General features: G+C 35.8%; 4 protein-coding genes across 5 annotated transcripts in view; 1 reads left to right on the top strand and 3 right to left on the bottom strand.

Annotated features, from left to right (window-relative positions):
* LOC136033220 (gephyrin-like) overlaps positions 1-56173 on the bottom strand; it is an 87666-nt gene extending 31493 nt beyond the window's left edge. Inside the window, exons 1-6 of one of the 2 annotated variants that reach the window (XM_065713930.1) lie at positions 56083-56173; positions 47421-47548; positions 30886-31073; positions 26883-27114; positions 9557-9687; positions 3569-3722 (exon numbers count right to left, since the gene is read on the bottom strand). In XM_065713930.1, the coding sequence (XP_065570002.1) occupies positions 3569-3722; positions 9557-9687; positions 26883-27114; positions 30886-31073; positions 47421-47548; positions 56083-56104 (855 nt within the window). In that variant the 5' untranslated portion in view covers positions 56105-56173. Of the gene's footprint in view, positions 1-3568; positions 3723-9556; positions 9688-26882; positions 27115-30794; positions 30813-30885; positions 31074-47420; positions 47549-56082 lie in introns of those variants that run through there. The other variant, XM_065713931.1, reaches the window with a different exon arrangement.
* Positions 56174-56474: 301 nt separating this feature from the next.
* LOC136032624 (uncharacterized) lies at positions 56475-59324 on the top strand. Its single transcript, XM_065712896.1, has 2 exons — positions 56475-56559; positions 58840-59324. Exons 1-2 carry the CDS (start codon positions 56475-56477, stop codon positions 59322-59324), a joined length of 570 nt encoding a protein of 189 aa, XP_065568968.1.
* Positions 59325-62646: 3322 nt separating this feature from the next.
* On the bottom strand, positions 62647-186227 carry LOC136033219 (Golgi apparatus protein 1-like). The gene is made up of 17 exons (XM_065713929.1): positions 185982-186227; positions 179099-179137; positions 169475-169774; positions 166092-166278; positions 164900-165142; positions 150996-151177; positions 146291-146463; positions 141911-142172; positions 134809-135096; positions 124520-124725; positions 116908-117115; positions 108976-109161; positions 102250-102450; positions 97529-97651; positions 72468-72708; positions 67285-67391; positions 62647-62908 (listed from the first exon to the last, which is right to left on the bottom strand). Exons 1-17 carry the CDS (start codon positions 186186-186188, stop codon positions 62744-62746), a joined length of 3318 nt encoding a protein of 1105 aa, XP_065570001.1. The 5' UTR covers positions 186189-186227; the 3' UTR covers positions 62647-62743.
* Positions 186228-190235: 4008 nt separating this feature from the next.
* On the bottom strand, positions 190236-192325 carry LOC136032623 (uncharacterized). The gene is made up of 2 exons (XM_065712895.1): positions 192089-192325; positions 190236-190484 (listed from the first exon to the last, which is right to left on the bottom strand). The coding sequence occupies exons 1-2, from the start codon at positions 192323-192325 to the stop codon at positions 190236-190238; spliced, it is 486 nt and encodes a 161-aa protein (XP_065568967.1).
* Between the last annotated feature and the right edge of the window lie 16105 nt (positions 192326-208430).

Here is a 208430-nt window from a genome sequence, read left to right as displayed (position 1 = left end):
GCTGATGGTTATCTCACAAGTACGAAAATGTTAAATATGACCAGCAATTGCTGAGGCAGGAATTTTCAATTATTTACCGTTAAAAGCGTAGAATGCATATTTAAAAAGGTCACCAGTTACCAAGACATTTGATTTTTTTTTTTTTTTTTTAAATTTATTTTATTTTCTTCTTTAGATTATATTTATATTTTATAATTTATATTTATAATTGTATTTGTGTTATAGTTTATGTTTTATATTTTCACGAATTATTATGACAACAGGCGAAACTGATCTGTTTACCTAAAAGTGCAGAATGCGCGCATAAGACCTTTAGTTCAGTCCTTAAAGTAATGATGGCTGTAACCTCTTCCAGCGGCGTCAATTGGGCGAAGAAACAGGGGGCATGGAAAATTTTTTGGGCCCTCCATCTCTAGGCTTTGAAAATACCTTTTTGGAGGGCATTTTCATTGAAAATACCTTTCAGTATTTCCAATGAAAAATTGAAAAAAATACAATCACTCCCCCCCCCCTAGATTCTGAAAAATATGCTTTGCCCTCCCCCCTATATATCGTCAATTGAAACCACTGTTGTTTTTTTTTTCAGAGTCCGGGACTTGTTACAGATTTGATGACAGTTCTAGGCGCCAGTACCTCCCACTTGTCAGGCAATAAACATCTTCTGTCCATAACAAAGCTCTATAAGCCTATTAACCTCTATTAACCTCATATAACCTCTATATAGCCTCTATCAAACTCTATTAACCATATAAGATTTGCAGGCAAGTGTAGTCACTGCTTTAACTTTACATACCCCACAGACAATTGTAGGGGCTCAAAAAGTACTTTATTTTACAGCATTCTCCTTGCTAGTATTGGGTTTAAGAGGATTTCTGAATAAAGACCATTTATTGGGCTGTTTTAAGATTTCTTTTTTTTGTAAGTTGAGAACTTAAGTCGACACAATCATTATATCATGTCAGAAGTTTCTCGAAATTTTCTCGTTTTTTACCAGAAATTCGCAGGAATTACTAAGTTCTCCGGTAAACTCTCTGTGTAAAATTCCTAAAGATTCCCAGAGCGTTAATCTGTTAGATCATGAAGCTCCAGTATATTTTCAAGATTTAGACTAGCAGCACAATACAAAATTTACCGGAACTTTTTTCCCAGCAAGCATTCTGCAGGAGGGATAGGGGGAGGGGGGGTGGTAGGTCCATCTTAAAACTTTTGCAGCAGTAAAAGATTTTTTTTTCAACCCACTAAAATCGATTCATGCTATACTACGAGGATATGACAACTGCCCAAATGCGGTTTTGTGAGTCGAAACCTTATCAGTTGATTACTCGATATTTTGATTGTCCAAGAGCGTGTGATTCTATCTTACAAATGGAGCTTATGATGCCGTGGCAATCATGACAGATTTAATTAGCAAAAGCTGGGGGAATCAAGAGCCAAAACTGGGCTCCACTCCAAATTCTTAGTGCCCTCTCTCCTACCTCTTTAAGACTGTAGGCCCATTATTTCAGATGGAGGAGGCTAAGTTTCAAAATAAAATCAAATGTAAGTCAAACTATATTAACACTTTTCTTATAAACATTAAGATTGGTTAATATACTTCCAATGACGAAGTTTATATTTTTTGTCTATCTTTCGTTTTTTTTCTGGGGGGGGGGTCATGTTCCATAACTCCTATTGCATTTATTTAAATGAATAAATTACAAAAGTATTCAACCAATAGTAATTATTGGTTAATCAGTATTAAGAAGTATTCAACCTTATAGCATTCTTGAAAAAAAAATCCACAAGCTGCATAGCGTTAGGTATTAAGACATACGGTATAATTTACCGGATGGTAAAATTAATCGGTTACCCAATACACCAATTACAATCGGTGTTAATCGGAAATTGCCATAAATGACGGTTGCGGCGGAAAACCAGCTACTACCTTTAAAGGAATGGTTTTATACGAGATCCATGACTGTTGTTATTAACACATTAAATCACCGGCTTCTGAGAAGCTACTTCTACTTATGCCTTAGTGAAAATCGCACAATCCGATTCAGCATATCAGAGAACCTTACTGTAGAGGTTTCAAGCTCCTATCTGCAAAAATATAGAATGTTGTATTTTTTGCCAGAAGAAAGATCACCGATGAGTTTTTTTTTTTTTTTTTTTTTTTTTTTTTTTTTTTTTTTTTTTTTTCAGGGGTGATCGTATTAACCCAGTGGTGCTAAGAATACCGCGAGGGGGCTCATTCGAACTGAGATTAAAAGTTCTAGTGCCCTTTCAAAGTGACCAAAAATTTCAGGGGTGATTGTATCGACCCAGTGGTGCTAGAATATCGTGAGGGGGCTCATTCGAACGGAGATTAAAAGTTCTAGTGCCCTTTCAAAGTGACCAAAATATTGGAGGGCAGCTAGTCCCCCTCCCACGCTCATTTTTTCTTAAAGTCACCCGATCAAAATTTTCAGATAGCCATTTTGTTCAGCACAGTCAAAGAATCTAATAATTATGTCTTTGAGGATGACTTAATCCCCCACAGTCCCCGGGGGAAGGGCTGCAAGTTATGAGCTTTACCCATTGTTTACATATAGTATTGGTTAATAGGAAGTATACGGAGGTTTTCAGGGGAATTTTTCTGATGGGGGGGGGGGGTCGAGGGTTACGTGGGAAAATAATTCCATGGAGAAATTTTACATGGGGGGAAGCGACATATCTATGAAGGTGGCATTGGATTTTCCGGGATTATTCAAAAACGATCAGATATTAAATAAAAAAAGGTTTTTACAACTGAAAGTGAGGACCAATATTAAAACATAAAACGAACGGAAATTATTACGTATTTGAGGGGGGTTGAACCCCCTAGTCAACACCTTGTGCTTTACGATAAAGTTTTTTTTGTACTTTCAAAAGAGCTATTTATTCTAACTAAACGGCTTTTGTGAATCAGGGGTCATTCTTAAAGAATTGGAACAAAAATTCGAACTTTAGCATAAAGAGCGACTTGTTGACTAGGGGGCAAAACCCACTCCTATACGTAATAATTTCTGTTCCTTTAAGTTTTAATGTTGCTCCTTACTTTCACTCGAAAAAGCTATTTTTTATTTAATTTTTCAAGCTAAGAATAGCCGTATGTATTTGTTACAAGGGCATTTTCTACCAGCTTCTGATCTAGACATTTTTTTTCTGGATCAGCGCTCAATATGAGCATGTTTTTACTGTAGCTTATTTAAGTTCAGGAGTTTGACTCAATAAAACTGAATACTTTCACTTCTAGAATTGCGAAAATACTTACAGAGTGTCAAGTTCATCAAATTTTACTTAATATACTGCTTGATAGCTTGGAACAACAAAATTTTTATCTTTTAGCGTCCACAGTTGGAAATTTAAAATATTTGCCAAAAAAGCGCCACCTCTTTTGCGAAAATACCAGTTTACTGCTTGCACGTGTACACACTTAAAATGCCAAGAGAAAACAGTGCTTCTTTCCAGTCTTATCGAGTAAAATTTTTCGTTTGCAAATTAAAAAAGGAAAAAATGATCCTGGTCTGCTAGTTCCTATTTCTTCTATTGCAATCAGACGACTCACCTTCGATCCACAGATGGAGGCTTCAGATATAACAAGACGCTTCCCTATACCATCCGAAGCTATTACAGCGTAGCCATCTTTCACTGACGCAGGAAATGGGGGCAAAGGATCGCTGGCATAAACATCTTCCGCAAGAACTTGTCCCAAAGCGAATCTTAAAATAATATTAAATACTTATTACTACCATTCAAAAAACGGACAATAAAAGCGATAAATTATGTAGTTGTTTTACTTGTTGTGACGAAAATTCTATTTTTCAGGCCATGATTATTACAGATATTACAGATAATTGATTTTAAAGTCGGTGATTTTAAAATCTGATGATTCCGCTTTATTTTGAGGCTGATATAAATGAACTACTTTTACAAAAAGCGTACAATAGGAATTAACAAGCCCATTTTTGCATACTAACTCAGCCCTAATAGCCTCATTCTCAATAAAATAGCTAGAAAATGAACAAATCTACCAACTCCTCAAGTGTCTTAATAGTTGTTCAACAATTTTTTTTTGTGTGATCAAAAGACAGTACATAAGTCAAAAAGTAGCCTTACTTCTTACTTGCAAGCCACTCAAATCTGCTTCAAAGTTGGCAAGTTCTGGAAAATCAGTGATGATTGAAGTGCAAATTTTACTAGCTTGGATCGATCTTTACCTTTCATCAATCCTCAAAATGGAATATTATAATCTTCTCCCTCCCTCTAAGGGTAAGCTGTGCATGTCTTCACTATTTTGTTGGGGAAATAATAACTTTTTAAAATCTTATTATAATATAACTTGGTGAGATTGTATTTAAATGCCAACATGTTGTGTATGCTTTCTTCTTTTTTATCCGAACAATTACTTTTAATAAATAAATCAGTCTTTCTATTAACAGATTTAGCAAGATGCTAGCTAGTCTAGATGGATCTTTTAGATGGCAGACTCATCTTTGTTCAAGACCCTTGGCGAATTTTGCACAAATCATTATTACTAACACAAGTTTTTTCTAAGTCATCTAGACTAGTCTAGTCTAGATGAGCATGCTAGCTGGCAGACTCATCTTTGATCAAGAGCCTTGGCAGAGTTGGCACAAATCATTATTACTGACTCAAGTTTTTTCTAAGTCATCTAGACTAGGCCAGTCTAGATAAGTCTGCTAGCTGGCAGACTCATCTTTGGTCAAGAGCCTTGGCAGAGTTGGCACAAATCATTATTATTGACTCAAGTTTTTTCTAAGTCATCTAGACTAGTCTAGTCTAGATAAGCATGCTAGCTGGCAGAATCATCTTTAATCAACAGCCTTGGCAGAGTTGGCACAAATCATTATTACTGACTCAAGTTTTTTCTAAGTCATCTAGACTAGTCTAGTCTAGATAAGCATGCTAGCTGGCAGAATCATCTTTAATCAACAGCCTTGGCAGAGTTGGCACAAATCATTATTACTGACTCAAGTTTTTTCTAAGTCATCTAGACTAGTCTAGTCTAGATAAGCATGCTAGCTGGCAGAATCATCTTTAATCAACAGCCTTGGCAGAGTTGGCACAAATCATTATTATTGACTCAAGTTTTTTCTAAGTCATCTAGACTAGTCTAGTCTAGATAAGCATGCTAGCTGGCAGAATCATCTTTAATCAACAGCCTTGGCAGAGTTGGCACAAATCATTATTACTGACTCAAGTTTTTTCTAAGTCATCTAGACTAGTCTAGTCTAGATAAGCATGCTAGCTGGCAGAATCATCTTTAATCAACAGCCTTGGCAGAGTTGGCACAAATCATTATTATTGACTCAAGTTTTTTCTAAGTCATCTAGACTAGTCTAGTCTAGATAAGCATGCTAGCTGGCAGAATCATCTTTAATCAACAGCCTTGGCAGAGTTGGCACAAATCATTATTACTGACTCAAGTTTTTTCTAAGTCATCTAGACTAGTCTAGTCTAGATAAGCATGCTAGCTGGCAGAATCATCTTTAATCAACAGCCTTGGCAGAGTTGGCACAAATCATTATTACTGACTCAAGTTTTTTCTAAGTCATCTAGACTAGTCTAGTCTAGATAAGCATGCTAGCTGGCAGAATCATCTTTAATCAACAGCCTTGGCAGAGTTGGCACAAATCATTATTATTGACTCAAGTTTTTTCTAAGTCATCTAGACTAATCTAATCTAGATAAGTCTGCTAGCTGGCAGACTCATCTTTGGTCAAGAGCCTTGGCAGAGTTGGCACAAATCATTATTATTGACTCAAGTTTTTTCTAAGTTATCTAGACTAATCTAGTCTAGATAAGTCTGCTAGCTGGCAGACTCATCTTTGGTCAACAGCCTTGGCAGAGTTGGCACAAATCATTATTATTGACTCAAGTTTTTTCTAAGTCATCTAGACTAATCTAATCTAGATAAGTCTGCTAGCTGGCAGACTCATCTTTGGTCAACAGCCTTGGCAGAGTTGGCACAAATCATTATTATTGACTCAAGTTTTTTCTAAGTCATCTAGACTAATCTAATCTAGATAAGTCTGCTAGCTGGCAGACTCATCTTTGGTCAACAGCCTTGGCAGAGTTGGCACAAATCATTATTATTGACTCAAGTTTTTTCTAAGTTATCTAGACTAATCTATTCTAGATAAGTCTGCTAGCTGGCAGACTCATATTTGGTCAACAGCCTTGGCAGAGTTGGCACAAATCATTATTATTGACTCAAGTTTTTTTTAAGTCATCTAAACTAGTCCAGTCTAGATGAGCCTCCTAGCTGGCAAACTCATCTTTAATCAACAGCCTTGGCAGAGTTGGCACAAATCATTATTATTGACTCAAGTTTTTTCTAAGTCATCTAGACTAATCTAATCTAGATAAGTCTGCTAGCTGGCAGACTCATCTTTGGTCAACAGCCTTGGCAGAGTTGGCACAAATCATTATTATTGACTCAAGTTTTTTCTAAGTTATCTAGACTAATCTATTCTAGATAAGTCTGCTAGCTGGCAGACTCATATTTGGTCAACAGCCTTGGCAGAGTTGGCACAAATCATTATTATTGACTCAAGTTTTTTTTAAGTCATCTAAACTAGTCCAGTCTAGATGAGCCTCCTAGCTGGCAAACTCATCTTTAATCAACAGCCTTGGCAGAGTTGGCACAAATCATTATTATTGACTCAAGTTTTTTCTAAGTCATCTAGACTAGTCCAGTCTAGATAAGTCTGCTAGCTGGAAGACTCATCTTTGGTCAACAGCCTTGGCAGAGTTGGCACAAATCATTATTATTGACTCAAGTTTTTTCTAAGTCATCTAGACTAATCTAGTCTAGATAAGTCTGCTAGCTGGCAGACTCATCTTTGGTCAAGAGCCTTGGCAGAGTTGGCACATATCATTATTATTGACTCAAGTTTTTTCTAAGTTATCTAGACTAATCTAGTCTAGATAAGTCTGCTAGCTGGCAGACTCATCTTTGGTCAAGAGCCTTGGCAGAGTTGGCACAAATCATTATTATTGACTCAAGTTTTTTCTAAGTCATCTAGAATAGGCCAGTCTAGATAAGTCTGCTAGCTGGCAGACTCATCTTTGGTCAAGAGCCTTGGCAGAGTTGGAACAAATCATTATTATTGACTCAAGTTTTTTCTAAGTCATCTAGACTAGTCAAGACTAGATGAGCCTGCTAGCTGGCAGAGTCATCTTTGGTCAAGGGTCTTGGCAGAATTGGCACAAATCATTATTATTGACTCAAGTTTTTTCTAAGTCATCTAGACTAGTCTAGTCTAGATAAGCATGCTAGCTGGCAGAATCATCTTTAATCAACAGCCTTGGCAGAGTTGGCACAAATCATGATTATTGACTCAAGTTTTTTTTAAGTCATCTAAACTAGTCCAGTCTAGATGAGCCTCCTAGCTGGCAAACTCATCTTTGGTCAACAGCCTTGGCAGAGTTGGCACAAATCATTATTATTGACTCAAGTTTTTTCTAAGTCATCTAGACTAGTCCAGTCTAGATAAGTCTGCTAGCTGGAAGACTCATCTTTGGTCAACAGCCTTGGCAGAGTTGGCACAAATCATTATTATTGACTCAAGTTTTTTCTAAGTCATCTAGACTAATCTAGTCTAGATAAGTCTGCTAGCTGGCACACTCATCTTTAGTCAAGAGCCTTGGCAGAGTTGGCACAAATCATTATTATTGACTCAAGTTTTTTCTAAGTTATCTAGACTAATCTAGTCTAGATAAGTCTGCTAGCTGGCAGACTCATCTTTGGTCAAGAGCCTTGGCAGAGTTGGCACAAATCATTATTATTGACTCAAGTTTTTTCTAAGTTATCTAGACTAGTCCAGTCTAGATAAGTCTGCTAGCTGGCAGACTCATCTTTGGTCAAGAGCCTTGGCAGAGTTGGAACAAATCATTATTATTGACTCAAGTTTTTTCTAAGTCATCTAGACTAGTCCAGACTAGATGAGCCTGCTAGCTGGCAGAGTCATCTTTGGTCAAGGGTCTTGGCAGAGTTGGCACAAATCATTATTATTGACTCAAGTTTTTTCTAAGTCATCTAGACTAATCTAGTCTAGATAAGTCTGCTAGCTGGCAGACTCATCTTTGGTCAAGAGCCTTGGCAGAGTTGGCACATATCATTATTATTGACTCAAGTTTTTTCTAAGTTATCTAGACTAATCTAGTCTAGATAAGTCTGCTAGCTGGAAGACTCATCTTTGGTCAAGAGCCTTGGCAGAGTTGGAAAAAATCATTATTATTGACTCAAGTTTTTTCTAAGTCATCTAGAATAGGCCAGTCTAGATAAGCCTGCTAGCTGGCAGACTCATCTTTGGTCAAGATCCTTGGCAGAGTTGGGACAAATCATTATTATTGACTCAAGTTTTTTCTAAATCATCTAGACTAATCTAGTCTAGATAAGTCTGCTAGCTGGCAGACTCATCTTTGGTCAAGGCCCTTGGCACACTTTACACAAATCAGTATTAATGGCTCAAGTTTCCTGAGTAGTGATTGGAATAGAATTTTCTTCCCCAGTATGGTTGAGCAGCGGACATCACTGCCGGACCAAAAGCTTACGACGAAAATTGAAGCATGCAATTGACATTACTCACTTATCATTCTTTTTTTTTGAATGGCAATATTTGAGGTACAACCTAATATCTGTTTGCATGCCACTAGTCTTGGCAATAAGATAATTACCATCTGTATAAACTCATAGTGCAATTTCCTTATATTTATCCATGGCAAAGGTGGTGGTCAACCTCTAAAGGGTCCAAATCCAGTGCTTTACAGTACCTCCAGCTCTATTATGCGATCCATATCATGATCAAGCTCAGAATGTAGACAGGTTGTTCCTTTGTGGCTGATAAGAGCCAATTACATAATTCCAGAGCAATGGCACCAACTCACAGAAATGAGGGAGGAGACAGCGATTTTTTTCCATTTTTTTTAAATGAAGATGCAAAAAGGCATTTTCAAAATCCAGGGCCTGCATTTTTTTTTTCAGTGAAAATTCCAAAAAAGGATTTCTCCAAGTTTTTGGAGACAATTCCCACCTCTCCCCGATTACATTCTTTTTATAGAGAGATATTAATTCAAATACAGCATTTTCTAGGAAATAGAGTATTATTACAAGTATTATTTATAATCTTTGTCAAACTTCATTCCTGCACCAACTCACGAAAAATGAGGGGTTAGGGGGGTAACGATTTCTTTGATTTTTTTTTAGTGCTGATACAATGAAGGCTTGTTACCAAATCCAAAGGAGGGGGGGCAATTTTTTTACTTTTTATTTTTAAATCGAACTAACAAAAAAAATATTTCTCGAATGCTGGGAGGCTATTGTTCCCGTGCCCCTCTCCGTGTTGACACCCTTGTTCCAGAGAAAAATAAGTTCAAATATCGTACATCTTAGGAAGCATAAAATAATGATTCTGTAGTCATGGTTTTCATTCTCAAGATTAACATATTATCAACAATTATAATTCTTTTATATACATTCATTCTTATTCTCTTATTAGAAAACAAATAAATAAATAAAGGTTCTTACTGAAGGGGTTTTACTACATCACCCAAGCTTAGACAATGCTCAAGAACCTTTCCCTGTGCCTCTTCAACCGCGATCATAGGATAAGGAGATTCCCTATGACGCCTTGCAACCAATTCCGGATCAAGCTCCACCTAAAAGGCAAAAAAAGATATAATAAAACTTATTTATAACCTACTATAAAGACAAAATTGGAGTAACACGAATAAAACAAAAACATAGAAAACAAAGAAACATTTCGTAAATGTTACCTTCGTAACATTTCGCAAATGTATATATATATATATATATATATATATATATATATATATATATATATATATATATATATATATATATATATATATATATATAATATATATATATATATATATATATATATATATATATATATATATATATATATATATATATATATATATATATATATATATATATATAAATATATATATATAAATATATATATATATATATATATATATATATATACATATATATACATATATATATATATATATATATATATATATATATATATATATATATATATATATATATATATATATATATACATATATATATCTATATATATAAAAATAAGTTGTCTGTGGATCTGTGGATCGTGGATCAGGTGACGTCATGTTTGTCCGCATATGACGTCTGAATTATTTCACACTAATACAAAAGAAGAAAAAAACTAAAAAAGGTAAAAACTACAAAAAAAACTAAAAAAAGGTAAAAATCTAATAACTAAAAAAAAACTGAAAAAAATAAAAAAAGGCAAAAACTACAAAAAAATAAAAACTAATAAAAAAACTAAAAAAGCTAATAAACTAAAAAAACTAAAAAAAAACTAAAAAAAGGTAAAAAACTAAAAAAAAACTAAAAACTAAAAAAGAAAAAAACTAAAAAAAAGGAAAAAACTGAAAAATAAAAGAGAAAAAGAAAACTAAAAAAATATGAATAAATATATATAAAAATAAGTTGTTTGTGGGTTATGTCTGTCTGTCTGTCTGTCGAGTGACGTCGTGTTTGTCCGCATATGACGTCTGAATTATTTCACACTAATACAAAAGAAGAAAAAAACTAAAAAAGGTAAAAACTACAAAAAAAACTAAAAAGAAAAAAAACTAAAAAAGCTAAAAAACTAAAAAAAAACTAAAAAAAGGTAAAAAACTAAAAACTAAAAAAAACTGAAAAAACTAAAAAAAGGCAAAAACTAAAAAAAAAAACTAAAAACTAATAAAAAAAACTAAAAAAGCTAAAAAACTAAAAAAAATAAAAAAAAACTAAAAAAAGGTAAAAAACAAAAAAAACTAAAAACTAAAAAAGAAAAAACTAAAAAAAAGGAAAAAACTGAAAAATAAGAGAAAAAGAAAACTAAAAAAATATTAATAAAAAGAAAAAACTAAAAAAAAGGAAAAAACTGAAAAATAAGAGAAAAAGAAAACTAAAAAAATATTAATAAATATAAAAAATATAAATATAAATATAATATAAATTAGCAATCAACAAAGCACCGAGACACAAATGACGACCGGGACACAGGGAGTATAAATGACGACCAGGACATAAGTAAAAAAAAAACTAAAAAAACTAAAAAAATGGTAAAAAACTACAAAAAAACTAAAAACTAATAAAAAAACTAAAAAATCTAAAAATCTAAATAAACTAAAAAAGAAAAAAAAGAAAAAAGGAAAAAAATAAAGGAGAAAAACAAAACTAAAAAACGAATGTATATACAGACCGGACACCGGGATACAAATGACGACCGGGACACAGGGAATATAAATGACGACCGAGACACAGGGACACAACTACAATGGGGACGCCGGGGGGCACAGGGGGATATAAATGACGACCGGGACACCGGGACACAAGGAATATAAATGACGCCCGGACACAGGGAATATAAATGACGACCGGGACACAGGGACATAACTACAAAGGGGACGCCGGGGTGCACAGGGGGATATATAAATGACGATGGCGACTCAGGGAATGGTCGATTAGCAATCACCATCAACAAAGCTCAAGGGCAATCATTAGAATCATGAGGTATAGATCTGAATACGGATTGTTTTCCCATGGACCATTATATGTTGCATGTTCAAGAGTCGGTAAACCTGAAAATCTATTTATATGCACAGACAATGGGACAGCAAAGAATGTTGTATATTCGCAAGTTTTACGTAGTTAAAAACATATATATATATATATATATATATATATATATATATATATATATCTATATTCACAGGTGGGACATAGGGACACAACTACAATGGCGCGTAACTAATATGGCGCGTAACGACTTACGCGCGCGGGAGGGCTTGGGGGGGGCGCGAAGCGCCCCCACCAACTAGGTGTTGGGGTGGCGCGAAGCGCCACCCCAACAGCTAGTATATATATATATATATATATATATATATATATATATATATATATATATATATATATATATATATATATATAATATATATATACATATATATATATATATATATATATATATATATATATATATATAAATATATATATATATATATATATATATATATATATATATATATATATATATATATATATTATATATATATATATATATATAAAATAAGAATACATTAATAGATAATGAATATTATATTTTCTTATGACAAAATAGCTATAGCAACTCATTTGACTAACTCATGAATAAACAACAAGCTCTGCAAAAAACATAGTTTGATCTCTATTTCTTTTGCTATACCTTAAGAAAGGTTACAATGGTTAGGTAAGGTTTAAGCACGAAGGATGGTAGATTACCAAAGATTTTTCTTTTTACCATCAATCTATGGCCAAGAAAAAATCCTGTCGTCCACGAATACGGTGGAAAGAAGAAAAAATACAAAAGAATTACATAAAATATTAATAATATTTGATTATTAAAGTTATGATAGTGAACACATTTAATTTTTTTTTTCAGTAAAGTGCAAATTATGTTCTGGCCTTGGGAAGGCATAGGAGGAGTGCTACTCATGTTAATTTCTGCTCGTTTTGAGTTTGACTTGGTTATTTATTGTAATTATGTTCGTCATGGGTTTCATTTATAAATCAATGCTGATTTGTGGTAGTTTTAGGCTTGGTAAATTATTTCATTTTTGTTCAATTTTGGTTTATTGGAATTCTTTACTTTTCTTTGAAAAACTTCTTTTGTGGAAAAAGTTTTTTTTAATTAATTTCTGTTTGTTTTACATTGATATAGACTTTTCAGGGGAAAAGAAAATAATAGTTTAAATCTTTTTGGTTTTTTGTTAAGAATTTATAGTTTGGCCTGCTATTTGTTTGCCATAGAAAACGTTTTAACAATTTTTAACAACATACACTCTTTTAAAAATCTGGACATAAATAGTGTTTAATTAAGTTTTATACCTCTTGACCTCTAATTGAGTGAAAAATAAAACTTGACACCATTCACAAAAAAAATCTATCTATGCTCTTTATCAGGACGGATACACTTACACTGTTTTGATTTAGCTAAATTTTAAGAGCAGAAGTTGTAATAGACGTAGCCCAAAAATTTGAACATAATATCCTCAGTTGTTCTTGGGATACTGCTGAGATTTCTTATTGACAATCACACACAAAGTGCTTTTTTATTGAATCTTAAGATAACATTTACTTTTAAACATAATGGTCAAACTGCAAAATTGTTGGGGGGTTGACGAACGCAATAGCCGTAGAGATACAGTTACAAGACCGTTCAGCTATGCTGAACAAAATGACTATCTTAAATTTTGATTGGAAGTGTTTGGAAAATTACGAGCTAAAGAGGAGGGCTGATTGCTCTCCAATCACTTTTGACTCTTAAAAAGGGTACTAGAACTTTGAATTTCCAATCAAATTAGCTCCTTTAAATTATCAATGATAGAGCAGAGCTGCCTATGATATTGCTTATATGCCCTTTTAATACTTGCATGCGTATAGTTTTTTCGTTTGATTGAAACTCCCCATAAACGTTTCAACGCAATACCCTTGGTGCCATTAGTTGAAGTATCTCTAGAAGTAGTATCAAAAGTATTCACATATTGTTTTCGAGCAAGTTCAAAATCTTTCACAACTAACCCTTAAAGGTCTAACATATTAATATAGGCCACTAAAGTGATATTGCTTTGTTATCGTATTGACGATCTAGATGATAATAGTTCGTTTTGATTAGTTCAGCATCCACCTCAATATTCCTTGAAAGCTTCACCTTAATACCCTTAGCTTCTTTAGTAGCAATAGTTGTAATAGCAGTAGTATAAGCAGCAGTGCGCACATAGCACCTTTTTTCAACATCCCCTTCAACTCACGATAAAATTCCTAACTTAATACCATCAACCGGTCCTGAAGCATTGCTGGTTCGTTCTCTTGACAACCTATGTGGGAATAGTGTGTTTCGATTTTTTTCAATACAGTCACTATATCGCAAAAAAAATTGCCTTAATACCCTTAGGTTTATTAGTAGTAGTAGTACTAACACCAGTAGTTATAGTAGTAGAAGTAGGAGCAGAGTTAATAGTAGTAGTCTCAACTTTAATAATAACAGTAATAGTAGCAGTAATAATAATAGCAGCAGTAGTACCCGTTGTAGGAGAAAAGAAGTAATAGTGTGATACGAATATTGTCTTTTGGTTAGTTCAACAGGCATTGTGAGTTTTAATTTCACACAAAAAACTCTTCCTACAGCATTGCTGATATTCAGTTTTGACAACCTGCATACGGATGGCAGGTTGTCATCCGTAAAACAGAAATTTCAGATATATTCTCTAAAAATTTCATATTCATACCCTTAGGTATAGCTGTAATAGTAGTCACAGAATGATATTCTTGATCTGCTCTTAACCTTGCAAGCAGCTACAAGTAGCTGATAGAAGTAGTAGTTGGGGCAATAGTAACTGTAGTTGTAGAACTAGTATTGCCTTTTGGTCAATTGATCTTTCCCTTTAAGTATTCTCTGAAGTTCCAACTTAAGACACAGATCAATTCTTAAGATACGCTTTTTATGACAGTCTAAATGTACATAGTGTCTTTTATCAGTTCGAATTTGCCATCAATATTCTCCCAAATTTTACCTTCATAGACTTAACCTTAACAGTAATATTATTACAGTAGCTTTGGTGGTAGTAAAAGTAATTGCAGTGTTAGTGTTGGTTTAGTAGTGGTAGTAGCAGTAGTAGCAGCAATATTAATAGCGGTAGTAGCATATGCATATTGCGTTTTGGTCAGTTGAACATCCCTTTCATGATGCCCCGGAAGTTTGACCTTGACACATTAATCCGTTCCAGAGATACTGTTGATCTTCGCATTTGACACCCTTTTGGAACTCTTTTCCCCTTAATACTCTAAGCCTTAAAAGCTGTTGCAATTGAAGTAGAAGTTGAAGTAATTTAGTAGCAGTATTAGAGTAAGGAAAAGTAGCAGTGGGTATTAGTGTTAGTAGTAATATACGTATATTAACTTTTGTCAAGTTATCTTCCCCTTTAAGTATTCTCCGAAAGTTTCAACTTAATACCCAAATCAATTCTAAAGATACGCCCTTTTAACAATCTGCATGCGCATAGTCCGTCTTGATTTAATATTCTGTCAAATTTCCCTCAATATTCTATCAAATTTTCACCTCCCTACGTGTAGACTTAATTGTACAAGTATCACAGTACTAGCAGTGGTAGTAGTAGGAACAGTAGTAGCAATAATAGTGTATAATTATTAGTAGTAACAGCAATAGTAGCCGTACTAATAGCAGCAGCAACAGGTATATTTTACCTTTGGGTCAACTGAACATCCCACTCATGATGTCCTTGAACGTTCCTCTTGATAAGCCGTTCCAAACATATTACTGATACTCCCATATCAGCAATATTTTTCCTATCATCGTTACCTCAGATATTTTTTCAATATACTCAGCCTGGGTAGTACTCGCTACAGAAGTAGTAGTTTTAGTGATGGTAGTGGTAGCAGCAATAGTACTTGCGGTACCAGTAGAAGTAGCACTAGTTGTAGTATGAGTAGTGTGCAAATATTGCCTTTTTGGTCAATTGATCATCTCCCTTATCATTTCCTGATAATTCCAAATTACTATACTCAGTCATTCGTGAGATGCACCCTTTTGACAACCCATATACAGACAACATGTTATGATTTATTTCAACACTCCCTTCAATATTCCGTGAAAGACTAATTTTAATCCCCTTCATATTTTAGGAGAGCAGAAGTCAAACACGCACACCTTTTCTCAATAACATATACTATATGGAAAATAATCAAATTAAATAACTTACAGCCCTTGCCCTGAGGCCTGGGGGGGCGGACAAAACCCAAACAAATAATTACTAAACCTTTAAACAATGCTGAAAAAAAATTGATGTCTCAAAACTTGGTTTGGATGTTTGTTTTGGAAAATGATGGGCGTGAGGGAAGAGGGGCTGATTTCTCTCAAATAACTTTGACTCTTAAAAAGGATACTATAACTTCCTAGTTAAAATCAAATGAGACCCATCTGAATTTAATACGACCACTCTTTCAATAAAAACCTTATATGCCCCCAGGGCATAACTTAAAGCTCTTGTCCCAGGGCTCTGGGGGGTTGTACAGACTGGATGCATTGTTATATGGTGTTTGGACTATTTTAAACAAAATTGCCACCGCACAATTTCAGTCAGATACATTTGATGAAAAGAGGGGAAGTTGGGGGGGGGGGCTAGTTGACCTCCATCACTATTATAAACTTAAATGGACTCTTAAATGGAACTGGAACTTCCAATTTCATCTCCCAATTCCAACCAAATAAACCACCTCTAAAGTTAATACAACGATCCCTACCATAAGAACCTTAAATGCCAAAGGGGCATAACTTACAACCCTCGCCATCAGGTTCTGGTGGTTTGTACCAACCTCCAAAGCCTTGCTATATGATCCTTGGACTATTTTGAATAAAATACTTTCTGAAAATTGCGATTGGATGCATCTCGGGAAAACACGACATAATTGTGTAGGGGGGATAGCTGCATTCTGATCACTTTGACTCTTAGAAAGAGGACTAGGACTTCTGATTACCAATTCAACGAGTCCCCTTCAAAGAATATACGACCGCCCTTTCTATAAGAAGCTTCTATGTCCCAGGGCATAACTTACAGCCCTTGCCTTGAGAGGTATAGGGTGTGGGGTGTCTACCTCACAGACACAATTTCCAGGCCCTTCAACAACGATGAACAAAATTTTTATCCCCAAATTTTTGATTGGAGGTGTTATGGGAAATGATGAACGTGTAAGGGGCTGCTTAAGCCACGTTAACTCTTAAAAAGGGCACTATAAGTTCCAATTTAAAACTAAATGAGCTGCATCTGAAATTTATACGACCATCCACTCCATAAAACCTTTATGCCCCCAGGGCAGGACTTACAACCATATACCAAGGGCACTGGGGGTTGTGTTAACCCTAGAGGCATTTTTTTATGTTCTTTGGACTATTTTGAGCAAAATCTCTATGTCACAATTTTAATCTGATTCGTTTGATGAAGGGAGTGGTCCATGAGGGGGGGGCCTAGCTACCCTCTACCCCTTTTTGTCTCTTAAAAGGGAACTAGAATATCTAATTTGCAACCAACTGAGCCCCCTCTAAAGTTTATACAACCATCCCTTGCATATAAACGTTAAACGCCACGGGGGCATAATTTACAATCCTTGCCCCCACGCTCTGGGGGTTTGTTTGAACCCCAAACCCCATTTATACGATATTTAGACTATTTTGAATAAAATGACAATCTCGAAATTTCTAGTAAATGCATATCGGGGCAATACAACACGCGTATGCGTGTGTGGGAGGGGAGGGTAGCTACCCACCGATCACTTTGACTCTTAGAAAGGGCACTAGAGCTTCTTATTACCAATACAATGAGCCCCCTCCGAAGTATATATGACGACGGTTTCTAAAAAATTCTTATATACCCCCAGGGTGTAACTTACAACCCTTGCCCTGAGGGCTGTGGCTGGTTTTGCATCTGCAAAGCTATAGTTTCCAAACCTTTCAACTAGGTTGAACAAAATGGCTACCGCAAAATTTTGATTAGAAGTGTTTGAGGAAATGAGGGGCGTGAGGAGGACGGCATTTGCCCTTCGATGTCTTTCGACTAATACAAAGGGCACTAGTCCCCTCAATTTCCAATAGAATGTGTCCGTTTTGAAGTTTCTACGGCGATGCTTTCTATAAAAGCTCTATATACCCGAAGGGCCTAAATTGCAACCCTTGCCCTAAGAGCTGTGTTCATCCTCAAAGACTCATCCTCAAATGATGAATTTGTCATCCTCAAAGACACAATTTCCAAACCTTTCAACTGCGTTGAAAAAAAAAGACTATCAGAATTTTGATCGAAAGTATTTGGGGAAATGATGGGCGTCGGAGGGGGGCATTCGCCCTCCTGTCACTCTCGACTATTAAAAAGGGTACTAGCCTTCTCAATTTCCAACTGAACGATCCCTTTTTGAAGTTTCCACGGATATAAAAACCTTATATGCCTTATATGCCCCCAGGGCATAACTTACAACTTTTGCCCTGAGGGCTGTGGGGATAAATAATTTCCGGACCTTTCAGCTACGGTGAACAAAATGGCTAAATCAAAATTTCGATTGGATATGTTTGGGGAAATGCTTGGCATGGGAGGGGGGTTCGTTGCCCTCCAATCACTTTTGACTATCATAAGGGACACTAGCCCTTCCAATTTCCAATCGAGTGAACCATTTATGAAGTTTCTATGACAACTCCTTAAATACGAAGTGTCCTGGTCTAAAACAAAACAAAAAAAATGAATGAATAAGTAACATGTTGTAATAACATCGTTCTTTACTTACGCGGCGCTATTGCGCTGCCTAAGAAACTATCTGAAAAAAAAAAACGTTTCCGAGGAATGATTGAAAGCCCTATATTTTCAATTATTGTAAAATTATAAAGATGCCTAAAAAGATGTAGGCTTTGGTGTTGAGCACGGTGATATCATCAAGAAATTGATGACGCGGCATATTATTACATATAACATATTATATAATTAAATAAAAAAAACTAATTTTTTTAGCTGAAAGTAAGGAGCGACATTAAAACTTAAAACGAACAGAAATTACTCCGTATATGAAATGAGTTGTCCCCTCCGCAATCCCTCGCTCTTTACGCTAAAGCTTTTAATTGTTTTAAAAAGTAGAATTGTGGCAAAGAGTCAAACTTTAGCGTAAAGAGCGAGGGATTGCGGAGGGGACAACTCATTTCATATACGGAGTAATTTCTGTTCGTTTTAAGTTTAAATGTCGCTCCTTACTTTCAGCTAAAAAAAATAGTTTTTTTTTATTTAATTTCTGAACGTTTTTGAATTAATGCATGTTTGGTTTTGGCTCTCCGCACATAAATTATTAAAATGAAATTTGTATATTAATTCTTTTTTTGGCTAAATGGCTTTCTCTTAGTTTTGATCAGACGATTTTGAGAAATAAGGGGTGGAGAAGGAGGCCTAGTTGCCCTCCAATTTTTCGGTTACTTAAAAAGGCAACTAGGACTTTTAATTTTTAACGAACGTTTTTATTAGTAAAAAATATACGTAACTTAAGAATTAACTTACGTAACAAACTTTCATAACCTTATATTTTTATTATGTATACGAGGGGGTTTGTACCCTCGTTAATACCTCGCTCTTTACACAAAATCGTAAGTTTTGTCCCAATTCTTTAAGAATGACCCCTGAATCAGAAAGGCCGTAGAATAAATAGTTGAAATTACTAAAAATACTTTAGCATAAAGAGCAAGGTATTTATCTCCTCCTAAATACCTCGCTCTTTATGCTAAAGTATTTTTAGAACCCCTCATATGCGTAATAATCTCTGTTCGTTTTAAGTTTCAATGCTACTTCTTCCTTTCATTTGAAAAAACGTTTTCCTGTTTATTTTTCATTGTTTTCTTATAGTAATGCTAGAGAATCCTGCGCCCTTGTCATTGAATTTTTCTTCCCCCATGACAGATTCCTCGAAGGAAAGATCCTCCAGCATAGCCCCCTCTCCTCAGCCCCACCCCCAAACAAAATAAAATCCCCCTGAAAACGTTTGTACACTTCCCAATAACCATTACTATATGTAAACACTGGTCAAAGTTTGTAACTTGCAACCCCCAAAGACATAGTTATTATGGTTTTCGACTATGCTGAACAAAATGGCTATCTCAAAATTCTGATCCGTTGACTTAGGGGAAAAAATGAGCGTGGGAGGGGGTCTAGATGCCCTCCAATTTCTTGGTCACTTAAAAAGGGCACTAGAACTTTTCATTTCCGTTAGAATGAGCCCTCTTGCGACATTCTAGGACCACTTGGTCGATACGATGACCCCTGGGGAAAAGAAAAAAAACAAACAAACAAACAAATAAACACGCACCCGTGATTTGTCTTCTGGCAAAAAATACAAAATTCCACATTTTTGTAGATAGGAGCTTGAAACTTCTACAGTAGGGTTCTCTGATACGCTGAATCTGATGGTGTCATTTTCGTTAAGATCCTACGATTTTTAGGGGGTGTTTTCCCCTATTTTCCTAAATAAGGCAAATTTTCTCAGGCTCGTAACTTTTGATGGGTAAGACTAAACTTGATGAAACTTATATATTTAAAATTAGCATTAAAATACGATTCTTTTGATGTAGCTATTGATATCAAAATTCATTTTTTTAGAGTTTTGGTTACTATTGAGCCGGGTCGCTCCTTACTACAGTTCGTTACCACGAACTGTTTGATACGTATTATATAACATATTATATAATAATATGAAATATTACATAATTTAATATAAAATATTATATTACATTAATAAATAATAAATATTATATTATCTTATGCAAAGATAGTTTTAGCTAATCAATTGATTGACCCTGTATTAAACAACAAGCACTGCGAAAAATATAGTTTGATCCCTAAGTCTTGTGTTGTCAGAGGCGACGCTATAGCGTTGACTATAGTAAAGGCCATACGGCTCCAACGTTTTAGATTCTTTTTTTTACAGAGGCACTTTTTTTCCATGGGGTCGTCATATAAACTTTGGAAGGGGCTCATTCGATTCGAAATCAGAAGTTCTAGTGCCCTTTTTAAGAGTCAAAGTAATTGGAGGGCAACTAGCCCCCCAACGCCCTTTTTTCTCAAATACATCTGATAAAATTTTGAGACAGCCATTTTGTTAAAATAGCTCAAAGATCATATAACAAAAACTATGGTGTCGATACAACCCCCCCCCCCGGCCCGGGGCAGGCGTCGTAAGCTATGCTCTGGGGGCATATATGGTTTTTATGGAAGGGATGCTCGTATAAAGCTCAGAGAGGGCTTATTTGATTGGATATTAAAAATTATAATTCACTTTTCAAGAATCAAAAGAGACCGTAGGGAAGCTAGCCCCCCCCCCTCTACAACCTTTTTTCCTCAGACCGATCGGATAAGAGCTATGAGATAGCCATTTTGTTACAAATATTTGAAAGATCATATAACAAAAACTTCGGTGTCGACACAACCCCCCAGGACCCGGGGGCAGTCGTTGTAAATTATTCCCTGGAGGCATATATGGTTTGTATGGAGGGGATGCTCGTATAAACTTCAGAGAGGGCTCATTTGATTGGCAATTGAAAGTTATAGTTCACTTTTTAAGATTCAAAAGAGATAGGAGGGGAATTAGCCCCCCCCTTACACAACCTTTTTTCTTCAAACCCATGAGATAGCCAATTTTTTTTAATAGTTCGAAGATCATTTAAGGGGAACTCTTGGGTCGACACCCCCCCAGGGCTCGGGGACAGATAGTTCAAAGGTCAGATACGAAAAACTCCGGCGTCAATACAGCCCCCAGGGCCAAAGGATAGGCGTTACGTTATGCCCTGGGGGCATATATGGTTCTTATGGAAGGGATGCTCATGCAAGCTTCATAGAGCGTTCATTTTTGTAGGAAATTAAAAGTTCTAACTTACTTTTTAAGAGTCAGAAGAGATCGGAGAGCAACTAGCCCCCCCCCCCCACCGCACTTTTTCCCCAAACCCATCAAATACAAATTTTGAGACAACCATTTTTTAAAATAGTTCACAAATTAGAGAACAAAAAATACGGTGTCAACACAACTCCCCACAGCCCAGGGGGTGGGCGTTGTAGGCTATGTCGTGGGGGCGTATATGGTTCTTATGAAAGGTGTGCTCGTATAAACTTCAGAGAGGGCTCATTTGATTGGAAATTAAAATTTCTAGTTCACTTTTTAAGAGTCAAGCGAGATCGGACGGCAACAAGACCCCCCTCCATGCCTTATTTTTCTCAAACCCATCCGATATTTTTTTGAAATAGTTCAAAGATCATATGACAAAAACTCCAGGCTCCTCCTCCATAGCACCCGGGACAAGAATTGTAACTTATGTAAGTTGTAAGTTCTTAAAAATCGAAAGTGATCAAAAAGTAACAAGACCCCCCCCCCCTCTTGTGCGTTTTTTCTCCAAATGCATCTTATAAATATTTTGAAATAGCTATTTTGTTCAAAATAGTCAAAAATTCATATTACTAACTTAGGGGTTGATAAATCTTCCCTGGCCCCCGGGGCAAGGATTGTAACTTACGTAAGTTGCCCTTTATTAGAATATAAGGTGGAAAGTTCTTAAGCCGAACTGGCCAGCGAAGACAAAAAACAACAAAGAGAGGCAGGACTCAATGAAAAGACATCAAACGAGACTGCGGCCAGTAGAGAGAAAAGATGAAAGACTAAAACAACGCGGATATTTCGCCTGTATGCAAACTAGGCGTCCTCAGCACAAGATAAACAAAGATAAAAAACTTGCTTTGATGTTTTCATTGAAGTAACTCTAATAGCTTCTTTTCCTACGTGGATCAGTTGCGACAATTGTATTTATTAATATTGGTGGTGGTTTTATTTGTTTTTAGTTTATTGTTTTTTTCTTTTTATCTTTATTTATCTTGTGCTGAGGACGCCTAGTTTGCATACAGGCGAAATATCCGCGTTGTTATAATTTTTCATCTTTTCTCTCTACTGGCTGCAGTCTCGTTTGATGTCTTTTCATTGACTTTTACCTCTCTTTGTTGTTTTTTAGAACATAAGGTTTCGTGGAAGGGGTGGTCGTATTAACTTTGGAGGGCGCTCATTCGATCGGAAATTGAAACTTCTAGCTCTTTTTAAAAGTCATAAATGGTCAATGGCCAACTACCACACGCCCCAATTTCCCAAAAGGCATCCGGTCAGAATTTGGACATAGCCATTTTGTTCAAAATAGTTCAAAGGTCAAATAACTACGCTTCCGGGGTTGATCCCCCAGCCTGGGGAAATGCCTCTGAGTTACGTAACTCAATTATTGTTACTTTGATGCTTTGTGTACTTTAACACTTGGATTTAGTGATTTAAGTGGTAACTTCGATTTACAGTGCAAGGGTTGTAAGTTGTACAAGTTGCTTATTGTTACTTTGATACCTTGTTAACTTTGATCCTTTCTTTACTTTGATACTTTGGTACTTTGATATTGTTACTTTGTTACTAGTTTTGATACTTTGATGAAAGTTTGATGTTGAAAAAAAAAATTTTGAAATAAGGAGTTTTTTAAAAACTTGAAACTTTTTGCAATCAAAAAATGAACAAAAATTAATTAAAAAACTTTCCGAATTTAAACCATTTCCAAAAGAATTGGGGTTATGTACTTCTAATGAATGGGGTCTTCACTAAAAAAAAGAGTATGACTACTGTCCGTTTCCAAAACGGTAAAAGTATCATTCTCTTACTTAACAAGAGGTAAGAGCTCATATGGCACTTGTGACGAGGCCAGAAGAGCCAAGAGCTCATATGGTATGAGCTCTAGCAAAATTCTGAGAATAAATAGATTGATTAAAAGGAAAATCGGAGGCTTAATGCCGGTCGGGATCTAAAATAAGAGCTCTGAGTAACGAGGTCCTTCTAAATATCAACAGTCATTAAGATCCGATAACCCGCTTATAAGTTATAAATAACTCATTTTTTCTACTTTTTCCTCTCCCTTCAGCCCCCCAGATGGTCTAATTGGGGAAAACGACTTTATCAAGTCAATTTGTGCAGCTCCCGGACACGCCTACCAATTTTCATCGTCCTAGCACGTCCAGAAGCACCAAACTCGCCAAAGCACTGAACCCCACCCCCTAACTCCCCCAAAGAGAGTGGATCTAGTAAGATTACGTTAATCACGTATCTAAGACATTTGCTTATTCTACCCACCAAGTTTCATTCCGATTTCTCTACTCTAAGCGTTTTCTAAGATTTCCGGTTTCCCCCTCCAACTCTCCCCAATGTCAGCAGATCTGATTGGGATTTGAAATAAAGGCTCTGAGATATGAGTTCCTTCTAAATATCAAATTTCATTAAGATCCGGTCACCCGTTCTCAAGTTAGAAATTCCTCAATTTTTTTATTTTTCCAAATCAACACCGGTGAACAGCTCCTCCAAAGTGAACAGACCCGTTCCAATTATGTCAATCACGTATCTATAACTTGTGCTTATGCTTGCCATCCCAAGTTTCATCCCGATCTCTCAACTCTAAGCGTTTTCCAAGATTTTTTTTCCTCCTCCAACCCTTTATGTCCCCGGATCCGATTCGAATTGAAAACGGAGCATCAGAGACGCAAGATCCTTCTATATATCAAGTTTCATTAAGGTCCGACCACCCATTCGTAAGATAAAGATACCTCAATTTTCACGTTTTCCAAGAATTCCGGTTTCCCCCTCCAACTCCCCCCAATGTCACCAAATCTTGTAAGGATTTAAAATAAGAGCTTTAAAGCACAAGATCCTTCTAGATATCAAATTTCATTAAGATTTGATCACCCGTTCGTAAGTGACAAATACCTCATTTTCTCTAATTTTTCCAAATTACTCCCTCCCCCAACTCCACCAAAGAGGGCAGATCCAGTCCGGTTATGTCAATCACGTATCTAGGACTTCTGCTTACCCACCAAGTTTCATCCTGATCCCTCCACTCTAAGCGTTTTCCAAAATTTTAGGTCCCCCCCCCAACTCCCTCATATGTCACCGGATCCAGAGCGGATCCGTTCCGATATGTCAGTCACGTATCTTGAACTTGTTTTTATTCTTCCCATCAAGTTTCATCCTGATCTCTCCGCTTTAAGTATTTTCCAAGATTTTCGGCTCCCCCCATACTCCCCCTCCCCTTAATGACTCTGGATCCGGTTGGGATTTAAAGCAAGAGATCTGATTTACGAGGTCCTTCTAAATATGAAACTTCATTAAGATCCGATCACTCGTTCGTAAGTTAAAAATACCTCATTTTTTCTAATTTTTCAGAATTAAAACCTCCCCCCCCCCCAACTCCCCCAAACAGAGCAGATCCGTTCCGGTTATGTCAATCACGTATCTAGGATTCATCCCGATCCCTCCACTCTAAGCATTTTCCAAGATTTTAGGTTCGCCCCTCAAACTCCCCCAAATGTCACCGGATCTGGTCGGGATTTAAAATAAGAGCTCTGAGACACGATATCCTTCCAAACATCAAATTTCACTAAGATCCCATCACCCGTTCGTAAGTTAAAAATACTTCATTTTTTCTATTTTTTTCCAAATTAACCGCCCCCTCCCCCCAGATGGTCAAATCGGGAAAATGAGTATTTCTAATTCAATCTGATCCGGTCCCAGATACGCCTGCCAAATTTCATCGTCCTAGCTTACCTGGAAGTGCCTAAAGTAGCAAAACCGGGACAGACCGACAGAAAGACCGACAGAATTTGCGATCGCTATATGTCCCTTGGTTAATACCAAGTGCCATAAAACCAATTCTCTTACATAGAATCATCATTCTGTTACTTAAGCGGCTAAAAAGTTCTATAACATTAGTTTACATTTTTTATATTAATGACAAGCAGAACAGTTCAAACACAAGTGAGAATTAGATTAAGGATTGGTTGTTAGACTGCGGTCTTTTTCAGGGAGTAGGGATTATGTGCTTTACTGAATCGTGTCTTCACTACAAGTAAGAGTATGGTTACTGCCCGTTTCTCAAACGCTAAAAGTATAAGGCCTTCTGCGCATTTGGCACTTTACTAAAAGGAATTATTTTACAAATATTTTCTTTCGTTCTTATAACAACATTGAAAATAAAATGAAAACTATTGTGAAACCAGACCAGGATTCCCCAACAAACCCATAAGGCCCTGCGGTTTTCACTATTCCCGAAGTTTTGGGGACTTCCCCGAAAATCTTACAAAAACGGAGCGGCAAAAACGCTTCAGCCTAGAGGCGTCAAAGCTTTAAATCCAGCCTGGGTGAAACAAAATCTTGAACTGGAGAGCTTTCAGCATTTAATATCATTGTATATCCCATATTCAGTTTGATTTATTAGTAATTGCCAAAACTGTTCATTTATTTTGGAATAAAAAAAAAATATTTTGAAATAGGAAATTCTGAAAAACTTGGGAACTTTGGCAATCAAAAACGAACAGAAATTAATTTAAAAAAAAAACTCCGAAAAATAAGTTTTCTAAAGATTAGTAAAGGCCATATGAAACTTAAGATCAGAAGAAATACAAACCTACAATAACTCAAACTCAAAATAACCAGAAATTACTATTAAAGAATGACGCAGTAGGTTTTAAACTTTTACAGTAAAAGAAGGAGGCAAAACCCAAACTCTTCTTTGTAGAGATTTTTGTCAGCTTTAGTCGTTTTGAGATTATTTATTCATTTATGTTAATACCTTTTGTATGTCTTTTTCTCTCATTGTTTATTTAATTTCTGTTCGTTTTGTGTTTCATTTATTCTTTAATAGTAATTTCTGGTTGTTTTGAGTTTGAGTTATTGTATATTTATGTTTCTTCTGATCGTATGTTTCATATGGCCTTTACTTTTCTTTAGAAAACTTTTTTTCGGATTTTTTTTTTTAATTAATACTTAAGAAAGGCTAAGATGGCTAGGTAAAGTTTAAGCACGAAGGATGGTCGATTACCAAATATTTTTCTTTTTACCATTAATCTATGGCCAAGAAAAAGTCCTGTCGTCCACGAATAGGGCGGAAAAAAGTCATCAGAAAGGGTTTGAAGGAAACTGGAGCATCGTGGGATAGAGTAAAGAGTGACGCAATGAAAAGATTAGACCGGAGTAGGAGCGTGAACAGCTGCGGTAGGAACAGAAGTAGGATAGCAGTAGTTAATATAGTAGTAGTATATCATCAAAAAAAAATGTATGGTATACTCAACAACTTAACCAACAATTTCCTTAATTATAATAGCCCCCCTCCCTCTGTTGCTGTAGGAATGGATCCTGGATGCGCAACATAAAAACTTACCTTGTGTTTACAGCAAGAATACCTCATCTCACCAGTGGCAGAAGCAGCTTCAGTTGGAGAAGGGAGGGACTGCATCGCATCATGAGTGACTTTGACTGGTTCCAGATCGTTTTTCAAAAGCTGAAGGGCATGCTTCAACGAGGGCTTTATAAAATTTAAACATTCGACGACTGCTTTCGGGCTTCCAGGAGTGTTTATAATAAGGGTGCTGCCACGAATACCACAAACCGGTCTTGAAAATATAATCATAGTCAAAAAAGTAAAAATAAAATACCGAAAATATGTAGTTTTAGCTACTAAAGATTCTACCTCAAGTATACTTATAGTAATTACAAAATTAAAAGATTATTAAACTGATAAGCCTGCTGGTTCCCCACATATCCTGCCGTGTTTTGTAAACAGTTTGCAGACTTCTTGGGAGAAAAAAAATATCACTGCTACTATTGAGGATTAGGTTTTCTTATAATAATCTACGGATCCAACAACAAAAATTCTATTTTAGTTCTACCCAAGCAGAAGTTTAGCTATCATCTGAAGACTATATATTTGCAGAATTTTTTTTCCAACAGAGTTTTGATGCCATAAATGAATAATTGAAGCGGTCTCTAGAAGATAACAATTTCTGCAAAAAAAAAATTCTTACATACTTTATTTTCAATACAATTGCCCTATTTTTCAATGCTGTGCTCCTTCACATATGAAATTCTTTGAGGGTGCTAGGTATTTTTTTATATTTATATATTATACATATATCTACATATATATATATATATATATATATATATATATATATATATATATATATATATATATATATATATATATATATATATATATATTTATATATAACATATATATATATATATGTTATATATATAAATATACTAGCTGTTGGGGTGGCGCTTCGCGCCACCCCAACACCTAGTTGGTGGGGGCGCTTCGCGCCCCCCCCCCCAAGCCCCCCCGCGCGCGTAAGTCGTTACGCGCCATATTAGTTACGCGCCATTGTAGTTGTGTCCCTATGTCCCACCTGTGAATATAGATATATATATATATATATATATATATATATATATGTTTTTAACTACGTAAAACTTGCGAATATACAACATTCTTTGCTGTCCCATTGTCTGTGCATATAAATAGATTTTCAGGTTTACCGACTCTTGAACATGCAACATATAATGGTCCATGGGAAAACAATCCGTATTCAGATCTATACCTCATGATTCTAATGATTGCCCTTGAGCTTTGTTGATGGTGATTGCTAATCGACCATTCCCTGAGTCGCCATCGTCATTTATATATCCCCCTGTGCACCCCGGCGTCCCCTTTGTAGTTATGTCCCTGTGTCCCGGTCGTCATTTATATTCCCTGTGTCCGGGCGTCATTTATATTCCTTGTGTCCCGGTGTCCCGGTCGTCATTTATATCCCCCTGTGCCCCCCGGCGTCCCCATTGTAGTTGTGTCCCTGTGTCCCGGTCGTCATTTATATTCCCTGTGTCCCGGTCGTCATTTGTATCCCGGTGTCCCGGTCTGTATATACATTCGTTTTTTAGTTTTGTTTTTCTCCTTTATTTTTTTCCTTTTTTCTTTTTTTTCTTTTTTAGTTTATTTAGATTTTTAGATTTTTTAGTTTTTTTATTAGTTTTTAGTTTTTTTGTAGTTTTTACCATTTTTTTAGTTTTTTTAGTTTTTTTTTTTACTTATGTCCTGGTCGTCATTTATACTCCCTGTGTCCCGGTCGTCATTTGTGTCTCGGTGCTTTGTTGATTGCTAATTTATATTATATTTATATTTATATTTTTTATATTTATTAATATTTTTTTAGTTTTCTTTTTCTCTTATTTTTCAGTTTTTTCCTTTTTTTTAGTTTTTTCTTTTTATTAATATTTTTTTAGTTTTCTTTTTCTCTTATTTTTCAGTTTTTTCCTTTTTTTAGTTTTTTCTTTTTTAGTTTTTAGTTTTTTTTTGTTTTTTACCTTTTTTTAGTTTTTTTAGTTTTTTTAGTTTTTTAGCTTTTTTACTTTTTTTATTAGTTTTTAGTTTTTCTTTTTAGTTTTTGCCTTTTTTTAGTTTTTTCAGTTTTTTTTAGTTTTTAGTTTTTTACCTTTTTTTAGTTTTTTTTAGTTTTTTAGCTTTTTTAGTTTTTTTTTCTTTTTAGTTTTTTTTGTAGTTTTTACCTTTTTTAGTTTTTTTTCTTCTTTTGTATTAGTGTGAAATAATTCAGACGTCATATGCGGACAAACACGACGTCACTCGACAGACAGACAGACAGACATAACCCACAAACAACTTATTTTTATATATATTTATTCATATTTTTTTAGTTTTCTTTTTCTCTTTTATTTTTCAGTTTTTTCCTTTTTTTTAGTTTTTTTCTTTTTTAGTTTTTAGTTTTTTTTAGTTTTGTACCTTTTTTTAGTTTTTTTTAGTTTTTTTAGTTTTTTAGCTTTTTTAGTTTTTTTATTAGTTTTTATTTTTTTTGTAGTTTTTGCCTTTTTTTATTTTTTTCAGTTTTTTTTTAGTTATTAGATTTTTACCTTTTTTTAGTTTTTTTTAGTTTTTTAGCTTTTTTAGTTTTTTTTTCTTTTTAGTTTTTTTTTGTAGTTTTTACTTTTTTTAGTTTTTTTCTTCTTTTGTATTAGTGTGAAATAATTCAGACGTCATATGCGGACAAACATGACGTCACCTGATCCACGATCCACAGATCCACAGACAACTTATTTTTATATATATAGATATATGTTATATATATATATATATATATATATATATATATATATATATATATATATATATATATATATATATATATATACCTTAATACCCTCAGCCTTTTCGGAAGCATCCAGAATCAACCATTCCACCTTTCCCAGCGATGAATCCTTCATGTAAATAAGGGATATATGGCATAATTCAATAGCCTTGCCAGGTGGTTGTTGAAGGAATGACATTCACAGAGGCGTAGCCACAATTAAACTTTTTGATAATTTTGAACAAAACAGCTTTCTCAAAATGCTGATCAGTATTGTTGGGATGGGGCATTTAAAAAGGCAAGGGGACAGGTTAGTAAGTAAGTTTGACAAATCCTTAAGGTTCCAACTGGCAGTGCTGGTCTCCATTTCGTGGCCCTTCAGCCAGGAATTGCGATGAGGAGCCGGCCATCTTGTGCTTTTGGACACCCTTCCTGCTTACCTTCCCAAAGATTTGTCCATGTTCAGAGCCAAGTCAACACTGGCTGAGCTTTAAGTCATGCCACTGACTCTCGTTCCAAAGACATCACCAACCAAATCAAGAATCGAACCTGTGCCACTCGAACAAAGGACTCCCAGCCTTGCGCGACAACCACTTAGCCAGCTAGGATAAATTCCCCTCCGATTGCTGTTCGTCATACCCTTAAAGTTTCTACTTAATACTCCCAGTCATTCCTTAGATATTGTTGATACACCCTGGTCATATACCCCCCCCCCCTCACGTACAGAAAACTTCTATTTTCAAGAACTAGAACAAAACGGAAGAAGAAAAAGTCCTGTTTATTACGTATATGAGGGAAGTTGTCCGTCCTCGATCACTCTCTTCAAAATAAAGTTTTTAGTACTTATAAAAACGCATCTTATTCCCATTAAATAGTCCTTTTGTTTCAGGAGTCGTTCTTTAAGAACTGGGACAAAAATTCGAGCTTTAGTGTAAAGTGCGAGAGTTCAAGAAAGAGCAGTCCCCTTGATAAACAGCAATTTAATAACCAAGATACATATATAGCTTCGATTGACCTCAGCCCTCTCCCAAGTCAAATATTTAAGGTCCGGTTGAGACCCTTCCCCGAAAGTTTGACTCATTTCAATTTTTGTACTAAACACATGGAAAAGTTTTTCGTGATTTTTTTTTTTTAATTCATCATAAAAACAATACCTTGAGAGCATAGCCGTTGGTGTTTTTTTTACTAAACACATGAAGTTTTTCGTGATTTTTTTTTTTTTTTAATTCATCATAAAAACAATACCTTGAGAGCATAGCCGTTGGTGTTACTTCAAGACTTCCTTTAAGCATTGCCAAAACCAAACCGGGTGCTTCCTTTTCTATTATCATCTTCGTAGCTTCTGGCGTAACATCCCTTGGAGAAAAACCAGTTCCCCCAGACGTAACAATTAGGTCCATTTTATCAGTGTCGCATAACCTTTTCAGTGTTTCCTAGAAGAAAAATAAATATATATATATATATATATATATGGTTGCACCATGTGATTTGTCGACTCTGAAGTCGACAAATCGACTTGAATACTGTTTGGTATCTGTAATACAGAAATATCAGATTTTTTTCAATTTGGTGGAGGAAAGAAACATAAGTTTTTGAACACTTCTATCTCAAAACGCAAAGTGTGCCTAGTTCTTTATTAAATAATATTATAAAAAGCAAATATGATTAGATAAAAATCAAATCATCCCTTAATTTTAACTGGCACTCTGTCTATAGAGATGTTTTGCTTATGTAAGTAATAAATTATTGCCAGTCCTCTGTGAATATGCAGCACATTATCACTGCTTAAGTGCTAATGTGCAATGTGCTAATGTTACATTATACTACTGTGAGATGTGACTTCAATGCATTATGATATAAGTGCTTCTTTTTGTGAGGAAAAGTTCTTCGCGATCGCCAAGTTTGTGCCCCTTGCCACAACAGATGATGATATGCTCTCTGTTAACTCCAAATTAGTCAGTGCCAAGCGATATGGTCAATCTGAGACAATCAAACTTACCTTTAGTGACGCTGACTCCCCAAATGCAGCAGTCAAATATGGGTTATTCATTGATTATACTCACATCAAAGTCCTCCCATTCAGACAAATTCCCAAGCGATGCTTCAAGTGTCAGTCATTTGATCCTCTTGCTAAAGATTGTACCAATAGCATGCGATGCTCCAGATGTGCTGGACCCCACGAGAACAGTAGAGAAAGCTCTTGCGACTCTCAAACAGTGAAATGCGTTTTGTGCCCTGATACTAATAATAGCCATCCTAGCTTTAGTCTACAGTGCCCAGCAGTCCGACGAGCAATGCAGAAAGTTTCTCCTCAAACAAGAAAATGAATGAACTGTCTATATTTTGCCGCAATGTTTACGGCCATAATGCTGCCAAATCGGACTACATCAAGAACTTGTGCCTCACATATAATATTGTTTGCGTCCAAGAACACTTGTTAACTACCGATAACCTTGGGCTCTTTCAGTCGGTTACTAATAAATCCGTGCACATTCATGAGGTTAAGCGCTCTAGCGTCAGGGGCCGACCTAGTGGTGGACTTGCAATATTTGTTGACGAGAGCATAGACTGTCGTAAACATGAGTCGTGCGATTTCTATATAGCAGTCGAGTTCCCAGGCCCAAGTGCTTTCACGCTAATCAATGTATACCAACCAACTAACATGAACACGGATCATATTGAAAAACGGTATGCCGAGGCTTGCGGTCAAATTGGAAGGCTACTCCGTAGGCTGGGAAGCTCGCGTTTTTTAGTCTGCGGTGACTTCCAGTGTGACCCCTTCTCGAAAGAAAAGTTACAGGACGTTCTTATGGCATGTTCTCCGAGTGACTGTTCTCCATATATTAAAGATCAAAACTTTACGTTCATTCATAATCCAGGAAGCACAAGTAATATTGATCACCTCTTTTCTAACTTTTCTATTCCCTCGCCTGTAATGTGTATTCAGAACATACCGCAAGTGATCATCTTGGTCTTAAGTTTAATGTTCCTTTTAGTCACGATGTGAAATCAAAAAGGCCAGATTATACAGAAAGACGCGAGTGGAAAAAGATTAACCTCAGTCTGTACCAGTCGATGTGTGACGAAATTTTGGACAAAATAAAAGTCCCGTTCCAGCTGCTTGTCCATGGGGCGATCACAAGATTGCACTCAATACATACTGCGCTGAAATTACTCACGCGCTAAAACTTGCTGAGTCTGCAGCCGTACCTAGTGCAATTATTAGGAAAGGTACAAGGAAAAGAGGATGGAGTGACCATCCTTACGTGAAGCATGCCAAATGGAGGTCTAAGATGTGGTATTCTGTGTGGCGCGACTCCGGCAAGCCGAGGACTGGCACTGTCTTCAATCTCTTTCGTAAAACAAAAAGAGAATACAAAGCATGTGTGGATGAGCTGAAAGTGAAGGAAGCAGAAACTGCTTCGGAAGAGGCTATCCGTGACCCACAAAAAATGTGGAAAAAATTCAAAAGTAGTAAAGTGCAGTCCAAGCCATGTGCCATGATACCTGGGGAACAGTGGTTAAGACATTATTCGAAGGTCTTCGGGTCTAAAGATACTCCCTTGGAAAAGGAATATGATGAATCGCTTAAATCGCGTCTTGATCTACTGCTGAAAAAGAGAAATTATTTTTTTATATCCGTGAATGATGTTTTGAGGGCTGTTCGCCAGTTAAAGGTTAACAGGGCTCCAGGTCTTGACGGTGTCAGTAGTAATCGTCTGCGCAATGGTTCACCGCTTTTGATCCAGCATATGCAACTACTTTTTCAGATGTGTATAGATAGTGCCACCGTCCCCAAATCGTTTTGTACCGGAGTCGTTACAAACATCCTGAAGAAAGGAAAAAACGCAAATGAGTGTGGAGGCTACAGGCCGATTACTGTCTCAAGTACATTGAGCAAGGTGCTGGAAAAATTGGTCCTTCGCGAAGTTATATCGAAGTGTGTGATAGACTACAGGCAGTTTGGGTTTCGAAAGCATCTCAGCTGTGCTTTCGTTATCCGTACATATCAGCTGTGCTTGTGCTTTCGTTATCCGTACATATATGTAGTGTTGACATTTCCGCTGCATTTGATTCAGTAATCCAGTCTGCTGTGTTCCACACCTTGCTAGATGCCGGTGTGAACGCCCATATAGTAGCTATGTTATCATTTTGGTACTCTAATAGCTATATAAGAGTGAAACTTGGGCTTGAAAAACTCAGTGAGCCAGTTAAACTAAAGAGAGGACTTCGACAAGGTTCCGTCTTAAGTCCAATATTATTTAACACGTTGACTTCTAAGGTTACAAAACAAATTTCTGACGGGCTAAGATTTGATACTTGTGATTTGAGTTTAATAAGCTATGCTGATGATTTACTTATGTTGAGTTTCTCATTGAGAGTACTGCAGGATAATTTAGATGAGCTTGTATCTGGTTATAGCGCTATTGGTCTACAAGTTAATGGCCAGAAAACTGAATTTCTGGTTTTCAGCTCTGCAAAACAAGAGGCACCAGCACCAACTGTATCCGTAGATGGTGCTATTATTGCACCGTCTTCTTCACTCAAATATTTAGGTCTTCGGTACGGCCGAGATAAGAAAACTACAAGAACTCTTTGCCTTGATACCCTTGTGTCTAGCCTGCGAGTGAGCTATGCTAAACTAGCCCCGCTGAAGTATTCTTACAATCGGCAAATTTTAGCGAGGACGTACAGAGCAGTGGCATTACCACATGTCCTTTAGCTTTCCCCGCTTTGGGAATGGTTCACAGAAACAGAGAGACTAAAAGTTAGGTCCGCGTTTTGTAGATATTTGAAGTTTTTGATACGCATACCGCTATTCGAGAGAAACTCATTTCTTTTGAATAAGTATCAAATTCCAGATCCCCGTGAAGCTGTGGCAGAACAGGAAAATAATGCTAGAAAAGGTGCTCTTAAGCACCTTTATGATTTCCTGCCGTTGCGCGTCATATATGAGCTATGAATGTATATAGTGAATGCAATCTAATCGTTTAATCTTGAAGTATTGTTTTTCGCCTTTTTCTTTTTATTTTTTTTTCTTTATACTCCACCACGTTGTTGTTCTGATGGTGGGCTAAAATAAACTATCTATCTATCTATCTATCTATCTATTATTTTTTTTTCCAGACCACTTTGTATAAATGGAGTGGTTGTAAAAAACGTCAGAGGGAAATATTCGATTAGAAATTGAAAGTTTTGGTGCCGTCTTTAAGATTCAAAGTGTTTGGAGGGCACCAGCCCCCTCCGATGTCCTTTTCGGTCGCCCTCCTCCCCAAAGATATCCTACAACAATTTTGAGACAACCATTTTGCTCAAAATAGCTTAAAGACCTAACACCTAAGCCTATAGTATGACATAACCCCCCACAGCCCCTGGGAGAGGGCCGTAGATTATATAAGTTGCCAATTGTTTACATGTAGCTTTTGATTATTAATAAAATGGTGCATGTTTGCTTCTGGGTCTCCAAAGAGGCCAAGGACATTAAGGTGAAACTTTCTAGGAATCTTAAGTTGATCTAAATCACTAGACTCTACTTATTCCCTGTGAAATCAGCTACTAGCCCTCATTTCCTATCTTTACTGCAGCAACGTTACTCTCATACACAGTAGTAATCACTTTTGTGTATTATCTGGTGTGCCATACAAAGATAGGACCTTTGCTAAAAAATATTCTATCATCTGAATTAGACGCATGCCCTTAATCTATAAAACTGAAGACTTAATGGGTTTGATAACTAGGATACTTAGAGGGAAAATTTGTTCATTGTATCCTGTCTCCTTCCTAAAACCACAGTATCAAACAGCTCGTGGTAACGAACTGTAGTAAGGAGCGACCCGGCTCAATAGTAACCAAAACTCTAAAAACATAATTTTTATAACAATAGTTGCATCAAAAGAATTGCATTTTCATGCTAATTTTAAATATATAAGTTTCATTAAGTTTAGACTTACCCATCAAAAGTTACGAGCCTGAGAAAATTTGCCTTATTTTAGAAAACAGGGGGAAACACCCCTTAAAAGTCATAGAATCTTAACGAAAATGACACCATCAAATTCAGCGTATCAGAGAACCCTACAATAGAAGTTTCAAGCTCCTATCTACAAAAAGGTGGAATTTGCATTTTTTGCCACAAGGCAGATCACGGATGCGTGTTTATTTATTTTTTTTTTTTTTTTTGTGTGTGTGTGTTTTTTTCCCCAGGGATGATCTTATCGACCCAGTGGTCCTAAAATGTCGTGTGAGGGCTCATTCTAACGGAAATTAAAATTTCTAGTGCCCTTTTTAAGCGACCCAAAAAATTGGAGGGCACTTAGGCCCCCTCCCACGCTCATTTTTTCCAAAAGTCACCGGATCAAAATTCTGAGATAGCCATTTTATTCACCATAGTCGAAAAACCTAATAACTTTGTCTTTGGGGACGACTTACTCCTCCACAGTCCCCGTGGGAGGGGCTGCAAGTTACAAACTTTGACCAGTGTTTACACATAGTAATGGTTATTGGGAAGTGTACAGACGCTTTCAGGGGGATTTTTCTGGTTGGGGGATGGGTTGAGGGAAGGGGGTTACACAGGGGAAATTTTCCATGGAGGAATTTGTCATGGGGGAAGAGAATTTCCATAAAAGGGGCGCATTAATTTTTTTAGCATTTTTTTAAGAGCAATGAAATAATAAATTTGAAAAATTTTTCCAACTGAAGGAGCAGCATTAAAATCTGAAACGAACAGAAATTATTACGCACATAATGGGGTTCACCTCCTCCTAATACTTCACTCTTTACGCTAAAGTAATCTTATTGATTTCAACTATTTATTCTACGGCCTTTGTGATTCAGGGTCATTCTTAACGAATTGAGACAAAATTTAAGCTTCAGTGTAAAGAGCGAGGTATTGACGAGGGGGCGAACCCCCTCATATACGTAAGAAAAACATACGAATTTAGAAGTTCGTTACGTAAGTTAGTCCGTAAGTTACGTGTATTTTTACTAATAAAAACGTTCGTAAAATTAAAAGTTCTATTTGCCTTTTTAAGTAACCAAAAAATTGGAGGGTAACTAGGCTTACTCCCCCGCTCCTTTTTTTCTCAAAATCGTCCGATTAAAACTATGACAAAGCCTTTTAGCCAAAAAAATAAATTAATCTCCAAATTTCCTTTTAATTATTCATGTGCAGAGAGCCAAAGTCGAAACATGCATTAATTCAAAAACGTTCAGAAATTAAACTAAAAAAAGTTTTTTTCTGAAAGTAAGGAGCGACATTAAAACTTAGAACGAACAGAAATTACTCCGTACATGAAAGGGGCTGTTACCTCCTTAACGCCCCGCTCTTTGCGCTAAAGTTTTTTTTACTGTTTTAAAAAGTAGAGCTGAAAGAAAGAGTCGAACTTTAGCGTAAATAACGAGGGGTTGAAGAGGTAACAGCCCCTTTCATATACGGAGTAATTTCTGTTCGTTTTAAGTTTTAATGTCGCTCCTTACTTTCAGTTAAAAAAACTTGTTTTTTTTATTTAATTCTTCTATTGAAGTTTTATCTGCAACGTTTTTAGTTCTGAAAAGTGTCATCATATTAAGTAATTTGCTTCCTACAAAAACCAAGCTAATGACTCAATAATTACCACACTCACTCTTATCACCTTTCTTATAAAGGGGTTTAATTAGAGTTTCCTAAAATTGCTAGGTACTTCCTATTTTTCAAAATATTCTATTCATAATTATTAGTAATTATTTCTAACTTCACTGCCATCATATCGAAAAACTCATCTACCATACTATAGGCATATGGGGCCTTATTATTTTTTAATACTTTAGTACTATCACTAATTCTTCTTCACAAAATAGATATTTCTTTACATTCAATTCAAGTCAAATCATTTTATTTACACTCAATTACCAAAAAACATATACAACTCTCCCATGAAGGTCACAACCGTGTCCTGTGCGGGAGCGCATGACATTTATTAAACAAATTATCAACAATAATACACATCTCCACCCTCCCCCCCATCACCCTAACCCACCCCTATCAACTAATAATAATAACCTGTAAATATTTATTAAAATACTGGGAGAGATATTCCAACTTTACCTAATTTTCAAAAAAAACTAATTTTTCAATCTATGTTTAAACAAAAACTGGCTCTCCGACTCACTGATTCTCTTCGGAAGACTATCCCACACCTTCACGCCCGACTTTCGCACACAAAACTCACCTCTAGACGACTCTCCAATATCACTGACTAGTAGACTCGCATTTCTCTTCTCATACTCATGGTAATGGGCATGATCAAAATAAAAATTTCTAAAATATGAAGGGCACAGCTGATATAAACTCTTATAAACAAATACACCAATCTGGTGTTCACATATCTTTTTTACCGGTTTTTTGCAGCTTCCTTATTCATCATGAACCCTAATCTATGTCTATGCACCACATCCATCTTGCCTGAGTAAATAATTCTATATCACGTAGTTTCATGTTTCCTACCCCTGGGATATGAATTCGCAAAACTCCTAGGAATTTCAGTTCGAAGCTTCTGAATTCGTCAGTCAAATTTTTGATACCACAGCTTTTTTTAACGTTGTAACATTCTCTGTTGCACTTTTCTTATCTTTTGAATCATTGAAATTATTATGGCTTCAGGAAAAGGAAGGGTCTCAGAAGCTGTACAAGACGGGGACTAACACGTCTTCTCAAATCTACACAAAGTGCTTAAGTCGGCTTAGAACTGGACAGCAAGAAGTCCCTGGTACCTACAGCATGAATAAAGGAGAGAAACACCCCCTAAAAGTCAAGGAATCTGGATGAAAATCCCAATATCAGATTCAGGGTATCAGAGAGACCTACTGGAAAGGTTTCAAGCTCATGTGTATAAAAATCTGGAATTTAGTTTTTTTTTCTTTCTTTATTCACTTTTTTTCCAGGTGTGATCATATCGAAATAGATCTGATCCTAGAGGATCGAAAGAGGGTGCATTCGAACGAAAACTAAAAGTTCTAGTGTCCTCTTTAAGTGACCAACGAGATTGGAGGGCAAGTAGCACCACCTTACATGCCCCCTTTTTCCCGGAGTTTTTCCAATCAAAATTTTGAGATAGTCATTTTGTTCGGTATTGTTGAAAAATCCAATAACTTTGCTTTCAGAGTAAGATAAACCGTCCCCCCATCCCGCGGGAAGAAGTATATAAGCTATAAAAGTTGCCCTCTGTTTACATTTTTTTATATAGGCTATTTAAACGTGTATTTTGTTCATTAGCTTTGTTTGTAGGCTGTATTTTCTGTTGCTATGCCCTGAAGGCTTTTTGCAATACATCCTTATCTTATCATTATAGTACTTGTTATTGGGAAGTATACGGGCCTTTTTTATTGGGGGGGGGGCTGTGCTTGGGGTAGGTTTCCATACGGGGAAATTTCTGAGGGTAAACTTTTCATGGGAAATGTTTTTACTCGGTAGATTTGACAGAATTCCTATACGAAATTCTTTTTATTTGTCTTAATTTTTCTTTGCCAACTCAATTTGACATGTGGGGATGTTCTGGGGAATTATCCGGAGGCTATTTTCAGCGTGTTTGGATTTCCTGGAATAATTTCCATGGAAGGGGGATTTCCGGAATATCGGGAAAACGATTAGAAACTACGGTCTTTTTCAAATAAAAGTATGCTAAGGAGAACTCTTCCGGCTGAATCGCCCTCAAGAAATTTTAAGACAGGGGGGATTTTCAACGAGGATAGAATTGTCCAGAGGGAACTTCACAGGGTAATTGTCCGGATGGAATTTCACAAGGAGGTTGGAATATTTTAGGAGTGAGGAACTTTCCACAGAGGAGTTTCGCGTAAGGGGAAGAAATTCTTCTCGGAGGGTGAGCTAAATTTATTTGAAAAACGACCAGAAAGTAAACAAAAAGCAAAACAAGTTTTTCAACTGAAAGACAGGAGCAACATTAAAACTCAAAACGAAAAAAATATTCTGTATGCAAGGGGGGTTGCCACCTCCTCAATACCTCGCTCTTTTCACTAAAGAGCAATGAAATTACTTCAATGAAAAGACTTCAATGAAATTACTAAAAATACTTTAGCGTAAAGAGCGAGGTATTAGGAGAAGGTGAACCCCTCATATGCGTAATAATTTCCGTTCGTTTTAAGTTTTAATGCTGCTCCTTACTTTCAGTTGAAAAAACTTCTTCATATTTATTTTTTCATTGTCTTTTTTTTAATAGTGCTAGAAAATCCTGCGCTCCCTTCATGGAAATTTTCTTCTCCCATGACAAATTCCTCCATGAAAAAGTTCCCCCAACATATCTCCCTCTTCTCAACACCCCTACTCCAACCAAAAAATCCCTCTGAAAACGTCTGTACATTTCCCAATAACCATTACTATATACAAGCACTGATCAAAGTTTGTAACTTGTAGCCCCTCCCACAGGGACGGTGGGGGAGTAAGTCGTCCCCAAAGACATAGTTATAAGGTTTTTAGACTAAGCTGAATAAAATAGTTTTCTCAGAATTTTGAACCCGTGACTTCGGAAAAACAATTGGCGTGGGAGGGGCCAAGGTGCCCTCCATTTTTTTGGTCACTTAAAAAGGGCACTAGAACTTTTCATTTCCGTTAGAATGAGCCCCCTCGCAACATTCTAGGACCACTGGGTCGATACGAGCATCCCTGGGAAAAAAAAGAAAGAAAAACAAATAAACACGCATCCGTGATCCGCCTTCTGGCAAAAAATTTAAAATTCCACATTTTTGTAGAATTAAAATAATAATAAATATAATAATAATAAATAACAGTAGGGTTCTCTGATACGCTGAATGTAATGGTGTGGTTTTCGGTAAGATTCTACGACTTTTAGTGGGTGTTTTCCCCTATATTCTAAAATAAGGCAAATTTTCTTAGGCTCATAACTTTTGATGGGTAAGACTAAACTAGATGAAACTTATATATTTAAAATCAGCATTAAAGTGCGATTTTTTTTATGTAGCTATTGGTATCAAAATTCAATTTTTTAGAGTTTTGGTTACTATTGAACCGGGTCTCTCCTTACTACAGTTCGTTACTATGAACTGTTTGATACACTTTGTGTTCTTGCTGCCACCGTAAGACATGTGTCATCCACGATTAGATTTAAAGAACTAACAATTGAACTAATAGTTAGAAAATCAAATAAGAATTCCTAGTGCTGGGTGTTATTGAGAAAGTCTGTAAGTGTTGAAAGTTACTGATTAATATTGGTATTTTTTATTTAATTTGGAACACCAAAAACGGATATATTTGAGATCTTAATACTTTATAACTATAAAAGATTAAAGTTTTTTTCAAAGTGAACAACTAGATTAATGGAGCAAGTCCTGGTAAAAACAAGAGCTAAGAGCTCATATGGCACTTGTGACAAGGCCGGAAGAGCCAAGAGCTTATATGGTATGAGCTCTAGCAAAATTCTAAGGACCAATAGATTGATTTAAAAGGAAAATCAGAGGCTTAATGCCGACAGGGATTTAAAATAAGAGCTCTGAGTCACGAGGTCCTTCTATATATCAAAATTCATTAAGATCTGATAACCCACTCGTAAGTTATAAATACCTAATTTTTTCTAATTTTTCCTCTCCCTTCAGTCCCCCAGATGGTCTGATCGGGGAGAACGACTTTATCAAGTCAATTTGTGCAGCTCCCTGACACGCCTGCCAATTTTCATCGTCCTAGCACATCCAGAAGCCCCAAACCCGCCAAAGCACTGAACCCCACCCCCCAGCTCCCTCAAAGAGAGCGGATTCAGTAGGGTTACGTCAATCATGTATCTACGACATTTGCTTATTCTACCCACCAAGTTTCATCCCGATTTCTCCACTCTAAGTGTTTCCAATATTTCCGGTTTCCCCCTCTAACTCCCCAAATATCAACAGATCTGGTCGGGATTTGAAACAGGAGCTCTGAAACATGAGTTCCTTCTAAATATCAAATTTCATTAAGATCCGGTCACCCGTTCTTAAGTTAAAAATACCTCAATTTTTCTAATTTTTCCAAATCAACACACCCAAGCTCCTCTAAAGAGAACAGATCCATTCCAATTATGTCAATCACATATCTATAACTTGTGCTTATTCTTCCCATCAAGTTTCATCCCAATCTCTCCACTCTAAGCATTTTCCAAGATTTTTGCTTCCCTCCTCCAACTCCCTATGTCCCCGGATCCGATTAGAATTGAAAACGGAGCATCTGAGACATGAGATCCTTCTATAAATCAAGTTTCATTAAGATCCGATCACCCACTCGTAAAATAAAGATACCTCAATTTTCACGTTTTCCAAGATTTCCGGTTTCCCCCTCCAACTCCCCCAATGTACAAATAAAGCTCTAAAGCACAAGATCCTTCTAAGTATCAAAATTTATTAAGATCTTATCACCCGTTCGTAAGTTACAAATAAATCATTTTTTTTAATTTTTCCGAACTACACCTCCCCCCCAGCTCCACCAAAGAGACCAGATCCAGTCCAAATCGTGATCAAAACTAAGAGAAAGCCATTTAGCCAAAAAAGGGATTAGTATGCAAATTTCATTTTAATAATTTATGTGTGGAGAGCCAAAATCAAACATGCATTAATTCAAAAACGTTCAGAAATTACATAAAAAAACTAGGTTTTAACTGAAAGTAAGGAGCGACATTAAAACTTAAAACGAACAGAAATTACTCCGTATATGAAATGGGTTGTCCCCTCCGCAATTCCTCGCTCTTTACGCTAAAGTTTGACTCTTTGCCAAAATTCTGCTTTTTAAAACAATTAAAAGCTTTTTATGTAATTTTACAAAAAAAACTGCATCTTCTTATGCAAGATGGTGAATGACGTCATACATAATAGTGTACAACCATAAATAATATCATATTAAAAATTTACCCTTGATAAATATAAACAGTGCAATGTCACCTGTAATGACATCATGTACTAATATAAAATTATTTCAAAGTAGAACTTCCGTAAAAGCGTTGACAGGGTGCTTCGTTTTTTACTAGTCTTGCTGAAAACAGAAACGAATGGTTATTCCTGGACATGACTCATTTTTGTCATGCTTACCCTGATAGGTCCAACCCTCTAAAGAATGAACCACGGCCCATAGTAACCAAAATCTGTACACAGTGTGAAAAAATTGCAATTGGTAGTCAATTCTGGAATTGTAACCATTATTTCGATTATTCTTACAGTAAAATTATATTTTGAGAGCAAAATTATGGAAATCTGAAAGACAGCCTGGAAAACGTTGTAAATGGCGTCGAGAAACCTGCCGTTTCTGCTGGAAATGAACAAAACTAATGTTAATAGGATGCACGTCATCATTATGATAATCATGATGCAGTTAAATTCTTTTGATTTAGTTCAATAGTTCTCGCTGTAATAGTAAAAGTTGCAGCAACATTTGAAGTCACAGTCCCAATAACAGAAGTAGTAGTAGTTATAATATAGGCAGCCACGGTTGCCAGTAGTAGCACTTGCAGTCACGAGTTGTTGCATTCCTATGCTTAAGTTGTACTCGCAAGCGTAGCTACAAGTAGTCATTGTCGTAAGTAGCCACAGTAGCAGTCAAGTTGTATTCGAGTTTGCAGTTGCAAATAGTTGCAGTCGCATTTATAAGTTACTAGCTGTTGGGGTGGCGCTTCGCGCCACCCCAAGCCCCCCCGCACGCGTAAGTCGTTACGCGCCATTGTAGTTGTGTCCCTGTGTCCCACCTGTGAATATAGATAGATTTATATATGTGCTTCAAACTACGTAAAAATTGCGAATATACAACATTTTTGGCTTTCCCACTACTGGGAGCTTTCCGTTTCCAATTGCCAGCAATTGATCTGAAAATGTTTGACCAGAGTCATCGTTTTGCAATCGGACACGCATATTTGTAGTTAATTTTAATATTTTTACGTGTGCCCATAAATTAAAATTTTTCAGGCAAGCATTCATTTCGTCTGCAGGAGTTAAACTACGTAAAAATTGCGAATATACAACATTCTTGGCTTTCCCATTGTCTGTGCATATACAAAGCCGTATGCACTAATAATGACGTCATATGCAAACGCTCTTTTTACAAACAAACAAACATGCATACACACAACTCGTTTTTATATAGATAGATAGATAGATACAATACAAATTAACTGCGTAAAACTTGCGAATATACAACATTCTTCGCTGTCCAATTGTCGCTGCATATAAATAGATTGTCAGGTTTACCGACCCTCGAATATGCAACGTACAATTGTCCATGGGAAAAACAATCAGTATTAAGATCTATACCACATTTTTCTAATGATTGACCTTGAGCTTTGTTAATGGTGATTGCAAATACTAATCGAATTGGGAATTGCAATCTTTTAAATTGAAAAGGCAGATCCGTTGGAATCATGGGAATGCGAGGAATAAGAACAGCCTCACCCTCAAAAGGCCCTGTCAAGATTGTGGCCTCTATTAGGTTTTCCATTGTTTTTTAGTTACGGCAAGTCGCGTGCCATTGCAAAGCTTTGGTGGGTTGATATTTCTTAAAAGTATTATTGGTACGCCTATTTTTAGTTGTAGCACGTGTGGTGGAAACCCTGAAAGATCTATGGAATTAAAAAATTCAGATGGATAATTAACCGCTTCATTTGGTTCCAAAACTGTGTCGACTGACTTGCAAAGGACTGCCTGGTCTCGAATCTTGGTCAAAACAATATTGTTGATTTCGTGGACGTCTATATTTTTGGGTGCGAGAATTGCTCTTTCACTTAGCCATTTATTATTTTTATAATTTTTTAGAATATTCGGAAATACTTTTTCAATCAATTCATTTTTGGACGTCATTAAATTACAGAAATCAGCAGGTAGTTGTATACGTTCTGAAATTGAGTCTATCGTATCATAAATGTCTTTTTGTTCCGACGTTAACTTGGAAATGTTATTTTGTACATACGACAATAGATCACTCGTACTGTAACTTTGTTCACGATCCAATTCTACACATGTCGAAACAGCAGCGATACGGTTAGGTGAAGGCATTCCCAAATCCTGAAGAGGTTTGTTTGCCATACGTACGCACAAATCTTCTATAATAACTAAAGTGTAGTTATAAATTTATGATGTAAAATCAAAAGTCATATCTGACGTCTCTAACTGTTTTCGATGGAGTATATCTTCGGACATTTTTGACTTATATTTTTCCCATAACTCTGTAGGAGCTGATGGAGAGCAAGTGCACGAATTTGACTTGGGGTTGACGTTTCGCACGCGTCATTGATGCAGTTATCCCAGTGTTGGTCATTCTCCAATAAATTCAGAGCTTGGCATGCACTACGGTAAGTGTCATGTATAGTACCGTTTACAGTTCTCAAATACTCAAAGGATGTCGGACCGGGTACATTCACCAAAAGCAGGTGTAGAAAGAAGCATTCATGTTGATTGGGGTGAACGGTGTAGAGTCTTCCTATCGTGGTATCTTTGAAGATGGTAGGTTGGCCGTAAACCCACTGGTTATCTACTTCGATGGTGGTACCGTTGCGATTGTAGGTTCTTCAGTCATTTTACAATTAGAAATTTCTCTTTCAACGGTCTTCTTACAATTAAAAATTTGTCTTTGAACGATATTCTTAAATACCTGTGTCCTGGTCGTCATTTATATTCCCTGTGTCCCGGTCGTCATTTGTGTCCCGGTATCCCAGTCTGTAATTTCTCTTTGAGTGTCCCGGTCGTTATTTATATTCCCTCTGTCCCGGTCGTCATTTGTGTCCCGGTCTGTAATTTCTCTTTGAGTGTTTTTTCTTTTTAGTATTTTTTGGTTTTTTACATTTTTTCTTTTTTCAGTTTTCTTTTTCTTCTTTGTTTTTCAGCTTCACTATGAAATACATATCACCGAACCTTTGTTTTTTTTAACTAAAATCTGGTAGGCATTGATGACCTTATCCAAGTCAAAATCCCAAACCCAATCATCATCGCTATCATTTTCAGTTTTGATATGTTTTGACTCTCGCTGTCCAGGTGGATCTTCATCTAACTGCGCGGTTTTGCGTTCTTTAGCCTCAAGCCTGTTTCCTTGCTGTTCTTTTGATTCCTCGGCACGCTTTCTTTCCTGACTTTCTCTATCAGCAGCAAGTTTTTTGGCATAGACTCTTTGAGCATCTTCATCGGCTTTTGCCATTGTAAGTTCATCAGTCATTTTAAACTTAAACATTAATAGATTTCTACGTGAACATATATGTCTTAAATATCTTTAATGACGTCACCGTCATAGCAAAAATGACGACAACTAACTTCATGACGTCAGTCGACACAGAAACATGACGTCACCTGATCCACAGACAGACAACTTATTTTTATATATACAGATAACAGTAGTAAGTAGTCACAGTTACAATAATTTGCAGCCTTAAGCTGTTGTAGTCACATGTAGCCATAATTACTCATGTCTCAGTTACAAGCAGCCATGTTCGCAAGTAGATACAGTTTTGGTCGTAACTACTTGTAGTCGGTATCGCACGCTGTCAGACTTGAAAGTCCTTGGAAGTTGTCACAGTCGCAAGTAATTGTAGTTATAGGCACAGTAGTAGTAATAATAGTATTACAGTAGTAGTTATGTTTCAAGCTAATACACACTCCTCTAAGTGACAAGTCCCAGTAATTAAGAGTTTTTGACTAATTTAAACAATTTGACTGTTTCATGATTGAGATCAGTGTAGAGGCATCTTCAACACTTGTTGACCAAGCACAACTGTGGTCTCTTAATTTATATTAGTGAGCCCTTTTAAACAAAGAGCGAATGGTTTCTTTTTAAGCTTTTCATTATGCTAATATTATACATAAAGATTAGTCAAAAATTCATAAAAAATTATACTTAAATAAACAAGAACGTGAACTTCCTTGCGCCGATCCGGATTGAACTTGAATACCTCTGGTAAGTAGCTTCAGTTACTGCCATTACACCAACAAAAGAGTATTTAATAATGATATTATTTTTAAAGTTTATGTTAATTGAAAGAATCGGTATTATTTAATCTTTATTAACCACTTTATGAAACGTAATTAAGAAACGTAATTAATCTATTTATGTTACCCTATTGATTCAAAGCTTCACTTATGTGCATGGATAGTGGAAATTGCAACAAGGTTGTCAAATTAGTTTTGATGAAACTCCTTTTTAAAGAGTTTGTTGTTTAACGAGTTGCTACTGGATTGTCATTTTACCTGAATAGTTATTGGAGAACAAAAACAAGAAACATTTACAGATATCGAACATAAAGAAACGTAACAGAAATGTAACTTCACAGAAAAGAAACTTAAAATGAATAGATTTAGCAACTAAATACTCCTCCCCATCTTCCCACCCCTGACACCTCTTAAGGCTTTTGCTTGATTTGCGCTTCAATGTTTAGATACCTAGCCTGACTGTCCGTGGCAAATTAAACATACTAAGACAAAAACAAGACTAGTAGACCACCCCCGCTTTAGGCCCCGTGTCTTCCCTAGACGTTAAGGTACAACGACTGACCGGTAATGTTAATTAGAGCTCCATCAAAACTATTTTGACAATACTGTCGTACTGTTTAAGGACGTGATTAAGTGAACTGATTGAACTCGTAAATCCCATGTTAAAATTTAAAATTTATATTTAAAAAGTACTCAAAAAGTACTTGGCGGAAGATAACGCTTTTAACATCATGACGCAGCTTCACATTATGTTTCAACATTATGTTTTGCAGCAAAAGTGAACATAATACATATATCTATGGTATTTGACAGCCTGCGATATATTAGGCTTGGTATTAATACTAAAATATACATACCATAATTATGTTCTTTTCATCAGGCACAATGATGCGACATTTGCTTAGAAGATCATTCTCTTGAAAAAACTTATCAATAACTGAACCAGCTTTATCTTCCATAGATTTGTTGAAACACCTATCACTGACTGAAAATAAATATCATACTTTAACTAAGACACACATTAAACTAGCAGCAACAAAATACATGCAAGGGGTGGGTAAGGAGGCCTAGTTGCCCTCCAGTTTTTGGTAACTTAAAAAGGCAACTAGAACTTTTTTTTATGAACGTCTTTATTAGAAATAAATTATATGTAACTTACGAATTACCTTACGTAACGAACTTCTATATTTGTAAATTTTTATTACGTATATGAGGGGCTTCACCTCCTCGTCAATACCTTGCTCTTTACACTACAGCTAGAATTTTGTCCCAATTCTTTAAGAATGACCCCTGAATCACAAAGGCCATAGAATAACTAGTTGAAATTACTATAAAAACACTTTAGCGTAAAGAGCGAGGTATTGAAGAGGAGACGAACCCCTTAGAGCCCTAAACGTAATAATTTCTGTTTGCTTTAAGTTTTAATGCTGCTCCTTACTTCTAGTGGAAAAAAAACTTTCTTTATATTTTTCTCATTGTTTTGTTTAAATAATCCTAGAAAATCTTGTGCCCCCCTAATGAAAATTCTCTTCCCTCATGATAAGTTCCTAAAGATCCTCCCACGTTACCCCTCCCCCTGAAAATGCCCCCCCCCCAAAAAGCGAAAATGTCCACCTAAAAACGTGTGTCACTTCCCAATAATAATTAATACATGTAAACAATGGTCAAAGTTTGTAGCCTGTAGCCCCTCCCCAGGGAACTTTGGTGGATTAAGTCATCCCCAAAGACATGGTAATTAGGTTTTTCAACTATGCTGAATAAAATGGCTACCTCAAAATTTTGATCTGGTGACTGCTTAGGGGGGCCTAGGTGTCCTCCAAATTTTTGAGGGGTGGTATCCCCCTATTTTAAAATTAAGGCAAAAGTTCGTATCTTTAGATGGGTAAGACTAAACTTGATGAAACTTATATATTTAAAATCAGCATAAAAATACGATTCTTTTGATACAACTATTGGTATCAAAACTCTGTTTTTAGTTTCAGCTACTATTGAGCCAGGTCATTCCTTACTACGAACTGTTTGAAAGATCACCATATAGTACTGTCTACAGTTAATCTAAAGCTAAGTCGGGAAGGGTAACTACTTTCCAAGAAACTGTTGACATTTCAATACTCCTGGATGAAAATTTGAGGGAAACTTTTCAGGAATAGCTCAACGCTTGACTGAAGAGTCAAGTATTTTACAGTGTAGAAGTTGGATAGAATAATTTTAGGAAAATAATATATGAAGTAGCTGATGATGTCTTAGGGAGAAAAGTTATTTAAGTTTAGAAGAGAAGAGGAGAAGATTTTACAAGAAATATTTGAGTGACAGATCATACAAAAACAAGAGCAATGTAAGGAAAGTTAAAACAACATTAAAATTTGACTTAAGGAGGTGTATAGAGGAGATTATGAACGAAAATGCTGAGGATCAGGAAGAAGGAACAAGATGGCATAACAGTAAAATGCTGTGCAAGCATGAATGAAAATGGAGAAGGAACAGTCAATCTGGACTTGCCCCAACTAAAGACAGGAACAGGGCCACAATTAATAATAAACAAAGAGTTACAGAGAGGTGAAGGTCTTATGGATGAAATGCATTGTTGGAACAGATTTTTCTAGTCAGCCAAGGACCTTGCAGGTGGACCTTGTCCTATGTGTAGGTGTGGCTGTACAAACTTTACACCAGTATCAACCATCTTAAATTATGCTTTCAATTATGGCCTAAGTAATACTTTCATTTATTATAGGTTCTAAATTACAGGAACAGTATCATTAGGTAAAAATGCCTGTTAAGGTGACTGTCAAGTCTGTAGATCTGTAGCAAAACATCAACTTTGGTTTTCTGTGCTAGAGAATTGATAAAAAAAAAAGGCTTCACACAAAAAGTATCACCAAATGTCACTGTATGAGTAAAATTGTGAGACACATATCATAAGGTATTGAGCCTATTACCAAAAGGCCTATATTTTACCAGAACTATCTTACTAGTGTATTCTCTACAACTTGCAAGCTGGTAGGTACCAATAATAAGGTAGTTTTTATTTCTTCTGTAGTTTATTTTTTTAAGACTTTAACTGATCTTTTTTTTTTTAATGACAGTAATTCCCAGAGAGGCTGTTTGTTTAGTACCTTAATAAATCATCCTTTTAGCTTCTATACATGATTCATGCTTTTTTATTCTAAAAGCTTTCAATATTTTTGTATTTTTACCACAATGGACTTTTTTCTAGTGTCTTAGTAGAATGATTTAGTCAAGGTCAATCTTCCACTCTACTTTCATCATAGTTAGCTAGAAAAAAAGGAATTCTAATTTTTTTTTTTTTTACTAAAGTAGCCATGCTAAGTCTGTTTCATCTTCTGCAAATAAATCCCTCTGTATCATAAAAAGAACCATCGAGCCAACACCCGAGAGTTTTTATGAAGTTATATAAGGCCCTTGTATGACCATGTCTGGAGGTCGGAATGTCATTGGCAGCCCCTTTTTTCAAAAAAAGATAAGAAGTTGCTTGAGGATGTCCTGCGTCATGCCTCTAAGATGGTTAGCAGTATAAATAAACTTTCATACAAAGAAAGACTACATCGTTTGAAGCTGCCAGCACTGACATACCAAAAAAAGGGGTGATATGATTTTAACCAAAAATCCTTTCTAAAAATACCCTTCCCGGTCTCTTTGCACAGCCCTTGCATTCTGGTACTAGAGGACATTCAATGAAGCTCCCCATGCAGCATTCCACGAGTTGACATAGAAGTCATTTCTTCAGCCAAAAGGTCATCAATATGCAGAACCAGCTCTCTGAAGAAACAGTTTCTGCTTCTTCATGTGACATGTTCAAGTCCCACCTTGATAAGGAATGGCTCTGCCAGGAGTTTCTCTACAATTGGGAAGCTGCAGAGTCCTCCATAAGAGTCTAGATCAACAACCACAACCTACACCAAACGAATTTTTTTCATCACTGGAGCATCACAAGGATGGAAAATCCTTATATCACTCCAAGCTGCAATTTGAGGTAATTTAAGGTAAAAATTAGAAAAAACACTGAATTTTCATGTGAATTTACACTGGATTTTGCCATTTTTGCAAAATACTGCCATCTTAAATGCAAATTCTTTGTAAAAATTTTATTGCATAGAATATGATTGCACACAAATCAAAGTTGAATAGATGCACACTTTTGTACTTTCATTGCAGATAGACTGTAAAATAAAGAATAACTGTTTTGCTTAAAAGTAAACAATAAGGGAGCAAAAAATTACATGATTTGCATAACAATGTTGTCAGATTCGAGGTGAGGATAGATCTAATGCAAAATTCAGCATAGATGTAATAAAATCCTGTAAAAATAATTCTTACAATTCTTAAAAGGTAGAATGCACGGCAAGAAAACATGAAGAGAAATTTAAGCACAGAAAGTGCCAAATTAGCTTGCTTTGTGATGTTAGTAAAGTGGATCTCCCCCTTCAGATTGCTCAAAATAGTGATACCAAGGACTTTGCACTGCTGGACAGACATCTCCAGAGGGATTGGTTGCTTGAATAAAGGAGTACTGTTCAAGAAAGTGATAGTCATGATATGTGATTTTTTGGCATTCACAGTCATGTCAGCCTGTAGAGCGTCACTTGAAATATCTTCCATGATTTCCATGGCTGAGCTCTTTAAATTTTTCCAGCATTTTCCCAGTAAGAACATGTCGTCAACAAATTTCCAGCAGTCAGGGTATTCAGTAAAAAGTCGATTTATCATAATCAGGAACAGGAGCAGGCCAAGGAGGGTACCCTGGGGCACATCAGTGTAAACTGGAAGGAGATCTGAATAGATATTTTTATACTTTACATATTGAGTTCTACTGGGAAGGAAAGACACCATTATTCTAACAAGGTTTGGGTTTACATGAAACTCTTTTAGGAGTTTCTCAACTAAAACATTGTGGTTAATCAGATCAAAAGCTTTTTGGAGGTCTATTAGAAGTAGATTTAGCCAAACATCAGGGTTTTCCAAATTGCTTTGGGTCAATAAGTTCTTCAATTTTTGATTTGAGCCAATCAGTCAGAAAGCTTTCATATAATTTCAAAAAAACTGAGGTGAGCATAATTGGTTGAACCCCATTGAAACCCTCCTCAGCGCCCTTCTTCTGAATCCTGCGTCATAAATCCCAGCTTCCAGGCGTCAGGGTAGCATCCACTTTCAGTGATTGAGCAGAAAATATCTGCCAGTGGTAAGGACAGCTTGTCAGCAATGGCTTTGACAAGCATGATTTGAATATTTGATAGGCATGTACTTGTCCTTTTTAGGTTATTTACCTTTTTCTTGATATCCTTTGGTGATACATGGGGAAGTTTTTCACCCTGACTATGGGGAATAGACTCAAGAGTCTCTGCAGAAAATGGAGGTAATGCCCAGACAATCTTGGCCAGGTATTTGTTGAGATCATTAGCATTTTTAATACTAGGCTCATCAAGCTGGAAATCAATATTACTAATTTGCTTGCCAGAAAGTTATTTAACTAGATCATATCACTTCTTGGGGTTATAATTAAAAATATCCTTCATAGTATTTTTATAGTATATGGCAGCTGCTTTTCAAATTTGTTTTTTATCATTTTACACATATGGTTGGCTTCATCTTTTTTACCATTACAAAGTAAATGAATTTTTTCTTTGATCTTAGCTTTTAGACGTTCATTAATATAGAGTTTATCATTTGAACACTTTTTAGTTTTCTTTTCAGGAAAAAAATTTCCATAATTATCAGATAGCTTCCTTTGAAAGATTTGAACTTTGAAATGAAATGAAGCCATAGTAATTTATTCATCAAAGAATTGGCTTGGGTCTGTTGTTAATATGCATTTTACTGCTACAGGAAAATAGTATTGGCTTTCAAAGAGGTTTTTTTGTCTTTTTACATCAGCACTAACCAGATTTACACAAAAGAACTGGTCTGACAAAAGCAATATCAACACACCCACCTATCATTACTCTTGAATCACATTGGCATCATTGGTCCAGTGCCCCCCCCCCCCAAGAACTTTTTCTAGATCTGTCCTTGTTTCAGGCTCTGATTAATTTCTTTAATGGTAAATATTGCACAGTTCATACAATTGACCTACTAACAAAGTAAACATGCTGCTTGATGCCATTTTTATGCTCTTTCTGAATATAATAGTTTTTTTCTTGCAAATTCAGTTTTAAGTTTTCTTGAACCCTTGAAAATGATAATTTCTTTCTAAGATTTTTTGGTATAAGAAGGGTTAAAACATTTGCTTCAAACTTACTATTTCATCATAATATCCATTTTATTTAAGTTACATAGTCCACAAGTATTGATTTACCACAAGCAAGTTATATATAAAAGATTCAAATTTAATTTCTGCTTTTTCCCATCTGCCATTTTTTTTATCGGCTTTGCTATTTTTCAACATACAAGTCAAACAGCAGTTTTTAAGCACCAAACAGAATAAGAAGAAAACATGTTGAAATTGTTTTGCATTTTTTTTATTCAACTTAATCTTGACAAATCAATATTTCTGAATTATACAACTTTCACAAAATGGACTGGGTAATGAAATAGTAAGTATGAGACAATATTTTTAAACCATTTGCTAAAACAAAAGTTTCAGTGCCAGCTAAGGGTATTAAAGTGGAGCTTTTAAGGAATATATAAACAGATGTTGAACTAAATCAAACAAACTATGAGCATGTTGACTTCCAAAATGGTAGCAAAGCAATATCTGAGGAGCAACTTATATTATGAATTTAGATCTTTAAAGGTAGGGTGAGTGGGACTTTGAACTAGCCAGAAGGCACTATATGCATATTTTTAATACTACCACTATAGTTACTATGACTAATGATGCTGAGGGTGCTAAGATGAAACTTATAGGGAATGTTTAGGAGTTTCAACTGAACAAAAAAAATTGTATGTTTGGTGGTTTTCAAAGGAGCATATAAGCAATGTCATAGGCTACACTACTCTATAATAGCTAGAAATATCTTTGAAACATTAAAAGGAACTAATTTGATTCATAATTAACAGTTCTGGCACTCTTTTTGAAAATAAAAAGAGATTGAAGGGCAAGCAGACCTTCTCTCAAACCCACATATTTTCTGAAAGGTTCAAAATTTTTAGACAGCTGTTTTGCTTAGTATAGTAAAATGATCCAGCAACTATGTCTTTTGAGATATTTGGCATGTCAACCCTCTAAAATTATGCAATTGGTCCATTATGCTTAAAAGCAAAATGTTGCTTTAAAATAAATCAAAAGGCATTGTGTTTATGGTTGCCAATTAAGAAATTTCAGCAATATATCAAGAATGACTAGGAGGTATTAAGTTGAATCTTTTGGGGATACTGCTATAACTACTTCTGCTCTTTGTAATGTTACAACTGTAATGATAAAAAATGATGTAAGTATAGCCAGTTTGTCAAAGAGCATATGTAGAATCTGGTAAATTTTTGTAGTTCATATTATTGACTTACCAATAAAATGAACATACCACTCAATGCCTTTTTTATGTTCTTTATTAATATAATAATTGCTTCTATTGCAAATTCAATTTTAAGAAGTTTCTCAGCTCTTGAAAATGACTAAAATATGGGATATAAAAAGGCTTAAAACACTGGTCTCAAACTTAATGTTTCATTATAAATCTATGTTTTTTTAATGTCATATGCTGTGATCCAAAAGCACTGATTTTCTATGATTAAGTTTATGCCATTAAGTTTAGGATATATAAATTTGACTTAACGTTTATGCCATTTCCTTCTTCCTTGATGCCAAATTTTCAATTATAGTATGCATTTTTGGTTATTATATTTGTAAAGAACAAAAAAAGGCATTATATGTGGTCTGTTTACTTTATTTGTAAGTCAATAATATGAACTGCAAAAAATTTACCTTGAATCTTTTGGGAATAATATTAAGTTTTATTTTTCAGGTTGCCTTTGGGAGCTATAAAATTAAATTGAAAAATAGTGTTTGTGTCAGGATTAAAACTTATTAAAAAAGTTTCTCCAGCATACCTTCAATCACAGCTTGGAGTGAAATAAGGACTTTTGATCCTGCTGAATCACTCCTTGTGATGACAGTTGCATACATGGCTGATTAGATTCTGGTGCATCTCAGTCAAATCTCCATGGTTTATCACTCTGCTCAGCATCCAGACAGTGTTTGCATACATCTGTTGATTCAGTAGAACAATGTTCTCCTTGAGGTTGTTCTAGAGGTTCACAATCTGGTTCAAGAAGAAGCTGCATCTTGCTCTAGTCCTTGCATGAAGTTTGGGGATTTGTTTTGGGTATCCTTGTGTTATGTGAGAGGTGTCAATCTCCAGGAGCTCATTTTCTTGATTGGTAGAGAGGAGTTTGTGTGCCTGGATCATATCCCCACATTTCCGCCTGTAGACTAAAGAGGGGGGGGGGTTGGGTTCCCTCAGCCATTCACTGTAGGGCTTGTTTTCCATACTGGCAATCAGCTTAGTGGCCCTTTGTTGGATTTGCTCAAGCACTACCTTGTCCTTTTTGAATCAAGGGGTGGCCAGGATGGTCCCCACCTCCAAACATGGTCTTACCAGTCCTTTGTAGAGGTTGGTGATTACATGTCTACTTCTGCGGTAATGCTGTGTTTAATGATGCCTAGGGCTCTGCTAGCATTGGCTGAGATCTTCTGTGAGTAGGAGCTGAATTTCAACTGGGAGTCTACAATAACTCCAAGGTCTCACTCCTCCTGAACATGCTCCAGTATATGGTGACTCCCAGGTTTTTGGGTCATTAGGTATTGCTGCTGGGGGTTATTGTGTCCAAAATGTATGACCTTGCATTTTTCAGCCTTGGATTCTGGCAACCATCTTTTGACCCAGGAGCACATGTGGTTGAGATCAGTCTGAAGGGATTGGTGGGCAGAAGGGGTATTGGCAGGACCTATGAGTTTTGAATCATCTGCATAGAGAGTGGTTTTGTTACTGGTGATAAGGGCTAGCTCATTTATGTATAGCCTATATTGAACAGGGCAGGGCCCAGGACACTGCCCTGGGGGACCCCGCTGGTGACTTTGACTTCATCAGAGTGCATGACTGTTTGGTCCAGTGGTCACTTTCACTTGCTGCATTATACAAATTATACAAATAGAAACTCATGCAGTGGATTCTTATAGAACAAATAGAAAAGATATAAAATTCTATTTTTTCTCTAAAATACTATGTCAATAAAAAACAAACAGAAATTGATTTCTAAGAGCTTTTTCTGCAAAAAAAGAAAGACCTCCATTAAGCCAAGAATGTGCAAAATAAAGTCAAATAATCCTCTAAGTGTGAAACTACAACAAATTACTATCAATGAATAAATGAAACTCAAATGAATAGAAGTTACAATAAATGACTGACTCATACTCTAAACTAGCAAAACATAGGCAAGCATGAGTAGGGATGATAACCACCATCAGTTTTCAAAACTAGAACGTAATTTGTCTAATTATTTCAAAGTAATTAGAGGATTTTCAAAGTCATGCATAAGGATGCTGCCTATTAAAGTATCATAGTTTACCTATGACAATAGCACCAGCCATTTTATCAATAGTAAATGACTTGTTACATATGTTAGGTTTTTAAATGTTTGCTTTTAGCGCAGCAGCGCTGCTTACGAGATTTGGAATAAATATTTTAGCTTTGAGCCAAAATGCCATTGTGTTTCAAGCTAGAATGCAAAATTTTACTAGTTCTGAGTTTTCCTGAGAAATAGTATTGTTATTTTTATAGAAAAAATCATTATATTTTGTGTTGGTTAACCTTTTTAGTTTGGTTGGCAGTACTGGGATGAACTTGATGAAAAGGCGTAGTGCATTTTTTTAGTGTGAACAATTTGCGAAAATGCTTTAATACTATTATTTTTTAAATGCCACTTTCACAAAATTATAAAGAACAGGTTTTTGTTTCTTAATGCCCCTTCTCCTTGATATTAAAGCACAGCTTTTGACTTTCGTTTATATCATACTGATGGCACTCGAAGGTGGAAGACTCAAGAGTATTCAGAAAAGCCGATGCAGGGTCCAGATATGGGTCGGACAACTTTCTCCTGAAGACAAAAGTTAATATAAGGCTATGTAGTGGCTATGCTACAGGTCTGTCAGGACTGACAAATAGAATTACCGGATGAATATTGCTACCGGTACGGAAAACACGTAAGGATACATGGAAGCTGTACAAGTTACATGGGGAGTGTAGCGGCAAAAATAAGCAAATTATATTTCCCTCTCTGGAGGCAACTGACTGAAGGCTTTTTGTGAGAAGTGAAGACTGTATCAAAAGATGGCAAACTCATTTCCAAAAGTTCTTGAAGACCAACCATCCAAACCTTTGGAATGAATAACTTGGACCCAGTGGGAACCCACCAGGTGACGAGGCCTATAAGGGAGTTTGCACTGACTCGCCCAGCAGGGAAAAGATTACACAAACAATAAAACGACTGACAAACCACAAAGCCCGAGAATAGACAAAATTTAGGCTGAGCTCCTAAAATCACACCCTGACTTGATGGTTGATGACCTGCTTAACTTAGTTGCAGATGTCTGGGAGAAAGAGGACATTCCTAACGATTGGAAATGTCCATTATTATCCCAATCAAACAGATGGTGGTAAATAACTGTAGTAAGGAGCGACCCGGCTCAATAGCAACCGAAACTATAAAAAACAGAATTTTGATGCCAATAGTTACATCAAAAGAATCGCATTTTAATTCTGATTTCAAGTTTTAGTCTTAACCACCAAACGTTCCGAGCCTGAGAGAATTTGCTTTATTTTAGAAAACATGGGGAAACACCCCATAAAAGTCTTATAATCCTAACGAAAATCATATCATTAGATTCAGCGTATCAGAGAACTCTACTGTAGTAGTTTCAAGATCATATCTACAAAAATGTGAAGGCTTCGTATTAATTGTGGAATTTTGTATTTTTTGCCAGAAGACAGATCATAGATGCGTGTTTATTTGTTTTTTGTTTTTCCCCAGTCGGCGATCGTATCGACCCAGTGGTCCTAGAAAGTCGCAAGATGGCTCATTCTAACAGAAATTAAAAGTTCTAGTACCTTTTTTAAGTGACCAAAAATTGGAGGGCACTTAGGCACCCTCCCACGCTCATTTTTCCCGAAGTCACCGAATCAAAATTTTGAGATAGCCATTTTGTTCAACATAGTCGAAAACCTAGGGAAAACTTAATCTCACAAAGTCTCTGGGGGAGGGGCTGCAAGTTACAAACTTTGACCATTGTTTACATATTGGGAAGTGTACATACTTTTTCAGGGGGAATTTCTTGTGTTGGGAGAGGGAGGTCGGTGTGGAGAGGGTTAAGTGGGAGTAACTTTCCATGGAGGAATTTAGCATGAGTGAAGAGAATTTTCATGAAGGAGCCGCAGGATTTTCTAGCATTATTTAAAAAAAAAACACTGAGAAAAAAAGTTTTTCAGCTAGAAGTAAGGAGCAGCATTCAAACCTAAAACAAACAGAAATTATTACGTATAAAAGGGGGATTGTTTCCTCCACAATACCTGACTCTTTACGGTAAAGCATTTTTAGTAATTTCAACAATTTATTCTACGGCATTTGTGATTCAGGGGTCATTCTTAGCCATTAGCAAAAAAAAAATAATAAATATGCAAGTTTCGTTTTAATTATTCATGCGCGGTAAGCCAAAATCGAAAACATTTATTAATTCAAAAACGTTCAGAAATTAAATTAAAAAAATGTTTTTCCAACTGAAAGTTAGGAGCGACATTAAAAATTAAAACGAACAGATATTATTTCCTATGTGAAAGGGGCTGTCCCCTCTTTAACGCCCAGCTCTTACGCTATAGTTTGACTCTTTCTCACAACTCTACTTTTTTAAAAAGTAAAAACTTTAGCATAAAGAGCGGGGCGCTGAGGAGGGGTCAGCCCTTTTCATATATGGAATAATTTCTGTTCGTTTTTGAAGTTTTAATGTCGATCCTTACTTTCATTTGATTTTTTTTTATTTATTCATAAAGGGTGACTGTCCAAAATGTAACAACTATCGAGAAAATACCTTTCGTTCCCAATGCTTAAAAACAATTCGCAATTGTTGTGTCGAATAGATTAAGAGATGTGAGAAGTTCAGGAAAAAGATGTAAACAAGCAGGTTTTAGGCCGGACATGGGCTGCTGTGACTCAGAGTCTCTGGCTTGTTGTCGAACCAGTTTTCTTGCGCAGCCAGTTTAAATCGTTTTGGTCTCTGGCTGGTTCTCGAACACCGCTTCAAATATCAGCAAGAAATAATTCAGATATGAATAGATTTTATCACGGCCTTTGACTCGGTACACCGCGACGCTATTTTGGAAGCTTTGCTGGAAGATAGCGTACCTGACAAAATAATCAGGCTACTGAAAGCGTACTGTACCGGAACAAAGGCCACAGTCACAACGGATGAACCTTCGGACCTGTTTCTGATCGAAGAAGGTGTCCGCCAAGATTGTGTCCTTTCGCCAGTCTTGTTGCATTATATTATCGACTGGATTCTAAAAGTTAACGATGAGTATCAGGGTGTGGCAGTAAGTTCTTCTTTGTCAGTAAACGACGTAGATTGTGCTGACAATGTTGGCATTCTGGCCCCAGCTGTCGCTGAGGCAGAGTCAATGCTCAATGACGCCTCCAAGAGGGCTCTATCAACCGGCCTCCATATCCACCTTGAAAAAACTAAGACTATACGTACCAGTTTGGACCACACACCGATCACCTTGAATGGAACCCAAGTCGAGGAAGTCCAGCAGTTCAAATAATTAGTATCTAAGATGACCCCAACAAGAGAATCCACAGACGAAATCCGAAGCCATACCTCATCTGCATAGAGTACTAAACCCATTTAATTAAAAGTGTCTGTACTACATATTAGGACTAATGAATAAATTAGGAGAAGGTGTGGTGATCACCCACTTGTAGTGGGTGACCACCCAAGACCTTATCGCTAACAGAAGAGCTGATTAGGAGTCGACATTTGTTGTTTTATTGACACTAAATAGACCCTAACGACCCTAATACACCCTAATGAGTAGCGTAATGCTGATGAAAAAGATATTTTGCATGAGTTTAGTAGGGCTTAGAAACAACGACTGGCACCGACACTGCCAGGGGTGTCAATTGGAAGTAGTAGGGGGGGAAGAGATGCACCTATTCTAGATATTCTAGTTTTATAACAAAACTACAAGACAATGAATATCATATTCACCAGTTTATATTACATTATATTATTAAAATAGCTATGATTTGCTATTCACACTTCAAAACAGTGTATAACTCCTATTCCCAAGCCTAAAATAAAGACAGAACGTGAGGTAGGATTGAAACTCATTTAAATGTTATGAATTCTTAAAACAGTAAATCTATATTTGACAGCGTATCACGACTATTCCACAAATTTTTTCACAAAAAATCTTCTGCTTAATGTGCAGGATTACGTTATTTAAAGTAAAAATATGCTTAGACTAGATTAAATTAGGTGTAAGTTACACCAACCAACTGTTAATTTCATTTGTTAGCTAAAAATTGTCGTCCTAGCTGAGTGTTTGGCAAGCTAGAATTGAAATTCTTTATCTATGAGGACAGGGTTTGAGTCCTGGTGTCGTTACCTTTTTGGTTTAGAACGGCAATCAGTCGTGTGACTCTTTAAGCTGAGCCAGAGCTGACCCAACTCTAAATGAATGATTGGAGAGATCTGCAGAATGCAAACAAGAAGGGTATGCGAAAGCGCAGGATGGCTGGCCCCCAACTTCCTGGCTGAAGGGCAATGAAAACGGAGATCAGCACCGCCGGTAGAGACTATAAAGTACAATACCGTATTCTTCAAACTTTACCTTAATTTTCAAAAAGACCTGAATTGAACGGGAGCTGGAAGAATAAAAACAGTTTGGATAAAGTTGCTCGTAAAACCGTTGGCTAACGTTTTTATTAGAACGGCTAAAAAATAGCTATAATGTCTTAAACTGTTGAAATTACATACTGCGTTTTTATTGTAACTTAGTCGGTCATAATAAAAAACTGAAATAAATCTAAAGCATAAAACCTTTCTAGAAAAATGAAAAAATTGAGCCATTTTGTTAAAATTCAGGGGTGGGGGAGAAATGTAACTCCATAAATTTTGAAAAAATACCTCCTTTGGAGGGGGATTCTCATTGAAACTGCTTTTTTTTATTTAAATAAATCTCCATCATTTGGTCTAAAGGAAGCTGACCTGATTATTATTTTTCGTTGAGATCAGTAAGCGCGCTGAGCTTGGTTATGCTTGAAGGATGCGCAGCAGCGTTGCCGACGTTTTCGGTAGAATTTAGAGGTCTTAATATATTGTGCTACATTTGGAAATTTCAGATTTCTATTCATATTTTAGTTTATCGAAAATGTTCTTTCTGTTGCGGCGAATTTTTAAGCTGCTGTTCATATGGTACAATTTGATCTCTTGCGGTACAATTTTAGTCGGAAAACTGTCACAGTTTATTTCAAAGCGTTGGCACTGATGTGCATTTGAATTCACTTAAGTAGTGGGGGTAGAATTTAAAAAAGTCTTGATTTTACTGTAGCACCATATGGCGGAGCTGAGAGGGACATTTCTGTCCGTATTGCAAATGCTCGGGGAGTACTTAGCAGCTTGAAAAAGGCTAAGGAGTAGAAATGAGAAAAAGAGAAAATAGCCACAATAGTCGTTGTGGCTTTTCACAATAATTATCCCTCATCATCAAAAGTCGTTTACCTAGAGCTACTCAGTCACACTTTTAGTCGTCCCGTTATGCCAAGACATCCTAGTCTTTGAATCAGTAGCCTCCTGGAAATGAAAATCCTAGATACACAAAAATCCATATAGCAGAATAGGGAAAAGGAAATAATAAAAGTCCGGAAAATGACAACATGGGAAAATTCTTTGTAACTCTTTGACAATACAGTGTTGTCAAACAGAACTAGAAAAGCGTCAAAACAAGCTTATTTTTAAGACCTTACCTTAGACCTTAGTTCCTCTAGAGCCATCGGTGGCACATAGGGCGTCGACAAAGCCTCTCCATTCGTCTCGCATTGGTACTGCAGCGATGACGTCTTCCCCATTCAGGTATTAGTGAGGTGCCGGCCGTCCTCAGATCTTGGTCATATGTTCGTCTCAATGTATTTTTGGGGCGGCCTCTCTTTCTTCAACCGTCTGGCTTCCATTCACAGGTTATTCGAGGAAGGCGGCTCTCTTCCATACGAAGAACCTGTCCCAGGTATGTCCACCGCCTTCTTTTCAGCAAATCAATGACTGGAGGTTGACCAATTTTTCTGCGTATTTCTGCATTTGTAATTTTTTGTTGCCAGCTTGTATTCAACATTCTTCTGAGGCTCATATTTTCAAATGCAAGGATCATTTTTTCAAGCTGGGTGTTTATTTTCCAACACTCACTTGCATAAAGGAGAATTGAGAGTACATTGCTTTTGAAGAGTCGAAGCTTCAGTCGCATTGAATATTTATTACTCTTCCTAATAGGCTTCAATCTATTGAAGGCACCTGTAGCTTGTCCAATTCTACGTTTAATCTCGTAGAAATGGAAAACCATTCCAAAATTCCATTTTTGGAATTTTCCATTCCTTTTTGTAGAATAAAAAAACCATTTATTTTTAAATGGTTTTTTATTGGATATAAAATAATTAGGGCTAGCTTAGTATTTAGAACGTCAACGTTTAAAAATGCATACAAATGCATACATATTTTACCATTTTCGCAAATATTGTCCTTTTCCATGCGAGTCATGAGCGATATATCCTTAAGCGAGTCATGAGCTTTACAACGGAAAGTGTCACTTCAATGTCAAGCAAGCAAACATTAAATGGAAAAACATTAGTATTATTATTTAAGGTTTATAATTAATTGCCTGATTTTGTTGGGTGAGACTACATGACATCAGTCGTTTTTTTTCTTTTTAAGAGATGTTTATTCTATGTTCTTTGCTCTGTGATCCCAGAGATCAAACAGCATGGTTTGGATTCCCAATTCTTAAGCCCGGAGCATCAATACCCATAAATGAGTCACTGGACCTTAATCTTACGAAGGAAAACTAAGATAAAGTCAACAGCCAAGACAGTAGATATTTAAAAAAATGCAATTTTATTAGCATTACACAATGTAACATAAAAACAGATGATATCCTTAATAAAGGCGTAAAATATGAAACTGTAAAAACACCTAGCGACTCTTTAGCTCTTTATACCGTTTAGTGGCCCGGCCAAAAAATAAACCGAAGACAAAAACTATTGAGAAAACAACTAAAATCATAGCAAGAAAATACAATTTGGAAGGAGAATTTGCAACTTGTTCATAAACTTGCTCCAGAGTTTCAGGATACGCAATCTGAAAAAATCAGAAGCAATTACATTTCAATGTACATAATGAGTAAACAAAAAAGTGTAAGCTCGTGTAAACAAATAAAGTGTAAGCTCGAGCCAATTAAAATACATCAATGCGGCCGAATATACAGTTGCTTCATATCGTTGCCTCTATGACTTACAACTCAGGACTGTGAACAAGGATTGTCCAGTGCATCCTATAACCAGGGAGAGCTGCTGCTCAGCCTGATTCTGTGCCAGTATAAATCGTTATGTTATGCTGAAATCAAGTGCCATCCAAATTAATACAGTAAGGGATTCTTTCAACAAGAAATATTTGAATAGAAGAAAGGCATATCAGTGATAATGATACCCTGTTACCCTGAACTGTAGCATGTTGTAGCAATTTTATAAAATCTTGTTACCCTAAACGGGTACTATGGGTACCCAGTTACCCTGAACCCCTTAACCCATCCCCAGTTCAGAGGATGGGTTAAGGGGTTTGGACCGCCCCCGATATGTCTATCCGAATCATGGAAACGTAATAAAGATGCATAAAAATACATTTTTGATGTTTTTTTGTACACCCCCCCCTCAACCGAAAAAATCCTGGATTAACCAAACCCTTGGAAAACTAAAGGTTCTACGATTATCTTAGTTCTATGACTATCTACCTTAGTTTTTCTGCCATAGGAATGACACATGGATGGGTAACATCCTAATAACCGGGTTAATGCCAGATTTGCCTCTCACTCAATCGGACTTATCTGTCTTGACTTTTTCTTCAATTAGCCATGGCTTGATGCCCACAGCCGTTCGATTTTAATTCAAAACCCACGGACACTTGGCTACAACCCAAATAAGAATAATCTAATATTCATCAAAGCAAATCACTAATTACAATTTACTTGAAATATGGATGAAGATGACATTCTTATAAAATGACAAACAGTTCTTTCGATTATTCAACCTTTTATTGGGATACTTGCGTTGAACCTAGCGCGAGATCAGCTTCACGCTACCTCCTCTATCCTCCTCTTTTTTGTAGTCTTTCGGTATTTCAAATTAAAAGCACTTGATCAAATTGCTTCATATACAGTAATCAGTTGTTTCATCTTTGATTATTTTTCATCATTATGGAATCTTTTTTTTTCAATGAAGATAATATTTTTGGAAAAAAAAAACACAATAAAAGTGCGAGAATATCAGTAATCTGAGCTTGTAATGCTACTTTAAAGAGTACACTTATTTGCACCAGAGTTACTAAAACACCAAAAAATGAAACTCAAGCTAAAAAAAAAGAAAAAGGTGTCACCACTGACTGAATGGAAACCTTTCACCCTCATACTCAACAGATGACCACAACTGAGATTCAACTGAGAGCCCAGCCCTGGACGAACATGACGAACAGAGAAAGCAGATCTTGAATATACTTTAATAGACCTTCCATACCCACCCACCTTCGTCGTCTCATACCCATGGGTACCAACAGTTTCCACTTATATTGTAAAAACAACCTAACACAATATTATGCAGATGATAAAACAACCATATTGATCAATCGGAGTTAGATTATGTTCAGAGAACAGCTTCAGTTCTGAAGAGACGGAGAGATATGCTCATTATTTACAGAAATTCCTAGGGGTAGTGAACAACACTAGCGACCCTGGCGTATTTAGCTGTCTAATTACTTTCCATAAACAATCACGACCTATTAAGGAACTATTAAGGATATATTAAGGACCTTTTCTTGTCTACTTTTGAAAAGAATTGCTCCTCGTTCCTTCTCATACAGAGCTGGACAAATCGGAACTAACAATAAAGTAGTTTACTTTAAAGAAGTCACCGAGCACAGTCGGAGCTACATTTTGGGTGTTCGAAAATGCACATAAATTCATCAAAAATAACTAAACTAACTAAAATAAATAACTAAAATAAAATAACCCCAAACAATAACCTAAATTAACTAATAATAAAATAACGATAAAATAATACTAATAATAAAATAACTTAAAATAATAACCTAAAATAACTAATAATAAAATAAAATAATAATAAAAATAAAATAAGCTTTACTTGTCGCCATGAACTTTCACAGAGATTTTTCGACTGTTGCATGGTTGTTTGATGCTTCATGAAGCAACGTAAATCACGTTGCTTTTAGGAACATTTTCCTTCGAGACTGTATTTCATTATGAAATGATACATTAGAGTCATAACCAACTTTTGTTCTTATAACACACATGTCATCTCTGGAACACGTATTGCGTTATTTTTTTAGAGTAAACACAGGTCAAAAAATATGCATCAACTGGTCAGAGGTACAGCATAGATCATGTACCTTTCGCCACTTTATGTTGTAATTTTGACTACTTTCATAAATAAGTACAAAAACAAACAGGAACACAAATACTACTTGTTCTCCAGCAAGTATCAACTATTCTAGATTAAATATTGACAAATCAATTTCAAATCAGGTCAGTATCACCTAGTTTCTTGTGATATTTAATTTTGTAAATTACTTTCATTAAGTCTCTTACTTCTGCAAAAAAATTTTACACTCCTTTTGCCAGCGAACTTTACAACACCAAAAGTGCTTTTAAAAATTCTATTTCTTTCAATTTTTTTTTTATCTTCCAAATTTGTGTCATATTCTTCATTATCATCCATCAGCAAATCAGTATTTGCGTCAGAATCACATGTTGAATCAACCTGAAGTAACTGTTTTTTTTTTATCTTGGCCTACCCGACTCACTTTTCTTTTTCATCTTCTGCTTATCAATTTCTTCCGCTTAGCTTATAAATCAACTTCCCGCTTGGTAGCAGGTTACTAAACAAAATTCCTATTATCGGGTACATTCGCTAAAAAAGTTATAGACCCCCCAGATACACTAATTTAAACTTTTTTTCTTAGCTCAATGTGTCCGGAATTAAACGGGCTTTCTTTTTTAATATAAAAAAGAAAAAAGTTTCTAGTTTTTAGCTTTTCTGTTAGAAATTTGTTGACAAAAATCTATTTTTGTTAAACTGCAGTAAAAAGTTGCACTACTTTTTTTTTTTTAAACAAAAATCATATTCATGTAGCCCCAAGTCTCTTCTTTCTATTGACGAAAGAGTACGCTGAATTTGACCAATCTTATCTATAAAAAAAAAAAAAAAAAAAAAAAAAAAATAGAATCGTCGATCCCCATTATAGGCCAAATTTGGTGTTTTTGGCCTATATCTCAGAAACACCCAAACGACGAACATGCGCCCTACGATATTCGCTTTCAGCATGGTCGACTACCACGGGTTCCGCCCTTAACCTTTTTGTACCTTCCGGCATGGGTACCAATCGAAATAAGCAAGATACAGAATCTGGCGCTCTGACTAAATATTGTCAACAGATATGAAAAAGGCATTACCAAGGTCATTAATCTATAAATTACTTTTGGGCTATTAAATAATTTTTTTTATTCACCCGGCTTTCTTTTACAGTCAATCGGATGTTAATAAAAATAAGCTTTGAAATTAACATGGGGACATTACATAAAAATTTTTCATTTTTACATATTAGATAAGATAGTATCTATTTTTTTTTTATTACAGGCTTCAAGGCACCATCATAAGTGATGATATGCAGCTAACTCATGTAATCACCTCGATTTTTACTTTTTGAGGTTTTTATTAAATCTTCTCTTGAACACCACAAGAGAAGGATTTTCTGGGATTACCACTACTGGGAGGCCATTCCAGCTGGCGACGGATCGTCGGGTGAAACTCGTCCTAACATATTCCTGGAGGAGTGCACCCTGTACAAGGTGGTCCTATAGAGCTGTATTTTGGCGAGTTGATCGCAAAGCCTTTATTCCGTCTGGAACGAGTTCCAATAACCCCCTAGAAGGAGTATAATGCATATATTTGTACAGCGTCAACTTGTGATGCGATGTTAAAAATATCCTAGAGAGACTGCAGGAATTTGGCATCAGAGCTGCTAGAAATTGCTGCGGTTTTGGACGGTTTTGAACACGTTAAAGGCGAGCGACGTGGGTAACTGATGTACCAGCAAAGAGAGGACGTGCATATTCTTTGAGTGGTTAGACACATGAAAAATACATGAAATATAAAGATTATATTTCGTGTATATTTCATTCAGACATAATGCACGCGTTTTCAAATATATGTCACTTACATATATACATCATTCTGAAACCCCCGCAAGGTTCTATAGGACTAGAATGCAGGAAATTTGTAAGTTCGGCAACTGAATTACCGTAGAAAAAAATGTTATTCCCGTGTGATCATCGGTAACAACGTAGAGTTTAAGAGTTATACTCTCAAGATTTTTAGATTTTTTTTACATCAAATGTTGACAATCACTTTTTGATAAGAAAAGTGATAGTATTTAAACAAAACACTTACTTTTTGTGAAGAGTCAAAAAGCTTAACACGAAGTTCAAGCAGTTCTTTGCAGGGTGGGTCAAGTGAAGAAGGGTTGGAGGTCACATGAACCATCAAACAGTTAACGACTAAAAGAAACAAAGCAATTTAGAAACAGTAGGTTCTTCTTCTGTCAAATTTTACATGAAAAATAAATACTTATAAAATAAGTAAGAATAAAACCTGACACTCCTTGAAGTTTACTGACGAAGATTCGAACCCAGTACTTTTGTAACCTAATGTAGACTCAAGCCCTAAGTCGGAACTTTTCTCTTAAAACGGTGGATAGGGATGGGGGGCAGTTAACCTTTAAAAATTGAATATACACAGAGCATATTCAGAGCACTAGATCATTAAAAAATCGAATATAAATAAATACATATTAAAAAAAAAATCATTTTCAGAAAGGACAAAGAAGCAGGAAATAATTTTTGTCTCTAGATTCTATGAAAGTAAGTAGAAATGAGGAGCGAGAAAAAAATTGTTCCTCAGTTTTTTTTCTTTTTGGACTCCTGGCAAGGTAATTTAAATAATATATTGATTACCTAATATAGAATTAGAAAACAAAGTATATAATTAAATAATATAATAGTAATAACATACTAATATGCAATAAAAATATAAAACTAACTCAATAAAAAACATAATAATAATAAAATAATAATAATAATATAATAATATAACTAAATTAACTAAATATTAAATTTAAAGTCATAAAATACAGAAGCATAGAAGAGTCAGTTTTTCTAGGCAATTACTACAGCATGTTCATACATGATCAGCTATGTGCAAATTATTAGGCATTCATTCATTAGAGAACTTATGGATAACTATGAAAAAATTAGAGTTCACGAAGCTGTCAGAAATCATTATAACTAAAAATGATTGTAATTCAGCTCACCCCCAACCAAATTTATATTTATTTTACTTACTCTCATGAATAATATCAAGTATTTAATTTACAACTACCCAAATGTATAATATGCTTATATATCGATCAACAGAAGTGGAGTTGGTTGCCAGCCAGAAATCAATGAAAGAGAATTCACCAATTAGATTGAGCAAGTATTCTTTGCCTTGCAATAGATTTTGCCTCTGCTATTTCGGTTTTTATTAGATATTAAATAAAAAAAAAATATTTTTTTTCCTTCTATATGGGAGTCCCTTCTTTATGAGAAAAAAACAAGTTTTTTTTTAACTGAAAGTAAGTAAGTTTGACTCTTTCTCTCAACTCTACTTTTTAAAACAGTAAAAACCTTTAGCGTAAAGAGCGGAGCGTTGATGAGGAAGCAGCCCCTTTCATATAAAAAGGAATTTCTGTTCGTTTTAAGTTTTAATGTCGCTCCTTACTTTCAGTTAAAAAAACTTTTTTATTTATTTAATTTCTGAACGTTTTTGAATCAATGCATGTTTTGATGTTGGCTCTCCGCAGAGGAATAATTAAAACGAAATTTGTATATTTTTTTTGACTAAGTGGCTTTCTCATAGTTTTGATCGAATAATTTTGCGAAAAACGGGAGTGGGGGAGGAAGATTAGTTGCCCTTCGAATTTTGGTTACTTAAAAAGGCAACTAGAACTTTTAATTTTTTACGAATATTTTTATTAGTAAAAGATATATGTAACTTATAAATTAGCTTACGTAACGAACTTTTGTATTCTCATGTTCTTATTACATTTATGAGGGGATTTACCCCCTCGTCAGTGCCTCGCTCTTTACACTAAAGCTTAAATTTTGTTCCAATTCATTAAGAATGACCCCTGAGTCACAAAAGCCGTAGAATAAATAATTCAAATTACTTAAAATACTTTAGCGTAAAGAGCGAAGTATTAGGAGGAGGTGAGCCCCTCATATGCGTAAAATTTCTGTTAGTTTTAAGTTTTAATGCTGCTCCTTACTTCCAGTTGAAAAAAACTTTTTCATATTTAATTTTTCATTGTTTTTTTTTTTAATAATGCTAGAAAATCCTGCGCTGCCTTCATGGAAATTTTCTTCCCCCATGACAAATTCCTCGATGGAAAGTTCCCCCAACATATCCCCCTCTTCTCAACCCCTCCCCCAACAAAAAAATCCCCCTGAAAACGTCTGTACACTTCCCAATAACCATTACTATATGTCAAATTACTATACTGGTCAAAGTTTGTAACTTGTAGCCCCTCCCACGGGGACTGTGGGGGAGTAGGTCGTCCCCAAAGACATAGTAATAATGTTTTTCGACTACGCTGAATAAAATGACTATCTCAGAATTTTGATTCGTAGACTTTGGGAAAAAATGAGCGTGGGAAGGGGTCTAGGTGCCCTCCAATTTTTGTGGTCACTTAAAAAGGGCACTAGAACTTTTCATTTCCGTTAGAATGAGCCCTCTCGCAACATTCTAGGACCACAGGGTCGATACGATCACCCCTGGAAAAAAAAAACAAACAAATAAACACGCATCCGTTATCTGCCTTCTGGCAAAAAATACAAAATTCCACATTTTTGTAGATTGGAGCTTGAAAATTCAACAGTAAGGTTCTCTGATACGCTGAATCTGATGGTGTGATTTTCGTTAAGATTCTATGACTTTTATGGGGTGTTTTCCCCTATTTTCTAAAATAAGGCAAATTTTCTCAGGCTCGTAACTTTTGATGGGTAAGACTGAGCTTCATGAAACTTATATATTTAAAATCAGCATTAAAATGCGATTCTTTTGATGTAGCTATTAATATCAAAATTCCATTTTTTAGAGTTTTGGTTACTATTGAGCCGGGTCGCTCCTTACTACAGTTCGTTACCACGAGCTGTTTGATGCGCAAAGGTTGTCTTACAGCCAAACTAGCCAACACCAAAAGGTGTTACAGCCAAAACCAAAAGGTTGTCTTACAGCCAAACTGTCTAAAGACTGGGCGAAAATATTGATGGAGTCTTTTAATATTAAATTGTTATAAACTAGGCTTAAGAAAATATCTCCTGTGTCTCTATTTATAGCCAAATTTCTTTATATATATATATATATATATATATATATATATATATATATATATATATATATATATATATATATATATATATATATATATCTTTTGCGGTACGCCCCTGCCCCATAGCAAATTACGCCTCTCGTCTCAAATATGTCTCAACTTCTTTTTTTTTTATTCTTGTGCGCTTTTATCCACAAGGTGACGTGAGCGCCATTGCGTCCTCGAGCACGAACAGCAAATTGAATCGAGTTTCTGAATCTGAGCATAAACAGTAAGAAAAAAAGAAAAGAAACCTTTATCCAGAAAAACATGTTGGTACAAATATGATTCAGAAACTCGAAATTCAGAAGACTCGAAAACCAATAATAAACATGATTTATGAAAGCGACTCAAAAAAAAGAAGCAGATTTGCCAATCGGTAACATGTGCCACGAATTCTTTTCATAAAATGTCTAACCTGATTTAATCTTACAGCTGAAAAAATTACGAACAGAAATATAGCAGTGTATTAAAGGTATACAATAGCATCCAGAAACATTAACAAAAGCAACCCCAGTGAACCCACTTAAAACAACGGTAAGCCAATAAAACATAAGAAATAAGAAATAATAGACTACCTTTCTTTCGCTCTTTGTCGGAATTCCTTTCCCTAGTTTTAAAGATTCAATTTTCAGCAATATTACCCCCTAAAATCAATAAGTATTTCTTGGCAATAGGCCAAAGCAAAAGTTTCAAAGAGAATGGCATTGAGGGAGCGTGTATGCCAGTGTGTTGACCTAAGGTGACAACTCAGCGAAGAGTTTGTACTGGTAGTAACTGAATTGGTCAACGGTAGAAAGGTCTCATCAGTACCTGGGCAGAAAAAAAAAAACAGCTCTTATCAAGGAGAAACCTATTATAGTCTATTTGGGGCGTAGGTTCATGTACATTCGCAGTCTTGTCTTTCTCATAACATCATCATCCCTATATTTCGCAAATAGGGAAATAAAAAAACGAGGAACAAAAAACACATATTTCGGAATTTGTCCATTATTTAGCCAATCACAATTCGAATCAACTCAAGTTGATTCGAGTTACAGATGTATGGGTTGACACAACGGAGACGCTTGGGAGATGGGTAAGATATATAATTTGAGGCTTTATTTTTGTACATTTGGGGTTATGGGTTAAGTATAGCGGGTCTGCATGCAAAATGTAACCTAACCAAAACCATCTAAACATTTAATTAAAATATAGCTACAATGTTGTTTCCCACTGAGCCGAAGCTAATTATTTCCAAGTACAGACGCCAATAAACCGGTTATTGCATGACATTGCAGATCTAAATTCTTGGTGTTTACTGAATAATGGACAAGTACCCATATTTCTATAGTGGTGTTTCCAGGCACCGGGTTTGAAACACGTTTTGAGCGGGTTCGACAAAACCGTTTTCACGGCTATCGTATGCCCCAGTGCCCAGTATGCCTCACGGTACCCCAGTAAAAGTATAAAGCGTTTTCATCTTACGGGTTCCAAGCGTATTGGACACTGGTTTCTCAAAACAGAAACGCGCCAGAATAGCAGGGTTGAACACGGGTTCTGAGAAGGCATTTACCCATGTTTAACAAGCACAGCTTAGATAGAAATACAGTTTTGAAAACTCGATTTATTTTTGGGACACAGTGCGCTGTAGCGATACTAGCGGCTGGGGACAGGAAACTGTTTCAGATATTGGTATCTAAGCTGTGTATACAACAAAACAAAATTGCGTTCCCGCCTATGGGGTTGTAGTACGATCTACGCGTCGGAGCGCGGGCTTGGAGGAGGCGCCAAGTTAAGAGCTCTGTACCAAAAGCTTCTCTTGGGCGAGATAGGAGTTTTCATAACTGAATTGGTATCTAAGCTGTGTTAACAAGCCACTCAAAACTCTTGTGCAACAACCAGTGCCGAACTCCGTGCTGGATGTGAGTGGTCTGAAAACGAGGCTTTTGCCAGGCATAACGCTGTTAGGTTTTACGAACAAGTATTTAAAGAACATCCAGGACAACCTCCCCCGCCCAAATCAATTCTGACATTAAACAGCTGGGCCAAAAAAGATTAAGATATGCATACAAGAATGAATTTATCATTTACAGTATAAGGCTTCTAGGCGAAAACGATCAGTCCTAAGGAACAAAAGACAAATAAGGAAAAAAAAACCTTGAAGAGAAAAAGTAGATAAACATACGTCTTCCTTCTCCAGGCATGATGCTGTTACACTTTGTGAGCAAGTCCTTGGAACACGCTTTATGCAGAATAGGATCAGCCTGGATGTCGACTTTAGATGCTTCGACGAGTCTTGCCACAAGGACATTACAACTGCCTCGAAGTTGTTTGGCAAGAAATGCTTTCTTAAGACATTCTTCCACACTTCCATCCTCTTTATTTCTTCCTTCATCTTCTATTTCTTTCGAACAAAATTGGGACATCTAGAGGAAATATAAATTTGTAATTAGCAGAGGGAGGTAACAAAAACAAAGATAGCATTTGAATGAACAACAATTTGCCTTATAGGTTTCCCAATATCATAGACTATGTAAATCACGTGAGCCTGTACGTTCGCCCTTGTAGCCTACGCTAAAATACTCCGAACAGTAAAATGTGAAATGAAGTACTGTAGACAATTTCTCGTCTTTTGACGAAAGAAGAAAAAAGGTCTGTTGATTGCCAAAACAAGATGGGGAAGGTGAATTATTGATATTTGTTTTCAAAAAGATGGTGGTTTGGTTTGGGTTCACGAAATCTAAGGAGCACTAGCCTGAATTAACTAACTGAATGAAAGCTGACAGTAGGTCAACTTTCTATTAAATAACATTGAATGACTAGGTACATACGTATTATACCGACCACACTGTTGTTCTTAATCTGTTTAAAGCCGGTTTCTCTGTGTTGTCTCGGAGATAATTAGATTAGCCTGAGTGAGATAAACTACTATGAAGGTATATTTTAATCAAATATTTAATATATGGAGTTGGTTAGGTTGGGTATTTAATATAATACGTTCTGGGCGGCCTGCTTATCACAATTATCCGTCCGTATTTTTCATATTTTTTTTTACTAAAGTATTATATTTTATTGACTAATCTAACTCCACTTCTTGAATGTGGTCGGTATGATATGTAAGCACCAAGTATTAAATTTGAAACCTCCGCCAAGACATGATTTTATTTCCTATTCTCAGTTGACATAAATAATGCACAAATCAAAGGCTAAAGAGCAAAATGTCTGCTTGATGTTGATTATCTGTCGACTTTTAAATGCTAAATTAAACGCAACTCATATCTTTGACATACCGGATACACAGAAAACTAGATTCACATTTTAAATTGGTGCGCAAGGAAGGGAGATTCACTTATATACAGTTGCTAATAAAGCGACAGTTTAAAATGCTTAGATCTTACAGTTTTATTGTATGTTCCTCGGTCTGTATATCTTGACTTCACGACCCCAAACTTCGAAAAAAAGGAACAAAACTAGGCATATTTTTTAAGATCTAGATAGCATTTAGTTTTTATAAAGAATAATAGATTGATCAGTTTTAGTCAGTTATTCCAGTTAAAGCGAATAAGCTAAGTGAGAAAAAAAAAAAAAAAACTCAAACTAAGTATGAAGGCAAACGTTTCGGCAAATCCTAATTGAAATTAAGTTCAAAAAATAATCTGGGTAAAAATAAGTCCCAAAACGAGATCACAAGGATTCCTTCTCCACGTAAAATATATGAGAAGACCTCTGCTTCAAATTTTCTTTTTTTTTAATACCAAGGACAAAAAAAAAAACTCTAGACCGAGGGTTGGGTTTATTCATACCTGACAACAACATTGTCTTTTGGCTATTAAAAAATTATGAGTTTTTTGCGCAGTATCACATTTTGTTAGTGTTACCACGTTGAACCGAGAAAAACAAATAAGCAAAACAATTAGTTAGATTTGACAGCGGTTTGGTCCGTAAAAATTCAAATATTAACAGTCTGTTGAATCCCAAAGACAACTACATCTTCTATGAAAATCTACACTTTTTTTGTTTGGTTGATTTTTGTTTGTTTCGGGGAGGGGGTATAAAAGGATCTTTTTGGGTGAGGTTAACCAAAAAACTGATCAGAAATTGCTTTATATTCATTTTTGTTACGCTTTTACGAGTTGGACAAAAATTTTTAGGGGAAGAGTTCAAACCCTCTAACACCCCTTCCCCCCCAAAAAAATTCCGACTTGTAGAAACTTAAGAAAATGTATATATACAGATTATTTATGCGTTCATTTTTTTGTAAAGCAGCCAAAAATATACCCCCTCCTGAACGAAGATTCTGGCTACGGCCTTGAATGTAATACAAAATGTTCACGACTAGAAGCAGAGCGTGTAGTATGATAAGCATAAAAAACCTTGAGCCCAACGCAAAATTTGAGGCGTAAGGGCCCTAACCCCTCCTAAAAAGCTTTCGAAATTTTAGCTCAATCCACCAGACGTGAGACAAAACAGGGTAGATACCATTCCCTAAAAAATTGTCACCGTTTTAATGAAACCTACCATCAGAATTTTTTTCGGAACGGGAAATACCTGCTTGGCTTCTGGTATCCGTTGTACAAAGCCACGCAAATGTTTTCAGAGCCGAAGATTAGCGATTGGCGAGGAGTTACGAATCAATAATATATGTAAATTTTTAAAATGACTAGTCAAACACAACTAAAAACTGTTATGAAAACGAGCACTGAAAACAATGAACAAGAACAGAAAGAAAAGAAACCCTAAGAAAAACAATAACACAACAACTAGAGAAAAAATATAACCAGAGAATAACAGCAGTCGTTAAATTTAAAACTCTGACAGTATCCTAAAGTAAAATATTGTATATCCTGCTTAAAAATACGCGAAGAGCAAAATAATAGGGACTGTGATGAAAACTGCCTAGTATGTAATAGAATTATCTAGTCCAAATTAAAAACTATATATTTCTGTCGGTTTATCCAGGATTTTGGTTCGTAGGTATTTTTCGGGAAATGAGGCTTACAAAAAAACATAAAAAAACGCTTCAAAAGTTTGTTTATATGCAATTTTTTAGGTTGATTTTTTTTTGGGGGGGGGGTCAAACACTAAAATATCCCCCCCTGGATACGGGCTTGATTTCTGTACGTATATCCGAAATATATACAACCATAAAACTAAACACAGTAACGATATAATATTTACAATTCAAGTGTAAGTAAAATATGGAATTATCGAGTAAAATAAAATGTTATTCCCCATATGTTAAATACAACCCTATTTGCTTGCAGATGGTAAAACGACTCACATTCGTATATCATTGACTCCTCAAGTATGACTTTCTTAGGTTATGTAGGATATGTAGGGTAGTAGAAGTTTACAAGTAGGTGTGAGGTTAAAGACATCTCTCCGAACCCTTCATTAGGCTGTCTATCTATTTCTGAAAGTTTCATTCACCTTACACAACATTCCTTCCATTTCTTGAAAAGCTTGTGTCCTGGAGGGGATAAGGGGCAGATAAGGCTGCTTAAAAACGCCTCCCTGGCTTTATATTCAGTCACCTCTCAGAGTATTTCTTCCATTTCTTGAAAGGCTGGAATCCTGGAGGGGATAAGGGCCGGAAGTTGGTGCTTGAAAACACCTCCCAATCATTAGATCCATTTCTGTAAGTTTAGTTTACTTTTCAGAACATTTCTTCTACTTCTTGAAACGCTTGTGTACTGGAGAGGATAAGGTGCGGGAATGCTACTTATAGACACTTTAGATTCATTTCTGAAAGTTTCATTTACCTCACAGAACATTTCTTCCACTTCTTCAGAGGTTTGTGTCCTTGAAAGGATATTATGTAGAAGTGGGTGCTTGAAAACACCTTCCTGCTTCGTAGATGCTGCAGAAAAACAACATACCAAAAACTTGTACAGGAAATATAACCTTAATAACAATCTCAAAGATCCATTGAGTCCTACAACACAAGCAAAACGTCAAAAATCGGGATATTTATTCCAACAGACGGCTAATTTACAATAAAAACTTGCGACGGATCTTCTTTTTGATTCCTTCCACACTTTGCTTTAAGGGGTTGATTTAACTGGCATCCGGACGGCTCATTTCTGTGATTTAAATATCCTAAGTCCAACATTTTTTGGTTGGAACAAAATTAATAATTTGGATTATCAAACAGTTACCAATGGATACCAATAGTTACATCAAAAGAATCGCATTTTAATGCTGATTTTAAATATATAAGTTTCATCAAGATTATTTATACCCATCAAAAGTTACGAGCCTGAAAAAATTTGCCTCCTTTTAGAGAATAGGGGGAAACGTCCCCTAAAAGTCATACAATCTTAATGAAAATCACACCATCAGATTCAGCGTATCAGAGAACCATGATGTAGAAGTTTCAAGCTCCTATCTACAAAAACGTGGAATTTCGCATTTTTTGCCAGAAGACAGATCACGGATGCGTGTTTATTTGTTTTTTTTTGTTTTGTTTTTTCAGGGGTGATCGTATCGACTGAGTGGTCCTAGAATGTCGCGGAGGGCTCATTCTAACGGAAATTAAAAGTTATAGCGCCTTTTTAAGTGACCAAAAAATTGGAGGGCACCTAGGCCCCCTCCCACGCTCATTTTCCCCAAAAGTCACCGGATCAAAATTCTGAGATAGCCGTTTTATTCAACATAGTCGAAACACCTAATAACTATGTCTTTTGGGACGACTTACTCCCCCGGAGTCCCCGTGAAAGGGGCTGCAAGTTACAAACTTTGACCTGTGTTTACATATAGTAATGGTTACTGGGAAGTGTAACAGACGTTTGCAGGGGGATTTTTTTTTGTTTAGGGGGAGAGTTGGGGGGGGGGTTACGTTGGAGGATATTTCCATGGAGAAACTTCTCATGGGAAAGAGAAATTCAATGAAGGGGGCGCAGGATTTTCTAGCATTATTTGAAAAAACAATGAAAAAATAAATATGAAAAGTTTTTTCTACTGAAAGTAAGGAGCAGCATCAAAACGTAAAACGAACAAAAATTATTACGCATATGAAGGGTTTACCTCCACGTTACACTAAAGTTTACGCTAAAGTATTTTTAGTAATTTCAACTATTTATTCTAAGGCCTTTGTGATTCAGAGGTCATTATTAAGGAATTGGGATAAAATTTAAGCTTTAGTGTAAAGAGTGAGGTGTCAACGAGGGTTGAACCCCCTCATATACGCAATAAAAACAAACAAATATAGAAGTTCGTTACGTAAGTTAATTCGTAAGTTACGTATATTTTTTACCAATGAAAACGTTTGTAAAAAATTAAAAGTTCTAGTTACTTTTTTAAGTAATCAAAAAATTGGAGGGCAACTAGGCATCCTCCCTCGCTCCTTTTTTCTCCAAATATTCCGATTAATCGCAATTAATTAATATGCAAATTTCGTTATTATTTATGTGCGGAGAGCCAAGATCAAAACATGCATTAATTCAAAAATGTCCAGAAATTAAATAAAAAAAACAAGTTTTTTTAAATGAAAGTAAGGAGCAACATTAAAACTTAAAACGAACAGAAATTACTACGTATATGAAAGGGACTTTTCCTCCTCAACGTCCCGCTCTTTATGCTAAAGTTTCTTACTGTTTTAAAAATAGAGTTAAGAGAAAGAGTCAAACTTTAGCGTAAAGAACGAGGCGTTGGGGAGGAAAAGCCCCTTTCATATACGGAGTAATTTTTGTTCGTTTTAAGTTTTAATGTTACTCCTTACTTTCATTTAAAAAAACTTCTTTTTTTTTTATTTAATTTTCCTAAAAGATCACGGTCAACTAGTTTAGAAATCAAAAGGATATTCTCGAAGAGGAGGGAAATTTTAATTCCCCTCAAAGCAAGTCGATTTTACTAATTTGTTACACGCACTTTAGTAGGCCTGCAGAGGAAGATCCTGCTTCCTGGATCTGGCTCAAAAGATTCAGTTTTAAGGAAAATTTGGGCCAGAAAAGGACATTTTCAGATCTCCCGACTTTCACTAAAAGTTGAGCGTATATTCCTAAACTTTCCCAATTCAACAAGAATTTTCACGGGGGGGGGGGAGAACATACACAAGGGATAATTGGCCTCACCTAGCTATACAAATGCGTAAGAGTTCAAATCTTGCCAGGAACAATAAAATTTTTTTTTTAGTACGGAAGAGGACCTTATCAAGGACACCTCCGAGATATTTTAAAGAGGGAAGGGGCGATTTTATGTTAATAATTAAGGTATACCTTTAATTAAAATATACCTGCATAGTTACCGTTTATCTCGCTCAGGCTAAGCTGATTATCTCCGAGTGGACACAAAAACCGGTTTCATAACAGATCAAGAACAAAGCGTGGTCGCTAAAATGTGCAAATACCCAATTTTCTAGTGATTAAGCGCAATGCTAATAATCAAAGCAATTTATGTGTGTCTATAGCTTGTAGTATCTGATGATATACTAACATTGATTGGATTTTAAATAGATCCTAGGACAAGGGGGAAATACACAGGGACCTAGGTTTCGAAGTGAAGTTTGCATTGTTATTCCCTTTTCCACGAGGGGGAGTATTTCTCGGCCCCTCCTTGGGAACACATATGGCTCTTGATGGCTTAAAAAAATTTGTTATTAAGTCCAAATACCAACATTGCCACACATTTAAACATCTAACATCTATCTACCGTTGTAACTGTTTTTTCTTGTTTTTGTTTTTTTTCAGAGATTAAAACCGTGTGTAAGGATTTAGAAAATCAAAATGGTGAGTGCGGTATTTAAACGACATGATACATTTACCAAAGACAAAAGAATCAAAATGATAAATGTGTAAACTTGTGGTTGATAGTGAACACCATCTTCAAAAATATCAAACCTTCACACCACCCCCCCCTTAAAGAGTTCAGGTATCCACCGTTTTATCGTAAAAATAACTGTTCATGTCGATCTGACCTATCAATATGCCACAACCACTAATCAACACTCAAAAATAGATTACAATATCAAACAAACCGAAAGAATTAACGGGTCTTATTATAACAAGCAACAATTGCATCACTTGATTCTTGTAAGAAAAATTCTATGAATTACACAATGACTTATAGCCAGCATTGTAGCCGGATCTTGTTTATGTTTTGATCATTTTGGTTCAAGAGAACGCTCGATACATAGAAGTATTCGTCGAATCCAAGCCCCAAAGCGTAATAAATAACAACACAGACACACGGAACAATATAGAAGGGTGAACTAACCCCTTTTAAACCAGTTTGGATTTGGATGTCAGACAGTTCAGTTTACTGTTTGTGTATGAAAATTGTAGCTATGAGATGGCAGTGTGGTTAGCTGGTTGCGTGGAATAAACGCAGCCTCACCCATCCTGCCTCTTATGGGTACAGAAAAACATCTTGGGAATAATTATGGATTTTCTTAATTTTACGTTTAATATAGCTGCTTTGTGAATTGGCAGTGTGAATAGCTGGTTGCGTTTTTTTCTCAACTCGCAGCCATTACTCACACTCCCTCCTTGGGAAGCAGGAAATACTACAATGTGGAAGAAGAAATAAGGTAAAATTGCATATATTGATACAGGCACGTAACACAATTTATTCTGGGGGCACCTCGAGAGGGGAAACGCAACTAATGCTGAGGTGAAAAAGCGATATGTAAGAACAATACTACAGGGGAATGACAAGGGCCAGAGGTCCCTCCAGATACCTTAGTGTAACGATTTATATTTGTATAACTTGATGCTTACCCGGAGCAAGCTTGTTCCATTAGGCTATAGGCCTTAATATGCCTTAGGCCTTAATATGCCTATAGGCCTTAACCTTGTTCCTTTAGGCCTAGCTCTTAAAGCTAATTGACATCAGATCTTGAAATATTATTGGACAGATTAGGCGTATTAAGACCATGTTCAGGGTGAGGGGTTACCAGGTTTGACCAAAATTGTGTCCAAGTCATAAAAAAGTAACAAATTTTTGACGCATTTTTTTTTAATTGGTAAAATTCTAGTTTATTGACTTTTGGCTATCTCGGGAAGGGGTTAGGTTAGGAAAATGAAACTTTCAGGGATGGGTCTAAAGGCTAAAGTTCATCCCTGGAAGGTATTTTGAAGTATCTACCTCTACTCCCTCTTCCTAGAGGGTCGTCACCTTTGATGACCTTTAAAAATATGTGTTATAAAAGTGAAACCTTGCAAAATAGATCTTCTGCTTGAATGGAGTACAACAAAATTGTTTTTAGCTTCACAACTTTGCTCAATCCCAATTTATAAGGTTTTAAAGATATGCAAATACATTTCCTAAATTTTGAACAAAACAGCGGTAAAATTCTAGTTAATTGACTTCTTGCTATCTCGAAAAGGGTTTAGGCTAGGAAAATGATACTTTCAGGGATGGGTCTACAAGCCAAAGTATGTCCCGGGAAGGTATTTAAAAGTACCCATCTCCACTCCTTCTCCCTCTAGAGGGCCCTGAAATTTGCCTACATGACAGGTCCATACCTATTGAAATTTTGACAAAACAACGTTTTACCTTAATTTTCAGTTACTAGTTGCTTTTTCTCTGCCTTTAGTTCTGAAAATGCAATTCCTGTTTTTTGAGTAGAATTTTGAGCCATATCAATGTTTTTTTTTCAAAATTTAGGAAATGTATTTGCATATCTTTAAAACCTTATAAAATGGAACTGAGCAAAGTTACGAAGCTGAAAACAATTTTGTTGTACTCCAATTAAGCAGAAGATCTATTTTGCAAGGTTTCACTTTTATAACACACATATTTTTAAAGGTCATCAAAGGCCAGGGCCCTCTAGAGGGAGAAGGAGTGGAGGTAGTTGCTTCAAAATAACTTCCCGGGACATACTTTAGTCCGTAGATTCATCCCTAAAAGTTTCATTTTCCTAACCTAAACCATTTCCGAGATAGCAAGAAGTCAATTAACTAGAATTTTACCGCAAACTAAATTGATTTCTGTCTTTGTGGTTATGAAAACAGTTTTTCTCCGCAAAATTCTCGGAGTGTTCTGAATAATGAACAAGTACCTTTAATGTTAATTTTAATGGTTTGTTCACGTTTTTGGCAATTCATCCCCAGCCCTGGTAATGGTCTTGGTCCATCAGAAAAGCAGAAAAGAGCAAGACATATTAGCTTGGTAATAGGTTTTTGGAGTTTATTCTTGCCCCTGGATTCATTCCTAAAAGTTCCCACCTAACTCAACTAGTTTACAGGATAGCAAGAAGTCACTATACTAGAATTTTACCAAAATAATTCATTGATTCAAAAACAGGTAAAAATGGTGAAAACCAGGCAAATATGATTGATACTTGCTGCATATTACAAATTAAGAATTCCATAATTTTTCGTATCTTTTTACATCGCCTAGGGCTATCCACTGGGGTGATTTAAATTCGTGCAGGGCACATTTTAAATATTGAACTAAATATTCGATATCGGGATAGAATAGCACCTCTCTTTGCAAAAATAAACTGATAATTTTTATCCGTCCTGAAAATACTTGCAGGCTCATCCCTGAAAAATCTTCAGGTTCCCATAAGATTCTTTAGATGCAAAGGGGTAAAACAGGGCATTTGTAGCATGGACCTATCTTGAGATCATATGGGCATTATTGTACATTATACACGATATGTCCTAATTCAGTTTGTCCAACCTGGTTCATTTCTAGCCACCTATTGTGAAGATATTTGATATTTTATTTTGTTTATGATGTTTCCAGGGTGAGGAGACCTCTTCCCCCAGAAGGTCTCATTTTTGGGGGGAGGGAAATTTGGCTCTCAAGTCATTTTGGCTCTCAAATTGGCAGTGTGTATAGCTGGTTGCGTATTTTTCTTAGCATCCACTATTCACACTTCCCTTTTGCGAGTCAATCCATCGTCATGGATGGTATCCAATCAGAGACAGCAAAAAAGGATAGAGGTAAGATTGTGCATAACATTCCGCACTTGCTCGCTCAAGTCCAAGAAACTTGTCAGTCTTTTAATTTATCCGGCATCTTATTCAGGTTTCACAGGGGCTCATGGTACACGGTTCATAAAGATCGGAGATGAACATGTTTTAGATTCCACCCTCATCTGCCTTCCCTCGAGTTCAATCCAAGGTCCAGTACACCCTCCGCTATCTCCCAACACACCTTGATGGTTTCAACTTGATTCCCAAAGCCGTTCTCGAGATACTACAGTTCGTTATCTTGATTTTAAAGGAGAGGTACCAGTTGCCTCTTTTCTTTGTACCAATTTTCTGTGGAACGGTCAAGTCAAGATGACATAGGGCAGCGAACTCTTTCGATTTACCTTGATACTTAATTATGAACGGATTTCAGGTACAGAAGGGCTTATAAGACAGATCTGATCTTTTAGACATATCTGAGAAAATGTTAACTCCCCTAAGTCATAATCCAATGTCTCTCTTCAAAAGTCCTTGAAAGTTTCAAGTCGATTTCCTACGCCGTTCTGAGATCTTGCATATGTACGCTCTTTCATAATCTTTGTACACATAGCCTTCTGATTTACCTTGCTAAGCATTTGATTTTCTCCCTCAACAGAAAATTCGAAGTTCCCCTGACCTAACATAAAATTTAAAGCCGTTTTCTAGATAACGGAGGCATACTATTTTCACAGCCTTGATACCAAGGTCCATTTTGCTCCCTCTCCCAACACACCATGAGAAGTTTCAACTTGATCCCCCAAGTCATACCCGAGATATTGTAAATAACGCATTTTGAAAACTTGGGAGTACATAAACATCTTCAATTTACTGGGGTACTCTTGTTTCAAGAGTTATGCTCGGAAGCCCTGGGAAATTTTGGCGCAGCGAACGACTCTAAGTATTGCAAGCTAATCGGAAAACCAACCCCCAAACATGCTCGCCTTTGCTACAAAAATATTCTGAAAAAAACTGGTAACTTAAAACATTGCCCCATGTAGAAACGATCCCATAGGGGGGAGGGCTACAATACTGCAGGGTGTCCGGCCACATGAATTTATTTCGAGGATCGGAGTGTACTAGGATCAAGGCAAAAACAGATGAATTATGGGAAATCATGATAAGTCACAAGTTTTCAGATTTTGCGGGAGGTCAAAACCCTCTTCCCAAATACAAGCCTCATAAATAGTGATGACAGATAAGATGACAGCTTGGCATTTTTTCAAATATTTCGTCAGGCTTCGATCGAGATTTTGATTTTTTTTTTTTTTGGGGGGGGGGCTATGGGAAAAACATTTTTAACGTTTTCCTAGCTATTAATAACCGTAAACCAAAACACCAGAAGCAGACATTTTGTCAGTTTTTATGGCACTTGGTATTTACCAAGTGACATAGCGATCGCAAATTCTGTCGGTCTGTCGGTCCCGGTTTTGCTAGTTGAGGCACTTCCAGATAAGCTGAAATTTGGCAGGCGTATCAGGGATCAGACTAAATTAAATTAGAAATAATCGTTTCCCCGATTCGACCATCTGGGGGGGGGCGGGTAATTAGGAAAATAGAAAAAATGAGGTATTTCTAACTTACGAACGGGTCATCAGATCTTAATGAAATTTGATATTTCGAAGCATATCGTGTCTCAGAGCTCTTATTTTAAATATCTACCGGATCCGGTGACATTCGGGGTGACTTGGAGGGGGAAACCTAAAATCTTGGAAAATGCTTAAAGAGTGAAGAGATCGGGATGAAACTTGGTGGCTAGAATAAGCAAATGTCGTAGATACGTGATTGACGTAACCGGACTGGATCCGCTCTCTTTGGGGGAGTTAGGGGGTCCAGTGCTTTGGCGAGTTCGGTGCTTCTGGGCGTGCTAGGACGATGAAAATTGGTAGGCGTGTCAGGGACCTGCACAAATTAACTTGATAGCCGTTTTCCCTGATTCGACCATCTGGGGGGCTGAAGGGAGAAGAAAAATTAGAAAAAATGAGTTATTTTTAATTTAGGAGTGGGTAATCGGATCTTAATGAATTTTGATATTTAGAAGGACCTCGTGTCTCAGAGCTCTTATTCCAAATCCCGACCGGCATTAAGCCCCTGATTTTCCTTTTAAAGCAATCTATTGATCCTTAGAATTTTGCTAGAGCTCATGCCAGCTCTTGGCTCTTTTTTTACAAGAGCACACACTAGGGGATTATCCGCTTTGCGGTATATAAAAATTTTGCGTACTCGATTTTGGTATCTCACTGTATTTCGTAATATGGGCGAAGAATTTCAGTCTCAGATGTTTCTACGACCTGAGGGGGAGGTTGCGGAGGGTACAGCTTCCCCCCTACAAGGGATAAATTCTGCTTAATATGGGGTTTAATTACTCTTTAATTTCATAATAAAAACATAGACCAGATATATAACCAAGAATTAATGCGGATTATATATAAATTTCTATCTCCATCCCCATCCTTAGAACTAATTCTGTATTTATCTGAAGGCTCAATGAGAGTTAGGATGTTTTAGCATTAACATGCACCCTTTGAGACAACTGCCCATAACTAACAAACGACTAGAGAACCCTACTTCCAAGCTCATCCACAAAAATTCGGAATTTTTTGTCAAAAAGAGTATCACGAATGTGTTGGTTTGCTTTCGTTTGTGCCCCTATGGATGATCGTATCGAGATAAGAACCCTAGAAAATCGGGAGAGAATTGGAACAAAAGTTAAGTTTTAGTGCCCTTTTAAGTGACCAAACAGAATAGAGGGCAAGTAGTTTCTTTTCCCCTCAAAGACATCCCAATTGAAGTTTTGAGATAGTCATTTGGTTCAGCATAATTGAAAGGTTAGATCCAATAAGCATGTCTCTGGGGATACGATGACCTCCCCAGTCCCTAGGAAAAGGTTGAAGTTTTGCAATTCGACCATTACGATAAATAACAGTTCGAATAGGGATACATCCTTTTATTAGACAGTGGAAAAAACATCTAACAACAAAGAGCATTTCTGCTGATATTTCGATCACTGTATATGTGATCGAAATATCCAGTATATTTTTTTTTATTGTTTTTTTTTTCAGTATGCTTTTAGATTATTTCATTATTCGAAATGTTATTTATCGCCATGGAAAGGCAGTGTAATCTTCGAAATTACCAAAATTTGTCCATTGTTTACATATAGTATTAGTTATTGGGACACATACGGATATTTTTTGCAGGGGTTTTCTAGGGAGGGAGAGGGTTTGACAAGACTTTATAGGGAGGGGGTTGGATTTCCACGGGGGGAATTTTCAGTGGGGAGGAATTTCCAAAGATTCATATGCCTACTTATTTTTATTTGTCTTTCTTCCTCTTTCTCTAATTTTACATATGGAGAGAATGTTTCAGGAGAGTTATCCAGGAAGTTTTTAGTGGAGAAGGAATTTTCAAGGGGGGGGGGACGCCTAGCGCCCATTATCACAGTCATTGATACTATAAGAGATTGTTCAACCTATTCAAATATGTTTTAAGTACTTCACTGCTTTCTTCAAGCTAGCTTCAAAACGGGTTTGACAAGATTATCTAAAAACGGATAACAAGATAGCAAAAGACGGATTGAAACAATCGTCAGAACTTGCTGTTTGAGGGGATGGGGTGTAAATCCAATTTTCCAAAAAAAGATGCTATAGCACCCCTGAAGGACCCCAGCGAGGTCCTTAGGACCTCGCTGGAATAAGAATAAGATTCATGAATAAGAATAAAAACATGAATAAGATTCATGTTTAATTGTTTCAAAACACGTTCTAGTTCAAGAACTGGGTATTTGTGTCAATGTCAATGGTTATCATGGGAAAAGGACGCATAATAAGGATAAAAAAGGTCTGACGAGCCTTACGTCTTCCTTCAACATGGAAGATCTTACTTCCACTTGATCGCAATAAAGAAAGGGTGTAATATTTTTATTTCATTAGGAGTAAGATTAGCGTTGTTTATCTTGGGTTTTAAATCATATTTTCCTCCAAGGGGCGGGAGACAACGGTCTGGCACTGAAATTGTTCCTTTTCTTTCAACAGACAACATTTAAGGAAAAGCCAGTACTTTCATATTTCGGCCAACATTTTCCTCCTTTATTCTAAAATGAACCCTCCAAAGAAACTTAAAACCTAGGAGGGCTATAGGCGATAGCCCTCTGATCCTCGCCCCAGCTTTCCCTCAAATCGCGTTAATTTTGAGAATACTCTTTAATGCTACATTAGCTAACAAACAATCATGATCACCTATATGGCATCTTTGGACCAAGTACGGACATCATGGCTTCATCCAGGCCAAAGTTTTTGGTAATCTCAGGATTTTTTGGATAAAATCGAAATTGCGCACGGCAACATCACCAATGATGCATTTCGTTTCGTAGTTTGTGGTGTTGAGCTATGTTTATCTTTCAAGTGTAAATATGCTTAGGCCTGCTTTCTTGGAATCCAAAAAGATGGAAGCTTGCAACAGCAGTGTTTATAACAGTACAGCGAATTTGGCAAGCCATAATATTAGTGGACAATACGTGGCAACTAATTAGTGTTGATATTTTGACGAATCTATTTTTGTGCGCTTTGTCTAGTTGTTTGGAAATGATCAATTAAGCCATAAGGCTTATTGACAAAGTTCTATTTTGTATTTTCTCTTTGGAAGAAAACATAACTAAACGATCTAAAATCTTCCAAGATCTTCCTAACAACCTTATTGGATACCCCACCCCAGAAAAAAAACAAGTTGAAAGTGACAAACTTTAAAGGATTTGGCCAGCTTAAGTCAGGCATTTGTTTCTTCTAGGACCAGGGATTAGGGACAAAACTTGGGAGAGGTTCAGGGGAAAAGAACGAATACTGTATTGGACTCTTTAGAAGTTTCGCGTAGCATAGTTAGTAGGCTTACATAGACACAGTATGCTCTGGGCTGTATATAGGGGTTTGACCCTCTCCCCCCGAAAGGGTTTTCTGACCCGTAAAAACGTAACTAATACATTAAACCACCAAAAAAAATCCTGGTTACGGACTTGGCGTATAAACACCAAAAATTTTAAGGGGCCATAACATTATTCCAATGGTTTTTAACGCCAAGCACAGGTTTATAGTTATTTTGGATATTTCTTAGGAAAAATCTAGGGCGATATGGTCCCTGCTTCTACTGTACATACTCAGGTATACTCAGTAATGTGGTTGCTTACAATGCTATATTTTAAATAAGACAAATAGATATTCCTGAGTGCTGGAAGTCATACAATTTAAAAATAAAAATAAGATTATAATTAAGTAATAAATGCAATTAATTATTAAGCTTTTATGCCTTAGAAGTCGCAAAGGGGGGGGGCGGATGGTATTACCCCCCCTTTAGACTTTGGAAAAAATTGAAAATTTCTCCGACTAAACAAATTTATGGAATCACCCGTGCCTTCATATGTCATTTGTATCAAGCCGCGCTTAATTAGAACATTATTCCTATTAGGTAACCCCTTTGAATAATTCATTTCTGATCTACGTTTAAAGATAACATCCAGAAGAAAACCAGTTAAAAACTCAACTTCCCCGTGGCCCATTAAGACACTGCGATAATAATTTCAAGACTCCGGAAGCCAATCAATATTAATGACAATTAATTGCTTATTATCTTCATCCTAAGATCCTTCTTACCCAGAACCAGTTGACACTAAAATAATTAATTATTTTCTCGTAAAATTACTAATGCCTGTAAATTTAACCCCTTATATGCTCATGGTAAGCAAAGGAGGTTACTATTCCAGTTTTTTATATATAATACAAAAGACTTACAGGGTTTTTTAATTTGTCTCGTGATTTTAGATGCAGATAAAATAAATATTTATTACTAACGATTTTTGTTAATTTTGATAAAAATAAGTAAACTGAATCTATTTGAGACATTTGACGTCGATTTCCTATCAACGCCAACACTAGCAAAACATCTTTCAAAGCCCCCTTGTTTACACTTTTCAGCAAATATCAGCTGGTTAATGTCCTCTACTGATATAGGGGACTTCTAGGAATAGAGATTAGATTATTTTACACAAAACCATCCAGCGTATTTACCGCTAGCGTAATCAGTAATATAATGAAGTGGACTGCAGTCAGTGTCGTATTAAAGGGGAGGGTTGTCCCCCAGAATGTATGTATATTTTTGCAACTTTTGATGCGTTTCTTAAAGTTGTAAATCCCTCTCCCCCGAACAAAAATCCTGGATGCGAGCTTGGCTACAGTCCCATTAAGAACATAAGAAAAAAATTGCTTCGCAGATTACGCAAGATATCTATAAAAGACTAGCTCAAATAAACTTGATGTTTTCCAGCATTGGTAGAGTTCTCAAAACTAGAGTTTTACTGAAAACACATAAAGAGACCCCTAAAGAAGCAGGATATTCCCTTTATGAGTAAAAAATCGCAGAAGTAGCCTGCAAAATAGACTAATTTACAAGGCTCTCAATAGTCAACAAAGTATACTGATAAAATTCTTTACAAAGCTCAAGCAACCTTAGTTTTGAACAGAAGCGCTAATTTTTTAATCGATACCGGCTATTGCCATTCAGCATGCCACTCTTTATGACTAGGTTCTGCCCTAGGATAGATAGATGGATGATAGACTATCTAAGTGAAAACGACATCTTTTTATACAATCTTCAAAAAGGCTTATGCCAGCTTTGCTTCCACTTAAGACTTATCTGTCTTGGCTTTATCTCCCAATTAGCCGTGGCTTGATGGCAACTAGATTTTAATTCAATTAAATAAAAAAAACAAGTTTTTTTAACGGAAAGTAAGGAGCGACATTAAAACTTAAAACGAACAGAAATTACTTCGTATGTGAAAGGGACTGCTTCCTCATCAACGCCCCGCTCTTTACGCTAAAGTTTGACTCTTTCTCTTAAATTTACTTTTTAAAACAGTAAAAAACTTTGGCGTAAAGAGCGGGGCGTTGATGAGGAAGCAGTCTCTTTCACATACGAAGTAATTTCTGTTCGGTTTAAGTTTTAATGTCGCTCCTTACTTTCCGTTAAAAAAACTTGTTTTTTATTATTTAATTTCTGAACGTTTTTGAATCAATGCATGTTTTGATTTTGGCTCTCCGCAGAGGAATAATTAAAACGAAATTTGCATATTTATTTTTTTGGCTAAGTGGCTTTCTCATAGTTTTGATCGAATGATTTTGAAAAAAAAGGAGCGGGGGAGGAGGCCTAGTTGCCTTCCCATTTTTTGGTTACTAAGAAAGGTAACTAGAACTTTAATTTTTTACGAATGTTTTTATTAGTAAAAGATACACGTAACTTATAAATTAGCTTACGTAAAAAACTTCTATACTCATGCTTTTATAACGTATAAGAGGGGGTTTGCCCTCTCGTCAATACCTCGCTCTTTACTTTAAAGCTTAAATTTTGTCCCAATTTCTTAAGAACGACCCCTGAATCACAAAAGCCGTAGAGTAAATAGTTGAAATTACTAAAAATACTTTAGCGTAAAGAGCGAGGTATTAGGAGGTGAGCCCATCATAAGCGTAATAATTTCTGTTCGTTTTGAGTTTTAATTCTGCTCCTTACTTTCAGTTGAAAAAACTTTTTCATATTTATTTTTTCATTGTTTTTTTTTTAAATAATGCTAGAAAATCCTGCGCTCCCTTCATGGAAATTTTCTTCCCCCATGATAAATTCCTCCAAGGAAAGTTCCCCCAATATATCCCGCTCTTTTCACCCCCCCCCCACCAAAAAATCCCCCTGAAAACATCTGTACACTTCCAAATAACCATTACTATATGTCAAATTACTATACTGGTCAAAGTTTGTAACTTGTAGCCCCTCCCACGGGGACTGTGGGGGAGTAAGTCGTCCCCAAAGACATAATTATAAGGTTTTTCGACTACGCTGAATAAAATGGCTATCTCAGAATTTTGATCCGGTGACTTTGGGAAAATAACTAGCCTGGGAGGGGGCCTAGGTGCCCTCCAATTTTTTGGTCCCTTAAAAAGGGCACTAGAACTTTTCATTTTCGTTAGAATGAGCCTTCTCGCAAGATTGTAGGAACACTGGGTCGATACGATCACCCCTGAAAAAAAGAAAAAAACAAACAAATAAACACGCATCTGTGATCTGCCTTCTGGCAAAAAATACAAAATTCCATGTTTTTGTAGATAGGAGCTTGAAACTTCTACAATAGGGTTCTCTGATACGCTGAATCTGAATGTGTGATTTTCGTTAAGATTCCATGACTTTTAGGGGTTGTTTCCCCCTATTTTCTAAAATAAGACAAATTTTCTCAGGCTCGTAACTTTTGATGAGTAAGACTAAACTTGATGAAACTTGTATATTTAAAATCAGCATTAATATGCAATTCTTTTGATGTAGCTATTGGTATCAAAATTCCTTTTTTTTGGAGTTTTGGTTACTATTGAGCCGGTTCGCTCCTTACTATAGTTCGTTACCACGAACTGTTTGAAAACCAACGGAATCGGTCTCGGCTTTAGTTTTTGAATTAAAATCAAGCTGCCATTAAGCCATGGTTAATTGGAGATAAAGCCAAGACAGATAGTCAGGGCCGTATCTAGGATTTTTTTTCGGGGGGGGGGGGGGTTCAAAACCCTTAACCCCCCTAGATGCGACCTTGCACGCAGCCTTAAGTGAGAGGTAAAGCTGGCATAAGTTAGAGGTTTGACTACCCTCCAAAAGCTAAGAACCTGGAAATCGAATATCCACGAGGGTAGGGGGATAGTGAATAAGTGCTAAATGGAACCTAGTTTTAACCGACATGTACCTGGAATATTTCTAATTTTCCTATTTATATACATTACTTTACGTCTTATTGTTTGCCGCGGGACATTCCCCTCCCCGGACCCCCGGCCAGCATCCATGGGGAACATGGGTGACAAATGACTACTCAAACACAAGGGCAGTTGAATTGGAACCAGCAGCATTTTAAAACATTATAAAATTTATCCACCTTCATATACGGAATAATTTCTGTTCATTTTAAGTTTTAATTAATTTAAAAAAAAAGTTTTTTCCGAGGGAAGTAAAGAGCGAAGCTGAAACTTAAAACGAACAAAAATTATTACTTCACAGCCTAGCTAACATATATAGATAACAAGAGCCAAGAGCTCATATGTCACTTGTGACGAAGTCAGAAGAGCCAAGGGCTTCTTCCCACTAAGTTTCATTACGATCTCTCTACTCTAAGCGTTTTCCAAGATTTCCAGTTTCCCCCTCCAACTCCCCCCAATGCCACCGGATCCGGTTGGTATTTAAAATAAGAGCTCCTGAGACACGATGTCCTTCCTAATATAAAATTTCATTAAGATCTGATCAACCGTTCGTAAGCTAAAAATACCTCATTTTTTTCCAATTTTTCCGAATTAACCGTCCTTCTACTCCCCCGAGATGTTTAAATCGGGGAAGCGACTATTTCTAATTTAATCTGGTCGGGTCCCTGATGCGCCTGCCAGCTTTCAGTGATTGCTACATTGATCACGTATCTAGTTTCGGATCTTCTTCATGTAAAAATTGGGGTGGTCCGAGATTCAAACCTGAGACCTCTCGTACCCTAAGCGAGAATAATTACCTAAGTCCACAAGCCATACTTAAGAAGAACAATCATTTGTTTTATCGATAAATAAAATTTTTCTCAACTATCTTGCTCGCTCCTCCCCTCCGGATGGCCGAATCGAGAAAGAGACTATTTCTAATTTAAATTTAGTCTGGTCCCAGATACGCTTGCAAACTTTCAACGTCCTAGCTTATCTGGAAGTGCCCAAACTAGTAAATTCCCCCCAATTACCCCAAAGAGAGCGGATTCTGTCCGGTTATGTCAATAACGTATCTATTGTATGTGCTTATTCTTCCCACCAAGCATCATCACGATCTCTCCACTCTAAGCGTTTTCCAAGATTTCTAGTTTCCTCCTCCAACTCCTCGCAATGTCACCGGATCCGGTCAGGATTTAAAATAAGAGCTCTGAGACACGAGGTCCTTCTAAATATTAAATTTCATTAAGATTCAATCACCCTTTCATAAGTTATAAAAACCTCATTTTTTCTAATTTTGGAGAGTTGGGGGGGGCAAAGGTGCCCCCCAACTCTCCCAAAGAGAGTGAATCCGGTCCAGTTACGTCAATAACGTATCTAGGACATGTGCTTGTTTCTCCCACCACGTTTCATCCCGATCCCTCAACTCTAAACGTTTTCCCAGATTTCCGGTTCCCCTTCCCCCAACTCATCCTAATGACACTGGATCCGCTTTGGATTTAAAGTAAGAGGTCTGAGTTACGAGATCCCCCCTCATCCGAACTCCCCCAAAGAGAGCGAATCCGTTTCGGTTATGTCAATCACGTATCTAGGACTTGGGCTTATTTTTGCCACCAAGTTTCATCCCGATCCCTCCACTCTAAGCGTTTTCCAGGAGTTCAGGTTCCACCCTCCAACTCCCCTGATGTCACCGGATCCGGTCGGGATTTAAAATAAGAGCTGAGACACGATATCCTTCTAAATATCAAATTTCATTAAGATCCGATCACCCGTTCGTAAGTTAAAATACGTCATTCTTTTCTAATTTTTCCGAATTAACCGTCCCACACTCCCCCCTCCCAGATGGTCAAATCGGGGCAACGATCGAGAACTATTTCTAGTTTAGTCTGATTTGGTCCCTGATACGCCTGCCAAACTTCATCGTCCTAGCTTATCTGAAAGTGCCCAAAACTAGTGCTTTCCTGAAAACACAAAACAATATAGTTTTGGTATAGTAAAAGTAGACCTTTTAAGGGCACTTTTAACAGTATAGAAGTAAATTCTTTTTAAATTGTTGCTTTATTTACTTTTTTCCGTTTAATTTGGCATCACTTCTGCACAATGAGCTCAGTTCAATAATTGGCAGTCGTTTGGGATTTAAAAAGGACATTTCATGATTATTTTGTAGACAAGTTACGAAGTGATGGAATCTTATTAGTATTAGGACTACAGACTCGCTTTAGAATTTGTATTGCAACTTAAAATTCTCCGTTGTATAGAGTGAAATAATTGAGTTCATCTTCCGGTTGATATGTTCTTCATTTCGAGTAATACTAGGTGAGACCAATACCTTACCTGATAAATCAAAATCCATTGTTTTATATGTTCAGGCTTATATGTTTAGGACTAACGGGAAAATAGATTTAGCTATTAATTAACCACTTTAACCACAAACAAATGACTATTAACCACTCAGCGCGTAAAATTGAGACGAAAAAGAGAAAGCAAGACGCATAAAAAGAATTTTGTATAAGAATTCTGGCGAATTCCCGTAGTGTATAATTTCCCCTGACAAGCTCACTCCCTGGAAATTCCCCTCCCCATGTAAGTCCCCCGTGGAGAGGCCCCTAGCAGAAAATTTGTATTTTCCTACCCCTAGCCCGAAAATGTATGCATGCATCCCAATAACAAATACTATGCGTAAACAATGGGCAAATTTTATAACTTAATGACCATTCCCCTGGGGCTGTGGGGGGGAGGGGGTCGTGTTATACCCAAAGGCATAGTTATTGGGCCTTTCAACTATGATGAGCAAAATGGTTATCTCAAAATTTCGATCGGACGATTTTGGAAAGAAAGCAGAAGGCGAGGTGGCTTAGTTGCCCTCCAGTTTTTTTGGTCACTTCAAAAGGGCACTAGAACTTTTAATTTCCGTTCAAATGATCCCTCTTCTGATATTCTAGGACCACTGGGTTAATACGACCACCCCTGGGGAAAACAAACAAATAAACACGCATCCGTGATCTTCTTCTGGCAAAAAATGTAAAATTCCAAATTTTTGCAGATAGGAGCTTGAAACTTATACAGTAGGGTTCTTTGATAAGCTGATTGTTATGGTGTGGTTTTTATTAAGATCACTTGACTTTTAGGGGGTGTTCTCCCCTTTTTCCGAAAATCAGGAAAATTCTCTCAGGCTAGTAACCTTTGGTGGCTAACACCAAACTTAATGAAATTTATGTATTTGAAATCAGCATAAAAAGCCGATTCTTTTGGTATATCTATTGGTATCAAAATACTTTGTTTGAAAAACCGTTTTTTAGAGTTTCGTTTACTATTGAGCCGGGTCGCTCCATACTTACATATTGTTACCACGAACTGTTTGAACCACAATTTTCTCAGATTTTTCTTTTGGTTGTTATTACGTATATGAGGGAATTGCCCCTTTCAGTACCTCACTCCTTACGCTAAAATGTTTGTGAATTTGTAAAAAGCTTATTATTCGAATTAAACGGTCCTTGTGTCAGGAGTAATTCTTAAATAGTTGGAACAGAAAGTCAAACATTAGCGTAAAGAGTGAGGTACTGAGAAAGGGACAACCCCCTCGTATACATAATAATTTATGTTCGTTTTAGGTTTGAATGTTGTTCCTTACTTTCAGTTGGAAAAAAATATTTTTTTATTATTATTTAATAACAACCGCAAGCCGAAAACATATAATATCTTTGGTTTATTATCACATAAACATAGTTTTTAACATAGCATTAACTGCTTGATATAATATTAAATGAAAAGATTGGCCGAAAAATAACACAGACAAATCATTGTTTATATCCGCCATTATTTAAAAAATTCTAACTTTAGCGTAAAGAGCGAGGCATTGACGAGGGGAAGACACTACCTCATATTACCTAATATCAGGGAGTTCGCCCCCTCGCTCTTTACGCTAAATTTCGAATTTTGTTCCAATAACTTTAAGAATGCCCCCTGAACTCCAAAAGCCATTTAATTAGAATAAATAGCTCTTTTGAAATTACTTTAGCGTAAAGAGCGAGATATTGACGAGGGGGCAAACCCCCTCATATACGTAATATTTTCTGCCCGTTTTAAGTTTTAATATTGCTCCTTACTTGCAGCTGAAAAAAACCTGTTTTTTTAAATTTAGTTTCGGATTATTTTTTTTAATAATGCTGGGAAATTCAGCACCTCCTTCATGGAAATTATCCTCCCCCATGAAAAGATCCTCCCACGTAACTCTATCCCCCGACCTCCCACCAGCAAAATCCCCTCTGAAAATGTCTGTATACTTCCCAACACTATAATGTAAGCAATGGGCAAAGTTCATAACTTGCAGCCCTTCCCCCGGAAACTGCGGGGGAAGTCGTCCTCAAAGACATAGTTATTAGATTTGTCGACTATGTTGAACAAAATCTCAAAACTTTTCTAGGTGCACTGTAATTAACTTGTCTGATGAGGAATCGGAAATAGCCAAGAAGAAACTATTGTACTTTTAAAGTATCTAAAACTAAGAACCAGGGTTTTGAAAACATGTCTCCGAAATTTTTTAATTTTTCAGTTAAAAAAAAAACATAAGCTAACCAGTGTTATATCACACTTTACACACAGAAATGAACTCTAGAATTCTAAGAACTTATGACATTGGGTGGATATTTCAACAAATGCTTTAAGCGACACCATTTTAAGAATTTTGCTACTTCAAAGAATCGGAAGCATTTTTTCTACTTTAGATATATCTCTGGCCAACTTAAATTACAAGATTTCTCTTATTTAAAACATTCAGAAATTTCTGTCAAAAAATCAGAGGCATGTCGTAAGTAGTTCCTAAAGTGACGACAGGAAGCAGTGCTTTAAATACAACGCTATCTATCATAAAAGATAAAAATAAAAGTAGAGGTGGCGCTGTATGCACATAAATATTAAGGCCATCGTAAAATTACTCATCACTAGAGCCTTGTCAAAATTAAATTTTTTAGGAGAATATGTCTCCAATTTTACAAAACAGACAGCAGAGCAAATTCAAAAATATGATTCATTTCTGGTTTGGATTTTAATTTATTTATTTATTTCACTCAAAATCAAGAAGCATAAGAGTCAAATAAAATTGCTAAACTTTAACAAATCAAAGAAAACAATTTCGTAAAGGAAAAAGAAACAAAAAAAAAACAGGGGTCTAAAAATAGCTGAATAGAATGTATCAAATAAAAATAACAAGAATAATTAGAATCTCAAGGGTTTACTAAATTCTGGAAAAAACGCAAATGTAATCAAATAACACATTTTTCTCAGATTAAGGGGCTTCCAACAACTGATTTACCTTGATTCTCATGTTAGGTTTTTGTTACAACAGCCATTTACCATAGTGTCCATACATTTTTGATGTTTACATATGTGCTCGCTTTTGGATAATTTTCTAGAAGGCATTTTAGAAAGGACATAGTAAAATGATTTTTAAAAAAGTTCTGTTAGAGTAAAAAAGTATTTGTCATTTACTCCTATTCATAGAAGACGTCCATGTAACTGTAAGAGGCTAAGAATAATTCAGTCTCTTTGTTTATGAGGCCCAAATAAATTCAAAGAACGGACAAAAACCAAAAGAGAAGAAAAGCAAAACAAGGTTTTATAAGGCCAACCAAAATACTAGGAGCAACAAATAATGAATATTTCGAGAAGACAACTGATTTCCTTTTCCAGCAACATCATATTAACCCCCCCCAAAAAAAAAAATAGTTCACATATTCTGAGCAAAAATGTGGAACGTTTTAGACCCGAAGAAAAGAGAAAAAATGAATAAAAGACAAAACAAACAACATGGATAAACAAAACGAAAATTGGAAGAATTCAGAAGCTAAACTAAAAATTAAAAATTTAAAGCAATAAATTCAAAAAAATCCAATGTTGTCTTTTCAAAATATCCATTTTTGTTGCTTCCAGTATCTTCGTTCGCATTATAAAACCCCATTTTCACTTTTGTTGTCTTTAGTTTTTGTCAGGGCAGGCCAATGTGGTTTACGAAATTATCAAGGAATGGACATGGTCAGATTAGCTCCTGAAAGGTTCCAACAAATTTTACTAAGTCTGCAAAATAAAGAGCAGAAAAAAGTCATAAAAACCATGGCTGCTATGATTTGTTGCACCAGCCACCTACCATCGTCCATACATTTTTGGTGTTTATGCATAAAATCGTTTTCTATAATTCTTTAAAATCCATTTCTAGAATAAATTTAGAATAAATTCGGTTAAATTGGCCTTAAAAAAAAGAAGAAAAGCTGTGTTGAATGGCACAAAAGTTTTTGTCATTTTAGAGAATACTTGTAACTGTACCAAGCAAAGACAATTAAATTCCCGTTACTCAAATCCCAAACAAATCAAAGAACAGACTTGATCAGATTGACCTCTGAAAAGCGCCAATAATAGGTGCAAGGACCCCAATAATGATTAATTTAAGTAGCAAACTTACCTCAAAAGAGCAACTTTCTCTCAGGACTGGGTCCTGTCGACAGTCTAATACCGATCTGTGGATAATTTCAGAGGTGCAATGATACCGATCCTTGGTACCAATAATAGGTGCAAGGACTCCAATAATGATAAACTTAAGTAGCAAAACTTACCTCAAAAGAACAACTTTCTCTCAGGACTGGGTCCAGTCGACTGTCTAATACTGATTCTTGGATAACTTTACGCAGTCGATTCTCACAAGGAGCTGTCAAAGATTCCTTTTTAACAAACGAATCCTGAAATAAAAGCATAGTTCAACAGAAGACAGTTCAAATGAGGAATAGGATTGATAATCACCTTCACAAATACGTCACATTACAGCTATAATAATTTAAGGAGAAAAAACAAGGAAGCATTGAGCAAGAGTAGCCTAGTGGAATACTATGTAAGCAAGCCCTTGAATAATGCTTGTTGGGGTTGGGGGGGGGGGGGGTCAGGTATGTGTGACTTGAATTATCTTCTTTGCTCAGTTATTGGACTAAGTAGAACACTTTCATAAGCAAAGGCTTTCTATAGCCGTGGTGTGCTGGCCAGCCTTTGTAACGCGTTTGTGATCCCATATTTTCTGTCTTTAGAGTGTTTTGGAGGATGTTCATGGAGAAGGATAAAAAGATGATTCGTTGTCCTTTTTCAAGTACGTTTATCCAGTTTATCCAGCTGATGGGCCTAGGCCATATTTGACGCAATAACACCTACTGAATGCAACGGGTGGCTGGAGAAGCTCTGGGTAACTGGAATTAAACTATACCTAAACCACAAGGCACAAACAACCTTTGCACCCTTGCCAATTTATAACGCAAGGGATTTAAAAAAATTAAAAGGCTGTTTTTGAAAGATTTGAGCTATCCCATGAACACTCGAGTCAAAATTTCAGAACAAAAGGAAGAGAAATTAATAGTTTCTCAAAAAATTTATGTGGAAACATTAAAACCAGTGGACTGCAGAAAAACAGCATACGGAGCCAAAAAGTTACATAGAAACTATAAACCTGAAGACACTTTTTAAGGCAGTAAATTCTGGGATTTATGATCAGAGATCCCAAGGAGGAAATTTATCGGGGCGAGTCCAGGCCATAGATATGCTTACGAAATCAGGAAATTTTGTAGGTAGGCGTCTACTTGTCTCATTTTGTAGCACCTTGCTCCTTGGATCACAGATTTCAATCGCAAAAATTGCTTGGATTGCAAAATTGCTCTTGAAAAATCACACAATCGTTATAAGAAAGAGCAAATCTTATCCTGAAACAGACAATATCATTTAGCCGAAATGTAGAAACAGTTTCATAAATCCTATGGGCCACATGTGGTCAACAATGTAAAGCCTTTGACCTTTCGCAACGAAAGGTAATTCATGAGGGTCTGCACAGCTGTCGATATAAAGATGGAAGTACTTTTGATATTCAAAGGCTTTTACTTTCTGATTGTATACAAAATGAAAAGCAAAATAATAAATATATTTTCCCTTTCAGTCGTTCAGTGGCATTCAGTTATGAAAAACACTTATGCTGAAGAAAAATGCCACGGACAATAAGCCATTTTATAAAACTTCTGATCCCATGAAAACCCATATATTTATAATATCGTTTACTCTTCCACTTCTGGACGCAATTTATGGCTAGAATACATTGTTGATACAATTGAAAGGTACAAGAATCGCAAAATAGTGACTCTCAAAACCTATAGAGATACGGGTAAGGGAAGCAACTGCTACCCAGCTACCCAGGGAAAATGAATTCAAGCATTCGAAGATACACCCATCAATTGGATTGATATGAAATGCCAGTGTAACAACTGAGTTGAGAGATCAAATAAAACAGTAGAGTCACAGGAGTGCGCAGCAAGTTAACAAAGTGCCCTAAATTTGTCATTGTTTCTTACGCTCTATAAATGTTTTGATTCCAGTAAATGTGTTGATGTAGGTCATACTAAAATAAACAGTAACGTTGAAAGGTGTAATATACCAACGTGTTTCAAAAAACTGCCTCAATTATGAAGTAGAGCTTCGATGTTTGTTTATTGGGATTGACCAAAATTTAGCAAAGAGTCTCTTTTTGATTGTTTTGCTGTTTCTCACATATACAATTGCTTATAATTTACAAGCATATTTTGAATTAATATGCTTGTAAGAAAAATACAAAATGGGAAGCTAAAAGAATTTGCCTTGTTTAAGTATCGTTGTCATTTATGACAATATAGAATTTGAGATAATACAAATATTTTCAACTGCTAGTAAAAACAGCATTAAAATTTAAAACAAACAGAAATTGTTCCGTATATGAGGCTGCCCCCTTCTCTATCCCTCGCTATTTATGCGAAAGGTTTTAATTTCTTTATAAATACTTCTTGTAATTACACTAACTCCACCAGTATACGTGGCATAACACCACCAGTGCCATTACTGGTGGTACTAGGGTATGGTACCGCGGCCCAGAGTCTCTCATGGACTTTTCTACCCCCAGTCTTCGTAATCTAATGTGTTCTAAGGGTCAGTCCTGAAGCCACTAGTGTAAATTCTCTGGCAACAACACTGGTAACAAGAGTAAGTAACGCGGTCTACATTGCCACGGTCAACTCTGACGTGCCACGGATTCTACGAGTTCTTCTCGCATTGATATTCGCACTCTGGGTCTACCATTGCTATAACCAGTATGGGTCCGACTAGTGCACTATGTGTGGGATGTATGTGCCACTATACTTGGACCCAACAATAATCTTTATATAAATATCTCTTTGGAAGAGAGCGGGTCCTCCAATGGATATTACAATGACGGTAGCTCCCAATAGCCCTACCAGGTTTCGGGGAAAATAATCAAAAATAATATTAGAAAATATACTCACTTTTATCCTAAATGGGAACTCGAATACTAACTCGCTGAACTCTATAGTGGAATTAACTAAAAAACCTATATATATATATATATATATACAAGAGGTGAAATCGCCTCTTTCACTATCACGAGGCGCATTGGGCCAATAAAGTCAATGGAGCTCTAAAATTGAATTTGCTATGCTCATAAATTATATTACAATGGCAAGATTTAGCTAGCACATGAAAAGACAAAATAAATACTCAGTATAAACCAACTTAGTCCTTCTTGCGAAATGATTGCTTTGAAAACCGGTGAGCCTCTATGAGAGTTTAACACGTAAATATTAATAAGTAAATCTACATATAAAAGAAAAGGGCCTGTTTATTTGAAAGTAAAGCAGCAAGGGAGCCAACACTTCTCACTTAAATTCCATGGCCATTGTGTTTAAGGAGGCACTCTTAAAAAATTGAGGAATTGGGGAAGGGACGGGCCCTCCTTATAGCCCCTCCTGATTATAATGTTGCACCTTATGTTCAGTTAAAAGACTTGTTTTTCAGATCACACTGGAAAATCCCCCTCCTTATGTGAAGAATTTTCTTTAGGAGACTTTTCTTTCCAAGAAAAATTATCCCCGTGGAAAATCCCCCCCTCCCCACGAAACGAATTGTATATTCCCCACAACAGATACTATATGTAAACTATTGGCAAATTATATAGCTGTATGTAAATATTTATGGTGCCAATATTTAGATAAGAAGCTTCGTTGTTAGGCAAATTAATTATTAAGACATAAACCTAGTAATGTATACTGTTAAACCTCTGGAAGAAGCGCGTTAAGTAGTTTTCTCAGCATTTTGGTATGCTAAGACACTTAACGCTATCACATATTTTGGCCAGACATACATAACGCTACCACAGATATGGATCAGGGAAATCCATATCCTCTGATCTCATCTGGGCATATTGAAATGCTTGGTATAAAATATTCATCCATTACCATGTCTAGCATCAAATTCATACAATGACATCTTGTCTTTAAGGTATACATTATCTTTTAGGTTTCACCAGGTATTACACCAGTATTATTACAAACCTCAAAAGCCATCCGATCAGATGATTTGCCTTCGTAAAGGTTAACGATATCCAATGAAATTGTACATGCGGAACGTTATCCAATCCAAACGCAGGCGGAATATCATCCAACCCAATAACATAGCGCGAAATTGCCAGGGTGAGCGAGTTTTTTTTAGGTAGCCTATGCAATTGAGGATAATTTTGGCCCATTTTTTGGTGGGAGTGAGAAACCCGAGTAAGCATCAATAATCTGTGCTTGAGATAACAGGTAAGGAATGAACCATACTATTTTACTATCTGAACAAGATACCAGAGGAACTTCTAACTCGTCACTTGCAATCAGCTTTGACACGCTTTGCTGCTATTTAGTGACGCAAATCTCTAAACCTAGGGTTCCCAAACATAAAGGGGCATTTTTTGAGATTTAGTTTTCTTTGTTAGATTGATACATCTTATCTAAGGAAATTAGAAGATAGCTAAAGGGAGGCTTTGGACTTGACATTTATAATGCTTATAATTTTTTTCAGTCATACTTCATATTAGAATGAAATTTTACATATGCTGCGATTTAACTAGCGCCCATTTAAGCCAATCAGGATTTTTACAGAATTTTTTATCTAACCAGAATATTCTATAAAAAATCTGACTGACTCACATCTCGGTATTAGTAAAATCTCATTGTGAATAGGCCATACATTTCTTAATTTTACCTTTTAAGCCTCAAGTTTTTTTCCCATTAGAAAAGACTAGAGACGCAACAAGTTTCTAAGAATAGAATACTTTTTGTCTTTTTTCTATTAGTATATTTATTCTTGTATTATTTTTATTATTTTTGTATTATTATTTTTGTTATTATTTTGTCATTTTATTCTTCTATTTCCTTTTTTCAAGAAAATCCAGAAAAAAACGGTTAAAACCAATGACTGGTTCTTATATTACACTATTACATACCTTAAGGCACTGTGTGACTTGCCCTTTAAGTTCAACTTCATTCGGTGTTGTTTTGTATATTTCTGAGCAATGTTTCTGAATATCCAGACGACATGAATTGTAAAAGAGGGGGTCCAATCGAATATCTAAACTCTGATCAACCATCCTACGTATAACCAGCTTGAAACAGTCTTCGTCAAAACCTGGCTCCTGGCGCTTATCCTAAAAGTGAAAGAAATACTTATAGTAAAAAAAAATCCGTCTTGATTGAATTTTAATATTTTGTTGCTGTTGTTGAGCTTGAAGCTCCCTTCTGAGAGACAACGGGAACACCTTGGCCGTGTTCCGAAAGGTAATGATAGTTAATTATGATTAATTATTTTATTATTTTCTCCTTACCCTGTTGTAGCAGCGGATTGATGCTCTTCTTGGCAATACCGAGCCCTAAGATCAATCCCCGCCGCAGTAATGTTAGGTGACAGATTTACTGCTTGTCCCAGTAAAAAAGACCCAGCCACTGACGTGTCGATTGTTCCCCATGCATCAGCAACGGCTCTGGCGGATCTTTATCCTTTTGATTCTACTATCTTCCCCTTAATGTAGCTCATCTCTGCAATTCAACCATTTATACAATCGCACAAAAGAGGCTAATGAAAATTGATGCGATGTCGCTAAGAGAATTCCAGTTCATGTTATACTGAAAGGGGAATTCACTCCAGACCTATGAAAAACTAAAAAAAGTTGCTCAAGTACCTGTCTACTAAAAAGTGGCAACAAAGCAACACAAATCTTATACTTGTCCAAACATTACTTTCATGAGGCCGTCCTAGCCAAGTGAATTGATGCGCTGGATTTAGGATACTTTGCACGAGATGGCGAGGGTTCGAATTTTAGCGTACCCTATTATTTGGTTTGGGACGGGGTTTAGAAGCGTGACTCCGTAAGCTCAGCCAGTGTCAACTCAGCTCTAAAAGGGTACCTGAAGAAATCTGGGGAAGGTAAACAGGAAGGGCGTGCCAAAGCACAGGATGGTTGGCCTCCAGCCCCCCATTGCACTTCCTAGGTGAAGGATCAAGGAACGGAGATCAACACCGCCGGTAGGGACTGTAATGTCCAATGTCCTATTCTTTACCTTTGCCTTATTTTCGTGATTAGAAAACCAAACTTCATTTTTAAGTGAAACAGAAACGGACCATTAACCCACAAGAATTTTTTTCCCCGCTACATGAAATCCGGCTGGCAAAATAAAGTTTTACGCAGTTTATCTACTTTTTTCGCATTTTTTTTTTGTATTGCGATTTCCCCGAAATGCAACGAAAATCTACATATACCTGCTTGGTCTGATATTCGAGTAAGCCAACATTATTTTTATGCTCCATTGATTGTCGAAATCTACAGTATACTAAATTTTAACAAAAATAGCAATTGTAAGGTTTCAACTTAGCCCAAAGCTTTGTTAGTTAGTTAAAAAACGGAAAAAAAGGTTATAAATTACCTTATTCAAACTAACCATAGTTATTTAAACTTCGGAGCTTGTTTCATAAAAATTACTGTAATTTCTTTTACTTAGTTTATTTAACAATAAAGTTCCAAATACTAATCCCATTTCCAACGTATAAATTATGTGTTACTAGTTTACTCCCAACTTTATATAACTATTTTAAGGATAAAAGGGATAAAAATCTTAGAGAGCCATTGATGTGATACAGGCCATCCACCCAACCTTTCAGCAACAAGAAAACCCTTGGGTCCCGTATCGGTAAGCAGAGCATCCATCTCAAAAGTGGTTTTAGGGGGCGGGCATTTGTCCCGGGCACATAAATTTGGGGAGGGGGATTTCAAATAAATAATTTAACGGTTCTAATCGATTCATAATTTTAGAAATTTTATTTTCATTAAAACAAAGTGGAGGACGCAGTTAATAAAAAAAAAAATGTAAAAAACGTAAAAAATACGGTATTAAAATTTACAATCCCTACCGGTGGTGCTGATCTCCGTTTCTTGGCCCTTCAGCCAGGAAGTGCAATGGGGGGTTGGGGGCCAACCATCCTGTACTTTCACACACCCTTCCTGTTTACCTTCCCCAGATTTCTCCTGGGTACCCATTTAGAGCTGGGTCAACTCTGGCTGAGCTTACAGAGTCACATCACTGACCCCCGTCCCAACCAAATAATTAGGTACACTAGGATTCGAACCCTCGCCCTCTCGGACAAAGGATCCTCAATCCAGCGCACCTATCCACTTGGCTAGGACGCAGTTAATAAACAAAAATAAACGAAAATAATTAACGAATTATAAATTAATTAGAAAAATGAATAAATACTACAAAATAATTGAATAGAAATAATTGAAATAATTAAGTAATTTAAAAAATAAATAGAACATGAAAATTAATTATTAATTAACTAATAAATTGAAAATAATTTTGTTAATAAATTAAAATTCTGTAAAAATTTGGCCTTGAAATTTTGTGAGAGAAAGGGGGGGGGGGGGTAATTACGAAATTGTTCCGGGAGCAAGAGAGGCCAGAACCGTCACTGGTCAACCTACTGTGCTACCATAGGGTCCAAGCTTTATTTATATAGAAACTAAAAAGACGCTTCAGCCCATGTGGATATTAAATTCATATACGTATATTATTGAATAGGCATGGATTTATCGGACTTAACTTCGTCTTTTCTGACTCAAAAAGATTTCGGTGATCAACAGCAAAAAGTTGTAAAACAACTACACTTCTTCACACCAATGGCGTCAGGTAAGACGAAATCTTCTCCCAATTCTCTACTGAGCAAACTCAAACACAGGCCATGCATATAAATTTCATATATCCATGGTTTCAACTGGATCTACTGAGCTTAAAAGAATCAGTTAGTGAATGTTTAACAAGCTTATTGTAAATTATTGTAAAGTAATTGCAATAACTTATTGAGTAACCGTAATTATAATGCTCTGTTGGACACAGTTTGAACATTAAACTAAATTTCTTACAAAAAACTGCAAACTCAAAGAACCTTTAAAACTAACCAAAAATATTGGTAGCTTATGCCAATTGATAAATATACTAAGAATTTTCTGTCTGTAAAATAAAAAAAATTCAACTTGCAAGTAAATGAGTAATAGCAATAGATTCAATAAGTGCTTTTGAACTCAATTCAATAAAGTGGCTATTGAAATGGCAAATGACCATTGAACGCAGGAATAGAAAATCATAACATCAATTAAGTGCCGAAAGTAATACCCCAAGCGCTTAGGTAAATCAACCACTATTAGTTTTTTGGCTTTTGCTTTATTTCTTGGCTCTTTGTCATACAAACTTTTCACAACGTCTAACCATTACCTAATGGACTTATTAATTAACACTGATACCTTGATCAACTAATAATTAGTTAATAGTGATTACTTATTAACTTCTACCATTATTACCCTAACACTTCATGTATTAATGTAAAGTAATATACTTGCTATCTAATGTACTGTAGTAGTACAAACTTCTCATAGCGTTAAACCAATACCTAATGTCACGTCACTAAAAAATACACTTCTTTCTGCCCTGATTAACATCTTTCGACGGACCCAAATCCACCACTACACCCTGTTTAAAGCCTATTCCTCGCCTACCAGGTCATGCGATCGCCAAAGGTTTTAACATCATTTTTAACAATACACATCTACGTTTTAAATTGAGACATCCCATTCCAGGCTACTTAACAAAATTACAATAAGCACTACTTGTCTTTGTGCAGCCTTAAGACCTGTCCAAGACATCTACACCAACCCTTCATGAAAACAGGTTGAAACATATAATGATGCATAACTTTTTGTATTTTCTTCTTGTTTGCTTGTTTACCCAGCGTCGGGGTTGCCTTCATTTGCACTACTAACACTGTTACTACTACTAACAACTCAGTGCAGCATCCAGCCGCCCGAGGCAAACATACGTGCGCAAGCTCCTCTTCAATCCCAATCTACTCAAAGGCTCTCTCTTTACACCCTCCAGAGAAGTTCCGATTTCCATTAAGTCCTTCCTTACAACCTCCTCGCACCCCGTTCGGGGAACACCTGCTTTTCGTTTGGCCCTAGATGGTTGGCCAAAAAGGATGATTTTCGGCAATCTGTAATCCTTCATCAACAGAACATGTCCTAGCCATCTAGGCCAGCTACTAACCTTATTTCTTACCTTAACCGCAGCAATGCTATTCTCGTAAGTAGCACTGATCACTTTAGTGTATTTATCTTGTGTACGATGCAAGGATAGGTCCTTGCTAAAGCTCTTCTATCGGCTGAACCAAGCGCTTACTCGTAATCTATAAAACTGAGGACTAAAGGGGCCTGATAACTCAGGCACTTTTCGATTACTACACTCTAAGAGTGGCAATTTGGTCGACGCATCCTCTATCATTCCTAAAACCACGCTGTTCTCCTTTTCAGAATTTATCTGCGGCATCTCCAAGTCTAAAAAGTACCATCATACTAAGTAATTTGCTTCCTAGAGAGACAAAGCTCTCTATAATTACCAAACTCACTCTTATTGCCATTTTTAAAGAGGAGCTTTATTGAAGCTTTCCTAAAATTGCTACTACGTTCTCAGGATTTCACCTTCATCTTCAGTCTTTTCCTTCCTATTTTTGCGCATTTTTTTCTTTTATTGTGTTTTTTTTCCGTGTTGGACGGCTCTATCTTATGTTCATTATTTACAACAATTACGAGTATAGCTGTTCGTTGGGAAGATATAATTACAATACAAATTTGTACTGTATGTATGAGTTGAATAAATACATTTATTAATTTAATCTGAGTGTGTTGGAACCAGGAAGCAAGAAGAAATATAGGTAAAAATATCGCATGAAATATGATATAACTTATTTTTCTAAATGGCAAAGTATAGTCCTATCATACAAGTTAATGCGTGTATAACACATTGTCAAACAATTAGGAAGTAAGATAGGTGTTATGTAGTTGGTGTAGGTGTTGGTGTTATGTGTTGGTGTAGGAAGGTGTAGGTGTTATGTTATGGTGTTATGTAGTGTTATACTGTAACACCACAGTTCCTTTTTTTTTTATCTTCTGGCATAGACACATGTTGCCATGTACTCTCGCTTTTTCGCTTTCATATTGGGAGATACAATTGATTTTGTACTATGTTCCAGGACAAGCTGCTTCAGGCACCGTGGCAAGGGAGGGGGGCACCGTAGCTGGGGGACGGAAACGCGGCTGCAGCTTATGGGACTTTTTCTGTTAATTTTTGGCGGCACCAACAACCTAGGAACAACTGTGACGAGTGGTGTAATCTGTGATACCCCATTAGAAATAGCAAGGGACAAAACGTTAAACACAAAATCAATTAGAAAAATTCTCTTTTTCCTTTATTGTAATTTCTTGAATATAAAAAATCAATTTTGCAGGCCCCCTTCTATTCATTTATTCATAGTACTAATCCATATCCCTTCCCGTAAAAGTAAGTGAAACTTTTTTTCGAAGTGAAATCATGAATATCAGCTTGGGAATTATTTAAGCATTAATCAGTCGTCAAGGGCAAACGAATACGAATTATTTCACAAGCAAAAGAATTGTAAATTATGTTTTCTTTTTTTCAAAACCCTAAATACTATTTGTTAGTTTTTCTTACTGTCTCAAGTTTATCAAAATTATTTTAACTAAATTAATATTCAATTTTATGTTATTTATGTATCGTACTTAAAGTACGTTATTTTGTCACTATTTTTTTTATGCCTGCATATCTCAATTAAGAAAGGAAAAAGAATTCCTCTTTGACAAGTGAGTTGGTTTTTTGGTCTTGTCACTTCTTAAGAGATTTAGGAAAACTCTACTTCAGTAATAGTTCCCTATTCAATTGTTTTAATTTAAAGATCTTTTTAGAAAAAAAAATTCAATCCAAATTCAAGTAAGATTGAGCAAAATACTATTAAGAATTAACTGTTCAGTTCGAAGTTTATCAGTCCAAAGTGGTCAATTAGTTCAGTTCGAAGGTTACTGCAGTACGACAAGATGAGGACTGCAAAAAAATGACTGAAGGTTTCCTTAAAAGCTGATTTTTGCAGTGAGGGCGTTATGTAAGTTCTATAGACATTTTGCTTTAGTATCTTTAGCGGAGAATACTGACACCAGTGAAGCTTCAGTAAGTTAGTGACATTCGTAAAGACTTGCGACGATGAAATACATTATCAAATTCAAGTGAAATTACAGAAACCAATAATCATTCAGTACAGAAGGCACAAAGAAGCCCACTTAAAGGAATAACGGAAACTTCTTGAAAATCTTAAAAAGATGTCTTCTCTCATTCTTTTTCTGTCTCTTGTATGTTTCGGTGGATGCAGTCAACAAAATGTTTTCACCAAGGGGACAACGGATCCAGGGGTGATTCTATGGTAAGATAGGCACCCTCCCCCAGAGACATTAATGCAAAAATGTTAATACGAGATCCCAACTGCCTTTGGTTTTCCAACGTTCTTAAGTTCTGTCCAACAATGTTTCTAAAAATATGTTTAAGAATATATTTTAAAATATGTATAAAACTTGAAAATATGTCTTAAAACATGAGTCGATCTCATAATCAGGTAAGTAACCTTGTTTTTCTAGTTTGATTCAATTCATTTCTCACAGATTCAAATTACCGATTGTTTTTGGATCACACGTAGCTACGCTCATTGTCATAACCACAGCTAGCCTTTAACCCTCTTGTACAAGCCTTTACAGTCTCGCTCTAGATGAGATAAAAAAGAAGGTTACCTTAAGGCATTCCAGTACTTCTTCTTCTTCAACCCCCATGCAGTGAACCCGTTTCATGTTTCCACAAAAATGGTTTAAACTTGCGTCCAAAGTATTATCTTCCATTTCTTCTTTTTCAATGTTGAAGATAGCTTTGTGACAACCAGGAGACAGATTCTTACGGTTGGCTTTCAAGCATTCTATGACCTAAAAACGCAAAGCATAGGAAAATAAATAAAAAAATTAAACTGATGACCACTGTTGCGACAGTAATATAAATGCATATAAGTGTAATATATAAGTATATAGTACACTGTACACTATATAAGTGTATTACGACAGCCCGAAGCTGTCAATCCATGTTTTAACACGGATTAACAGCTGACAATAAAATAAGTAAATAGCGTAAAAAAAGTAAATAAGTGTAAGATAAATAACATAAATAAAGTAAAATAGCTGTAAAATAAGTAATAACAGTAAAATAAGGGCACTATGACAGCCCAAAGCTGTCAATCCAAGTTTTAACACGGATTAACAGCTGACAGTAAAATAAGTAAATAGCGTAAAAAAAGTAAATAAGTGTAAGATAAATAACATAAATAAAGTAAAATAGCTGTAAAATAAGTAATAACAGTAAAATAAGGGCACTATGACAGCCCAAAGCTGTCAATCCAAGTTTTAACACGGATTAACAGCTGACAGTAAAATAAGTAAATAGCGTAAAAAAAGTAAATAAGTGTAAGATAAATAACATAAATAAAGTAAAATAGCTGTAAAATAAGTAATAACAGTAAAATAAGCATTCTGACAGTAAAATAAGTGTACTATGACAGCCCAAAGCTGTCAATCCGAGTTTTCATACCGTATATCCTACTGAAATCAATTAGCAACTTTTATTACGACTCCCAAACGAACTTTCAGGTAATCATGTTCCATGGAGCTGGGTGTACAAACCAGGGCGCACGTGCGATACTCGGTGCATTGGATGATTACACGTGGCACATGGCATCCTGTGTGGCACCTTTCCGTAGGTATCTTCTTTTAGTGCATTATATTTGAAGATCAACCATCACAAACGCAAACGCAAAATAAATACTTCATGGAAAGCCAATTTACAGTAGACTCATTCAAGGCTGTATCCAGGGGAGGGGGTTAGGAGTTTGAGCGCCCCCCGAAACGTTTTTCCGACTCATGAAACGCAAAATAAATGAATATAAACAAATTTTTTCATGCGTTTTTTTTACACCCGTCCCTCCCGAAAAAAAAAATCCTGGATAGGGCCCTGGAATCATTGTTTGCTCATCCAAGCAGGATTACTTCTATTTAAGTTAACTTAAAAAATTCATTCGTTTTGACCGTAAAGTCGAATTTATACTCATCGGGTATCCTCTCTTTACATCTATACTCCTTGGGGTAGCCGTAACATCTGCAGCGCGCGCTATTTTGATGATACTGATAAAGAATGGCGTGGAGTTTTTAAGCTAAGAAGATTGGACTTTCGCAAGATTCGTTATGGTCAAGGTTACCAATTTCATTCAGTGGCATATAATTCAAACAGACTAACACACTGGTATTATCGTATCACAGACGCAGGATACATTCAAATAACTTAAAATGAAGTACATAGGCAAGACAAATAGATAATGTATCTTTAGTTTTATATCTTTGTCAGTCAGTTCTTATTCAGATATAGGCATGAAGGAGTCGAGTTTTCTAGTTTTCTAGCGGAGTTTTGGAATTTCCTTTGTCAAGAACATTCCAAAACAAAAAGCCCAGAAAGTGACAGTAGGCGTCGTATGGAAATATTGGCGCATGTTACGTTAAAGGTTGGCCATCGCCCCTTCTTTATAGCAAAAAAAAAGCGATGCAAAAGCAACAACAGCACAGTCTGGGTGCCAAGTGAAGAAAATTTGAAAATTGATATAAAGTAAAAAGAAGAAGAAAGGGCAAAAAATCAAGATAAAGTAGTAAGTGGTAAAATATTAAGACTGATAAAAAGTAAAGTGATAAAGTAGTAAAAAGAAGAGAAAATAGAAAGAAAAAAACATTTAATGAAAACTAAGAAAAAGACAATACATATTTGAAAAAAAATAAAATTTTTTAGCAAACTGCCAAAGGTATGAGGGTTCGTGTTTTCATGCTTCATCATTTCGTCCGAAGGTAAAGAATTATATTAAACTTCTTACAAGTGAATCAGAAAGCGAGAAGCACATCTTAGCACTTTCTGATTCACTTACAGGTAAATCAGAAAGCAAGAAGCATATTCTTCACATTTCAATGTGAAACTATACTCGAAAGTTTTCTAGGGGAGACACAACTTTTAAAAAACACGATGGGTAGGTGAATTAAATGGATAATAGAAGAACCTACTGGAAAAATCGTTAAACCTTATTATTTTTTCTTCGAGAGGGGGGGTGGGTGACGACCAAAAGGTCGGAATTTCGGAATTTCATGACAGGTCGAACCATGCTGTCATATTTCCACTTACTCTAAAAATCAGCCTGAAAATGAAATGTGAGATAACAAGCTTAAAGTTGATAAAAATCAACCGGAAATAGAAAAACAAAATCAAAATTGTACTAAAAAATATACATGTTAAGGAGTCAATTCACTGTTAAGATTTTTTTTCTTTAGAACTAGTTTTAGCCGTTATTTTCTAAGAGAAAAAAATAACTCTACTACAGTGACCAACTTAACTTATGTCTCCTACTTGGCACTGTTCGGCGTAGAGAGTGACGTCTGTCTCCTCTATCTTCTTTGGTCCTTAGCGAGGGTTTGCGTTTCGCTCTGTCTGATGTTTGCTAGCGCCAAGAACTCGGACAGGCTATCGGACCATCGCTTACCTTATCGGCCCCAGGATTGCTTCCAGTCGGCTTTAGTAGGGTCGAAGTCATAGATTATTTCTGTGGGTAGATGCAGAGGCATTTGCAGCAGGTGTCCAAACCATCGTGAGGAGCGCTTGGCTGCTTGGGTCGAAAACCGAGACTGCTTAGTGAGCTACAATGGCTTCTCATTGCTGACAAAATCGAACCACTGCCAACCTTCAATCCTCCTCAGGCTCTTTAACTGAAACACGTCAATGACCTTGACAGTTGCAGATGATGCTTGCCACGTCCCAGCTCCGTAAAGCATCACAGAACCGACTAATGCATTGGAAATCCACAGTTTCGTTTTACGACTGATCACAGAATTCAAAATATTTGTGATAAACTAAACTGTAATGGAAGTGTGTCGCCTAACATATAAGTTAGGCCTATGTTAGTTAGACCATAGCATAGGCCATAACCTAAAAATTTCATTCAGGGAGCCTTCGAATTAGGTTTGGGTAATTTTCTCTGAGCTAAAAAAATTGTCTAGTAAAAGGAAGCACAACTGCAATTGTTTAGCGTTTGTTTCGTCAAAAACATAATCGATGTTAAAAAATCAGGGGCACCAGTTACGAGGGGGGAGGGGGATTGCAATAGCCCGCACATCGGTTTTTGAAAAAACTTTCTTTTTCTTTTTTCCCTTTCAAATTATCCTCTCCCCCTAGACATTGAAAAATACCTTTTTTGAATATTCGGCGAAGAGATTCTTGTCCTACCCCAAAATTTTCGGGCATTGGTTCCTCGGTTAAAAGTAGCTGATTACCAAGATTTTTGTGCAGCATTTGGGACATTTTTTAACACGAGGTAATTCAAATCAGGGGTAAGGGGAGGGTTTCAGTTATTTCCCCTGATTGTAATTTTTTTTTAATGATATAAACTTTTTTGTTTAAACAACATCTCAACAATTGCCAAAGATAGACAAAAAAAGAAATAAATTACATGCATCAACATGAATTTCATATCTATCTATATATATAAAAATAAGTTGTCTGTGTGTGGATCTGTGGATCAGGTGACGTCACACTAAATTATTTCACACTAAATTATTTCACACTAATACAAAAGAAGAAAAAAACTAAAAAAGGTAAAAACTACAAAAAAAACTAAAAAGAAAAAAAAACTAAAAAAGCTAAAAAACTAAAAAAAACTAAAAAAAGGTAAAAATCTAATAACTAAAAAAAAAACTGAAAAAAATAAAAAAAGGCAAAAACTACAAAAAAAATAAAAACTAATAAAAAAACTAAAAAAGCTAAAAAACTAAAAAAACTAAAAAAAAACTAAAAAAAGGTAAAAAACTAAAAAAAAACTAAAAAAAGGTAAAAAACTAAAAAAAAACTAAAAACTAAAAAAGAAAAAAACTAAAAAAAAGGAAAAAACTGAAAAATAAAAGAGAAAAAGAAAACTAAAAAAATATGAATAAATATATATAAAAATAAGTTGTTTGTGGGTTATGTCTGTCTGTCTGTCTGTCGAGTGACGTCGTGTTTGTCTGCATATGACGTCTGAATTATTTCACACTAATACAAAAGAAGAAAAAAAACTAAAAAAGGTAAAAACAACAAAAAAAAACTAAAAAGAAAAAAAACTAAAAAAGCTAAAAAACTAAAAAAAAACTAAAAAAAAGGTAAAAAACTAAAAACTAAAAAAAACTGAAAAAACTAAAATAAGGCAAAAACTAAAAAAAAAAGACTAAAAACTAATAAAAAAACTAAAAAAGCTAAAAAACTAAAAAAACTAAAAAGACTAAAAAAAGGTAAAAAACAAAAAAAAACTAAAAACTAAAAAAGAAAAAACTAAAAAAAAGGAAAAAACTGAAAAATAAGAGAAAAAGAAAACTAAAAAAATATTAATAAATATAAAAAATATAAATATAAATATAATATAAATTAGCAATCAACAAAGCACCGAGACACAAATGACGACCGGGACACAGGGAGTATAAATGACGACCAGGACATAAGTAAAAAAAAAAAACTAAAAAAACTAAAAAAATGGTAAAAACTACAAAAAAACTAAAAAATCTAAAAATCTAAATAAACTAAAAAAGAAAAAAAAAGAAAAAAGGAAAAAAATAAAGGAGAAAAACAAAACTAAAAAACGAATGTATATACAGACCGGGACACCGGGATACAAATGACGACCGGGACACAGGGAATATAAATGACGGCCGGGACACAGGGACACAACTACAATGGGGACGCCGGGGGGCACAGGGGGATATAAATGACGACCGGGACATAAATGACGCCCGGGACACTCAAAGAGAAATCACAGACTGGAACACCGGGACACAAATGACGACCGGGACACAGGGAATATAAATGACGACCGGGACACAGGGACATAACTACAAAGGGGACGCCGGGGTGCACAGGGGGATATATAAATGACGATGGCGACTCAGGGAATGGTCGATTAGCAATCACCATCAACAAAGCTCAAGGGCAATCATTAGAATCATGAGGTATAGATCTGAATACGGATTGTTTTCCCATGGACCATTATATGTTGCATGTTCAAGAGTCGGTAAACCTTAAAATCTATTTATATGCACAGACAATGGGACAGCAAAGAATGTTGTATATTCGCAAGTTTTACGTAGTTAAAAACATATATATATATATATATATATATATATATATATATATATATATATATATATATATATATATATATATATATATATATATATATATATTCACAGGTGGGACATAGGGACACAACTACAATGGCGCGTAACTAATATGGCGCGTAACAACTTACGCGCGCGGGGGGCTTGGGGGGGGCACGAAGCGCCCCCACCAACTAGGTGTTGGGGTGGCGCTTTGCGCCACCCCAACAGCTAGTATATATATAAAAATAAGTTGTCTCTGGATGTGTCTGTCAGGTGACGTCATGTTTGTGTGTTGACTGACGTCATGAAGTTAGTTGTCGTCATTTTTGTTATGACGGTAACGTCATTAAAGATATTTAAGACATGCGTTCACGTAGAAATCTATTAATGTTTAACTTTAAAATGACTGATGAACTTACAATGGCAACAGCCGAGGAAGATGCTCAAAGAGTCTATGCCAAAAAACTTGCTGCTGATAGAGAAAGTCAGAAAAGAAAGCGTGCCGAGGAATCAAAAGAACAGCAAGGAAACAGGCTTGAGGCTGATAGAGAAAGAAAGAACAGGAACCGTGCCATTCTCAGGCGAGAATCATAAATTTTTACAATTGTACTTCATCAGTGATAGAAATTCTGAATTGAATGCATTTATGATACGATAATGCATTGTGTCGATAACAACGTTGGAGAAACTTTCTTTTTGGATGCGCCAGGAGGTACTGGTAAAACGTTTGTGATAAAACTGATTCTGGCATCAATTCGATCAAAAAATGATATAGCGTTGGCAATTGCGTCGTCCGGAATAGCCGCAACATTGCTGCCTGGTGGAAGAACTGCTCATTCCGCTTTGAAATTGCCTCTGAATTTGCATTCTACAGAAACTCCCACGTGCAATATTTCCAAATCATCTGGGATGGGTAAAGTATTGCAGCAATGCAAACTTATTATTTGGGATGAGTGCACAATGGCACACAAAAAATCGCTCGAGGCTCTGGATCAATGCTTGAAAGATTTGCGAGGGAAGTCGAAACCCTTTGGCAGCACATTAATATTGCTTGCGGGAGATTTCAGGCAAACATTACCTATAATACCTAGATCAACTCCTGCAGACGAAATGAATGCTTGCCCGAAAAATTCTAATTTATGGGCACACGTAAAGACATTAAAATTAACTACAAATATGCGTGTCCGATTGCAAAACGATGACTCTGGTCAAACATTTTCAGATCAATTGCTGGCAATTGGAAACGGAAAGCTCCCAGTAGACTCAATTTCAGGACGTATACAACTACCTGCTGATTTCTGTAATTTAGTGACGTCCAAAAATGAATTGATTGAAAAAGTATTTCCGAATATTCTAAAAAATTATAAAAATAGTAAATGGCTAAGTGAAAGAGCGATTCTCGCACCCAAAAATATAGACGTCCACGAAATCAACAATATTGTTTTGACCAAGATTCGAGACCAGGCAGTCCTTTACAAGTCAGTCGACACAGTTTTGGAACCAAATGAAGCGGTTAATTATCCATCTGAATTTTTAAATTCCGTGGATCTTTCAGGGTTTCCACCACACGTGCTACAACTAAAAATAGGCGTACCAATAATACTTTTAAGAAATATCAACCCACCAAAGCTTTGCAATGGCACGCGACTTGCCGTAAAAAAAAAAACAATGGAAAACCTAATAGAGGCCACAATCTTGACAGGGCCTTTTGAGGGTGAGGCTGTTTTTATTCCTCGCATTCCCATGATTCCAACGGATCTGCCTTTTCAATTTAAAAGATTGCAATTCCCAATTCGATTAGCATTTGCAATCACCATTAACAAAGCTCAAGGTCAATCATTAGAAAAATGTGGTATAGATCTTAATACTGATTGTTTTTCCCATGGACAATTGTACGTTGCATGTTCGAGGGTCGGTAAACCTGACAATCTATTTATATGCAGCGACAATTGGACAGCGAAGAATGTTGTATATTCGCAAGTTTTACGCAGTTAATTTGTATTGTATCTATCTATCTATCTATCTATATAAAAACGAGTTGTGTGTATGCATGTTTGTTTGTTTGTAAAAAGAGCGTTTGCATATGACGTCATTATTAGTACATGCGACTTTGTATATGCACAGACAATGGGAAAGCCAAGAATGTTGTATATTCGCAATTTTTACGTAGTTTGAAACACATATATAAATCTATCTATATTCACAGGTGGGACACAGGGACACAACTACAATGGCACGTAACTAATATGGCGCGTAACGACTTACGCGCGCGGGGGGGCTTGGGGGGGGCGAAGCGCCCCACCAACAAGGTGTTGGGGTGGCACGAAGCGCCACCCCAACAGCTAGTTAACTATGGATAGAGACAAGCAGGGCAATGCAAATTGGCATGCTTAAGAAGAAGAAGAAGAAGAAGAAGAAGAAGAAGAAGAAGAAGAAAGAAAGAAGTACTACTATTTTATGCGTCAAATCTACCTGGCCTTGTCCAGAGGTGACATTACGACAATAACTATTCCGATCATTTGTGCAAACGGTTTTTAGTTCTTCGTTGAGATTTATATCCTCGTGAAACTGAAATAGTAGAGATTTGACTTGTCTTCGACAGTCTTTCGCTACTTTGTGCCCAAAACCTTCCATTGTGTCATTTCTGATTCTCTCGCTTAAGCATGCGACAACATCAGCTCTATAAACAAAAATAAGAAATGTAAATTTCATCCAGCTAGACAGATATGTAATAGTAAAGCTAAACTAAAAGTTACAAGTATGTTTATTCTAAGGAAATTGTAGTTTCTTTCATAACAATTTAATTAGGACTCGTATTTGGATTTTTTTTTCTTATAAAAAAAAACTCATTATTTCAAATATTGTTTTATTGTTTCAACCTTCTGCTGAAATTTCTTCTAATAATTAAAATAGAAAAATTTCATCAAAGTGTCACGACTACCAGAAATTATCACCAAAAAAACAACTATCGAAAAAACTATCACCAAATTAAACTGAAATAAAGGACCACAATCATGACAGATATTTATTTCCATAAAAGCTAAGGGATAGTTATTTTTAAAAACGAGCAATTTTTCTAACTTGTTAAAAAAAAGACGATTAAGCCCACAGTCAAGATTTTCACAGATTCTCAAAATATTCCACAGAAAAGTTGCTGGGCGATGGCCCTCAAAATGACACTAGGTAAATGAATTAAAAAGAGCTTCTTCCGTAGCTTCTTCTTCTGCTTCCATAGCTAGGTTCTTCTTACATTGACAAAAAAAAAAAAAAAAAAAAAAAAAAAAAAAAAAAAAAAAAAAAAAAAAAAAAAAAAAAAAAAAGCGTAATCGTAATAGTAGTAATAAAATATCTACATCTGAAAAAATATGCCTGACACTCAAACCACGAAATCCTAGAAATCACGTAAGGAAAAAAAAAATGCTGGGAGAGGCATAAGACGCGGTAAACATGTTTAAGGTTTCTCAAACATGGCACCCCTTTCCAAAAAAATCATATGGGCTATTCTCTTTGATTTGGGGGCCAATAATTGGATCAATATATCAAAGGTGGAATCAACAGCGTGTTACTTTCAACATGAGAGCCGTTAGGAGCATAACAACCCGTTTTTTAAAAATAAGTTAAGGGCTATTCCCTTTGATTTGGGACCCCCAAATCAGATCAGTATATAAAATGTGGGGACATAATTTAAAAAGAAAGTGCGAGAATATTCAACAGCATGTTATTTCAACATGAAAAACTCTTAGGGGCATAGCAACCCGTTCTAAAAAGGTATGGGCTATTCCTTTTGATTTGGGGCCCGATAATTAGATCAACGTATAAAATGTGGAGAAAAAGCTTAAAAGAGAGGGCGAAAATACTCAACATCTTGTTACTTTTAACACGAGATCACTTAGAGGCATATCAACCCGATCTAAAAAGGTATGGGCTATTCCTTTTGATTTGGGGCCCGATAATTAGATCAACATATAAAATGTGGAGAAAAAGTTTAAAAGAGAGGGCGAAAATACTCAACATCGTGTTACTTTTAACACGAGATCCCTTAGGGGCATAACAACCCGATCTAAAAAAGTTATAGCTATTCCCTTTGATTTGGGGTCCGATAATTAGATAAATATATAAAAGTGGAGAAAAAATTAAAAAGAGAGGGAGAGAATATTCAACAACGTGTTATTTTCAACATGAGAACCGTTTGAGGCATAGCAACCCGTTCTAAAAAGAGTGCCGGATGTTGTCTTTGATTTGGGGCAAGATGATTCAAACAATAATCTAAATCAAACAGAAGAACATCAACTAAATTACTAATAGACTCTCAAAAACGTTACAAAACCAGTGGCAGTAGGGTGGCCACATAATCCTATATATCAAAGAAGTGACTAGTTGTAAATAAAAAACGTTACAAAACGTTTTGTAACGTAAAAACGTTACAAAACTCCCAAAAACGTTACAAAAGCATTAGCAGGGTGGCCACATAATCCTATATATCAAGAAGTCACCAGTTTTAAATATATATATATATTATATATATATATATATATATATATATATATATATATATATATATATATATATATATATATATATATATATATATATATATATATATATATATATTGACTTAATTTTTTTTTCCAAAAGACAAGTTTTTCACCAAAATAAAGTCAAATAATCTTCCACTAAAACTACCACAAATCACTATCATTAAATAAATGAAACTTAAAGCGAACAGAAATTACAATAAATAGCCGAGTCAAACTCAAAACGAGGAAAATTAACACGAGTAGGGCTGATAACCCCTATACCTTTTCAAGACCGGAACATAACTTGCGCTTTACTGAAAAAAAACAACAACAAACAAATGACCGTGGATTGTCTGTTAAACTGACATATACAGAAATTTCTTCTTTAAGGTTTTGATAGTTTTTCATTAGTAAAAGTAAGAAAGGTGAACAATTCAAACATATTTTGTTTTCAGTAGAGCGCAAATTGTGTTCTGGTCTTGAGAAGGCATAGGACCTATTATAGTTTTTTAAATTAATTTCTGCTCGTTTTTTATTGACATAGTCTTTTCATGAAAAAAATTGTATAACTTTTCAGTTTTCTTCTATAAAAATCCTTAGTATGGGTTGCTATTTGTATGCCAGAGAAGCTTTTTCAACAATTTTACAATAACAAAATTCTCTATCTATGCTGTTTGACAACCTGGATAAACTTACACTCTTTTTATTTGTTTAAATTGTAAGAGCAGAAGTAGCAATAGTAGTGTCCCCAAAATTATCAACTTAATACCGCCAGTAGTTCTTGATATATTGATGAGGTGTCTTATAGGCAATTTATTTTAGTCTTATTGATTTATTTTAGAGCAACATTTAATTTTAAATCATAATGGGCCAATTGCATAATTGTGGGGGGTTGACATATCTAATATCCCTAAAGACATAGTTTCCGGACCGTTCTACTATGCTGAACAAAATGTCTCTCTCAAAATTGTGACTGGATGCGTTTGGAAAATGAATAAGCTTGAGAGAAGGGTTGCTTGCCCTCCAAGCTCTTGTTAATCTTAAAAGGGCACCAGACACTCGCGCTGTAATTGGAGCGCAAGGGGGAGGACTTTCTCTTTCATGTATCCAGTAAAAACATTTTAAACAAGTAAAATCAAAGTGAAAACATTCTAAACGTAATTTGTTTTCGGTAAAGTACAAATTACTTTCTGGTCTTGAGAAGGCATGGGGGTTGTCAGCCCTACTCATGTTAATTTTTGCTCGCTTTGAGTTTGACTCGGTTATTTATTGTATGACTTAAATAAATAAAATACGTTTAAAATGTTTTAACTTTTTGAAATTTAATGAGTTAAACCTTATTAAAACTTTGAGGAAAATACATCAGTATATATATACTAAACTGACAATCCACTGCCATTTTTTTCAGTAAAGTCCAAATTATGTCCTGGTCTTGAGAAGGTATGAGGGTTGTCAAAGACATAATTTTCAAACCTTTCAACTATGCTGAACAAGTTGGCTACCTCAAAATTTTGATTACATGTGTTCTGGGAATTTATGGGCGTGGGTGGGGTGGGGTGGGGGCTTGTTGCCCTCCAATCACTTCTGACTAATAAAAAGGGCACTAGCTTTTCAATTTCCAATCGAATGAGTCTTTTTCGAAGTTTCCACGACAACAAATGGCCATATCAAAATTTCTATTAGATGCATTACGGGAAAAAACGAGGTTCGGAGGTTGGGGTTTATCCATCCTCCGATCACTCTGAATCTGAAAAAGGGACTATAACTTCTGATTACCAATCTAACGACCCTCCTTCAAAGTTTATACGATCACCCTTTCAATATATACCTTATATGCCCCCAGGGCATAACTTACCTTGCCCTGGAGGCTGTGGTGGGGGGAGGCATCCTCAAAGACATGATTTCTGGTCCTTTCAATTACATTGAACAAAATGACTATCTCAAAATTTTGATTGGATGTAGTTGGGAAAATGGTGGGCGAGGAAGGGGGGTTAGTTACCCTCACTGGCCTTTTCAATTTCCAATCGAATGAGCTGCTTACGAAGTTTCTATTACGACAAATGACCATCTAAAAAATTATATATCTATTATGGGAAAATACGAGGTGTGGGGGGGGGGTATCCACCTCCGATCACTCTAAGTCTCAAAAAGGGCACTAGAATTTCTGATTACAAATCCAACGAGTCCCCTCCGAAGTTTATACGATCACCCTTTCAATATATACCTTATACGCCCCCGGGGCATAGCTTACCTTGCCCTGGAGGCTGTGGTGGTGGTGGGAGGGTCATCCTCAAAGACATATATCTGGTCGTTTCAATTACGTTAAACAAAATAATTATCTCAAAATTTTGATTGATGTGGTTGGGGAAATGGTGGGTGAGGGAGGTGGGTTATTTACCCTCACTGGCCCTTTCAATTTCCAACCAACTGAGCTGCTTACGAAGTTTCTACGACGACAAATGACCATGTAAAAATTTAAATTAGGTGCATTTCGGGAAAATACGAGGTGTGGGGGTATCCACCCTCCGATCACTCTGAGTCTTAAAAAGGGCCCTAGAACTTTTGAGTCCAATGAGCCCCCTCCTAAGTTTATACAATCAACCTTTCTATATGTACCTTATATACCCCAAAGGCATAACTTAAAACTCCTGCCCTGAGGGCTTTGGGGGGATGCCATCTTCAAAGACATAATTTTCGAACCTTTCAATTACGTTTAACAAAATGGCTATCTCAAAATTTTTATTTGATGTGTTTGGGGAAATGCTGGGTGTGGGAGGGAGGTTAGTTGCCCTCCAGTCGCTTTATACTATTGAAAAGTGCACTGGCCCCTTTCAATTTCCTATCGATCCAGCAATTTTCGAAGTTTCTTCAACAAAAAATGGCCATCTCAAAATTCCTATATGATGCATTTCAGGAAAATACGATGTGTGTGTGTGGGGGGGGGGTATCAACTCTCTGACCCCTTGGAATCTTAAAAAGGGCACTAGAACTTCTGATTACCAATCCAATGAGCCCCCTCCGAAGTTTATACGATCACCATTTATATACATACCTTATATGTCTTCAGGGCATAATTTACAACCCTTACCCTGAGGGCTCTGGGGTAGTTGTCACCCTCGAAGACGTAATTTCCGGACCTTTCACTTACATTGAACAAAACGGCTATCTAAAAATTGTGATTGGATGGGTTTGGGGAATTGATGGGCACGGGAGGGGGGTTAGTTGTCGAACAAGTGTTGAGGGGGTGGGTGAGTGAATCCGACATCCGATCATTTTTAATTTTATATAGGGCACTAGAACTTCTGATTACCAATCCAATGAGACCCCTCCAAAGTTTCTACGATCACCCTTTCTATACAAACTTTATATACCTCCAGGGCAAATTTACAACCCTTGCTCTGAGGGCTGTGGGGGGGGGGGGTTGCCCCCCCCATCCCATAACTAACAACCATTGCCCGTAGAGGTGTGAGGAGGGGGAGGGGGTTGTCATCCTAAAAGATATAATTTCCAGATCTTTCAACTATGTTGAAAAAAATGGCTAACTAAAATTTCGATTGAATAAGTTTAGGGAAATGGTGGGCGTCGGAGGGCGGTTGGTTGCCCTCCAATCACTTTCAACTATTAAAAGGGCACACGCCCTTTAAATTTACAATCGAATGAGTCCTTTTCGAAGTTTCTAAGATAGCTCTTTGGATATGAAGCCCTGGTTTAATAAAAAAATAAATATTAGATTGTGCCCACATCGCTCTTTGCTTAGGCAGCGCTATTGCGCTGCCTATGATATATATATATATATATATATATATATATATATATATATATATATATATATATATATATATATATATATATATATATATATATATATATATATATATATATATATATATATATATATATATATATATATATATATATATACATATATAAATATATATATATATATATATATATATATATATATATATATATATATATATATATATATATATATATATATATATATATATATATATATATATATATATATATATATATATATATATTAAAGAGGAACGATGCCAGACGCCAGAATAAATTCGACACCAAACTTTTCGGAAGGAAAAGATTCAGAAGAAACTAAAAACATCTAAAAACTAACATCTAAAAACTAAAAATATCCCAAAGGGAGTTAGCTTCAAAATATGGGCTTATGTTAAGAGCAATTCCCTTTTGGGTAATTTATAATTTGATAACTTTACTGATTAGAACTTGAACTAGTTTCAGCGCAGCAAATGTATTAATAAAATCAGTGATTAATATAATGCGCTGAGATTTAACTTCTTTCTTTTGTTTCTACCTCAAAGCCTTTGAAAATCTCAGCCAAAATGAAATTTCCAGAAACGGAACTGTGTTTGGTTTCCTTTCGATATTAATGAGCATAAAAGTATTTAAAAATAGAATGCAGATAGTTATAGAAAGGAGTATTTAAAAGAGAATCAGTTATTAAAATAGGACACAACATCTAAACAAAAGATTTTTCTGTAGATAGTATTAAATGCTAGAGGATAATATTTATCTAGAAGAAAGATAGATCACAAATAAAAATAGAAGGTAGTAATTAAAAAATAATACAGGTATCTAGAAAATAAATAGATTATAAATTAAAACAGAAGGTAGTGTTTAAAACAGAATAGAGGAAGTATCAATAAGATAAATATCTACAATAGAAAAAGTACTGAAAACAAAAGACAGTATTTAAACCGAAGATAGTATTTTTCTATAGATAGTATTAAATGCTAGATAATATTTATATAGAGGACAGACTCATTACAAATTGAAATGTAGTTTAGGTAGTAATTAAAATATAATACAGAAAGTATGGATACAATGAATGTTTAAAAGAGAATTAGTATCTCAAATAGAAGATAGTACCTTTTTTTAGATAACAGAATACAGTAAGTATCTAGAAGATAGATAGATTAAAAATTGAAACAGTAAACAGTATTTAAAATACAATTAATATTTAAGGGATAGAAGATGGTATTTATCTTGAACATACATAGATTATAAATTAAATAAAAGATATTATTAAAAAAACTTCAATTTAAAATAGAAGATATTATTTTAATACAAAGTTGTTTTTACTACTGATAGTATTAAGTGCTACAAGATTTACTTATCTAGAAGATAAGCAGATTACAGATTAAATTTGAAAATAGTATTTAAAATAGAATGGAGAAAGTATAGATAAAACTAGTATTTAAAATAGAAGGTAGCATTTTTCTATAGATAGTATTAAATGCTAGAAAGTAATATTTATCTAGAAGGGAGATAGATCACACATTAAAATAAAAGATAGCATTTAAAATATAATACAGAAAGAATATGAATATATACAGAAAGAATATAGCAGATACTTTAAATAAATCAATAGATACTTTAAATATAATAATTCAACTCTCTAAGATAGAAAACATCCAGAAGACATCATAAAAAAAAATTCTATTTACATATCTGACAATACACTGACTGTACAGAAATAACTTAAAATGCGGACTTAATTAATAGCTAAAGACAAAACTCACTTTCTTCTAGACATGGGACAGAGGAGCTCAACACTTTCTTTGCAAGCTTGCTTGAACTTGAAGGTGAATTTATAATTTTTCATCGAGATTAGCTGATGATGTTCAATCGCCTGTTTACACTTAGAGTTCATTTTGCTGCCTGCTGCCATCTTTTCTTCAATAAGACACGTCATTACTTCACCTTCATCACCTGAATCTTGAGCAGTCTGAAAAATAAAACATGGAAAATAAAGAAAGTATAAGAACTTCCAATGCCGTAAGGCTAAAACACGTTAATGTTAAGTGCCTCTTTAGGATAGACTTAGGTTTATTTAGACATAAACTCTAGCACAATGCTAATTATATATTAGATCACTACGACTTCTTGTACACGAAAAATGGGGGCCGAACGAGTTTCGACACCGATTTTACGGTTTTCACCGATTTGACCGATTTAGAACACCGAAATATAGGAAACAGCACTCTAACACAAGGCTAATTATATGTTTGATCGCTACGACTTCTTGTACACGAAAGATAGGGGCCGAACGAGTTTCGACACCAATTTTACGCTTTTCACCGATTTGACCGATTTTACAACACCAAAATATAGGAACTGCACTCTAGCAGAAGGCTAATTATATATTAGATTGCTACAACTTCTTGTAAACGAAAGAGACGGGCTGAACGATTTACGACACCGATTTTACGGTGTTCATCGATTTGACCGATTTTACAACAATGAAACTGCACCCTACCACACGGCTAATTATATATTAGATCACTACGACTTCTTGTACACGAGAGAGAGGGGCCGAACGAGTTTCGACACCGATTTTATGGTTTTCACCGATTTGACCGATTTTACAACACCGAAATATAGGAAACTGCACTCTAGCACAAGGCTAATTATATATTAGATCGCTACGACTTCTTGCACATGAAAGAGAGGGGCCGAACGAGTTTCGACATCGATTTACGGTTTTAATCGATTTGACCGATTTTACAACACTGAAACATAGGAAACTGTACTCTAGCACAAGGCTAATTATATATTAGACCTCTACGACTTCTTGTACACGAAAGAGAGGGGCCGGACTAGTTTCGATACGAATTTTACGGTTTTCATCGATTTGACTATCTACTTAGACTATACTAGTCATCTACTTTGACTATATTAGACCTCTACGACTTCTTGTACACGAAAGAGAGGGGCCGAACTAGTTTCGATACCAATTTTACGGTTTTCATCGATTTGACCGATTTTACAACACCGAAATATAGGACTACACTCTAGCACAAGGCTATTTATATATTAGATCGCTACGACTTCTTGTATACGACAGAGAGGGGCCGAACGAGTTTTGACACCGATTTTACGGTTTTCATCGATTTGACCAATATTACAACACCGAAATATAGGAAACTGCACTCTAGAACAAGGCTAATTATATATTAGATCGCTACGATTTCTTGCACACGAAAGAGAGGGGCCGAACGAGTTTAGACACCGATTTTACGGTTTTCATCGATTTGACCGATTTTACAACACCAAAATATAGGAAACTGCACTCTAGCACAAGGCTAATTATATATTAGATCACTAGGACTTCTTATACATGCAAGATAGGGGCCGAACTAGTTTCGATAACGATTTTACGGGCTCTAATTTCAGCTTTGACCTGTTTCGAGTATTCACTGCAGCATCTTATGGTAAGATGTGGCATTGCTGAGGTAAGCCAAGCAGCGTCTCCTTAAAAGACACTATTCAGTAGTCACAGCTACATGATAGTAATTCAAACCGCAGATTTTCTATTGTTTGGAGATAATCTACTACTTTAGTTCCGATTATGATTGCTACTGTTCTTTTCTGATTAGCTTCAATTTCGTCACATAAGTAGCTGACCTATTTAAGGAATGGGCCCCAAACAAGCGTAGCGTATTCGAGTTACAGTCTTACAAAAGTTTACTATTACTAACAACTTATCGGAGGACCAAGCCATTTGAAACCAACGCAGCTTTAAAAACTCCTTCTAGTGCGGCTTCATAGTAATGTACAGTTATATCTCCACGAGTTTGCATAATTAGAACCGTAACTACAAACAGCGGTGCAGGGTGTCACGGGGGCTACTTGAGGAGTAACGCCACTCAAGATGTTGTAACTTATTAGACAATAGAGCATTGCACTGGATTCGAATTAATGGATACCGCTTCTAATTTTTTTTTGGGGGGGCGGGGGGGGGGGTAGATTAACGTCCTCGTAGCTTTTCTTTTTTTACACTTATTGCTACGAGAATATCTTTTTGGAAATATAAAGTTAAGGGTCATTTCGTCATTGATGGAATTTTTTTTAAAAAATCCCAACTTTTAGATGAATGTCATTTTGAATATATAAAGTTAAGGTTTATACCCGTCCCCGACGCTAAACGACCCCCTCCCCTGAAAAAATTGAATGTGGTCAAATTGGCTTTTAAAACAATTATTGATTCGCTTTCTTTTGTAACCTAAAACGTTAAAAGATTGCACTGGGTTTAATGAATGGATAGTTCTTCAGGACTTCGTTTTTTTTAAGTTCTTTATTGGTTTGATTATCCTCTTCATAGCCATCTGATCTGTTGTTGGCTTGTGGCCAAGAATAATATAAAATACGGGGAAGAAAACTGTCAGCTGTTTTATGAAAACCAATCAACTTATAAGTTGGTTTCTCGAATAATTTAATACAAAAAATTTCTGTTTCATTGAACACAAGATGTTATCCCAGTTGATATTATCATCCTTCTACGCCACAGAACATGAGATGTCAGCGTAAAACTGCAGTTCTGATTATCAAATTATCTTCTAAAAAATTAATAAGTTTTGATGAACAAAAATTTATATTACTTTTTAATTCAAAGTCCAAGTAAGTAACTAATCGGATTAAGGACGTTTCTTGACTATTAAGGTCTCTGTGTCGGCGCTGCAATGTGTTGCTAGATTCAAGTTGCTAGATTCTAGATGCAGAGTGTTGTTGCCAGATTCAATCTCTGGGTCCGTATTAACTAGCTAAGGTCAAACCCATTGTGCTACTACAGCACAAGAAAAAAATTCGCCAGGCGTTGGGATACGATTCCATGACTTAGATCTTACATCTAGTATTTCTCGGAAAATTCTTTGGAATATCTAAAGTTAACCAAGTCCTCGAAAAGAAAAATGCAGACGTGGTCCATTGGGCTTCTACAAGACAAAAAATTCGCAAGGCGTTGGATTACGATTCCATGACTTAGATCATATAGGCTATCTGATATTTCTCGGAAAATGCTTTGGAATATTTAAAGTTAACCAAGTCCTAAAAAAGAAAAATGCAGACGTGGTCAAATGGGCTTTTACAAGACAAAAAATTCGCCTGGCGTTGGGTTACGATTCCATGACTTAGATCTTACGTCTGATATTTCTTGGAAAATGCTTTGGAATATTTAAAGTTAACCAAGTCCCAGAAAAAAAAAATGCAGACGTGGTCCAATGGGCTTCTACAAGACAAAAAATTCGCCTGGCGTTGGGTTACGATTCCATGACTTATATCTCACATCTGATATTTCTCGAGAAATGCTTTGGAATATTTAAAGTTAATCAAACCAAGTCCTAGAAAAGAAAAATGCAACCGTGGTCCAATGGGCTTCTACAAGACAAAAAAATTCGCCAGGCGTTGGGTTACGATTCCATGACCTAGATCTTACATCTGATATGTCTTGGAAAATGCTTTGGAATGTTTAAAGTTGACCAAGTCCTAGAAAAGAAAAATGCAGACGTGGTCCAATGGGCTTCTACAAGACAAAAAATTTGCCAGGCTTTGGGTTACAACTCCATGACTTAGATCTTACATCTGATATTTCTCGGAAAATGCTTTGGGATATCTAAAGTTAACTAAGTCCAAAAAAAAAATGCAGACGTGGTCCAATGTGCTTCTACAAGACAAAAAATTCACCAGGCGTTGGATTACGATTCCATGACTTAAGTCTTACATCTGATATTTCTCGGAAAATGCTTTGGAAAACTTAAAGTTAACCAAGTCCAAGAAAAAAAAATGCAGACGTGGTCCAATGGGCTTCTACAAGAAAAACAAGAGCTAAGAGCTCATATGGCACTTGTGACGAGGTTGGAAGAGCCAAGAGCCAAGAGCTCATATGGTATGAGCTCTAGCAAAATTCTAAGAATCAATATATTGATTTAAAGGAAAATCAGAGGCTTAATGCCGGTCGGGATTTAAAATAAGAGCTCTGAGTCACAAGGTTCTTCTAAATATCAAAATTCATTACGATCCAATCACCCACTCGTAAGTTAAAAATACCTCATTTTTTCTAATTTTTCCTCTCCCTTCAGCCCCCCAGATGGTCGAATCGGGGAAAACAACTTTATCAAGTCAATTTGTGCAGATCCCTGATACACCTACCAATTTTCATCGTCCTAGCACGTCCAGAAGCAACGAACTCGCCAAAGCACTGAACCCCCCCTAACTCCCCCAAAGGGAGCGGATCCAGTCCGGTTGGGTCAATCAAGTATCTACGAAGTTTGCTTATTCTACCCACCAAGTTTCATCCCGATCTCTCTGCTGTAAGCGTTTTCCAAGATTCCCAGACAATTGGCTTGATTCAATTTTAAAGTGCGGGTGTCCGAAGGGCATCCGCATAGGTCGAAAAAAAAAAAAGAAACAAAATTACTGCCTGTGCTTGACAAACACATAAAAAGGACAGAAAAGGCAATAACATATTCCCCGTTCACTGCCCGTGTCAAGACATTCCCCTAGTCTTGACACTCTCGCCCCGAGCCAACCTAAGATCCATTACCCAGACAATGGGTTAGGTTGACCCCTTTTTCCTTTCCTTTCTCTCACAGGCCTTTCTCTCACAGGTCTTTCTCTCACAGTCCTTTCTCTCACAGTCCTTTCTCTCACAGGCCTTTCTCTCACAGTCCTTTCTCTCTTTCCTCGTCACACGTCTCTTAAGGACATATCAACCACACACACCGCCTCACTACCAGCACCCAATTCATTCAAGTGAATTTGGGGGACATTCCCTACCAATTTTCATCGTCCTAGCACTTCCAGAAGCAACGAACTTGCCAAAGCACTGAACTCCCCCCTAAATCACCCAAAGAGAGCGGATCCAGTCCGGCTAGGTCAATCAAGTATCTACGACATTTGCTTATTCTACCCACCAAGTTTCATCCCGATCTCTCCGCTCTAAGCGTTTCCCAAGATTTTCAGTTTCCCCATCCAACTCTCCCCAATGTCCCCAGATCTGGTCAGGATTCAAAATAAGAGCTCTGAGACATGAATTTCTTCTAAATATCAAATTTCAGTAAGATCTGGTCACCCATTCTTAAGTTAAAAATACCTCAATTTTTCTAATTTTTCCGAATTAACAACCCCCCCCCCCAACTCCCCCAAAGAGAGCGGATTCAGTACGGTTATATTAATCATGTATCTAGGACTTGTGCTTATTCTTCCCACCAAGTCAAGATTTCCCGTTTCCCCCTCCAACTCCCCCAATATCACCGGATACGGTCAGGATTTAAAACAAGAGCTCTGAGACACGAGATCCTTCTAAATATCAAATTCCATTAAGATCTGATCACCTATTTGCAAGTTAAAAAAACCTCAGTTTTTTCAATTTTTCCTCTCCCTCCAGCCCATATGGTCGAATCGGAAAAACGATTGTTATCAAGTCAATTTGTGCAGGTCCCTGACACGCCTACCAATTTTCATTGTCCTAGCACGTCCAGAAGCACCGAACTTGCCAAAGCACTGGAAATCCCCCCTCCCAACTCCCTCAAAGAGAGCGGATCCGTTCCAATTATGTCAATCATGTATCTAGAACTTGTGCTTATTCTTCCCATCAAGTTTCATCCCAATCTATCCACTTTAAGCGTTTTCCAAGATTTCCCGTTTCCAAGATTTCTGTTTCCCCCCTCCAGCCCCCTATGTCCCCAGATCCGATTCGAATTGAAAATGGAGCAATCTGAGACATAAGATCTTTCTATATAACAAGTTTCATTAAGATCCGATGACCCATTCGTAAGATAAAGATACCTCAATTTTCACGTTTTCCAAGATTTCCAGTTTCCCTCTCCAACTCCCCCCAATGTCACCGGATCTGTTCGGGATTTTAAATAAGAGCTCTGAAGTACAAGATCCTTCTAAATATCAATTATATTAAGATGTGATTACCCGTTCGCAAGTTACAAATACATCATTTTTCTAATTTTTCCGAATCACCACCAACCCCAAATCCCCCAATGAGAGCGAATCCGCTCCGGTAATTTCAGTCTTATTCTTATCTTAGAACAATGCTTATTCTTCCCACCAAGTTTCATCCTGATCTCGCCACACAAAGCGTTTTCCAAGATCCCCCCCCCAACTCCTTCCAATGACACTGGATCCGGTCAAGATTTAAAATAAAATATCCGAGTTTTGAGGTCCTTCTAAATATGAAATTTCACTAACATCCGATCACTTCTTCGTAAGTCAAAAATATTCATTTTTTCTAATTTTTCAGAATTAACCCTCCGCCCAACTCCCCCAAAGAGAGCGGATCCGTTTTGGATATGTCAATCACGTATCTAGGACTTGTACTTATTTTTCTCACCAGGTTTTATCCCGATCCCTCCACTCTAAGCGTTTTCCAAGATTTTAGGTTTCCCCTCCAGCTCCCTCCAATGTCACCCGATCCGGTCGGGATTCAAAATGAGAGTTCTGAGACACGATATCCTTCTAAATGTCAAATTAATTTCATTAAGATCCGATCACCAGTTCGTAAGTTAAAAATACCTCATTTTTTCTCATTTTTCCGAATTAACTGTCCCCCCACTCTCCCCCCAGATGGTCGAATTGGGGAAACAACTAATTCTAAATTAATCTGGTCTGGTCCCTGATACGCCTGCCAAATTTCATCGTCCTAGCTTATCTAGAAGTGCCTACACTAGCAAAACCGGGACAGACAGACCGATAGAATTTGCGATCGCTATATGTCACTTGGTAAATACCAAGTGCCATAAAAATTCGCCAGACGTTGGGTTACGATTCCATGACTTAGATCTTACATCTGATATTTCTTGGAAAATACTTTGGAATATTTAAAGTCCTAGAAAAAAAATACAGACGTGGTCCAATGGGCTTCTACAAGACTTATTTGTTCCTATTCTCTTGTAGAAGTCCTATAACGAAACTACAAAATCAGAAATGTCTTCTGAAAATGACTTAAGGGAAAGGTAGTCCAACTTATTGATAGTAAAATAACTGTCTTTAAAAAAAATTGAATTAAATCTCTTACACAAAATGAAATTATCAAAAACAATTTTTATTTTTTTACTTTACGGGAAGTAACTGAGAGCGGCAGTTTTCCAGGAGAAATAGATATTGCCTTTCCCAACCCAGATTCATCCATCCCAACTTTAGTTGGAAGGAAGAAGACGCTTCAATCTACTACAAAATACTCTGTGAACAGTGTTACTTTAGTTTGGTCTGATGGGGATTTTCAGTGCTAAAATATTGATGATGCTGAGGAACGAGGGGACTTTTGGGAACTAATCCGCTTGGCGTCTCTGAAGCTGAATAACGAGAATTCACCTCACATGCTTCTACCAAAAGTTTTGTGTTCTGAAAGTTTGGATTTTTGACCACCAGCAATAAATTATCGCCAATGCTCATCGCCAAGAAGAAAAGAAGATCTTATTTTGACCAGTTTCATTATCTTTTGAAAGATACTAGGCGTTTATATCTATATCTGGATTTCGTCAATAATAAGTAAAGCAGTAAATAAGTGTCATCAATAAACAAACTCCGTTTTTATGAACAGCAGATCTCTTAAAAACGGCTTGTGGTTAAGTATTTTTATTTGCACCTTAAAGACACATCGAAGGCATTTTTGCTCTTGCCCCAGTAAAATGGAATTTGGTCCCGCAGTTATGAATATGTTTCTTAAAACTTTGACCAATAAAATAAGAGAAAGTTAGTCAGCTTTTGGTCGAATTTATCGATCCACAGGTAGCGCTATATTTAAAGGAAATAGATAGATAGATTTATTGACACGAAAGCCCAATTGGGCCATGGGGACATACACAAAACAAGCGAAAAAATACAGCAACAAAACATAGACTGAAAAGACACTAAAACTAATTATGTAAGAAAATCATCACGATACCTCATACCTACCCCGGACGAACTTTCCGATATTATTTATACTTAAGTAACACATACTTCCCAAAATTTACAAAATCCAAAATCTTCCCCTCCCCCCCGACCTCCCTACCAAATATTTCCTAGTGTAACTGCCTCAACTCCTTACAATCCCCTAAAAAATGATACAAAGACTCGTCAATCTCTCCACACATAGGACAGCTGTATGGACCATCCCTCAATCTATTTCTCCCTAAATATTTCCTACGTTCTCCAAGAGACATAAAATTCCCCCTTACATACATTACCCATTTCAAATTTTTCGGAACCAATCCCATTTTTGGGTAAATTTCTTCGCCCCAGTTCTCCTTGACCGCCGCATATATCCCAAGAGACGGCGAGGTATAATTAGCCAAAATTGAAACGAACAGAAATTAATATAAATCAATAAATGAAGGCTAAAAGGAATATTACTATTTTCAGCTAAAATCAAATATCCATAATTATATTTCCAGAATCTAAGTTTCAGTTGGATTACAAGATTGCCAAGACCATACATATTAATTTACATGGGGCTGAAAAAAATTACCGAAGATGATCTGGATTTTCCTGGACAGAATGTATGGCGGTAGTTTCCACCCGTGGGATTTAGAGCCCCACATCTTTACCGAGATTATACCGTTTCAGCAAGACAGTAAAATGATGACAACCATAAAAGTAAAATAATTAGACTTACAACATTCCTTTGATAAAAAAATAGAAGAAAAAATAATACTAAAGAAAAGACACAAGGAGAGCAGAGGGCCATGGCCACTTCATATGGAAGCAGTGGTCGTCAGGACTTCGGAGGTGGTTCATTTGATTATAAATTGATAGTTCTAGCCCCCTTATTAAGGGTAAAAAGTGATTTGAGGGCAACAAACTCCCCTCCCATACCCATTAATTCCCCTAACACATCCGATAAAAGTTTTGACATCGCCACTTTGACTAAAATAGCACGAAGACCAAATAGCTACAGCTCCTGGGTTCACATAGCCCCCATAGTCCCCCACTCTCCACTCTCCCATAAGGGCTCTAAATTACGTAAGTTGTCGCTGGTTTACACATAAAGATTTTTTTTGTTGGGAAAGCGGGGCATATTTGATCCTGAGTGTCCAAAGCTTAAGATTTCAAGGTGAAAGTTTCAGAAAATTTTGATAGGGATGTTGAACAAGATCAAAAGTTCCTATCCACATTCTGGCTGTCAAAAGAGCTTATCATCAATATATAAGGAACGGCTGAGAGTATTGAATTGAAACATTCAAGGTATGTTGAGAAGGATTTTGAATAGTGATTGGAAGGCTGTAATTCCACTAGCCTATAATTTTTCAGTAGCAAACGAATGTATCAGCCCATAAATGCTTGAAACATTCGATAATATGACGCAGGTTAATTGGGCGGTGAACTCATTCGGTTCGGCTAGCGCCGTAAACAGGATGTGTTTCCACTTGATTTCTTTTTTTTTTACAATTCAAAGTGGGAACAACAACAATAAACGTTACACAATGAAAAAACATCATAATTATTGCACAAAGTTGTAGAAAATTCTGGTTTTAAGGAATGAATAGACCTATGATGCAACTAAGGGGCAAAACATTTTTTTTTCATTTTGATGTCCTTGTTACTGTAAGAGCAGTAAAAAAAAGTTCTATTGACCTCTTTCTTGCTCTTTTCCCCATTTTTCTCTCTCTATCCTTCCTATCACACACTCTTTCTCATTTCTTCTGGACTGCTTTCATACAATACAAGAAAAGTTCTTCTTAAAAAAATTCTTTCTTCTTCTTTCTTCTCTTTTTTCCCCTTTTTAAACGAGTGCACACTTTTATGTTTATGCCCAAAAATTCCTTACTTGCCTGAACAATAATTGGGTTCAACTGAATATCTTCATCTCCTCTGTGAATTGACAAACAACCTCTTCAAAGGCATCATTTAATTGTTACAGATTTTCTTGCAGAGCATTTCTTCTCTGTTTCCTTTCAGTTCTCTCTCTTTCTTTCTTTCTCTCCTCTCTCTCATCATCCTTTCACACAGTCTCTCTCATTTCCTTTGAACTGCATTCCCACAACATAAGAAACTTTCACCTTTTCCATCTTTTAAAATGAAATCAACATTTTATGCTTACCTCACAATGGCTATCCAAGAATGCCCCACAAGCCTGAACGATAATTGGGTTTAATTGAATATCTTCACTTTCATCTTCTGTGAATTGAGAAACAGCCTCCTCACAGGCATCGCTCAATTTTTCCAAATTTTCTTGTAAACAGAGCATTTCTTCCCCCTTTCCTGTTTTATTCAAGCAGAATATTGTCAAATCCTTCAAACACAGATCTTCAATATCAGGCTGGAGTTCGACACTAGCTGCGCGTTCCCTCATCACGCGCCGAATTTCAACTAAACATTCATCTTTTAGCTGAAATATTAATCAAAAATAATATATACAAGCGCTACAGGCTAGGACAATGTGTGTACTCACTGCATAATGTATTATTACCTTAGCTAAAAATCGCCCTTTTTCAAATTGAAAAACATGCATGTAGAAAGGGACTGAAAAGTTTCAGACGACCGTAGAAAAGACTTAGGCAGAACTGGCAACAAAAACAAAGGGGAAAATGGCGAAAAAAACGTCTATGGGCAGTAGGAATTTGTTTTTATGTAGATATTTTAAAAGCAGTTCATTAAACTTTATTCTATCTTTTCTTCTAGTTTGTATTTCAGTTACAATTTATAGTTTTAATTACTATTAAAGCTGGAATTACTGATTTTAGGTAGATCTTTTAAGCACATTCTACTAAATTTCATACTTTTTTAATTTCACTTTCTTTTCTCCTAACGTCCCTGAAAACAATTCTTGGTCAAAACCAAATAAGAAATTCTCCAAAACAACAGGCCTATGAGTATTGGAAGAAAAAAGAGCGAAACATTTCACATGAATTAACCATAATAACTTAAAAAAAGAAGAAATCTAAAATAAAAAAAAGGATATATAAAATAAAAATAAACTAAAATAAAGATATGTAAAATAAAGGGATATTTCAAAATAGAGAGATCTAAGATAAAGAAGATCTAAAAAAAAAACTAAAATAAAAAAAAAAAAGAAAAGGTGAAAATCTGGAATGAAAAAAAAACCTTCAAAACACGCTACTCCAACAGAAACAGAGAAGCACAATTGTAGGAATGTGTAGTAGCACGAAAATTGGTAATCGAGTAGCACAGAAAGCACAATAGCACCAACAAACCATATAAGTAGAGTATGTTGCAACTAAATGTTGGAACTTTCACAACAGAACATAAGTAACTACTTCTGTTGCATAGAGGCAAAATACTTGGGACATTGTTCTTCTTTGTCATCCAACTGCCCAGGTCCAACTGGCACGGTGTTTCAAAATTTTTTAAGTTTTGATTTTTTTTTTTAGTCCTTTTCAGGGATAAAAAAAGGAAAATCAAATAAAATTAAGAGACGCTCCATCATTTCTACTGATTGCACTTTTTTATTTAGGAAGATAACAAGGCCAAGAATGAAGCAACAGGAGAAGATTCATTAGGAAGAAAACAACAACACATTGTAGATGTTTAAGACACTCCACGTTTTCTACAGATGGCATTCTAGCTCTAGCGAGGAGACCACTTTTGTCTTTAGGAAGATAACAAGCCCCAAGAAGGAAACACCGGGAAAAGATTCATTAGGAAGAAAACAACAACACATTGTATATGTTTAAGTCACTGCATCTTTTCTACCGATGGCACTCCAGCTCTAGCGAAGAGACCACTTTTTTCTTTAGGAAGATAACAAGGCCAAGAAGGAAATAACAGGAAAAAGGTTGTTTAGAAAAACAACAACAACACATTGTAGATGTTTAAATTACTCCATATTTTCTACAGGTGGCCCTCCAGTTCTAGCGAGGAGACCACTTTTTTCTTTAGGAAGATAACAAGGCCAAGAAGGAAACAACAGGAAAAGATTCATTAGGAAGAAAACAAGAACACATTGTAGATGTTTAAGACGCTCCACATTTGCCTGCTAAAAGCGTTCTTACTCCAGCAAGGAGGGCTTTGTTTTCTTCTGAAAGAAAATACGGCCAAGAGGAAAACAACCCGATAAAAATTATAGAGGAATAATATTCTAAAAGAAGAAAACAACGAAAAATTCTAGATATTCAAGACGCTCTCGACAATTGTCTCCTAATAGCACTTCAGCTCCAGCGAGAAGCTACTTTTTATCCACAGAAAAAAAACACATTGGGCCTATTATGATAAAAGAAAAAAATATTGAGCCTATTATGATAAAAGAAAACATATTGGGCCTATTATGATAAAAAAAACATATTGGGCCTATTATGATAAAAGAAAACATATTGGGCCTATATGATAAAATATCATTAGATTCAACAGACCTTTTAAATAGTGGTATACTATTTCCTCGTTTTATATCTATTTACTGCATTAACCATCTCTAACATTCAGTTACAAATTCCTTCGAATATAATGATGTGAAGAGAGCTACTTTGAGAGATGTGTCTAAGGCTAAGTCGCATTAAGATCAAGTCTCACTAAGACCAGTCTCGTTAAGATCAATGTCAGTCACCGAAGAAAACGACGATTGATACATCAGTTGCGTATGCTGCTAGACGGTTATCAACCTAAAATTCATTAGATCGCTTCATGGACCCAATCTATAGATGTGCTAATGAAATTAATAAACTATTTTGCAGATTCAGACATTGAAAATTAGCATTGCGACTTAGTGTTCCTCACAGACACACTTGAACAACCAACTTGAAAACTTAGCTAACACTTAACTTTGCTATATTCAGTGAAATTTTTGAAATAGTCAACATTTCTTTTAAGAGCAGTACATATTGTGAAATAATCACATTGGGCTTGGTACAGACGGTGTGCACTCAATGCCAGGACACGTAGCTTATTTAACCATTTGGTGGCCATCTTTGGAAAATAAGGCGTTTTGAATAAACCAATGCAAGAACTAAAAATACTTAAAACACAAAAAGAAGATACTTAGCCTTTCAAAAACTGTTCAGTCTTGAAGCAAAGCATCACTTTTTTTTATGACAGATCTGCAAAACACTTCACTTCAGCTTCAGCAGACAAAAACACGTGGGACGATGTAATTAAATATAGGCTGTATATAACTGCAAAAATTGGCCAAAAAGTCCTTTGTGACTTTTGCTAAGCTAAGTTACCGTCTCATGAAAACAATCAGTATCAACACTTTGTTGTCAAAAAATATTATGCAGAGTCTTAGGTTTTTGGAAGGCATTTAACAAAAATTTTCAGTTTTACTTTTTACGCAGTTTTCATTTTTTTAATCTTTTAATTATACGCCTAAAAGAACAGGCAAGAGGACGAATGGAGGAGGCAGACAGTGAGGAAAACATACAAAGGGAGGAAGCACAAAGCAGGAAAATGGACCAAATTCCGAAAAAAAACGCATTGTTTGTAGAGAGAAACTCCCATGGGCTACATCAATCCGTATCCATGGGCAATAAACTTAATCTAAAAGAAACATTCAGCCAAACTATTATGCTGAATCTTAGGTTTTTCGAAGGAATTTGACGAAAATTCTGAATGGAATTTGACGAATGGAGGAGGCAGACAGTGAGGAAAACAGAGAAAGGGAGGAAGCACAAAAGCAGGAAAATGGACCAAATTTCGAAAAAAAAAACGCATTGTTTGTAGAGAGAAACTCCCATGGGCTACATCAATCCGTATCCATGGGCAATAAACTTAATCTAAAAGAAACATTCAGCCAAACTATTATGCTGAATCTTAGGTTTTTCGAAGGAATTTGACGAATGGAGGAGGCAGACAGTGAGGAAAACAGACAAAGGGAGGAAGCACAAAAGCAGGAAAATGGACCAAATTTCGAAAAAAAACGCATTGTTTGTAGAGAGAAACTCTCATGGGCTACATCAATCCGTATCCATGGGCAATAAACTTAATCTAAAAGAAACATTCAGCCAAACTATTATGCTGAATCTTAGGTTTTTCAAAGGCATTTGACGAAAATTCCGAATGGAATTTGACGAATGGAGGAGACAGACAGTGAGGAAAACAGACAAAGGGAGGAAGCACAAAAGCAGGAAAATGGACCAAATTTCGAAAAAAAACGCATTGTTTGTAGAGAGAAACTCCCATGGGCTACATCAATCCATATCCATGGGCAATAAACTTAATCTAAAAGAAACATTCAGCCAAACTATTATGCTGAATCTTAGGTTTTTCGAAAGAATTTGACGAATGGAGGAGGCAGACAGTGAGGAAAACAGACAAAGGGAGGAAGCACAAAAGCAGGAAAATGGACCAAATTTCGAAAAAAAACGCATTGTTTGTAGAGAGAAACTCCCATGGGCTACATCAATCCGTATCCATGGGCAATAAACTTAATCTAAAAGAAACATTCAGCCAAACTATTATGCTGAATCTTAGGTTTTTCGAAGGAATTTGACGAAAATTCCGAATGGAATTTGACGAATGGAGGAGGCAGACAGTGAGGAAAACAGACAAAGGGAGGAAGCACAAAAGCAGGAAAATGGACCAAATTTCGAAAAAAAAACGCATTGTTTGTAGAGAGAAACTCCCATGGGCTACATCAATCCGTATCCATGGGCAATAAACTTAATCTAAAAGAAACATTCAGCCAAACTATTATGCTGAATCTTAGGTTTTTCAAAGGCATTTGACGAAAATTCCGAATGGAATTTGACGAATGGAGGAGGCAGACAGTGAGGAAAACAGACAAAGGGAGGAAGCACAAAAGCAGGAAAATGGACCAAATTTCGAAAAAAAAAACGCATTGCTTGTAGAGAGAAACTCTCATGGGCTACATCAATCCATATCCATGGGCAATAAACTTAATCTAAAAGAAACATTCAGCCAAACTATTATGCTGAATCTTAGGTTTTTCGAAAGAATTTGACGAATGGAGGAGGCAGACAGTGAGGAAAACAGACAAAGGGAGGAAGCACAAAAGCAGGAAAATGGACAAAATTTCGAAAAAAAACGCATTGTTTGTAGAGAGAAACTCCCATGGGCTACATCAATCCGTATCCATGGGCAATAAACTTAATCTAAAAGAAACATTCAGCCAAACTATTATGCTGAATCTTAGGTTTTTCGGAGGAATTTGACGAAAATTCCCCGTTTTACTTTTTACACAGTGTTTAATTTTTTTTCTCAGGTGCTGGAAAATAGTACTGCAATTGTTAACTTATTATGAACAACTCTCAAATTGTTTATTAATGCCAAATAGTTCCTTCACAGTTCGGGTTTCGTGCAGACCATTCGACTAAGCTTGCAGGAGCTTCGCTCCATAGTTTCGTTTATTTAACCTTAGATGCTGTGTTAGGTCTAGTTGCTCTATTTTTGGACTTGAAACCATAAAAACTTAAGGACCAAAAAAAAACTCGACTATAAAAAAATATGATAATTTACAAAGTAAATTTGAAAAAAAATTCAAAGACTTAACAACCTCAAATCTTCGTTTACTTTCTTTATAAACCCTTTATGCATACCACATAATTGAACATAAATTTTTTACTTCAGAAATATCAATTCATGGAAAGGTAAATGGTGAAACAGAATCAGTAGAGATAAAAAGAAAATCAGAATACTGAAACAAGGTACTAAAATCAAAACATCCCCACTTGAAGAGTGTAGACTGTACATTATTTTCAAACATTGGCATATGATATTGCTGTGAATCGCTTCATTCTACAACAAAGTTCATTAAGCCAAAATTCAACCTTGGAAAGCAAAATCTTAGAAAGCAAAAGCGACCGTCTTTAATAAATTAGCCTTAACATGAAAGAATTAAGCCAAAAAACAAATTGACCGTGTAGTGTGAACTAGGTATTCTATGGAGGAAAAATATGATTATATATTTATTGATTTCCAATTCAACCCTCCTCAATATAGTAATTGTCATAAGGTTTACTTTATATATGTGTTTGACTCATCCTTTAAATAAAGTGACCAAAATGTGGCTCGCAATCACCTAACAATTATATCCACCCTTGTGCTATACTAGTCTTATTAATATCTTGGATATTTACTTTTATCAATTGTGCAATACCAGCCTTTGCTTATTCTCCTGGTATTAATTTGAAAAAAAAAAAATCTAAAAAGGCTTTAAAAGAAAAGAGACATATTAAAATCTATGCCGAGCAGGAATAAAACAGGGTGGTAAGCACTCCGATAAAGAAAGAAGAAGAGTAGTCAATTCTAATTGTAAGGCCATTTCTATAGAAACCGGTATCTGGCTGATCCCCCACATCCCTGTGAATAACTTCCCCTCCCAAAGACACCCTCCCCAAGAAAATCCAGCCTGACAGTGAAATTTTCATCAAGGTCGCCAGCCCTGTTGGGGGCGTTTTTCCGTTTCTCAAACCCCTGTCAAAGTTTTCCCAAGACAGATTCTACAACTTAGCTCGTAACTTTAGAAAATTTAAAATTCCGCTTCTTTGGTTGACTGCCTGTTGATTTCTCCAATTAAAATTGTCAAGGAGGGGAAGGGGGTTGGTGAAGGATGGGTTCGTGACTTTCAACAAGTATTGCCAAAAGTAGTAATACGGTTTGTCCTCAGAAACACCAAGGTTTTTTTTAATTTTTTATTATGCTTACTTAAAGAAGCTAGAACGTAAAAAAAAATCACTAGCTTAATTAATATGACGTTAATCTAAAGTTAAATTGAAAAAAATTCACTATAATGAAACTAAACATACAGAACAGTTGTGAAACTTATTTTAACGTATCCTTCTTTTTAACGTACTTAAAAAACTTATTTTAACGTACCCTTCTTTTAACGTATAGCCACAGTAAAATTTTATAGTTTTAATAATATGAACTCTTTTATTTTAATCTAGAAAATGTTGACGCTTGGAATGTTTTTTTCATATTTTACCCGCGTTCTAATTGTAAAAAAAAAACGAAGAAAAAAAAAGAAATGTCCTCAAGGACTGACCAAAATCCCTTGTCGGTAGTAAGGGGCGTGTGTATCATCTGGATGAAACTATTTTGCATTTTTAAATAACGTAGGGATTACAGTGTTTGACTAATGAAAAAATTCCGTTTTTGAGAAGATTCTAAATTTCTTTGCGAGGGGGTGGAAATTTTCCTGGGGATCTCTTGTCCGGGGGTATTTCCCAGGTGGAATCGGCCTAGAACCACATAAACCATCGATATTAATAACCAGTATAAAAGCCTCAAACCTTTTTATCAGAATCAGGATGGTAAGCATATCGATACAGACACGGTAAGACTAATGGTGATGTTTCAGGTGTGTTATCTTTAAGACTGAGCCACTCTTGAGGGGCACTACAAAACTTGGTGGCATCTGAATGACACTTGTCGTACAGTTGAGGGTCAAGTCGAAAATCACGTGAAGCAAAATACTGGATTTCCATCAAAGTAGACTCACAAAAGCTGGTCATTTCTTCGGCTCCAATTTTCGTCATTAAACAGGATATAACTCTATAATAATAATAATAATAATAATAATTTATTTTTACCTTCCCTCGTTACATTGCGAAAATACACTAGAGGAGTATAAAAAGCGGAAGAAAGGAAGAAGAAAGAAAAAGAGAAAAAAAACAAACAAGGAAAACGGAAACGCAAATAGTTGAAGATTATACAGTAAAGTGACCAGCATAACTAACAAAGAAAGAAAAACAACAAGAAACTTAAATAATTACTAAGACATAGAAACTATCAATCTACCGTATATAATAGATGGTTAAGCGGAAAGTCTGATATTTTCTTACACTGTCTTGAAAACGAGTCGATAATTTCAATATAAATGATAAATGAGTAGTTTTATTTCATAAGTATTTTATAAGGAATAAAATAAGATATATTGGAAAAAAAAAAAAAAGAATAAATCTTTGTGCCAATAAAAGAAGGTGGTATCTGACGTTTTCAGAATTTTTCAAGAAGATTTTGTCTTATTGAACGAAAAACGATTTGGTAAAAATTCATGCGCACGAGAAAATTGACATGATATTGATGTGGCTTGATTTGGTCTATATAAAACCAGGTAAGCCTTGTTTTGAAAATTACTTTCATAAACAAATATAATCAAACTTGTATTGCTCATTCAAAGAAAATAGAGAAAAAAAAACCATTGATAATACAATATCCCAGGGACAACAATAAAAGTGTCCAGATAAATCAAAAATCAATATGAAAGAAAAAAACAACAACTATGGAATACATAATACGCAATAAAGTTAACAGATCAGTCAAAAAAAGTTAGCCATAGTCTAAAAAGGAACTACTCAAAGATATTGAATATATTAGTAGTATCTCAAATACATTAAAAGCAATGAGTAATCGATAAAAATTGAAAAATTACAACCAATAAAATTCAAACAAAAAACAAAACAGCCTGTATAGGCATAGCAACGAGGCCCAACAAGGGAAGTAAACCGTTGACATTAGAAACAAAGGAAGATTTAAAGCCCCGCCATAACTCTCCGTTTTGTAATGAATTGGAGGGACTACAGGAACCTTTTGGCCTTGCTTCATTAGAAGACGAATCAGGATTGCGTCATGGGGTGGAGGAAATATTCTTAAAATTCCATCTTTCTTTTTCTCAGTTAGGTTATAGTGTCAGACAGAAAACGCAAATTCAAAAAGGACGAAGAAAAGATCTTGTCCAAACAAGCTCCTTTTTATGAAATTCTGGTTACTACTATGCGGAGTTCTGCCCACTTACATTATGTCTATTTGAGAACTAACCTTTATCGCGTTGCTTCGATTTCACCTTTCCTTTGCTCAGTTAGGCCATAATACTAAACAGGAAGCGTAAATTCAACAAAAACCAAACAAAAGATCTTTTTATACAGTTCCGGTTACTATCAGGGAAACATAAACAAGAAACACAATTTAACATAGACCAAACAAAAGATACGTAAACACGAGAATATGATTTACTGTAAATTTTGCAAGAAGCTAAAGTAGTGTTAGGGATAGATTAGCCTGTTCTCTAGTGTTTATAACCTAGGCGAATACCAGATGCCCCACTACAGTAATACTTACTGTAGTGGGCGTTTTAATTGCAAAACTTCTTGTAATCTAATACGGATACGGAACATATAGCTACTGTCAGTCAATGTAAGAAATATTGACTGACAGTTGCATAAAGACGGTGGGTGTAGTAAAGATGTTAAAAGTAGAATATCCCAGGCCCATACTCTTTCACAGTTGAAAAAGTTTGGAAGAATAGGAAAATAAGTCTGCACACCAAGATTAGAATATTGGATGTTACAGTGATGACAGTGGTCAAGTATGGTTCTAAAGTGTGGGCGCTCCAAATTCGGAGAAGAATTTGTTACATGTTTTCTCGATAAATTTTTTTGACGGATTGTTTTGGGTATCCGTCTGACTGAACATAGTTCAAGCAATAAGCTGCACAAAAAACATTATTCAATCCCGCTTCCTAGGGCTATAATGAGAGAAAGGCTGAGATAGCTGGGACACGTTCTGCGGATGCAATATGACAGATTGTCATCGTCGGCCAACCATCTAGGGCCAAATGAAAAGAAGATCATCCCCGAATGGGGTGGGAGGATGTCGTAATGGAAGATTTAAGGGAAATTGGAACTTTTTGGGAGAGTTTAAAGAGGGATGCTTTGAATAGATTGGGATGAAGGAGGAGCATGCGTATCTTTACTGCCCTGAAGCGGCTTGGTGCTGCTGTGAAATGTTAGTAGTAGTATTCTATTTACCACAGTTTTGAAAGTACCACCAACACAAAAAAAACTTTTTTGCCCCTTTAAATCAATTCATGCCTGCAACTTACGATTTCAGAAGCTCTTCTTTACGTTACTTCAAAAATATAAAGTGCTTAGGGAAGCACTGCAATTTTGTCAGTGTTGGCACGTTTAACGATGAAAATAAACAAGAAAGACTACTTAGTTAAATTTGATATCGCTTTTCGTCCGTAAAAAATCAAACATCGTAACTCATCACAAAAATACATAACCGACTGTTGATTCCCAAAGACAGCGACATCTTCAAAGAAAAGCTGCTTGGTGCCATATATTTTTATCTTTTTCTTTTTTATGTTGCTTTTTCGCCTACATTTCTTTCTTTTAATTTACTATCCAATACTACTAAAAAACTGCAGGATTACATACTTTAGGAGGAGGAGTTTCAGAGGAGATCGTTTTTGGAGGAGTCATTCTGCCAACATTTTCGGTGAATCATTCGTCACCTTGTTAACGCAAGATTACCGACTATTAAGCAATTGTTACGAATATTCATAACAAATATTTGTTCGTTGGAGCAATCAGGAACATCAGGCTAAATTTTGTCACCCACAAGCGACCTTATTCCTAAAGAGTTAGGATCAGTCAGGGAAGAACGTGTCAAATCCAGTGGAAACTAAAAACTGCAGGATTACATATGAAGATCGTTTCGGAGGAGGAGTTTTCAGAGGAGATCGTTTTTTGAAGGAGGAAAGTTTCCACTTAAACAGTTCATAGACTAAGACTTCATTTTCACTTTCCATAGTACTTCCATAGATTCTTGTGATGAATTTAATTATTTTACTAATTTTCACTGTGCCCACTTCGCTCTTTACTTAGGGAGCAAGTGTAACTTCTCCAAATCTCCAATGGCCAATTTGAAAATAAATCTAGCTTTTACTCTTATTACCTCTATTACCCATTGAGTAACAACGTTATTATGATATATAATATTAGCCTCCTTATATTGAACAGGGTTACCGAGAAAGACGAAAAGATTTTGTCACAAAACGTGACAAAAAGTTAATTGTTTGACTAAATTTTTTATTTTTCATAGTATTATACTACGTTAAAAAAATGTGCAACTTCCCGAAATCTAAAATGACCAATTTGAAAAGAAATCAAGGTTTTAATTTTATTACTTATCTTGCGCTCTCTTGAGTAACAACGCTATCAGGAAAAATAATATTAACATCCTTATACTGAAAAGTTACTCAGAAGGGCGAAAAGATTTTCCTGAACAGTAAGTCAATTCTGAATCTGTATTTACTCGAAATTTATCTTTGTGCTGCAATTATTTCATGTTTTCTTTGTTCTTTACCATTCTATTTCGTTTTAACTCCTTGGTTTTTTACCGTTTATCTTTTAGCCCGTATTGTTGTCAGGCTGTTATTATCTTTGTGCTTAATTGTTTGTGCTGAATGAACCTTGTTGATTACATAACAAAAATGTTCCATATAGAAAAAATAAGAAAAATATATAAGAAAAACGTAAGGAAGAAATATTCCGCTGAAATCCGATGACGGAAGTTCACAATTCCTGAAAGACAAAGCTGTAGCACTACCAGAACCGAATCATAAAAGGTGACATATACTAAATGCAAAACTAATAGTTGCCCCAATACTCGATGACTATTGCTCCCACCTATTAAGGGGGAAATCAATAGATCCACCAGAACCTGACAATAAAAGCTTGCAGGGTTGAGCGATAAGCCTGTAGTTTCACCGAAACCCAGTGATAGAAGCTCAAAAGTAGTTAAAGGAAAACATGCAGAGATCTATTTGACAATTTTTGAGTTTTGTTATGGCTGGCCATTTCGACTTTAAATCTTCCGATATGTACCTTTGTCCATTTCCTCGGATTCTACTGCAGTATCTGTCGACAACAGACTGGCAAGCTTCTTTAAGGACAGGATCGGCTTCCCAAGTTATTGTCCCTGTGTCTGTTTCTCTTAACAGATCTTCCACAGATCGGAGGCAACGATCGCTCACTCTTTCCACTTCTGGACGGCGTCTCTGCAATTGAAACTACAAGTTTAGAAAGGAAGTGAGAATCAGAATTTTCATGAGGCTTTCTTTTGTTTGCTAATAAATTTTTGAAGGTGGGACAACTTAAAAAGAGACAAAACTGCTGCAGTAAAAGAACAGAAATTGCTTCAGGAATTAAAATACGGGAGGAAAAGGAAAAGAAAAAATGGGAAGGAGGAAAGCAGGAAGAGAAAAAATTAGAATATTAAATTTCAGAATTTCAGTATCTACCAGGATGTACATTTCTTATACTTGTGCCCATCATTTTTTTTTTTTTTTTTTTTTTTTTTTTTTTTTTTTTTTTTTTTTTTTTTTTTTTTTTTTTTTTTTTTTTTTTTTTTTTTTTTTTTGGTAAATCTAGGTCGGTGTCGACACCGTAGTACTGAATCAGTAGAAAGTGATGTCTCACACCATGCACATAGGCAGATCTTTTCGGGGGATGGGGGGAGCAAAAAAAATCTAGAGACAGCCAAAAAACAAAAAAGAACACATTTTTATTGATAATTTCAACCAGAAGTGCCCAGAAATTACAGAAAATTTGAAATTTCAGAGCAAGGGGGACCACTTCGTATAAAATAAACGATTATTTAAACTTGTAAGGAGACTCTTTCGATCGAGGACTTAAGGTTTTAGTGTTCTTATAAGGGTCAAAAATCACAATGGGACAGCCAGCCCCCTTCCTGTGCCCTCATATATCACCGAATTCCCCCATTGCCCCTTACGGTAACGGATAAAAATTTTGGGATACAGATTTCCCTCGGAACACCCAAATGGCCTAAAAACAGAGCCTCCAGAGGATAAAGGCCGAAGCAATCCCGAGAGTATTTAAATGGCCCATTCTCCATGCATAAACTTTACTTTCGTAGAATAGGTGGGCACCTAAGTCTTCGTTAAAACCAGAATAATGCAATGAAGGATTATTTGTGTATTGGATGCAAAAATTGGCTCAACCCTTGTTCAGCACAGCCTAGTCAGTGCCAAGTCAGAAGTCCGGCGTTTTTGCATTAACTGTAAAAATGAGCGAAGCCTTAATTGGGTACAAAACAAGCAAAGTGAAATCTACTAAATTTTGGTGGCGTGCTGCAAAAACAAGTCAGCTTTTGACTCAGTGCCAAAACAACCAAAATTCAAGATAAATTAAGATGCCTAGTGTAAAACAAAGCTAAGTCATACTCACTGCAAAAGCGAGTTTAACGCTGACATGGTACAAAAGCGACTAAACCTTGATTCGATGCCAAAATGAGCGAATTCTTGATTCAGTGTAAACGGACGGACTCGGTATAATAACAAGAAACAGTGCATACTCAGAGGAAAAAACGAGTAAAAAAAAAGCCAATTCCAAGCAGCAAAATTCGGTGAAGCGATACAAAACGAGCTGAACCCTGAAACTCTACAAATACAAGCTAGGAATAGGCAGCAGAATGACTCGCTGCAAAAATGAACCAAGTTGTTACTGGAAACAAACCAGTTATAATAAAAAACACTTTTGAAGAAATATACCCACTTCACTCAAGCACAAATAAGACCCCTACCTTTAGGGGTAAAAGAGGGGCAGCTAAACTAATATTTTTGGTAGCTTTTGTTTGCTTGAGTTTCAGAGTTTATCCAACAAAAGATTTACAGTAAACCATTTCAGCATAGTCTCCCCCGTAGGGCTCCAAGGCGAGGAAAGAAACGTGGAGGAATAAAAAATTAAAGTACACCAACACAAAACAAAGTAGGGCATATACATTAAAAAAAAATACACAGGGCAACAGGAAGGCTGCCATGCAACTGTGGAAAAGTGGCAGAAGAACACTACAGAAAACAAAGATATTTCAGATCAGGCGAGGATTTAAAGGGAGAGCGGTTAGTTTCCTGAATAATAGTCCTTGCTTTGTCATAAAGTTTTGGAGGGGGTTTAAGTGACAAAGGAAAGAGTGACATCCAAATCACAAAACAACAATAAAACATAAGACTGAATCAGGCTATAGATAAGAATTCTAAGAACCGACCTTGGAAATATACATCTTAGCTTTCTAAGGATTCCAAGACTTCTGGCGATTTTCATCTTGATCAGTCATCTTACTTAGATTTATGTCCCTTTTAGGTTTTATTTATTCAATTATTGTACTTTCTCATCGATTAAAGCTGACTTATTATATATTGGTGAATGACATCACTAATAAACGACGTTATTCACGGAGAGATGATTTTTGGTCAAAAACGAATTAGCTTTGGTATTTTTGATGAGTCCAAAAAATCTAAAATATATATACATAAATAAGGCATTAAATAACATTTCACTGCGGTAAGAGCCAAACGATTTAAATGTGAAATTTGAAGGTAAAAACTGAAAACACTTAAATAAAAACTGTTTCTGGAAAAATCGTTGTTCTATTCGACGAAATATGCTCATTACGAACCTATGTTTAAATGCTAAATTTATTGTTTTCACTCTCATGGGACATTTGCCTTTTTCCGTTGTTTCTCTTTTCTTGTATTTAAAGTACAGGTGATCTTCGACTGCTAAGCAAAAGGCCATTGTATTAGAATGTTTCTCTTTTCTTGTATTTAAAGTACAGGTGATCTTCGACTGCTAAGCAAAAGGCCATTGTATTAGAATTAACATATCAGACCCCCCTCCACTGTCACTTTCTAATGACTCTTGTGATTCTTTTAATTTATTTCCGGGATTTCCAGAAAAGCAAACAGACGAATAATTTTTTTAGAAGCCAATCTGACTATGTCCACATTTATTTATTTTTTTTAATTTTTGTTTTTGGTCTTAGCGTCTAAATACTTGATTGACTCTAAGGTTTACATGTTCAAAAGTATCATTCACAAAAAACAAGGATTAAACCCCAAAAAGTAAAACGAACATCCTGAAATCAGAAATTACTTAATTTTTAGAACATAATTTGACTACATCCAGTTTGAAACATTTCCCACATAAATTTTAAGCTAGTCTGAATACTTTTCCACCAGGTGAATACTTGATGAATACATCAGGTGAATACACACTTTTCCACCAGGTGAATACACCACCTGAATATTTTTCCCTGCCGTTCGTCTTATGAACTTAGTTATATTGGACTCTGAACGGTTCAGGTTTTGAAAATTACTTTTGGTAAAATATCAGAAACTTAATTACAACCCAGGGGAAACCGAGACTTAGCTTAGTTGGGTTCAGGATATAGCCCTAGCCTAATCTGATGCAATGGTTTGGCAGACTACTGAGTGCCAAATTACTGGGTCTTGCGCATAAGCAACAAGAATCTCCAGCCATTGTTTATCCTCTCTTCGCTCATGACGCTGGAAAAACCAGTAGGTTAGAAATCCACCTTAGCTGTGATGAGCCAAGTCTTCACCTGTTTTCTCTGCTGCTTCTTCCAGTGAGGAAGAGTTGGCAAAAGGCACCCGACTAATGAGGGGAGTTATCTGGCCTCAGACAGAAATGGCCAAATCAAGTATAACTTTTTAACCAATGCTCTGGCGCCATACTTTTGGCAGCAATGTCCTCATAATTTCGTCAGACAGGATTTGCCCGCCATATTGAGAGTATGAACGTGCGCGGCTTTCATATCGTCCCACATTCATGTAACCAAGTAGACATTCGCCACAAATATATTGATCTTTATCTCTAAATTGACTTTGCCAGTATTGCCAGCAAAGGCTCTTCCTTAATTAAGCAAAATAGCCACAAAAGACGTTCTGCTCTCAACTTCCTTATTACAGCAACCTGATATGTCGGTGAAGTATAATATAGAATATTTTACTTATTTTGCAGTATTTTCAAAGAAACACTTTGACACTTATAGTTAAAATCCGGAGAAAAGAAAGAAAACCATTTCTGACTTAATTATGACTCCGAACATAGCCATAATTTTTTATCACTCATGTACATAATTTAGATTTTTGTGTTTATCCCAAAAACAAAGAAGAAGTGATTTTGCATGAATTAATTTTGCAATTTTTCTGGTGGAAGGATTCTCATTTCGAAGTATTTTATATTTCACAAATTTTTTAGAAAGTAAAGGCTATTAAGGATTTCTGGGGAAAGGTAATTCAGATAAGCAAAATAAGTATTGTGATGCTATTTTTCCCAAATCATCGTTACCCTTTTAAAGAGGAAAAAAAAAATAAAGAAGTATTTTTCTTCTAGAACTCTTAAAGATATGGATAAACATGGCGAAAAAACCCGGCAAAACAGAACAAAATGGTATTAATTCAGTTCATTTGTTTAAATTATGCATAAAAAACAGGGTGAACTTATTTAGTCTCTGATACCCTTTCAGTATTTTAAGTGTTAATTTATGTTTTCCATGTTAATATGCTGAGTTGTATTTTACTAAATGTTAAGTGTTTTTAAGGGTTTCTATTTCTTGATTATTTTTCATGTAAAACCCCAAGATGGCGTTGAATTCTTTATTCATAGATTTTCAACCATGTTTATACTATTATACACTTTTCTTATCAATCAAGCTACAATTTCACAACATCCAATGAAAAAAAACTTTTAAATAAGATAAAGGAATTACTTGATTTCTGATTTTCCTCATTAGACAGTGAATTGTCTTTCCTCCAATTCCTTTAGCATGACAAAGGTTTTTTATCTCATTTTCGCAGTTGGTAACTATTTCAGGAGAGAGACGATAGTCTTGTAGAAGGGACTCCCTATGTTCAAGCATTTCTGACTGACATTCGTTTGCAACTGGCTGCCCTGGTAAGAAAGAAACTAATAATGAACAAAAATGAAGCAAATCATTAGATCAAATCCTATCCTGCAATACCCATCCCCCTCTCTCCCTTCCTATCTTGACATCTTTCAAATTTCTGAGCACTTTTTAAATACTTTTAATTTCAAAAGTTAACAGTTCATTATTTTGGTTATACTCGACAATCAGTTTATATTTGAAAAACCCAGCGATTACAAGAATTAAAAATAAAGAAATTGAAATAAGAGAATTGGCCATTGTTAGCCTCAACTTTCTTTCAAGACAGCTCTTCAGACAAACAATTAATAAAATATTAGCTGAGTATTTTCACAGTGTGGATTGAGTGTTATTAGAGAAGTGTTTTACCCTAGAGATATAAAATATAATAGAGAAATACCAGCCGTCAATTAACATTGAAATTTCGTTGCTTAGGAGGAACTAGGCAAAAAAAAAGAAGGTAAATAAATCTAGACCAAAAAATTACTTGCCAGCAAATAAATTACCTTACTACCTCAAACGAAAGTAAAACAGCTCAAAATAGGGATGAAACCTTTTTATTGACAGTGAATAGATATAAAATTATTTAACTGGATATTTCGAACACATATACAGTGTTCATCATCAGCAGTAAAACTAAAAGATATGAATAAAAATAAACAAAATTTATACCTAATAAACTGTTATACCTAATAAGCTGATGCAAAAATTATACTAGCAACAATAAAATTGCAACAGCTAATAAGCTGTTGCATTGAAAAAAATAAGAGCACAAACTATATGTAATTAGGTTATTAGGTATAATTATTTTTTATTTTTATTCGTGTCTTTTAGTTTTACTGCTGATGATGAACACTGTATATGTGTTCGAAATATCCAGTTAAATAATTTTGTATCTATTCACTGTCAATAAAAAGGTTTCATCCCTATTTTGAACTGTTTTACTTTCGTCATGGCAAGGCAGTGTGGTCTTCGAAGTTATCTACTACCTTAAAACTAATTAGCCTAGGCAACTTGGTTAAGGTTACTAATAGGATGGTAATTACATAGGATAAAAAGGAACATACCATTATATTTTTTATTAAATATTCTTTCGAAACATATCTATCATTACCATTGCCCAGTTTAGTGATATTACAGATTTTTTTTTGTGCCTATACCTTATCAGCATTCATTTAATAATGATAAATAAGGCCAATCAAAAAAAATAATCAGATATCCTTTTATATTTGTTCGAACACAATCCTTTGTGTTCGAAATATCCAGTTAAATAATTTTATATCTATTCATTGTCAATAAAAAGGTTTCATCCCTATTTTGAACTGTTTTACTTTCGTCATGGCAAGGCAGTGTGGTCTTCGAAGTTATCTACTACCTTAAAACTAATTAGCCTAGGCAACTTGGTTAAGGTTACTAATAGGATGGTAATTACATAGGATAAAAAGGAACATACCATTATATTTTTTATTAAATATTCTTTCGAAACATATCTATCATTACCATTGCCCAGTTTAGTGATATTACAGATTTTTTTTGTGCCTATACCTTATCAGCATTCATTTAATAATGATAAATAAGGCCAATCAAAAAAAATAATCAGAAATCCTTTTATATTTAGCCTCCCCTATGCTGTATGTGTGTTGTCTGGCATACTTGCCTCTCAGGATTCACAGAAGTATCATATTTATCTTATACTGACAACCTGTTCCTCATTGGCCGATTCGGAGGTGGTTAGCACGTTCAGTAAAATCTGACACCGTCGCCTTTTCAAGCATTAGATTACTGCTAAATGTTAATAAATGTGTTTCTAAAAAAAAAATTCTAAATTGCCACCGTATCTTTTGATTACTTGTTTATACCCTGTGTTAACTAATATTTTTTCAGTCGGGCTTGACGGACTCAACTGATTTGGCTTATGTTGCATATGCAGATGATCTGTTACTTATCAGCCGTTCAAAGTTTAGCCTAGTCAACTTGACCCAGTATGTTGATAAATTGTTTGAAAAAAATGGCCTTATGCTTAAATGTCAATAAATGTGAATATTAAATTTTTAGAGGAACTAGGCGCTGTAGCTTCGCCTTCAGATTTTTGGTCATCTTTAGACATTTCCCCCATTAGTTCAGCAAATTTATTCCGGTTTGTAGATGTTTTCGATTCATCTCGACCCCTCAAAGCATGACCCCTAAGGCCAAGAAGGCAAATAGCGCGAAAAAATGTTCTTCACATGATTTCTGTTTTTTTTTCAAACCTCTTGAGATCTGGATTAAATTAGGGCATCCGCTATATATCTCGAGCTATTAATACAAATTATCTAAAGTTCAGTCCATACTGACACACAATTCCTGGATATTTCAGAGCCATCAACTTATCAAATTTTTAGACGAACTGGTACGTCTCATCCTTTGGATTGCAGTTCATTTTGCATACCTCGAGTCACCTCTTTTCCACGACTAGGAATTTCTAGTTGTGGTTCTCTTCATTTTCAAGCAGTTCGGGATATTAAGAAACTTAAATTAGGGTATTAAAAAATTGTTTGAAAATCTAAACATTTACGGCAGAAAGCATTAACAAAGCTGCATCCAAGTTTCTGCAATCATTCTGTTTTATTTTATACGAGGATTTATATACTTCTGAATAAAGGTGACAAAAGACGGTCAGGACGGGTTAGGATTGTAAATTTTTAACTCAAATTAACGCAATCATTTCAGAACCAAAGGTTCATTAGTCAGTATCTAGCTACAGGTATTATTCAATCCGTGGAAAGGAGTTCAAATTTTATTGATGATACACCAATCTGTCTTGATCTTAATAACCGTCTTATCTATCTGTTTTACAAAATTTTCAACTTTTTTTGCGTTTTTAATTGCTTGTGTTTGTATTAATTGGAATTTTTCTCTTCTTTTTTGTACTCCACTTTTTCCCGTTTGTAAATGGTTAAGAAATAAATTAAGGGGATGGATGAAGTTGCAACAGCAGTAACTATAATTTTAGAAAGTTTTAAATGGTAAATCAAATTGTATATTTCTTTATCAAATTATGTATTTCACATGTGATCCCTACCCGATAAGTGACCTTAATCCTACAAGTAGGCTAATCTTTACCAGCTTTCAACCCTAAATCAAGTTAATGTACATAGACGCCATTTGGCCAAAGCAAAGAGATTTAAAACATAAAAGGGGATAAAACTCATCATTTAACAGAGAAAAGCTTTGAAGGAGCCTAGTTTTAGCTGAAGATAGAGTCGGAGTGACCATGTTTGTTAATAATAAACAAGCTAAGTAAACATACAATGATGAATAATGTTAACTTACGAAGCGAAGCAAAGTGCTGAATTGAAACAAGGTCACTATCTAATATTCATCCATCAAAGACTCCAAAAAATATATATATAATATAGTTTTATCAAACGTAATTTGATATGTTTGCAGAGGCGCCATTTGGACCAAATCTTGGGGTGGGCGTGAACTCCATCTTGCCCCCCCCCCCCAAATCACTTCGTATCGCGTAATCATCTAGGAAATGGGCATTTGACAGAACTCGAGAATTTTATTATGTATCTAACCTACTTTCAAAGTTTACAATGATTAATAGCAAATAGCGTAATTACCCCAAGGGTCGTCAGGTAATTACGCTCTTTGGCTAATAGGCTTGCAGTTAGTTCAAATCGTTTGAACAGAATGGATTATGTTGGACATAATGGATTATTATGGCCGGCAAAGGGCCCTCTGTGGTGTTTGCTTGGGCCACCCTTGGAAAATCTGGGGTGGGCATTTTCCCACCCCTGACCCCCCCCCCCCCAAATGGCGCCTCTGTATGATTGACACTAGACACTTTTTTTTATTATAAAACCTTTGAAATGAGAGGCCATATTTTTCATCAGGACTCTCACGAGTTATATTACAACAGTGCTTCACCATTTAAACAAAATATATGCTTCAAATTCGAGGGGGAACACAAGCTTTTCGTAATTATTGTCATGAATCCCCCCGGCCTTTTAAGAAAAAACGGATCAGTACATTAAAAGTCCCAGGATCGGCATTCTGATAATAAATTTTTTAAGCATATATTTACGAGTTCAGGGTGCTAAAATAGGCTTGAAAATTAATGTTAAGAAGACTAAGTCACTAAGGTTAGGAATAAGTGAAGATGAACAGGTGACCTTAGGTAACGAAAAGATTGATCAGGTTGGGAGCTTCAGTTACCTTGGTAGTATTATTAGTAAAGATGGTGGGAGCAGTGAAGATGTTAAAAGTAGAATAGCTAAAGCTCAGGGTGTTTTTTCACAGTTAAAAAAAGTTTGGAAGAATAGAAAGATAAGCCTACAAACCAAGATTAGAATATTGGAAGCTACAGTGATGACAGTGGTCAAATATGGCTCTGAAGCATGGACACTCCGAAAAGCAGATGAAAATTTACTAGATGTTTTCCAGAGAAATTGCCTACGGATTGTTCTGGGTACCCGGCTGACTGACCGTATTTCAAACAGTAGGTTGTACGAAAAGTGTGGTTCAATCCCGCTTTCTGGGGCTATAATGAAAGAAAGGTTGAGATGGCTAGGCCACGTTCTACGGATGAAGGATGACAGATTACCGAAGATTGTCCTTTTTGGCCAACCGTCTGGGGCTACACGGAAAGCAGGTCGTCCTTGTCTGGGTTGGGAGGATGTCATAAATAAGGATTTAAAGGAAATGGGAACTTCCTGGGAGGGTGTAAAGAGGGAGGCTTTAAATAGATTAGGTTGGAGGAGGAGCGTGCGTAGCTGTGTTGGCCTCAGGCGGCTTGGTGCTGCAGTGAGTTATTAGTAGTAGTAGTAGTAGTATATATTTTAGGGAAGCACAAAAAGAACGGACACTTATTCCTCAATTTATACGTCTTAGCCTACACAAACTCTATACAAGAATCTTTTTTTCAAAGCCACGAAATGAAACAGATTCTGCAGAAATTTAGCCCCCCCAGTCAATTCATTCTATTTTCGGCTGATTCGAGCCTAGTCGAAGTAAAGTTAACGCTCACAATCGTACATGTTGTCATTTGTCATAATGGAATTTGTCATAAGTGCCATTTTTCATAATAATCATAAATTAGGTTGTCATAAATAGCCACTAATGCCCATCCTTCTCAATTATAGAGATTTCAGAAAAAACTTATGCTTTATGTTTATGCTTATGCTTATGGACTTCCTTATGTTCTTAATGATATTAAATACCTTAAAGGATCACCCTATCTGTCCGTTATAACTTTTTTTTAGTTTGTGTGGCCAAACTATTTGCATTTGATTGGGCAATCTTGCCACAACTTGTAGAGCTTTGATAAGAAATCCGAATAAACGACAATAAACTAAAACCCAACACCTAATTTCAAGGAGATCTTAGCAAAACGATTAAATTTCTTCACATTTTTTTGCCCGAGAAAGAGCTATTTAGATTTAATGAAACTTGCATAATTAGTAAGTGTTGATTTTATCTTCCTATCAAATGGAGCAGAATTTTCTTTTGAAATTCTATGAAAGAGTAGTCCCTAAAAATATTACAGCATAACAGCTGTGAAACCATTAAAATCAGCACAAAGGAGGTATCATTTGAGTAACTCAAAATCTTCAGGAGAAATTCCTGTTATGATACCCGCCTTGATTGAAAGTCTTGCCGGCACAGGATGCATACTATTTATGTTGTAAAATTGTGTTGTATATTTATTATATATATTTATGTTGTATATTTGTTGTATTTTTAATGCTGTATTGTTGAATAGGCAGCGCCATGGTCAACAATATTAAGAGATTATATATGTTCTTTAACTTAAACTAGCCTCTCGTCCGCCTTCTCTCCTCCCTTCTCTTTTTTTCCTCTATCTTCCCTTTTCAACTTGTTGGCTGTTGGTGCTATTATTTAATGTAGTTAGTGCTTAATTTAATGCTTAATGACTGACTTGTCTTAAGTCCTGTCCGTCCTCTAAGGTCATTTTGGGACCTCTTCATTAACCAGTTGATTGATATACCTCCTGTAGGTGCTTCTGTTGTCGGCCAGGCGAGGAGTTGTGGCAGGTTATAGGTGAAAAGTTTTCTTTCCAACTCTTCGTAAGCGACCTCTGGGGCGAGAACCGTGTACTCACCCATCGATGGCTATCTTTGGAAGACGAGTGCTACCCATGCGTTGAGCATATCCTAGCCATTTGAGTTGCTGTAGTTTTATTTTATCCAGTATTGTCAGTTTGACTTTCAGATTATGGAAAAGCTTGGAATTGGAGACTTGGTTCAAAGGCAGCTAGGTGACGCTGATCGTTTGTTTTATGCCTCCGGGACTCGTAGGCATAGATGGCAATCAGAATAATGAGGGAGTAGAAAAGTCTCGTTTTGAGAATTGTTGATAAATTCTTATTCCTCCAGATGGGCATCAGGGCATTAAAACTGGAGTTCACAAGTGTCAGGCGTCTCTTGATGTCTTTGAGTTGGTTGTTACCAGAAGTAAGTAAGCTCCCTAGGTAGATGCAGTCTTCTACCCACTCAGTAACATCTCCACCAAGCTGAAGGCGAGATTTACCTGTGAATCGGCTTGCGTGAGCAGCGCATAGCTTTCGTTTTTGAGGTGTTGATGGCCATCTCGAAGAAGGTAGACGAGTGAACGCTGTTAGCCTGAGATTTAAGGTCTTGAAGGGACTCGGCTACTAAGTCTATGTCATCGACATATGCTAGTTTATCTATCAATACTCCTCCGACAAGGGCGCCAGACGGGTTGTCTGTGAGTGAGAGGGCAGCATGTAGGAAGAGATTGAACAGCTCCGATGATAGTAAGCAACCTTGTAGCACTCCAGTAGATGTTTTGAAGCTTTCGACAGCAGTGACAGCCCTCTGCTTTTAAATGAACCTATACCTACTACTCCTTTCTTCATTGAATGATTTAAGCTGACCGACGATTCCCTCAAGACACAGGTGTTATTAAACTTCTTCGAGATACAGGTTTTTGTTACGTCATAGGGAATGCTTTCTAAGAGATGCAGGTACTGGTTGCCTAATAGGGAGAGTTTACTTCGGTTGTTACGTACTAGGTTTTCGTTGTTATATCATAGTTTTTTTTTATTGTTACGTACTAGGGAATCTTAGAGTCCATAAATCAAGTGGGGGAGTTTTTACAGACAGTTTTTTTCAAGGTGTTTTTCAAGACGTTTGATGACATTTCAAAACATGTTTTCTTCAAGATATTTTTCAAGACACTTCAAGATGTTTTTAAAACATTTTTTCTTCAATCAGTTTCGTCAAGACGTGTTTCAAGACACGTACAGACGTTTCTTTCCAAGACGTTTTTCAAGATTTCTTTAGTTCTTACGTAATGGGGAAAGTTTACCAGTGTTAAGAATGACGCATCCTAACGTGAAAAGTTTCTTCAGGGTCCGTGGGGGATCCCCGCTTGTAACTGAGGAGGACACACAAGTGGGTGTTACTTAATGATGATGGAAACGCGGGATGTCAAATAATACTTTATGAGATTTGTTATTCTTTCAATGCGTTTTTCTACGGAAACCTTTACTAACTAAAGATTTTATGTCCACATTAGGATTCGAAAGGGATTCTCCTCAATAGAACTGCAACCTAGACACCAGGACTAAGAACGCTTTTTTAATATTTTGATTCAGCTAATACATTCTACATGATAACCTATTGCACGCAAGGAGAATCCCCTGTTCAAGCATAATAAAATGACTAAATGATTCAATGTTTCCAACCATTTCCACATGAGAGCAAAAGCGTCCCAATCCTATTGACTTTGCTTTATTAGATTTTTATAGTTGCCTGTTACATTCTATTAATATTCTAACGCAACCTAGACAGGTTAAGTTACAAAGCTGATGTTACGTAGCATTGGCTTTAGATATTTCATTACGTAAATGATTACGTATTGAGGTATCATCTTGGATCAATAAATCTAAAGATTACAAACTTTTCTAGATAAAAATTTTATTAATAAAAACAAATTTATATCTATTATTAAAAAACAGAAAAAAAGTTAAAACACAACAAACGAAAACACCAAAAAATGAAAAATTTATGAAGAATAAAATATATTCAAGAAAAATCATGTATTAAAGAAAGGTAGGGGTCCCAGCAAACAATTCCAGAGGGGAGGATTGATATATATATATATATATATATATATATATATATATATATATATATATATATATATATATATATATATATATATATATATATATATATATATATATATATATATATATGAGAACTTTTAATGAAGATGCCTCGTTTCCTTGAGCCAAGACTATGCACCCCCCTCTCGTTGACAAGCGCACATTTGAATATTTTCTCATCAAATTTCACATTATCTCGTTAGAGGTAAATTTAAGCCACATTAAGACATTTTTGAGTGCTTTTAATGAAAATACCTCGTTTCTTTGACTGGGCCTTAAATTCCACTCCTTCCTCTTTCGAAAAAAGTTCTTTTAACACCTCTCAGCTTAACTTTAAGCTGTAGATCATGTTAGTTCAAACAATTCACGCCACCGTGACAATATGTGGCTAGCCCGCCCTAGCAACCAATTCAAGAGGAGGGCGGTTGCTATTAGAGATACATTTAAACCTTACTAAGAGTTATTTTCGGGAGTCTTAATGAAAATCCCACATTTCTTTGGCTGGGTATTAGATTTCAGTCACCCCACCGTCGAAAAATTCATTTAACACCTTCACCTTAACTTTAAACTGTAAGACATGTTAGTCTGAGCAATTCACACCACCGTGGTAATATTTCAATATTTCGTGGCTATTTCAGTGCACCCCGATGATCCATATTATTATTCCTAAGACATTTTCCAGATATTTTAATGATAAAAATATGATTTAATTCCATTAAATCATATTTTTATGATTAATGGAACAAATTATAAAGCTAAGGGTTTTCAACCTTTTTTCCCAGAAAAATGACTTTATGAACTAAAAATGACCATTGGTCTTTTTTATTTGAACAGCGGAAACTTGCCACTTTGTTATTAGATTGCAATGTTCAACGGCGATTCCCAGTCCGTGGCACTCAATGGCTAGAATGTGGCACCCTCTCGTGTGCATTATCACACCTAAAGCATTTTCAACCATTTTCCTGTAAAAATATGCGTTTAAATTATATTCGATCGTTTAAATTTAATGAAAAACCATCAATAGCGTCTCTTCTGACGACTACTGTCAATTGAGGCTAGCGTTGGCACAATATACCACCCCTATGAACCCTTGGGCGCAAATCCTAAAAAATCACGAACTCTTATTACAAAACACGAAATACTTATTACAAAACAAAAAATAATTCTTACAAAATAAAAAATAATTCTTACAAAACATAAAAAAATTCATCTCAAGAAATCAAAAATTTTTCTTACAAATTACTTCTTACAAAACAAAAAATAATTCATGCAAAACAAAAATACATAAAAAGTCACAGGTTGTTCCTACAAAATACAAAATTCTTCTTACAAAATATATCATACTTTTTACAAAAGCAAAAAATAATTCTTTAAACAAGAATAATCCAAAGATATCACAATTTATTCTTACATCATACAAAATACTTCTTACAAAACCAAAAATTCTTTAAAAAAAACACATCCTAAACAGTTACAAACTTGGTTTTGTAAAAAGTATTTTGTATTTTGTAAGAAGAATGTATGATTTCTTAGTATGTATTTTGTTTTGTAAGAAGAATATTTTGCTTTGTAAGAGGTATTTTATATTTTATAAGAAGAATTAGTGATCTTTTAGGATGTAGTTTTTGTTTTGTAAGTAGAATTATCTTTTTTCTTTTGTATTAAGTATTCTGTATTTTGTAATAAGGATTCGTGATTTTTTAGGACTTGCACCAGAGAGTGTCATAGGGGTGGTACGTTGTGCCAAAGCTGACCTCAATTGGCGCGAGTCATCAGAAGAGACGTTATTGAGGGTTTTTTATTAAGTTTAAAAGATCGATTCTAGTGTAAACGGATATATTTGCAGGAAAATGGATGAATATACTTTAGGTATGATAACGCACACCAGAGGATGCCATTTGCTAGCCATTGAGTGCCACAGACTGGGAATTATCTTGAAACATTGCGATCTAACAATAAAATGGTAAATTTTCGCTGTTCAAATGAAAAACAATGGTATTTTTAGTTTATAAAGTTGTTTTTGTGGGAAAAAGGCTGAAAAACTCTCAGGCGTGATAATGTGTGCCAGAGGGGTACCATTTACCAGCCATAAATTACCACAGAGGTAGCCGCATACAAAATCTTGGAATTATCGGAACTTGGAGCGGAATTGGTGGAATCTATTGCAGAAATGTGGTCTGGAGCTGACGCAACCAGAGCCGGATTTGGAGTTGGGATCAGAGAGGTATAGTGGGAGCTGGAGTCGGTTTGACCGGGGTGGAAGCCAGCAGAATCGGAGGTGAAACCGTTGTAGCCGAGGATAAGAAGCAGAATGGGTGATCACCTTATTAAAAAAAAGTATCTAGAAACGTCTTAGGAATGATCAGGGGGTACCAGAGGGTGCCAAAGAGGCAGTCATGGTGTGACACGGTGGCGTGAAATGACAAGGTATAACACGGTGGGTTGGTTTGTAAAAAACACGAACAAATGGATTTAAAAAATGATTTTTAACAGGAAAATATCCGGAAAATATCTTAGAAATGATGAGGGGGTGCCATGAGGCCAGTCATAGTGTGATACGGTGGTGTGAATTGACGGTGTGTCACGGAGGGTTTGCTTGCTAAAAACATGAATCAATGGATTTAAAATTTTATTTTTAACATGAAAAAATCTGGAAAATGTCTTAGGAATGATGAGGAGGTGCCAGGGGCCGGTCATAGTGTGACAGGGTGATATAAATTGACGTGGTGTATCGGAGGGTTGGCTGGTGAAAAACATGAACAACTGGATTAAAATTATATTTTTATCATGAAAATATTTGCAAAATGTCTTAGGGATGATGAGCGGTTGACATTGGACCACTCGTAGTGTGACACGGTGGCGTGAATTGAAATGGTGTATCATGGAGCGTTGACTTGCAAAAGAACATGAATCAATAGATTAAATGCGTGATTTTTAACAGGAAAATATCTGAAAAATGTCTTAGGAGTAAGAAGGGGATGCCAAGGGGCCAGCCATAGTGTGACACGGGGGCGTAAATTGACTCAGTGTATCACAGAAGGTTGGCTTACGAAAACATGGATCAATGGAATTAAATTATGTTTTTATTATGAAAATATCTGGAAACTGTCTTAGGAATGATAATATGCATCATTGGGGCGCCATGAGGTAGCCACATATTGCCACAGTAGCGTGAATTACATGGACTATCATGTTCTAAAGCTTAAAGTTAAGGTGGAGATGTTAAACAAATTTTTCGGCGGTGGGGTGACTGAAATCTAACAAATCTAACCTAACCTAACATCAAGTCAAAGAAATTAGGGATTCGTCCCTCAGAAATAACTCTTAATATGGTTTAAAATTATCTCTAATAGCAATACTCCCCTTCAGGAATTTGTTGATAGGGTGGGCTACCCACATATTGTCACAGGGGTGTGAATTGTTTGGACTTACATACGCTACAGCTTGAAGTTAAGCTAAAAGGTGTTAAAAGAAATTTTTTCGACTGAAGAGGGAGTGAAATTTAACGCTCAGTCAAAGAAACGAGGAATTTCCATTAAAAGCCCTCAAAAATATCTTAATGTGGCTAAAATTGACCTCCAACGAGATTGTGTGAAATTTGACGAGAAAATGTTATTCAAATGTGTGCTTTTCAACCGGGGGAGGTGCATAGTCTTGGCTCCAAGAAACGCAACGTTTTCAGTAAAACCTCTCAGATATAGCTCTTAATAGGGCTTAAATTTACCTCTAATACCAATCCTCCCCTCTGGAATTGGTTGCTAGGACCTCTACCCTTCTTTAATTCATGGTTCTTTTTGCTTATATTTCATCCTTTATAAGTTTTTTTCATGTTTTGTTTATCGTTTGTTGTCTTTTAACTGCTTTTATCTGTGTTTTAATAATGCTTGTAAATTTGTTTTTATTAATGAAATTTATATGTAGAAAAGTTCGTATCCTTTAGATTTATTGATCCAGGATGGAACGTTAATACGTAATTATTTACGTAAGGAAATATCTAAAACCAATGCTTGGTAACATCTGCTATGTAACTTAACCTGACTAGGTCGTGTTAGAACATTAATAGAACGTAAAAGGCAGCTGCATCTAATGGAGCGAAAATCAATAGGATTGGGACGCCGTTGCTCTAATGTAGAAAATGTTGGAAATATGCGAACCATTTAATCATTCTAGTATGCGCGAACAGGGAATTTTCCTTACGTGCAATAGACTATTTTGTAGGAAATATTAGCTGAATCAAAATAATAAAAGGCGATCAAAGTCAAGCTGTCTAGGGCACTGTCCCTTTGAAAGGGAATCCCTTTCAAATCCTAATGTGGACGTAAAATCTTTAGTTAATGAAAATTCCCTGAGAAAAACGCCTTGAAAGAGAAAGAAATCTATTAAAGTATTATGCAACATACCGCGTGTATATCGTCATTACGTAACACCCAAGTTTGTGTCCTCCTCAGCTACAAGCGGGGATCCCCCACGGGCACTGAAGAAACAGGTCACGTTAGAATGCGTCGTCCTTAACACTGGTAGACATTCTCCATTACGTAAGAACTAAATAAATCTTGAAAAACGTCTTGGAAAAAATGTCTTAAAAACGTCTTAAAATGTCTTAAAAAACATTTCCTAATACGTAGCAATAAAAAAAACTATGATATAACAATCACGCCCTATTACGTAACAACCAAAGTAAACTCTCCCTATTACGTAACATGCACCTGCATCTCTTAGAAGACATTCCCTGTGACATAACAAACACCTGCGTCTCGAAGAAGTTTTATAACACCTGCGTCTTGAGAGAATCGCCATTCAACTTAAGTTATCGGAGGAAGAAAGGAGTAGTGGGTGTCGATTTGTTTAAAAGCAGAGGATCGGCACTACTTTCGACAAGTCCTTCCTCAGTCACGACACGGCTTTTGAACTTTTCATACATGTCTTTAATCAGAGAGATCAAGTTCGATGGGATGCCAAAGGGAAGTAGGATGTGCTATAGACCTTTATCTTTATATGAGATCGAAAGCTTGTTTAAAGTCTACGAAAAGTTGATAGATGCTGCGGTACTTTTTGTACTGTACTTTTTTATATGCTGTAATTTAATGCAATTAATATAAGTGTGCTATTATCTATTATTATTGCTATTATTCAATGTAATGTCTAATGTCCCACTCTAAAAGGCCAAACAGCCTTTGTGAGGGTCTATGGCTCTGTAATTCTTTTCCCGGTTTAATTTAAATAAAAAAATAAATTAATTGATTGATTTTCAAATTGTTGATACATCAAGATCCACTATCAAACTTTACCAAAAATACTTTAGGAGTTCCCTGAGGTGATGTTACAATTTTAGACGGTCAGCCAACGCTGAGACTCGTAAAATAGTTTTAAGGTATCGAATCCCCTTAATAGAACTAATTGTTTTTTTTATATTCTCGTACATTTTTACATGTCCACGAGCGATCAACATTCTTTTGGAGTTTTGGCTTTTCAGTTCCATTTTTTTTTCAGTTCCAAATATGAGCCACATAATTACTTTCTTTTTATTCTTCTTTTCTCTTTGTTCATCATAACTCTGGCAGCAATAAAAATTTAAATTTCGTATTCTCACCTTTATGTATGGCATTCTCAAGACAAACAAGAATCCTTGACAACTGAACAGCTTTCTGTTTGTTACTTCCCATATCACAGTCATACTTCTTAATATCATCACTGCAAAATTTCACTAAACCTTTACTAGCCTTGAAATCCTGGCTAATCAATTTTTGACGTCTTGTGAGTTGCTCCCGACACTCTTGACTCAATGTAGGGTCCATTTTATTTTTCATTAAGCACTTGTAAACGCGTCCATCTCCTTAAATAACGAAGCCAAATTTATTAGAAAAACACTGGAAGCTGTAATGCAATATGATATTAATAATTCTTCAATACAAACATAAATATTACTCTGACTAGTAGACTCTATATATTACTCTGACAAGCTAAGACTCTAGCTGAGTCCACAATTGACGGAACCTAAGACTAGACTACATAGTTGAGCTAAAACAATCGCTGAGTATACAGCTGAGCTATTTAATTCATCAATGTCGCCTTTTCCTCGCTTGATTTTTGACTAAAAGTCAATTTTTTTTTTTGGTGAGGATAGCTATTATTTATATGGCCGAAATAGTCAAAAGTATAAGGTTTAACTGTCTTAGAAGGGAAAATTTTCCGTTTCTTAAAATTTAGTTTGGTCACACATGATGGAAATATAGCGCAGTGATCATATTCACATAAGAACTGTCTAAAATACCCCACCCCACTCACAAGGAAATCATTATATGTCCAAATTCATTCTCACTTTTCTACAACCCTCCCTAGTGAGAATCCTGAAAAATATTTAAGATAAAAGTATATCGGTATATCAGGTATGCTCTAAAGCTTTTTTTGTACGCACCCCCCCCCCAAAAAAAAAAAACCTCCCCCAAACAAAACTAAGTTTTTTATATAAAAAAAGCAGAAAAATTTTCAACAAAAGGTTTCTCATTCACAAAAATTCCGGCTCTAAAAGGACAGTCATTAAAGAATCAAACTTACCCCTTTTTGTTACAACTGACACGATTATATGGTTTTTCTAGATCCTGATTTTACACTTTTATTCATTTTCAGATTTTAAATTCTATACTTTCAATTTTCAAAATACTAATTTTCAAGGGGACAAAAATCAGAGATAAGATTTGAAAAAATAAGAGACAAAAATAAGAGATAAAATAAGAGATAGTAAATAAGAGATAAAAATCTGATATAGAGACAAAAATCAGTACCTGCTAAAATTTGTCGACAAAAATTTTCCCTATCATCTCTACAAGCAAAATAAACAGCTCGATCTAAGTGGTAGTCGTCTGCTTGCATTTCTGCAATTCGTAGAGTCTGCAAATGGCATTCAGATGATAGCTCCCTGACATGCTTTGAAAGACATTCGATCGTACTCCCTTGCTGGACACCTTTTGTCTATAAAATGCAATGCTTTACATGAAACAAATTTAACTATATAAGAACCTAATCAACAAAGCACCAATAATTAAGAAAATCAAGAAGAATACTTTGCTGCCCCCCCCCCAAAAAAAGAAGGGTATTGATGTTTATCGATTCAAGCTACAAATAATACTACTAACATTTGACTAGTAAAGCCCAAACAAGTCCTTAGCTCAAACTAACTAACCATTGTAATTGAAATGAAACATGACTATTGAAAACGGGGGAAAAATGTAAATTTTGAAGTAAAAAAAAAACAGAACAAAGAACTGTTTGTATAAATAATCATAAAATTCAAGAAAAAACAAACACACGTCTGACAAACGATATTATTAGGTTTAAAAAAACGTTTAATGCGAAAAGTACAAACATCAAGGCAGCTATGCATTATTGCGTATGTCCGGGCTGTCTTCTGATATGGGATTCTAGCAAAATAAAACAATATTTTTGCTTAAAATCTTGTAAATAATCCGATTTAAAACAATCAAAATAAGATAAGTGTTTTAATGCTCTTATGTTAGAAAGATTCAATTACATTCTCCTTCGGTAATCGACCCGAAGAATGCTAACTTTTTATTTTATTTTTTCTTCTGATCTTTATTTATGATTCAAGCATGTTTGGGGTTGATGGTGACAATGCTTTTTTTCAACATTAAAAGCCTTTATGGACATGGACAATAAAAAAAGACAACAACAAAAAATTACAAAGACCCACTCAGAGATCCACATTAAATCTATGTATTTGCAATCGAATGTATGTATGTGGGTCTGTCCTGCACGCGTTGTCCCGCTGTTAATCCAATTACCAGCAAACTTTAAGAAGTTGTTGAGTACACTCATACCCCCCATTGCACTTCCTGGCTGAAGGGCCAAGAAGCGGAGATCAGCACCGCCGGTACGGACTGTAAAGTCTAATGCCGCATCCTTTACCTTTTTTTACCTTTTTACCTCATACGAAGGTTTTAGCTATAAATCACCCCCCCCCCCCAAAGGTCGTTTCAGTACTTTTTGTGCTGACCCCTGAACAAAAATACCTGAAATTTCCTTCCAGTTTAATGTATTAAGTAAACATTTCCTAAATATTAACTATCTAACAACACCCAATCGGATAAAAATTAACATAATCTTTTAAATTAAAAAATACCATCGTAATTTTGGATACTGGGAAAAATTTCCCACGGATTAATTGTCAGGGGAAGTTTTCTGCAAAAGAAATTTTGTGGGGAAGTTTCCATGGGAGAAGGGGGAATTTTTCTGGGTACAAGCTTCTACTAGGGGGGGGATTTTTCGAAGTTTCCAAGGGAAGGATTGTCCGCGACGAGACTTTCTGGACATATTGAGCACAATGGCCAACTTGTCCAGGATATTTTGTTTTGTAGTTTTCATGAGCTGGCCCTGAGGGGCCATCGTCATCCTGAAAAAGGTTATCTCGTCACAAAAAGGTATTCACAGGTATTATCCTGAAAAAGGTTATCTCGTCACAAAAAGGTATTCACAGAGGTATTCACAGGGGTTGTTGCAATTGATGTTGGATTGGAACACAAGATTGCGAGAGTATTTCGAATCATCTCCTAAAAACGCAAAATATGCGTCTCCTTTTGTCCAGAATGACATGGTTGATAATGTAAGCAATGTCGTACGAGACAGAATTTTTGAATTGAAAATTTTAGAGCAAAATATGCAAAGTATTTTTTATATTGACCAATGAGGTGAGTGATGTCACTTCAACAAAACAGCTTACGATTGTCGTCCGTTTCTATGACAATCATCAAATAGAAGAAAGATTTTTGTGCATTATTAGACCTAGCCTAGAGCAGCGATTAGACATGAACGAGTTAGTTGGAATTGGCTTTGATGGATCTAGTAACATGTCTGGTTTGTAGAATGTCGCTCAAGCAGAGATACGAAAGCAGTATTCCCCTGTCGTTTGCACGCATTGTGCTTTGCATTGCTTGAATCTTGGCAAGGAGAAGGCCTCCAGAGCGGACTTAATTCAAATCCTGTATCGATATTCGGAAGAGGTTTTTTTTCGTCTTCCCCAAAAATGAAAAGAGTCATCATCTACTGCTTTACCATCAGTTCTTCCATATGCATAAAAGTAAAAGCTCCTTTGCTTTTGCGATACACCATGGGTTGAAAGGCATGACAACGTTATTATTTTTTGGGAGCTTTTCCCTTCTGTTGTTGGAGTACTGGAGACCTTTGTTGACAACCAGTCTAATTCGAGTATAATGGCGGAAGCCAACTCCTTAGTAGCAGCCATAACTGAGTTCAGCTTCATGTTCTCTCTGATTCTTGTTAAAAAAGTAAGTTTAAAAGTAAACTAAAGTTTTTTTTCAATAGCCACACTTACACATAGAGAGTAATTATATATATAAGGTAATTATATAGGGTAATTTCTCCACATAAGGTGGGGAAAGACCAGCTACGAAAGATGAAAATCGCTCAGTACCTCTAGCTTAAAGACTACCTACTGTATTCTGCCTTCCCCTTTTTATTAATTAAAAGAAACAATAGCAAATACAAAGGATTATTTTTCATTTAACCAATCTAAAAATTACAGATTAAATTAAAAAAACCAAATTTATTGTGATTGTGAAAGTTTACAAGCTATACCGTTTGCACATCGTTGCTAGCCAAGTGCTTAGCACACTAGACTTGAAATTCCTTATTCGCGAGGACAGGGGTTCGACTTCTGATGTCACTGGTTATTTAGTTTGGAAAAGGGTCAGTGGTGTGACACTGTAAGCTCAGCCAGAGTCGAAAAAATCTGAATAGTTAGCTAGAGAAATCTAGGGAAGGTAAACAGGAAGAATGTTGCGAAAGTACAGGATGCTGCACCCATCCCCCCTCATTGCACTTCCTGGATAAATAGCCATGAAACTGAGATCAGTACCGCCGTTAGGGACTGTAAAGTCCAATACTGTATTGTTTACCTTTTTTACATCGTTGCAACACCGTTTTTTAGCGGACACAATATAGTCTAAGGTAAAAAAAAGAAATATCTCGTGAACTCGAAATAATCGGATTTAAACCTTGTAAACTAAACTGTCACAATAAAGTCTTGCAAATTTTTTAATATTTTTCCTAGATTTTATCTTTGAACAAAAGGGTAGTCATAGAAGTAGAACCTATTATTGTATCTGAATGTTTATACCCTTTGTAAACATACCTCTTTGGGATCCAATCGGCCACACTTCAACTTGTTTATATCATCTACACATGCTGCAGCAAATCGTTTCATATAATGAAAGTCACTGAAAAGTATCGTGGCCATCTTGTTAAGGAAATTTTGACACCTTCCTTTCTTCACCATATCCCTATGCTCGATGACACAGGACAAAAAATCTCCGTCATCACTTGAACACATTTTTTTATCTTGTATTTCTGCTATATCTTCACCACAGGAATCTTGGGCCGCTTCTATGAATCGGTTATCTTGCGTTAAGTTAAATTTGAAATTCCAAACGTACTATAATATACGGAAAGATAAGTGTGCAGAAGTAAAAAGGGCCAGGATGTACATAAGATACTTGAAAATATTACAAACTCTGGTACAAAAAAACACATTTTCAGCAAAAACAAACGTATGCAGGATGCCCGGAGCGGGTTTAAAATGATAATATGAGATTATATATGAAGAATTCAACTAATTATAAGCATATGAAACTAAACCCTACAAACACCACAGGGTCTTTAAAGGAAGGAAGAGACACATGTCACTTTTTGATGATATTACATGTCACTACTTCACACTATTATTTTTGTTGTTGTTGCGTTGTGGTGCTCCGACCAGTGTGGCATAGTGGTGGCCATTTGTCTTAGTGCCCATAGCATCAAAAGGACAATTGCTTTTTATACGAACTACAACCTGCTAAGAGTGACTCAAGGCTCATGGTACCAAAGAAATGTATTTTGAAGACGTTGTGTAGTAACAAATATTTTTGGGTAGTGCTCAGTCAAAAATAGTAGCCATTACCTGAGCCCAGTTTCAACTGATTTTATATTAGTTGAAACTGGGCTCAGTATATTATTTTATGATTGATGATTATGTCAGTTGAAACTGGAATCAGAATATGATTTTATGATTGGGCTCAGTATCAGTATATAATTTTGTAGAAAAAAATTTTTCGACCTGAGAAAAAAAGTAAAATATGCACTTGAAAGAATATAAAGTTATTTAAGATCAAATAATGATGAAGCTTACAAAATAAGACTTCTTGTCTCAAGACAATCATTATGCAGAGGTTTTAAGAAAGGAGGCTAATGAACGGTCGATACTATTGGTCATATAAAACCATAAGACTGTAACAAGCAATGAAAGAGGGCTTTCAAAAATGACCAGTAAAAAGTGTCCTTAAATCTTCTTAAAATACCAAAATTTCAGCATACTTTTACTTTAATTAGTTCAACACAACGTTAAAAAGACATGTTTCCCAAGGATCGAGCATAGCGATATTTAGGTCCACTAACAGCACCATTTGAAATACCAAGGATGAATCTCCAGCGTTTTATGGGGGGGCAAGAGGGGTCCACATCCAGATAGTCACGGGCCATGGGATATATAATATATTTTTCTCCTGATTATTGGGGGTGGGCAACTGCCCCTCCCTCAGACGACGACTCTATAAAAATACGAATTCCAGATAACCAAACAAAAACAAGAGAAACACAAGAAAATAAAACAAAAAACTAGAAAAAAATTAGGTTAAGACAGGTAACCGTGTGTCTTTTTTTACAGATGCGGCACTGTAGCACTGCCCAAGTAAATCAAGTCCTGCGTTTTTAGGATCTAGTGTCCTTGCTAAGATTTAAAGGTGATTGGAGTACATCCAGCCCCAAATCCGTGCCTTTTCCGTCACCCCCTATCCCTCCCTGACATCTTACCAAAAATTGAGATAGTCTTTTAGTCCAAATAGCAAAAAGATCTAATAAGTTTGCCTCCGGGTATGACAACCTTCACAGCCCCTGGGGCAAGGGCTGTAAATAATGTACACTGCAAATTGTCTACAGAAACATGTAAAAACTCATTGTCTCCAATCAGTTTAAAATTTACATCTATAAGTCTTAGGGCCAAAAGAAACCTAATTTACAAAAAAAAAAACATCTTAAAGCCCAAAGTCCTTCTAAAACATAGACGTGTTACTCCTCTTATGAAACATTATTCAGGGATTATTTCAGCAATGGTCTTCAATGACAAGTAACTGTCGCAAACACAAAAAATAGCAAGTACACGCACCAAAGATTAGGTTTGCTCATAGAATATAATATGTTTATTTGCTTCAATGCGATAAGTTTGTCAGTGTATAACGACAGATATAGTATTTGATTGCAGTTCAGAGGAGGATATTAAATGCTGCAACATGGATGGCATTACTTTGGTAACTTTTTTGGTTTTGCCCATACCCATAAGGCTTTATATTGAGAGGTTATCTATTTCAAGACAATTAACAAGACACTTAGGGACAGACTTAGGTCAAAGTTTGATTGTGTTTACATAATTTTTGTAAGGCATTTGAGAAGGTTTCAACATCTCAGCTGTTGAAACAAATGCCAAAATTATGGGATTTGCTGCAGAACTCTGGCTTGGATTACAGATTACCATATTAGGGTTGACAAGGCAGTATCTGAAGATTTTAGAGACCTAAGGTGAGTACCCCAGGGAATTTGTTTGGCATCAGTGTTATTGTATCTTTTCATTAATGATTTGCTCTAGGTATTCCAGCACAGCAGAATAAAATGTTTGCAAATGCTGTAAAGTTTTATAGGGGGATCTCCTTCCCAGTCGATGTAGCTCTAATATAGGAATAGTTAGATATACCAGTTAATTGGTTTAATTCAGATACCCAGGGAAAATGTCATTTGGCGAATCATTTATTGAGCGCAGTAGCAGACTAGTAGCCTATCTCATAGTAGATTTTATCAGGGATCTTGTTATTATTTTTGAAAGTTGACAAATGTTGTATAAACAAACATCAGCTAAGTCGCGTAAAGCGAACTAAAGTTTGGCAGTCCCCCGTGCGCCGTTAATGGGGGGAGGGCGGCATGGCTGGATATTTTTGTACTTATGTTTGAGTCGGGAGGGGTACCATGATTAATTTTGTCCCAGGCACCACCAACCCTAGGAACAGCCCTGATTAGCACCTCTTGGACTAAGACAGCTTGATACATTTCGAATAGCTACAGAGTACTATTCATACCGAACAACCTCACTAATTTATTCATTTTAGAGACGAGTCACATCCACAGAGGTAAAATGTCATTATGACATGTTGGTGTAGAAGTGTTGAATACGTTCCCCAAGTTTATAAAAGCGAATTAATTTCGCTGAGATCGTTCCCAAAACAACTAAAAAAAATTATTGAGGAGGTTAAAAAGTTGTTTAGTTTTTAGCTCTTTGTTTAGTTTTCTGTGGATTAGGTATGTTTCTTGTTTGACGTAACAATCTTATGAAGTGATATATTTCTTTTTTAGAATTCCCGTATTGGCTGTTTAGAGCTTCTGCTACTTTGGCAGTGCGGAATATGTGCATGTATTGTTTTATTCTATCAATAAATTAAGTCAAGTCAAAATTTACGACTAAAGGCGAAATAAAAAGCCTATGAATGACTCTTAAATGCAGCCTGAAATGGGGTGCACATATACAGTCTATTCTCCGAAAACATTCTTTTTACCTGAAATCATTTGCATATCTCACTCGCTTTAACATCCAAATTTCTAATATGCATAGTCTATACTGTATGTATGTTCAGTAATAAACCAAATATGCTTATCCTGTTTGGCATTTAAGTCTAACTGCTATCCAAAACAGAAAACTATAAAATACTCAGAAGTGGGCATGCCAAATAATGCTTGAGGCGAATCACATTTCCTATAAGCTCTGTTTGCAGTTTGCAATGCTCTTATTCGCATTGCAAACTTTTACTAGAATTTCAAGAGCCACAAAGAAATAGTGAGAATTAAAATCAGTCACAGTGGGCCAAAACAAGTGAATTCAGTCGTCATGCCAATTTCTTTGTCCCCAACCCCCAAAAGCCTCAAACGGTATCAGACAAATCTTTATTTCATAATTTTTGAAGCACTAAAATTATGTAATCCTTGAGAATGTTGGGTAAAGTTTTGATATTTCATTGTATTTAGTGGTGTCGTTTCGAGAGGAGACGGGGGACAGTTGCCCCCCTCCCTATAATTTGCAGAAAAAAGTATTAAATAGCCCATGCCACTTGACTCTCCGGAGGAAGACCCCTCTTGCCCCCCAGTAAAAATGCTGGAGCTACACCCCTGGTTTTATTGTGTATTATATTTTCTTGTCCTGTGACGATAATTGTGTACAATTATTGATGTAAAGAGTATTTATTTATTTATCTCTGAAATTCAGAAGGGGACGGATTATATTTGGTTAACACTTTTCAAAAAAGTAAAGGTATCTTGTTTCGATTTATTTAAGTTTGGACATTATTCGCTCAAATGCCAGAACTCAATTGTACTTAAAATTGTAGCAGCCAAGAGTTTTAAGGAAGTTGGACAGGGTACTTTTGTAAATCGTTCTGTTAAACCATGGAACATGCTGCATGATCATGTAATTTCAACAAATAATATTGAAGCTTTTAAATAGCATTGGTTTGAGCCTCTTTTTACGAAAGGTAACATATGGAAGCCATAACATTTATGTTTTTATTATCATAATTGTTATCTTCTTCATTTTGGAGTATTTTCTTGTTTTATTTTTGTAGTGTAATCAGCCCGATAGAGTAACTTATTAATGGTACCAATCAATACTCAATTAAACGTCTTGCTTAATGTCTTTTTTTGGCTTATTATGATGGTTATTTTTATACTATTATCAAAATGTTGTCTTTATTGTTCATTATTTTATACAGATCTATGAGACTTGTACTATGGGAACTATGGGGTCAACTTGGCTTAATTTTTCCTTATGGAAGACTGTGGACTACACTTCAAGTAGCTCACGGTATTGTATCTCCATATTTCATTGCTGAATTAGAGTAAGTAAGAGTAAGTAAAATTGGTAAAATAAGACAAAACTGGTAAAATAAGGTAATCCCTATGAAATATAGGGTAAAATTGGTGTTTTAGAGTTGCCCTGTAGTTACAAGACCAGTTGAGCATTTCTTTTTAAGCATCAATTTCAGCTTTTAATGAAATTTTTTAATGATTCTGGTTTTCCTGGGCTTCAAAAAGATAAAACCTCTTCATCTAGAGTCTCATCAATTTAATTAACAGTCTAGTTTATCCCTTTGGTTAAAACACATTTATAATGCGTTGTTGAAAGTTTTGCATAACCCCCTCCCCAAAAAGTCCTGGATATGGCCCTGAGGATTATATATCAATTTTTGTATCCACCTTCCCTTGTCTCTCCCTTAGAACTAATTATGTATTTATGTGAAGATTCTTTCAAAACAACTGCTGAAACACAAGGATCGTCAAAGTAAAATAAGAATTTCTTAAAGACACTGTGGTCAGTAACAGCTCTTATTCTTAGGAAAGATTAAGGCTAAATCTTAGGAAAGGGCACTGGCGCTTTCTATTTTCAATCGACTGACCTCCCTCCAAAGTTTATTTGACCAGCCTTTACACATGAAGTGCCTCTAGGATAAAATAAATGAACAAATATTAATACATCGAACCCTTAGGGGGTCTTTACAATAGGTAATACTATACAATTGCCTGTGACTTAAAAAGAAGAGTAGAAATTTCAATTCCCCTTCTAATGAAGATCCAGAATTATCCAAAGGGGAAATAAGAAGGTTCGATCCCTAGCGTGGCAGGTTATTTGGTTTGAGACAGTGGTCACGGGGGTCAGTGGTGTGATTCTGTAAGCTCAGCCAAAGTCAAAACCCAGCTCTAAATGGGTACCTTGAGGAATCTGGGGAAGGTAAGCAGGAAGGGTGTGCGAAAGCACAAGACGGCTGGCCCCCAAACACCTGCTGAACTTCCTGGTGGAAGGACTACGAAACAGAGATCAACATCGCCAGTTCGGACCTCGAGGGTCTAATGCCATCATACTTACTTACTTACTAATGCAATCTTTCGCCGGTCACATGTCTTGTGGGTTATCAAATCGGTTTTCTCTGATCTTACATCCAGATAAAAACTTGAGTATGTTCTGTCTAATTAAAGACAATAGATAATTCTTGTCCAATCTTGTCAGTGAGTAGTCTTCCATTTAATATAGCTTGGTTTTTTGGTTTGCTTGATTCAGTCTTTCTTCTGCTCTGTTGGATTTACTTCAAAAGTTGGTTTTCCCTCTTTTTTTGAGCACTGAAGACTGCTAGGCGGAAGTCCCTGTTAAAATATCTACTTCTGTCATTTCGGCCCCTTCTCTGTCCACTGGCCGACATTACCCTCTTTTTTCAAGGCTATTTAATTTTTTTTGTGTTTGTCATATTTCAATCCTGCTTGTAGCTCTTTATGTTTTTAACAGCTCATATAACTAATATAATTTTATTTTAGCTAATATTCCACCATTTCAAAATTCTTCTCACCTGTACTATTACCTATAATACACTTTATTGTTTTGACAACAGGAGACTGAAGTCACACAGACGACCTTTTAATACAGCTGACGTTATACAGCTATACACACAGAAAATCAATAGGTCATACCCAAACCTGTTTTTGTATACCTTTTAAAGAGAGACAGGGGCGAATCTCCAGCATTTAAATGAGGGAAGGGGGGCAAGAGGGGTCCATATCTGAGATAGTCAAGGGATATGGGTACATAATAATTTTTTCGCTACATTATTGGTGGGGGTACCTGCCCCTCCCCCAAACGATACCTCTGAAGAGAGATCATTTACAGTGTAGCATGTTTTGAAGCTTGAAAATTTCAAGGCGTCGTAAAATATGTCAGTAGAATAAACAAGAGCTAAAAGTTCATATGGTATGAGCTCAAACAAAATTCTAAGAATCCATAGATTGATATAAAAGGAAAATCAGAGGCTTGTGCCGGTCGGGATTTAAAATAAGAGCTCTGAATCACGATGTCCTTCTAAATATCAAATTCATTAAGATCCGATCACCCACTCGTAAGTTATAAATATCTCATTTTTTCAAATTTTTCCTCTCCCTTTAGCCCCCCCCCTTCAGATGGTCGAATCTGGGAAAACGACTTTATCAAGTCAATTTGTGCAGCTCCCTGATACGCCTACCAATTTTCATCGTCCTAGCACGTCCAGAAGCACAAAACTCACCAAAGCACTGAACCCCTCCCCCAAACTCCCCCAAAAGAGCGAATCCAGTACGGTTACGTCAATCACGTATCTACAACATTTGCTTATTCTATCCACCAAGCTTCATCCCGATTCCTCCACTCTAAGCGTTTTCCAAGATTTCTGATTTCCCCCTCCAACTCCCCCCAATGTCAACAGATCTGATCGGGATTTGAAATAAGAGCTCTGAGACATGAATTCCTTCTAAATATCAAATTTCATTATGATCCGGTCACCCATTCTTAAGTTAGAAATACCTCAATTTTTCTAATTTTCCCAAATTAACACCCCCCAGCTCCTCCAAAGAGAACGGATCCGTTCCAATTATGTCAATCACGTATCTAGAACTTGTGCTTATTTTTCCATCAAGTTTCATCCCGGTGTCTCCACTCTAAGCGTTTTCCAAGATTTCTGTTTCCCTCCTCCAACCCCCTATGTCCCCGGATCCAATTCTAGTCGAAAATGGAGCATCTGAGACATAAGATCCTTCAATCACCTATTCGTAAGATAAAAATACCCCAATTTTCACGTTTTCCAAGAATTCCTGTTTCCCCCTCCAACTCCCCTCAATGTCATAGCATCAGGTCGGAATTTAAAGTAAGAGCTTTAAAGCACAAGACCCTTCTAAATATCAAATTTCATTAAGACCTGATCACCCGTTCGTAAGTTACAAATACCTCAATTTTCTGAATTACGCCTCCCCCCCAACTCCGCCAAAGAGAGCGGACCCGTTCTGGTTATGTCAGTCACGTATCTTAGACTTGTTTTTATTCTTCCCATCCAGTTTCATCCTGATCTCTCCGCTTTAATTATTTTCTAAGATTTCCGGTACCCCCCCCCCCCCGATGACGCTGGATCCAGTTGAAATTTAAAATAAGAGATCTGAGTTACGAGGTCCTTCTAAATATGAAGTTTCATGGAGATCCGGTCACTCCTCGTAAGCTAAAAATACGTCGTTTTTTCTAATTTTTCAGAATCAACCCCCCCCCCCCCAATTCTCCCAAATAGAGCGGATCTGTTCCAATTATGTCAATCACGTATCTAAGCTTATATTTCCCACCAAGTTTCATCCCAATCACTCCAATCTAAGCGTTTTCCATGATTTTAGGTTCCCCCCAAAACTTCCCCCAATGTCACCAGATCCTGTCGGGATTTGAAATAAGAGCTTTGAGACATGATACCCTTCTAAATATCAAATTTCATTGAGATCCGATCACCCGTTCGTAAGTTACAGATACCTCATTTTTTCTAATTCATCAGAATTGAACCCCCCCAACTACCCCAAAGAGAGCTGATTCGTTCCGATTATGTTAATCATGCATCTAGGACTTGTGCTTATTTTTCCCATCAAGTTTCATCCCGATCCTTCCACTCTAAGTGTTTTCCAAGATTTTAGGTTTCCCCCTCCCAACTCCCCCCAATGTCACCAGATCCGGTCGGGATTTAAAATAAGAGCTCTGAGACACGATATCCTTCCAAACATCAAATTTAATTAAGATCTGATCAACCGTTCGTAGGTTAAAAATACTTTTATTTTTTCCGAATTAACCGGCCCCCCAATCCCCCCCAGATGATCAAATCGGGAAAACGACTATTTCTAATTAAATCTGGTCCGGTCCCTGACACGCCTGCCAAATTTCGTTGTCCTAGCTTACCTGGAAGTGCCTAAAGTGGCAAAATCAGGTCAGGACCGACAGACAGACAGAATGACAGACCGACAGAATTTGCGATTGCTACATGTCACTTGGTTAATACCAAGTGCCATAAAAATACCGGTAAAATAGGTAAATCACGTATATTACATAAAATACCAATTTTACGGGAATCTGTAAAACTACGGTAAAAAAAAATCAAAATTTTGTACTCTGTTTGTGAATATATCAGGATTTTGGTTATGGAAGTTACCAAAATCCCGTTCATCCTCCCCCTAAATGGAGAATTGCTTTGCTCTTCATTTTCCTTTTTTACACGTTATTGGATTTTGATTACTTCAGACAATTTAGCAATGGCCTTTGCTTTAGCTACCCGTATTGGTGTTTTCGCGATTAATGGTCCATGTTGGACTTTCACATCTCATCACGTTTGATAGTTCAGGTGTTGGTTCAAAAGATTCGTCATTTATAGTAACTGCAACTGCAAATTTTCGTTTTTTGGGGCTTCCAACGGGCATTATCTTATATAAATAACTTATGCGTTGGAAACTCAACAATCTTACTTATGCTATGCATGACATCATACAAGAAAATGCTTATATGATGTACTAACATAGTACATAACGTTGATTGCAAAAACCAAAATAAGGCTCTTAAAGAATTTTCTTAGACTTCTAACCTATCTAGATCATTATATATATATATATATATATATATATATATATATATATATATATATATATATATATATATAAAATGAAAATAAATATATAAATATGACCAGAATGAAATTTTTGTTAACAAACAACTAAATGAACGGCACCAACTAGTCAGAATCAAGCCTTTATTCCTTTGTTTCTATGGTAAATGTGCTGGGAAGTTATAAACAGATAGATAGAAAATATTACTTACAGTATGGCAAGGTGGAGAAAGATCCATATCATCTTCCTTCTGCAAAAGAGAAAAGACAAAGTAAATTTTGGTAAAACCAAGTTGTAACATTAAGTATAATGAACTTTAATTTACTTGGTCATAAACATTGCTTTATTATACAAGTAAATTAAACTGTTGTTAATGTAAGTTCAAAAATCAATGTAAAATGGCCAGACACAGAGTGGTTTTAAAAATGTTCACTGCATGATTTGGGAAAGTAATTTTGTCATTATTGTTCATTAAGTAATGTTCAGTAATGTTCATTAGTAAGACACGCTTATACAAAGTTTAGTATTTCAAATGTGCTGCGTGCTGGAGATTCTACCATAGATTACACAAAAAACAAAACAAAAACAAGTGTGTTCAACTGAAAGTGAGGAGCAACATTAAAACTTAAAATGAACAGAAATTACTACATACATGAGGGGGTTGACCCCTCCTCAATACCTTGCTCATTAAGCTAAAGTTTGACTTTTTGTTGCAGTTATTTAAGAATGACTCTTGAAACGCAAGGGCCGTTTAGTTGGAATAATAAGCTCTTTTAAAAGCTCCAAAGAAAGCAAAAAGAGTGAAGTATTGAGGAGGGGGCAACCCCCTTTATATACATAGTAACTTCTATTCATTTTAAGTTTTAATGTTGCTCCTTACCTTTAGTTGAAAAAAAATTGTTTTTTTCGTAACTTCTGATCCTTTTTTAAATAACGCTGGGAAACTCAGCTCTCCTTCGATGGAAAATTCCCTTCACCCACGAAAAATCTTTCCCTAAAAAGATTCACCCATGTAAACCCCTCCCCACCAGAAAAATCCCCCCCAGAAAAATATGCGTATGCTTCTCAATAGCCAATACTATATGTTAACAGTTGGCAAAGTTTATAGCTTGCAGCTCTTCTCCAAGGAGGCTGTGGGGAGTCAAGTCATCCTCAAAGACACAGCTATTGGAGTTTTCTGACTATGCTGAACAAAATCGATACATCACAACTTTGATCAGACAACTTTGGAAAAAAGATGGCGGAAGAGGTGGGCTAGCTGCCCTCCAATATTTTTGGTCAATTAAAACAGCACAAGAGCTTTAGATTTCTGATCAAATGAGCCTTTTTTGGTCTTCTAGGATCAGAGGGTCAATATGATCACCCCTGGGAAAAAAAAATCAAATAAACACACATCCATGAGTTTGCTTCTAGCAAAAAATGCAAAATTCCACATTTTTGTATACAGGATCTTGAAACCTTTACAGTAGGGTTCTCTGACATACCGAATATGTTGGTGTGGTTTCCATTAATATCACTTGATGTAAATTTTGATAGGTAAAATTAAACTGAATAGGTTTGATAGGTAAAAATTTTTTATATATTTTAAATAGCATCAGAATTCAATCCTTTTGATGCATCCATTGTTATCAAGACACTGTTCCTCAGAGTTTTGGTTACTATTGAGCTGCTTTGCTCCTTACTTACAGTTCATTACCACAAACTGTTTGATAGTTTTGAATATCAATTAATAAATAGCCTCTCTCTGATGGCATTTTTTATAAAAAAGATTTTCTATACAGGAAAAAGGCTCAAACAACATTTTTACAAATACTAGCCCATATTTCTGGATTGATTTACCCTAAGCTTGTTTTTCCATATTTCACCTTTTGTCCTCTATTTCTTTTCTTCGTCATGATCCATAAAGAGTATCACTGCACAGTTATAAGTGAAACGTAATTCAATGTTATTATTTTTTTAAGGCACATGGCTCTCTAACTTAGGCAATACCAGTGTGTTGCCACTTGTTCACTGGATTTGGTAGCTTAAATGCACTAGTTCCAACAATTTGCAAATTCAGTGATTTGATGTGTTCGTTTTGTTCCCATTTGTGGATTTGGTGATCACATAGCACTATTTCTACTCATGTGAAAATTAAGCAATCTTATAAATTCACTTGGAAATTCTATCAGTTAATTCTATTCTGCTAATTCATGATATTTGCAAATCTGGTGATTTAAAATTGAGCCTCTCTCTGATGGCATTTTTATCAAAAAAGATTTTCTATACAGGAAAAAGGCTCAAACAACATTTTTACAAATACTAGCCCATATTTCTGGATTGATTTACCCTAAGCTTGTTTTTCCATATTTCACCTTTTGTCCTCTATTTCTTTTCTTCGTCATGATCCATAAAGAGTATCACTGCACAGTTATAAGTGAAACGTAATTCAATGTTATTACTTTTTTAAGGCACATGGCTCTCTAACTTAGGCAATACCAGTGTGTTGCCACCTGTTCACTGGATTTGGTAGCTTAAATGCACTAGTTCCAACAATTTGCAAATTCAGTGATTTGATGTGTTCGTTTTGTTCCCATTTGTGGATTTGGTGATTACATAGCACTATTTCTGCTCATGTGAAAATTAAGCAATCTTATAAATTCACTTGGAAATTCTATCAGTTAATTCTATTTTGCTAATTCATGATATTTGCAAATCTGGTGATTTAAAATACTAATTGTAGTCTATCAGACACTTTTCATAGTCCAACCCCATTCAAAAATTGTGTTATAGTGTATATACTAAATAAACATTATTTGATGGACAGGGGGGTGATTTCTAAAAAAAAAACAGTTGGACCATTGGTGGCCAATACTTACAAATAAAAAGATATGAAATATAGAAAACTGAACATTTAAAACACAAGTGAAAAAAAGTAAAAGAAAACGAAAACACTTAAATATTAACAGTAAAAGATATCTAATGGACAGAAAACAAATTGATAAAAGAAAATAAAAACAACATATTTACAACAGAAGACAAGTACTTCTAGAAGCATTGGCCACATAATAGCTTAGACCCCTCAGTCTTTTCATCTACAAATAAAAAGAAATTGAAGCATCAAAAAACCTGTAAAATTTGCATAACAACCAAGACCAAACTGCCCCTCCATCATAAAAACAACAACAGATAAAACAATAAATATATCTGAGTAAAGAAACTGCTCATTGAGTTGCTCTGTGTGCATTAAAAACCAGAAAAATGTTCTATACCTTGTAATAAGCAACCTATTTTGATTCACTGAGTTTAATACCTTGATCAAGGTAACCAAGATTAAGTATTCTAATTTAATGGGTAATAATGTTACATGAGACAAATAATCTGAGGTTCATATGGCCACATTTTCATGCAAAATTGGCATTTTTAATTTTCTGTTAATCTTTCTCTAATTTACTCCAAGTGCATGTGACATGACAAAACAACAGCTTGTTTTGAAATAATTAAAATAAGCTTCTAAAAAATACATTCAAAAAACAAAAGTTAGCTTCCTGTTAAATTCCCAGTTCCTATTGCTGTAATTTCTGCATTAATGAATTAGAAGTTCTATATTTTTTGTGTACCAAGTTGGCACGAGCAGTTTTACATCAACAAAAACTGAAGTTGTGTGAATCCAGTATAACATACACAAACATTTTATACTTTCACGCTGGGTTCACCTAGCTGTTGCTTTTTTCTGATATAAAAATCCAAATGTATAGCAAATACAGCAAAAATCCAGAACTATTTATATAGAACTTGCGCTTCCTATATTTTAAAGCATAAACAGCAAAACTAAAATTATGGAATTGGGAAGGAAACCATATTTTCTTTCAAAGGATACATATTTCAATTGCTCAGTTTTATCTCAGAACTGTCAGAACATACGAACTTGCAGCAAAACAAGAGGAAACTTAAGAAAATGCAAAACACATGTTTTGTATAACCTTGCACCTGTGTGAGCGTGGGCTACATATTTCTAGTTATTAATCATTGATGGAAGTTGGAAGAGCGGTCTTACTGTAGAAGAAGGTAATACTGGGGGTCATTGAAGGAAACACTAGTTTAAAACACAAATAAACTTTTTCTAATTCCATTCCTAAAACCAAATTGTTTCACTTTATGCACACCCTGAAGGATAAATATACATCCTGTTTTATATATGATGCAACTCTGTTTATATATGGTACATATGTTTCACAATGTACATATGTATTTGAACTCTTTTCTTTACTGCTTGATCAATATGTAACATTCAAAAATGTCACTTCCCATATATAACCACCACCTCAAGTCATTTTTGAACCAATCCTTATTTTGTCCCCTATTTGCTACCTTACCTGTGAATATGAAAAAACCTTAGTCCCTTCATTATAGAAAAAAACAATGAAATACCCCACTAGTTCACCCCCTTTTTTGATGGTGCTACAAAGGTTCTTGGATTTAATTGCCCTACCCCTTTTTCCAATGTCCCTTCTAACTTTTTATATATGAATATTTATTCTCTTTTTTGTGTTTTTTGCTGATTTTCTCTGCACTCTCTGCTTCTTTAAACATTGCTTTTACTTTTTTAATTTGTGTTTGGTGTATTTTTTTTTTTTTTTTAGTTTAGTTTGACCAGTTTTTATCTTTTTAACTTTTTGAAAAATTTTACTGTTAAAATACAGACTTAAAAATTGTTTGTTTATTTTGCATTATCTGTTTTGTTGTTGTTTTGGCATTTTTGCCTGTTAATGTGTTTCTTTGTGATATTTGTTGATTCTGAAGCACAAATTTGTCCCTTTTAGGTGTATGGTAGTGATTCTTTAAATAATTATCTTATCTTTTGAATGGTCTTATGTAGTCCTAGGCTACAAAAAAATAAATAAAACATTTAAAAATGTCTCACTTTATAATATATAGTGAGTATCAATGAATCACATTTCCTTATTTTTTCCTATTTTTATTTGTTTTCATCAATTATCATGTTATTTATTTTACATACACTAGGGCTACAAAAGACCATTGGGTACAGGGTTAAGGGTGAATTGAGAAAAACATGGACCAAACCATAAAAATTACAACAAAATTAAAAGCAAAAAGTAACTTTCTTTTTATTATAGCATGTCTTGTTCTGAAGAGCCACTATTTTTAACATTTAACAAAATAACCAAAACGAAAATAGTTTTCTTTATTTAGTATAGAGCTATATGAGACCATTAAAGGGGAGTAGGGATGGATTACTAAAAACAAGACCATGAAAATGAACATAAAGCTAGCAAAATGAAAATGTCCCTTTTTTGTTCTAGCATGTCTCTTGTAAAGGTCTCATATAGGAGCTCTCCTCAAGGAGAAATGCTAGAACAAAAAAGGAGACATTTTTATACTGCTATTTTTATGTTAATTTTTACAGTTGTGTTTACATTTTTGACAATATATGCTCAGCACCTCTCTAATGGTCTCACAGAGCCCTAGAATGTATACAAAACTAACCATTAATGATGGAATTTTTACTTCAAAGCATATAGCAAGCTTTAATAATCCTAATTTCTTGTTCTCTCTGTTTTTGAATCAGTTTTATAAATTATTCTGTTAGTTTTTTGGTAAATATTTATATTTTCACATAGTTTAGCTAGGATGAAGTTTTATCCTTTTTCCAAATTCAATTTTTTTCCTTAGAGAGAATTACATTTTGAGCCCTTAAAGGGGCTTAAAGCAGCCTATAGTAGCCAGAAGCTTCTAAAAAAAAAAAATTACAAAAATAATCTTTAAAAACTACAAAAGTTTTGAAAACAATTTTATAAGAATTTTTGAAAAAAGCCTAAAACACCTAAGAAATCATGTCAAGGCAAACTAACATCATTATTAAGGAGCTTCAGAGGTAAAATTCTAGTTAATTGACTTCTTGCTATCTCAGAAAGGGTTTAGGTTAGGAAAATGAAACTTTCAGGGATGAATCTACAGAGTAAAGCATGGCTTGGTAAGGTATTTTGAAGTAACACCTCTACTCCTTCTCCCTATAGAGGGCCCTGACCTTTGATGACCTTTAAAAATATGTGTGTTATAAAAGTGAAACCTTGCAAAATAGATCTTCTGCTTAATTGAAATACAACAAAATTGTTTTCAGCTTCATAACTTTGCTCAGTTCCATTTTATAAGTTTTTAAAGATATGGAAATACATTTCCTAATTTTGAAAAAAAAAACCATTGATATGGCTCAAGATTCTACTCAAATAACAGGAATTGCATTTTCAGAACTAAAGGCAGAGAAAAAGCAACTAGTAACTGAAAGTTAAGGTAAAATGCTGTTTTGTCAAAATTTCAATAGGCATAGACCTGTCATGTAGGCAAATTTCAGGGCTCTCTAGAGGGAGAAGGAGTGGAGGTGGGTACTTTAAAATACCTTCCCAGGACATACTTAACCATGTAGACCCATACCTGAAAGTTTCATTTTTCCTAACCTAAACCCTTTCCAAGAAAACAAGAAGTCAATTAACTAGAATTTTACCATTTCAGAAAGTAATAATTAACATTCCTGAATCAGCTAGCCTACAAATAGTAGTTTTCCTTATTTTTTTAGAATCATTGTTAATTTTTAAACTTCTGATTAGTGTGGGCTATTTTGAGCTTGTTAGAGGACACAAAATATAATTTCCCATAAAAAGGAAAGAGTATAAAAATGTCATCAACTGATGGTATCACTTTATCCTAGCTATATTTTGCAAATATATAAATATTTACTGGTTTTAACTTAGTCTAATGCTAGGTCACCTCATTAGAGGGGTGAGGTGAGAAAGAATAGACAAAACATAAATAAAACCACAAAAATTAACATGAAATTAGCAATCTATAAGCATCCCTATTTTAACTCCAGTGTGTCTCATTCTGAGAAGCTGCTATTCTAGAAATTTACCTTGTCTCCTTCTTGAAAGCTATTCTGAACCTTTGACAGGATAAATTTTCACAACAGCAATATGATATTGGCCATGGAAATAGCATAAAATAAGGAATCTGAATGTACCAACTACTTTTATTAGTATATTTCTTTCAAAAGAAGCAAATTATTAAACATTTGCCCTTGCTTTATCTAATTAGCTTACCTTAAACTCCTGAAGACAGTCTAGCACTGCAAGATTGCTTAGTGTCCCTTTCCCAACTAAGCCTTCACATAATCTTTGCACATCTTCCTTGCATTCTTTTGTCTCAGCAATCGGTGGACCAAAAGCATCTGCTTCAATCCCAATGATAAGCAACGAGGCGAGAATACAGTACATGCTTGAGTTTTTCATTTCTGTGGAATTGACCATGCCCTGGGCACTTCAAAAATCGCTATCAAAAAGCAAATAACTAAATCCCTATCAAACAATTCACGGTAATGAACTTTAAGTAAGGAGCGATGTGCCTCAATGGTAGCCGAAACTCTAAGAAGCAGCCTTGACAACAATAGATACATAAAAAGAATTGAACGTTAGTGTTTATTTTAAATATGTGAAACTCATCGAATTTGATTTTACCAATCGATAGTTACAAGCCTGAGAAAATTTGCCCAATTTTTGAAAAAGGGGGAAACACCCCCAAAACATCAAGCGATCTTAAAGAAAATCAAAACATCAGAATAAGCATACCAGAGAAGCTCTGTACACAGGTTTCAAACTCTCATGCATTAAAAGTGGAATTTTGCTTTTCTCAGGGGGTGATCTCTTCCAACTGGACCCAAAAGCCACGCCACCGAAAAAAAACGGCTGCACGCCACCAAGCTTGCATCAGCGCACTAACGCGATGATTGATTCTTAGGGCAGCTGTACGCCGCTGTATACAACTAATAATACAACTTGTATACAACTAATACGCCGCTGTATTTTGCTCTCTTTTTTCTTCCCACGCGGTTGAATGCTACACATACAATATTGGAGAGTATTTTAAACCATAACGCTGTTGTATCGACTCTCCTTTGTCAAATTGGCAAACCTGACTTAGTTTTGGCTGAAGATGATCTCGAGCTCATTATTGCTTTGTGCAAGCTAGTTTCTGCTTTTCTTACTACAGTGCAAATAATGGAAGGTGAGACCTTTCCGAGACTGAACGTTGCTTTGTTATTCAAAGGAATGTTAAGGGCGCAGATGGAAGAACAGGGGTATGAAATTTCCCCAATAGCAGAACTCAAGCGAAACTTGAGGGCCAAGTTTGATCAGCGTTTCCCTCGAGGCGATTTAATGGCGTCAGTAGCGCTATTGGGTTTTAAGAGCTTTAAACTAAAGGAAATTGCTCAGCGCCTCCTTGAATCGTCTCAGAACCGACAGGGTTTCTTCTTTGACATGATAAAAAAAAGTGTGACAGAAAATGAGCTCAAAGGATTTGTTAAAGAGATTGGTGATGGGGAAAAAATTTGGGTGTTGCTGGCTCAAACAGGGCTAATACACAAGAGACAGGAAATGATAACTTGAGTGATCTGGAAATTCTGAGCAATAACGAGGCACCATCAGAACCAATTCCGAAAAGGCCCTATTTGTCTGCTGGCACTGAGAAACTGTCAATAAAAAAAAATTGCTCCAACGGATAAAAGGTCAGGATGCTCAATTACTTATAAAACAAAAAGAGATCAACCTGACGATCCGGCTTCAGATTGATCTTTATTCCTCATTGGCTGCTGAATTCAGCCGATTAAATTTATTTGAAAATAAAAACCAGACACTTACCTTCTGGAAAAAATACAAGAATTAGATCGCGTGGGTGGCAGTTTACGCTCGTCAATTTTTAGCGCGAAACGACTTTTTAAACGACTTTTTAGCACGATAGGACTGGTAGTGACTGCAAAAATATCAATGCTGGTTCCAAGTAGAGTGAATAAGCTCACTTTTATCCATGAAAACAATAAACTTGTTTAAACTGTCATTACTGAGTAACCTTCTTGCAACCGTTGATTTTAATTTTTTTGGTGTTGTTGAGCCATGGTATCTGACTTTTATACAGTGTTTTTTTTTGCTGTTGTTATTTGTTTTTTCATTTCGTCTTTGTATGTATTTAAATAACAAAAAATGTTTGAACTTCACACTTTGAAAGTTATACAAATATCAGCCAAAATCATTAACAAGAAGAAAGTGACTAAACATGGGATTTTATAGGAACGATACGATGCTAACCATAAACACAACATAGGCTACCCTAGGTATAGTGGCTAAAAAAGAGAATTCTACTTGGTCTGATCGATGGCGAACATAAGCACCTTCCGCACGGCCCAACAAATTCTTATTTTGTCATACACCAACTTCATATGGCTTCATTTTAGGACTGGATTACTGATATTTTAGAATTTTACATTGTTCGGTAAAACCCATCTATGTTGGTTGAACGGATTTTTGGTGCCTCTCCACACAGTATGGAAGAACTACCTGAAGAACAAGTTTTAGAGGTTTGCTACCAATGTTTGAAGAAGTATCTTGGAACAAGATATACAACAACCAGACTCACAAAGATTATCAGGTAAATTTTATATACATTTTCCGCATGGGTATAGTCTTCATTTTTTTCTAGCACTGGAAGCAAATTTAAAGACATGGAAAATGGGAATTCGTTTTCGAAAGAAAAAAGAAGGAAAATAATTTTATTTAATAATAAAAACCAAAGAGAAAAACAGTAATATTTATACTAACAAGCTGCCATACCTAGAGGTACCGAGAGGATGTACAGTCTGTAGAAGAGCATATGGTACCCTATTAGGGAAAAAAATATACTGCTGGGACGGATTCTGCTGCATAACATGAAAGTAGGAATGGTTCAGGTTCAGGTTCATTTTAATAATAACATAAGTTACAAAATGTCCAGTGCCCGGCTGAGAAGACAAATTCGTAATGCACAGGATGGAAAAAAACTTCTTTAAATAAATACAACATCCATACTTCACTACATGCAATTCAAACAAGTGTAATTAAACAAATTCCCCTGTCAATTGCCCGGTCAACAGCACAACCCGTTGACGCGTCCAGCGAAATAAACATAAAAATAAATAAAAGATACCAAGAACCCTGGAGAATGCCTAGGTCCAGTATCATAAAAAAAACATATAAAATGGGAACAAACTTAACATCCCAAAGGCGACCCCCACCAACCAACAACAATTCACTTATCACGAAAATTTTTATCAATAAATCAAAATAAATTTAAGTTTTCGTTTAGCTGTTTTAATTGATTTTGAAGTATCCAATTTAGAAGTATAAATATTCCAGTACCGAACTACCGAGTTTTGAAGGTAAAATTTCGATCTTTCATTTATTATTCTTGGCTGATATAACTTATTGAAATTTCTAGTTAGATGTCCGTGGTCAATACTTTTAAGTGGGAAAAGGTTCGAGGAATGAAAAAACGAGGGAAACAAACCACGGTCATACTTCAGTTTTAAGAGGATAGATTCAACCGTCACAAAATGTGACAAAATGTCACAAAACCGTCACAAAATTCCAATACCGAACTACCGAGTTTTGAAGGTAAAATTTCGATCTTTCATTTATTATTCTTGGCTGATATAACTTATTGAAATTTCTAGTTAGATGTCCGTGGTCAATACTTTTAAGTGGGAAAAGGTTCGAGGAATGAAAAAACGAGGGAAACAAACCACGGTCATACTTCAGTTTTAAGAGGATAGATTCAACCGTCACAAAATGTCTTAAAGGAAGAATATTAAGGAAGCGATACAGAGAATCAGCTGACGACTTCGCTGGATATAATTTAGGGGAAGGCAAGCGGCTCTTAAGGACCCGCAAAGCTTTGTTCTGCTGTCTCTGAAGTGGCATGATATGAGAACTAAATGTGTTAAGGTAAACAAGTGATGAAAAAATTAAATGAGAGTGAATAAGTGCATAATAAAGTGATCTCATTGCGTCAAAGGGAAGGGTTGACCTGAGTATTCGCATTATACCTATATTTCTCCCCAATTTCATCCACAGATTAGATATATGAGGCTTCCATGATAGATTAGAGTCAAGGAGGACTCCGAGGTATCGCATAGTTGCTGCTCGTAAAATCTTTATTTTAAAATCACTTGATTCAATTAGTTGAAGCTCAGGAACTGCAGCGTTACAACGCGAGAAAACGACAAATTTCGTTTTATCATCGTTAAGAGCTAGGTAATTTGACTCAAGTCACAATAGAAGATGGTTGAAAGCTTCTTCCAATGCAAGTTTCAAACAGCTCACATCTTTCCCTGCGACAGTACACGCAGCGTCATCCGCAAATTGCAAATTTAAACCAAATATTCTCATTGAATTATTCAGGTCGTTCACATAAATTAAGAAAAGTAGGGGACCAAGTATTGACCCTTGCGGGACACCAGCAGTATTAGATTGACGAGTCATTTCAGATTAAACATCACCTCCATCAACATACTGAGAACGGTCCTTAATATAAGATGCTATTAGGGATTTTGCTGGCCCTCTTATACCGTAATGATCCAACTTGTGCATTAAAATATCATGAGATATTGAACCAAACGCTTTTTTAATATCAAGAAAAATGGAAGCTGGAATTTCTCCACGGTCAAGAATATCATGGACATACTGTGTTAATAATAGGACCGCATGATTGGTAGAGTGACATTTGCGAAATCCGAACTGAAGGTGATTTATCGTTTCAAAATGATCTAAAAAACACACTATTCTATTATACAGACAACGTTCAATTATTTTGGAGAAGCCCGACAGGAGCGATATAGGTCTATAATTTGATGGATTTGTTTTCTGTCCTCTTTTTTAAAGAGCCAATATTCTTGAGTCTTTTAACGACGAAGGAAACGTCCCATTTTTAAATGCCAGTTTTATTATATGACATAAAATGTGTGAAATTTGGGGGAGTATTTCTTTCAACAGAAATGTCGATGATCCATCAATATCCTCAGAATGACCATTTTTCAAACGAGTAACTACTTTCTTTAATTCTTGTTCAGAAACCGGTGTTAAAATTATTGACTTATCATGTGATGGCGGAATAAAATTTCTAAAGTCATTTTTATTTTGACTACTTGACCCGGATGAGGCGGCAGACGCAGCAGTTTTTCCCTTATTTTAGCAAAATGCCGGTTTAGGGCATCTGCTATTTCCTTCTTATCTTTAAGAGGTACTTGATTTTCAGGCATGCACAATTCATCTGAAAACTTTGGTCCTTCCTTTTACTAAGGCATTCGTTAATTAGAAACCAAGTCTTTTTCGGAGAGAAACGAACTTTCTCAAACTATCGTTCATAATGATTCCTTTTTTCCAAACGAAGAATTTTTGACAATTGACTTTTATGCCTTTTAAATTCAGAAATATTTTCATCAGATGGGCAGTTAAGTTGCCTCCTGAATAACTGATTTTTAAACTTTATAGATCGTAGCATGCCTTCGGTTATCCACGGCTTATTAGGAGATTGATAAAGTCTCAGACCAATCTTTTTCACCAGGCATGTTTCATCTAATATTTCCTTAAACTGCTTTAAAAATAAATCCATGACGGGGTTCACATCCTCAGATTCGAAAGGTCCATTATCATTCATAATAATTAATCTTTCTTTTAATAATAGCAGCGTATTTTTATTGAGTAACCGTGACTTTTTGGAAAAAAAATATTCGGTTTAAGCTTACTTTTTAATTTAGAAAACAGCATGAAATGATCCGAAGAGTCCACCAACACTATCCTTACTAGATTAGTCTCGAAATTCGTCATAATATTGTCAATCAGTGATGCCAACGTTGCAGCTACTCTTGTAGGTGATGCTACAAAGTGGTAATAAACAATGCGGCAGGCACATCGATAGAAAATCTATCGCATTTTTGCTAAGTCTACACTCATTCATTTCTTCATCTGTTGTCTGATGTGAATCATAAATCAAATTGATGTTGAAGTCTCCCATCAAAATTACCCTTATGTACTTGCATGATATTAGCTTCATGAGGGTATTGAGTGATGACGAAAAAGAAAAGGGTGATACATGAGGGGGCTTATAACAAACGCAACAGACAACATTCTCATTATGTATTTTCAATTGTAAAATTAAAAATTCAACTTTCATTTCCTCATATAAGTCATCAAAATCTGTTATTTTTCGCGAATGAATATCATTACATACATAACAACCGATTCTTCCTTTATTTTTTGATACTCGTGATTTTTCAAAAAAAATTATAACCCTGAATTTGGACTGAAGAAGAAAGATTATCATTAAGAAATGTTTCACATACCCCAGTCAACAGAATATCATGACTGGGAAGAAATGCCGATAGAAAATCCATTTTACTCATAAGACCACGACAATTCCAGAATATTGACCGAAATGAGCCTAGAGTAGCTATATGATCTATATCATTATTGTTAATATATTTATTTTTGGGGAGAGCCGCCACAGATTCGTCCATATTACCAAAGTCTTTTTTCACTAAATCATTCGCTAGAATTTGTTTAAGGTCAAGCGGATCCATCTCTAGCCTATCAAGCCTATTCCCAACATTTATAAATTTAGACATTAATTCTTAGTAGATAAATAATCGCTGGACGCACCCCCTAGTGGGGCAGGCAAAACAGCAAAGAAAGCAAAATTAATAACTGAATGCAATAAAATACAGTTGTACACTTAAGAACCTGATCTACATCCACAATAAAAAACAAAAAGAACAAAAGAGAAGACAACAAAAGACAAAAAAGGACCATGATTATTACGGCTAGATCGTATTTGATTTTTAAGCAAACCATGATGACGACCAGAAAAAGAAACAAAAATATATATGTATATTTTTCTCTACAAATTAAAATATCACCCATACTAACAGCAAAAATCATCACTTATCTCGACAAAACCCCATAAAAAAAAAGAAAAGAAAAAAGAAGAACTTTCAACTGTTGTCACTTAAAAGGAATAATAGTCATTTCAAATAATCATTATGATCTTCACAACAGTTCACTGATAACTGTTAAGCTTCATGATGGTCATCGTATTTTATCCACTTTTCAGAGTTCAGGTGACATACTTCTGACCATAGATCCGCTCCCTTTTGTTTGATCCTGGAGGAGTCACATTTTCCAGTTTCGCGCAGACCTTTAGCCTTAGCAAGGAGGCTGTTCCTGATATCGTTAAGTTAGGGAGGAAGGTCAGACACAACGCGAGCTCCAGACCCTTTAAGCTTCCCCACATTACGCATAATTAATTGCACATCTTTGTCGTTGCTTAGGGAAAGAAAAACTGGTTTTAGCGTCTCATTTTTCGATGAGCTCCGCCTAGTGGTAATGTTATTGCTTGTTTTAGACCCCAGTCTATACAAATTGTCAATTGTAATAGGGCTAGAAATTCCCAAAGTATCACTGATCCATGATTTCATGTTAGATTCCAGGGTTTGGTTACCCTTTTTAATTCGTAGACCATGAATGATGAGGTTTTTTCTTCTGCTTTTTAAGTCAATTAACAATAGTTCTTTCGACAGCAATTCGCAGGAAGCTTTATGAGCATTCAGTTGACTTTCGAGCTCACGAATTCCATTGTCGTGTTCTATTCCATCCGATTTTATGACTTCAATATCGGCTTTCAAACTCACAAACATCAGTGACAATTCGTTTTGATTTGCCAAAATTATATCAAGTTTATCAAGTTTCATCAACTTGGTATTAATGCTAAATTTAAAGTCCTCAAAATCCTTTTTGCTGACGCTCGTCATCATTAAATAAATCAATAATTACGATCTAGTTAGAATCACCTTAGATTATTCCTTGCTATTAACAATAATCAAACTGTTCGTGGTAACGAATTGTAATAAGGAGCGACCTGGCTCAGTAGTAAACGAAACTCTAAAAAACGGAATTTTGAGGCTAAAAGGTACATCAAAAGAATCGGATTTTCATGCTGATTCTAAATATATAAGTTTCATCTTATTTCAAAATTCCTTTCATTTCAAAATAAGTTTCATCAAACTTATATATTTAGAATCAGCATGAAAATCCGATTCTTTTGAATCGGATGAGTACAGTTATGTACTTATAATAAATGGTTTCTTCACTACAAACAAGATTATGGCCGTTTCTCTAACGGTAAAAGTATCATACTCTTACTTAAATTAAATAAAAAAAATAATTTTTTTTTAACTGCAAGTAAGGAGTGACATTAAAACTTTAAGCGACATTAAATGAACAGAAAGTGTTCCGTATATGAAAAGGGTTGTCCCCTCCTCAATGCCCCGCTCTTTACGCTAAAGTTTGAATCTATGTCACAGCTCTACTTTTTAAAACAACTAAAAGACCTTAGCGTAAAGAGCCAGGCTTTGAGGAGGGGACAACCCCTTTCATATACGGAGTAATTTTTGTTCGTTTTAAGTTTTAAAGTCGCTCCTGTATTATTTCGTAGTAGTCGCTACTGTATTATTTTTATATATAAAAAAAAGTGTTTGCAGTATGAACTCTCAAACAAGACTGACTCAAAAATGTAAATGAACGAAGAATCCCAGCACAAATCCAGATATGCTCTGTTACCAATGGCGGCTACCTCGCAATTATTTGCAAGAATGTAAAGTTCGCAGCATCATGTAAATTCTGAATTGTCTTGATAACGGTACATGTCTGATAATCATTTGCTTTTGTTATAGATTTTGAAATGAAATAGAAACGAAGTCTATTGAGAATTACCAATTGAATATTCGTTTCAACACGAGATCCGTTGTAGAACAAAAAAGCAACACACATATTTATACAAAGGTACTGCCATACTTAGAAGTACTGAGATGTGTGACAGGCTTAAAACTACAAGGTAAGAATTTACGATATCAACGATAACACAAGTCTTAAATCGCCTCTTATTATGAATGCACTTCGAGCATTCAATTATTTTTAATTATTTTTTTTCATTTATATTATTTTTTTTATATTTATAACGTAAGACCGCTTAGTGCTATTTCCAAATTTTAGTTTAGATAAATATAGTGACTTTATTAATGAAGTGGCAGATATTATCCTGCACTCAACAATATCTTATCTATAGATGGCAACAATAGAAGATTGTTGTAGAAGCTAGTGAATTGCACGGAGATTGTGCGATAGCGTCTCCAAATAAATCAAACAACAACAACAACGTAAGACAGTTCTGGATCAGGGATCTTCTGACTAATCCCGCTCTGCGGAAATGACCCCGACTCTATGGGTAAGCGTATAAGTGCAGTCTTTTATTTTATGCTCAAACTCAAGACTTTCGTTTATTTAGGCATATTATTTAGACATAATATTATATTTAGATTTGTCTTGAATTTCATTGGGTCTAATTTCAGCTTTTACCTAATTTGAAGATTCACTACAGCGTCTGATGATAAGATGAGATGTGGCAAGCTACGTTTTCCCAAAAGAGATTATTATGTGGTCACGCCTATCTCATAGTGATTCAAGCCTCGGATTTTTCACTTTTTGACATAATCTATTAGTCTTCTTCCAGTCATGATTACTACTATTTTTCTCTGCTTTTATTTTGGAAAACTGTCTAATTTAAATAACCTTAATGATATTGATATTCCTCAAGGTTCAGTATTAGGTCCGCTTTTATTTTTGATTTATGTTAATGACCTTCTGTGAAGTTTGCAAGAAAATATCAGTCTTACAATTCTATTTCCAGATAAAACGGCTATATCTGTTAAAGTGAGGGATTCATTTATTTTGATTAAAAATTTGATTAGAACCGTTACTTCAGTTAATTGATGGTTTGTTTCCAATAATTTAGTATTGTATGTTACAAAAGCTGAATCTATGGTTTCCGGTCAGTCAGAACATGCCAATCGAGAGACTTTTTGTCTGAAATGTCAGGTTGGTGAGTATAAAATCCGCAAGGTCAAATCACATCGTTATTTAGGAGTTTTTCTTGCTCCCCTTTTGTCATTTCAAAATCGTGTTGATCATTTAACGGTAAAACTTTTTCAAAATATTCAGTCGATGTATCATGTGAAAAATATTTTTCCATTTTCTACATTAAAAATAATTTACCACTCTTCAATTGCTCATATCAACTACGGTACTTGTGTATTATTCAGAACACGCTCAATAACTGAAGTTAGGTTCTTTCGTGAAACAAACTAAGACGCAGGTACATTTTATGAGAAAATCCGGTTTCAGAAAATCCGATTTAATTAAAATGTACCTGCATCGTAGTTTTTTTTCACGAAAGAACCAAACTTCACTTATTGAGTGTGTTCTGAATAATACACAAGTACCTCAACTACTGCTCAATTGTTTATCTTATCAAGTTTTGAACGCAAATAAAATCACTACAGGTACTTTAAAATAGGGCAGTAAGAATGCTTGGAAACTTTTCGTATCGACCTTCAAAGCTTGAAAGTGCAGCAGAAATAAAAACGATGTCCTTTTTCTTATATTTTAAACATATACGAGAAATTAATATTTCCATGTATTATTTTCAAATACAAAATTCTAACAATTATTTCTATGAAATAACCTCTGCTGATTTTGCCCTCTCATTCGGCTTGTCGGTGCTCTAAAACGTACCGAATTTACTTTGTAAGTTCTAAAAGGTGAAGGTTTTCAGTTAGGTACCAAATACCTTCAGTTTCCCAAAAATTTAAGCTGAATATCAAACCTTCAACTGGTTCATTCCAGTTTTCTCTAAAGATGGAAATACTCAATATTGTTTATTGATCATTAATGATGGGATATTAAAATGTATTATACTTTTCTTTACGTGTCTGTTTACTTGTGTGTCCTTCTGTTGGGATGACCTCCCATGCCCCTCCTGCCCAGCTTTTCTTCATTTTTTTGCTTTTTATGTTATGTTGTTTGTTTGTTTTTTGTACTGGTTTTGCAATTATTACGATATTACTTAATTTTTAATTAATATTTACATAATTTACATAATATTTAATTTAATTAATATTTACAATATTTACGATTTACTTAATATTTCTTTTACGTTTCGTACTATGCGTATGCCTCGACTTACCGAGCTCTGCTCTTCGTCATGGGTTAATGTAATGTTTTTTTTTTTGTATCTTTAAATAAATAGAATGAAACAGTTATGAAGAGCTTTGGTTTTGTCACTTAAGTAGCTGGTATTCTGGGCGAATGAGACCCAAAAAAGGCGCAGCGTATCGGAGTTGCAGTCTATTAGTTACATATGCAGTTTTAACTGTTATTGTAGTCAAATAAATGCATTGCAGCAAGAGTTTGGATTGGTGCATTGCCAGCTCTTACTAATTTATCATCATACTCGGTAAACGAAAAATCATGCAAAAGCAAAACTACAAAAGATCTGTTACGACAAAATAGCTAGAAATGGCACTGGGAGGGGACTCTTGAGGTGTATCTTTAGGTGACAAAATGTGATAGTATTCGACTGAGAGCTATTGAGAGTCAATCTATATTCTTTCCAGTCATAAAAAAAGGAGTCTAGGAGGTCATCACTGAATTGTTTCCCTATTACTTGGTTAGATACTAAATATTTAAGAATAAAACAATATTCCGATTTTCATACGACAACAACCTACGATCCGTTTTCGAGTCGGATCCGAGTGGGAAAAGTTCTAAATGTTGGGATTTAAGTACGTGAAAACAAACCCTATTACAAAGCAAATCTGTTGCTTACACACACTTTTTCCACGACTGAAGACAATGTAGTACTTGTTAAATCAACCGTTATCATAATAATATTATGGTACGGAGATAGAAATGTTTAAGAGATCTGTAGAGCATAGAAAACAAAAACGCTCATTGCCTCAGCTAAATAAAGAGAAAATATGTAGTGTGAATTTGAAATGAAATATGTAATCAATGGGAGTTGCTGTAAACGCAAGTTTATTTTTGAACCTTTAATAGAATTTTTTACCGTGTGGTAGCACAATAAATAGAACTTCCACTTAGAAATATGGGGCTTGGGTTCGATTCTCACTGGCGCAAGGTTGGGCAAGAGGCCTGCAATTTGCCCTATAAAGAAGAAACAGCAACTGAAGCGTTAATACGACGTCCTAGGCACCATCAATGACTGTGGATGATCTTTATTCTTTTTTAAGAACAGAATTCCTGTCTATTAAAAAGAAAAAAAACTTCGAAGAGCGAACAAGTTTAATTAATTAATTAAAAGTTTAATTAATTAATTAATTAAACGAAAGAAAAGTAAAAAAATACTTTTAATTTGTTTCACTGTTCATGATTGATATGGAAGACATCAACTTAAGAAAAGCGCTGATTCAGTTTCATCATTCTGGCGAAATCTAAATGAGAAAATTTTGGCAGAAAATAGATGAAATATTACAAAAGGTTTCTGGATAAATATTAATACTAATAACAACAAAAAAACATGCTTAAACTTTTTCACACCCATTTGTAACCAGATTTTGAGCGAAGGATACGTGCGGTACCTCCCAGTTCTCCAATACCTGCTTATTATTTCCTTTTTTCATGTGACTCAGACTTCTACACTGCGTTCGTTTACTTGTCCGATTATTTTTCCACTTATCCAGGTTTAACCTCCAAGAGATAACAAGAAATACTTATCCAGCCGCGTGTCACCTGGAATGCTATGGATAACTACGAGGGTAACACTTAAGCTACGACGTGATAGGTTACTTGTGAAGTATTTCACTAAAAAAAGCTAGTTTAAATGAGGATTTAATTAAGATGGAAATTGTCACTCACGGAATTAGTTTCACTCACCAATCAACAGCCCAAATTAATTAAATTTCTTAAGCAATTGGGTGAAAGATGTACTGATCTTTTGGTCATTAGAGTTTATATTTTACTTGAAGAGATGAGACTATATATACTTAATCTATTTTTGTTATCAACTATGTTCCTCTTTATTGTATTTTCTTTCATTAAGAGAGCACAACTACCGTTCTCCACATGATTGCCCGTGGCCCCCGTTTGGTCTCTGGTGCATTCCTTATTTATCATGGTTGTGACTTCTTTTTTCTCAGGGCTAGCAGAGTTCGAGGAAAATGACTTGAAACGGGTGATTACGTTATCCACACTGAGCCAGTTGGGTCTCATAGTGTTTTCTTCAGACTTAGGCCTAAAAATATTTTGCTACTTTCATCTCTTGGCACTTTTTAAGGCTCTTCTCTTTATATGTTCGGGGGGAGGTAATTCATTCATTGGGTGTACATGACATGAGTGGAGTTGCCAAATTGCTTCCGTGTACGAGTTATATTATTTTAGTTTCCTCTTTAAGATAAATAGGATTGCCGTTTTTATCAGGCTTTATGATCTAATCACAGAATCTTCGGGAGACTTGGCCGTTTTGATTCCCAGTGGAGCGATATTAATCTCATATGTTTTAACAAGTGTCTATTTGTCTCGAATCGCTATATTATATTTATATTCTTATAGCTATAATTTAAGTTGCCAGTATAAGGATGAAGAGGGGGATTACCCGGTCCCCCCTTTCGTTCATGGGAGGGCTACATATTTTATTGGTGGTTCCAAAAAGATATAAGACCAATTTTAGGTTGATTTGAAAACATCTATCTTCTATTTCTTGTTGCGGCAGGGGCTGTATTACTTCCTTGCATTAATTAAGTCAACTAAAATTTAAGGCATTATTTAAGGAGCATTCTTTTCTACCATTTTATTACAGGACAGACAGGTTCTATTCCTCTGCGCCTGGGAGAACTTCTTTTCTATGAGATGGATCAAGATTGGGTAGAAGAGGCGGGCCCCTCAATAGTGTACCTAAGCAGATAGAGAAGATCAACTTTGTTTTTCATTTTTGCCATCCTCTCTGTATAAGGCTCTTTTATTAGGTTCTCTATTATTCACTTTATTCTTCTATTTCTTTAGCTTAGCAAGAGCACAACACTGAGATGCTGGAGTGGATGATTCCTGGAAATACTTAAGAGACATAAGACTATCTATACATTGTTTTTAATATACTAAATAAATAGGCAATAAACAGAATTCAACTACCTGGTTGAAGAGTAAGCAGCTTTCATTCTTCTTCCTGCTTCTTAGCAGAGGTCTTTTCTTTCTCTTCAGTAACAGAGAAGCGCATCTATTAGCTTCTGCTAAAGATTGATGGACGAGGGGCCGAAATCAGGTCAAAACAGAACTTGATAATTACCAATTTTTACTCTGAGATAAGAGGAACCCTCTTTTAGGATGAAAACCCAATGTTGTCTTTAAACTATTCTCCTTAAACTATTTATTTAATCCATCTAAGAGTACCCTTCTTCCACTAATGGAACACTCCATCGACAAGAATAAAAGAAAATAACTAAATAGGTTCTCAGGTGTGAAGCGTTCAAGAATACCACAGCAGCAGGGTTCGCCAAACAGCTTTGAATTCTTTTTATTAAATTTGAGTTTCCATGTTTTCGCTTGTTAGTGGGTGGAAACAATAGAAAGACGACTGGGGAAAGGCACCTGCAGAGATACCATAGATTATATCGGCTACCTGTTGTATCTTTTGCACTAAAATAATTTAATTTGAAGTTTTTTGTTTCGCTAATACTTTTTCTATCATCTAATCGTAAAAGAGCATAAAGAGCTAATAATCAGCAAAAAGAGTACCATTCCAGCTCTCAGATGGAATGAGTGCAACGAGGTAAGAAAGAGTGCAACATGCAGGAAGTGTACAAGTTGGCAACCCTGCTAAATACAACTGTTTGTAAAACCTGTTATCATAGGTAAGAACTCATATGATGGTTCCAATCAAAAGAATAATCCGATATATTGAAATAGGGTCTGGTCATTCGGATTACCATGGACGAACCTACAAAGTCTTAGACGCAATGAATCCCCAAAGTACACAGGGGGAGGTGGGATTTGCGAAACAGAAATACCCTGAAAAACTATTGAGGTATAAAATATTCAGATTGGGAAGCAGAGGGCTTCCAGCCATTTCCACGAAGTCAAAGAAATTAAATAAATACAGAATTTGGAAGTATTTGGGGAAATATTACGTTTGTGTTTTAGACGTTAGTATCCCCCTAGAAAACAGTGAAGGCTGATCCTTTCTCCTAAAAAAGTATTTAAGGCCACCTTTGACATGATAGTAACAATAACCATACATAGGCGTAAGTCTCTTCTGCAAAAATTGGCCCAAAGTATCCCGAGACTGAAATTTTTAAAATGTTGACGCAAAGATGAGCCTTTTGGCGTTTTTGACTCTTCTTGAAAAGCCTTCTATCACCACCCATCCGACCCCTAAGGCTTAAGATCAAAAATTTTAAGTAGTCTTTAGTACAAAAAATACTCAAAGACTCGGTATGTATTCCCAGACTGAAATGTTAAAATTTCTGGCGTAAAATTGAGGCTTTTGGCGTTCCTAACTCTTCTTGAAACAGCCTCCAATCACCCCCATGTGACACCCCCAAGTTTTTGAAAGTAGTATATAGTAAAAAATACTCAATAGACTTGGTAAGTATTCCTCTAGGAACGAGATAACCCCGCAGCTCCAGGGGGATGAGGCGTAATTCTCTATGAATCGCTTAATATTTACAGATGAGTCCTATAGTGAGGAAAAGGGGCATATTTGATCCTGAATTAATAACTTGCTAAAATCTTTTTGGGATTGTTCCATGGCTTAAAGAGAAGAGTGCGTTTTGTTTCTTTCATTTTTACACAAAGAGGGCCACACTACCAAGGCCAAAATAGGCAGACATTTTTTCTGTGAAGCGGGGCTGACGAATGGGTAAAAAACTTTAATCCCGAACTGCTTCAAACTTTTAGCCCTAAGTTAATCGGCCAAGAGCACCCTAATGCACAATGAAAAAGGAAGCAGTAATATAGTTTAACTGAAAATTATTTCCGAAAAAGGGCCGAAATCATTTTTTTGTTTCTGTATAGCTCTAAAATTAATAATCAGAAAATGTTAGGGGCTTGGCTCCCAAAAAGGCTATTAAGCATTTTTCAGGTTGTTTTGCTTGTCAATCGGCCACGGTAATTACATATAGGGCTTGGCTATCCTTCTTTTCTCTTTGCAGAAGTCTTTTTTGGTTGAGTCAAGGTATCTATCATTGTTATCCCCATCCCAAGGATTCTTCACAGATCTTTTCTTCTACCATAGTCGGCGCTTCGTATCTCAAAGGGAATTGACCTCCCCCTCTTAGAGGATTTTAGCAGCCCTTACTGACTTCAATACATCTATTCTCGGCTAGCTTCGGCAACGTATTCCACAAAACACACTACTTGTGGCCAGATACGGAGAAGGACGACCAGTAGCCGGAGGTTGACTTAAATTAACAGTAATAGGTCCCTATTTATGCCACCTAGTTTTTCGAGGTTGTCGTCACTACCCTCGACCCGCTTGGAACTTATATCTTCATCTCCTTGGGCCATGAAGACCATTGCACAAAAAATAGGGAAGTAAATTTGGCTCCTCCAAAAAGGGTTAAAGTCCTTTTTTTTATTGAGGGATAGGGACCCAAATATGGTGGCTGAATATGGCTCGATTTTTTCTGATAAGCTTGAAATTTCCAAAGTTCATCTTCTGGGCTAAAGCACATCGAATTTTTTTTTGTTTGAAGGGCGAAGGGTACTAGAGGGTCCAGAAGTGGGCCATATTTTACGGTGTTCCTGATCGATTTACAAATGTAAGTCTCCTGACCAAAAAGAACCTGATCTAATTATAAAATTGGTGTCCCCCAAAAGGGCCATAATAATTTTTTCTTCTTCTCCGAAGTGGTTTGAAACCTACACATGTATTCCCCATTAGTTTAAAGGGTGACAGTCCTACACTTTGTTGTGGCAATTTCTATTCGTTTTAGTTTAGACTTGACTATCTATTTTAATTTTTGCTTGCTTGACCATTCATCAATTTATCCATAGCACAGAGACGGATCTAGACTTGTCAGCACCCGGAGCAAGAATTATATTTGGTGCTACAGGTAAACAAACCCATTATAGGTACCACGTTATTTTACTTCTTTAAAGAGTATATTTATTTATAATATGTTTATTTAATTGTTTTGCTATCATCAACATATTGTTTTATGTAAAACCTTATGGGTAATCAGTTTAAAAGAAAACTGTAAGATTCCACAGAAAATTTTATTGGTGATACCTTTTCAGTTTATCTTAATTAGAAGAGTGCATTTCACTCCATCGTTAATACTGGTCCTTTTTTACTATTATAGTTTAAAAAGAACATTAATTTGTCGAACTAAAGAAGTATCATCTCTGACATATTCTGTTCGTCATCACTGTTATATATAAATATATTTATATGATGTATGAATATATATAATATATTCCGCCACCCCAACACCTAGTTGGTGGGAGGCTTCGCCCCCCCCCAAGCCCCCCCGCACGCGCAAGTCGTTACGCGCCATATTAGTTACGCGCCATTGTAGTTGTGTCCCTATGTCCCACCTGTGAATATATATATATATATATATATATATATATATATATATATATATATATATATATATATATATATATATGTTTTTAACTACGTAAAACTTGCGAATATACAACATTCTTTGCTGTCCCATTGTCTGTGCATATAAATAGATTGTCAGGTTTACCGACTCTTGAACATGCAACATATAATGGTCCATGGGAAAACAATCCGTATTCAGATCTATACCTCATGATTCTAATGATTGCCCTTGAGCTTTGTTGATGGTGATTGCTAATCAACCATTCCCTGTGTCACCGTCGTCATTTATATATCCCCCTGTGCTCCCCGGCGTCCCTGTTGTAGTTGTGTCCCTGTGTCCCGGTCGTCATTTATATTCCCTGTGCCCCGGTCGTCATTTGTGTCCCGTTGTCCCAGTCTGTGATTTCTCTTTGAGTGTCCCGGGCGTCATTTACATTCCTTGTGTCCCGGTCGTCATTTGTGTCCCGGTCTGTATATACATTCGTTTTTGAATTGGTCTTTTTTTTAGTTTTTTACCTTTTTTTTTAGTTTTTTTAGTTATACCTCATGATTCTAATGATTGCCCTTGAGCTTTGTTGATGGTGATTGCTAATCGAACATTCCCTGTGTCCCCGTCGTCATTTATATATCCCCCTGTGCCCCCCGGCGTCGCCGTTGTGTCCCTGTGTCCCGGTCGTCATTTGTATCCCGGTGTCCCGGTCTGTATATACATTCGTTTTTGAAATGGTATATGATGAAATAAATTTTTGTATTTTTCCCCTTTTTTTCTTTTTAGTTTTTTTTTTATTTTTTTTAGTTTTGTTTTTCTCCTTTATTTTTCATTTTTTTCTTTTTTAGTTTTTAGCTTTTTTAGTTTTTTTATTAGTTCTTAGTTATTTTTTTCTTTTTAGTTTTTTTGTAGTTTTTACCTTTTTTTAGTTTTTTTTTTTACTTATGTCCTGGTCGTCATTTATACTCCCTGTGTCCCGGTGCTTTGTTGACGGTGATTGCTAATCAAACATTCCTTGTGTCCCGGTCGCTTTCTCTTCGAGTGTCCCGGTCTTCATTTATATTCCCTACTAGCTGTTGGGGTGGCGTTTCGCGCCACCCCAACACCTAGTTGGTGGGGGCACTTCGCACCCCCCCCAAGCCCCCCGCGCGCGTAAGTCGTTACGCGCCATATTAGTTACGCGCCATTGTAGTTGTGTCCCTATGTCCCACCTGTGAATATATATATATATATATATATATATATATATATATATATATATATATATATATATATATATATATATATATATATATATACATATATATATATGTTTTTAACAACGTAAAACTTGCGAATATACAACATTCTTTGCTGTCCCATTGTCTGTGCATATAAATAGATTGTCAGGTTTACCGAATCTTGAACATGCAACATATAATGGTCCATGGGAAAACAATCCGTGTTCAGATCTATACCTCATGATTCTAATCATTGCCCTTGAGCTTTGTTGATGGTGATTACTAATCGACCGTTCCCTTTGTTGCCGTCGTCATTTATATATCCCCCTGTGCCCCCCGGCGTCCCCGTTGTAGTTGTGTCCCGGTCGTCATTTATATTCACTGTGTCCCGATCGTCATTTGTGTCCCGGTGTCCCAGTCTGTGATTTCTCTTTGAGTGTCCCGGGCGTCATTTATATTCCTTGTGTCCCGGTCGTCATTTGTGTCCCGGTCTGTATATACATTCGTTTTTGAATTGGTCTTTTTTTTAGTTTTTTACCTTTTTTTTTAGTTATACCTCATGATTCTAATGATTGACCTTTGTTGATGGTGATTGCTAATCGAACATTCCCTGTGTCCCCGTCGTCATTTATATATCCCCCTGTGCCCCCCGGCGTCCCCGTTGTAGTTGTGTCCCGGTCGTCATTTATATTCCCTGTGTCCCGGTCGTCATTTGTATCCCGGTGTCCCGGTCTGTATATACGTTTTTGTTGATGGTATTCGTTTTTGAAATGGTATACGATGAAATAAATTTTGTATTTTTCCCCTTTTTTTCTTTTTAGTTTCTTTTGGTTTTTACTTTTTTTTTTAGTTTTTTCTTCTTTTTTTAGTTTTTTTTTAGTTTTGTTTTTCTCCTTTATTTTTCATTTGTTTTCCTTTTTTTATTTTTTTCTTTTTTAGTTTTTTAGCTTTTTTAGTTTTTTTGCAGTTTTTACCTTTTTTTTTTAGTTTTTTTAGTTTGTTTTTTTTACTTATGTCCCGGTCGTCAATTACACTCCCTGTGTCCCGGTCGTCATTTGTGTCCCGGTGCTTTGTTGATGTTGATTGCTAATCGAACATTCCTTGTGTCCCGGTCGCTTTCTCTTTGAGTGTCCCGGTCGTCATTTATATTCCCTATGTGCCGGTGTCCCGGTCGTCATTTGTGTCCCGATGTCCCGGTCTGTAATTTCATCAGTCGAAAACATGACGTCAGTCAACACACAAACATGACGTCACCCGACAGACCCACACACACACAGACAACTTATTTTTGTATATATAGATGAGCCGGTGTCCCGGTCGTCATTTGTGTCCCGATGTCCCGGTCGTCATTTGTGTCCCGATCTGTAATTTCGTCAGTCGAAAACATGACGTCAGTCGACACGCAAACATGACGTCACTCGACAGACACACAGACAACTTATTTTTATATAAATAGATATAAATATATTATATGATGTTAAATATAACATCACTTTTATATTCTGCATTAGGTAATACCTTGGTTATACGCATCCTCTAGATTAAAACTTAACTTTACGTACTTTTCTCGAAGCAAATGTCTTCATCTCAAAGCTTCAAAGCCATAATAAGTTTTATATCAAATAAGGGTTATACTCAAGTTTGCCAGCCGCTACTTGGCCGTCCTGTTTGGCCACTGTTGGCTTTATATAAGCTATATTTTTTTTTAACTTTCACACATTTTTGTTTTAACTTTCACATTGCCATATTGCGTTCGAAGTTACAGTCAGGAGTATATTTACGTGCTGATTGAAGGAGTGAACCACATTTCAAGTTTCGTAGTTCAAGTACTATTTAGTGAGAAAAATATCTAATTATTGTAATGTCTAAGGCCCGATATTGTAGGAACTATGTTCAATATAATGACTTAATATTATGATAATCATTTACTGGACAATTGTTTTTTCATTTAGACTCAAGAAAGAGAAAAACATTAAAACGTTTAAAGATTCTATTTAAATTGCTTCATTAATAAGAAGTGAAATATACATAGTTATATATATCTTCAAGGCAAACATTGCCGCGTTCCAGAACTGGGAATTTAGGGTTGGGATTCTATTTGATCACATTTGAAAGCCCCTTACAAGCTGGCTTCCCCTCGCCAACCCCCTAGATCCGTCCCTGCCATAGCAATATCTGTATCTTTATTTTTACGTGAATAGTCATTTTAATTTCTGTCCATTTTTGTTTGTCGCATAGAACTATAGAAACTTAAGCGTACTTCTTTTGATTTAATTATAGGTAAGGTCTATAATTTCTTTAAAAGAAAAAAGTCTTGCACACATAACTAGTTAGTGCTTTTTGGGTTTTAGTGCAATGATGATGGTACTCAGATAACTAATATTTTGATAACCTGACTAGGCTAATATTCGACGCAGATAACTTCGAAGACCACACTGCCTTTCAATGACGAAAGTGAAACAGTTCAAAATAGGGATGATACTTTTTTATTGACAGTGAATAGATATAAAATTATTTAACTGGATATTTCGAACACATATACAGTGTTCATCATCAGCAGTAAAACTCTGATGATACTCTGATAAAAATACTGCTGACGATGAACACTGTATTTGTGTTCGAAATATCCAGTTAAATAATTTTACATCTATTCACTGTCAATAAAAAGGTATCATCCCTATTTTGAACTGTTTTGCTTTAGGCTAATATTGGGAAAATGAATACTGTTTGATTTGTCTTCTATTTTTTTTTTCGGATTAAGTTGTACCTTAAGTGTCATATAGCTTTTTTTAGAGGAAAGTATTCTAAAAATTTTGTGGTCTTGCCAAACAAACTTATAGAATATCTTAAGAAAATTTAAAATTTATAATAGTGGCAAAATTCTATAATAATTTTGTAAAAATCCTCTGCATCAAAACCTAGCAAGCATATGCGAACAAATAACAAAAAAAACCTGCTCCCGACACATTTTTCTTCTTACTGGTTTTTAACATTTTTGCTTCTTTCTTTTTAGTTCCAATTTTTTTCTGATTAATTTTTACTGATGAAACGTCGTTTATATAGGAAAAATATTTACGATAGTTACTTCTATAAAACTCACTAGTATTAAGACCGTTGAAGTCTTAGTTTGTTGTATAACATCTCAAAGTTGGTCAATTCAGACCAACCCCGGTTAGTTCAGCCCTTTATATCTCTCAAAATTACTGTTATCTGCTTAATCCTGAAAAAAAGAAGTGAAAATATTTTACATGAAAAGGGTGAGCGAAGTAAAGTGAAGATTTCATGGCTAAAACACATTCATTTTCCTTTTAACTTCTACTTTCAACAGCTCGTTTAGAATTAAAAATAAAAAGACAAATTTACAAAAAGGAAACACGTGTATTTTTCAGAAGAATCAAATAAGCGAACAAAATAAACAAGACTTAAATATAACCCTGCCTCGGTCAATATATTAATTTTTTAATGCTAAAGTATCGTATCTTCCGTTCAACCAATTTATAATAGAGCGAGGAAGCTAAGAATCCTTACCAAACCAAGTTCCAAAGCACTGCTAAAAAGTTACCCCGGTCAACGGCGCAATATTAAAAAAAAGAAAAAGAAAAAAAAGGAGAACTGTGTAAGGATAGAATAGAATCTGTAATATAAAGCAAAAATAATTGACAAATTACTTTTCTTGCTAAAAAAAACAAAAAAACAAAAAGGAAATTATGATTTTCTGTCAGACAATCAGCTATTTGTATTGTCGTTTTCCTAGTATATCTGAACTTGCCAAGAAAATGACAAATTTACAGTCAATCATAAATTAATGGCATTAAAATTTATTTTTCAATTCCAGTTGAATGCTTACATCTTAAGTTTATTACATACAAAAAGAAGATATCCAGAAACTAATAAACATGGAAAGAGGCTTGTCTTTAAGGGGAGGGGGAGGTCAGAGGATTTTCCTAAGGGGAGTGATAAATCTAAAAGTAACATTTCTGGCTAAAAGCCCAGACTCTCTAAGAAGATCCTGCAAACCTAAG

This window comes from Artemia franciscana, chromosome 11, assembly GCF_032884065.1.
Source record: "Artemia franciscana chromosome 11, ASM3288406v1, whole genome shotgun sequence".
NCBI classification, from domain to species: Eukaryota; Metazoa; Arthropoda; class Branchiopoda; order Anostraca; family Artemiidae; genus Artemia; species Artemia franciscana.
Note: the sequence above shows the minus strand (reverse complement) of the source record. Positions and strands in the feature narration are given on the sequence as shown.

Excerpts from the sequence above, each read along its gene's own strand:
- LOC136033219 (XM_065713929.1), bottom strand. The coding sequence starts at position 186,188 with ATGGTCAATTCCACAGAAATGAAAAACTCAAGCATGTACTGTATTCTC. Across the intron at positions 135,097-141,910 it reads ATCCTGATTCTGATAAAAAG|CTAAAAGATGAATGTTTAGT; the intron begins GTTTGAGGCTTT and ends TTAATATTTCAG. Across the intron at positions 117,116-124,519 it reads TGTCCCATGTCTAGAAGAAA|AGCTGATGTTGTCGCATGCT; the intron begins GTGAGTTTTGTC and ends TTTTGTTTATAG.
- LOC136032624 (XM_065712896.1), top strand. The coding sequence starts at position 56,475 with ATGCCCCTTCTCCTTGATATTAAAGCACAGCTTTTGACTTTCGTTTAT. Across the intron at positions 56,560-58,839 it reads CGAAGGTGGAAGACTCAAGA|ATTTTATCACGGCCTTTGAC; the intron begins GTATTCAGAAAA and ends AGATATGAATAG.
- LOC136032623 (XM_065712895.1), bottom strand. The coding sequence starts at position 192,325 with ATGGATCCGCTTGACCTTAAACAAATTCTAGCGAATGATTTAGTGAAA. Across the intron at positions 190,485-192,088 it reads ATGATATTCTGTTGACTGGG|TTCGGATTTCGCAAATGTCA; the intron begins GTATGTGAAACA and ends AATCACCTTCAG.